At 38.9% G+C, this 243,793-nt stretch overlaps 1 protein-coding gene and 1 long non-coding RNA gene across 11 annotated transcripts; one reads left to right on the top strand and one right to left on the bottom strand.

The window, feature by feature from the left end:
• The first annotated feature begins 394 nt into the window (after window positions 1-394).
• LMO7 (LIM domain 7) lies at window positions 395-131,602 on the top strand. Of its 10 annotated transcripts, none has more exons than XM_062566895.1 (32): window positions 395-562; window positions 35,729-35,799; window positions 39,019-39,088; window positions 56,805-56,911; window positions 85,674-85,704; window positions 86,100-86,213; window positions 86,839-87,037; window positions 87,923-88,175; window positions 89,233-89,523; window positions 90,399-91,115; window positions 92,555-92,584; window positions 95,233-95,350; window positions 96,561-96,703; window positions 97,951-98,398; window positions 99,110-99,430; window positions 102,286-102,400; window positions 108,209-108,370; window positions 109,819-109,922; window positions 110,649-110,709; window positions 111,704-111,760; window positions 113,821-113,846; window positions 114,164-114,268; window positions 115,968-116,060; window positions 117,555-117,925; window positions 119,854-119,919; window positions 120,222-120,287; window positions 122,133-122,185; window positions 123,884-124,106; window positions 125,021-125,293; window positions 126,586-126,694; window positions 128,456-128,558; window positions 130,867-131,602. In XM_062566895.1, the coding sequence occupies exons 1-32, from the start codon at window positions 494-496 to the stop codon at window positions 130,887-130,889; spliced, it is 4,992 nt and encodes a 1,663-aa protein (XP_062422879.1). In that variant the 5' UTR covers window positions 395-493; the 3' UTR covers window positions 130,890-131,602. The 10 variants fall into 10 exon arrangements, with proteins under 10 accessions (XP_062422879.1, XP_062422874.1, XP_062422875.1 ...); XM_062566890.1 differs by lacking the exons at window positions 89,233-89,523; window positions 111,704-111,760 and adding an exon at window positions 111,917-111,958 and having other exon boundaries at window positions 396-562; window positions 99,110-99,239; window positions 99,390-99,430; window positions 109,738-109,922; XM_062566891.1 differs by lacking the exons at window positions 89,233-89,523; window positions 111,704-111,760 and adding an exon at window positions 111,917-111,958 and having other exon boundaries at window positions 396-562; window positions 35,729-35,795; window positions 109,738-109,922.
• LOC134140621 (uncharacterized) lies at window positions 8,881-25,306 on the bottom strand. The gene is made up of 2 exons (XR_009958441.1): window positions 25,241-25,306; window positions 8,881-9,260 (listed from the first exon to the last, which is right to left on the bottom strand). It is a non-coding gene; the product is annotated as an uncharacterized LOC134140621 (long non-coding RNA).
• Window positions 131,603-243,793: the final 112,191 nt, after the last annotated feature.

Genomic DNA, 243,793 nt, shown 5'->3' with positions numbered 1-243,793 from the left:
ATGCAGGTGGGGCAACTGCATTTCGCTGATGCAGAAGTTTTTTATGGAAAGAAGATTAATTAAAAAAAATGCAAGTAGGAATAAAAAAAACCAACTTGAATTTAATATTAAAAAAAAAAAAAAAAAAGAGGGGGGGGTGGAGGAGTTTGGGGACGCTCAGCAGCGAGGGAGCTGCACTTCGCGCGCGGGGGGAGGCGCAGCCACCTGCCGCCGGCGCGGCCCGGCGCGGCCCGGCGCGGCCCGGCCCGGCGCGGAGCCCCGTGCGCTGCTGCGGGCGGAGCCCGGCGGCGGCCTCCCGGATTCCTGCGGCCGCCGCGGCCCGCGCTCCGCGCTCCGGCGGGAAAGGGGAGCGGCGCGGGGCGGGGCCGCGGCGTTAAAAGGAGGCGGCTGAATGACAGCGGCGCTGCCCGCGCCTCAGCCCGGCCGAGGAGGACGAGGGCGACGAGGAAGAGGAGGAGGAGGAGAAGGGGCCGCCGCGGGCCGCCCGCCCGCCATGGAGGGGGCCGCGGAGGGCGAGCGCCGCTGCGAGGCGGCCTTCGCCGAAGCCCGGCGCTGGGTCGAGGTGAGGCCGCTGCCCCTTCCCCCGCCTCGGGGGGCTCCGCGGCGCCCCGCCGCCCTTCATCCCCCCCCACCCTTCCTCCTCCTCAGCCTGCCCCGCCGCGGGGGTGGGAGGGGGGCAGCTCCCAAACTTGGCTCGCTTCGCGAGCGGCTGCGGGCGGCCGCTTTGGGAAGGTGTCGTGAAAGCTCGCAGAAGTGCACGTTTTTAGTGTCTTCCCCCCCCCCCCCCCCCCCCCGAATTAAGGGATGATAAGGCTGCGTGACTCTGATTAAGGCTTGTGATTTCTTACCCTCCTCTAAATCACTCCTTCAGCACCCGCTCTGCGACGGGCTGTTAAAGATGCTTTTTTCCTCTCTGAGTCTCTAGGAAACAGAGTAACCTAAAACGACAGTAGTCTTCCTCCTTTCCTTTTTTTTTTCTTCTTTCTTTCTTTTTTTTTTTTTTTTTAATCAGTGGGCAGCTGTGCGTTGCTTGACACAGCAGTATCTTTATTTCTCTAGTCCGTACCGAAAGCCCCCCGGCAGCGGGCTCGTGCCGCGGCGGAGCCCGCGGGCAGACGTACCTGAGCGCCTCGCCGGGGCGGGTCGTGCGGCGTGGCTGGAGAAGCGAGGCCAGCGACACGCAAGGTGTCTTCAGAAACACCAGCGTTACTGCAAGCCTCGTTTTCTGTCACTGTGTGCTTTTAAACGTGAGCTATAGTCTTGCGGGTTATAAGTATTTTAACAGCTAAATAAACTTCTGCGTGCATGCGACTGTTCAGTTGGTGAGGAACCTTACGTTGTCCGAAGTGCTCTTCCAGTAAATGGTATTAAGAGTAAATATTGGAAGAAAGTTCCCCTCTGCAAACTTGTCAAGACCTGAGTTCGGGCTTCTTTGTTTCCTCTGGAAAATGATGACATCTAGTGCTTAAAGTCTGTCCAGGAAAGGCTGTGAGTGTTGAGCCAAGGGTCCCACAGGTAAGGGAATCGGGAATGATTTCCACAAGTGTCAAATTTGTAAGTGCTATCCACTGTTTAGGTAACTAAAGCACTCTTCTCTCTCATACACTTTCCTAACTTTCTTTTTTAAAAGTTGGCAAAGCTTATGTTAGATGGCTTTACCTTACCTATTTGAAAAATCCCTTTTTTAAGGGTCCTCCCCCAGACTCCCCGTTTGATGCTGGCTGTACTGTTCAAACAAAAGAACTTCTCTGCCTGCCAGTAGCACATGGGAGCAATTGCATTAAACTTATGTAAGTGTAAAGTGTGCACTGTTTCTTGTATAGTGGAAAAACAGCATGTTTGGCTTCCTCTGTGTCCCTTCTAATTTGTGTGGTTATACTTTCATTCTGAAATGGGGAGGGTTAGCTCATTTTAAAGTAATTTTCAAACTTACCCTATGGATAAACTTCTTATTTTAGATAGAATAACTTAAAAACCCCAAAGGCATTGATAAACAGGATGTTCAGAATTCTGTAATGTTGAAGGAAAAGGTAAATATTCCTGTATGAAACAAGATTTGCATTTCTGAGTACTTTGTATTTCTCTACTCTTTAAATGCAGCTAAAAAAAGTCAAGACCAACCACTTACAATGTCTCATGAGAGGAATAAACATTTTCTTAGATGAGACATATTCCAAGGTTTTGTAAATCCTGGTAAAACAGTAGTTGAGAGCAAAATCTAAAATGAGAGTCCTGCTGAACAGTTATTTCTGGAGATGAGCCACTATTTCTGACTTCTGTTTATGTTTTGGTAGGATTTTATGTGCCACTTCCACCTAACAGAGGAAGATGAATGCATGCAAACACTAGATAGTGTGTGTGTGTATGTATAGATATTTCCGTAGCTGTTTTAAATATATATTTAAACTGTTGATATTTCCCTTTGCTAATGAAATGTGCATTAACAAATATTTCATTATTTCAGTACAGAGCTTTTTAGAGATTGGGATTAAAAAACTTAAGAAAACATGAGCTCAGATGCTGAAGTTAAGGAACTTCTTGTAATGGGATTGGGTAACTGTATTTCTCATGTCTGAGAGGAGAAAAATGAGAACAGATCTGCAGAAAGCTTTTGAAGCTTCAGGTGAGGGAGAGAAAATACCACTGCTCATATAGAAACCCCCTAGTAACTGTGATCAGAGCCCTTGTTGCGGAGGCAGGAGAGACCTGGTCAGGTCCCTGTTCTGCTTGTTCCCAGCTGGAACGTCCCATGTTCCTTCCCCATGTTGTGCCACAGCCACTGGTGTGGGAGCAGTGACGTTTGTCCATAGGCTTTATGCTAGGCAAAAAAAGGGCCTTAGTTAAATATAATAATAATAATAAAACATTGTATCTAGTCTTAGTTAATGAAAGACTTGAGGTTTAGTTCAAATTCATGTTCGGACATTTTATTATCATGCAGAGAAGGAGGACTCTGGTCTCTACAAGGGGTGGGAGACTGTAATTGAAACATTCTTTACATTGTAAAGTGGGTTTTGTGCCCTGTGGTGAAACAGGGGGAAAAGAGGAAGGATGTTTTTGCTTGTCTCAATATTAAAAATTCTAGTTAGAGATGGTTGGTCACTGTTGGAGAGTTGACTGTCTAACATATCTGTTTATTTTGGAGAAAAAGAACAGTCGTTTTTCTGGGCAAAACTTCTCAGGAGTTCCTGTGCTCGTCGTTTCCTAACTCAGAGCCTGGCATTGATTAGTGTTGTTAGATTCTTGTATCTGAGACTCCAGAAGTCTTCGGAGCTGTGCATGCAAGAACCGTTGCTAATTAAAATCACGTACAGCTCAACCTTTATTTAGCACCGCAGCTGGGCATATGGTGTGTGCTGAGGCTAGAATAAAATACTGAAGTAACACAGCTTCAAAATAGTTTTTCTAAAGTAGAGTAACGTTTGCCAAAGCTAGAAATAGTTGGTTTTTTAAAATTATTTTTATTATATTCTGTTCCATATTATAACTTAAGAAAGCCAAAAGCTATCCCTCAAAACCCAAGTGTACTTCCCTCAGCTATTAAATATTCCAAATTGCTAGGTCTGTTTTCCTGCGGTGTTGTTTCAAGATGCAGGAGAGCCATCTACCTCTTCCTCTATGCAGTCCACCCAAAAAATTGTTCTTGTAAACAAAGGTGACATATTATACCTCCCTTCTCTACTCCTCCCCCCCAAAACTACCATTTTTAGAGGCTGATCCTCTAAAAGTTAAAAAGGGAACAAAAAGTACATGTGCTACTTTCTTGTCAAACCACTCAACTTGTGATTTGTGTTCTGTGTTTTAAATGAACTCTAATCTTCAGGTAAACGTCTATGACTTGAAATTGTTTGCTAAAGCAACTTGAAACCTGACCTGTGATGTCTGTAAATCTTTAGTTAGAGGGCCCTGAGGCAAATAACGCTCCCCCCCTGCCCTTTCTCTGAAAGTAGTTGAGTCTAGTGTGCACTAATATGTACAAATCCTGTCTGAGGGAGAGTGGGAAGTGAGCGTGTGCTTGAATGAATTGTCAGAGTGGAGCAGTATGGCTGTAGGAAAGCAAAGAGCAACTTTGGCAAAGCTACTGAGGTGAAAAATGGGTGTTAGGCCAAGTAACTTGTTGTTGCAAACTGTCACAGGGATTCTCACAGGCTGAATTTCTTCTATTAATGAACTGATCTAGAGTTACAGTTACTAATGTATTGTGAAAACTACTAATTTGTCTTAACGATACCATCATGGGGAAGTTCAGTCTTAGAATTACAAGCAAGATACCCAAGATATCTTTAGTCCTGGCGTTGTTTCTCATGTAGGAATGTTGCAGTGTTACAGAAGTCTCTCCTATCTTAGTACTAGAGTGTTGAGGGAGCAGCTAGGAGCAGCTAGGGTTTCCATAGTAAGATAAGGTTTTTATCTTTTTGCTAGACTGCATAAGAGGATGGGAGCCCACCAGCAGCTAAGGAACCTCTGCTGTTCTTCTTTTGTCACGGTCCTTAAACGGACGTATAGTAAAACAGCTAATTTGTCAGAATGCTCTTGTGCATGTGCTGACTGCTTTATTATTGAACTATTGCACACTGTATGCTTTTCAGAGTTACCTTCCTTTGTGATCTAAAAGTATTTGGTATGTTTGGGATGTTGGCAAAAATTATTTTTTCCTCTTAAAAACCAAACAAAAAAACCTCTGCCCATACAACCCAAAAAGCAAATTTGCAGAGTGTTCTAGTAGGAGGTGTCACTTGAAGATAAAGCTTGAGAGCCAGGGCTACTTACTAAAATTTTTTTGGTTTGGACAAATAGTACAGCACTCAAATCCAATGAAAGGTCTCTGACATGTGGTCACCAAATGTTTCTATTTGTTGAAATAGTTTGAAGTCTGCATTTCTACTGTATATTTTTATGGCTTCTGAAAATGTAGCAAGAGATCTAGCAGAAATGTTTTTCCTACATTTGCATAAAGATCTTACCTCAGTGATTATTTTGTTTTGTTCTTCCCCCAAGCATGAATCTAATGCATGCAGTCTGGTATGACAGATGAGCGAAACGTATTGTGGATGTAGAAGCTGGTCCAGGCTCATGTTTGGCATATTTATTTCAGTCGCACTAACCCTTATGAAAAGGTTTTTCTTGATTCTAAATAACTTATTCTCAGATGGTGTGCAGCCAGACAGTCAATGCACTGGATGTTTTTAAAAGGAAAACTGTTTAGATGAGAAGGCAAAATCCATATATTGTGTTGCCTAAACCATAGCTAATACTGAGTAATTGTATCAAGTCATAAAACCTGGGTGGGCTGGTTTCTGGAGAACTTCTTACAGCACTGCTGCTGGAGTCTTGGCTGCCTTCTTAATGTCTGCATACGGGATATATTTAAGCCTCCATTAAGCAGATGCATCAATATTTCATTATTGTATGCAGATTCATGGCAGCGAGCCCTTGTATAGAATAAGTGTATCCAAATAATATATTAAACATGAATTGATACAGAAGTATACATAGTGTTAAGTAAATACTATGGGAATGTAAATCCTAGAACTGATGTTCTCACTGGCTGCAGACTAAAAGTGCTTTGACAAACTGTCATGTAACAGTGAGATACTAGAGACAGCATTTTTTTGGGGGGGGGGGTGAGAGTAGTAATTTTTTTAAAAATCTGGTTAAGCATTTTTTTTTTCTACCTTGTCCTCTTCCTCTCAGACCCCTGGAAGGGTATCAGTGTTATATTTGGGGGATGGGCAAGAGAAAAGTGACTGGTTTTGCTTGAGAATAAGTCTTTGATTTTTTTTTTTTTAACCTCAAAAAAATTATCTCTCTCAAAACCAGCTGGGTTCTGCAAATTTCTTTCCTGTTGTTGTTGCTTTATTTATGTTAATTATATATTCAGATTTCTCAGAGATGCTTAAAGTCTGTCTTCACACAACAGAGCAATGTGCGTGAATGGCTTCTAGCTGAGTTCACAGCGCAGTTGTTTCCTTTGCGTGTGGTTGCCATCTTTGTAGTCTGCAGCATTATTTTGAAACTTTGTGTAGAATCAGCACCTGCAGGTACTTTAAGAGGAATAATTAACTTCTATGTTGGGGAAATGTAATGCTGCTTGAGAGGATCTACAGACTACTGTGAGTGGATTCTTGTTTTCTTATGTTCTGTATTATGTGGTTACCAGCTAGAGTCAATCATGGAGTTACTATTGCTCTTTTTTTGTTCTTTTCTTTTTGAATTGTGACCTGATCCTTTCTTAATTTTTTTTACTCGATTGTGTATGTATTTCTCCTGTAGTTTGAGGGAGTTTGAGGGATGCTGATGATTTCCATCTTCAGTGTGCTTTTTTTTCCCCTCCTACATTGCTCTGAACTTCCTTTTAGCACCTTTTCTTTGTCAGACACTTTGTTCAATGTTTTAAGTTTTTAACAAGCACTTGGGTGAATTATATTAGACTGTGACCTTGGCTGAGCTTTGGAAAACATTTTTTCTTGTATTTTAAGAACCAGATACATTCCGGCTGTTTCTTGTACCTATCACTCTTGATCTTTAAAGTTTTATACTGTAATCTTCTCCAGAGTGCACACAACTTTTATTTTTACTTAATGAGACTAACATATCTCTAAATATTGCTTTTAAAATGAACTTTCCAACTTCAGTAATTTATTGGAAACCAACATGTGTTCTCAGACTTGGTATACTAGAAATGTATCTGCTAATTTAAGGTGTACTTAGCCCATGTTACATACTACATGAGTAACCTTACTAGTGTATTGTTGCTGCTGTTCTATGCATATTTCAGTACTGTCAATCAAAGTGAAAAATTATCTTTAAAGGAATGTAGTGAGTAAACTTTTAAAATAGATTCTTTGATCTGTCATACCATACAACTTCTGTAAGCTATTGTAAATTTAGCCTTTTATGAATAATGCTAGGGTTTTTTTTTTTTTTCAATGGGAAGAAAGATGCATGGATCTAATTCACTGTGTGCTATCTTCCAGTTGGACATTGAGCTGTAAAGCTCTCATCTGTGTTACATTGAAAAGGGAAACTATTTCAACAGTGTTCTGCATGTGTGGTACAAAACATCTGAGACTTTTAGGAGGGCATAAGATTTGAGAGGGTTTATTTTTTTTTGGCTGTTTTTTTGCCCCCTCCCCTTTTTTCTGGCTTTTGTCCTGCTGATAAATTTTGCACCAACTAATGTGAAAGTCTTAACTTTATCTCAAGAGATGATTCAGCTCTGAATCCTATTAGAAAATAACCCAACACTAAAGGAAATAAATTTTACTCTGTTGGGCAAAAAAGTCAATCATTGAGGCATAATGTACCTTTAAAAGGAATACACTGATTCAACTAACGGAGCGGCATCAGTAGGTGTTGGGCTGACCTGTCCTCCTAGAGTATGTGCCATGACGATGTGTTTTGGTGTTACTGCTGGGTAACTAGGTGGTGGCGAAATATCTGTGCTCGGCCTGTGCTGCCTCTGTCTCCTTTTGTGGTGGAAACAGTATTTGTCTGACCCTCCGGTGATTTGGTCGAAGGAATTAAACGGACGGATAGTTGGCCTGGTTTGCAGTGTTTTCCACCCATCTAGCTCCCGGAACGAGCCTCCTGGCAGGCAGACACCAGTGTCCATGCGAAGGAAGTGGTGGTGACACAGGTGCCAGCTCGCTGTTCAGTTGCAGCTCAGCTGGTAAAAGTCCTGTGGGCAGGCAATGAGGAGAGGCAGACACCTGAATTTAAACAATCTCTTTCCCTGAAGGCCTCTCAAGTCATCTGCTTCTGTTCATTGCCTTATTCCCTTCCTCACCTGACTTGGGAGTGACTTGCTAGGTGCCAGGAGTTTAGATCTGAGTTAGACACTCAAATTAAGGAAACTGGACTCCTTCCATCCCTAACTTCTTTAGGAGGGGTTTCGTCAGCCTTGTAAGTACAGCTGAAACTGTTTTAAGCAGAAACTCTGCCAGAAATTTCTGGGCCAAAGTATTTGATATGCTTGTAAACTGATTTCAGCTATGGCAAAAGTGGTCCTTGTATCTAATTGGAGTTGCTTTGCTTGGGAGATGATCCATTAGAAGTATCAGGCCATCTGGCCCAACAGTTATTCTCATGACTGCCTGCCATTTCAGGGTGCAATCTAACCCTCGGATCTAGTCTCCAGCGTTATTTTCGAATTCTTTCCTGGAAGTACTCTATTGGCTCTGCTATCTTCTTTCTTTTCTTCCTCCTTCAGGAAGGAATTTGAAAAACTTAGCTTGTGGAGTTTGTTCTGAGACTTTCTGCATGGTCAAATGACGAAGTCAGTTTGTGAATCATAGAATCAGTAAGGTTGGAAGGGACCTCTGGGATCCTCTAGTCCAACCTCCCTGCTCAGCAGGGTCACTTAGAACATGGTAGACAGGGTTGCAGCCAGGCAGGCCTTGAAGTTCTCCAGAGAAGGAGACTCCACAACCTCTCTGGGCAACCTGTGGTGGTGCTCTGTCACTCTCATGGGGAAGAAATTCCCCCTCACGGTCAGCCCGAACTTCCTGTGCTTCAGTTTCTGCCCATTGCCTCTTGTCCTGTCACACGGGACAACTGAAAAGAGTTTGTCCCCGTCCCCTTGACACCCTCCCTTCAGGTACTTGTACACATTGATAAGATCCCAGGTGCTCCAGCCCTCTGATCATCTTTGTAGCCATATGCTGGACTCTCTCCAGTGGCTCCATGATGTAGTAAAGAATGGAAAGGGGGCGGGGGGGAACCAGATGTCAAAGTGACTATGGAGATGAAGAAAAATTAAGATACTAGTTTGACTTTTTTTTTTTTTTTTTTTTGGTAGCAACAGCTTTCCTACTGCCTTGAAGTATTTCTTTGGATAGTACTTCAGGTAAAGCAATGAAGGACAAAGGTAGAAACTACTGCATTTTCACTCTAGGAGAAATTTATTTTCTTCCTTTTGTCATCATGCTCTGTTTGTGTAAACAACACCACTGACAAAATGGATCTTTTTGATATTACCTAGGTAAGGTAATCCTGAAGCAAAAATGAGCTGGACACTTGATGGCAGATCCTTTTGCAGATAGAAGAGGGTTGTAACAAAGTGATATTGTCTTGGCCAATGAAGATACCCTCACTTCTATATAATTTCAATGTCACTTGGGCCTCCTCACAGTGAATTCTAATCATTCAAGAAAAAGACTGGATGGAGTCTCTCCAATTTGGACAATGAAAATGAAATGAAGGAAGAAGGTGAAAGCTGCAGGTACTGATGGGTATCTTTCACAGTCATTTGCCTAATGCTGTGGAGGAAAAAGACATATTAAACATGGATTTGATTATTCAAGAAGGTATTGCTTCACAACTATGAGTCTTATGTGTAGACAGATTTTTTTTTCAAAAACAAATCCCCATTAAAATACACAGACTTGGTTGCTTGCTAATGATCTAGCTTTAATGCGTCCGATAAAATCGAAAAGTCCTTTGGATTTTTGAATAGGTCCTGAAGACATGGGCTATAATCTTACTTGACAACATCGTTAAAGACTCCAGGAAGTTCTGCAAATCAAATGTTAGTACACATAGTGGATGGGATTGAGAACAATGTGCTGTGGAGAAATGATGGAAAGAGGCTTGAGATGTGAAGATGAGAAATGTACTGCTAAAGTTATTTGTAAATAACTTTCTTCTGATTAGAGTGAATTTCTTTCTTCATGCTACCTTTCAAATTTGAGGGAGAAAAATATGAAATGATACTGGTATCTGTCAGCTGTTTTTAAAGGTAAACCAGCCTTTCTCATTTCAATCTCTTTTAAAATTTCATTACAATTTTATCTTAGCACCCACCCTGTTTTGCCTGTAACTTGACCATTTGTTCTCTCTGTTATGGCAGTTCCTTGGGGTCTGAGGAATGAATCAGGAAGGTTCAGTTTAATAGTAATTTTTACTGGGGAGGATGATACAGAGATGAGCTCCTGATCCCGTGATGCTACTCACCCTAATCTGAACACCTACTTCTGCTTTCTGGGAAAGACATAAGTCTCAACTTCTTCCTGATGCAGGAGGTATTCCAGTTTGGGAAGGGCACTATTCACTGTGAACTTCCATGTGACATGCACCAATTTTTAGCCTCATAAGTCTCTTTGGTGTCTCACTCTGGCATTAGCTGACTCAAAACATGGTACAAATGCGCTTTGAATATAGTCAGACTTTGGTTTTTCTGTTTGTGCTGTTGGTTTTTTTTTTTTTTTTTTTTTTTTTTTTTTTTGATCTACTAAGGCACGTAACATTGCTTAACTTACATGTAGTGCTTTTAATTTTTTGATAGTGACTCAGATTTAATACCCGTAAGTGCTTTGGCTATGTATGTGTGTCTACCCACCTGGTCTAGGTTGTGTACTTGCAGTAACCTAACTATGCTAACACAGAAATCCATATGAACTGATTTATATCTAGCGTGAATATCCTTGAATTCCCCAGCCTTATGCAGCAGATGCTTTGAGGTTAGGCTGTTGAGAGTTAATGAGCAACTGTGTCCAGCTGAAATTCTTCTCATCTAAAGAGTCTAGTTATTGCTCACTTTTTTCTTACTTTGATGGAAAAGATTTAAAGTATGAAACTTGCCTTTATATAACTTGTTCTTTTTTCTCCCAGCAAAGTTGTTTCCCACAGTAGTAATGGTACACAAGTTCCTAACTGTTGTGCCATAGAATGAAATACCTTTACTTTGAAAAGTGTGCACAAGAGAAGCTATTCCTAAGAAAGCTCATTTAAACCCTCTCATGTTCAGAAGTAGGTATGTGGATTTTGTCCCTTTCTTTCCTGTATGAAATGTGCAGTACTATAGTATAAGAAATAAGCTCTGTGTAGAAGTTACGTGTCCTATCTTGTGTCCTTTTAAAGTAGTGTTAATCGTGTGATTTAGAAGGAAAACAGGGAAGATAAGGAAGATATGGGCAAAAAAGAAAAAAAAATACTGTGGTTGTGACCAGTGTGATAGCCAGCATGATGTATTGAGCATTTTAACACATAATTTTAAAAAATAATACCTCTAGGGATCCAATGTTTGATCAGATACTAGCAACCAGATACTGAATATCATTGTACATCGTGTGTCCATTATTGTCACATTCACCAACTTGGCAGAGAACTATTAGCAATCTGCTCAACATCCATGAACATCTTCCATTTGCTGGTCCAAAAACATCACTTTTTCTGGTGATGGTTCATTTTTACATAGAATTTAATTGATGTATCTTGGAATATTTACATAGTGCAACTTCTCTGTTTTAATGTTTGGCATAATTGGACTGTCAGGAAAACAGTTTTGGTCAATACCACACAGACTGATAACCAAGTCTTTAATGACCTCTAGAACACAATTTAAGCTCTCTTAAATCATAGCTGTCATTCTAGAGTTGGTGAAAAATCTTTGGTAATATCAAGGGGAGAGTTCTCCAGCAGTCAGAAAATAGATATAATGCTATTCTGGATACCAGAGCCCCTTTTCTAGTCTATGTAGTATCAAGCAGTACTTGGTGATGTTTGTGCAGATGCTGCTTGTTAGAGTCTCAGCAATGAGGAAATGGCTGCATGAAACAAACCAGCAGCTCACGTTTACTCTCTATGTAGGGGTGTTACTCAGTCCAAGTTACTTGTACGCAGTCTGGGCATACTGGATACCTTTGATATTTTAAAACTTAATGTTTGAAAATGCAAATGATACACTCTTTTTGATCTGCTTCTTAAATTATGTGATAATTTAAAGGCTTGTACTTTCATTTCACAGTACGTTAATTTTAAGCCAAATGCCGTTCCTGATCTTTTCATCAGTGAATACTGGTAAAGGGAAGATCCTTCTGTCTCTACATAACCTAAGAGTCAGTGGTGTATTTAGTTAGTGATTTAAGTTTTAACAGGCAATTCCTCTAGCATTCACTCTAGGGATCTTCAGTTTTGCATATGTGCATATATATTTGTAACAGGGGAAATAAGAGTCTTCAAGGCTGAGCAGTAGCATAAATAGTTTTGAGTCATGTGTGCCTGGGACAGGAGGAACAGATTTGTTCGCTTAAGTTAGCAGGAAATAGTTGGGCATATGCTCTGCTGGAATCTGGTGATGTGTTCTCGAAAGCATCTGTTGATAGCAAAGTAGCAGAAACTTTTCTGTCTGGGTTTTTCCATGTTACAGACTTATTTGCTGTTTCATTTCCAAATTACTGTCATCTTTGATTCCAACACCTACTGGATAACTTGGGGTTCCTAAAACACTAATGAAGCTCATGCAAAATTCAATCTTTCTCTTCTGTTAACTTTCTAATGTGCGGTGGATTTGTTTTATTTACCGTAAATGATGTTAGGAGCTGTATGTCTTCTGCCTTTGTCCATTTTTTTACAAAAGCGTCTTTTGAAGTCTGAGGGCTGCATCAAACTGCCAGCTAATAACTCACAGGGTTATTCAGAATCCTACCCTTGTAGGGTTTCTTTTAAGTTCCTGTTGGTTTAAGGGCAACTAAAAATCTGCTGCTAAACTGAAATGAAAACACTGATTACCACTGTAATAAAAGCACTTTGTAGTTAATACTTGTTTTTAGCTGTGCTGAGATGAAGTTTGGAGGAGGGTGAAGGGGAAGGTCAGAAATTCAAGATGATTAGTGCTGAAAATGTCTTTACCTGCTTTAAAAAGTGTTTGATCCATGGAGTGGGGTTGTCTCCATTTTGAATGTCAACCCATGATGTACTGTGTGCAGAAGGTATGTGGTGCTCCTCCTGCTGAAACTCACGTTACAGTCCTGAAACTTGGCTTGCCAGCTATCTCCTGTTGTTCAACTTCAATGATATTTGTGTTAAATTTAGCATTGTGTTAAATAAGCGTATCACTACTTCTTTTGCTGATTTCAATGTTCAAATCCATCAGCACACATACACATGATCTGTAGTAATTTGCATGGGATGTTAAACAGTCTGGTTGCTTCAGTGCCATCCATCAGTTAGGAAGTTGCCCAGATGAGGAGAACAGGAACTTCTCTGCTCGGAGCTGTTACAGCAGACTCTGTATATTTGAACACTTAACTTTTTGTTTTGTTTCAATATGCGCTTTTTTTTTTCCCCCTGAGATAGAGAACGAAAATATTTCCAACCAGGAATTTAAAACATTTGCTAAGGAAAAGAAATTTGAAATCACTTTTCTGATATTACGGAAATGATCTAACTTGGGTTTCAGTGAGATTCTTTCCTCATTAAAATTTCTTTTAGGTGAATGAAGACTTACAAAACTTCCAAATAACTGTTCTAGTTAAAAATGAACTCTTTTGGATCTTGTTTTTCATTGGGAATTTCTTAAATTTCCTATTCCTTTATCTAAATGGGGAGAATTCTAGATCATCCTTTTCACAAAGTTTATCTTCCTGTGCATGTTCCTTTGGCTTGATATATCTTTTTGAATAAGGAAGACTTATAGAATCATGGAAAAGAATTACTTCTTGTGTAGCTGTGAATTGAAGTCATCTGGCTGAAATGTTTATTGCCCTATGAAAATGGGTTAGGAAAGGCAGGGGGCACATGAGCCCTGTTCCTCTCCTGCCCTGAGGGCAGGCACTCCCACCAGAGGGGGATTGCTGCAAGTGGGACCATTCAGTGTTAACCCTTTGCTGCATATAAATTTTAAGACTCTTATGGCCTAAGCCTGAGCTGTGTTGATGTGGTTACTGCTTATTTTTCTTTCTTCATTAGCGTAGTGTCCTGTCACTCAAAGAAGGGGCTGATTAAGCAGTTCTGTACCATTTAACAGCTGATACTTTAAAACATGATGCAGACTTTCCTTTTACTTCTTCCTTAGTGATTAATCTCACTTAAATTCAAGTTAAAGCAAGCCATTAATTAGAGAAGGAAATTCTTGAAGTCCGGATTTCCCCCCCCGCCCTCAAACTTGAACTTGAAGCAAATATATTCCATAATTGCCCAAGAGCAGGTAACTTGTATTTCCTGGTGGATCATGTAGCCAATATTAATCCTATTGCTTCTCCTTTAAGGATAGCCTGGAGCTAAAAAGAGAACCTTAAACTTCAGACCAAAGCTTTGACTTTTAATGAATTGCTTATATGAGGAGAAAAAGTCACAGGTGTGTTCTTGTTTCATGGATCTTAAAAATAACCAAACAAAGCAATGTCTGTGCTAGCACTTTTGAAGCTGTTTGCTATTGTGAGAGCTTCTCTGCTAGATCCAAACTTTCATAAACTTTCTGTGGCTCCCTGCTTCTTTTCCTGTATAACTTTGTCTTTAATCTAGTTTGGGTAGTCTCGTGACCTCTTGAGAGTTGAAAGCTTTTACAGAGACTAGAGCTAGAGAGCTACCACATTCCTGTAACCCTTCACACAGCCCCATATGATGGAGTGTAATGGCCAGACGTCTGCTATTTCCCATAAATCTTAACGGGAACAAAAAAATCTAATAGTAGAAGAATCTTCCCTGTTTAATGCCTGCTGTCTGCTGTTAAATATTCAAATATTTATCTCTTGTGACCAGAAGAACAGATGTTTAAATAGAATATTATTTAGTCAAATTCTTCTTTCTCTCCCTGCATTATTAAGCAACATTTGAAGGTGACAACTGCAGCTAAACTTGCTCCTCAAGGGCATTGTTACCAGCAGAAATGTAGCTGCTTGTCTGGAAAAAACTAGTTAAACTATAAAAGGGCCAACTTCTAGGCTCAAGTAAAGGTGCTCTTGCCTTCCTGTAGATGTATAGCATGCATCAAGCTTCCTTCTTAATTTTTTATTTAACAATATATGCTGGGGATTTTTTTTTTGGCATTAGGTCTTGAAATAGTGTTTAATTTAAATGCTAATAGTTGGATGCAGTAGGCTTAGACAGGCTTTACTTTGTTTCAGTGCTTTAGAGCTAATCATTTACAAATTGCTGAGCTAAGGGGCACAGATTAATGACATTCCAGCATCTTAAAATAACCCTCACTATGTCATACTGGAAAAATGTGTATTTGAATTTCAGATGCTATGAATTTAACATTTGTTTCATTTATGTGGGAAAAAATAAGATCAAGACAGGGAAAGGAATTGATATTTTGTGTCAATTACTTTCTGTTAATCTGAATGCTTTAATGAATTTTCAAGTATCACAATTTTCTCTACACTGTTTACAAACTGACTACATAGTAAGAACTACGAAAAATTTTGAGCCAGTGTTCTTCTGGCAGTAGTCTGGGTATCACAGGCTTGTTCACAAGAACTTCCATTAGCCAGCGAAATGTTTATCACTTCATCCTGTTTCATTTTGTGTAAAGTTTTCAGATTGCTATTTTAAAGAAGTGACTTCCATTGCAGTGTACTGTGACTTCCAGTAATTTAAGGTTTCAGAAGATATTTTGCAAGGTTTCTAAACTTCCCTTGTAATAAGACTAATGGTAAATCTTTCATTCCCAAGTAAGCCGTTTAAAATAATTGTGTGAATAAAAGTTTCAGAATTGTTTTGGTAAAAAGTGTTTTGGGAAACTATACTGTAGACTTATTTGTGCATATATGGAGGAAAAAATATTAGTAAACTTAGTTTTCTTGGGCATCATTTAGTTTGCTTCCTCAAAGCAACTGAATGAAAGACCATTCACGTAGATTTGCTTTACTGATCCAAAAATCTATCTTTTGATCTTGATTGATAAATCTGATAGTCCTAGACTGACAGTCCTTTTCCATTTGGACTTATCTTACTGTTTTCGATCTATCCTATCCATAAGTTACTGTTGTAGTGTGAGAATCGATGTTACATCTTGATTTGTTGCACAAGGTCAGTTTTTATTCTTGCTGGCTTCTGCCCTTGCCATGGAGCAGTAGGCTGGATCTGGGAGTTAGGCAGTGATCTCCTGCTTGGCACTGTGCCATTAGCGCCCTGTGGTGGAACTAGCAGTGGATTTTTGTTCTCTGAGCACATGCTCAGCTATTTTTAATAGGCTTGAACAAACCAATTACATTCCAAAATGCCTCCGAAAGGCCACTTGCTCTTCAGTAGCCACCTGCAGTAGCTATGCCTAAGACATAGTAAGACTGAATGGTTTATTAGACTGAAAAACATCTTGCGTAAACTAGGAGAAAGGCACATTATGAGGAAAACTTAGATGAACAGTATCAGATGTCCAAAATAGATGTTAACGTATGCTAATCTGATCATTTTATGGTTCATGGTCCTCTTAAAATGTAATGATGGGGGGGAGTAGAAAATCTAGAATAAAAATAATATGAGCAGATTTAAAATACTTCAGTGGGTTTTTACCCAGTGATAGAAAGACTTACCTGTAGGAATTTGGCACATGTTGAGGTATATGTAGTCTTGACTGTGCTCTGCTTTTTATTTATGTAATTTGAAACACATGAGCCTACTGTGCTTATAAAAGCACTGTCTAGGCAAAATGTCCAACATGCCCTAGACTACTAGCTTTTGATTTCCATATGTGGAATAGTTGGCAGTTGTTGCCCCCGCTCTCATCACTCTGAAATGTTTGGTCATCACACATTAGGGTTGTCCCAGCTGCCTGGGGGTTCTGCAAAATAACCCTGTGCAGAGTTGCTTGAAGCAGCAGTGGGACTGGAGTTGTCCAACAACTTGTGTCTCATCCCATGCTAAACATAAGCACAGGCAGGGGACTAATGGGTAGCAAAGCATTGTATCTCCACTACCAATTTAGGGGCAGAGTGATGTGAGGGCTCTGCTGGACTGACTGGAAATGTAAGTTCATGCCTGCTGCTGCTTTCCTGGCCACGGCTAGAAGGGGTGGGACCATCAGTGAAAGCAGCTGTTCACATCAGAGAAATAAGGGGAGCAAGGAGGAAGAGCAGATCTTCCAGGGATCTCCATCCTTGTTCCACTTTTCCATTCCTTCTAAAAATGTTTGTTATTTTTATTTGTTTTCTGGAGGTACGTCTGTTTGAGAGCCTGCATTCATATTCCCCTATCACCCTGTAGTGGTAGGGGATTAGGAAGAACTTTGTCCTTTAAGTTTGTAGATTGATTTGTTTTATCAGATAATCCTCCATCACAGAAAGGAAATTGGATTTTTTTTTTGTTCATTGCCATCATAAAACATCTGTAGAGATGCAGAAAGCACAAACTGTGTGCAGGTGTCCTCAGGACTACTTTCTTGCACTCCTCCATCTCTCTAAAGACATCTTCAGTGGTTGCAGGGAAGAAGGCCACTAGAGGAATACAGCTTATCTCTGAAGACCGACTCTAAACTGTGTACATTAATATTATACAGTAATTAACTGGATCATTCTGAGTTTTGCCATAAACACAAGTCAGCCTGTTCCTCCTCATCTCCAGCAAGTGACAGGAATGAACAGACCAGAATGAGGAATTTATTTTGGAAATAGTTTGTTAGAGATAATTTATTAGAATTTTGGAGACTAAGAAGCTGGTTATTTCCTATATAACTTCTACCATTTAGAGTTACAAAGGGTCTGGTGCGTGTTTGGTCTTAGGTTTTGTATAGTAGTGTAAGTGCCATTTAAACTATGAGTCTTCAAATATGGTAACTACCTTGATTTGTGTGATTATAGGTAATTGTGAGGTGGGAGGGATACCTCTGTACGGGGGTTGGGTTTTTTTTTGTTTTATATGGTATACAACTACTGTGCTAGTGATGTCAGATTATAGTAGGCATTATAGATTTGAATTTCCGGCTTGGCATTGTGCATCCTAAAATAGACTAATGTGGAGAGATTTCATGCTTCTGGTTTAGTGTGACTTTTTTGAGCAATAGCTGTATTAGCTATAGCTCATAGCTGTATTAGCTGGAAATAGTCGTCTTTTGTCATTTTGGAAATACAGCTCACTTTGTTCTGTCTTATGCCTTAAATCCTACAAATGCATACATGTGTAACTAAATTTTCTTAGTTTGGTATTCAGATGAAGAGACTGAATGAGTAATAAGCTCTTTCATGTGGAAATTGCATGTAAGGCTAGAAGGAGCTTGGAAGGAGCTCGGAGGTCAAGTAGTTCCTGAATACTCTGTTAGACTGGATATTCTTATACCTAGGCCATTCCTGATATATATCTCTTTAACTCTTAAGAACTAGCAATGGAGTATAACTTTTACACTTTTTTTCCATGCCTAACATATTACAAGCTTTGCAAATTAAGCCAGTCAGTACTACTTCTCTTCTAGTAAGCTTGGCAAAGAAGTAGTTTCAGTCTCATCTCTTCTTTATAATAATAAACTTCCTCCAGCTTTTTCTCATGCTTCTATTCATCTTTTTTGTCTTGTTTCTCTCATAGATGCTATTAGATTTTTCCTGAAGTGTAATACTTGCAACCGGTTATACTTTAGCTGGGAGCAAGCTAGAACAGAGCAATTGGTGTGCCAATACAAATGGGCAAGTCAGTCAAGGCAACAGCACTGCATAAAGTGATGTGAAGGTGACAACGGATGTTAAATGTAAAATTAAAATTAATTTAATAAAAAAGTAAAAAGTTAACTTTTTTCTGAAATTTAAAGGAATGTCCATTTTTTGTCCTGTTTTAACAATATGCTTTTGTTACTAATCTCTCTCTCTTTTTTTTTTTTTTCTCGCTAGTCCTCAGTCTACTACTCCAATTTACCAATAGAATGGTGAGTTCTAATTTTGCCCCATAAGGCTTGCACAGCTTCTCAGTCTGGATTTTTAAGTTTTATGGTTATAGTCAGTCATCTAATTCTTCTAGAATGAACATACTGAAGCATCCTGGAATTTGAATTCTTTTGGATCCTCTTTAGTACATCATCCCAATTTGATGTCGCACCATAAACTGCTCTTTAAATGCATGTTCTATTCTTCCCATTACATACTGACCTTTCAATCTTTTATCTAGACTTATTTCCACAATATGTCTTCAAATAAACAAAGTAGCAAGGCTTTTTGCCAGTTATATAACCTAAGTCTATTTGTAGCACACTTATTATGCCTTCTTTTCTCCATGTGTACTAGGCCAGTTACTTTGCCAAAGCAGGGGAAAATATTTTGATTTGACAAGGTCACACAGAAATAATAGTCTCCTTGAAAATAGTTAGAACTACTGTGGAGAAAAATCAGCAATTGTTAATACCTTTTTAGAAAGTAAAGATGGGGAGACTAGATGAATGTTCTCCTAATTCCTCTTCCAGTTTCTCCTCCTGTCTTTGCACCTTTATAGAATTGTTATTTTTATTTTTTTTTCCCAGTCTGTAAGAGCTTTCCAGCCCTTTGAGTTAAAGGAAGTTGCTAATGACTTATAGCATGCTCTAGAGTACCTAATCTAATTGAAGCAAGTTTCTCCAGGCTTTGCCATCTTGAACACATCCCTATTCTCTCAGTGATTCTTTTCCCAATTTCTTGCTTCTCTGTTAAGAATCTGACACAGCCCTTTTAACTGGGCATCTTAGCTGTCTTGTCGTGAACTGTTTCTTCAGCTTCATCGTACCTGACTATCCTTCTGGGTTTTTTCCAACTTTAGCATGGCTACAGAATTTCTTCTGTTTTGTATTTGCTAATTGTTTTTCAGTTTAACTTCCGTGATTTGTTGTTTCATGCTAGTCATGTGACTTTTCATTTTTTTTTCATTTTTTGATTTCAGTGTTGTGTGTGGATTTTTTTTTTTTTTAAGAGCTGATGTTTAATCAACATACTGCTTGTTTTAGGCTGTCCAGCTTCTCATCATAGTTTTGATAGAATACTCTTGTACCCAGAGCTAAACAGATATCATTTATATGTGCTTGGTTTTTTCATTTGCCTGAATGCTTAATGCAGGTTCTATAAAGCCTTTAAAACAGTAAATAAAGCTTTGAGCCCAGCTTCTGGGTAGTTCTGACTAGTTCCACATACGGTTGTGGATAGCCTCTGTACACTGACAGCAGGGCAGAAGCTTCCATTTCATATTATGGAGAAATGTTGTCTTTGTTAGTTTCCCACTCAAAGGTTTTTACTGAATTGTCATGCCATGCCTTAAAGTTGTTCTATAGTTAATTATAATGTTAAAAATACAGGACATTTCTGGTATTTTGTATAACCCACTGCTTGGCATCCTTGCTGGTATTAATAACTAGGTATTTGTTGCAGTAACATTCTTTGAGGCCCTTTCTGTTTTAGTTCCCAGCAGATGGTGGTTGCAACTAAAGGCAAAAGAAAACACATGAGGATTACTATTGGAATGGTGTGTGTAAACTAACAGGCTGTCCTCTGGACATCTGTGTGATAAATTAAGGTGCCATGCTGCATTTGAATTTGACTGTTTTGTAGTATTAGTGGCGAATCTTTTAAGGCTTAGTGATTTATTCATATTAGGCTGTTGCATTTCCACTCTTATAAAGGTGGTATGGCAAACCTTCATGTGTTTGTCCAAGCTCAGGACTTGAGAGGGAGGCAGAATGAAAAATTAAAAGGTTCACTTAACTCTATGCATAAAGGTAGAAATGAAGTTTTTATATGCAAAACAACTTGTCCCCTTAATTTTGGTACTGTGATAGAGATCACAACATAAACCTTTCTAAAAAGAAATATTGCCAAACAAGTGGCTCTTATTTCCTATATATAGTAACTATGCATAGCTCTTTATATAGCTGTAAAAGAGAGCTTTGATAAGGGAGATGGGTTCTTGGTATCAGGGTAAACTCGCTGATTTGAGATTAGTGTGTCTCCTAATTAAACACGAGGATAGAAATAACATTGGTGCTAAAACACTTGCCAGGCACTGTGCCGCTATCTTTCTGTTCCTTAGTCAAAAATGTTATCTGCCTGGGAGATACGGTCGGTCTTAGACTCCTTCTGTCTGTAAATATTTGATCAAATACTTCATCTCCCAAGCCAAGGGAAATCAGGAGGTCTGATGGAAATAATGCAAGCTGTAGATGCAGTTTCATTTTGAAGTGCAAGCTGTAGGTGCAGTTTTATTTTAAGTGCATCAGGTGGCTTTGCTGGGAAAGGAAGAGCATATGCTCTTTGAGCATTTGTGATTGATAAATGCAGTAAAGTCCCCTGCCTTAATCTTCTTCGAGATCAAGGTCTAGAAGGAGACTCTTTATCCAAGAAAGTAAGAAGTTCAAAAGTAGCACTGGAAATTTCACCTTGATCTTGACAGATGCATTTTTTTCCCCCTTCTCTTCTTTTTCCCTTCATGTATACCCATAACCTAAGAAGTAGTGGTGTTTTGCTGCCCTTAAACCTTGTCAGTCAAGAAAGTAGTAGTTCATTTGGATTTATGCTTTCATTGATGTTTATGCATACGATACTTTGAACATGATTTCTTTGCTAACCAGGACTGTTCAAATTCAACAGAGACCTCTAGGCTTGTTGGTAATTAAAACAGCTTGCTGGTCTAGCTGTAGAATACTTCTGTAGTAAAATGCAACTTACACTGATAAAGAACATAGCCTAAAACAAATTGTTTGAACAGGCTCTTATTGGTGGAGGAGAGTCCGTATATTCATAACGCTGACGAAGTACAGTGCTTGCTCAAGCCTAAAATGGTGTGTTTTTGAAGGAAACTGTGACGGCAGTTCAGTAGCATATGCTGACTCCAGATATTGAAAGAAGACTGAGGGTGCATTTATTTATACAGTAGTCAAATCTGCAGTTTATAATAAGTGAACTGTCAAATGTCCAAATATTTGTTGATTCTTAAGATTCATGTCTTAAATCTTCAGGATGATAGAAATATGAGGGGAAAACTTGAGTGTTTTAATTTTGTGCTTTCCACTGTAAAACAAAAGCAATTCTCCTATCACTTGTTTACTCTGGATAATCTTAGACTAATTTTGTCCACTTAGTTCTGTAGCTGCTCTCGAAGTATAGTTAATTGAAGCAGGTTTTTAAAGAAAAAATGATTGTCAAAATAAATTCCACTTTATAACAGCAGAGGTCAGAATATGTCAGGAGATGTGTGGCATGAATTCTGCACTGCACACAGACTCTGTGAATCCATACCCAATGTGTTCAGGCTCTCAAACTGAGGTACCAGACTTGGAGAACACTTGCCAGTGCAAGATGCATGAATTCTAATAGCATATTTATGTATCTTAGTTAAAAATATGAGCATCTGCAGGAGCTCATAATTTTTAATATTCAGTAAGGTAGCTGAATGTGATAGTAATATTGCATGTTTCTTCAGCTCATAAATGAGTCTCTGGAGAAGGAAACAATGCTTTAAGAAGGTTTTTAATTAAATAATCCCATTTATTCTAATGCAAGTTCAGCTTTTTTTTTTTGTTGTTTGTTTTTAAACTTGCATGTACTAAAACTTTGTAGGCTTGTAGCTTTATTAAAAAAAAAAATGCTTGTGTTTTGTGTGACTGTAAAGTTAGTTTCCCTAAGCTTATGACTGTAACTCACACTTGGAAAGCAACATCGCGCACTAGTCCCACATCCTTCTGCTATTTGTTTAAATAAATAAGTGACCAACCTCTCTCATAAGTTGAGTCACAAGGGTTTCTTTAGACTGGCTTGTGATTCCTGACTTACTCTTCCTATAGATGAAATGTTATAATTTAGACAAAATACATGATTTCACTTCATAAAGCTGAGACCACATCTGAAAAATAAAGGGAACGTTTCACATTTGTTTCTAACTTGCATAGAGATGACACTGACATGTCAGCTACTTCTAGCTTTCTCTGAATGCAGGTTTCCCTATACTACTACATACAACAAACAGGCTATTCACAAGGTCTACTTTCTTAAAGAAGTTGAGGTATTTCTTTGGTATATGGGGGGCGGAGGAGGGTGGAGGATACTTCTCCAATGTAATGATTTCTCTTTCAAGAGAACTCCTTGGGAAAAGATTTGTTGGGCTCCCTATCTGTGTGCTTTGTACCATTTAATTACAGAGGAGGCTAGACTCCTGTACTATAAATCCAGGACGAAAGTGCTGGGGAACTCCCTCCCCTTTTCCTCCCACCCTGTGAACATGCCGAGATACCTGGTGCAGGTCACTGCAGACTGAGGATGCCAGGCAAGGTGGGCAACTCACTTAATCTGATGGGATATTTCCTTCGCTAAATAATAGTGTGCAAGTAGTTTGTGAATGTTTCAAGCCAAACGGGTGCCCAACTTTTTGCCCCCTATCAGAGAATGTTTATGAGGGTGCGTGTCCTGTAAAGTGCATAATTTGGTGATGCTCACAAATAAAACTAAACTTTACACTGGAAGCAGCACTGCTGATGCAAAAACATTTTCTCTTTCAAATGAAAAATATGGGCATCACTCTGCTCTAATAAAGCAGTGGCCTAATGTTAAAAACATTTGTCAGTCTTGTTTTTGCTATGATAGGAGAAATGTCTTCAACTGCTCTACTGAGCTGTAAATAAAATAATAAAAATCATGGTATAGAAATTGTAGTCATTCACCAGATCAAGCTGCAGCAATTGGCATAACCTCATGAAATATGTATAGAGGGAAATGTTTGAAGTGCCGATCATCAGTGCTTTGTCTCAGTAGCTAGGCAAAACTTCAGACATTCTTGAAGTCTGCATGCTCCAAAAAGCAGCTGATCATGGAAACCATTGTGGCTCAAACGTGAAATGCTGGAGTAAAGGGAAAACTTGGTCTTCCATGACATAGATATGCTCCAACTATGAAATTATATGGATCATAGGTGATGCTTCTCCATTTAACACACTCCTCTTGTTTAACTTCCTTTTGTCTTAAAAATGAAAAGCACCTTGAATATATTCACGTGTAATCCAAAAGGTATCTCTCCTGTGTGTTAAAATATATAATCTTCATGTTACAAATGAATGAGTCTTTTATGGCTCTCTCTCTCTCTCTCTCTCTTTTTTTTTTTTTTTTTTTTTTCCCGGCATGATTTCCCTTCTTGTCTTTTTAATGCTTTTTAGTGCAAGTTCTGTGGAGTTTCTTTATCCGCCGTTTTATTATGGGAGTTTGAGAAGTCAGCCAGCCTGCTACAGCTTGGAAGCCCTGTATTTCTGCTGTGTAGGACTTTAGGTCCTTTCTTCGAGGAAGCATGTGAGGATGCCATTTGCAGATAAATTATTATATATTTTTTTCAAAGAAGAGTATATGACATTTTTTGATGACGTATTTTTCAAATGATACTGAAAAATTGCACTTAGTTTCAGTGATCTTGAGGATTCACCTCTTTAATGTTTAAATGGGGTGAATGTGAAAACTGCATGGAAAAAATCTGCCTCACCCTAGCAGGGTATGGAATTGTTTACGTGGAGACATGAACATTTCTGTGAGGATGTTACAATAAATACAAGCTAATTATAATTGTCTCCTGTAATAAGGGGAGGATTGGCTGCCTTTGACTAGTAATTAAATCCTACCTCTGGGCACTGCACATAGCAACTATGTGTAGCTGCTATGATAGTCAATCTTATCTTTGGTTCCTCTAAACACACCCTGTTGAGGAGGTGAGTGCTCTGTCAAACCAGTTTGACTCCTTAAAAACACACACACACACCAAAAAAAAAAAAAAAAAAAAAAAAAAAAAAAAAAAAAAAAAAAAACCCACACTATGATTAAAGTGAAGCAATGAAATGGCTTGCAGGAAGTGTCATGTTGGAGGTGTTGGGTAATGTTGTATCGATGTTCAGCCTGAATCAAAAGCTGAGTGATGAATGGGATGAATATTTGAGAGGGAGACATAGGAAGGGGAAGGCATTGGGAGATTCCTCTGCAGCAGTGGTTGCTTACTGCTTCCCTTTTGGACCACAGTCTCCTGTTCCCTTCCTTTCACCTTAGTTCTTTAATTAAAGTCAGCAGTTAATCTGTACACAGGCCTTCCTACAACTTTGACACCTGCAAGCACTTCTCAGATATCACAAATGGAAATACTTCCCTGGAGAACAAGAGTTTGCTAGTGGTATATTTGGCTTAATAAATGCTTAAATGCTGACCAGATCCAAACACGGATAGGAAGGAGGCAGACAACAGGGTGGTGTGGTGTATAAGAGGGCCTTTCAGTCCTATCTCTGTTTTAGTCTATGAAATGTTAGGCTCTGATCCTGCAATCAGCTCTGCTTATACATGCTGCAAAAACACTTTGCACTAGCAGAAAGCAAACAGTGCTCAGCAGAGAAATTGTCACTAGTGGGGGACACAATCATTGTTAGTGATTCTAGAATAGCTTTGTTAATGTTGGAAGTCAGGTCTGGACCCCAGGTTACTGGAATGGTGTTGCCTTATTGATGATTTTCTAGGAAAAGCAATACAAGTGATCCAAGAGTTGGAAAGATTTCTTCTGAAGAATGATGTGCACTTAGTTTGTTGCACTAAGTGTTGACAAAAGAAAGGATGTCTTGACTTACTTGAATTATATAAGTAGGGTGAAGTCTTGATTTTTGAGGTCAATGAAAGCCTGATAGCTGATTTCTGTTGGAAATGAGATTTTATTTTTGTAGAGGCAAATAGGTTTCAAATAGTGAGAGTTATTTCTTGGGGGAGAAAGGATCTAATTAGGAATAATAGATGAATAGTGTATGTTATTATTCAGGTTGGAAACATTTAATACCACATTATAGAATGGCCCTGAAAGAAAGGTAGTAGGAACGGTTTCCCTTGAAAGGCTCAAAGCTATGTGATAAGACATAACCTATTCGTTTCCCAGTTAAAGGGTCTCTAAATATCATAGACACTTTAATTGGGGAAATGTTCATCACACTTCTATATTTAGAAGGGCAGCTTTCATGTTTTAGAACTCCGCAAAGATGAAATGAGACGGGAGTTGTAAGTAAGCAGAGCTTACTGACCTTAACATTCTGAAAGAATCACAGTATTAATTTATATTACTACTAAATGTGATTAGTTGTTGGACAATTAGATAACACTCAGACCTGTTGCACTTAAACAATATTATGTGTAACAAAAGAACAGCTAACTATGCATTAGCATAAAGAGTTTTAAAAATAACAAAGTTTTTGTTAATGAATAACTAGCTGGCTATTTTACAGGTTCTCTCATTAGTATTTTGGGTTTTTTGCTTGCCTTATTTCTTTCCCCAGACCAATATTCTAGTCTTCCTCTAGTTCGGCTCCCGTCGTCTTTTTTTCAGATGTGAGCCATCCTTCTGCAGCTCCCATGGAATTCAATTTCCTTCTTAGCCATCCTTCCTCTACTGACTGCAATTATTTGATTTCTCTGCTAGAGGCACCTTCTTTCATCTCCTGCTGAGGAAAAAGGACTGCATATAAGCACAAAGCCCCTGGTCACACGCTCCAGCCGGCGTCTCTCATTAGGTGGTGCTGCGCAGCAGTAGCAATGCTCTCTGCCACGTAATGCTGCCGAGTAAGAGCTCATTACCTATAATGTGATATATCGCTACAAGCATTGGGAAATGCAGCCTTCAGAAGTCTTGCTCCCACCTTAGTAATTGCATACATGAGCTGTCTGTTTTAAGTATCCTAATATAATTATTAGTCTGCATTTTATATTCCTTTTAAAAAGTTTTTTTAGAAAGATATGGAAATCTGAAATTTAAAATCTTGATCTTGCTGTTCCATATAGCTGCTTCTACTCTGTACTCACTCTCACCTCTTAAAAGTCTATTTGTAGTTTTTAAAAAAGAAAAAACTAAACACAGTACTACTCAATAGCTTTACAGCCTTGCTCTTACTTTGATTTGAACAAGTAATATCAATGGAGTCCTCTTAACCCGATCCTTTTCCTTAAAAAGTACTCCAAATCAAGAGAAGAGCATTGTATTTCTAGAGTGAATGTCAGCAAAGTCAGCATTTGTATCTGCAGCTCCCACCTAATGGTTAATCTTGCAAGGGTTATGCAGAAATAATGTTGACATTTACTGTGGGGCACAAGTGAGGGCGTTCAGAAATGCAAAGTGCCTCAGATTATTGGGAGCTGGTGTCATTGCAGCTTTTCCAGACTCTCTGTATGTGACACTAATTGTCTTTATGGTGTCTTTTGACACTGCTAAATGTTAGTTTCCAAGCAATTTTGTCGCTCCTTGTCCATCTGTTGACTTGTTAATGAGCTAAGTAAACCTGGTGAAATGGAGTGGAAAACTGTGTGTATCTAGAAGGAGATGTGCAAGTCCGGGAACGTGGTGGCAGGAGAGACGACGGGCTTAGGCGGCCCTTGGTTCCCCAAACTGGAGGCATGTACGTGCATGAGAGAGGGGATTTGGCAAATGTTTGTGACTGAAGTTTACTCAGATGTCTCAGTATGCCGCTGAAAATGCTGCTTCCAGTAACAACTGAAAAACCAAAAAGACTGAAAAAGCTCCAGTAATAACAAGAAGCTACTTACATGCATGAATAACCTAAGTATGAGAAAGCAATTATACCTAAAGCATTTCCCTGTTGTGTACATATTCTGTTATCTGATGCTTTTTTCCTTCTGTTGAATATTACTATAAAATCTTACAGTTCTGTCCCTGGTTAGCTCACTAATGTTCCCTCCTACAGCACCAATATATTTACAGTGTTAATACTTTTGATTTTTCACATATTTTAGATCATTAGATACTCCCAGGACTAGTAAAGCAGTCTAAGTTTAAAAGATAACCATAACTTGGGACCAAAATACGTTGTTTGTGGCAGTCTCATGGTCACTGTCTGTCACCTACATAAGCAATCCCAACAGGGACCGATTTGCAAATAGCAGCAAAGGTTTAGCATATTTTTCTGCATCAGTGTAAGCGAAAATACTGCTTTCTTTTAAAGTCCCTCCTACAAAATAAATGCTGCTTGTGTGGAAACTTGCAGCATATCCTGTCTGACCTGGATGAACAGGAATAGTAAGATTAAGCTACAAATTTAGGATATATGAGCATCAGAAGACTTTTTATAGCTTGTGTTAATCTTATGTTTGAAACAAACAAGAACTAAATATTTGAAGATTCAATTACAGTAAAGGGAAGACATCTATTAAAATACTAATGGATTAAAATGTTAGATAAATGTTACTTTAGTACCTCTGCAGCAAAAATGTCTACTTGTATTTGCTCTGATCCTTTAAAACGTAAATATTTTTCCCTAGACAAATTTAAGATCTCCACTGTTAATATTTCAAGTTACGCCCTACTTTAATTGAAACATGTAAAAACAGCATCTTGTTCTCGTTCATCTGAAATGAAAGCATTGTTTCCTGTGTTATAAACTTTGTTTTTTCCCTCTTTAGGAAAAGCAATGGTATGGACAGATTTTACATGGAGGGTTGCGTGGTTCTGTGTGTTCTCCCCTTCCCCCCCCCCCCCCCTTTAATTTACGTTAGTTATCTGAGCTGGAGGTTCTCTGTGGCAGATGTGGGCAGTCACCTCGTTAGTCACCTGTGTGTGTGTGTCGGGCAGCGGGATGGCCGGGTCGGTTCGCGCGTTAAACCTCAGTCGGGACGAAGTCCGAGCGCCAGCCTTGCCCGCGGCGTGCTGGGGCGCAGCGGCGTGCCTGCAGCCGGCTTCCCTGGGTACTTGCGTCTCGGGACTCGATTGCTCTGGTGGCTTCGGGGTGGCGGGAATTGGGTGCGAGTTTGCTTGGCTTTGGTTTTGTTTTTGTTACAACATTAAAATGCGAAGTCGTTCCGGTGACTAGAAAGCAGCGCGTTTCCTGAATGTGCCCCCCGCGCTTGCCGATGAGGGGGAGAGTGGGGACGGAGGCCCTAATCCAACTTCGGGCCAGTAGGCAGCTCAGTTGTCTTTGCTGACCAGTTTCTGTGTAGGCAGTCGCACTTCTGCAAAAGCTGCTTCTGTCGTTGTCTGTGTGAGTCTTCTCTGTTCCCACGAGTCCTGCTTGGTAAGCTGTTTTGTTGCTGATGCATGTTTTGTTTTTTTTGTTTTGTTTTGTTTTCCCTCCCCATAGTGCTTTTATTTCAACCTCCCAAGGAGTTGTTCAGAGTGTGTTGATTTTCCTGTCCAGGGCAACCTTTCTGTTGTTGTCTCGCTGTATCACCCAGGTTGATGCTATAGAGTAGTCCGGCTGCGACGCGGCCCCACACAGGCTCACTTGGCTCTTGATCACTTCGTCTCCAGTTTGCAAAGCTGTTCATGACTTTAGGTCAGGTAGCAACCAGTGCAGCGCTGAAGAGGTAAATGGTTCAGAAAAAAGGTTTAAGAAATGGAATATATATAAAGATTTGTTTTCAAAGTAGATAAATTAAAGCTTTGGCTAGAATGGGAGCACATAAGTTATGAAACATGAATATTAAGATATTTAAGCACCTAAAAAGTGTTCACCACTTCTTATTTCACTTTTTAAATAACCATTCCTTCCTAAATTTCATTCTCTGTGTAAGCTGAACTTTTTTCTACAGCAGGCAAAAGTGTCATCCAACTCCAGTGTGCCACCATTATGATTTGAATTGCTTTGAAAAGTATCTTTCAGTAACCCTTTTTTTATATACACTTATTGACTGCAAAGATTTTTCTTTTAAGGGCAAGTTGAACATTTGGGATGTTCTTGCATGACAACTTTATTTTTCAGTTTCTTTGTTTAATTAGGAGCATTTAAGGTTAAGGGGTCCCCTGCCACTTCTATAACCAACTTTAAAAAAAAAAAAAAAAAAGTATGCAGTTCATCTGGCAAATTTTAAAATAAAATACTCCTTACTGCTTCAGAAAGATGTATAAATACCCACTTTTATTTGACTGAAATTAATTGCACATACAGATGAATAAGTAAATGTTTGGCTAAGGTTGAAATGGGCATGTATCAACTAGGACAGCAGCTTTAGAACTAGTTTGCATTCAGAATGTTTACGGAACTAATAGTTATTTATTTGAAATTTGAATGTCATGATATAAAATTCAATTTGAGCCATTTCTAGTCATTTAAACTTTACTTTGCCATTGCAAGTTTTACGTCCGACAAGAACATCTACTTCCTTTTAGTTTATGGTGCCAATCAGCGTATACAGTAAGTTTTTTTTTTTTTTAACAGGCAAACAATTAAGAGACTAAATATATTTTATTTGACACTTGTCAATGCAATAATCAGGATAAACAATATCTTTCTAGCATTTGTGGGATGCCTTGCTTGATCTCAAATGTTTCTTGGAAATATCCTTGCTTTTTCTCCAATACTGTTTTCTTAAGCCAGAGAGATCCTCCTATAAGTATTGGAGGAAAAATTTCACTGCCATACCTGAGATTGTTGACAATTTTTCTGGCAAATTACATATAAAAAATTCAGGGTGTAAGTAGCTGATGAGCAGAGACCCATGCTTCTCATACCAGCCATACCAGTAATCCTGTTGCCTCCTTGCTTTCTCTTTGCTCATTGTTTTTGTTCATATTTTGTAAAAAAAAAAAAAAAAAAAAAAAAATGCTTTTTAGAGAGGTTTGGCATGTTATTCTTAGGAGGCATACCACAGCAAGACCCCATCATTATGATGATGATAATATAAAATAACAGTAAAAGTTTTCAATAATCATTTTTTCCCTTTATAAATATCTGCTCTGATTTATTATCAAAGGAAATTTTGACTGAAGGTTGGAGAACTTCAACATCCCTTGAGCTGAAATTATGTTTAGGGATTTGGGATGTAGAGTAAAACAGGATGACTTTGCTCTGAGTAATACAGCAGGAATTATTCCAGTTTAAAAAAAAAAAGTCTTATGGATGCAGAAAGGAGTGTTCGTATTGACCAGCATATTATGATCAATGACAAAAATACTCATCTCTTCCTGCCTATTTACTTTTGCTGTGTAATTAGATCATATGGCCAGTTTATTGATGGGCATTTTTCTTATTTTCTGCCACCCAGGTCTTTTCCTCAATGGAGTCTTGCCTGTCATGGATTTTAGCAATGAATTGTGAGGACTTTATATGAGGACCTTTGTTTTGTAGTCTCAAATCCAGGCATTGCTTTTGACTCCTGCAATACTGTTAGGGTAGGCAACATCGCAAGTTCGTGGCTACAGTTTACAGGGAAAAGGTTCTGTGGCTACTGTGTCCTTGAGCACTTACTGCTGTCTTGGGTGTCTGCTGGACCATAAATTAAACGTGTTTTGAAAGGAAGATAGAATAGTTTCCTGTATGACCGTGACTGTTTTGGACCACACATTTCTTCCAGCTAACAGAGGTGAAATACCAGCAGAGTTTTCTGTCAGGGAAGATATAAATGCCTATGCCTTCCTGCATGACTTCTGTCATGTAGAATAGAGATTTGGCCTATTCAGAAATGAGCTGCTCTTTTCCACTGCTTGACTTTGAGAAAGCTAGTAACTGCCATGGCTGGGCTGTTTGCTGTCAAGCAAAAGGTGCCCACATGGTGCCTTGCTTGATTTTGTCAGTTGTGTGTTCAGGGCTGTGCGTGCAGCAACTATCATCTGCCCTATCATCCTGATCGTCTGGGAGGGATTCTGAGATTCCTGCTGCAACAAACTATGACTTTTGAAGACATTCAGAGAGGAAGAACAAGTGGGAGGAGAAGTCTGTCTGGGTGGAAAGTCTGAAAAGGCCAAACACCACAAGCTCGTCTTTTCAAAGAATAGTGGCGGTATTTTTGTTGACAGCTGCCACTTTCACCATTTAAGGACAAGCTTGTTTCCAGCACGATGATAAAGGACTACAAGTAGCTATGAAAGAGGGAGGTAGAAACTTTCACAAGTCTTCACATAGTGTATCTGAAGGTTCCCCACCAAGCTCCTGCCAATTGTCACAGTCCAGGAGAACCACCAGTTCCTATAGATATTCAAAACCTGCCAGGCCGAGAGATAATGGCACAGACCCAGCTCTGCCTAGGTGGGCACGGTGATAGGATCTAGGGAAGTTGGCATGCATAGCCTTAATTCTGTTCTGGAGACTGTCCTACAACATCAGACTTGTATTGTTATTCTAGTTTGCGTGTGGATGCGGGTTTTCTTTAACTTGGCTCTTCTTGCTGCAGGCTGAGTTGGGAACCTGAGGTTCATAAATCAATTTAGTGTCCTCGAGGTCATTGCGTGATTAATTGCTTGCCTGGTGAGATCCCGTTGTGACCCAATATTAAGGATATTTGTCATACACTGTTCAGAATCTGTTTTGAATCTTCCATCCCTAACCTACATCAGGGAGTTCTGCACTTTATGCTGATGCAATTAGCATTTATCAAATCAGGATGTGGGATCCTTTTATTCATTTGAGTTGATATAGTCTAAACGGGGCTGACTGGGGAGACGCCAGCTTTGGTGTTTTCACCATAGCAAAATTGAAAGGGGAAGCCTGCAGCTGCCTTACGTTTTTGTGACCTATGGCCTGTGCATGAGAGGCAAGCCGTTTAAACGCTTCTCCGATCTATCCGGAAAGCTGCCTTTCTCAACCATTTGTATTGAAACACCAATTTGACGTGAACACCATGAATGTTTTTATTAACATTGAAAAACTTTCACCTTTTAAATTATTTTTAAGGCAGGAAAGAACTATTAGCGTCAGCTGCATTTGGCCTTCAGTGGGACAGGCCAAATGCTAATTTTTGGCTTGAGGCTTATAGTTAGTATATTGTGCGTTGTGCTTTTTCTTCAGTCTACTCATGATTTCAATTTTGTGCCATATTCAGAGTGTCTAATCTTGGTTACTCCTTCTTGTCTCTTCCTAGAGAAATTACAGCAAACTTCAACTTAATCCTGTATGCATAAGGATTTTTAAATATGCTTAAATTCTTGTGAAGGCTTGATTTGCATACTATTTGAAGTAAATTGCTTGGATCTGGAAATTGCAAGTTACCAAAGTTATAGGGGATGCTTTCTTCCAAAAACTAAACTGTTTTATAGTAGCAGTTAAGTGTGATTTATTATATAGTCTTCTAGTTAAGTCATTGCCCTCTGTCTATTAAACAAGCAAAAAAAGATGGAATAGATGAAGGAAAGATTTACAATTTGTAAAGACGTGGTGCTCAAAGATGGATAAAATTGCTTTTGCAAGATATTTCCTTTATTGTTTGGTGGATCATGTGATCCAGGTGGCTGAGAAAAGTCCAAAATCAATTACGTCTATTACATAAGTGTACCACACCCAATAAAACCTGTTTTAATGAATAAACAGTGACTCAGAAATCACAGACATTGTTTGGAGATGTAATATCTGAAGGTGAGATTCATTTAATCTTAGGCTCTTAAGTTGGAGAAGTCTGAGCCAGTCAATGAGTATTTGGAGTTTTTGTTTTGTTTTTAAATGATACCCATTTCCTGTATAGACTATAGTTATAGCTATGTTTGATCTCTTGCAGCATGTATGAACTAGACAAAAGTCCTTTCTGAGAAAAGTTTTCTGTCCCTGTATGACAGCTTGGTTTAAAATAGAGTACTTCTTTCTGTGACATCAACAAAACCACGGTGTTGCATAATTTGGAAGATGTTTCGGTTTCAGGTCGTCAGTATTAAATTGTTCCCAGAAAAATACTTTTTAATTACTTAATTATTAGTTATCCTTTGCAAGTCGGTGTTAGCAAAAGCTACTGTGGCTATACTGATGCTTTATTTTCATGTCACCACACCATGTAGTCTTCAGAATCATAAGGTCAGTTGAACAGCTTCATCCTGTCTAACTAATCCATGTGGAGTGTCACAAACAGTTTACTTGAGATACTTCCAGTGTAAAGGTGTCTTATGTTAATTGGTAATTAAGAAGCCTGTAAGTCTAATACTAGCAATCTCGTTCTAACTTGGTCTTGCTTGTAGTTTGGAGGTGGCTTCCTGCTAGCTGAGATCATGTGCCAGGACACTTTGTGTTCCACTCACCATTTTGGAGAATTACTTCTTCTTGGTTTTGTTTTTTACTTGGAAACGAGCACAGGCTGCGCCTTTGAACTATGAGATGTACTGCTGTGTGCCACCTCTGTGTCCTGGAGGGCCTGTGCTGAAGTATAATGAGTCTTCAACGACAGACACATGCTTCTTGAGTCCTTGAGAGTAACCTCTTAGGAGTGACCTCCTTAGGTACATGCAGTACTAAATTATTAAGGAATTTGGACCTGAGGATTGTTCGCAGAAACCTAAGGCATTCCAGCTTGGGGATAGGCCCGACTCTAGCGCAGTGACATTACCTGAAAGAAATGTATTGCCTTCTGCTGCGTGCATGACTTGTAAGTTGTCCATATTAAATCAAACGCTTGCACTGTGTAGATAGGTATCAGAGGGAACTCTAAAATGAGAATAGCTTGTGTATTTTGCAAATTGAAGCTTGAAACCCAACCCAACCAAGTCCTGCAGCTCCCACAGTAGCACGATTGTACTGCATAGCATGCACGTTTTAAATTTCTTACAAATTAATCCCTTTATTCTACAAATAAGCTAATCTGGGGAACACAAACACTTGCATTTAAACTTTTAATGCTGTTCTTTCACAGGCTACTTTTCTCAAGAGTTGCTGTCACAAAATAAAGCAACTTTTGATACAAGCTTGGATGTAAAAGACCTTATTTTGTTTGAGATAGCAGTGATTTTGAAATGCTTTGTTTTTCTAAGTGATTCTTGAAAATGATATCACTAAGATGCAACATCTATTCTTTTTCTAACAATAGTCTGTTTCTATAGCCTGTTTCTATAGAAAACTGTATAAACTACAGTTCACCCAGGGCAATTGATCCTTTGTTGTTAAAAGCCGAGGGTTTTCTCCCCCACCCCAGCAGTGTTAACATTTTTCATGCCTTGAGTTGGTCTGTCATCATTCTTTGTCTCTCTCTCTCTCTCTCTTTTTTTTTTTTTTTTTGGTGAAATTCAAGACTAAAGCTTTAAATCCAAAAGTCTTTTGGAATATCTATTTTTTTTCAATAGCAAGTTTAAAATTAGGTTATTCTTAATCCAATAAAATTATGTAAAATCTAATTGTTTAAGTTTTAGGATTTCTGGTGCTAACTTAGAGGAAAAAAAAAATAACAAGTCTTAAGAGTTCACTCCTCTCCCTTGCTTCTTTATTAACCAAGCATGAACCTTAGCTCAATTCTTTCACCGCTAATTTCCCTAATTTTGGTAAGCAATAACTTTGGTCTGGTTACATATAGATTCCCCAGCACTTTTAATTTATGTACCTGAAGTCCTGTGCAGTGCTAGGGACAGCCAGCATCCCCAAAAGGAGGTTCATAACAATCAGGTGACTAAATCTGGAGACATCTAAATTCAGCATGAAGTGCACTTCTTAGTATTTGATTCCTACATGAAACTGGGGTAAAACCCTCTTTTGGACTGTTTTGGAAATATTTCTTTCTCGCCTGTGAGCTGATCCTAAGAAATCTGTCAGATTTGGTCGCTCCAAGGGACATGAGTCCTTGAGGGGGATCCAGAATCCAGGTGAGTTCAGACTTGAGAGGGTTGCTGCAGTGAGGGGCCCTGTCCAGAGGGAGGGAGTTGATGCTGGAGGGTTTTGGGGGTGTTTTAAGCTTCCCCCCCTTTTTTTTTCCCCCTTTTCTTTTTTCCTTCCCTTTAAGGACCACAACTCATGTCAAACTGCCGTAGGTGCAAGTGGCAGAGAGAACCTATTAAAATACTTCTTGCTGTGTACCTTGAGTATACGCACTCTAAAGTGAAATAGAAGAGAACCATCCTTTCCCCTGCCCTTTGTTTCAAATTTGTTACTCTTTCCAGTTTGGTGGTTATTGTATTAGAAAACAACAATAAGTATTCCTGTAGAATTTAATTGAAGGCTGATCTACATTGAAGGAAACTATTTGCGGATGTTGCATTTGACTTTGAGGCATAAAGAATTTTTACTTTTTTGAAAACTTACTACTTTCAAAATTAACATAATAAGAATGAGGATAGTATGAACCAAGTGTGGAATGGAATGACCTATCTGCAATACTATTGCTTAGATACTTTTGTTAGGGCTGGTTTTGTTTGTGTGTTTTAACTACCAATTATTATTTTTTTATAGACGGTTACTGGGAAAAGCTTTGGAACAGAAGACTTCCGAGCAGCTCTAGAAAATGGAGTCCTGTTGTGTGAGTGAGTATTGTGAACAAGGCACTCAGTTACCTATTACATCCACTGTTTTTTTTTTTCTCTATTAAAAAAAGTTACTGTAAATTATCTGTGATGGTTGTTCTCTAAATCATGTATGCTATGTACTTGTGTTAAAGAAGTTTATTTCAGAAGTGAATGTTATAACATTGTAAATTAAAGATAGTATGCATGATTTCATGTGTATATTGCTTACTGATACTCCTCTTCGGTATGAAAAATGAGAGAGGTTATTTGATCTTCTGAGGAGTTGTGACTACATCCAAATGACATGTCAGATGTCATTTAGGAATATGCATACTTTATAAAATACACACTTTTTAACAAGCACTTTAAGATGATAAAAATAAATGAACTGGATTTCAGCATGATGTAGAAATATACTTACTTGTATGGGCACATGCAGTCTTGGTTTCAGTACTTTCTGGACTGACTTTACTAACTTCAATAACAGTATTGGGAAATCAGCTTTTTGTCAGCTATTTTCTTTAAAAAAGCTTCCTTGTGCTTATATATTTACAGGCTTGCAATAATGGGACTTGTCTGGTTTGGTTGCCAGACTGAATCAGAGGTGTGAAGTGTCCACTTGTCAGGTCTCTTCCATGCATCTGTAACTGGTTTTATACTTATTAGTATAAATTGATTGCTAGCAGTGCTAATCCCTCAGGGTTTTACAGAATGGCATGTATAAATGTCATTTGAATGCCGCAAAGAGAAATTTTATTAGAGATTTCCATGGGAAAATTAAAAATTCCTTGGAATCTCAGTCACTCTCAGATCAGTTACATTCATCCAAGCTAACTTTTAGAAGTTTTTTTTTTAATTTGTTAGTATATATGAAAAATGACCAAAGTAAATGCAAATAAGCAAACTTCCTGCATCCGTCCTTCTGCAGATATTATTACCTTTTCTGTCTGTTCTGTCCTTTATTCTTTTGCTTGGGCACCTCTCCTTTCAGCCTATTCTGCTAGTGCTTCTGCAGTCATCTTTCAGGGATTCACTCATATAACATAGGTGAATTATTTTGATGATTAAATGCTGCTATAGAGAGGAAAATTGTATTTTCATTACTGATGTAATCAAATATTAACTAGTAAGAATGTCATAATAAAATAGTTTATGCTTTAAGAAGAGCTACTTTAGCTATATATTTAGTGGGACATGTGTGTTATGTTCAGCTGTGGCTTTTAAATAGTGATTTTTAAGAATTGGCACTGAAATGCTATTTTCTAATCCTCAGTCTTTCTTTTTGACATTCCTTTGGCAAAAAGAATATGAGCTTCCATTTGCCAAATGCAAATCAGTTACATTTATATGTAATTAATAGCCATATGCAAGAAAACATTCTGTAATTTCTCCAGCTGAATAGTTTGCCTTAGGAGGCAAACAGCATCCTTTAAAGGAAAAGGTGCCTAATTATCTTGAACTGAATCATTTAGACATCCCCCTGTATCGTTTTAAATTTGACATACTTGAGGTAGAAGAAGTCATTTTCATAGAAATTTTATGGAAACAGATAAGAGCAAGATGTGAAAGTTTTTCAGATATCTGCTTTTGTAAAGTAAATAAAGCGCAAAATCTTAAATAAGAGGCAAACTAGAGCCAGTGTTGCTTATTACACTGGTTCAGCGCTGACATAGCTCCTTTGACTTCCAGAGGGGGAGAGTCTCTGGAAGTGATATGTTTGACTTAAACTACAGCAGATCAGATTTATACTTCCACCATATTTCTGTAGCATCCCAGTTGCGTTGTTTGGCACACTGACTGACCAAGTGTGCAAGTTAGCTGGTTGGCTGATCAGTAGCTGACAAAAATCATCTTACAGTATAGTAGATCTCCTATGCATATATTAGCAGAAGAAAGCCATTAAAGTTATCCTAATTGCATGCTATGTCATATTTTAAAGTACATTAAAGCTAATAAAAATGATGCATATGGAATATTAAGCACTCTTTTTAGAATTGCACTCAAAACAGATAACTACTTTTTTTGTGCAAAAGTCATCAGAAGTATTCTGTTTAGCAAATAGTTTGTAATGTAGAAATCTCAGGACCTGCAGCCATTCTTTCCTTTTCTGAAAGCATTTAGAAATCCATCTTCCATTCAATTTTGTTTACATAAGCGCCATTGTTTTTCTTTGTTTTTCTAAATAAATATGCTGTTTAAGTTTAAAAAAAAAGAAAGAAAAACACATGCGCGCGCACACACACACACGCGCGCGCGCGCACTACTTTTCACCCACACAGTTTTAAACTCCAGGTCTCAACTTTGCATTGGTGTGGGTAGATGACAAAAAGATGCTTTATGGCCAGACTCTCTACCCACAGACTTGTAGCAATAAACTGAGGAAGTAAGTCCAAAATCCACAAAAGTATTTAGGCAGATGGAATCTACAGGGTGTCCTGAGAATCTAGTTCTCTGTTTGTCCTGTGCTCTGTGTGATTTTAAATGAACCAGACATTTTCCCTACCTCAGTGACTGAAACCCAGAGAATATGGATATGAGGAATCCTGTGTATTTGCGTTGTTGCCTCATCTTTGCACAGCCAGATGTGTGTTCGAGTTTGTATAATCGCTAGTGATGCATTTGTCCATCTAATCTTAGTTTAATTATGAATCCTAGAAAACATAGGGTAGTGATAATGTGAAGAAAAATTACAGTTGCAATCTCAGCAGAAGTATTTTACTTTGCACATTATGTAATAAAAATGGTGGTTATGCACATCATACTGGGATTGACAGTGACACAAATTCCTGTGCTTACAGGAATTTCAGAACTTTCACAATGAAAATTAATATTTTGATTTTTAGTATCTGCTACATCAGAACTCTTATCAGAAAATTCTTAGATGGGAAACTTGAGTCTGATTAACATTACCACGCATGCACTTATGGCTCCATTTCTTCCTAGAGCTAATCATGCATTTCTAATTTCTTTTTCTCACTTTGTCATTCTTAGCAACCTTTATTTTTGTGACTTGTCCTACTTTTTGCTTCTGCAATCTGTTGTTTGCTTGTTGAATTTTGGAAAACTGATTAACAAATGTGTATTACTTGGATTTACATGTTCAATTTTTTCTTGGATCAAGTCACATAAATTAGCAATATATGCAAAATATTTCTTAATAAACTCATATAATAATACTCAATAATACTCATGCTTAAAGTTGATTGCATAACAGGAATTCATGTGACTTCTTTTTAGTTTGATTAACAAGATCAAACCTGGCATCATTAAGAAGATTAATCGCCTATCAACTCCAATAGCTGGCTTGGTAAGTAATAATGTCAGATTTAGTACCTGCATAATTTTGCTAGTGGTGTGTTTTGGGGTTTTTTGTTTTGTTCTGGCTTTTTATTTAAATGGTTGTCTTTTGTTCTTAAACAGCCTCATACACAAACTACTTCAGAAATCGTTCTGCTAGAGAATGGACAGACTAAGAAACATTCTGTATAGCCTAAGTATTTCTAGAATTTACTTCTCCCCAAACCCATTAAAGCTTAGGTTGCACTAAAATAACCCAGATCATGTGTAGATCTCTTTAGACTTCAGTTAAGGAATTTCACAATATTTTGGTTGTAAGTCTCATTGTTGTGGAACAAAAGAAAAATCACATAGGAAATCCTTTAAGATTACTGTGAAAATAAAATGATTCTATGTGTTGCTGACAAACTTGCAGGTCAGGGACTGTAGGATAAATTTTGTAGCCGTTTGGCATCATGAAAAAACAAATGTTCTTTACCGGTTTTTGTTGGGAAAGTAGTGTGTTTTGGGTATCTTTGTCACCATCAATGTCTCTTACTCCTATGATGAGAACTGTTTCTTTTATTTTAAAGGACTGAAGGTGAACGGGGACATATACATGATTTCCTGTAACAAGTAGAAGATTCCTTCTTACGGCAAACATACAGCCGTTATGTTGAGGAAAAGATATTTAATTTCATATCGCAAGTAAAATGCAAAACATCTGCTGATACTTCTAATTATACATTTTAAAGGCATAAAATGCCTACTTTTGCAGGGCAACAATATGGCTCTCTAGAGAAGAAGGCGTTCTGTTGGTAACTTGGCTGATGGCCGTAAGGTTGGATTAGCTTGCCATGTGTTTGTGCAAGCTCAGAATGTGCATTTCCACATGAAAGGATTGTGTGAAGCGTTAGTTGCCCTTGTCCGAGAAGCGCTCAGGGTCTTGGACTTGGGAATAATGAGTGCAGCACATTCTTTTCCCATAAAGCATCCAGGAAAGAATTCAAATTAAACCAAAATCATCTTGGGGAAGACAGCATGGTTATTCTATTGCTAGTCTGATGGCCTAAATGGCCTCTGAAGTAGCCATTAATCCAAACCAGAAAACCATGGAATAGATTTCATTTTTGTGGTGGCTTGAATCATAACTTTGTAAACTCCCATTTATACATGCTTTTATTTTGTTTCCAGATACAAAAATTTGGAGTATTCCTTAGGTGTGTAGTTCATATCTTGCACTTACTTGTATATTATCATTCCCTCAATTTGTTACAAGTCTGCAAAAATTCAAGAAAGGGGAGGAAGGGTGAATGAGTCTAGTTAACCAAGATTGTCCAGTGGTATTGTTGACTTAAAATATCACTTGCAGATAATCATTGGGAGAGGTGATGTTTTGTGTTAGCTGATGGAAAAGATTTTGCATAAATATATTAATTTCAGAAGATCACGATTATGATGCCTATAACGGGAGAGAAGGTTTTCTTTCCCTTTACTTAAGAGTGTACCAGGTTTTGAAGAGACCAGCTCTCATCCCTGCATACTGTTTAGTGTATTAGAAGCTATGTGGGGGGGTTATCTGGAGAAACAAAAGTATTGGTACCTAACAGTCTCGGGATACTGTGAATCCACGGGATTTCAAGATGGAAAGGATTCACTGTTCCTCTTGAAGTAATTCCCAGAGTAACACGCTTCTGCTGGTAGCTTTTTTGTCTGTCTTTGAAGTATAGAAGAATAAGGCTTACAGTGCTCCTAGATATACAGCTTGTTAAGAAATTATTTTGTAGACTTGTGTTATGTTTTGGAAATATTTTCATCATTCATAAGTTGATTCTTCCACAAATCTTCCTCTAGATTGTGTTCTCCATGGTTTTGTATATACTTCTGTGGCTTTTGTTTCTGCTGTATTCAGTGCCTGTATTTCTTAAATTGATTTGCTATTTTCCAGGCCTGTATGAGGCTTGCAAATACTGTTAGTAGGGGGACTTTTTTGTAATGAACTTAAATTTAAGTGTGTGGTGTATGTTGTTTTTTTTTTTTTTTTTCCCTTAACGATAAATAAGCGCTTTGACTTGAATGTGGGTCTTGAAATTCCTGTGCATCTTTTCTGTAGACATCTTATGGTCATGTTCTTCCCATTCGGTCTCGTTCATTGTCCTCTGGACTCATCATGCTGAGTTTGAGTCCCGAGTCATTGCCAGTTTGCCACATGGGTCAGGCTGTAACCCAGGGCTGTTAAAGAGCTGAGCTGATGGTGCGCTGGGAAGGGGTACCACTGCAGCTGTATTTGACTGTGTTTGAATGTATTTGACTTCCATATTAGCTTTAAAAAAAAAAAAAAAAAAAAAAAAAAAAAAAAAAAAAAGAAAATATTCTTAATACCTTATTCAAATATTCTCTTCAAATACTTAGTTTTTCAGCAGCACAGAAATAAAATGATCAACCAGCATGTTTGGTTCAGTCTCCAGCATGGCTTCATTATGTTGTTTCTTTGACTTCATGGTAATTTGAAAAAATTCTTGAGTAAAACAGGAAACAAAAGCCTATTTGAATAATGAAGCATTCTGTTTTATATACAATATTGTGTGCTACACTTTTTGTGGGGAAGTAGAGAATTGTGATGCGTTAATGCTCTCATAGAATCTAATAGGGATTTCTTTATTAGCTGATCACTTAAATTCCAGGCTCGTTTTAAACAACTGAAAATAAGCTTTAGCTTTCATCTTTAGTTTGATTATACTGCTGTGTAGCAAATTTGGATGTGAATTACAATGGTTCAGGTATAATCATGATGGAGTGATAAATAAGTAAATAAATGTGTTTTAATGAGTAAATACCTAAGTGAAACTTGGCATTCAGTGACCAAAAATGCTAAGTACAGTACTAATCAACCTTAAACTGATGTAACCTGATGCACTTAATTTAGAATGGCCAAAAAAATGTTGGGCTGCAGCTTGTGTTAACTCTACTTGGAAGGGAGACTATGCCCAACCATAATGTGAAATCTTTGTAATGGCTTATTAATGTAGTCCCACTTCCCTGGTGTTTTCAGCTATGTTCCAACCATTGCTCATGTGAGATCTAACAGTCTTATACATACATATTTGTAAACAAGCACATATATATGTATATTACAGTTTAGAAAACTGAATTGATTCCGAAAGGGATAAGGCAAATGCCTGAGTTGCTGCAAGGAAGCAGTGGTAGCAGGAGACAGAGGGCAGCGTAGGCCTATCCATTGATGGTGATAACAAGCTCTTAAGTCAGCTTGGCCGGTATGTGAAATTCTTTTATCCTTATTGCAATGAGCAGGAAATAACAACTGGGAATTCCAGCTCTAACCACAGCACAGCATATTTTGCTGAACTGCTGCAGCTCAAAGCCTTGCATATTGGTGAGTGTCAGATCATTGCCAGTTTGCCACGGGTCAGGCTGTAACCTAGGGCTGTTCAAGAGCCGAGCTGCTGGTGTGCTGGGAAAGGGTACTGCCGCAGCTGTCCCAGGCTAGCTTGCCACCGCTCACCCGGGGTGAGCCACCAAGGAAGTGCTGGTGCAGTTCCTGAGCAGGCTCCCTGAGCAACAGGGTGTGCAGGCCTCAGGGTACAAAGGACCAATTCCAGCTGTAGTTGTGGAGCAACGAGACTTGCTCCAAGTTGATTTTTAACAAGAGACGACAGGTTTCAGAGACAGTGCAGTTCTAGGTTTCCTGAAGGGAGCTCAGACATGAGTGAGTTTTTTCTTTTTTCTTTTAACTAGAGGGACACTGAAGGGGAGATACTTGAATGCTTGATTAATAGCCCGAGTTAATGCTTTCCCTAGCATTACTACATCTAAGGTGAGAGAATGCTATTTGTATAAAAACTTTCCACTGAAATAATTTCTGGGAAATGCAGAATTGACTTCTGCTTCTCTTTCCAAGTTTTACTTGGTAAGATCCACAGCTTTTTTGAGAAGTCCATAATATTTTTCCTAGTGCAGCAAGGTAGGAAGGCAAAGTGGGTACAAAGCAGCCATTCCTAGTCCTTTGTTGTTTCAGCAGGACATCGTAGGTGTAATGAAAAGTCAGAACTGTGGAGGCTGGAATTTAGCTGTCAAAGATAGCGAGTGTGCAGCCTGCCTTAAAAATCTGCTTCTAGTCCATATTTAAATGAGATAGACCTATATCTTGGAGATATGCTCAAACAAACCAAAAAACCTCTCCTACACTGATAGATCTTGTTAGGTAGATTTTTATCCCAATTGCTTTGTTTCTGTAATGGAGGAAATCCTGATTATACTTGTTCTGGAACAGCTCAAGCTATATCTAGACAATCGCAAATTAAATGATGTGCTCTATCTCCCAGAGCGATACAGCTGCCCTCAGGTACTGAAAGGCAATGTCAGACTTTTCAACATTTCTGAGGTGCGTTAAAGAGCAATCCCTACTCCTACATTGCATCCTTTCTGATTTTATGGGCTAAGTGACCTTCTCAGGTTTCTGAATGTTTCCTTCTTTTTGTTATTCCCCTTGCCAGGTGTTCTTCCCAAGTTTCTACTAACGGGGGGAAAATTTCAAATATTTTCTCTAGAATAAATGATTTTTTTCCCCTAAAAGCTTATTAGTAGTAGTAGTAATGGAGGACAATCACATTATTTCTATCTGTATGCTTTTTATTATGTTGCTTTTTAAAGCTTGACTGTTTTCTTTCATATAGTGCTCACATTTTAGTAGTAAAATGGTCAAAAAGAGAAAGACTGAGGCAAATATTGCAGTCTCATGAAATGAAGTAAATCAAAAGTTACAGAATTTTTTTTTTTTTTTTTTTTTTTTTTTTTTTTTTTGCTTTGAGTTCTCAGGGGAGATGGAAGTAATCAGTGCTTTGCAGAAGCAAACCCAAAGAAAGGCCAGATCTCCATAAATGGGGGCTCCCTGCCTTTTAGCTGAATCCCAGCATGTAAAATGGTTTGCATCTAGTGAGAAGAGAAGGGAACCTTACAGACTGACAACAGATCTTCCAATGAGGCTCTACCAGGCATTTTAAGAGATGCGTTGTTGGCTGCAGTATCTTTCTCCTTGAGGAATCTCACATTTGTGACTCAGTTGGCTGAAAGCGAATGTAGAATCATACATTGGGGTGGAAGTCCTAAGAAACCCTGAGACAGTGGGAAGTTGAATGAGTTTTGTACAGTGTATATGCAACCTTGACATCAGAACAGTTTGTTGCTCAAAAGAACCGAATGTATGCCTAGTAGCAAGGCAAAGTTCTAATAAATAGAAGTTTCCATTTGACAGACAGTAAATTCAGAATAAGAGTCAATGTCTCTGGTGGGGAGTAGTGGATTGCGGGAACCCTACCTTCCACTTCCTGATGTGGCTCTTTTTTAAGACCGTGTGTGTCTCTGTGAATCCTGGTAATAAGGTGGAAGTTCAGCTCTGCTCTGTGGCTGGGAAACTTACTGTCACACTGAAGGCCTGAGGGCTATGGTCAAACCACAGGATAGAGAAGGCAGCTATTGGGCTAATAGGATTTAAAATAAAATACCATTATTATTCTATGTTTTAGATTTTATTTATTTATTCTTTATTAACTGGTCATTCATTTTGTTCATGCAGAGCTGTTGCTATTCCCTTCCAGTTCTCCCAGTTTGAGTACTGGATGAAAATTAGCACAAAACATCTTATTCACAAGAAGTTCCTCAGCTTTGGCACATTTTTAGTAAGCTTTTGTTTGCTTTTCATACAAGAGCATAAGACTGTTCATATATAGGCTATCTTAAGTTAGACTGTACACATTCAGAAAACTATATACCGGGATTTTAACAAGGAAATTGGGGATCATCTAGGGTAAAAAGTACCCTAACCCTCTTAATAGTTTGTTGGGTTTTTTTCCCAAACCACTTACTTTCTTGGTTCATTTAGGCCCAACATGTCCTTCTGACAATTCCATATTCAACTATCTTTCCATCTCTCCTTTAATGAATTCTACTATAGCAGCACTATATAATATAACTTATTTAATATATCAGAAGGTATTAATTCCACTTGTACCAAGATAGCCAACACAAGGTGAAGGAGAGCCTCTTTACAATGGAGATTATTAGCATACAGATGTATGTTAATATGTAAACCAATAAAGTAGATGATAAAGGTAAGAAGGGAGAAACAAGAAAAATACTAAAAAAAGCAGAGAGGGTGGAGAAGGTAAAATGCTACCACTAAAATTACTTTTCTGAGCCTTTTTGCCTAAAACTTTGCAGAACATGGATCCACCGTGGCACATCCTTATCTTCTGTCATCAAATATAGCTGGCCAAATATCTTATGTGGGAAAGTTTTCTTGATACACTTTCTGGTAGGAGACTGGCATTCAGATGTCAAATTTCAGTTTTCTACTGGATGTTTTTAAACATCGTTTTGGTAGAAGCTGTACAACTCAGTCTAAATTTTGCATGTTTTATTTAGGACTTGGCCACAAAGCTCACTCTAGATAATTCAGATTTGAATTAGTTAAGTCTTTCATTTAGAAAACTTTAAAATCTGATGGTAATATATTAATATGACACTTTTTAAATAAAAATGTCCGCCCCCCCCCCCCCCCCAAGCAGCTCTGCTTCAAAAGTGCTTTGGAATCATTCCTTCCTGCTGAAAATCCTGACTGCATTTATTTTCTCCTAGTGTCCAACTCCTGATGTTTAGTACAACCTTTATACTGATTCATGCTTTCTGTCATCTTGTGTTTTTGTTATGTAGTCTTCTTTCTTGTTTATCCAGTTCCATAGGCAGTATTCTTCTCATTTATCTGTGAGATGTTTATTTTTTTTTCTTACCTCTTTGTAGTGTTTTTTTTTGGGGGGGGGGAGGTTGTTCTTAATATTTTGTGACTTTTAAAATCTCTTCCAACTTCTGATCTGTGAATAGGACTAGAAAGGGCTAGATCAGTATTAGTAATGCTAACAGCAATTTGTGTGGAGTGAGAAAGTGAGTAACGGAGAAGTGCCCCCTCGCCTTTTTCTCTATTCCTCATGGAAAATGAAGACAAATATGCAAACATGAAATAAATTATATATAAAAAAAAACTAGTGCTGTTGGCCTTGCTTTGCTAACAAACACCAGGAAAAACAGATAGCTCAGACTAATATTATCCAAAAACTCTCACACAAAATGGCCAGCCTCAAATTTTGGTTGAGAGCTGACTAATGAGCTAACAACCATTTGAGGATTTGCTCTGTCTAATTTCCTTGTCTAATGCTGCTTTTTGCAGTGATGAGAGGGTTAGAAATGCTGAGGAAAGCATAATGAAGAGCGATTTGAAGCATGACTTTTTCTTTGGAAGTTTTCAGAAGCCTTTCTGACAAGTCCCAGCCCACGTAATAGCTAGGGGAGCAGTGAACTCTGCCTCGAGTCCTGCCTTCCATTTCCTTCATGGCTGAGACATGTCCTGTGATTTTGATTTTTGCCTTTGGATTGTAAATTTGGAGGTCAAGGGCGAGTGTTTATGCAGCACTTCTGCTAAGTGTGAAATCTGATGTGTTTTCACCAAGAAGCTGATTTGTCCGTGTATGGTATTGCCTGTTACAGGGCAAGACCCAAGATGATGCACATCCCTTTCTCTGAAGACTTCTAGTTACTTGACATAATCTTTACTTCCGCAAATGCAGATTTTGCTTTTACAAAAGCAACTATTGTTTCTTGTGATTATTTTTTTTTTTAAACAACTTCAATATGCCTAAAACTTAAGAATAGGAAGAAAGTGAAAGTGAACAATGCTGCACGTATTTTGTGCACTTCACCCCACTTCTCATCGTATGCGCTTTCCTTTATAGGCACCCTATAAATTTTCTGCAGGCTCAGGATCATTTCAAATGATAAAAAAATGAGTTTGTTTGCCTCTTTATAATAGCGGTTATTTTCTTCATTTAATATTCTTTTTATGCTGCAGGTAACATAATGCCTCCAGTGAAGTGTTGGTTTTGTTTTTCTGGTGGAAAGCAAGAGGGTTTTAATGAGTAAACTAATTGCAAGGAAGGACAGTGTAATTCTAAGTAATAATATTTTACAATATTTAAACAGATTGAGATACTGTATTCCTCATGCTTCTTTTTTGACTTTTCGTTTTTTCCCCCTAGTACTCCAGCCTGATATTGTGCTTAGCCGGAAACTGGTCTCCTATGGCAAATGGTATAATTTTTTTTTTAAATGCTGAGGTGCATTTTATTATGTAGTGGTATGTTTATTGCACTGTTTTAAGTTAGTGCCACAATATCTTCAGATTCTTAAAGTGTTTAAATAGATGAGGACTTCTACTTGACTGTTACTGCCTTAAGTATCTACTTTTGTTCTGACAAGTAAAATTATGTGGGAGGGGAAACTTTTTCTTTGATCAGTGGTCCAGCTGAAGTGCTGAAACAAGTTTCCTGGATGTAAAAGACATATGTTAGTCTGAGAAAAGATCTTTCAGCTTGCATAGCATTTGCAATATAACCACCAAACAGTGCGTAAAATTATTCATTTATTGAATCCTAGGGAGATTTTTGTCAGTACTATGAAAAAGGCAATCAAATATTAACATGTTTATTTTCAGTGTAGCTTTTCAGTAAAATTCAAAAGTTTAAACTGCCATTACTTCAGACTGCTAAGCAGATCTTGCTTCAAATTTGGGAGAATGATAAGCACTTAAACCATGGCATGAAAATACCCAATTAAAAAAAAAAAAAAAAGGCAGAGAATATGACCTTTTTTTGTTTTTCAATTATGAAACACTGCAGAAATCTGCTCACTATCCTTGAGAATTTAAATTAAGATTTAAAGCTTTTTAAATGTTTAAAATCTATGTATATATTAAACATTTTAAAGTACTCAGAAAATAGGTCTTTATTTTATCTCTACAGCTGAAGAAAGCAAAGCACAAACAGAAGAGTTTAAATTACTTTTCTTGAGGTCAACTGGTAAGTCAGGGCAAACATGAAATTTTGCGTCTCGGTCCTATTCTCTCATAGACCGTGCTGCAAAACCCCAAGAGTTTGAAGTGAGTTCTGAGAACGTAAAGGATAAATCAATAGATGACATCTAGGAATGATGCAGGATTTGATAATCATATATGTGGAACCATAAATCAGTTCTTGAGCTCTTTCTGCTGTCTCCTGGAAATAAGAATGTGGCTTGTATGAAAACATGTTTGTTAGACCATTAAGAGTTATATGCTGGAAAGGAAGTATGGTTATTAATAGTTAGCGACGACATTGTTATATAGTTTTTTCAATGCCTGATAGTGGGAGTATGTAATCACTGCAGAGGTTTACTAATGTTTTTGTGCCCTTCTCCTTGAAAATGTATGGTATGTTTCGGCCTTAGCTATGAATTTCCTTTAATTGTTTTTTGTTGCTGCCTAAACACTTTGAAATGTAGGGTGTGGGAAAAGAGTAGGTTGATGCAAACTCTTTGTGACATTTTTAGTAGCTGCTCAAGGTTTCTATCAGGCAGAGTAAAACTCAGCTGCTGCATTAAACTGACAGTTTTTCAATAGGCGGTGATATGAAATGTATCTAAGAGACGCTGGGAAGAAATTGCATGTGCGCAGACCCCTGAGTGCACCCCAAGAACTAACAGCTCAGCTTCTAGCCCTGGTCTCCTGTCTTGGGATAGTAAGTGCTGGGTATATTTGACCTCTATGTGAAACAAAAATAGTATTTGGGGGATGTTTTAGACGAGATCATACATTTCAAACTGACGCTTCTGAAGAGTTACTGCAAAGAGATGTCAAAATGATAATCAAAATAAAAATTACAGTAATCTAACTGAAAAAGTAATGATTGACATCAGGGATTTTTTTAATATGGAAATTTTTCATTCCTCCTTCTACCCTAAACTAAAGCTCCAAAAGTATGACTTTTCCTCCAACTTACTAGCCCTTAGTAAGATTTTGTAAGTATGGTTGCCAAATAAGCTGCAGAATATTCCCATTTATCAACTCAATCAGCTGTAGTCTGTGGTGCAATCTGTCACTTGTATGCTTTTTTTATTTATTTATTTCCTTAAATAACTGATGACTGTTTCTGTGTTTGTAAAGAAATGTTCCTTCCTGGCTGGAAAAAAATGGCCACTGTGTAGAAAAGGCACACACCTTAAATTACGGTTGTGACACCTACTTGATTTCTCCTGCTTTTGCCAAGGAAATGCAGTAGTCAGTATTTCTGTGTTAAATCTTTGTTAGCTGGACACTGCAGTGCTTTTCTCTGGCTTATCAGATTTTTTGTAGTTGGTGGTGTGATATTTAAAATTCATGGCAATCCCCCCCCCCCCCCCCCCCCAAAAAAAAAGACATTAGTTGCAGGCGTGATGACTTTCGACATTGTCAGCGCTGGAGATGTGTAGCTGTACAACTCACTTCTGTGTTCGGGACAAGACTCATACCGTGTCTTTCAACACCTGTATGTACACCTCCGCACCCATGTGCCCACACTGAATTGCCCTCCTCTGGTGATGTGTGTAGAAGAGCTAATAAATACAAAGGCAGCATTAAATGCTACTTAACATGGTCACGGAACAGTTGTGCTGCAACGACCAAGCTGCTTTGTGTGGGGCACGAGAACGGGGATGGACGGGAGGGAGCTTGGCCCCAGTGCAAGAGCTGAGGGGGACGGAAATGCAGGTGACCTCCAAACCTGCTCAATGATCTGGGCGCGTGAGGAGTTCGGCTCTACATCGTGGGATAAGCCCTGGCAGGGCAACGGAGTTAAAGGAAGTTGCTTGCTGCTCCTTCCAGAAAACAGAAGATCTGTGTGGGGCTGCTGAAGGAAGCAAAGTTAGAGCACACCTCAGTTTTCCGTAAAGAAAAATGAAGTACTAAATTGTAGTCTAGAATTGGGGACTAAGTGGATTTGAGCATGCAGCTGGAGGGGCTAAGTTTTATCCATACTGAACTGTTAACCTGTGTGAGCAAAATGGAGAGGAAAAGAAAAAAAAATATGTATACAAATTCCCCCCCCCCCCAAAAAAAAAAAGGTGAGCTCTGCCAAAACTTTCCGTTTCAAGAACAAGAGTTCTTTGCTGATTTTTTTATTACTCATTAGGCTTGGGGGGGGGGGGGGGGTTTCAACTTTAAGTGGATTACTGTCATTCCAGTTCTGTGTAGTGGGGTAACTTGGCGTTAGAGTATTTTACACACTTAGCTTGCAAAGTCTGTTGAGAGTGAAAAAGCACATCACTTGATTTTCTTGGGCTGGAATGTGAATAACTGGTGGGAAAGCTGAGGCTTGTCTAAACAAGGAAATAGCCCAAGAAATAAAGGTCTGTACTGGCTTTCTGAGCGCGTACTTACTTTACAGTGTCTGTGAGGGAATTAGTTTAATTCCTGTTGTGCAGCCCGAAAGGGGACCAAGCTCTGAACTGCGCAGAGCACTGCTCTGGGGGAAGAGGCTGGTCTGCCCAGGCTGTCAAAGCGCGGTTGCTCCTGCCCTTCTCACTTGCAGCTTACCTGTAGGTACCTTCCCCCGAAGGGCACCTGCCACTTACAGCTTGTTCCTTCCTCTCTTATCGATGCGGCGGCGCTCGCTTGGTACGCCGTTGCTGTTACATGCAGCTCTGTTATCTTAGTGAAGTTTACACCACAGTGCGATAAAGACGGGGGCCTGGGCAAGATTTCAAGCCTTTGAGGACAGTTGGTCCTGTTCTATGCCAGGCACCTTGAACTTCATAACCCTGGCTTCACTAAAAAAAAAAAAAAAAAAAAAATTTAAAAAGGTGTAGGGTTTGTTTTTTGTTTGTTTTTGTTTTACCTTTTTCTTAATTCTGTTATGCCCGTGGGAGTCGCACTGTGGAGCTCATCTTTACAGGAGATCCCAGGCGGGGAGGAGAACCCTGCAGGGCAGGTCTTCTGCTGGCCCTTAACCACAACACTGAGCGCTGCCTGGAGCTGAGAAGCGATGTGCGGGGAAGACCTTCCCGTGCACCATGTTGTTCTCACGGGCTTCAGTACCCAGCAGCTGCCCGCGGTCACGCCGCGGCGCTGGTCCCTTGGCTCTGTGGCCCCTGCACCCGTTGCCGCTGATGGGAGAAGGTGACTCTGATGAACAGGCAGGAGCTGCCCGGCTCCTTAAATGGGCCCTCTCCTGGGCTGCTTCCCTCCCGCTGCCTTCGAGTACACGCAGCTCTTCCCTGGCGCTGTTGCAACAGGCTGCGCTAAATTCAGTGTTAGACTGATTTCAGCAGGCTTTAATGGTTGGTGTCACGCTGAGTGTGTGAAAATTGCTTTATTCTTTCTAAAATACCCCCATCTGTCGTGGGAATGTGCCGTTACTTGAGGGAACGTGAGTGTGAATAAGGAGGATTCCTCAGGAGCTGAAAGAGATGTAGCATTTTCATATGGCCAAGGTTAAATTACTCCAAATATCCTTAAAATTACAGTATTAAGAAGCAAGGCTGTTAAGTATGAGCCATTCAGAAGATATTTAGAATTGGGGGGGGGAGGGGGGAGAACAAATGCATCAGTCTTTCTTCCCAAAATGTCAGTAGTTTTGTTGCTAGGCACTGTAGGTACTGTGTGGCTTTTTTTTTTTTTTTTTTTGGGGGGGGGGTAGCCTGTAAATTGAAAGGCACTATCTGGGTGATGCTGTAATACTTCAGTGAAAATCTGCATCACGGTCCTTATGAAGTTCTGCTCCCTTCCTTTCTCCAAAAGGAAGGGAGGGAAACCATCTTTCTTTACATGATTACTGTTAAAATTAGCTGAAATGGTAGGTATTTAAATGGAAGTAGTAGGCAGCCTAATGTGGAGGACCATCGTCATTTATTGGCCTAGGCAGCCTGGGAGAAAAACAAAGCAAAACAACCTGCCAGATATGTTTATTGAATTTTGTCTTTTTTTCCAGATACCAGTTGAATTGGGAAAGATGCACCGTTAACTTCCATTCCTATAGCATCTCAATGTGTCTTGGTGCATGTGTAGAGCTTCAAAGAAACAGTTAACTAAGACTTGCCACACAGCACAATTGCACCCTAAAGAAAGCAAATGTATTTGTTACATTTGTTTAAATTAATGTTCCTGCCCCACCCTGATAATCATGATAATTGAACAACTTAATTAAATTGCAGATTACATATGCAGGCTTGACTCTAGTGTAATCTTTTGTTGCACATAAACAATCCAAATAAAACAATGGTTCCATACTCTTATATGGAGACCTCTTTTAATTGCTCTATACTTCATGCTCTGTTTTTTTTTTTTAATTCTATATTTTAATTTTTTTATGTATTCTTTCCTTTCTCAGTTTTTTCATGTTTAAGGTCACCTTTTCTTGCTCCCTTTTTGCATCTGTTGTTTTCCATCATTTTCCTATTGCTCATGTTATTTTCTTCCATTTTAGAAGTGTCTTGGTCCCCTCCCCCCCCCCCCCGATCTCCTCCTCCATCTTAGGTGTTGAGGAACCTGTGTACCTTCTCCTCCCTCCTCCAAAATCTCACTAGTCCTGTGTGTTTATCTTCCTTGTCACAGTGCAGCACCACTGCCAATAGCGATGCCCAATTTTTTGTTGTGTTATATATTTTATTTATTTATTTGGAAGATGTCCTTGTTCTTGTGCTTTCCATGCCATGACTGTCATCTTCCTCCTTTGCGGTCTGGCAGACACGGGTGTGAACAAGCAACCCAAAACATGTTTCATCTGACACCCTTGCTTTTGCCACCCCATTTAACTCCTGGAGCTGCAGAGCTCCTGCACTGCCCCTTGCCTGGAAGCAGAAGAAAGACTGAGGTCCAGTGAGACAAACTGAGGAGGTCGCAATTCAGAAAAGACTCTTTAGAAAGAGAGGAAAAGGAGACCAGCCTGCATTGCTAGGATGTGAGAGGGAGCCCTGAATCCCCTAGGAGGTTCCCAGGGAGGCTGTTGCTGGCTCTCCGGGTCTTGCCTTAATATTGGCATGCCAGCTTTTCATGTTCGGGACCCTGTTTGCAGAGGGGATGCCTTAGCAGCAGCAGGAAGAGTGATTCCCAGGAGGGGCCAGAAAGGCAAGTGCATGTCTACAGGCATGCTTGTCATTCCTCCCAGCGGGCAGCATTGAAGTGCAGTGGGAAGCAGGTCACGAGCAGGCAAGTTTGGTCTCTCTCTTGTTGCTGCTTTGCTGTGTTTCTTGGGTGCGGTTTGCGCTTGAGTTTCAGGCGAAAATGAAAAGCTGCATGGAAATAGCTCTAACTAGTCAGCGTTCTGTGGTGTGCATTTAATGTAAATCAGTACGGCTTGCGTGAAACTGGAGTCGTGCTTGGAGCGTCTGAAATGCTTTACTGTTTCCTCATACATTTATTCAGAGAGGGACGTGATTCCCCTCCCAGTCTCTCCACCCCTCCCTCAAATCCATAAAAGCATACAAAAAATGAATTGCATTTGCACTCTGTGGTTAACACTTCAGGCTTTATTTTTGTTATGATTTAAGATGTGTAATTGTATGATGCTAATTCCAGGGTCAGCTCCTTAAGGATGTGGATTGATCAAACTGTGTTAAAAACATCTAGTTAACTTTGTCCCGTTATTCCTGTTAGTCTGTTCAGAACCTTGCTCTTAATGGTTAGAAACCATATGTGTAAGCAGGGCATGTATTTTATCAGTTTGACCATGTCTTCTTGCGTCCCATTGCTCCTGGACTAGGCAGCTCTTCTCCCCCCTTCAGTTTTATTTCCCTTGTGCTCATAGAGGGGATCAGTATTGCCTCTCATACTTTTCTTCATCTGCATAACCAAGCCAGGGTCTCCTGTTCTCTCCTCATACAGATTCCTCTTTTTTTTTTTTTTTTTTTTTTTTTTTTTTCCTCTGCAACTATGCTGGTTTGAATCTTTGAATCTTTCTTAAGTTGGGAACACCTGGGTAACAGTGGTGGTATTACAGATATGTACCCAAAATCCTTTTTTCTCAAATACACTGTGTAGGTAACTTGTAGCCACCAGGAGAGAGACATGGTGTATTGTGCTTCTCCATGCTGTTAATTGAGTTCTGAATTTTTAGAAGAATCCTGTTTGCAGAGTATGATGAAATGAGGATTGCAGTATGCATTTTGAAGCTGAATGGTAGCAGTCATTAGCTTTAAAGTACAGTTATGTTCCAAGAAGTAGCTTGGTAAGAGGAATAGCATGATAGTTTCTATATTTGAGCATGTTAATCACTGAACACTGTTCCTGTTCACATTTCTAATGGTAAATCTAATTGTAAGGTTGACAGCTTGTCATTTTTTTCCACTTATTTTTGTGGTACTACTTAAAATTCATTTTCAGCTTCATTATTCTGTTAGAGTTTAAAATGGTTCCTAGCTATTTTGAGACTTGTAGCTTTGGTGATTTATGGTAATGATTAGGGGATGGTCAAGAATAATGCCATGAGGGCAGGATTTACAGGTGCTGATTTGTATGTAACCTTTTATAGTGATGTATGAATTTGAGCAATAGCCTTTTGGGTAAGTTTGCTTGGTGTACTGGGCTGAATTCCAGGCCCAAACTGGAAGAGATCCTGCAGCTGAGACAGCTGGACACCTAGGACATGGCAGGCATGATCAATCTGCTGGTTCAGGAACTGGAGAGAGAGTGAATTTGAACCCTACTCTGAACTCTCCTGTACTCTGAGTGCTATGACTAGCTATGTTCCCCCCCTCCCCCCCAATCTATTTCTAAGCTACAGCATTTCTGAGGATCTTGGCTTATGTTAGTGATGACATTCTCATGCATTGTGTCAAGTGTGCTATTTATCAGAAGGTTTGGACTTAATTGCTGCAACACCTTCAAAGTTGGTTCTCTTGTATGCAGTTTGATACAGCTGAACTGCCACTGATGAACAAGTGCTCTGTTTTGTTTTGATTATACTTAGGGTGTAGGCAGAATCCCTTTTTCTTACTCTGACTCGTCTGTCTTGTTTATCTGCACAACGTGATCACTCTCTGCAGCTCAGTTGACATGACCCGTAAGTTTTGGTGACAGATCAGGCCAATCAGAGCATTCTCCCTTGGCTGATACTGGTGTCACTTGTGTTTATTACCTTGCAACCACTCATTTCTTCTATTTCTTTGTATCTACTGTGCAGCTTTCTTCCTTTCCTTTACCTGCTGGTTGCTGTTACTTCCCTGAATTCAGACCGTATAGTGGTACTCCTCCCCCCCCCCCCCCATATTACCTCCTGCCCAACCAAATGCTGTGCAGTTTCCCTCCTTCTAGGAATGAGGTTGTGAGGCTGCAACCAGTGCCTTCCCCCATCCCCCAAATCCTTGGTTTAACTCTACATTTTTTTTCAAGTCCTCAAGGCTTTGAAGTACTAATGTGACACTTGAATATTCATCGGGTAAAATGTCACATCCAACTGCGTAGGTGCGTTGCACGGAGAGGAAGAGCAAAGGCCCCTGCCTGGGCTGCCCCGCAGCAGGATGCTCGAAGGTGGCTGCTTGCGCTGGCAGCCACCTGCCTGTCCCGGGAGCTCGTGTATCACCAGCTACAGCAAGGTCGGTGGTGCAGTGCCCTCCGCCAGTCCTCCCTGCATGCCCAGTTGACAGCCCCTGCCACACCTTGGGCTTCGGGCGCAAAGCGCTTTCCAGGGATGCTCGGGGATGTGAAACCCAGCCCTCAGCCTCCATGGGAAATACCTTCTGCAAACATTTTCCTTGAATGAAAGCATGTTTATAGACTGATAAGAAATACTCAAATCTGAGGGACCTTCAAAACAGAAAGCTGTGGGGATTTTTTTTTCTAAGTATGAGAAGCAGCTGATACTCCTGTGTTTTTTTTTTTTTTTTTTTTTTTTGTAAATGATTGAACTGCTTTTATGTACAGTGGGTATATTAAAAAAAAATACTATATCACACTGCAATCGTACTGTGGAACTCTACCATAGTACCTTAACAGCAAAAGCTTTGAATGACATGGCTGTATTAGCTTATGAATTAAGTAACTTTGTGTACCTTTTCCTGTGGCTTTCAACCAAACGGAGAAGTGCGCGAGAGGGCAAATTCTTTTGTTGTTGATAGCATTCCACATTAACGAGAAGGAATTTCTTGCCCATTGTTTATGAAGTGGAAAGATTGCAAATTGCATAATCTTTTTTTAATCCAGTAATATGAAGAAAAATTTTAACCTTGCTCCTGCTAGGCAGTTGATCTGTGGCAGGTGCAGCACGTGGGTGCTGTAAGACACGGCACCTGTATTTTGTCATATATTGGGCTGGGGGGTGTGGGGGGGGGGAGAGGAGAAAGGGGAGGAATGTGAAGGAGAGAAAACCCCATAACTAAGGAAGCAGCAAAGCTGAATACAGTTTGGTTTCTCTCTCCCCCTCTTGCCTGCGCAGCAACCAAGCCCAGATTCCAGGTGCCGTATCCCAGAATCGGGCTGTAATCATAGAAACAGAATGTTCCTCCTCCTCTTCCTCCCCTGCCAAGAGTTTCTGGGTGGTGAATGTCAGTAGCTGGAGTTATTTTTAAAGGCAAGAGGTGAGGCTTGTCGTGCAGAGCTGGAAAGAGGGCGTTTGTTTGCAGAGCCGAGCTGACATCAAAGTGTAGATTGCTACCTACTGGCTAGCCACTGCTTTATGCCAGGTAATCTTTAACGTACCAGTCCGTCACCAAGATCACACGAATCAACCTGCATGCATGCAGGAAATATGACCTGTATTTATGATCCAGAAGACTGCTTTTTTTATTATTATTATTTCCATGAGCTGGACTTCGACATTTAGAGGTTCATACTAATCATCTTGCAAAACCTGCTCAGTGCTTTCAACTAAGCAACTGCTTTCTACTTCTCTTCGCAGGATAATATAAACGTTTTTCTGAAAGCTTGCGAAAATATCGGACTGAGAGAAGCTCAGCTCTTTCATCCAGGGGATCTTCAGGATTTGTCCAGTCGAGTTACAGTCAAGTAAGTTTTGTGGTTTTGTTTTTTCCCTCCCCTCCTTTCCCTCAGCTGGTCATAAAGCTTTTGAAAATACATTTCCCAGTCCATCTTTTAAAAATGTTTGCCTATGGAAAATTCTTGTTTTAGTCTGGTAAGAGCTATTTTGAATTGTAGTGAAGGCTTTAGCATTTTTAAAGGTGGTAGATAAGATTTGCACAACTTTAACTTAGAAAGTGAAATTATTAATCTAGTGTTAGTACCTCACACACAGGCAAACTACTTGTTAGTGAATATTACAGCATTTAATAATGAAACAGAAGCTGTTCAGGTTGCTTTAAATAGAGTAAAACTAACTGATGAATTATATAAAAAGCCTGACTTTGCTTTATGCTTTTGAGATTACTGATGTAAAATCTGAAAGGCCAAAATGGTACTGTTGATACTTACCTGAATTGCTATGAGGCTATTCTCATCATTTCAAATATTAATCAGATGTTTGTCACCGAATGTTATGTCTCCTGTCAAGGTGTGTCTGAGTGGAAACCAAGTACTAAATTGCACAAGGAGTAACTGTCATGTTTACAGAGGACTGTTTTCCTGTGAAATAGAAGTGATTTGGTTCTGGTATATAATTAGTGGATTATCAAATATTAGGACTACTGAGTGTCCTAATATGAGCTTGCTACTAGTTTCTGAGAAATTAAGATGGAGCTTTAGTATGTAGACACATCATGAGTGTTTTAAGATAGAAGTATTATGGAAAAATATCTCCTTGGGGTCCTTCACTTTGTTACAGTGTTAGGTGTGTTGATACATAGGATTTTTATTATTCGGTCTCCAAACAAGAAAGGCTCTGTGGCTTGTGCTAGATTCTAGTCTAGTGAGTTAAACGTTAAGAATTAATTCCTGTCTTAAATTACTAGCTTAATAATAATAAAAAAAAAAGGCATGGACAGTAATCCTTCTGTAAATACATGAAAAAACATTGTGAAATGGCACGTAAGTAGTTTGCTAATAGGAAAGAAATATCCTGTAGGTGGATTGGATGGTAGTATGCTGACATTCTCAGCCTGGTTTCAGACTGAAAGTTAATATGTATTGAGCTCTGATACTTAAGGTGGAAATGCGTTTTCCAGTGTTTGACTCATACCTGAAACATAATTTCTTGCAAATGTGGTGTTTAGGTTTTGGCATCCTTTCAGAAGGCTGGTATTCCTTATACTGGTTTGTATGTAATGCTGAAAGTCAGAGGACTGGTAACTCTATCACACTTTAATTATTCACAAAAGCCTTATTAAAGCCTTTTTAGTTGAGATTTAATCCAAGGATGTAGCAAAGAATGATGTGAAATTGTCAGGAGTTGGTGTTCAGCAGTATAAGTAATGAAAGTAATGACAAACAAACCCAAAGGAGGTCAGGTAGGTAGAGTTAGCACACTGTTGTGCAAGGTATGTTGTCCAACTTGTCCCTACATTAACCACAGTGCCTAAGTGAGGTCAGCCATGAAACTGATCTAGTGGGTCTGTAACTGGACTTTTTTTTTTTTTTTTTTTTTTTTTTTTTTTTTTTTTTTTTTGGAGCCTTGCAGCTTCACTGGTTTCCTTCTTGGCTCCAGAAGTCAAGAAAAAGGCTGGAATTTGGATTTGGATTTGTTGGAAGGCAGCTGGAGTATTATATCATATCTGCTGGGCAATAGATTATTGTCTTCCAAAAAAAAAAAAAAAAAACCACACTGCAGGGTCACTGATCACTTCTTATTGACAATAATGCAGAAACTCTGGGTTAGAGTGGAAGGAGCTTCTAGTGATGTAGTCGTGCTCTTTTATTTCAATGTAAGTTAAAATTTCCACGTTATACATCATCTAACAGTTCCCCAGTATGTTTTAAAATGCTTATAGAGTAATTAAACTTCTGAAGCTGACCCCACTACAAAGCGGTAGCATGTTTTGACATGTTTAGGAGTTTGGGAAGGGATAGAAGAGGGGGTGTTATTTCTTTCATCTTTTGGACTGAAAGGTGTACAAAGATAACTTTTTTTGAGACATTAATTGCATGTCAGTGATTATGTAGGGGCAAACTAGTCTTCAAAGGGTTTCCAGAAAGTCGCGTGTGTCAGCAGAGAAATGCTGTCTGATTAGAAACTTTGTCCTACTTTTTTAAAAAAAAGTTGATAGAGGTAATTTTGTATATTCAAGCTAAATTACCATTTTCTTCAAAATTCGTAGGATGCTGGGCATCAGAACAGGCATACTGTTTGTTGTAATTGCTTATGCCTTATCCTCTAACTGTGGTGTCAGCATTATTTACTTCTAATTTCCAGTTGTGAACAGCGAGAACTTCTCATATGATAATTTTTTATAAAAGATGACATCTCCGCCCCTGCTGCACTTGGCCTTTTGTCAGTTTGTCTGGTTGCTTGTTGACCCCTTTAACACTTCTGGCACTCCAAACATCCTGCAGTAAGAACTGACTTTTTCACACAGTGCATACTTAATGGTAGGTATTTCCTCTGCTGCCTGATGGCTACATTTGGCACCTCCTTAATCTTTTACCGTCCCACCCCTTCAACACCCATGGGACCTCTGTCTTGTCCCACCTTGATAGTCTGACTGTACTTGTTGCTCTGCAGAGTACCCTTACTGATAGGAACATCTTTTGTGTCATCACCAGCATATGGTAATGGTGTCAAACCTTTAAGATTTTTTTTGAAGGTTTTTTTTTTTTTTTAAAGAGCTTTTACTTGTAAGTAATGTTCTTGTGGCAGCAGAGTTAAGGCTAAGACCACCTGTTACTGAAGTCTTGCAAGAAGCTGTACTAAGAAATAACAGTGATCAGTTTATCTTCCTTTTTGATAATGAGGTTGCAACTTTCACCTTTATTGTGTTTTATTTAATTGAGATTATGTACAGCTATAATGTGAAACCCTTTTCTGTAATTACTGCTCACATCTGGACAGAGAAGGTAAGAGACCTCTTAAATTTCCAGTATGTTGGTCTCCCTCCATTACAAGGGATTATGTGATTATCCTTTTAGCAAAGAAGCAGCTTCTTGATTTTGTTTAGGAATTTGTTTGAAGAGGACAGGTTAAAAGTACTCACTTCTGTTCAGAGCATTGCAAACATCATGCTTTGCCAGATCACTGATGAGACTAGTAGTAGAGCAAAGTGGAAAAATATACTGGCATGGGCGGTTTTGTTTCTGTTGGTGAAAATGAGAGTATATCTCAATCAATATTTCAATCTTTGAAACTTATAGTTCAGTCTGTAAATCTGCAGATAGTACTACTCAGTGGTCTAGTATAGCAATGTGTCATGTATTCCAGTAAAAAGCTTGCAGATGAAATTTTTCCTCATGTACAATGTCTGGCAGTTATGTGCGTATCTTCTTGTTTCGTGGCTAGTTTTTTGTGAATATATATGTCCCTCTTCAGTTCTTTCAGTAATTTGATTTGTTCCTTTTTCTTTAACCTCTGTTTTTATTATTTTTAATCAGAGGAGATACTTTAAAAACAGGGAAGGCCTGTTTTATGTGTATGATAATTTAAGGTTGTCTTAACATTTCATTTGATTCTTTTTCAGTTATAGCAAGGAGTGTAACATGAGCTTAGTGACTTTCAGTTGTCAGTACAGTTACTCTTTAGAAATGCTGAGCACTTCATTACCCAGCTCTTTAAAAGTGACACACCCAGCTGTTCCCAGCTGTGGAGGGGTTCCTAGTAAAGTAGTGGAAGTGAGAGTTTGCGTTGACAGATACCCAGCTTCAGGTTTGACTGAATTTGTTATCCCAATTAGCAGTTTTAAAGGAGGCAGATTGAGCAATCGCGCTGACAGCATAAGCAAGAGTTGTCTTGTCTCTCAAGCAAATTAATTCCTCCATCTGAGTAAATTCTACTTCTGTAGAAGTTCTTCTACTTAAAGAACTTCATTAACTTCATTACATACAAATCATAAATCCAAACAAGGGTGGGTTAAGACAGGAAAACATTAAAAAGGCACTAAGCCAAAAACTTATGAAAGAATTCACTGTGTTAACTTTAAATGGTCAACACGAAATGCTGTCACAAGCCTCTGAGCCCTGATATTAACTTCACTATATCAATTTCATTCTTCAATAAAGTATCAAAATATTTTATTTTTGTTAAAATTATTACTGTAAGGTTACATTTAGAGTAGGTCTCAAATGAAATTCAAAGAAACTTTGTTTCCTAACATAGCTGGAATTCTCTTTTCAGCTTTTAGAACTTGATATTTGGATAAAGCCTTCATCTTTTTGGTACTCCTTACTACTTGGTGTATACATTATTAGTCCTGTACACTGAATGGAGCTGAGTATAAAGCAAGCAGAAGACACTGTCAGAGAAGTCTTGCTGAAGTGGGATTAAGTGCAGAAGTGGGATGAAGTAATGGAGCTCTGACTTTACCCTTGGCATTTCTAACTTGAGGATAACTTTTATTGTTCACTTAATGTTCCCTAAGCACAATTATTTTATGTAATGTCCTAAAACAAAATAAATCTCCCAACAAATTTGAATTCAATGCTTTCTGTAGCATAAAGCTCAGAGCTTTAAAACTAGAGCTACCTATAGACATAAGTAATACTTGCTACCTGTCATGTTGATCCTTTTGTGTTTGTGCGTTTTGGCAGCTTAATTTTTGAACTCTTTACTTCAGAGGTAATATTTTATGAATTTAAAATACCATGAAAAAGTTGGTCAAAAATTTGATAAAGTATAGCCTAGAAAGATCAAATAGTTCACGAGTGATGTGGTCACAAGGGTGTACTCTGCTACTCTTCATCTGTTCAGAGCAGGATGCCTTTTCTGGGATTATCTTATGACGAAACTCAAAGAATGATCGATTATACCAATATAAAATAGTTTTAATATATGTACAGAGTCACTACTATCCACATAACTGTTATCCCTTACTAAGGAATCCTCTCCTTATAGCAAAGACTGAAAGTTAGTCTTACAACACTCTTGAGTTTAGCTGAACATGAAACCTCCTTTAATACCTACTTTCCTTATGCCATAAATAAGATTACTGTAATATCAGTGCCTCCTTTCAGTGGTGAAATTCCTCTCTTATCTTTTTGGGCTACAGCTGCTAAATATGCAGATATAATTGAGTGCCTAAAATACTAGCGAAGGAGGAGGAGAGATGGCTTGAATGCAGATGTAGCATCTTTTACTTCTGTGTTCAAGCCATTAGCATCTACTTGTTCTGTTCTTCATGTGGTGGTAAAATAACTGCATACTACTTAGCAGATTTTAGCTTGTAATACGAAAATAACTCTTTATGTAAGATGATGTTTCTCATAACTTTCATGTTCCTCTTGTCTGATCCTGGGGAATATGCCTGGCTTCTGGATTCCACTTGTTTCCTGTTCATGATGCTTTCTTCTACAGGGTTGGCAAAAGCAATCGAAGGTTTCTGTTCATATGTGATGAATGTTACTGCTGCTGAATAGAGCACTGAAGAAAGCATTCTGAATGGAAACCCCTGGAAAGGTGGTCTTTTTGAGCGGAGAGTTATTGTCAATGCTCTTAAATAATAAAAAAGAAAAAAATATTGTAATCTAGCATCTGGAATCATGCTGACTAGTACACATGTCCATTTAGAAAGGTTAGTGGTATTCTTCATAACTGTGCAGTAAGACTGAAAGCTTTACCAAAATTTACGATGGGGAAAAAAAAAAAAAAAAAGAATCACCTTGTGAATAAAAGAATCCTCAATTTAAGAGAAACGTAGTGACTTGGTGTGGAGAGACTGAGGGTTTCTGACTCTTTGTCATGAACATCAGGCAGCCAGGTAGAAGGGGAAAGGATGGAAAAGTGGAGGTGGCAGAAAGCAATATATTTAGAAAGGAGAGTTTCCACAATTGAGACTCTCCTTTCTAAATATGTTCCACATCTGCGTACGTGGGATGAGGAGGGTCATCCCTCCGAAGGGGATGCTTTGCAGTAACACTCAGCTCTTTAAACTGCCTGGCAAACAACTACCTGGGAGTTTGAGATGTAGTGATGAGAAACCCCTCAGAGCTGTCCTTGCTTGTGCTTCAGGAAATCTGCTGTACTTTGATCAAAGGAGAGAGAGTCGAATATCTTTAAGATGTGGATTTTTTTAAAAAGAAATGTATACAAGAAAACTTGTGGCTATGTTGTTCAGAGTTAGTGTTTGTTATTGATATTACTGAAGTCATATTTCAGACTTCTCAAATAGCTAATGTGCTTGTGAAATAACTATCATGAATTCCTTTTTGCTGAAGAGTTTCAGGGTTATAATGAGATTTACTTAATGCAGTTGAGCCTGATACACACACACACACACACACACACACACACACACACACACACACACACAATAAAATATTTTTTTTAACTGTAGTGTCCCCCCCCCCCAAAAAAAAAAAAGAATTGAAAACCCCACTTTAAATTTGGTTTAAAAACACACATGCAGAGAACCACCCTTTCCTGCCTTTTTATTTGGTGTAGAGTAGAATATTGTGAATTGGATGAAGGCCAAGCACTTCAGTGCAGCTAGTACGGTAGCGGTTAGCCCTAAACTTATACCTGCTTAAGCCTTCCCGATTATACCTGTGTGTCTGAAAAGCCAAGCACCCTGAAGGGTTGAGCACAAAGTTTTAAGAAGTCATGTTTAACAAATTATTTTTGCATTCAAGTCAAGATGAAAGGATTAAAAGACAAGATTTTATGGGTCTTAAACCGAAATAAGAATAAACTTACACCCAAGAACCTTTTAACCAAAATTTAATTAGAATAATGCATGCTTTAGTTTCCTTCCCTGACATATAGGGAAATACCATCCTTACCATGTGGTTGTAATATTCAGCTTTATTGTGGTAATAAGTTTCCTAGTGACACTTCCCTTGCAGTGGAAAGGGAAAGAACCCACACTTCAGAATGACTCCAGAAATGTTCCTACGACTTCAAGTGTGGAATTTTCCTTTTGGCTGTGGGCATTTCAGTAGGAATAAGCTGACATTTATTGCGGCTATTCTGCCCAGGCGCATCTGTATTCTAACCATTGAAATTGCCACATTTTTGTTGTAACATAACTGCTTTCAGGATCATGTATTTTACCTTTCATTAATACCTCTGGCAGTTACACAGAGGAAAAGATGGCAATAATTGAAAAGCATGTATTTTATCACTCTTAGGGAACGCTGTTCTTACTGTGAAATATCTGTGCTCTTGTCATTACCTTGCCTAAGTTTCATATCATGGCAGCAGAATAGTTGTAATAAAATATGTTCTGGACTTTAAGCCATATCTGCGAAGAATTTACCTTCAAGTTCTCAGTGTAAAGTCTATAAAGTGTTAGGTGTGGTACTGTTTTATTATTTCTACTTTATCTGTAAATTTTCTGATTATGAAGAGAAATATTTGAGGTTGTTCTTTTTTTTTTTTTTTTTTTTTTTTTTCCCTGAGTAATTTAACAGTTAATAATTTACCTTGCCTATATGGGATTATAATTTTGATAGTATGTATTTTATGATTTATCTATTTTGTGAAATGGTTTTGTTGTAAGAATGGAAAACCTCTGGAGTTGCATGCTTATACCTGCAAGTGTATGTAAACATACACTGCACTGAAATTTTGGGAAAAAAATGACATTAGTGTGTTTTAGTAGCAGTGAAAGTAATTCAGGTATCTAGTGACACATTGCCTTATATTGAAATTTAAATAGTTATGCTACAAAACTAATGGCTTACTGAAGATTACAATAGCTTTCTGCAGAAAGGTCTTGGTTTGTTCAAAGTCCTTATTTTTGATCCTATTATAGTTTAAAAGTATCTGTTCGATAGTATAGGGGGAAGGGTGCAAAACTATACCTAGTAAAAACCTTTTAAGTGTTTTTCACACTTGCTGTGTGTTAAGGAGAGAGTGTCTAAGCTTCTAGGATTCACATGGGAATCTGCCTAAATCTTTAGGTGCCTGTATTCATTTGTTAGTGTGCGTGTTGGTCCCTTAGCATTCTGGAATAAAATGCAATTTGTAAAACAATGCGGGGGGGGGGGGGGGGATCAGTCTGCATGAGTATTGGTGAGTTGTAGAAGAAGGAAAAGAATATTTTCATTTGGTGGTGCCTCTTTTGATGGGATTTTTGCAGACAGAAAAAGTGCTTATACTTGAATTTGAGAGTTAAGAGACTTCTAAAAGTTTTTTGTCTTCATGTCAGTTATGCAGAAACTTGTGTACAAACTTACCATCTGATTATATTACTACTAAATTACTGAAGTTAAGTTAGTTTTTTTTTGGTAGGATAACTTAATAGGAGGAGCTCCTATTTACATGTTGCGGGAAGCTGACTCCTTGAAGCTGTCTGTAGATATAGGAGATTGTCAGTTAATCATACTCCGTAAATAGAGAAAGTGAAGCTGAACAGTGTGTTGACAGCTCTAGATTCTAGTTGATACAAAATTCTGCCTGTGGCCTTTTTTCCTATGCTGTGATTAATACTGTTTTGCAGTGCTTTCAAAGATGACAACTCTAATTGTTATTAGTGTGTCTTAGTTGGAGGGCTTAGATATGTTAAAGCGACTTTAACAAGATTTCTTTTGTCAGTACCACAGAAGAAAACTGGTAATACAATAACGAATATTTTTGAATATGTTTTGAGAGGGTTGCAGGGTTTTTTATCTTGTCACTGAAACTTGTTAAATGAAGTAATGTCTTGCCACAAGATTAAAAGAAGAAAAGGGAGAGAAGAGAATGAAGGTCGTTTCCAACGCAAAGCCATGATATTGTCATGTTGCTTTTAAATAAGAGACCTGTTGCCAAAAAATAAAACCAGAGAATTTGCATAAGATGTAGAACATAATCACTCTAAAGTGATTCCAACTTAATTCCCATCAAAAGAACAGAATTCAGGTGGGAAGGGAGCTCAGGAGGTCTCTGGTCCAGCCTCCTGCTCAAAGGAGGGTAAAGGCTGAACTTGGACCAGGTTGCTGAGGTCTCAATCCTCCATGGACGGACCTCTCTGGGCAACCAGCTCCAATGCATAATTATCCTTCCAATAAAAATGTTTTTTGTTATATCTAGCTGGAATGTTTCTTAGTCTATGGCTGTCATACCTTGGGCTGTGCACATCAGTAAAGAGCTTCCTTATAAGTACTTGGGCTGCTGCTATATCCCCCTGCAGCCATCCAACCATCTCTTCTCCAGCCTGAGCGGGAGGTCGCCTCTCTTGGCCTCTCTTCACAGGACAAGTGCTCCAGCCTGGACCAGCCTGGTGGCCCTCTGCTGAACTCACCCTGGTTTATCAGAGACTTTTCTGCACTGGGAGTCCCAAGCTGGTTGTGGTGTTATTGGCATGGTGTAACAAGAGCTCAGTGAAGGCAGGGGGATGGTCGCTTCCATCACCTTACTTGCCGTGCCCCTGTTCCTACCACCCAGGTGCTGCTAGCCCTCCCTGCTGCCAGCGCACATTCAGCCCAGCACGCATCAGGACACCGAGGACAGCCCTCGGGGTGTGTGTGTGTGTGGGGGGGGGGTGTTAGTCCTTCCCAGGGCACGACTTTGCATTTGGCCTTGTTACTCCGCGAAGTTGCTGCCAGCCCAGCCCAGCCCTGCAGCCTGCTTCGGTCCCTCAGCCCTGCCCTCCGGCGTATCGTCTGCGCCCTCCAGGTGCTCCTATCCATTGAGGAGTGAACACAGTATCAGCACCTGACTCGGAAGGAAAAATGTGAAAGTTGCTGTGACCGGTTACTCACAGCAGGTTGACTAATGCAGATGATATTTCCTCTTTCCTTTCCCTTCTAGAAAAACCATTCTGCGAATGTAAACAGGTACACACCTTTGAACCCAGTATGTAAAGATACACATCAACTGACGTGGATTCCAGTGCATTATATGATAAAATATTTAACTGGGGTGGGGAAGAGGAAGCTAAGTTCGAAATACTTGTGCTTTTGCAAAGGATAGTAAATGAGACATTTACCATGAATAAGAGCTTGAATATGCTTGTCAGATTTACGATGCAGTAATATATTCTTTTTAACTCTAGACACCTGGTATTTGAGATATTATGTAAAATGCTCTCAGCCCAGTTTCTATGACTGATGGATTTGGAAAACACTAGCTAAAATGGCCATATTAATGGAAGGTATGGTATCTTTTTGTAGTTTGACTTTAAAGTGTGATGTTTTCTCAACACAAATCAATGTAGTTAGGGAAGACCTGAGTTTCTTAAGTCAGGACAGGAAAGCACAGGAAAATTCCAGCTTCATAGACAAAATAATGAATTCTGCAATGGCTGCTACTGCTTGGGGCTGAGATCTTGGGAACAGAAGTTATATATGTGGACACGCCTGTGTTATGAAAACGTCACATCAGGATGCTTTAACTTCTGTAAAGCTATGATAACCTTGGAGAAGCATGACTAAAAATCTGACACTAATTAATAAGATTTGCTAAATCAATTAAGCAATCTACCATTGTTAAGCTTTAGCAAGTGTGGAGCATCGTGTGCAGAGCATAGTACGTGGATGTACCTGAAGAGCTGAATAAGATCATGGTAGGGCAGGAATGTAAATCTCTTAATCTAGACCAGTAGCTGACTTATGCTATATGTGACCAGCTTATTCAATCAAAGGGAAAAATACTATTATGTATTCTTGGGAATTCCACCCTTTTAAATCAAACCATTTGATATTTTAGTAGAAGCTTTATAAGAATAATAAATAGGAATGTTTGAAGTTTTGTACAGATAAGCTGATATATATCTGCGTATATTATATTCAGCATCTTAAGACCTACTTTTACTCTAAAGTGATCAGTTAATTCAAGAGGTTTTGTTACTGATTTTGGCGTGGGCAACGTGAGAAACTGTAAGATCACACATCAGATGGTTATGCAGAAGGCACTCCCACCCAGATTGTATAAGCACAGAATTTAATGCATCACTAATGATATTCCTCTGCTGTGCACATTCTGAAAAACACTTGCTTTTCACTGTATAGAACATCTCATTTTGTGGAATCTGAGCTCATCTTTTGTACAGAATGTTTTTTGCTGCTGACAGATCTTACAAAGGTCATTATGTGCTAGTGATTCACTAGTATTACTCGCCACTTCATTACGATGTTTTCATTCCTTCATTGGGATGAAAAAAATTTCCTTTGAAAAACAGCTTTTCTTTTCATAAACAACATTTTGTCATACTGAGGCATTTTCTTCTTTGAGCTGTGGCCAAATTCCTGTAGTTTAATTTATTCTTCTCTAATTCTGATTAAATAACTTGTGAATGTGCTCAAACTTTTTTCTGTTTAACCAATAAATCTATAAGGAGATTTCCAGTTATTCCAGGTGGTATAATCTCTCTAGGATGGTGATTTGCCACCAAAATGAAGTGAATCCATAAATGAATTACTTTTTTTTTTTTTTTTTTTCTTCCCCTTATGCAATACTATTCTTATTTTACCAGGTAGGATTTTAAAGCTATGAATCCATGGACTGATGGCACCAAACAGCAAGGGCATGAGCTCCTGAGCTGTTTGCTTGGTTGCCATGTGAGCAATGGCTGCACCACAGCTGCTTTCAGCTGTGCTCTAGGCTGGATACACAAGAGGACAAATTCTGCTCATCACCTAGCTTTTAGGTACCACTTTGGAATTGCATGCACTATTGGTCGAAATACTCGAGATACATTGAGACAGGTACTCCATGCTCGCACAGTGTCAGCTGTGTGTCAGAGCTGTGTGATTAGTTTTGTCCTTTTAATGGACAGCATGAGCTTGCTCAGGAAAAAAAGCTGGAATAAAGCACAGGTGCTGCTTGTTTTCAGAAAATGCATTTGCACAAGAAGGCATTGCAGTGAAAGAGGATGAGAAATGGGGGAAAAAGGTTTGAGAAGGCAAAGCCAAAGAGAATCTGAACCCAAAGGGATTTCCAAATCTTTTCTCAAACTACAGGTTAACCTGAGCTGTTGTGAAATCTTCACTGAACTTGAACTGAAATAGGGCTGTGAGAAGAAAGAACCTTGATTGTAAGAAAAGACTTAGTAGATCAAATAATTTCACTTCCTAGGAGTTTTTTTTTTTTTTTTGGCTTTTCCCAAAGGGTGATAGTAGCCTGTTCTCTTCCAGTGAAAAAGTACAAAGGCTTAAAGACTGTATAAATAGGAGTATCAACTGAGCAAAACAATAGGTGAGAATGAAAGGCCAAGGCGTAGTGTTTTCAAGCAGCTCAACTGTGAGCAGGGAAGTGAAAATGGTTAAGTCGATCAAAAAAAAAACAGGGACTGCTTCTCGGCAGCATGGCTTGTGAAGGCAGGAGGAGTGCACAGGTTCAGGCAGCGCACAACTTCCCTTTATTTTATTTGAACAGAGGCACCTGCAGGGCAAGGTGCACCGGGCAGGCTTAACCAGGCGGCTCAGAGGAAGCAGCCTCTTGCGCCCGTGCTGCGGGCACGGATCCAGAGCAGCGTCCCACTGTGCCGCGTTTGAACTGCGTGTTGTGTGCCGCTGGGGTACCGTTGTGTCACAGCTTTCTCTTTGCTCACCTTTCCCTTGCCACCAGAGCGTTAGTGCCGCCTAAACAGCTGCGTTGCTCTTCAGAACTTCCTAGGGAGTAATGTAGCAAGGGCAAAAGAAATTACTTACAGCACAGTCTGATCCAAAGCTAATGCAGAAGAATCAAGCTCTATTTCCTTCACTGACTATGACAGAGAAGTGGATCTCAGCTGGTCATTAATGTCATAGATGCGTTGCAGGTTATTGCCAGCATCTCCAAAATAATTTCTGTCACCTCCTGATACGGTATTTTGTAGTGCTAAATGGTATGAGTTTGCAAACCTGCAGGTTTAGCTCAAGTTTCTCTGTGGACCTGGAAAAAAGTGTTTTGGCTTAATTCCAGTCTGGGGAGGTTGGGAAGCAGTGAACACTTCTAAGACACTCACGACCCAAGCTTTTTCTTGTCTCCTGTTGCCCAGGAATGTATTTGTGTGGTTTCCATCATGTGAAAATGGCATATTGCTGTCTGATCTCTCAAAGGAGAGAGGAAAGCTTGCTTGTATCTCCTGGGGTAGTAGTCTTTCTGATGGAAGTGTACCAATTTATGCAAGGTGTAGGTGCTTATGTAAGGAGCTTTTGTTCGCAGTATTTTTGTCAGGAAAGCAAATATGTTGAAACTTCTAGAAACTATTTGGTCAGACTTAATTGCATGTAGATTTTGGCCTGCAGCACTTAGTGGAACATGTTCCTGTTACTTGTGCATGTGCAGTCATAGGAGAGGCTGAGTCCTTTATAAAGTGAAATAAGGGACAGTGAGAGAGTTGGAAGAGAACTAGTGCATGATTTTATGTATTATATATATATATTTTTTTTTCCTGCCTTCACCCAAGAGAATTCTCCAGCCAATTACTTCAGATTCCTTCAGCCCCTGCTAACAAGAGCTGATTGTTGATGCTGTATGCTTAATTATGAAGACTCACTTCTGTTTCAAAACAAATGTATTAAACTGAATATTTACTAGGAAGATCTTCTCATGTCTGCATTTTACTGTGAATGAAGAGGAGGTAGCCTGAGCTTGCTCTTTGTTCTACTACCTATTTCTCTCATTTCTCAGTTTTTCAATTCCTTGACTGTAGATGATCCACGTGCCAGTGCTGCCCTGGTTCAAAAAAGACTTCCGGTAACTCTTGTTATTTTAGGATCCCCAGTAAAGATACCTTCTATTTTTATGCTCCATTGCTCAGTGTTTTGTGCTAGGCAACTTGAAAAACAAATAGCAACACGAGGTCAACCTCAAAGAGCACACGCTTTGAAGTGGAAGACAGGTGCCGCTTGTGAAAAGTTGGTCTTCAATGATAATATAAAAGATAGTCTTAAAGGTTTCTGTGTGCTCGCTTATTAAAGTGTGTAATGCCCCAATCCTTGCTTAGAAAAAGTTATTTGTGGGTAATTATTAGGAAAAAATCTTCTTTTCCTTGGCTGTGGAGGACCTACCAGAAATTTGATTATAGCCAGGAATTGAAAGCGATTGGCTTTTTGAACTGATTCACTTTTTTGAAGTAATGCAAGAAATAGGGACGCAGACAGGGATATAAGACAAACTGGGTATAGATGGTTTCAGAAAAGATGAGGCAGAAAAAGTCAATTCATTATTAAAGAAAGCAAATTGCAGTGTGTACTAATCTCTGGCTACTTAACCATTCAAAAAGCTTTTAGTAATTGCACTAAAATTGATGGTTATTTGAGAGGGTGAATACAATGACATTGTAGTCATTGGGCAATTATATGTGTAACTTTTCATACAGAATTGCTTTTCGTTTTAACTTTGGTAATTGCTATGTCAAAGTTGTCTTGCCACTGGAGATGCACCCTAGCGAGTCTCCAACTTATGCAAGCACTTTGGCAAAGCTTGCTTTTACACATGAAACATAGAATCCTCTTTGCAAACCAAAATTAGCAAAACGAAAAACTCTTTTTAAAGAAAGCAAAATTTCAAAATAGTTCTCATCTCTAAATATTACCCTGAAATTAGGAGCACTTTTGTGAATGTGTTTTGGGGTTGGTGGGTAAGGAGGCTGATATAACACTGAAAAGGAATGCATTTGAGATTTCAGCAATCATTTACAGTCTGTAAACTTGAATATATTTTAAATTCATGTATTTGAAAACATGTCTTTGCTTCACACAGAGTCTGCTGATCTACATGATCTTATCAGCTTTCTTCAATGCTAAATTTCCAATGTTATTGCTTAACGTAGAAGGGACTTGGGAGTGCTTTTGACATTAACTTCTTTTTTTCTCTTTACAAAGAATGATATTTCAGAACCTTTAATTTATTGCTCTTTCTCACTAGCTTTTTGGTTTGGAACATAGCCTGTTTTTTGGTGGTATCATCCAAAATAGCTTCAGTAAAGTCACCCGTGTGCTTGTCCTGTATCTGTGGGATTTTTTTCTTGCTTGCAGAGGTTTAAGTTTATATTACTTTTATTAATAATTAAAATAGTGACATACTTCACATTCTGTTTAAAGTTCATGCAGTACTTCTGAATTTTTTTCCAGTGAAAGCTCACACTGATTCTCTCCTACCTGAAAAATTTTGTCAGTATATAATTTTACAGGATGTGCTCTATGTGCTATTTTCCAAGAGCTTTAAATGCAGTGTGATGTGGAGGACTTAACATTCATCTTGTTTCTTTTTGACTGAGCGACTACATGTGCTCATATGCGCATACATATGCGACTACAGAGTGGTTCTGAATCAGTGTCTTCCAATAAATTAGCCTCAAACAGATGGCAGATTTGTTACTTCATGAGCTGTTTTTGACGGAACTGATTTATATTATTAAAGATGAGGCTTACATAACTTGCACTGCAGTATGACATATTTCTAAATATATTCAAACTAGAAAACTTGTATGCTGTATAACTCTGCCATAAGCAATGTCCATGGCGACAGTGGCTGTTGCATGTCTCTATACCTTTGCTTGCTAAAAAAAAAAAAAAAAAAAAAAAGAAAAAAAAAATCTAGAAATACGGATTTTTATTAAACTTTTTTTTAAAAAAAAGTACTAGTAAAACTTCTGGACGGTTAACTGACATGTAGAGAGGATAAAGCAACAGATCAGGAGTACTCTGGCTATTTTTCTGTGGGCAGCTTCTTAATTATTGTCATGCAGCAAGAAAGGGAAAATACATTACAAAACATTTGATATCTGTTTTCATTGCCAGCTGGTTATGCGGGGAGAATATGGTCAATAGTTTGCAACCTGGCAACCTCGAGCAGTCTCATCCTGTCTGGTTTTCTCCCACATCTCTCTCTGGGTCAGAGGATGAAGGTGTTTCCATCCTGCGTTTTTCTTCTGTGCTTTATAATCGTTGTCTTCCTGTCAAGAAGCACCTGAGTTTCACTGCAGTTGGACAAACTCCTCCTTAACCAACAGCAGAGGCTTGACTCTTTTTGTGCTCATTGGAAGATGCTCCTGTTTTTTTCCTTCCATTATGCTGATTATATTTTTTTCTTGTAGCTCTGTTAGCCTAGATGTGAAGTGAGGGATGGAGACCTTGGTATTTATTCTGAGTTTCACTTGTTGCAATGTTGCAATGTGCTTCCTGGGTACCTGATATGTCTGAGATAGCTTTGTCTGTTTTTTCTGACATGCAATTTTTTTCAGGTAGACTAACAGCTCAAGAATTAAGTGTAATCAGAGGAGAAGTATCCAATTAGTTTTAGCAAGCTGCTTCTACGTTTCTGATCCTGCCTAGATTAGGGGTCCTAACTGGGGGGTGGTGATAACAGCTTGACTTTTCACTGCATTGTAAAACGGTGAATGTAGTGACAGAAGTGTCACTGGTGACACTTGAATCACCTGGAGCTAAAAACAGGAGATCAAAAGAGTGTCCTCCACAGACACTTCTGAAGGAGGCAGGTCTGGATTTAGCAGCCACTGATGCAAGGTGTGAACTGTTGCTTTGGGAAGCCAAGCCTTCTTTTAACTGACTGGTTGTGTGACATGCTTTGCAGTTTAATTATTAGTTTGATTTAATCTTTGCAATGATTAAATGCAATAATGATTGTTATTGACAGGTTTTTAAAAAGACCTTTCATCTTTCAGAACCCAGGACTTCACAGATACGAGTTGCAAAGTAGACACTCAAAAAAATTTGACAGGTCTTCACGTGGAAATTATGAGGTTTGCTGGAGGAAGGATTTGTAGAATCTGTAGCCTCTTGCAGAGCCTGAGGGTTACTTTTCTTATCCAGACTCTGCATTTTGATTGATTTCTGGGAAGGATAGTATGAAACCACCATGTGTATTCTAAGGAGCCTACTTGTCCAGAGCTTAATTTGGCTAGACAGTTGGTGAAACTCTGCAGATGGCTAACTGTAGTTTCCAAGAGTTACTGCATATAGTATCTTCTTTCTCTGGAGAAGAAAGATTCCTAATTTAACATTTGCTCATGCACTCATTAAGGATGTTGGGAATACTGCCATGGCCTCAGTTGGAGCAGAATCGGATCCTTTTGTTCCACTCCCTCCCCACCACCAGATTTAGTTGTAATAGCCTGTTGGAGCATTTTGGTGCTGTCTTAATTGGTATATTAAGCTTTTTTCCTCAGTCATCAGTTTTGTGGTACAAATTACATAGTTCACAAGTACCAATGAAAAGAGAGGATGTGAGATCATCTATATTTCTCTGGCTGGGATTGCTTTCCCATATCATTAATTTTGGTCAAGTTTTTATTCTCAGACTCCTGATTTTTACAACTGAAACTCTCAAGTGACTAATAGCATACTTGGTTTCGGTAGTTTGGGATGCTCAGAATTTTGCTTGATGTAAATTCTCCAAATTCAGAGGTATATGTATATGGTCAGACTAGCATGATTTCCCCCCCCCCCTTTCCCTCCCACACAGGCTCTCTAACATTCTGGCAGAGCAAATATTTGGACTTTTACCCATTCTCTCGCTCTGCAGTAAAGACGCATTCATTTTTCCAGCATTAAGGACTTGGCCAGAAAACCTGGCTGAAAAGTTTTAATGTTTTGAGCAAATGTTTAAAAATACCCTGTATCTTTCTTGCCTTCTTAAAGTAGTGTTAAAGTACTTCTAATTGTCACTGAGATGGATAGTTTTCTTGGTGGAAAAAGAATTTAACTCCAGTGAAACTGATAGTAATAAATGGAATTTAGTTATTCTGGATATTGCAAAAATAAATCTGAGGCAATAAAGAACCTGAATAAGGATAATTACATATTTAAGTAGCTCTATTACATGGAGATATTGTAAGAACTGAGGACAGAAGGCAAGAATTGCAGCAAATATGGAAAACATTTGACAGACATGCATCTTGTCTGTTCCACAGCACAAGAGGGCATGTTTTTGCTAAAGGTAGTATACTACATGAATTTGTTTTGTTTTAAATTATGTTGCTGTTTCACGTCATGCTTTCTAGTAGAGCTGACTCGAGAAATGTCCTGTCCCATCCTGTCTCCCCCAGTAAGAGTGTGGTTTTACTCTCTGATTGAAGTGCTCTTTCCTGGCTCAGAATCCAGTTAACCAAATGAAGGCAAATCAAGAAAATCTAGGAAATAATGGAGTTCACTTGTATTTGTGATCTGTGTACTCAGTCCTTTGGGCATATACACCTCAAACCACTTTAACAGAGGAGTTGGGTTCAGTCTGTGTTTTGATTTCATGCTTTTGTGCTCTGTTTGGTTGCTAGAGTAACCCAAAGAAACAGAAAAAAAATAAGACAAATTTTCAAAAGGAAGCATTTTATTTTCTTTACTGCTTCTTATTTAGTTGTGAAATATTTTACCAGAATATTACCTTAAAAACCCAGTAGTCCTTTAAAGTTTTCATACCATCTGTAGAAACTAAATTAAATGATGCAGTCATGCAGTAGAGATTTATCTCTACTTAAGGACAAATTTTAGCATGCCTTTAACTTGTTTCCAGTATCTTTGTCCATAGAGTAAATTGCACTTACCTTCTATCTCCATCTTGTCATCTTCATCTCTATAAATCTAAATTCTTTTCAAAATCCTAGTTCTATGAGATTTTTCCAAAAACTGTGCACTTAGTCTAAATTTAAACTGTTAAAGCATTTCTTTTAACAGTATGGCAAAGCTTTGAATAAAAACAAGAGCTGGAGTTTACACTGCCCCAATTCTCAGTCTTAGGTTTCACCCTGAGCCAGTAATCCCAAGGATTGGCAGGGGTCATGTCAGTAATTCACACTGTTCAGGCTATAGTGAATATTCCATCAGGCTCAGTTTTTGCAGTCTTAGTTACTCTGTGGTGCAAACCAATGAGAAATCCTAAAATCATAGAACTGGTAAGGTTGGAAGGGACCTCTGGAGATCATCTAGTCCAACCCCCTGCTCAGGCAGGGTCACCTAGAGCATGTTAGACAGGGCTGCAGCAACAAGGACTCCCCTTGCTGAAGCCTGGGCTTGAAGCAGGCACCTTTAGATCTTCAGTGTAATGCTCTTCTAGCTGAGCTATTTTGGTCCCCAGCCATTATAGTGGGGCTGGCTACCTGTTTTCACCTGGCTGCAGGAAGGGGCAGAAGGCACATTGCTTTCTGTGCAGCATAACAATCCAAAATATAACATAGCCGTCCAAAGTAACTTAACCAATTCATGCTTGTGAACACATTGTTTATTGAGAGATTCTCCAGGAAATGCTTTATTTTGAATGCAAAGTGTGTTTTGTCCTTCTATACAGTAGTTTTGCCAGCACTACAATGCTCCAAGGAAGGAAAAAAATATACATATATAAAAATTACACTCCACAGATTTCCAACGGCTATCCTAGGATCTGATTTTTTTTTTTTTTTTTTTCAAATACCCTCAAAACATGAGGGTGTGACTGTAGTCCACAATTGTCTGTCTCATCTCAGGAAAAAGTCATCTTCATGCATGGACCTAGTATTGTGCTCCCCTGAAGAGATGGCAGCTCGGTGTGGGCTAAAGCCTGGATGATCACCTACTGGTACATCATGGATAGGGCATCTGTAGGTATCAGCTGTTGACTCTTAGTGAATCATCTCTGTGCACTGAATTGCTGTGTTCTGTGTATAGATTAGAATAACAGCATTTAAGTATGTATTTGAACTGATGAAACGGAATATTAGCACAGACATGAGCATAGGAATACCTATATAGATTGCTATCAGTCATCTTTTTTCTTCATCAGCTGATACCTTCATTGCCAAATATCAGATACAGGTTACATAATGTAGACATGAGTTACTTTAATTTTTTTAAAACCTTTTTTAAGAAATTACATAAACCTCAAGAAGTTAGTGCTTAGTGTTATATAAAAGTTGTGATGAACTCTTTTGCTTATACCCAAGGAACCTGCACATCACCACCTGTTTTGCTAAATGCAGTCCTTTGTTATCTCTCTGTTAAGCAGTCTTCCCTGGGCATGCACCAAGGCAGGAGTCCTTTCTCCTTCCTCATGACATGAGTAATAAAATTCTCTCTTGAGTAAGCAAAGATGCATACCTGCCAAATCCTAGCTAATCCTCAGTGACCACCTCTGAATGCTTTATCCTGACTGAATTACCTTAAACTGGGGGCTGAAGGTGGGAGAGGGTGCACAAGCTGTTGCTGTGGAGTAGCTGGTACGCAGAAAACTCAGAGTGACTGGGTAAGTGTAGATGGCTATTCTGAAAACTTTCCTCTGGTATCTTTGTAGGTGGGAAGAGGGGATGTTGCAATGTTTCAGTCAGGGGTAAGAGTAGGAGTAAAAAGGACAACAGTTGTGGAAGTGTTTAATAATGGCAAGGAGGCATCAGGCAAGAGAGAAAGTGAAAATATGGGTGCCTCTTGGAGAAGAGGGCAAACTGTGAGTTGCCATGATTGCTTCAGTTTAGCTAAAGCAAGTAATATGTTTTATTCAGACTAATTTTTTAGTAACATACTGTTGAACTATTTCTGTGGTCGTTGACACCTGTGGCTTCATGTGTTCATATGTAGCTTCATATGTATTTCTCAAAATGTATCAGATCATATTTAATTGCATATTCTGATAATTATTTTTCAAAGTGACTCTACAGATATACTGTCTGTCCCTTTTGGAAGGAATGCTAAAACTAATTTGAATAGAGAGACATATGGGGAACATATATTTATCTACAAAATTTATACAAGTCAGTATAAATTTAGTGGAGGAAGGAAGGCAAGATCTTCAAACCTGAATGCAGGAGAAGTTAGCATAAGTGATAATCAGCAGGGTGAGTTTAAGTCTGCTGATTCTGAGTGTGTGAAATTTGAAAATTCATAAAGGATACAAAGCAGGAAAAAGATAGACATGGTAACATTTAGTAGAACATTGGTGCTTAAGGTACTAAAGTCTTCTATTAAGGAGATTTCAGGCCTGCATTATGTACAGGTAAACTTAGAAGTCAACAAGGAGATATCCAACCAAGTAGTACACTTCAGGTTCTAAAGACTAGTTCCTTCAAAGCTATAAAAATCTGGAAGACTATAAATAGTGGTACTATAGCTATCTAAATTTCTGTGTGTTTTGAAATGTTTTTTCCTGATAAACAATTGATTTTTTTTTAACCTATGAAATTCAAACATCCTTTTAAATTTAAATGAACTGCTTTGTTTACTTTGAGAGCTGCTAAGCCTCTATGTGAGCTTAGAGCAAACTTATGGAACTTTTAATTTCTTGCAGAGAGACTCTATCATTTCTCATAGAAGTTGGTGGATGTTCTCATGCTTTTTGGCCCAAGTGTCTGGCATGTGACTGGTAACTTTCAGAAAGAAGATATCTGATCTTTATTTTTGCCTAGATACCAATTTAGACAGAGAATTTAAGTTGCTAGCATAGGCTGGGGGGACAGACTCTGCATTTGCAAGCCAAAGAAACATCCAGCTTGATTACCGTGGGCCAGTCATTTACTGAAGTGAGAGATGCAGGTTCATAAGGGTTTGGGGGAATGGAGTAACTAAGGAAAACACACAAAAAGGAACCAGTTAACAGTGCCATGCTAAATACTGTAAATACTCTAATATTCCTTGATACACCTTAGCATTTGAGCAGGAAGCTGCAGGATCGTATCAGTCCTCTTTCTCTACTAGTTAGTGGTGCTCCCTGATGCTCCTTGCAGCCCACCCCTGAGCTGAGCCCTGTAAGCAGTGCTCAACTTGCTAGCCAGGCTCTCTTGTCCCTGCTCACAGACTTGTTCTCCTGGCACTGGTTTTTATTGTTATTACTTGATAGGTGTGCCTTGTACCCTGCAATATGCTGAGTATTTTCCTCTCTACACAAGCCTATAAATTTGGTTGAGATATGAGGAAGCTGGTGGAGATGGACCCTGCAGGGAGGGGTTGGAAAAGAGCAGGAGGAAATGGATAATGTGACTGTCCAGTAACTTGCCCCGGCTGATGCACGTATCTAGAAGTGGCTGTTTTTGTTTTGATAAGGGATTTAAGAATAATGTGGAAGCATAATAGATGAGATCAGCAAGGAAGCACCATGCTTTAGAGGGAGTGTGAAAGGACGTGGCTCTGGGGTGATGGATGGGGACAAGTTCCCACGGAGGGTGTTGGCTGGCTGGATCCCCTCCCCATCTCTCCACTCTTTGGCATTTTTCCACCCCTCAATCCCTCAGACCCTCTTCATTGTAAGATAAGTGCACAAGACTCTGTGCTGTTATGACATAGCCACTGAACCATTCTGTATCTACGTGGCTTATGGAAAATATTTGATTTTTGTGTTTATAAACAAGCAAATAAAAAAAATACATTTTTAAAAGCTGCTCTTGAGCGCTTCTGTAATACCAAGATCACTTTATTTCCAGCAATCTCAGCAGTGAATTGTGGCTATCCGGGTTGAATATCAGTTGATTAAGAATCCAAGTACTAGAAGAATGTCCTCATGTTTCCCCACCCGTGTCATGGTCCCATCCTCCATTGAAGCCTTTCTATTCTGAGCAGCATGTGGGAATTCAGTGAAATGTGATAACTGGAGTATTAATAGCAGTTGAGTAGGTGTCCAAAGAGGTTAAAATTTAGAACAAGCTCACTGCTAGTTGGACAGACGGCATTCGTATCCTGTGTAGCCTACCTCAACGGGGGCGGAGAATCCTTCAAACCCTTTGACATCCTCCTCAGAAGTGTAAGTGAATCTGTTTGGGGTTAAGTTGGAGCCCCTGGAGCTCTGCACAGAATTTGGGAGCGGGCTTATTCAGCAGCGTGCTGGCCCAGTTAGTAGCCCAAAGCAAGGCTTTTCAAAGTCTTAACATATGTCTGGGAAGTGGAACTACTGCCTTGGTGGTAGAAGGTCAAAAGGAGAATGCTGTTACTACTTCTTTTTAAAAATAAGGATTTTTTTTTGTTGTTTTTTAAGCTCTCTGTTGGTAAGATCTGTAGTACAGAGAATGGGGTGGAAAGCAGATAGCTTTAGCAGCTGTTGGGCTTTCTGGGGTATTTGTCACTGAGGGAGGGACTTGACACCAGCCATGATGCATTTGTCACTGGCACATTCCTTTGTATCAGGATGAGTGTCTCTGTCCCTTCTTTCTCTATGGAAATGGATTCAAATTTTTCTTCTCTCTTTTCTTCTCTCACTGCATGACCTGATTGATCTATTTTTTTTAACTATAGATAGATATGTGTAGTTTAAATAACTTTCTCCTATAGACACGTGCACATTCAGAAAACCTCACTTTGTGAAAGAGATGCCATAAAATCATCTTCTAGAGTTCTGCTTTGATTTCTGGTACTTTGCTTTGGTCTTGAGCTCCACATTGATGTTCTCTCTGGAAAACAACAAAGTGAAATGTCAAAGTAGATCTGACACTATGTATTGATAGTTTCTGGAATTTAATATGTATTAGGAGGCTATGGAACTAAGCCAAATAGCATCTTAGGAAAAGAAAATCCAAACTAATAGATATATTTATTAGCTATTTTACAATAAGTCAACCTGAACATAGCTACTTAAAATATACTACTGTTTTGGAAGGAGGTACTGAAGTAACACAAATGCAAGTGTTAGCATTGCCAGTGGATGTGTTTTATAATGGTTAAATTCTAGTTTGTGGTTCCTTTAAAATACTGCAGGCTACTCCAAGCCATATGACTATCTTGTAAAATAGTGATTTTTTTTTTTAATTTTAAGTTTTAAGATCAGTTGTGATGTACTTTAATTTTAAACAAGAATCTTAAAATAGCATCTTAAAATAATGCTGGCCAGCTTCCTCATTCCTCAAAACTAAGAAGGAACTGAAGCACTGAGAACAAGAGAGCCCTTGGCTGGTGTTTTGTCATATGGACACTGTCGTACAGGGACTGGCTTATGGATCCCTCCTCCAGCAAGCTCCTCGTTCCCCCACCTGTGTGGCAAAGCATTGCCTCTATAAGCAATTGTATCAGAATCACTATAGGAGCATGCTGTAAAACAGATAAGTGATAAATTTGATAAATTTGGGTTTTTTAAAAAAGGATACTTAAGAAACCCCAAACAAAGCAACTGGCAAGGCCCTTTGGTCCTGTTCCACAGTGTGGAGCTGTGGTGTGATTCAGTGTGTTGGCATAACCATGGGAGCAGCAAACAGAAGTGGCTGGAAGGCGAAGGGAGACCAGGAAATCCTTAAGGTAGAAGTGCTGCCAGAGCCTTTTTGTTGTCAAGCTAGGGCCTTGGTGACTAATTTTGCTATTTAACCTTGAGCAAACAGTGGAACTGTGAATAAATTTCTTTGGTTGCAACTTGATCTTCTGGTCTGCTGTATCAAGTTGTTACATTCTTGTACAGTGGTTCTCATTAAAGAATTTTTCATCAGTCAGTTCTGAATAGGTATAAACAGTGTTCCTGAAAAGGCATTTTGCTCAGATGTAACTGAATTACTTTTGCCTCTAATCTAAGCTTACCATCTACTGACAAGTTAGAGCTATTTCTGTCTCGTTTGTAGTCTTCTGTTTGCTAACCGATTGACGTAGATGAGACAATGCTTTACACAGAAGATGTTTTTTTTTCCATGGGTGGTGATTTCACATATTTTGTACGGATTTTTGTCAGTCTTTTGCATCAACAATCAACTTGCAATTGTGCAGTTAAGCTTCATAATTATAACAATATCCCCCCACATTGTTTGTTATCTCATGGCCTTTAAACTTTCTTGCTGCAATTGATAGTCATTTTCCAGGATGGCTAACCTTGAAGTTACAGATAAAGTTCTATTGAAAGCGCTGCTAGCTATTAAGGTTCAAACCTTGTGCATTAGAAACTGTACTTAAATTTTGAGGCCTCTTATGTAGTTGATCTTGGGATTTGATTAGGTAACTGAGAGGATCGATGTTTCTTTCCTTTAAATTTCAGAATGAATACTAAGCGTAAGCTTATCCTCCTGTAGATGGTAGCAGGGGTAGATGCAGTATTTAGAATAAAAATCCTTTTTTTTTTTTCTATAAATCTTAACAGCTGTCATTAGCAGCTTCCTTTGCTTAGTTCAGACATCTTTAGTGAAATGAGATAAGTAGAAACCTTTAGGAAGACAGAGAAGGTAATGTTTGAAATGACATGACGTGGTTTAGTAGCTGGTGTTGCATCACTGTTTGGACAGGAACTCGCTTCTTTCAGGAACTAATGTTTAGATGCAGCCTTGGTTGTACCCTGCTAAGCAAAGAAGCATTCCACTTAGAAATTTTAGCACACTGGCAATCGTTTATTCAAGCCCTAATTAGGTTACGTTGAATAACATGTAAAGAAGAGTCTGCACTAACTAGCCTCCATCATGATTTTGGAAGAAAACATAACTGTCCCTCTATAGGATTGGTGTTTACTTGCAGTATCTTCATCAATGCAGCAAGTTAGTTACCTTTTCAGTTCCTAGAACAGCTTTTATAGGACAAAATCTGTGAAATTAGTGCTGTGTATGCATTTTGTTACTATAGGTTCATGTTTGAGATACAGTTATAGTGTCCATCAGTATTAAAAAGCTTAAAGACCATACTGCTGAAATTATTGCACTTCATCCTCAACACTCCCTCCCCAAACACTGTGAGAAGCTGGGTTGTTTGGGCCTACCTGGAGCCAGCCTTATGGCAGGGGAGCAGAGGCGACAGGAGCCCGCTAGCTGCTGGGTAGCAAGGGGCTGTCAGAGAAGACAGATTTATGCCCTTACTCGAAGCATCATGCAGTATGCCATGTTTCAGAAAAGGCTGTTGCTAATTATGACCTACTGTATCTTGGCCATGGTTGCCATGGCCAAACCACAGTTGCTCGGATCTATGCCTCAAGCAAATACTTTCCCTGGTGGTGTGCTGTATTGGCATTTTGATGATAGCACTTTAAGTAGAACTTCTATTTAATCTGACTAAATATTTAATGTTGCATTTTCATTTATTGCAATTGAGCTGAAATCTTGCTTTATTTTAAGTTGATACTGACAGGAAAAAATATCATTCCTGTTAAAAGTTCCTTTTCAGTTTATAGCACATTTATATCCAATAGGTATTTTCCAGGCCATTTAAAATGTGTCATTTTGGATAGTAACTAGGCAGTGGTTTGTGCATGCATTACTCACATCCTGGCCAAGCTCAAAATGCAGATCTATGTATACCTGTACAGTTCTTCACTCAGAGGAAGATAGCAAGAAGTTTTGGAGCAAGTGGAGCCAAATTGCATCTTTTACAAGTTGCAAACACATGGAGGAGAGCAGCTTGAAGTCTCTAGGTGACAGCTGACTTCTAAGGCCTTTCAGTAAGACAGTAGCAGTGCCTCTTAGAGTTTTGCTTGGCAGAAATTATGATGGCTTTTGGTTTTCACAAATTCTAGGAGAATACATTAATCATCCAGCATTATTTCTCCCCCCCACCTTTTTTTCCCTTCTCTTACTTGAGACTATCAGAAAAATACATGATCCTACATAAATGAGGAACTGGTTGCTGTAAGAACTCTCACTTTTTGTAAGAAGTTTGGGGAAGGGGGGCTTTTTTTTAAAAAAAAAAAAAAAAACTCTTATGCTCAGATGTCAAATTTCTACATTTTCTCTTATGATTATCTGTTGTGACAAGATGCTTGAATGGCTCAGAGACTATTAGATGTAATTCAAAGGAGGGTAGTAATGCAAGTGAAGACACACATGCAGAAAAACTCTACTCGTTAGTACTAAACAACCTGTCAGCCTGCTTATGTTGTTAACATAGCAAACATAAGTGGGAAGCGTTTGTCTCATTCAAGCCTGTGGACAATTTCTCTTCCTGTGTTTTGGGGCTCTGCTATGCTCACAATTTTACTTGAATTTCCAATGTTTTCAGTTTTGTAGTGTTCATAGCCCAAGTACACAGGCCCAGTACAGTTACGGTTATTCAAGTCTACAGGATGTGCTGAAACGTGACAACAGCTGCATGCTCCTCCTATTGCAAATGATTGACCTAGAGGATTGCACAGAACTCATGAAAAGCAGCGCCATCATGTTCAATCGTAGAGCTTCCCCCTCAGAGTCGGGGTGACTAGAAACCTCTTGGACATAGGCTCTAGCTGACTAAAGACCAGACTTTTCGTTACTAGACTGTTAAAGTTTGGAAGCAAACTTCAAGGTATCCTCAGCAAGGACATATGTGACTTCTGCTTTTGTAATTCAAACAGTGGAAGAAGTTTTGTCCTACTGACAGAAGTTCTGTTCATAGACCCTGAAGCTGAAGAACATAAACCTTTAAAATGCTCCACATCAGATACAGAAAGTATAATGCTGATGCATGCTGATAGGAGAAAAATTTCCAATGCTCTGATTGGGAAAGTAACATATTTCTAGTCATGTTGGGTAGCACCGTTGCACAGACCACTCCATGAAAATTTGTGAGGAAAGCTACCTGCTGAGGGAAGGGATAAGTACAGTTTCTCCAGTATCAAGTCAAAATTAAAAAAGAACAAGAAGATATTTTGGGAAGGAAAGTAAAAAATAGATGTATTTCACATTAAGGGAAAAGTGTTCCTCCATGTTCATAAGATACAGGTAGCTTGCTCTAGGATCAGCAAAATCTTTGGGACGGGATGTTAAAGAAAAGGCAGTTGAGGATCCTGTTGGTCAGATGAGTCTTATGACTTAATATTATCAGCAACTTGATTTCTGTTAAGACATAGTGGATGGGCACAGCAGATCCAGCTGAACTGAGTGAGAAGGGCAGACTCTCAAATTAGGAAGAAGAGATAGGAGGGGAGGTCTGTATGCCAGCCAGTTCGTAGGCTGTGCTGAATAATGTATTTCCATGGACAATGTGATCTACATCGACTACCCTTCCATGACTCTACTGTGACTGTCGTCCACTGACCAACTTCTTATACCCTTTCCTTGCAGCTTTTGATTAACTTGCTCTTGGGCAGCCAGGAACAGGATTTGATAAGTTGGTCTGATCTGTTATAGGATCCTATGTAGGTCTTTCTACTGCTGTATGATATTTCTCTGTTAATTCTCCATTAATTCTCCAAACCATCAGTGTCTGCAGCAGATAAGTTATTTAGGGGTGGGAGAAGCCATTTGCTTTCCTGAACTGCTGGCTAAAGGGTTTTACAGCTGCTTTCAGTGGTCTGGCTGTAGGTGCTTACAACTGCAGACTGAACGTTGGCACCCACGTTTGGGAGGGACACGTTGGTACACTTGAGAAACATGCCACAAATCAGTAATTTAAAAAACACTAATGTTAGCACTTACATTCTTTAAGCTTTTTTTTTCCTCCTCTAGAAATATGTATCCTACAGAACCATCCTTCCAAGCCTACAACAGCTCTCTCCTGATACCCCAGTTTCAGTTGCTTGGTTTTTGTCTGAAAAATTCTCTTTAGGTTAAAACATTGCCTGCATCTGAGGCAAATATTTTTGAAAATATCATATAACCAGGAAAAAAAGTAACCATTGAATCTGTTTGTTTGTAACTGAAGAGCTTTCTCTGCAGCCAACAGAGGATTAGCAGAGGTTGACCATCACCAAAAGTCATTAGCTTGTTATCCTCTGTAATATTGTTGGTAACTAAAAACTTTAGCTAATTAAAGAAGTTTAGAGTTCTGACACGGGTATAGTTCCTCTCAAATCACAGACTGTAATAAGGTAATTAGCATCTTGCTTTATATGTAATGATTGAAATGGTACAGAATTATACCTGTGAATTCAAAGCTAATTACTTTTTATTTCTTTTGGAACAGTCACAGTTCCATTTTTATACTAACCTCTAATTGATCTTCATAAATTGTAATTTCTTTTATCTTGTAATGTTTTAAATCTTGAATAATAGGATTTTAAGTCAAATCTTAAATCTGGTTTTGTTTTGTTTTCTCCTGCTCTGCCCTGCTTCAGACCAGAGGAGACTGATAGAAGAGTGAAAAATGTAAGACATTTATCTTAATGCTTTCTAAAACAAGTTCACACTAATTGCAATTTAGTGTTTTGGAAACATTTCTGTGCATGGCACTGTCAGGCTTACCTTATTCTTTAGCTGTTCATTTATCTGATGTAAATTAATGCCCTCTTGCATCTCTGCACAGTTTACTTTCTCAAATAAATGTATTTATAGGAAACAGTCCTTAAATTTGATTGAGGTATGTTACATGCATCAAAATGTTATCTAATTGGTTTTAATGGAGATACTAGCTAATAGTGTAGACAAGATCTTACACTTCATTGTGGAAAACATCTCATCTCAATAGCATACTCAGATGCTTTGTACTGACATGTGGTTTGATAGCCAACTAATGAACTTTACATTGATGTTTTTATTTCTAGGTTCTGATTACATTGTACTGGCTTGGGAGAAAAGCACAAAGTAACCCTCATTATAATGGTCCATACCTCAATCTTAAAGCATTTGAGAAGTTATTAGGGCAAGCTTTGACTAAGGTAAGAAATCCAAGAAGAATGTAAATTTTTAAAAAGTGACTATTTTATATATTACGCAGTTTGCGATACATTACAGCATCAAGCCTAAATAATCTCTTAGGGGTTTAATCCTTATTTTGGAGAGCATGATGATTTGTTTTGTTTGTTTTGCTTGCTATCTAAAGTCCCCATGAAAGGAATGATTTTTTACCTGATCGGGAGGTTCTGCTACCAGTGTTCTCATAGAATCACAGAATGATTGAAGTTGGAAGACACCTCTGGAGATCATCTAGTCAACTCTCCTGCTCAAGCAGGGTCACCTAGAACATGTTGTCCAAGAAAAATATTCATCATGGCGAGGGAGGGGAATGGGACTCACTCATCATGAAATTCAGAATCCTTCTGCTCTCATTCCTTTGGTAGATTGCAAAGAGCTGTGTCTTCATTCAGAGATAAGAGAAATTAAAAGCCTTGTGTTGAATTTCCTGTCCAAGATTTTGTATGTGTAGTTTAGAGGTTTACAGTAGTCTTTGTTAAAGTTCATTTGTGTGCATTTTTAAAAATATATGTTTGAGTTTGATCTTAGTAGTAGTATTTGCCTCCTAAATTATTGCAGAAGACCTTAAAAAAAAAAATACTTCTGTAGGCACTCGAAGAGTCCAGCCATCTGAGCAGAAGTGGCAGGGATAGTGGATACGGTGATATTTGGTACATTGACCGAGGAGAGCCTTTTTCATCTTCAACTAGCCATAAAAGAGACGACTCCTTTGACAGCTTGGACTCTTTTGGTTCAAGATCTTCTACAAGCTTTTCATCAGATATAACCTTGAAAGGTGGCAGTGAAGGTATGTTTGCCCATTTTAAATCTTTGGTTACTCTATCTTGTGAGCACAGGAGAAGACAGTGTATGTACCTAGTACTTTGAATGCTCAGTATCTAACTTACTTTGAAAGGCAACTGTAGGGAGCCTGCTGCAGTTGCATTTAAGATAAGAAAATATTGACCTTAAATAGTTGATAGAAACAGAACAATGCCCACATGAATATTTCTAAATAGAGTGGTTGGTTTTGGTATTAATTAGTGTGTCGTGGAAAGAAATATAACAAGAAGAAAGTTTGTGAAATTGGTCCCTGCAGTTATACTCTACATTTTCTCCCAATTTTAAAATGGAATAGTAACATGTAGTCAGTTATACTAAAAAAAAAGTGAGTTTTTTGATCTTTATTCAGTGCGAATGGCATACATTCTATGCAGCCTTTGTAAATGATTTTATCTGATCTGAGCAAAGCAACACGTAGCCATGCTATGTATGTGATGTGTATCCATGGGAAGCCATAGGTATGAATCTGCTGAGATTAACATATTTTTTAAAGGTTTGCTAGTAACCTGGGTTTGTTAATAAATCTGAGTGGCAAGTATGTTTTTAATTAAAAACTGCTGTATTATTTTAATGCTTTGATCCAGAGGTTAGCGCTCTGTTTCTGCATGGAACAGTGATAGTGAAAGAATGGAATGAATGTAGCAAACCAGGCTCAGCATGCTGGACCTTATCAGAGTTTCATGAGACATTTCTAAAAATACGTCTGTCTTGTTGGTAGCTAAGCAAGATTTGCAACAGAAACATCTCAGATATGGAGTTGACCTGACCCTTGCAACATTGCAATCTAAGTTCTAGCTGGAAGCTTAAATCTAGAGCGTAATTTTTGTGCCTTTTCTCCCCCTTTCCTAAGATTGTGAAAGCGACACAGACTCTGAACTGCCTTTCAAAATGCATGACTCTCATAAAGATGACAGGTCCTACCGCAGGATTGCTGTGATTGAACCGAAACCTACCACTGACTTCAATCGCTTCTTACCCAACAAAAACAAGCAGGCAACGTATGTGCCAGCACCCTTAAGGAAAAAGAGGACAGAGAAAAATGAGGACAACAGAAGGAACTGGGCAAGTTCTGTCTACACTGAATCAGATGGAACATTTTCAAGGTACTGGTATGCAGCGTTAGTAAAGCAGACTTTCTGATTTCTGGTATTTTTTTCTAAATGTTTTCTTTATTAAAGAAAGCTGCTATTGTTGCAATTCAAGGTAAAGCGTTTGAGTTACCATGTTCTAAGTTTCCTCTTTTTTTTTTTTTCTTTAACTCATTCCACTAGTTTTTGAACAGTGTTTTGAGGTTGTTCAGACTTTAAATGGAGAGAATTTAAATGATCTTCTATACAGTTTTAAGCTAGACATACACTTCTAGGTTCTCATTAAAGGTTTCCAAAGTGTGGTGGTGAATTGCTGTTGCCCAACTTGTGAATGTGTACACTTGAGACTTTTGGGCAGTTCTTGCGTTTCATCGTTACCTTCATGACTTCACTGTCTTCATTCTGTTCCTGTTTTGGTCAACCTCAGTGGCTGTGAAAGGAATCCTGTAGCTTCCTGCCAAAATAGCAGAGCACAATGTGGGCTCACAAATCCAGCTTCCCTCCAGATGATCTATGACTATGACAGTGGCTCTGATTCAGAAGATGAAAGAAGACTGCCTGACGTGGTTATGGATGACTTAGCAAAACGTAGATTTCTAATCCAAAAGAGCCCTGTAAGCTCTGCTGCACCTGGACATCATTTCATGTTGCACAATGACTCTCCCAAGTCTTGCTCGCAGGAAAGTTATCCAGCTGGTCCATTAGCTACAAGGCTTGAACCACTGAGGTCAGAGATACTAATCCAAGATCCAGTAACTATTGTGTTACCTAAATTGCAACCTATAAATAACTCCATGAAATTAGCCTTCTAATCAGCATTTTAACACAGCTGAAATTACTATGCCTTTTTTGTCAAATTTCATATTTTTGTGAGAGACAATAGGATGCTGTTATAACCATTTAACTTTTTTTTTTTTTTTTTTTTTTTTCCTTATGGTGCTGCTGTGGTGGATTTGAGAACTAATTAGCTTCATTCACAAAGTTGAACTCTTAAGCCAAAAAGCATGTGTGTTTGCATATTTTTTGTCAAGTTGTTCCTAAAATATCTTAACTGATTGGGTATTTTGAACAGTAACCAGAGGAGGCAGAGGCTGTTGGATACTAAAGTTGAAAACAAGGCAAGAGCTAACATTCCTTCACAATTATCTGGGTATTTTGATGAGGACGAAGAAGAAGCAATAGGCATCCCAAACATTGAAAAAGATGATCTCTATTTTCGCAAGCTAAATTCTTCAACGTCAAACACAGTCGTTTCTTTTGACAAATTTCTTCCTAAGTTCTGGACTCCAGAAGAAGAATTGCTGTGGAAAAAAATCAGGAAATCCTCTTTCAAACCCTGGTATAAAGAGATTCAAGGGTTCAGGTGCGTGTTTATGCATGCCCCTGTTTCTCTCCTGTGTGCAAAACTTATAAGCAAAGTGTGATTGTGTAACTTAATTTTTCATTTTTATTGCCTGTGTAGCAGCAGAATATATTTTTTGTTATTCAAGAAAATAATTGAAGTATTAGTTTCATTAAACTATTGTACCATTGACGCTGTGTATTTTACTCAGTTACTGCATATGTATATTTTTTTTTTCTTTCCCTTTGTTCCATTCTTTGTGTTGCTGAACAGTAGAAAGAAATCAGATTCTGAGGATGCGGATTTTGCTTATAAACAAAGCTCTGTCGCTCTTGGTCATCAACCAAGACCAAGTTTTGAGTGGACAAGCAGTTGCAGAATGGATCAAAACTATAAACCATCCGCTGAGTACGTGGGAAATGCGCTGTCACAGATTGCAGAAGAAAGGATCTTGGAGGATTCAGATGAGCCCAGGTTGATACTGCTGCATGAGCTGTACTCTTGCTGCATCAGAAGGAAATGGCTGGTTGTGCAACAGCTAAATGGAATTAAATCGCATCCTGCGTTGTTGTTCTTGGGACTTTTTTATGTAGGCTTCAGTTGCTGGTCTTCTGCAGTGTGTAGATGTGAAAGGGTGACATGCTGCATAGGTTACTGGCTTTGTGTGTGGGCATGTGAGTGTGCTGTTTCTGACAAGGTTAGGCTGTGGCGTTGCCGTTCGGCAGCAATGGATGTGCGCTATGTTATCGTTACAGTGGTGAATGCCAAGTGGTACAGTTTTACTGCTCGGGATACTGCAAGTCTAAACCAAATGTATATCTCAATACATTGTGATCTGCTTGTCTTTTGCTAGTTAATGATATTTTACTTCCCTCCTTTTGTTTTATATGCTTCAGTCAGTTTTCGTTACTTCAGGCTCTACAAAAATACTCTGACTACTTGTCTTCTGAAACAAAGACCAAAATCGATCCTACTTCTGGCCCTAGGCTCATAAAATGTAGAAAGAATATTTCCTTTGTACCAGGATGCAAACAAGGAGACGACGAAAATGGATATCTGTATCCAGATTTAGAAAATGATGACCTGTTTGTTCGGAAAACAGGGGCTTTCCATGTGAATCAAGTTGTTCTCCAAGACCCTGAGTATTTTAAAAAATTCTCTGAGCAGGAATCTCCCCTAGAGGGTGAAATAATTCTGCAACCCAGAGAAGGTCAACCTGTGATTCCAGATTTGGAAAAAGATGATATGATTTTTCGAAAAATCATCTCTCAGAAAAAAGAGGTGCCTCTATCAGGTGCTCCAGACAAATATCACCCTGCCCTCTTTCCTGACCCTTGGAGTCTTCCAGAGGACATTCGGTCCAAATTTTTGTGTTTACTTGAAAAAAGCACGACACCGGAGGAAAGAAAGAGCAATGGTAGGGTGTTGTCACCGTCTTCTCGACATAAGAAGGACGATATGTTGACTCGCAAAATTGAATCGTGGAAAGTGGGATGCAACATACAGCCAGTAAACTTTATCCCGGGTCCATGCAGTGAAGAAGACTGGAAGAAGTGGGAGGCCATCAGGGAAGCCAGCCAAATTAGGCACAAGAAACGGCAGATGGTGGAGAGGTCAGGTTGTGTCCTGCACGGATTGTGCTTGAGTTAATTGAACTGTTTCCATTCAGAAAAACATCGTCTTGTGCTGAACCATTCATAGAGTGCAAAACTGCAATTTGTCTGTGTAGTCCTGAACAAGCTTTTAATATGCTTTGAATAGAAGCTCATGACTGCAATACCATATTTTCATCAAAAATTAGTATGCTTTGTGGTTTTAGGGTGCTATTTTAGAAAATATGATTCCTTCAGTAGTGTTATGATTCTTTCAGTAGTGAGGTCTTATACAAGTTTATTTCCATGGCTGAACAGGAATAATGATTATTCAAAAGATTATAGAGGTTATTTTAGAGGATTTTTTTTCCCCCCAATGGCAAAAACACTTCTGAATGTTTTAATGACAAAAATCTGGAAATGGGCACTTTGTAGCTTGCACATGAGTTTGAGATTGCTTCTTATCTGTCCCAGCACGAGATGAAAAAAGAGTGCTGCTGTGCCCCACAAAGGCATAGTGTGTACACAGTGTGGCTGTGCAATTTTAAATTCCACTGAGATATATTTATTCTACCAGTATTTTTCACTGCTTTTATATCTGGTCCAGACCTAATCCTTTCCTGGTATACTCAAATGTTTTTATTCTACAACTAAAGTCTATTTTGAACTGCTTCCTAGCTCTCCTTTAGATTTTTGTGCTTACTATGTGAGAGATGTTCTGAATATTTTCTTAGCTCTGAAAATACGGCATTGCAAGTTGCAGTTTTTCCAGCTGTGCATCCTTGCTTTGTGACTAAGGCACTTTCATGTTCCAGTTGATATTTTGATGTTGTATTTAGAAATATACCTGAAATGCTTGAAAAGATTTCACATTCTAAGAATTAATTCAATAGAATAAAATACTATTCTAGTATACTAGAAATCCTCTTGGGTCACATTGGATGTATTTGGATTACCACTTAATGCCCTAAACTTTTATATAGGGCCAGTTATGTTTATCTATTCCATGTATTACTTGCATTTAGTATTAGAGTTGGATGAATTAACTTGACAAGAAAAGCACCTTTGTGAGGCAGGCTTCTCTTTGGGACACAAGTTGGCTTTAATTTTAATTTCTTGAAATAAGTATCTTCTGAGCTTTGTGCTGTTTCATAGCACTGGAATAAAAATGATGCAGAACTGCAAGCCTCTCTTCATGCGATGTTTCTAAAACTAGAAATAACAGAAACTTGCAGGCAGCCTTGCTTTGCCAGGGTTTTTTGCCCAACTTACACATCATGCAAGTGCTGATCTGTTTCTAACTAGTATCAGGTCTCCGATGTGCTATTCCATGCTGGCTGGTCCTCAACCTTTCACGGTTTCCCCTTTGCTGAGAGTGCTGGTGTATTGATTGTGTTAATGTTGTGAATATCAAGCAAGATACTGAATCTTTTCTTTTCTTTTGGTTTCCGCCTTCTCAGACTGTTTCAAAAGCTTTCTGATGAGCAAGGGTAAGTTTTAGAAAAGCTTTGAAGTTCTTAACACTATTTTTGCCTGCTGTTTAATTTCTTATGCATGCACAGTAGCTAAAAACCATGGCTCAAAGCAACTTGTGCATGCTGCTTTTTTGTTCTGTGCTTGGGCAATTTACATAACAAATGTAAGAAACCCAAAGGTATGCATCTGGCAAGAGGTCCTGCTGGCATCTGGAGTATGTAAGTTATGGTTCTGGTTATCAGGCATTTTGAACATTGGCTCCCATGTTTTATTGCCGCTGAAATGTTGTACTTGGGGTTCAGTAGGTTTTAAAACATTCAGAAATATAAAGCAAGATTAGTAAATATTCCATTTCCTTTCAAAGACTGTACAGTTAGAATTTTGGAAGTAATTCATTAATGACATGCTTATTTATGATGGGAATTATGTAAAAAAGTCATGTTGAAACAGGACAGGTTGAAAAAGTAATGAGTTTTGTTGTTAGTTTAACCAAATGTTGAAATAATCTAGCCTGGCATTGATTACTTTGCATTTAATGTCTCATTTGATTTTAATCCTAAATTTAATGAGACTTTAATTGGAGCTATTTTATTTTATTAACTATTTCAAAAAAAAAAAAAAAAAAAAAGGAACATATCTTCTAGAGGGTGGCAATTGAGTGAAAATAAGAGCCCATTGGCAGAAGTTTTCTTAGGATTATTCAGGTCTAGTTTATTAAAAATGTTAAGCTCTATGAGTGTTCAATGATTGTTATGAACTCCAGTTTATTGAATCCAGAGTGGTAAACATATTTGCCTGCTGGTTAGTGCCATGTTAAGTTATGTCTTGTTTATAGTGTACTGTAGCTGTAAAAGTATTTTTCCTCATTTACTGTCTGACAGCATTTTAAGTATTTGTTTATACATGTTCTACCTCTTATTTTCCCTTGGTTGCTCTTTGAAATCGGTTATATAGTGCTCTTTCCTGAGACAAAACCCTATAAATGACTGAACACTACCAAAAGAAGCAAGAAATATAAATGCTTTCTGAAGAAGATAGATGTTAGAGGAGGGAGACTTGGAAGACTCAGGTCACTAGTTGAATCTTGAGATTAAGCCTGTATTTAAAATGAACGTACTGTTTATTGGTGCTTATTTAGGAAATACTGTTTTTTAGGCCTAGATTTTACTATTTTGTTCAAGGTGGATATAGGAACTTAAGAGAAAGAAAAGGAAACACTAGTCATTCAAGTGTCCTTTAGCATATCTGGAATGGTTTGGATACTTCAGTACAATTCTCTTACCCCAGACTGTTTTTACATGTGTTGTAGCTTAACCATAAAAAAAATGAGGCAATGATACCTAAATGTTCAAGAAAAAAGTTTCTGCAATAGTGACCGTGTGTTTTTTTTTTTTTTTTAACTAAATTTGGCATTCTTTCCATTCAAAATAAATAAATAAATAAATAAACAAGCCATCAGGAATAATGCGTTTCTGCCCTAGCTTTTATTTTTAGAGGCCAAAGTCTTTTGTTACCGGTGAAAGTAAGTCAGGTCTCTTGGGAGGAAGTTAAAGAAACTAGGTTGTCAGTTAAGAGCTGTCTTAATATGCAAGAGATTAGTTGAAGGCCCTGTTCTGAGTCAGTTTGGTTTTGACTCAGTTTCCAGCATTCTGGAGCACTGCTGAATTTTTTCAGCCCTATTATAATTTAGTTTACAACATCTACCATTGCATCATGTAAGTTTTGTTGGGATAAATTTAAGCAAAAGTATTTTGGAAAGGGGGTAGGGGGAAACCCACCAAAACCCAGAAATGTAGCTTTCCTTTTATTACAGCACTGCATTTTATGGTGTGAAATACCAGTATTTTGCTTGATGTCACCTGGCTTCTGGTCAGCTCTGAACAGGAGTCCTGCCCTATACCAAAGTTTAAAAGAATCTGTTATGTTTGAATGGGAACACTGGAACATGAAAAAACAAAGGAGAAGATAGCATAGAAATGGAAATCAGGTGTGGGAAAAAGATGCTGGAAAGGGAGTTTTGAGGAATTTGGGTTAAGGGGAGCTAGTAAGTGGGAGCTCACGAGGAAATCTGTAGCTGTGTCGGAGGAGTTGGTGAGAAGAGGGTGGTGGTGGCTGTCCTGACCTCCACTGGAGGTGGCAGGGAGGCTTGGAGAGGCGCAGCGTAGGCGCGTGGGGCCTGTGGCATGAGTGAAGTGGTCGTTTAACCGTGACTGAAGCTTGTCTTCTAGAAGCGTGTTTCAGTGAGAGACTTCTGTGGTTAGCAGAAGGAAGGAAGGATGGTGCTGGGGCTCTTAGTGGAGAGAACAAATGAAAGAGCGAGAATTCAGACGCGGGGGGAGAGGAGAACGCTTTTAGCTGAAAGCTATGAGGAAGATCAGTAACAGTAACAATTTTGACCATAAGTGTAGTCAAATGCGAGAACCTCAGTGTGAACGATCAGCATGAATTAGGAGCAGCTAATTCTTCCCTTTCCCTGATTTTATTCGCTCAAATACACTACTACTGTAGCAGGCATGCTCAACCATCTGCTCATATGTTTTCTGCTCTGTTTCAAATAACACTTAAGAGAGCTTACTTGCACTAATACGTGTCTCTCTTGAAGGTTCATTTGCGTAGATGATGGCTAATTCGCAATAAAGCTGAGTACCCTTTCTCTTTCTAGGAGTAAATCTTTGAATGATGTCAGTGCGGATGAATTGCAATCCTTGCGCAAAATTCGCTATGAAGAGCTACAGAGGATAAAAAACGAGTTACAAGAACAAGATCTGAAGTGGCAAGAAGTAAATGCTCCTTTTTCATGCCTGCTTTCAGATGTCCTGCTAAAGGGCTGAGTGCCACCTACAGTCAGGGCCCCTAGAAAAATATTTTGCATGTGCTCAGGAATTCATGGGACTGGGTTCTAAAATGATCCATTTCTCACAACTGTTGATAATTTTGGTGTCTATTTAATGGAGAACTGAAATTATTTTATATATTATCCGCAATACCTGATTAGTGCTTTAGGATGAGATTTGTATTATCTTATAGTATCAACACAAAACCTTTAGACATGATTTTTGTGGCCATAAAGATAAGTTAGGGCATAGTTTCATGTGCAGTCTGAAATTTGTGAATTCATTTTTGTGAAATGATTGGAATGTCCATGTATTTGGGTATGTGGAGAAAGGGAGGGAAGTAATATTTCCACATGCAAATTCTCGAGATCCCCACCACCTCCAATAATTTTTGTCTGAAATGGAGCTTGAAAACTGATCCCGTAGCCTTCAACTCCCTCATAACATTATCTGAAACCTTTCCTTTCTTAATAAAATCTGTGATTCATAAAAATTGTTTTTAATAAATTAAGACAATTACAAACTGAGCAAGCAATTCGTAATTGTTTGTTCAATGCATGTTAGCTCTAATATTCCATATTATCTTAAAGCAGCTCTGGTATTTCATGGAGAAAGTTGCCAGTACAAATTGTGGTTTTACAGAAATGAAGAAAATAGAGGTTGATACTTATGTTTTCAATTTAAAATTTAAGTCATGTTTGTTCTAAAGCTAATGTATTAAACATACAAGTGATTGGACCCCCCCACACACAAACACACCAAATTCCAAAGCCAGTTACAAAGAAATTTCCATGGCATTTGCATTAATTTTTAGCTATGTGTTGTCATGCGGAATAGTCTAGAATAAAACTGAAAATATCAAAAAAACAAACAAAAAAAAAACAACAAAAAAAAAAAAAACAAGACAGTACTTTCCCACTTTCAGTGCAGTAGTCATGATTAACAGGCAGCAGGCCTGTAACCTCTAACTTGAAAACAAGAATACCTTTATCATTTAGAGGAAAGATGCATGAAAAAGCGGCGTTGATGCAGGCATACTGGTCATATAAAGTAAAATTAAGACACGGGCATTCAGGCAGCATATAATGGGAGGCCTTTGTGGGTGTAAGAGGTCTTGAGAAAATCTGATGTTTGTATGCTCATGTGATTCTCTCAGGATCTAGCAAAATGGAAGAATCGTAGGAAAAGCTTCACTTCTGAATTGCAAAAGAAAAAGGAAGAGAGAGAAGAAATAGAAAGGAGAGCCTCCGAGGTTTCTGAAAGAAGTAGCAAGTCACTGAAAGAAATGCAGGAGGAGAGGTAATGAACCTAAATGAAGTGTAATGTTTAGTACTTAAATCTCAGCATTTCTGTTCTAATTCTTGAGCAGTTTTTACTGGCAAATTGCAGTTGTTTCTGCAGAAATCTAAACAATTTTAGTAGTAAATTATAGTGTAGAAATCTAATTAAAGGGCAGAATCTGGACCACTTGTACATTGTCTTCAGAGAATGTTAAACAATTTTAGAGTATAAATGATATTTTACTTTATTTTGCTAACTAAGAATAAATGTATTTTTAAGTCAGTATCTGTATCCACTTTGAAGAGATTTGAAGAGGTTAAAATAATAGAGAATTAAACTGGATAATTGTCTTTTTAATTCTTGGATCAGCTTAATCATCTTAACTATTTATCTTTGTTCTGACATTGTATTTGCTGTTCTTTTAGCTATTGTGGGTAAGTGCAGCCAGGATCTTGTGTGTATCACAGAACTGTGAACTTTCACTTGATTTCCACTGTATCCCCCATTGCTCCTTTTGGTATTTACAGAACAAGACTGCCAAGATTCTCTGAAAATAAAAAAGTTAAAAAGAGTAAATTTTGTAACATACTATTTGTCCTGCTGACAACGTTTTTCTTTTTTTTTAATACGTGAATGACTGAGTTGAAGGGCTAAAAGTTTTATGCATATGACATGTATTTATACATGAGGATACAAATTACAGTTTCTTGGATAAAAGTATGGGTACGAGTTATATAGAATAGCCAGTATTGCCAACACCTTAAAAGTTATATGCTAAAGGTTATCTTTGCTTCTATATGACAAGGAAACGTGTAGCAAAAAAATCTTAACTTCAGGACTTCTTGTTTGTTATCTAAAGTTTAGTGTCATGTTTTCATAGAGTGGAGATGCCACCAAAGCTGTAGCGTTCAGGTGATACGCTATGGCTTCCTTCTTCCGACTCTTTTCTCAATAAAATCTGAATATCTGAAGATATATAATTGAATAGCTATATCATTTTCTTGGTAAGGAGTTTTTTGTTGTGGTGCAAGCTGATAGTATGATCTATTACATCTGAGTATTATTGGAGTGTAGACATAAGTGGTGGGGGAGGGGGGAAAAAAAAGACAACAGATTAAAGAAACCGTACTAAAATGATGTAATTTTCCTTTACCCAGCATGTTTCTGTGTTTATGCCCAGTCACACATTCAGTAGCTGAAACACTTAGGGCCCACCTGTTTGTCAGGTATCTTGACTAGTCTCTTCATGTGTTCCCTCTCCTTAGGGAGAACAAGGATCAAGGAACCTCCAGTAAGCAAAAACTGGAACACAGATGGATGTACTCGTTAAACGATGATGTTTTTAGTGATGAAAAAGCACCTTCTGCACAGTCAGCAACAAAAGATTACCTTTTTGAAAAAGATACTTCCTACAGCACTAAGGACAGCAAATCTCCATATACTGTACAAAGTAGCAAAGAGAATTTGCAGAAGCCGCTGAGCAGTACAGCAATTGACACTCAAATTCCAGCAAAGAGCCTGTCAGAAGAGCAGAGCTCAGCTCTTTTGTCTACTCGCCACTCAGTGAATACTCAAATTGGGTCAGCTCGGGTTTCAGCTTCTCTCCCTAGAAGTTACCAGAAAACTGATACCTCTAGGTTAACATCTGTGGTTACACCAAGACCTTTTGGTGTCCACTCAAGAGGAATCTCATCGCTACCACGATCGTTCACGGTAAAATTCTTAGTTCCTGAAGTGTGTAAATATTGTTGTCTTAGATAATTGGTCAAACAGTGGACTTCCAACATCTGTTGCCTTTTTTTTTTTAAAGGATCATCTGCTATTTAATGAAGATTGTGTTAACAGAGCAGCAATTTTGTTGTTGCTTTAGATGTTTACTTGCATTTCTGTACTTTAAAGGTAGTCCTTGGAATAAGTCTCATAAGTATATTTAGTAGGATAAGCTTTTTATCATATTCAGTAAGTATCCTCGGTGTTGCTTATCAGAAAACCTTTCTTCATCAAATGTAATCATCTTAAGCTAAGTTAACATAATTAAGTATTAAAGACAAATTTTCAGGTCATATAAATTTCTTCTGCTCTGCTGTTTGTTAAGTACTGAAGCACAGGAATTGATTTTTCCCTTGTGGAGATCTTCATAGCTTTTTTGTGAATCCTTAGTTGACTCAGTTCTAGAAATGGTAAGAATGCAAATATTTCTAAGCATATGATTTTTAATAAGTTTATTTTAATAACTTTGCATTTTATATTCTGCAAGCACTTCAAGGGAAAAAGGTCTTGCTCTTCTTTAAAGTGGATAGTTAGTAATGGGTACAGTAACCTGAAGCTGCATGAAAGGGAGGGATTTTGTTAAATATTTAGATTGTGAAAAGATTAAGGATTTTTGTAAAGCACGCAGTTACCAAACTCTCATTTTTGTCGTAGATGGATGATGCTCAGAAATATAATGGAGAAGCAGAAAAAACTAAAAGAGCTCAAACTTTGTTCACTAGCAGTTCATTTTCACAACCAGACTCAGTGCACCCTCTTTCTACTATTGCACTCAGAAGCAGAGGTGAGGAGGAGGAGAAAGAAGGTGTTAAGACAACACCTACTCCTAGTTTGATAGTATCTGTTAAATCCCAAGACCAAGATGCTGCCGGAAGCTGTATTCTTAAATCAGATTATCGTTCTCCTGATTCCATTTCGCTTGCATCTTCTACAGAAAATGAGAGTCTGCCAGAGCCTGAGGATTCTAAAACCCAGGTAAATTTGAAAATCATGTCATTACTTAGTGTTCTTTGATAGTAAGAACTACTCAGAGAACTTACCTCGTGATTTAGTTTAGAGGAGACACAGTATTGTTTCTTTTGCTGTATTCTTTCCCTACACTTTCTGTCCTGTGCTTGATTTTATTTGTAATTGAGGTTCAAACTCAAATTGAGGTTCATTCTAAATGTTCGGTTTGATGCTTGTCAACTTAGTTATTCTCCAAATTAGTACATTGTGTGCATAACCAGTTTGGCAATTAGATGAGCAATCTAAGGTGCTGCCGACAGAAAATAAAGATCTGGTTTTCGAAAGCCAACTTTAAACCTTAGTACCACCACCCTTTTTTTTCCCCTCTATTGTGGCTTGAGATACTTTCCTTAATTGTTTACCTGAAATTACTTTTAATTTAGTACTTTCACTAACAAATTTTAAAACAAATCACCATCTCCATGTGTATCTGCTTATCCAGAAGTTGGGCCTTTAGTGTTTCTTTCAGAGCTTTGGAATCTTCCTGTGCTGTTTCCTCTAACTGATCTCATGTTTCGCAAGTAAACAATGAATAGCAGTAACTTTAATTGTTGGTACCTTCCTGCCGTCTAACGATGTGGTTCGTGCCCCTTGCTAGGTTAGAGGTGAATTCCTTGCATTCCTAGTGCTGCTGTACAAATTAGTTGAGTTGCTTGGGTGAGGATCGTAAAACTTGGGATGCTGATTTATGAAATCACCTCATGCACCAGTTATTTTGATGTTCCTTCAGTCATTTTAAACCATTCTTGCTTCTTTGAACCTGCAGAAAAAGAACAGATTTCAGTTTCATACTCATGATATCTCTGAGGTACCATATTAGCCTCTGGAATGAAATAACTGTAATTTTTGGAAACTGATTTTTGCATAAGGATTTTTTTTTTTTGTTACGGTAAAGGATTGTAATCAGTGAAAAATGGGATTAGATGTGGATTCCTCTGTATCACTTTTACGTGAGCCAAATGAAAGCAAAATGTTTTATGTTCTACTTTATTACTATCATTAGTCATCAGATTATAAATTATCTTGCCTCCAAATGGGGAATGTGTTTAAAAAAAAAAATTGCTTGTGGTGTGCATCAAACAATTTATAATTTAAGGAATGTGAGTTCTATTTGGCATGTTTGTAAATCATTGCCAAAGCTGAGAGGCTGATAGCTCACTCATCATCAGGGCAGTAATGCCAGGTTTGTAGGGTACTGAGTGTTTTAGAGAGGACCTGTCCAAATGATGAAGTTCAGTGCTCAAAGTGACATTACTCCTCTCACAGGAGGCAGTTCTGAAGAAGAGCTGATTTGGGATGCTGGAAGCAAAAATAACAGTGACTTCCAGGAACATACTCAAATTCTAAAATTTTATAGTGCTCATGTGCTATATCTATTAGTATGTTAACTTCCAATGTGCTGTTGCTCATCTAATGAGTTTGGTGGTATAGAAAAAAGTCTCTTTTAGTAAAGATCATTTGCAAGTTAATAGCTGCGTTTTAAAGTAACAACTTAATAGTTTCTACCCTGAGCTGTGACTGTATGTGGTTTGTCAGGAACACTGCTATAACACAGGAGAAAACCTCATGATGTTGCCCTGCAATGTTGTCTTGGTGTGCACCCCTGCTCAGGTGCTGCTGAAGCCTTCTCTGGCTGGCTGCTGCCCTGAGCCTCCCTATTGCTGCTTTTCCATGTGAAATGCCCTCTGGAAGTGCCCATTTCTTTCCTCTGACCAAAACAGGAGCTATTGAACTAGCCTAGATACTTCAGCTTTTAAATATTTGAAGGTAGGGAAAAAAAAATCCCACCCTTTGGGAAGATTGGTTTACCAGGCAACTAAAATTTAGGCATGTCCTTAGTCTGCACATGAGCATGCTGTGTCTTTTCCATCCACACTTCCCTGCATTATATCTGTTCTAACAGTATTTGGAAAAGGTCTAAAATATATTTTTCCTTTTATAATCTGTTTCATTGTGATGAAGTGAATACCATTCATTTGAGTTTTTAATTGGTGTCTAATGACTTCATATTAAAATGTTAATGTATATAACACATGCTTGTAATATATTTTGACCTTGAAAGCAGGTGTTTCAAAATGTATTCCAAATCAAATATTTGTGTAGTTTAAAATAGAAATGTTAGGTTTTCATTCTGATTTTGAAAACATCTTGAAAGCCCTCTAGAATGGAAAATCTGGATTCTAGCTGATTTGGGGACTAGCTTTATAGTGCAAGGCCCCCATTATAAAATCAATAGCAAACTAGTAATATTTCATATAAAACTAGAAAGATGATTGTTCACACAAATCTAATTGCAGCACCGAACCTAAAGGAAACTGATACCGCCTTCTGTAGCATGTGTAAGAATAAATAAGGTGAATTACTGTTATCTAGCTTTTTCACATTCCTATTTGATTGATGCTTTGTCAGTAGGCAGTAGATTTCACAAAGTCAAAGGTTATCCATGAAGACTCATTTAGAGTCTTAGTTTCCTCAAATTTCTTATGTTTTATGGCACTGTTTTGTGGTGAATTTACAGTTAGGAAAATGTACAGCTGAAATGTGTGTGTGTATGTATATACCTGTAAATATGTATATACATACACATGTGCATACATATATACAGGAAAATAATAAAAACGTAAATGTAAACCAAGACTGTACTTATTTGAATTAAAAACAACCTAGTTAGCTGACTTCAGTGCTGTTTCCTTCATAGATGATGCGAATAATAGATAATTAAAGTGCACATTGTGAGTAGCCTCACTTATTTAGAGGATAAACTTTCCCTCATTTAGATTCTTGTGATACCGGATACTGTAGTGTCATGTTTTATTTTTCAGGAACAGTACAGTGAAATGAGAATCAGTATAAACCAGAGACCTGGCCACAGTCGCAACTTTGGGTTTACAACAAACTGGAATTCTTCAGGGGCCTTTGTACAGACGGTTGAAGAAGGTAAATGTATATTTAACTGTACAAATCTTTCTTCTTACTTTAGGAATATTGCAGAGATTTCTAAAACTCAGAGAGTAAAAAAAAAACCCAATATTTTGTTAATGCTTTTCTGTGAATTCTCATCTCTTGAAATGTGTTTAACTTAGAAATATTAAAAAGCATTTCCTGAAGGAAGAACAGTTCTGTAACAACTGAAAAGGTATAAACGTGATTGCCCAAAGGCTTCCTAAGTCTCTTACAGAACAGTAGCATGAGGTACCTACAGTAGTGTTTTGTTGTTTTTAACATGTGGATTATTCTTTTTCCTTGGTTTAAAAGCTTTCATTTTCTATAGTCTGTAAACATATGCAGAGGAAACTTGGGATTTAGTATTTTTATTTCAATTTTTTCTTTTCTTGTCATGCTGGATTTTAGAGGTAATACTTTTAAGCAGTTGTAACTTCTAAATTTACTTCCAGTGGAAATTTTACATATTTGTTAATACCAAGGAAAAATAAACATTTTTATCATGAAGTGAAACATATGCTTATTTCTAGCTTTCATAGTTTTCCTTAGAGAACAAACTAAGGGTTTTTTCTTTTTTTTTTGTTTCAAAAAGGCAAACAAATAGTGTGTAATCTTTGTATTCTGAACAGCCATCTTGCACACTGCCAGTAATACTTAAAACAATATTTAATTGTGCCCTTCCTTATAACTAACACAAGATCATCCTGAGGAAATCAGAAACCACTAGAAGCTTCTCAGTTAGCCCTTCATTATACTTTTCAGAGAGGAAAAGATACCATTTAACGGTGCTTACTGAGCAACTTTACTTATCACTTTGAAATCAATTTTTAGATATTTCCATTATAGCTGGATACTACTTAGATTGTAGCTGTTAATTGCTTTCCCTGAAGAATAACTTTCCATTTATTTTTCTTGATGCTAGGCCTCTGGTTTACTTTTGTTACTTGGAGGCAAAGGACACTTTCGTTGTGCTACCAGCTGAAACTGAGAAACCTGAGGGCAGCGCATGTTCCTGCCTGTCATTCATTCACCAAAGTCCAAATGAGCTCCATGCCTGGCACTGGAGGGTGGGAGGAGATGAAGGCCCTGTCAGTCTTACCTTGCTTATACTTCATTACAATGCTCGCAAAGTAGAAAGATTAAACTGAGCATTTGAGGTGGACTGCACCAATTTGGTACTCATTTATAGCATGCATTTAACATCCTTTTGCTATGACTGACTACTGTATCTGTGTGCAGTAGCTGTAGGTTTATTTAAAGGAACAGAGAACGAAGGAAGCAGACAGTTCACTGAAACAGTAAATATAAGCTCTCAGTTGGGCACTTCTGAATGTTGTGGGTTTTTTATTAAGAATAAGACATAGAATTGTTCAGGTGGGACCCTGAGGGGCCTTGGGAGGTCACCTAGACCAAAACTCTGCTCAGTGAAGTGTCAAGGCTGAACTCAGACCTAGTTGTTTAGGGCTTTACCCAGCTGAGTTTGAAAACCTCCAAGGATGGAGACTGCACAGTCTCTCTGGGTAATCTGCTCCGATGCCTCATCTTCCAATGGAAAATTTTTCCTTATATCCAGTCAGAACATCCCTTGACTTTGTTTATGATAATGATATCTTGTTTTCCTGCCAGCCATGCATCTTAATAAAAAGCAAGCTTTCCCTTTTCAACAATTTCCCCTTAGCTACCAGAGCTGCTGTTAAGGTTCCTGAAGCTGTCACTTCTCCAGGTTGAACTGTTCTTCAGCCTCTTCTCACAGGGCAAGTGCTCCAGCTTTGACTGTCCTGCTTGGCCCTCAGCTGAATTCATTCCAGTTTGGTAATGACTTTACTGAACTGGGAGCCCCAAGCTGGGTATTATTGGTGTGGTGTAAGAAGTGCCCTGTAAAGGAGGAGGATAGTCACTTCTGTTGTCCTACTGACTGTGCCCCTGTTTGTACCACCTGCATGCTGCTAGCCCTCCATGCTCCCAGGGCACACTGCTGGCTCACATTCAGCCTGGCACCAGCCAGAATGTCCATGTCCTGTTCCCCTTGGGCAGCCTGTACTGTCACAGGGGTTAGTCCTTGCCAGGGCAGGACTTTGCGTATTTGCCCTTGTTGAATGTCATGAAGTTCCTGCTCTGAATGGCAGCCCTACCCTCCAGCATATCAGCTGTGCCCTCCGGCTTGTAGTTTGCAAACTTGCTGAGGGTGCATTTCATCTCATCCCCTGGTCACTGATAAAGATACTAAGCAGGACAGATCCCAGGATACATCCTTGTGGAGCTCTGTAACCAGCCTCCAGGTAGAGTATGAATCATTAACTTCTACGCTTTGAGTCTGATGGTCCAACCAGTTTTTCCCCAATCTCATTGTGCACCGCTGTAGAATATAGTATCCCAACTTTGATAACAGGATACTGTGGGAGACCAGGTCAAAAGCGTCTCTGAAAGCAAGGAAGTAAACCCACCATATTCCCCATCCACAGATCTAGTCATTTCATCACTGAAGACAAACAGGTTGTTTCAGCATGATTTATGCTTGGTAAATCCATACTTACTGTTTCCAATCACCTTTTTTTTCTCCTTCGTAACCCAGAAATAGCTTCCAGCAAGACGTCATCTGATTATCTTCATGTATTTGCCATTCTAACAAGCTGTATTGATTTTTTCTTTAAGTGCTAATCAGCAGTTATTTTATTGCCTGTAAATGACTCTGGATTCTACATATGCTTTTACTTCAAAAAAATTGGCAATCAAAGAATCAGTAAGGTTGGAAGGGATCTCTGGAGATCATCTAGTCCAACCTCCCAAAGATTTCCTGGTGCTGGTTCCACTGGCACTTGAACCCAGGACCTTCAGCATGTAAAGCAGATGTGATAACCACTACACTGTTTAAGCACACAATAAATCTATTTGGCAATAAAGTTAAGTACTTATATGCATTCTCAAAATTTATTAAGAGTTACACTTGTAATTAGTGAAGCCTGCTTACTATCTTTAAAAAAATATAGTGGGCTTTTTACAGGCATTTTCTGTCTTTATGCTAAAAATTACATTAAAAGCCTTAGAAATTTTTAAATCTTGACATTGTTCTGCCAGTTTTCTTGCTGCTACATAATCTGCATTACTTCAGTCCTTCCCCTTTTGCTCACACTGTATTTGCAGTCACTGAGATAAAATTGACATAGAAGTGTACATGTGTGCAATCTAACACTCACAAGCATAAGGGATGTGCTCTTTGCAAAATAAATTTGACCCATTTCCTTCATAGTTTGATTTTTATGTACAATTCTGAGGTGATGTGCAGTAGTAACAACCAATAGGGATAGGGTAGGAATTAATGAATATGTATGGAAAATGAGTGAGAAAAAGGTGTTTTGGGTTTTTTTTTTTCTTTTGGTTGTTTTGTTTTAAGAGAGACTTTTCTATCTTCACGAAAATACATAAACACTAACTGTTATGTTTAATGGAAATTAAATCCTTAACACTCACGCAAAGAAACTGTCGCTAAATCCTGTAGTCATGGTGGAGCTGGACAGGAGGCAGCGATTGACACCATACAGCTTTAGGCATCTGAATAGCCCTGCTAGTTTCTATAGGCTTCTCTTATCGTTAGTGAAACCAAAGCTGCTTTGGAGGGTGAATCAGAGCAGAAGCCCTAATACAGGTGCTCAGAACTGCACTCTGGGGAGGCTCCTCTCTCCATGGATTCTGGGGACAGTACAGGAAGACTAGTTGGCCAAGTCTAGTGCCAAAGACTGATTGGTGTAAGCTCTCCTGTCTGTGCAAAGCCTACACGTGGAGACTGCAGCTGTTCACTCAAGTGTGTGTGGCCGGGGTATGTTGGATGCGGTTTTGTGGTGATCTTGTGGGAGGAAATGTGCAAACTTAAATTCTCTTTGTTTCTTAAAACCTGACTTGGTGATCTGTAATTGGGCCGAGGGACCATTCTCACCTCGGAGCTGAACCTCAGCTCAGTCAAGCTGTTTGAGTAAAATGAAGACCAGCTTTTTTGTTCCCTAGGGTGCGTTCTGTGTCACAACACAAAACAGCAGTACCCAGTTCAGTCTCTTTCCTTGAGCCAGAAGCAGTCCCTTTACCCTAAGCGCAAAGCGTAGTCAGTGTGAGAGCAGACTATAAAGTACTGAAGATCTTAGATTTTGAAGCAAAACACAATTCTAAATGTTCTGCGTACTTTTTAAAAAAGTACTTCCTATTTGACCTTTAATTCTGTTAAATTTATTACGCTTTCTTGCTCTAAGGAGGCACAGGTTCTTCCACTTTCATCAGTGCATATACTTTTACTATTTCCTCCAAATAAAAACTTTTTTTCTCCAATAATATTGTTTAAAACTGGTATATTTTGAAAGTTTGCTGGTAAGTGCTACTAGAGTTTTCAATCTATACTTCACAAAAAAAAGTACAGAAAAATAGGACATGGAGCTATGCTTCCACTTCCAACATGGTAGTTAAAATGTCATTGTGTTTTTGTTTTTGTGAACTATGAAATGATTCAGAGGAGTATTAGGAAGCCTAGCATTTCTTCATTTCTTGACTTCCTGGGGTGCCAGGAATATTAAAATCTGTCTGAATCCTTAGCAGATGATCCAGACTTCTAATAGCATTTTTCTAGTGAGTCAGAAGGTCAAATGAATCATGAGGGGACTGAATTCCTCTCTCATGTTTGTCCAGACTTGTTTCTGATAATGTAATGTAGCATTGTTGTTGGTATATTTTAAATAGGATGTATGGATTCTTCTACTTTAGAAAAAGCTTCCATTGTGTGATTCAAGTTTGTCTGACTTTTTTTCTTTGCACGAGGATGTATTTCTCAGTCTTTTAACTCCATTTTCATGTAGCTTTTCTCTATTCTGCTAAGGGAATAAATGCTAATCGAAAAACCCTTCAGATATAATTTATGAAATCTTAATGAAGTTTGATATTCTCAGCTTTTCCATTTTCTGAATTTCAAAAAAAAAAAAAAAAAAAAAAAGGCTTATTAACTGGCCCTGTATGCTGACTGTCCTACACCAGTGGGATCACCTGCCAGTGCACAGTAATAGATTAAAAAAAAAAAAAAAGAAAAGAAGAAAACAAATCCCCCCCCCCAAAAAAAAAACCCAACAGTGTAAAGTGCAACCTGTCTTACAAAATAAATGTAGAATTCAAAGTCCAAGCTGCAATAAAATTTGCTCTCAGCGGATTTGTCACTACCGACAAATAAATAGAAAGAAGTGTAATGATATGACATCTAGCAATATTTTGAGCGAGGCCAATCTGCAATTGATTCAGAGCTAATAAACTATTCTAACAAAGCAATAGAGTAGGATATTCATGTCAGCAGAGCACAGAAAAAGTAAATAAGGAAGCCAGCCAGTTTATACTGGAGTTACCAAAGCGGAGCTCATATTTTGGGCAAACAAGAGGATTACCCAAACATAGTCAATAATAACTGAAATTCAGGCAACAGGTACTGTGGTGCTCTTTCTCACTACCTCAGACTAAAGGCGAGTTAGTGAAGGCAGGAGTAGGCATACTAGAGCCCATTTATTAAATGAACTAGCCAGTGTGTGAATGCTTGCAAATCCAAAAGGCTAATGCTTTGCCTTGTTTTCATAAGGCTAAATTCAAACATGACTTTGATATTAACGAAGTTTACTGACCTTATACAATGCGTGGTAAATTTTTCAGACTCTTTCAAAATCTGTCAAAAGCATTTATTTAAAAAAAATGCTCCCCTCCCCCCCCTCCCCAACACACACAACTGTGGTAAAAATAACTGTGACTGGAGACGTAATTTAATTTTTTTTCTCCATTTTCTTGCAGGTAGCCCTGCAGCACTTGGTCAGCTGCATGTAGATGATGAGATCATTGCTATCAATGGCACAAAGGTTTCACATATGGACTACAGTCAGTGGGAAGAAGCCATCACCAGAGCACTAGAAACTGGAAACCTGGTCATGGATGTCAGACGATATGGAAAGAATGGTGAGTTCTTTCGCAGGGCAGATACAGTGTGCTCTGTAAGGCAAATAAGCTTTGCCTCTGCTGTGCGTGACAGCTGAGAGTCCTTATTTCCCTTACAGTAGTCATGTGTATCTGAGCTAAGTAGTTTGCTATTGTGTCCGTTGCATTTTAACACAGCTTGGCTTTTTTTAATCTACTTCTGCATTTCAAATGTCTTCATAAGCAAAGCTGTTAAATGCTGAACTACTGATGTCTCTCTTATACTGTAGCCTGTTCCTGAGACACTGCACAGCTACATTGTGCAACTCCTGCACAAGGGAGCAGAGAACTGTCTTCTCCTGTTACACCACATAAATGAAGTGGGGTAATTCCCAAGTGGAGAGTAAATTTTTGGAACACCTCTCTCAACAGCGCCTTTTCATCCCTTTCTTCCTTCAGGGAAGGAGGGTCCAGTGCCCTTTCTTCTAGGGAAGGGTTTTGGTGGCCTGCCAGCTTGTGGTTGATGTATGTGCTATGATTTTGACCACTGACCCAAATATTGTGATATTGTACCTCTCAGCGTGGTATTATCTGTTCTGGTGAGTGAGAATTCCCATCCTGGCTGAGGGCCTCGCATGTCTCCAGACTTGCCATGAGTTTGATCAGGATACCTTTTTATAGTCACAAAAGATTTTTTTTTTTCCTGTGTTTGAAGCAAGACTAGTGAATTCTTTCAGATCAAAATGATATATAATTCTTTTAGTGGGAAGACAGGTAGAATAAAATATCAGCAAGTGGGGGAAAAAATAGTGGGGTGAGGAAGAGACAGGAAAAAAAAAATCACAGCTTGTATTGTGTCACAAGTGAGACTGTAGTTAGTGGAGCATAACTTGTCAAATTTAAGGATGATAGTGGGACTGAGATTATGATTTGTTTTTCCCTCATCAGTTTTCCTAGTTTAGTTTAGACAACTTTTTTTTTTCCCCTGTGTGTGTTTCCTGGGTAGCTTGGACATGAAAAAGACACTTTCTTCCTTGAATATTCTCTATTTCAAAATTTTCCATGTGGGAGCTGAAGTTGGGAGAATTTCCTTGGTTCTTACTAATAAAATAATTTTCAATAAATACTAATTACTTTGTAATGTTGAGCTGCTGCAGTCCGTGCTAGCAATGCATTTTAGTATACTTTTACCTAGCTTTTGACTAACACTTGCATTTTTGGGGAAGGCGGTCTGCTCATAAAAGCCCCCTTTTCTGTCTTTGCAAATTCTGCCTGACTTGTTTGTCTCCCTCTTTTGTTACATGTCTTTTTTTTCTGTTTTTGTTATTTGAATGTGTTTTCTCTAACTCTTGTTCTGTTCTTTGACATTACTGTCTACGTTAACTTCTTGATCTCCACATACCAAAAAGATTGGGGCACAGGCCAGCCTTCCCTGCCACACGTAAGGCATAAAATCCTCAATCTCACCAGTATGGGTACCAACATTATAGGTACATCTGAAAATAAATGGATTGATGCAACTTCTGGAGAACAAGTTTCCAACCTTTCAACCGTATCACCAAAAAGAGATTTCTCCAGCAGCCTGCAAAGTTCTGTGAGTATGTTTAAAGGGTCATGGTATTTTGGGGGGAAGAAACAAGTCAAAACTTAAGGCCTTAATAGGGCGGAGGGAGAAGAAAAACTGACTTAAGAAATCTTATTGTTACTTGTATATGTGCTTATTATAAGGAATTCATATTTCTACAAATACGCAGATATGGAGATTAAGCTAAGTATATCTTAAGGTAAATGAGACATGCTTTAAAGCCTGGCTACTGTCTGTTCGCGAGTATAGCATAAGTGTTAATCTGTTTGCAGTGTGTTTTAACTAAAATGTAAAAACTGTTTATTCTTTAGAAACACCTATCATCTCCATTATTAGTATAAGTGAAAGTTGCAGTCCTGAGGAACAGAAGTTGTACATGCTTTCAGATTATTTGCAAATAACTCACTGCCTGTCAAGGATCTGAACTGGGAGAGCTATCTCAGTATCTCAGTTTCTGGCATTTTCTTGTAAATTAATATTTTTTTTACTGCAGCTATCAGTTCACAGCTGCTTATTGATCCCAGCAACTACCTGCAGTCCTTTTATTATATAGTATACTCAGGAATTTTAAAAATAGATTCTATGCTTTTGGGGGCTTTTCTATCATTCTGAAATGTTTAATATACAGTTCCTATGAGAGTCTTGTTTGACTTCGTGATAAATTTCCACACAAAACTAATGAATGAGGTTTGTTTTTTGTTTTTTTTTTTTTGTTTTTTTTTTCTTTCTTTTTAGGATACAGAAACAAAATTGATAAATGGGATGCAAGGAGATCTTGGCTCTAATGAACAAAGAGGTAAACTGTCATTTCTTTTTATGTGCTAATTGTATGGGTTTGGAATGAGTGTAGATACTAAAGCTGTAATCATCGCAAGCTTTATACAGAGGGCTAAGTGAAACCTTAATGAACTGAAAGCTAGACAGATATCACAAAGATCTAATTGCGTCCGAACTGGGTGTAGTTTGCTTCTGCAGTGTGCTAAGCAGTCAGAAGACTGGTAACAAAGCAGTGACAAATCCTATGTCTCGGCATTAGTGGTTGTAAATTTAGTGCATGGTAGGGATGAAAGAAGCAGAAGGCACAGAGTATATTATAGCTACCACTGCATTGTGTAGAGACTGATCAGTATGACTATCAATCTATTTCATTGTCTGGGAAAAGAGTATTCAACTTTTTTCTAATTCAAATGTGGGGGTTATTCTTGCTTGGTTGGTTTTGGTTTTAATTTTTATTCCTGGAGAAAATATTGATGACTTCTGGTACTCATGATGCTATGAACAAATCTAGCCTTACTTGGTGACAGAGAGAGAGAAAGCAGGTATGTAGACTTCCTAATGGAACAGTAATCGTAAAACGGGAACTCCTTATTTTATCTTACATGTGCTTGGTGGTTTATAAAGGAATTCTCTGAAGAGGTCAGTTGCCCTCTGCAAATGCCTTTCTGCTGACTTTAAATGGAGCCTGTGGCAATTGGGCTCCTCATTTGGCATCTCAAAGGGGCTTAAATTAGGCAGGAGGAACCTTGAGTCCTTGTGGGACCTTGTTCTGTTGTCATAGTTGGACACTTTTAGTGCTAGAATTAAATACTAATCAGTATATGGTGTAACCTACTAAAAACTGTGGGTTTTGTTATGAAAGATTAGATTTGCTCTGTGTCCCAGGCTTTTTGAACAGGCATTGCAGTAGATTGGAGGTCTAACAAACGTTGTTTGTTATCCAGTGGTGGTGGTAATTTAAGAAAAGACAGCACCTCATTGACTTGTTTGTATTCTTTGTATTTTTCAAATAGCATCTGAACCTATTTCTTTGAAAAACTTAAAAAGACGGTCACAATTTTTTGAACAAGGTAAAACAAAGAGCTAACATCTCATGTACTCCCCATGAAATTATTTCTGCTGCACACACTTCCTAATAAGTCTCTGGTGTTGGGTATTATGCCTCTTCAGCATTGCTTGTTGCGATTATGACAAAGCAACATAATTAATTTCCCTTCTTTCCCCAGGGCCATCAGGTTATTCTTACAATTCATGGGTCTACCTTTGTGGTAATGGGTCTTTGTGTGTTCTCTTATATCTAAAGCTATTTAAATCCCTTATGTTATTCAAACTTTTTTCTTTTTTTTTCCACTGGGTAGAGTAAAAAGTATAGCACTCTGTTCAGATTTGCTACTACCTACAAAACAGAAAAATGTTGACTATTCCAGCAGAGACTAAGTGCAGAATTCAAAAAGATAATGATCAAATATTTAACAGTAAATTGGAGTTTAGATGGTGTTGCAACTCTATACTTTCATCCAAATTGACAGAATACAGCAAGTGGCTGACCTTCCATTATGTGGTAATGTCACTAGATCCTAAGAAAACCAATACGAATTTTGAATTGAATGTGCTATCTTTAAAGAAAAAAAAAAAAAGGCACTCAACTTGGTTTTGTAGGTTGCTGTTTGGTGTTTTGCATGTCACAACTCACATACTTTCACTCCTGTTGTATGTCTAATGCTGTCCTCAGACTATGTATGCTTTGCTGTTTGGCTGTGGCCTGTAAGAGTGAAATTCTGGCCCTCTGGAAGGCCCATGTGAGTTTTGCCAGCAGTTTTAGTGGAGTCAGGACTTTGTCCTCTGTGGTGATGGCTTTCTTTTTCAAGAAGTGATAAGTGAAATGCCAAAGCTTAAATCTGTGTTTATGATTGTTTGCTTTTAAATGCTTCTGTGTTTGCACTTGCAATGTTGTGGGGGGAATGAGGCTACTCGTTTTTTTTGCTTGATCAAATATTTCAAGTCTTGCTATTAATTTCTTTTTATTTCAATAAGTTTTATAGCAATATTTAGAATATTTGATTTCTGCAGAGGAGGAAAAAGGACATTTTTAGAGTGTACACTCAGAACATTTTTGTTCTTTCTTAAACCTGACACCTGAATGTTATAGAGAAATGAAGGATTCCTGTTTTTGAATCTCTATAGGCCAGCATAAGTTCACGGGGTGAGAAAAGGGAGCAAAATGTCTGTTCTCTCTGCCTGTTTTGCATTTCCTGGTGCAACTGGAAAATAGTTAATAGGGGATCAATTCCTATTGTCACTGAAGCTGTTCCAGTCCAATAATGAAGACAAAATTGTATATAAGTAGATTAGATACAGATCTGTGATTCATTAGATGTCTTTTGTATCCTAAATCTCACCACTTTCTCAGTTTCCAGTGTTCAGAAAACTGTTTTAACTCTTGCTTTTTACACATTTTTGTTTTTCTAAACTGAAATTTTGAGAGCTAAGTAACAAATCCCTAGCAATGAACAAAAATAAAGGTATAAGATGATGGTTAGGAAAAGATTACACTTAAATTTGTGCTTCCCTATATTTTCTCAATTTTTAATTCGTTTAATCTTTTAAAATCATGTTGTCATGGACCAAAAGCAAGTGTGATGGCCTCAAATAGCGTAGTTTGTGGTGAGTGTTGACAAGCTCACTGAAATCAAGTGTGTTTTGGGGGGCAGAAAAGGATGACAGTGGAAAGGGAAAATACATTATTTTGTGGTAGAGAAGTTGCCTGTGGAAGTCTATTGCTATTAAAGTCCAGTGCTTGACAGAGTTGAGTACAGTCATGCTAACAGCCAGGTATCAGGGTAACGATAAGTTAAGTTTTGCTGCAATAGGAGATGTACTGCTAATTCAAGCAGTTTCTGATGGCACTTGGAAGTATGTAAAGCTTTTCCACAACTGCACACATTAGTTGAAGACACCTAATGAATTCTGCCTTCGACTAAATGACGTAGGGTCGTGCACATATGGCTTACAGAAGAAGCAAAAATTAGTCAGAAATTGAGACTTTTCACATTTAAACAAGTCTTGTAATAACAAGTATGCTTCTAACAATTTCTGTTTTTGCTTTGCCTTCTACTTCTAAATACTACAGGAGGCCCAGAGACAGCAATGCCTGATGTAAGTACTATTTACAAACTACTTACTAGTGTGTAACCTTGGTGGTTTCAGGAAACTCCCTGCTTTCTATTGCTTTTATTTGATCAGAATTTTAAGGCAGTGTAAACTCAAACTGCTGACTAAAAATGTTTTAGCATATAAAAGAATGGTTACATTCTGTCTCTCTGAAAAAGACTAATTTAAGTTCTTGTCACTCTAAAGCTATGCTGTTTGTAATGGCTTTAGTATTTCTAATTAAAAAAAAAAGTTTTAAAATGTAGAGTGTCGATTACCTTGAGGGAAGATAATAAAGATATCTCATTTCTGTGCTATTTTAGCTCCCAGTCCCGTCAATTAGTGCTCCTGCTCGTCGTGTTTGGGATCAAGAGGAAGAACGAAAACGACAAGAAAAATGGCAAAAGGAGCAAGAGCGTTTACTGCAGGTACATAATACCTGTTTCATAATAATAACGGCTTCATAATCATAGGTGGCATTTCTTTGAGTCTAATAAGTGCCAGGGAAGAAAACCTTTCTCAACTCCTGCAACTACTGATGTTCTAAAAAGAGTTTCAGATACTTTCTGGGCAGAACGGAAACATGCACTAGCAATTACCCAGCAAAAAAAAAAAAAAGGGGGGGGGGGAATGCACTAGTGAGCTTCATGAAAGTGGCAGCAGTCTTCTCTTTTGAGTACTAGTTTTGTTTTTTAAGAAAATTGTCTCTAGGGTGTTGTCTTTCAATCTGAGGTGTTGTCTTGTATTTGGAGGTGAAGAAAAGGGAGCCAGTGCCTTGGCTAGATACCTGTTAGCATCCTGTTTGTTGGTCAACCTGATTCCCAGGACCTCTGAGTTCAGGAAGCTGAAGCTAGTGATGAATGCAAAGAACATTTTCACCATCCAGTTTGCTAGAGCTGGAGGAAAGGGTTGCAGAGAGAAGGGGCAATGTGTTTCACCTTGGGACAGTATAAAAACCAAACACATTCCAGAGTTGAATGGGCTTGTATTTCAATGTGCTGTGATCATTGCTCTAAAACAAATGTCTGAAAACTGAATTATGGTTAGTTATCTAAAGTCTGTTGGCTAGCCGAGACATTGGTGAACATTACTCTCTCTGCAGAAGCTCTCTTAATAAAATTGGCTCATGTAGCAAAGGATTGCAGTTTCAAAACACAACTTAGCTACCCTATTGCTTTTAGGATGTTTTAACTTCTCTCATTCCTCTTAGCTTCTAAACTCTACCAGGCTAGAGCTGTGCATTCCTAAATATGTGTATGTTCTCTTATGTTTTGGGTGCTTTATTTCACACTGTAAAGAAGTGACTTTAAAAAACAAAATTCGGCTCCTCTTTCCTTCTAGAGAACAGTCTCAGCCATCTACCATCACTTTTTTCTTTGTTTCTCTTTCTTTAGTCTTGAAAAACTAAATTTGGTCAGAGTAATAATGTTCCCTTTCTTCCCCAGGATTCCATTGATGATAGCAGAGAATAAATTAAATCTTTACTTACTTCTTGGAAGGAATACTTTTGATATTGTTAAGCATTTTGCTGTTCCCAAGACCTAAGTGGTGACTGACAAAACCCACTAAACCATTTTTTGTGTGCCTTATGTAATGCCTTAAGACAATGCATCAGTTTCATACCAAATCCAGTTATAGGACAAATTCAGAAGTCCAGAAACTGGCTTTTGTTTATATAAGCTTCCAAAAGATCAAGTGTTCTCTCTCAAACCAAATTACTGCCTCAGATTTCACTTAGAGAGCACTTTGTGTTTACCTTATTACTGTATCCAATTCCAAGTTAAACATAATTACTCTGTCTTTCAAGAAATACCTCACATAGCTGGATTTTGTTCAAATGGAAACTGAACTGTAAGGCAGGGAATACAACAAATATGAGGACAGTTGTTAGGAGACCTAGCATGTAAACCTGGATTCTGTGAAATCAATGACCAAATTCCTTGTGGTTGTATGTGGGCCAAGATTTCACTCATTCATGCCAGACCCAATGGCCTGGTGGAGCTCCAGCATGTTTTTACCATACCAGTCTGACTGTTCTGAAGCATATTAAATAAGAGTATTATATTTTATGCAAATAAAACATACCATGGTTCTTATTGTTCATCTAACTTCAATCTAATCTAATAGGAGAAATACCAACGGGAACAAGAAAAACTGAGGGAAGAATGGCTACGAGCTAAGCAGGAAGCAGAAAGAGAGAGCTCCAAATACTTAGATGAGGTAGGCTATGAATATGGCTTAACCTGTAACAGTGGAGTTTCATGGTCCTTTTTTTTTCCACTAATAGTAGAAATAGGGAAGCAGAGAAATAATTTGTTTTATGTCATGTATCTTCTCACTTTGAAAAATAAATACGTATGAAAACATTGTCTATGACTTGACAGAAAGAGGTTGCAAAGATAGGAATGAAAGAGGAAATGGGATGTCCTGCAGCCTGTTGAATTAGACTTTTTTCCTGATGGATAAGTAACTAATACCAGAAATATGTTGGCAAAAAGTTAGAACATGTAGGATATTATTGTGACCAGAATGAAAATGATCACATTTGCAGAATGATATTTAACTCCTTGTGTTACCTATCGAAATTCTGCTTCACTGCTTCATCATTACACTCATAAGTGCCTGACTTGTTATTGTCATCATTCATCCTCTCTCTGATAAACTTAATATTAAATCAACTTCAGCATTGCAATGTTTCGAAATATTGAATACATCAGTTTTCTGTAGTTGCCTGCTTTTGTGGTTGTTGCCTATAGGAAGATGAACACTTTTTTTTTTCCTGTATGTGGGAGATGTCTTCTCTATTGCTATAGGAGATCAAGGAATACTGGTTCAGTCATCCTAGCTAAAGCAGTTGTGTTTACATAGAATAATGAACAAGATGACTCTAATATTAAGCTTAGGACTTCAATAAGAAACCTCTTTGAACTGGTGGAGGACTTAGTAGCAAAAGAATGTAAAATATGTCATCTTAACTTTTAGAATCAAAGACTGGTCCAGTCTTTAATTGACATAGAATATTTGTTCGTGTCAATTAAAAGATTTTTAGACCATTGAAAGACCTTTTCTCACATCTGAGAGAAGAGTCATAGGTTGGTAGGTCTGAGGCTTGACTTACAGATGCTAGAGGGACACAGGAGGATGGGGACTTCCTCCACATGCAAGTCATGTGGAATTCATTGGTCTGGTACATGCTTGCAGTGGTTCTCTTAGGTAGAACTTAAGTTTCTGAGTAAGAAGGGTAAGCAAAAATGTTGGTGTATATATTGATTTTTTGTTGTTGTGGGCATCATAGAAGAGCTTGTTTTCAGTGGAGATGTGCTAACTTGAAAAATAAGTGATGTTTAGATGTTTTAGAAAGAAGAATGTTTTACACACTGGTGTAAAACTGGTGGACATACAGCCCATGGATTTAGTTAAGGTTGCTGTATGAGATGGAGCTGTTGTATTAAGAGAATGTTCTTGCAGACACTCGGAAGATGAAACCAAAATATACTGTGTGCATTGCATTGAGAATCTCTGGATTGCTTTTTATCCCAGTCTTCTGTTATAGAATAAACAAGCTGTTTTCTACATGAACAAGCTTCTCTGTTTAAAAAAAAAAAAAAAATGTATATATATATATATATATATGTGTATATATATATATATATAAACCCTTCCTTCCTCAACACTCTCTTTCTTTTTCTTTTTTTCCCCCCTCTCCTGCTGCAGGAGCAGACGGTTCTAAACACAATGTCTGTCCCTGCACTGACTCCATCAGTGTCCAGCTGGAGGGCAAGCACTGGAACAAGTGCCCCTGACAATGCAGAAGGAGATGGAGGAAGTGAGTCAGTGGCACGCTTGCTGCATGAGGAAGAAAAAGAACAACAGAGGAGGCTCCAGGAGGAGCAGCGGATCCAGAAAGAAGCAGCCCTCCGTTTTCAGCGAGAAAGGGAGTTCCAGGAGCAGGAGCTAGAGAGACAACGTAAAGAGCAGGAACAGCAATATGCTGAGGAGCAGAAGCGGCGCACGGAGATGGAGAAGCAGAAGCAGCACACAGAAAGGCAGAGGGAAGGATCAGTGGAGATGCCTCAGTACCAAAGGTCTGCTCTTGTGAAAGGAGTTGTGCTCCTCTCTTCCATCTGCGTAGAAATTAAATATTTTTCTAAGAGAGTGTAGAAGTCCTGAATGTATAAGTGCATTTGTGTATGATTCCTATCATAGACTAGTCATTCACTGCAAGGTACCACTTGATAGCCTAAACATGCTAGCTACATATACGTACTTCAGCAGTGAAATAGTAAGGGCCTGGTTGTGTTTTCCCTTAGGCATAGTGTAAGCATTGTCACACAAGTGTGTGTGACTGAGTGGTATAGTTTGAGGAAATTCCTCCCCTGTAATACTCTTTAGTCCACTTTGTTGCAAACCATTTTACCTTAGATAAACCTGTTTTATTTTGCCCTGAAATAGACTAGAAATAATTACATACGTGTTTTTGCGTTTTGGCACCTAGAAGCTGTTTGGTGATGGCTTAAATTGCTACAGACTGCCAATGCCCATTGCCATAAGTGATGTTTTATTGCACAAATCATCCTGCTGAGGCTGCTCATTCTTTTTAAAGGTAGAAGAGTAAACTTTCCCTGTGTCCTTTTAATCCATTTCTGCTGATTTTTAAACTGAAAGCGAAGTATAAATACAGTAATTACAACCAAATCAAAGATGACCTGTAGCACTTACTGTGAAGATTTGTTAGAGTCTCTGCATAATCTTGTAAATTGAAAGCCAGTTGTTCAACATATAAGGCTTTCAGTACTAATAGTAAATTAACTATTTTTCCAGCAAATACATATCTGACTTTCAAGAGGTTTCTCTCATTTTAGTTTGACGATGCAACAATACAGTTTAATTGCTGTGCTGATTACCCATCATGATATCTAGGTTATCGTGATATCTGAGTTAACAGATACTGGCTTAGGTATTACAACCTGTTAGAAGTATCCACTGTGGGTATTATTTATTCTAGAGGTGAAACAGTTTTTTTTTCTTCAGCAGCTTATTTAAATAAAGAAATTTAAAAAGGTAATTAATTCACAAGTACATGTTCTTGCCCAGAAAAGTTCTTACTACTATTACAGGTGTCATGGGAGATTAATCTAGCTGAAAGATTAGAACAATAACTTTTCCTTGTTCTGTTGTGCACTTAGCTAGTCATACACAAGCCAGTAATTTTTGGTGTTTCTCTTGAGGGTTTTTTCCCTTTGTTGTATAAGCAAAAAGAGATGACTAAAGATAATGCTTGGTGTAAGTTAAATCTTAGGAGAAGAAAATATGATTACAAAATTGCATATATTTGCAAGAGAGATTGTGAGATCTGGAGTTACTTTAACTCATGTTAAATTACTTCTGCTCTTGAGGTCCCTGCTGAGCGAAGCAGAGGCGCATTTGCTAAAATGGCTAAACAGGTTCTTCTTGGCAGCTGAGCCAGAGTACCTCTGTACCTTAATAGTAAATGAGCAGGTTCAGTCAAACTGCAGTTTTAAGTATCTAATGTTAAACGTTTGTTTATGATGGTAGCCAAACATCCAATTTGAAATGTGAAATGTTGTATAAACTTACATGGAGGCATGATACTTGTCCCAAAGAGCTGTGCTGGCTGTCTGCTAGTGGCAGAGCACTGAGGTTGGGGGCAGACAAGTGGATCACCACTTTGTGTGATTTTGTAAGTATTTCTCCTTCTGGGCAACAGACTACACCCAAACAGTTTGCTAGAATATACACTCAGCTTTTAAAGAGCTGCTGTATTTGGACAAAGCTTACATCCTGACTTTGGAATGGATAAGGTGAACACTGTCATTTACTGATACTTAAAATTTTTGCAGTGTTTGTAAGTCTTTGGGCTTTTTTCTCATGGATTTTCATGTTCCTAACTGATACATCTGAGCTCTCTCATTTTTCTCTCTATATGTTTACTGTTTATTCAACTTCTAGAAATTTTTCAGTCAGTATATTATTGTCTGTATTTTGTTTTTAGACATTATGAGCGCTATGAAGTATCTAAAACAATAGAGGAGCGATCTGGCCATCCTCTCATTGACAGGTAATAAAAAATTAAACTACTAAGTACTTTAAAATGTTACTTTCTGCAATAAGTGTTAACTAATTTGGCGTGCTGCGGTTTAGATTTTTAGTCACTTACAAACAAGTACTTCCAGGCATTTTTTCCAGCAACCTTTCTTTGGATTCTTTTGTTTTGTTTCTGGCTAATAAGACTAAGCCTGCTTAGAACATTCACCCTTTTTATTATATGCTTAAGGTATTTTGAGTATTTTTAGTAGAAAATATTTGTGCTTATATGCATCTTTTTCTGTAAATGAACTTAAAAATATATCTTGTTTGTAGGCATTATGAGCGTTATGAGGTATCTAAAACCAGTGAGGAGCAACCTGATCAGTCATTTGCTGACAGGTATGTGTGATATTGAATTTCAGCATCAGTTATAACATCGCTATTTCTGTGTCAGAAAGCCTTGAAATGTCCAGTAACTTTAACCATGATGATTAAGTTCATATTATGTTTTGCTGCTGTGTTTTGCAGTTTTCATGTCGTGTTTTCATCTTGAGAAAAAAGTAGCCACACTTTTGGCAAATTGCAGGCTCTGTGGTAAACAACAGTCAGCAGGAGTTTACTGGGAGAAGCAGAAATATAAGGCAGTAAATATGTAGGTGGCACTAGACTTACCTGGCTGTTGGAAAACAATTTCAGCCAAAAATTGTGATTGTGTCATAATGTACTATACAAACTAGGGTGCAATTGTCCTGATCAAGGTTGTGAAACCTGAGATAGCAAGCAGGGAGGTAAGTGAGAGATAGCAGTGGCATGTTTATCAGGAAGGCAGGAGCTATACCACCTGTCAAGTTACATTCTCTTCGCTTTGACCGTTTTCAGTTTTGTTTTATGCTGGGCTCAGTGGTTGGTTCGTTTATTTGTTTTAATTTATTTCAACAGAATATGTTAGCTATTACAGATTTATTGGGCTCTTTGAATAGACAACTTTTTCTTCTCCCTTTAAATTACTGGTTGTGGTTAAAATAAAATTCCATGATAACCTAAATCTAGGACACTTCCATCAAGCTTTTGTTCTAGATAGCATTGCATAGTAGCCCCAAAGGATAATCTCTGCTGCATATTTAATCCATTCTTATGGATTAAGAGGGACCCCAAAATTTACAGGGTACAACTTAAGGATCTGTTTAGAGCTGGAAGATCTAAATCTAACTTCAGAAAGTTGCCTCCATTAAATAGTTGCCTCTTAAATATGTATATATGTATATGAGGAGGAGGCTCAGGCTCTAAAATCATCCTGGACCAGGGTGCCCTGCTCTTTGGAAGTCCTGTTCACTAAAAACTGTGCAATTGTCCTTTCAAATGAGTAAAACAGTAGATCAGCACTGTATGACAGATAACCAAATTGCATCGCTTTTCTTGATCCCCCCAATTTTAGTTATGTATCATTTACCTGTAGATAAAGCACAAAACTCCCCTTATAAACTCCTATGCAGCCACTGTTACATGTGCAAAAACGCTGCTGTGCTGCCATCCATAGCTTTGCTGTTGAAGTTGTGGTCCTGCAAAGGAGTTTTTCTTTCTGAGCTATTTGAAGCTGAGAAACTGTTATTTCAGGTAGCAAAAAGGTGTTGCTAAAGCTCCCTTCTGTACTGTCAGCAAACCAGCTTTTTGCCATATGTTTTTCCTGTATATTTGAATGACCTTTCTTGGCTAAAATTAATTAAAAAAAAAATATGCTGCTGGGTATAATCAGTGAATAATAAACCCCCAGAAAAGTCTGCAGTATTTGGGGATGTGCTTTGCTTACAGTCTAGTAATTGCACTGTTGAAGTGTGATTTCAGCTTCTTATAAAGCTAGGTTATTTTATGTATCTGCTTTGAAAGCTATCACTCTGTCTATAATCTTTACAAAGCTTCCATGGGGAAGGGATTGTATTTCTTGCATGTTTTTATTCAATAAGATACAATGCTTGGTCCCTTACAGCTGAAGCTGGAAACTTTCACAAGTCTTTAGTATGTGATTATCTGTGTTGGCCAATATTGACATCTTTTTTTTTTTTTTTTTCTCAATATACTGTTGTCATTTTGTCTGTTTTTTTGTCTCTTATTTAAAGTACATTGCAAGCTGATGAGAGGTCTAATGAAAGGAAGGATTGGGTATCTATAATCCAGAGTGATAAGACTTTTGTCCATAACCGGGTCTCCTAGTTGAGGTAGAGAAAGTAATGTTTTCTGTGTCTTTAGGAATAAGTCAAAATCAACATCAGAACTGGATGAAGTCACAACAAACAGAAATGGTAAGTACTGTTTAATTTCCACTATTTTTCAAATGTATCTTTTTCAGAAGCTGGTCTAGCATCAGAAGTAGTCATCCTAACCAGATTAATTGTCGAAGACCTTTTTGATAGATCATACTTCAAATTCATAACATGGCAAAATTTACTGAAGTTTTAACAGGAAAAGAAAATTGATACGGTCAGCAGATAGGTTTGAGACAAACATGATTATCTGCTCTCGAGTGCCTTAGCAGTGATTATGAAGTGATTATGAAACTTAGATGCCTAACTTTTAGATGACTGAAACTTTACAAGATAAGCCCTGTCCTGTAGGTCTAGCACTGAAATTGTTGTATGTGCTCATGCTATGTTTCCTTTGTCAATAAAAAAAAGCTCTGCATGCCAACATGTTATCCATTTGGCACAACTGTTAGCTGTTTTTAACTTCTATTAGTGTAGGACTAACACAGCCAGAAGTCCATTCTTGGTACTGTTACAGTGTCTTTTTTTCCAAGACCTGCTGCTTTTCTTGAGTTATGTTCTTCAGTTACGTTACTGCTTTTTCAAAAGTTTATAAACAATTTTCTAAACACATTACAGCAGTTGTCTTCCAAAAACTATTTCTGTGTCTGAAATGTGATGAAAAAGGTTTTGTTCTAACAGTGGGTTTGCAAACACATCAGTCTGACAGGTGACAGTGCTTATGAGAAGTTAGTGAATAGATGGCTGCAGCAACATAAGCTGAAGCAAAAGCAGAAAAAGGATATATAATATAATATATATAAAAAGAACTTTGAGGAAAATAAATGGTGCACTAGAAGAAATATTGCAGGTTGACAATAGTGCTTTCATGCGTTAAAGCTTGGTCAGAGAGACTAATGAGAGAATAAACTTTCACTATATTGTATAATGGTAATCTATAGCAATAAAACTGAGAGAAAAATCTGTAGTCAGAACAATATTTAAAAGGATTGAAATTTTAATTGAAGTGACTTATTTTCTCAATTCAAGAGTCTTGCTATGAAAGATATTTACAATGTTCAGAAAGAACAAAATTGCTGCCATCTAATATTTAAATGCCTTTTAAAGAAAGATGATTTGTTTGTTTCCCCTTTCAAAATTTCAAGCAGGGATCTAAAGGTCTTCTAAACCCTAAATCTCTGACACTGACTAGTTAACATAGCATCCAAATAATAGAGAAAATTATGTAAGATTTGAATATAAGTGTGCGTGTTTATCAAAATAAGCATATCAAGATTAAGCAATGTGCCTAATACCTTGAATAGGGAAAGAATTCCTGAAAACAGGAACAACTTAAAGAAAATATAAACTCTGAAAGGTGAAGAAAGTATCCCACCATTCAATTATATAGTCTACATGTGCTTCAATTTATGATACTGGAGAGGAAGAATTCAACTTGTAGAACTAACAGGTGTCATGCTCTTTTAAAAAAGCCTATCGCTAGAAGTGAAGGGAAATTCCTATCTGTATATAAATTAAACATCATGTAAAGGGCCACAGTAACAGAAATAAGACTAAAACATTTTTGTAATAAGTAGTGATATATTGTGAAGTTTGATGCTTGTCATTTGAAATCCAACTGTGGAAAGAGAACTAGAAAAACTTGTGAATATGATGATGAATTACTGCTTCTGGAACTGTATCCAGGGTACTGGATGCTTAAGATGTCTAGCCAAAGTTTTCTGCGTATTGTTCAAGTAGGTACTCTCAGCAAACATTCAGAAAGGTCCTGGAACACTAGTGAGTCACAGAAGGGGTCTCAGAAGGAGCATGCTCTGTCTGCAGCAGAGCTGGAGAGACAACAAATCCTTCAGGAAATGAGAAAGAAAACATCTCTTCATACGGACAGCAGCTGGATTAGGCAGCGCAGTTCCAGTGTACATAAGGAGCCTATTAGTCTGTACGGCAATAGTATGAGGAGGTAGGAATCATGTTAAAAATTAATTTTGTCTCTCGTTAGATGTTTTTGTTTGGTTATTTGAAGCTTCAGTTCATATTGCAAAGTACAGAAACAAATCCAGCCTATAAAATGTTGTAATGTAATCTGAATGGCAGTACAGATGGAAAAAAGTAGCCTGCATTATAGCTGGGATTCAATTTTTGCAAGTACAGAGTGTGGAGATGAGACTCTGTGACCTGTAAATAACTCCTTATTTCTTGGTTGATATACCAGCGGTGGAAATCAATAGTGTGCCTTGTCATTGACAAATGCATTTAAGGATTCTAGTATGACAATTCATTGTGGAAATTGATTATTATAGCTAAAGATGATGTCTTTTACATAGAAATATCATTTTCGAAATTCTAGAGTTTGTGTCTTGCTTTAAGTAACATGTAAATGTTGGGTCTGTCACTTAGGAAACAGGCTGAGTTATCAGTTATGGGAGTGTTTGGCTGTTGCGCCAACACTTTGTTTCTAGACAATGTTGCTATCCAGTGGCAGGTGAATTGTTATTTTCAAACTGGTATCCCTGGGAGAAAACAAACAAACCCACTATCTGAGGTCCATTGAGATATAACAGATTTTGATGTAGTTCACCCTGATAAGACTACAGAGAAGAGTGTTTTGCTGTTATTCTGTAGTGTTGGAGTGCCACCTTTCTTTCACCCTGCTAGTGTGTTTTCCCTTGAGACCAGCACTGAACAAAGGGTAGTTGAAATGCTTTACATTAATATATTAAAAGTATTGCTCAGGGTGATCAAATAAGAATATTCATGCTGGAAAATCTGTAAAATGCTAGGATAATGTTTTCCTTTTTTTTTACAACTGGAATATGTCTCTTGGTTCAGCTGTACTGCCCTTTACATCTGTATGTATATATAACTATATTACAGGGGTGAGTCTTTGGACAATCTCGATTCTTCAAGAACAAGTTCATGGAGGCATCATTCGTGGCTGAATCAGTCTGCATCCTCCTCATCTCTGTCATCTAGTCAAGATTTCAGTCGCCCAGTGTCCACTTCAAACCGAGCCTACATGCGCACTCCTTCCTCTAACAAAGCACCTCCTTCGGCCAGCTCTGCGAGAGCCCCGTCTCTCTCCCAGACTGTCCCCCAGGCTCAGTCACCCATCTCTGCTTCCCAGCCAGGGTCGCAGATGCACAGTAGGTCAGTAGTGCCCTTTGCTGGAGTTGTATAAACCTTGGGCTGTGGTGAAGAGCGATATCTGGAGATACTGTCGTCTACATCAGTGTTCTCAGCTATAACCTTAACTAAGATGTTAAATAAAAGTGCCTTAAGCTTTCTGGCTCATAGCTGAAACTATGAGCTGGTATTAACTCCCTGTACCTTGCAGCCATTCAGAGGAAAAAAAAATCACCAGTCTCCAAGGTGTTTGTTGATTACCACAATGATTAGTAAAAGCCTTCTCCAGCTGGCATTTCAGGCATTTATTTTCTTAGGCTTCTTTTAACGAAAGATTCCTAAAACACACAGTTTACTGCCTTCATCTTCATCTCTCCCCTCTCAGCTTTCTGGCATGTGGTCAATATCTACTCAAGGAACACTCAGGAATGCTCATAACCAATGACCTTGAAGAATTACAGAGTAGGATGTTGTTTTTAATTTGGGAAAGAGAGCAAGAATTGCAACATATTTTGAAATAAAAATGGAATTCAGTTGTGGCAGGGTGGATAACTGCTGTCTTATGCACTTGAAACATTTAAAAAGTACCTTCAGATAAGACTGTAGAGAATCATCCACACACAATTGTGTATTATATAGCATAACACTACAAACACTGCTCTTACATTCTCAGACACTTGATAAGTTGACTTTTTTTTTTTTTTTTTTTTTTTTTTTTTTGTTTAAAGCCAGGCTCCTGTGTTCTTTATAACATAAGAAAACAACCCTTTTAAATGTATTTGCTGTTCTTGTTCTCACTTCAGTTTTCTGATTTGCTAACATCCTGGTGAATCTGTGGAAATTGACCTCTGTATGGCATACATTCAAAGAGCTAACATAATATTGCATGTCCAGGATTAGCCTTCTGTTATCTAATAAAGTGCAGATGGTGAGACTTGGCAGGGGGGATTAGCTAAAATATAGCCTTTAGATGATTTCCCAAAAACAAGAAGTGAGGTAGGAGTAGGAAAAGCTGTGTGTTTTACTCTCTGAACTTAGCAATATGCAACCAAACATCACCTAGAAATGTGAAAGAATTTTCTCATTTGTTCCTATGTAACTTTAAATTTAAATTAGCTTCATTTTAGCTTTCCCTAGCTTTCAGTTCTACTGTACAGAATATTCATCTTCAGTTTATTTTCCCCAAGCAACTGAACAATTCACTTGTTACCAGTATTCTGTGTGTTTTTAATCTCAAAAAAAATTTTTTTATAACTTTTCTTTGCCATTTAAACCTTTTTAAGCTGATTTTTTAAGGATTTTCATTCTGTATCTAGGTCGGTCAGTGGGAAGAAAATCTGTTCATACTGTAATAACGTTCTGGGCAAAGGAGCAGCCATGATCATTGAGTCTCTCGGTCTTTGTTATCATTTACATTGCTTTAAGGTGAGAGCTGAGAGTAACACCACGAAGGAACAGGAACTAATCAGGAGCACGCATGGCTGGCTGCTCAGTGTTATGCTCACAGGTGCTCTATTAATCACCTGCTTTGCCTTCTACTCTGACAGCGTGCTACAGGCATATTTCCATGAGGCAATCCTATCTGCAGGCATTTAGCACTCAACTCCAGAGCTATTTCTCAAGCACCAGGGTGAACAAGTATGACTTGCATCTCACTGTTCTTCCTTCTTTCAACAGATGACAAAAAAAACAGGAAAAAAATGGGTGCTGAGCCACTTCTAGAAAATTTGAGTCCTTTCAAAATATCTCATGTCTGAGATATTTGAATATGCAGCTGGTGACTGAATCATCTAAAGTGACCAGTCCCTTCTAGCTGAAGGGCTGGAGCATTGTTTTGCCCCATGCTGCTGCATTGATGGTAGCAGATAGTGTTCACCTGGTGTTTTTTTGGCAGAGGCATGCTGACAGTGTCCAAACTGGCAGGATACAACTCGGCACCCAACCAAAAGCTGTGCTTAGCCCTAATCGGCCCTGATCAGAAGTTTGGGCATATTAGCTCATGCTCAGCACTGAGACATGGTTACGTGACTTTCAGCCAATTTGGGGCATACACAGAGCTGAAAGAATTATGTCTGTCTAAAAAAGATGTATGAATTGTTAGTTCCCCTGTTCTAGGACCAGATGAGGAATTAGACTCCAATTTGGACACACCCTTGGACCCTACTTCCTCCATGAGTTTAGGAAAGACTCCTCTCTGTCTGGTTCAGAACATTTTCCCACTGTGCCCAGCTCAAATGTATCAGCCAAAATGTTGCAAGGCATTACAAGGCTTTTCCTATTCCTGCACACCTGAGGAGGTGGGATGGGAATCATGTGGGAAGGTTGTTCTTCACTCCCTTTCCAGAGAGCATATAATACGCGCAAGGGGATCAATCAGTAGGTTTTGACCTGGGTAAGAGAATTACAAATTTATCTTCTCCAAATTTTTTTAAAATGAATGAGCTGTTGAACAAACTGCCATCCAAAAGATTAATTTCTCATTTAATCAGGCCAGCTATCTGTCTTTCTGTAGGCAGCAAAGCATTTTGCTTTGTAAATTCAGTAAGGAGAATGTTACGCTTTGAGTTGGAGTCTTTCCCAGAGGTGGTTCATATCCATAGCAAAGGTGTGTTCAGCCACTAAACTTATAGTTAGTCTAAAGGTTATCAAGCTGTTCATTCGTGTGTTTATTCAAGAAAAAAATGAAACTGCCCTCCTCTCTCCAGAGGAGAACATGTTAAAATGATGCACAACCCAATAAAACGAGGGTGCGCGAGTATTTGCTGCTTTGAGTGCCAAGTTGCCGGGGAGCCTCGCAGCATAGAGCCGCCTGGAATCTGCCAGTAGCACACCCAGGTGCCCTGTGCCAAAATCGCTGTTGCCGTCTAACGAACAAACTCTTTCATGTTGAGCCAGTTCTAGTTTCAGAGGAACTGAGGTTCAAATTAGATTTAATGAACTAATCTCTGAATAGCTTCTGCTTGGTATCTGTTTAGTTTGTGTATCTCTGCTATTTGTTGTCCGGTCATCGCCTTAAAATACTCTCTCAGGGCTGGTTGCGTTTTGATCTACTAATTGTTACACGTTTGCTTTAGTGGTTGTGGGTTTATGGCTCAAGCTTTCTGAGTTTTAATCCAAGCTGCTTTTGAGTAATGTTTTCTTTTTAGTATTTTGTGTGGAGTTGCTAATTATTGGTGTATCGTGCAGTGTGTTGCCTGTGGATGTGACCTCGGGGGATCCCGCTCTGGAGCTGAAGTCAGGATCCGAAACAACGAGCTCTTCTGCAACGACTGCTATATCAGATTTAAAAGTAAGGCAGTCGGACTGCGGCGCGCACGACTGTAGTTCTTCTTTGTGCTCCAGTGTTTTGTGCTTAAGCGTAGAAACCTCAAGGGTTTTTACAGCTGAGCCAGTCAATAGCTTTCATGTTTAAGTTCGTATATTAGTGAATAGATTCAAAAAGGTTTGATTGTCAGTTCCTCTTTCATAAGGTAGTCGCTCTTAACTTTTAACTTGCTGGTAGCTGGCTTTATCACCTTACTATTAAGGAGCTTCAGACAGAAAAAGTAGTACAGTCATCCTGCTTTCCTCTCAGATCTGAGAAAGCGGTGTCTGGGAGCTGTTGTCTGTTGCTGAACAGGCTCATCTTGGTAACAGAGAAATCATTTGAAAAATTGTCTAGATTTATAAAAACTAATCTGAATATATATTTAATTCAATTCTGACATGTGCCAGGAAAGCTATTAGTATATCCTGTGCAGGTGGCAAAAATGCCATTTTTTCCTCTCTGTAATGCTACTTTTTGAATTATAGCTTTATGATTGGTTGTTTGTTTAAATACAAGTCAGCAGGGAATTGATTTACTTACAGATCTTAACTGAAAAATGCAGTATTTCTTTTCCTTTATTACAGTTTACAGAATTCTGACTTATTGGACCTGTTAAGGCTTTGAATAATAGATGTTTCTTTCCTGTCTCTCTCTCTCTGCTATTGTAGAAAGTGCTAGACAACCTCCTAATTTTTAGAAGTTATCCCAGAGGTTTTATGTGGCTCTGGAGAATTCTGTATTTACTACATAAAAATAGAATGATGATCTTCATTTAAGTGAAAGGGTTTTTGAATGACTTGCTAGGGAAATAGTCCATGCTTCTGCATGAGCACAGCATATTTTGCTCATGGAGGCCCAGGAGGCAGCAAAGGGAACGGGCTGCTCGGGCTGCGACGACGAGCAGGACCTCAGGCATCTGCTGACCGATGAAGCCCAGCTCAAAGCACAGCTCTGTGTCTGATGCAGCTGTCAGGCTCTCTTTGACCTCAAAGACAGAGAGCTCAAACAGTTGTGTGCTGGTTGGGCTACAAGTGGAAAAATGCCACATCTCTCCTTGACACTAACAGTGCATCCACAGAGGCTGACTGAAGGAGCAGGGATGCTGCTATGGTCAGTAGGAGGAGGGAGAAAATCCCTCCTCCCCCTCGGAGGTGGTCCAGATCTCTGTGAATTACTGTTAGGAGATCTCACTTCCTTGTTCGTAGTATGCCTGGGCCAAAATATTCCTATTTAAGGCACTTATTTGCAGAAGATTGAATACATGTTATTTGAGCTTTGCCTATCTTTTCTTCTGGGGAGGGGGGGAAGGTCAATTACTGGGAGAGATGGATAAATCTGAAAAGAATCAGAATTTTTTTTAAACAAAAACACCATGGATAAAGTGCCGTTTAGTCAGCCTTTAATATTGTAGCCCATAAAGCCACACCAGTGAAGCAGAGTAAATTTTTGAGAAGTGATTCTGTTCCTTTCCCTGAGGACTGCAGCTTCCTGAGTCTGAGGGCACTTCCAAACATAGGGGAGCATGAGTTAGGGGAGGGGAGCTTGAAGGTAAAGTAGTCATTGAAATTGGTGATTTGAATAATACAAAAAACTGTGTGATTGTTGCAATGAGAATATATGCCAAAGACACAGCACTGGTCTGCAGTACAGGTTCCTGTGCCTGCAGTTAGCATTGGGCACCAACCTGATTGATTATTAACTGATTTGGAATGTGACCATATTGGCTAAAAGTTTGATAAAATGTAGGTTTATTAATATTCACTGTGTGATTTCCATGGTGTGATGGTTTTGCATATTTTTGTTCATTTTTTGTTCAAGTGTTTTATACTTACAGCTTTACTACAGTGAAACACCAATGCATTGTTAGGTATCCCCAAATGTATGCTGAGAGAGAGAGGAAAATAAAAAGCTTTTGTTGCTATAGCTGCTTCACGAATCTTAATTTATGTTCAAAGGTAAATTCAAAGAAAAAAAGTGATTCTCTTCATGCTGATACAAAAGATAACTCTGAAAAACTTAGTAAAGTGCATATTCTATGGAAAATTACTTGACATGAAATACTTACGGTGGTATAGTTGTTGAGTTAAATCAAAATTTTTATTCTTCATTAAATTTGACTTACTAACTCCAAGTATATTATGGTTTTACTGCTAACTTTTTCAGTAGATGTTAGGAATCTACTGAGAATTGGAAATTACCATTATCTGTCAATTTTTCAATTGAAAATTTTTATCACTAAGGTGCTTCAGTAACAAGAATTTAATTCCGATTTCTTCTGTCTCTCTAACAGCTGGACATCCAACCTCCATGTGAAGCAAATGTAGATATGAAACCACTGTTGCAGATAGAAGAAGTGATTGCTGCTGATGTAGATCTATAAATATATATATTGTGTGTATGTGTGTTTTTCTAAGAGTAACTCTTTTGCTTGTCTAGTCTTCATAGCAATGCATTATATCCTTCATGTAACTGTATTTTTATTTATGAGAAAGTAATTGCAGTAAGGAAATGTCTGAGGAAAATGCTTTCACTTTTCAGCTTCAATTATTTGAAAGAACAAGGGAGAATAAATATATTTTCACTAATAACTTCAAAATATTTTTGAGGCTTATAATCAACTAGCTGACTTTCCAATGGTATATGAAGAGGGTATTTTGTTTCTGAGCTCTTGAAATGAGCATTAGAGAAATAGTTAATATAAATATATATTTGCAATGGCTATCTTTATTTTTGACATATTCTGAAAGTGAATTCTCTAGGTTAATATGAAACTACACTTATATGCACAGAATGTGTTTGCTTTTCATATGGTGTTTTCTAAAATTAAGTGCTTTTTGAAAGTTAAATACAAAGTATAATCTGTTTGCTCAGTGGTAATGGCGTAATAGTCTGTGAAATCCATTGAAGGGGAAGAGTTCCCTTTTCTTCCCATTTGAAAAATGTAACTATCACTTTCTTCCACAGACTGAGTGGAGGATGGCTGTTGAATTACAGTATATTTGTAAATAAATTTTTCTGATAGTGCATTTATTAGAAGTTTCTTTTCTTTCTATCCAGCAAAATATGTCTGTAAGGTGATTCGTTGGAGAAAAAAAAATTGTTTGAATTTTGTTTTGGGGAAAAAAATTATAAAAGGATTAAAGTGTCACCTTAAATATACATAAGAACAATAGCTCTTGCTCTTCTTTCTCTTTCACTAGACTTCAAATTTTGTAGATACTGTCAAGCTCCTCATGTTCTTTCTCTTCAGCATTTTATACAATTTCTGTACTGTGGTTAGAGTGACATACTGAAAATATCCTGGCTCGGGTACTGCTGCCTCTGAAAACACCGCAGGAATGCATGCTATGTTTTCTCAGCAGCTGCTCCCAAATTGCTTTGGTCAGTGGCTTTCCCAAATCACTTCATGCACCGTTGCAAGTATCTCTGTCCTTGCAAGCCACAAAGGATGTGGACGAGAAGAATTTGGAGTCACGTTTTGCAGATGAGAAGGATGACTGCTGGGACGCGTAGGAGGGCAGGGTGAGGCTGTGGGTTTCGACTTGTGCGTGGTGCACCAAGGCCAGGCACAGTGCTACGGACTCGTGGGGAGCAAGGACACGGGTGGGGACCTTGCAGGGACCAGGCGGGGGTTGCAGTGCAAGAGCTGAAGGAAACACAGGGAGATTGAGCTGGGTTCCATGCCTGTATCTCCACTGCTGTGGTGGAGTGGGGGAACTTCTCTGTGGGTCTTCTCATCACATGCACTTCGCTAAATTGTCCATCTAAACTGTAGCATTAGTGTGGGCCGAAGGACTAGAGCATAAAGCTAGGAAGTCACTTTGCTCTTTAACCCCTTGTGTCTTCTCTTTGGCTTTGCTTTGTTGGTCTTTCCCTCCCTGAACAGATGCTTTATGACTTACCAAAGAATTTCCTGCAAATAAAGGCTGGATAAAGGAGTGTTAGACGTTTATTTTTAAACACTGATTTTTTTTTTTTTAAGTAAATATCTGTAAGTCTCCAATCACAACACAGTTGCCAAGCTCCTTGTTCAGTTGCTTTTGTGTAATGATTGGCTTGGCCTTGACTATTGGTATTCAGTTAAGTGTTTCCAATGAAATGGACTGGTAAAATATTTTCAGTTTTGTTTGTTTTCACTGGTGTGGTAAGTAACATTGTAGATTGGAGATGAGGACTCCCAGCTAGGAAGACCGGTCTCCAAATATGCAAAGTACAGAGGCATATTGCTGCTGTCTGCTCACGCAGCTCTCCTGGAGCCTCATCCTCTCCTTTGGCTGTGAAAGATTGGGTCCCTCAGAGCTGTTTAGAGTAGGAATCCGAATTAGGTGCTATGGAGATTTGACTCTTGTTTAGGACATAAAATTATGCGTGAAAGGGAGATGGTGCAGATGTCCCTCTACACCTCTATGCTAGCTGTTTGTCAGCTTTTTTTTATGGTAGGTAGTGTCAGACTATGGACAACTGCATTATTTTTTCCCCTCCCTGGGGGGGGGCGGGAATTGAAAATGAAAATTAAGGACACTGGGAGACTTCCCCCCCCCCCCCCTTTGGTCACAGGTCAAAGTTTCTTTACCTCCAAGGCTTCAATGAATTTATTCTAGCCTGTCTGTCATTTCCCCTCTCCCTACACTGTCATGCAGCAAAGCTATGGGAAGAGTCAAGGTGGCCCCTGACGGCTTTTGCACCTCAGAGCCCTGAAATGTTGCCAAGGCTCCAGCAATCATTTGGGCACGGAAGTCACTTGTCGGGTGAAGGGCTGAGGGGGACAAAGCTCAACTCCTGCCAGCAAAACTCATTTTATGCTAGTGACACAAGATGGCAGTGTGGAAGTACAGCTTGCATGCTGAGGAGTCCTGTGCTTTAATTTGCAGTCTTGGATTCCTCTTTCTGAAATGTTAAAAACTGGCAATATTTCTGCATTAGCATCTGACATGTGAAGTGGTCCTCAGTCACCCAACTAGTCTGCAAGACTAGCAAGGAATCAGAGATAAAATCTGAGCAAGGGTACATTGAGTCTGATATACAAAAGACTGAGATTCCGCTCTGGATTTTTTTGCTCAAGAATGGAATTGTTCATGTTTCACTGCAAAAATACATGTTTTGGTTGTAATGAGAAAAAATACATATATAATTGAGTAAATCATCATATTGCTATACTTGCAAGATAACGAGAGTAATAAGAAACTGCTCGTAATCTTGGGTCTTTCCCCATAGCTGGCATTGTGGGGTGGGATGCGCAGCTCAATCCCAGCAGTCACTTTTGGTTTTGTCAGCCATTTGGTTAATTAACTGTTAATTAAACCAGTGCTAACTAAGCATACAAACAACATTTCTTACAAAGAAAAAGAAACCAGAGAATTTCTAGTAAAAGTTTGTTTTGTTTTTGAGATACTCTTCAAGGAAGAACACCTGATTGCTCTGCCTCCTTTCAGCAATTTCAGGCTTTTTTAAGGTTAAGACCCTTAAATGTAGGTATCTAAGTGGAATTGTTCAAGCTAGGTCTCTGCATGCCTGTGACAATCTGTGAAGATTTAGGGCTCAGTTCAGGATCCTTAAGTGCTGAAATGGCATTTGAGATCTTGTAGTGCCAAGTACTTCTGCCTAGTGCTGGGGGTATGATGCAAGGCCTGGGGGATACTCATGCCCTCCTGGAGTGGCAGCTGCAGGTCTCAAGGGATACTTTAGGGCGTCTTAAAAGGCAGTAGATATTTATGAGCAAGCAGCACACCTATGTTTGCCTACCTTAATGGTGACAGAATTCTCACCAAAGTGTCTCGGAAGTCCCAGTTCACGTAGAATTTTCAGCGCTAAATCTACTTTATCTTTAGGCTCACAGCCTATGACCTAGATTACTACTAAACCAGTAAATTAACTATGATGTCCAAGTGAATGTGACTTTGGCATTGGGTAGCCTACAGCATAGGGCAGTGGTTAAATAAAATGAGATCTCAAAAAATTTTTCTATGAGTTAGTATAACAAAGGACAACTCATATTTCCAGGGAAGTAGCTTGCAGATGAGCCCCAAGGAGGTTTTTCTTAGGGTGCAAGTGATAAATTCAACACTTGCCTTAGTTAATAGCTATTGTAACGCAACCCACCTTACCCCTTACAGGGGAGGAAAAGGGTTTGAGATGTGACTATCCGAGCTCAGTATGAGACCTGGCTTGCTTGTAGAGGTATTTTATATTCCAACTGATCGCTTCTGATGGATTGACGCAATGTGTGTTCACGGCTTTAATGGAAACCTGTTAGCAGCAGGTGTAATTACATGAAAGAACTCTGTACTGAGTGCTCGTCAATGTTTTAGCTTAGCTCCTTGCTTCTTAGGAGCTTGAGGGGGCCTATATTTAATATAATATAGAAGGATGATGCAGATTGTTAGTTCACAAATATTCCAGGCTGATCAGTAGGGTATCAATTTATTAAAGCAGAGGATTTTTTTTAATCGACTAACCTCCTGGAAACAAGCTGGCCGGTTAAGAAGCTGCTGGAGGCAACAGTCGAGCTGGGGCTGTCGTGTGGGTTGTTCCTGCTGATGTCCACCACTATATAAACATAATGTGCTGAGAGCAAGCTTGTGGTCAGCCCAGCACGCCCTCTGGACTAGCCTGCTGCGAGTGGCTGTGCCATAGCAACTGGTTTGCATTCCCTGACCTGGAATTTTCTTTCCCCCCGGGCAGTGAGCCAGATGTGCCATTTATTGGTGCCTCAATTATGTATGGCTCTTCTGGGACGGAAATTCGTGGATTTCCATGTCAGATGAGACTATTGCAATCATTTAATCTGACCTTTGAAGAGCAGAACCTCTCACCCCAAATTCCTGTATCAAGCGCGTAGCTTTTGCTTGAACAGTGGTGCGCTTTGTTAGAAAGAAGTCCGGCGCAGATCTAAAGAACGCAAATGATGGAAAATCTGCCACATGTCAAACTAAATTGTTCCAGTGGTTAATAAGCTTTCTTAAAAATATTCATTTTCTTTTTAGCTATTCTATTATAATAAGCTTTTTAGATTATTATATATATTCTAATTCGTTTTCCTTGATCTAGACTTCTAGCACTAGATTATTTTTTTTCTTTTCTTCTCCTAGGTTACATATGTGATTTTGATATAATAACTGTTTTCTTGGTTTTATTTGTACTCATAAATAATGTAACAATATATCATTATAATAATATGTATAATATGCATTATGTACTACTACTAATAATAGTAAGTATGTAATGATGTAGTATTATATATAGTAATTTACTTATTTTTCTTTGTTAATATACCTGCACACGGAGCTTTTGTTGCTTACATCATTCAAACAAATGCAAGAATATTTCCATAGGAGGCTACTAGGGAGATGCTGGTTATTGCTCAATGAACTACAACACAAACTGCCCCACCAGGGAAAAAAAAAAAAAAAAAAAAAAAAAAAAAAAAAAAAAAAAAAAGCTCTGTATGAATTTATGTTTTCCATAACTCATAGATCTGAAATTAGAGCTTATGTCCATGAGGGAATTTTCTGGCATGAGTCTTTTGACTTACTAAAGTATAGCATTGCCTTTATGGGGTGATTATCACAGAATTTCAGTGTGATGTTGCTAGTTTTCCTGTCCTAGGGAGACACAGGTAAGAGATTCCCGTTCTAGTGTGTCTCAGCTCCCAGGGGGGGCAAGATCATGATCCGTTTTTAATTCTCAGTATCTATTATGGGTTGCAAAAATAAGAGTGTGTTCCTGCTGCATTTTGCAGGTATAGATAGGGTGGGTCCACGTTGTGGCCTTTCATCAAAATGCAGTTCTGTGAAGATAACAATTGCTGTCTTCTGATGCTCATGTAAACAAGACTGTTGCAGAGAAATACTATTACTTGCATATGATACTTCATTTTAAATAGCCTTCGTTCCTGCTGATGTGACCTATTGCTTTTATGAGGCATATCTTTCATGTGCTGCAGCTCATTACTGATGGCAGCAGTTGTACTCGTGCACCCTTTTCCATGGAAATTGGAGGAGAATCCCAAAACAGTCATAGGAAAAGCCCCACTGATTGCAATGGAGCAAGTCGATAACTGGGCAGCCTTCAGCTGATCACAGATATCATCTGTTAATGAAACACGGCCCTCCAGCACAGCATACTGCAGAATGGTAGTCCCAAGATATACTTGTTTGTATTAGTTTATGCAGAATTACTGTTACAAATGACCGTGTATTTCTATCAGAATTGGTGAATGCTCACCAATACTTTTGGTCCTCAGCAAGTAAAAAAGTGACAAGTCACTTTTGTCCTTTGCTGTTGGGATAATTGGATGTTTTCTGCTTTTGAAGGGTTCAGTACCCTATGAGTCACTTGGCAATGATGACTTGTAGCACATCTAACACTTACAGACCTTGGGATTTTGTGTTTCTTCTGCTTGTCCGTTCAGTGTTGGCAGTAATGACTTTTAGCCCAGAATCTCCACCCTTCCAATGCACAAAGCTATTTGTGTGTTACACCAGCCACCTTGGTTTCATCATCACCAATCCTTATAATTTCAACTGCTTCATCTACTGATGTAGCAGTAAATCGGAAAGATAAGCGGACTAACAGCAGCTTGGCATATGAAGGATGGGTAAAAGCTAAACAAAAAGGGGATATATAGGTTTTTGCATCTCTTCACCTTTATTATGCTATTATTTTCTTTGTAAGTTGTTTTGAAGATTCATAGTGTTATCATACAGTATGTTCTTGGTATCAGGGAATTGGAGTATGAAGTGGACATTTATGCCATTATCTTAAAACTGTATGTTAATATTAAACACACTCCTTGCCAGATATGTCAAATTGAATCGTTCATAAGAAACTAGCTGAAGGTACTAAATTCACTGAGCTCATGAAATCAAAGCATCCCTTCACCAGAGAGCAGTTGCATTCTGCCCTGTAGTGTCTGAAGGATGTGACCTTTGAAGTATGCTAATAAAGGTATCAAGGAACACGGGCAGAAATGTTCCTGGGCCAATCTGTCAAGCAGCAAATATTTACACTTGTGCTCCTGATTTTCATAATTATTTTTTTCCCTCATTTTTCCTGCTTCATCATTTTTGTTGTTGTTGTTACAGGGTAACAACAAAGGTTATATTGTTCAGCAAATATATTTATCACCCGTTCGGGCTTCATGCTGAGGCAGCAAAACAGATGCATTGATAACGCCATTCTCATGGACCTAGATCAACTGCAACTCCCTGATTCCCGCAGAGCCTTGCATGCAAGCGGGGCTGGGAGCCATTTGTCTATCTGTTGCCTTTTCTGACAAAGCTCTTTGCAAGAGCACTGCTGTTTTCTAGCCTGAGAAGAAGACTTCCCCGTGCAACCCACTGGTGCTGGATATGTTTTGATGTTCAGTAAACTCCAGCAACTTGCATGAAAAGGGAGTCTGCACCACTGGAGATTCGCTTCGTTACTGGCCAGTTGGAACACGAATATGACTCAGATCTGCAAGGCTCGTTAGTGAGACTGTGAAGTGATAACCTTGACTGAACTAAATACTACAGGCTGTATAGTTGGCCTGTGTTGGTAAAAATTAGCTCTAGAGATGCGAGCAGAGCTGCACAGACTTGCCTCAGCTAGGCATGTCTCCCTGGTGCAGACGAAACTAAAATTACCTTCCAAATCTCATCTCTGCTTTAAAACTCTTGACAGATGTTGTATAGGGCCTGTGCAGACAGCACCAGTATCGCTTACCAGTTTTTCTGGAAGTTGGAGAGAGTAGCTGGAGAAGTGAGAGTATGTTGAAATAAATATGCTGTGGTTCTGTGTAGATGCTGAACGCTCACTTGTTTTTGTCAGATTATAAATCTGCTTTGAGATGTTTTTGAAGTCTCTAATTTCAAGCTGTATGATGAAAAGGTGATTTTTATAAACCAAGCGACCTTCCTTTCTTCCCTTAAAGTGAAAATACAATGAGAGTGAACCGGGTAGTTCAATAAAAAAAAAATTATCTTTGGTTGGCATTTTGTCAGCGAACAGAGTGTGAAGAGCTCTTGTTAAATGATTACTTCTCCAAAAAAAAAAAAAAGTTGCCAAGGTTGGATTCTTTCTTAATAAAATGTAATGAATCTCAGACAATCTGCTGGTCCTGAACTTTGAGTGATGGGTTCGTTTTCCCTCTCTACTTTTAAAAGGAGCCTGTGGGCAGTATTTTCTAACTTTTCTAGTTAGATGTTTGCAATACAGATCTACGCAGCCTGTGTAGCTGTACAGACTGTTATTTTCCATGTTGAGTTTTATATTTATCGGATGTATCAGCTGCAGCAGTGAGCTGCTTGTAAGCTTCAGTTTTGAAGTAACTAACTTGTGAGGAGAGCACTTAAAAGGATGGTAAACGTTTTTTTTTTTTTAATCTTGGGTTAGATTTGTGCAGATGAGGAAACTGTGCTGGGATATACCATTTCCAGCAATGGTAGAAGGACTCAAATCTCTTGCCAGGCAGGTGGCTCTCTGTTGGGTTGGGTCAGATTAAGAAAAGCTCTGTTTACTTGGCTTTTTTTTCCTCCACCCAGATATTATGGACTTAATGTCTGAGACTTGATTCACCAGTTTCAGACTGTGATGGGCAGGAGACAGCTTTCATCTCAGCTTTTCAATACAAGACTGGGCAGATGACAGAACGGAAAAAAGCCAGGGAAGTTTTGCTGTTCTGCTTCATCTAATTAGTTAGAGTATGGGCTGTTTTCTTCATGCCAGCAGATTTGCTCTATGGGTCACAGTGGGCAGAAGTTGATGTGTTTACCTCGTTGCTTTTCTGAGCAAAGCAGCACTTTCTGGTGGTGGTGTTCACTGGTTCTGGCCAAGAAGATTGGACATGCTCCCATGCTGGAGCTGCTGGTTTCATCTTCCCTATGCTCGCATTCCAGCATTAGTATCAAATTTGGCATTTCTGGACCGAACCTGATGTTCAATCTCTCCCTAAAGTGTCAGTAATTAACTGTAGTGTTTGCCGTGCCGAATAGTGAGTCATGGGGTTCTTGCAGGCAAGCTCAAGAGCGCTGTGGGGCCATCTCCTCACCTCCCTGCTGTATTGTCAGGTTGGCTTGGTGATTATCTGCTGATGGTCGTGCTGCTGGCAGAAGGACTGATGTCTCCTTGGCAGCTAGCCCATGCATGACTTGGTACTTAATTTATTCTTTCTTTCCTTCAGCCCTGTTTCAGTAGCACTTACAGATTCACTTAGGGATCAGGGTCCTTTTTTGTGTACAGTATGCTAAGGGGAACTCTTCCCCACTGACCTGGTAATTAAATCAAGTTGTAGGTTTCATAAATTACCTATTTTAAATGCAAAGCAATTTTGAAGTTTCCTGATTTCCATCAGAGCCTTTATAGCTATCTGCTGCCATGGGAAAGTTGCGTCTTTTCAGCGGAACTCATGCTGGCTCTCAGAGACTCCAGGGCAGTAGGATTTTTTGACCCTTCAAGTGTCTAAATCAGGTACTGTAAAGACAGTATAAACTTTAAATTATAGGAGTACAGCCATGAACAGTCAAGCAGGGGAGCGCTCCATCCTTTGTATCCCGCTCTCCAAAAGAGCAGAAATATGAAGAGATGTACAAAGGATTTCTCCCTATTTTTAGGGAAGATGGGTGCGATCACGCTATGATGGGGTGTGATAAGCTCTGTGTGTTCACTGCAGGAATTTGAATGAAGACAGCTCACAGCAGGAAGAGCTTTGGAAAGGGATGGACTTGGAATACAGAAAGGGGACTATCAACTTCACTGGTCACGGTCATTAAAAACTGTTTATCTTATCATAAATTTTAAGTTATGCCTCTTTGGCTAAAGAAAAATTAGAGCTTGGGAGATAGTGATGTGATATAAACAATCACTATTTTTAGCATGTTCTGACAGATCAATTAAATTCTTCTTTTTAAGAGGTTAAGCAGTGTAGTGAAATTCCTGACTCTGCTACAGGATGATGTGATAGTGTTACGACTCACACGAGGTGGTGGACAACTGAGTGAAAAACTGTTTGAATCAACAGAGAAAACCATAGGATTTATTTATTTATTTATTTATTTTTATTTTTTAGTCTGAGCTAGAGCTTTGTTTTTGTGTTTCAATTGAGACCGTTTCTAGAAGCCTTTTACTGAAGAACTGTTCAGCTGGGACTGACTCAGCAACACAAGTACTTGATTCTCTAGCACCAGAGTAACTGAAGAGGTGAATTTTGAGAATTTTCTGAGAAATTTTTGAGCAGTTTTTCCACACTTTATGAAAACTGTGTTGGATTTAAATTGTCTCTGCTTGACACTTTCTTGCATAAGTTGTGGATTTTCTCTGAGGTTTCTAATCCAAGCTCTCTGTAGGCTTGAAGCTGCTTTGCTTGTGGCATTTGAAGCAATGCTTCTGGCTTTGCAGATCCATACCTTGATTAAAGAGTTAGACATGCCTTTTAACTAATTTTTAGTTAAAATGAAGGAAGTACAGAAGAAAAGAAGAAGAGGAAGTCTTAAAAAGCTGAAATATTTGGTCTGCTTTGAATAGACTTTCGCTGTTGTTATGTTTGAAGACTGCAAATGATTCAGTCTTTTATATTTGGTTAAGAGCTGACCAAGGTATATTGACATTTTCTTGCAAAGAGCATCTGAACTTTGAGTTCTCTGCTGCTCTGTTTTTATCCTAAACTCAGAAACCACAAATTAGAAATCAGAACATGCCAAAGAAGCTCACAGAGTGTACTGGTCATTTGTGAAAATATTTAATGTCAAAATAATTTTACAAGATTGCATCAATTAACACAGTGGTATGCATTTTTTTCTGCACAGTAGTTACCTTCCTTTCACCTTTTCCTTACCCTCAAAAATCTTGTCAGGCAACAGCAATCTTATCCACTGCAGCTAAAAACATTAAGAATATTTAATAAAAGGTCATGCTCTTTTTCATAAATGTATTTGGTGCACTGATTTGAAGATTTTTCTTTAAAAGAATACTGTACTTAGTCATCTGTTTATGCTTAATAGCTTTATTGGAGTTAACTGCTTTCATAACTCAGTATAATATTTAATTAGGTAAACATAGTTTCTAAGTATTTGCTATCAGTCTCATTTTTAAGACTGTTTTGTTTTTAGTTTGACTTCAGACACTCATCAATTATATTTCCTTTGAATGCATTTTGAATCCTAATAATTGGAGGAGGAGCAGACTAAGTCTTCTTAATTATATTCAAAATACAATTTATTATAGATCTTATATGGTTATTAAGATACATGAAAATGCCATGTGAAACAACCCATCTGACTCTCATATTAATTCTTTTCTAATCAAAAATACTCTATGGATTACTTTATCCCATTGCTTCTAGATTTGTTTAGCTTAGCGAAAGGTTGAAAGAGAACGAGATGATTCACTTAGGAATACATTCAGGAGGGGGAAGGAGTTAAACATCAAGAAAGATAAGATCTGTTTAAGTTAAGAGAGTAACTGGCATGAGATCAAAGGCTTATAAATTGGTCAAAAATGCAGACAGGAAATTAGAACAAGATTGCTGGCCATTTGAAGAACGATGTCGGAGCGAGTGCATGGCAGTGGAGACAAGATGGACTTTCAAAGAGGTTTCTGAGGTGGTGTGGTTCAGCTACGGCTACCGACACGGGCAGGGTGGTTGGTGCTTCTAATGGCATTTGTATACATTGCAGCTCCCTCATCCGTGCGCTTTGGTCACCTGCAGGACTGAAGGGATTGCCACAGCTGAGACAGAGGCAGAGCCTGTCCTCCAGGTTCAACTGGCAGGGATGACTGAGGCTTTAGCGATGTGTGGGACATGCTAGGAGGGTCGGGGAGCTTCGTAAAGCAAATTCCCTGTTGCTCACAGGATTTGTGGATACTGGCAGTGATTTGATCTTTCCCGCTCAGTTTCCACGACATGTTAGAGCTGTGCTTCTCGGCTGCATTGGGTGTTAGACAGTTGGGCACTGGATCCGTTTTGCTCCTTGCAGGTACATGTAGGCGTTTGCCATGCTCCTGTCCAGCTGAGATTTACATATTCACTTTTCTCACAGCTCTCCTTTTCTGCTGCGATATGCTGGCCTTTTTCTGATACCGCTAATAAGGCCAGTGCTGACCTAAGTTTTCTGAGAGCAGTCAGTCACTATTCCCCACCATTACCTGCGGTCACAAGAAAACCCCTCCAAAATACGTATTATCGTGCTCAGAGTCAATATAATCTGTTTTCCAGATGATTAAAGATCATATGCTAAAATAGTCCGAAAAACAATTTCTGTGACATTTATGATTAGCTTCTTATTAGAATTCTTCTAGTCTTTCAGTTTGTAGCCCAGAAAGCCCATACGAATTATTTTTTCAGAAATGATGGTGAAATACAGTATTTAGAGTTTCACCTAATGCATGTTACTTTCTGAAGTCTGTATTCATTCTCTCCACCCGTGGCCTCCTCTGTCTCTGTACACCAAACCTAACGTTTTCTCCCCAAATGCAGTCATGTGGCAAACTGCATCAAAGCTATGACTCAATTAACTCCAAATACGTGTATAGATCTACTCTTTTATCTTTTTCCTGTGTGATGTTAGTGAGGTGCCTGGGCCAGATTCTCGTCATGGTTCCTGATACCTTTGAAAGTTAAGAGTGGTGACTGTTCCTCAACAGTTCACTGCTTTTTTTCTTTTTAATTTTTTTTTTTTTTTTTTTTTTTGTGGAAAATTAATTCCATAAACTGGATTCCTTTATTTGCTATACGAAGGACAATTATTGACAATGAATGTATATTAAAAATATAGTATTTTTTCTTTTTTTATCACTTCCCTTTTGGCAAGTTGGGCAATGAAAATAATGAAGACACTTTTTAGTTATTTTATGAGATTCATTTTTTTGCGTATAATGTCACAGAAACAATTTCAGGAAATGTTTAGATGCTGCTTCCAAAAAAGCAGTCAACTTTGAAATTGTAAGTAAAACCATAAAACCAAGTAGGTAGATCATATACCAACATCTTGCTGCTCTCAAGAAGTTTTTGAGTGTACATATTAGTCTATCTCATTTATTTAAGTATTACTCAAGCTAGAGATCTTGCAGATGAGGCATTAGTGTTAAATTTTAAAACTTGATCTTTAGAACCAAATGTGAACAGGTACCTTCAAAAGGTGATTCAGAGCATAAAGCATAGGCATTTCTTGAAGAACTTAAGCGCTCGTTCTTTTGGAGTTGTTCAATGTGTGTGGTAGAAAGGCTTAAAAAAGAAAAGTTTCTATTTCCAGCTGTTCCATATTAAAGGGCAATGGTTGCTTCTAAAACTGATCTTGTTTTTATTTTCTTTTTTTTGAATTAAGAATGTCTGTGACAGATGATGGATATGCTTTCACAGGAAGGATCTGATCTTTTATTAATTTCAGTGCAAAGCCTCTTTGGAATAAAATGTTTCAGGACTTTTCCAAGAGTTCTGAACATCATCTTTACTTTTTTTTTTCCTTAATCTTTCTCTTGTTACTTATTTCCAAACATGAAGTATTCTATGAATTGAAATATCAGTTAGGAAATTTTCCTCTGCATTTTAATTTTCCAGCTGTTAGTCATAGAGTAGGATGGCTACCTAAAATGTTTTTTTTGTTCATTTTTATTTTTACTAAATTGGGAATTAGTAAGTTTAGCAATAGAAAGTGGTTTCTATTGGTTACCATGGGAACTTATTCTGCAAAATGGCCTTCAAGAAATACTTTTAATTTGTTATGCCCTGAAGGTTGCCTCAAGCAATGTACTGTGTCTTAATGCATCTGTATTTAACATTACCTTATGATTAGCATGTTGTCATCTATATGCTTTGTGTCTAGTGTTACAACTGGACTTGTTAGACCTATAATTCACAAAGAATTTATAAAAATGTTATTTTAATTTTTTCACTCCACTTCTGCAGTTGTTTTAAGTATAAATCCCTAACTTTCACTTTCTATCATCTTCTCTGTTGTTTGATGGTGGATGAGATGTTTGCTGGGACTCCTTGTCTTCTAAAGCAGTTGATCCACTCTTCCCTCTCCCTGCTTTCCGTGCCACTTAGTACTTCTGCTGAGATATTTCCAGTAAAAATGTTTCAGCTCAATGTGATCTTAGTGATAAGCTGGTTTATATATTGTCAGGGTGATATGATTTAACTATATGGCATGATTTAAATACTGTGTTCTTAAGGAGTGCAGTGTCTGGGGGAAAAAAAAAACAGAAAAGACAAAACAAAAACTCTAATACATTCAAAACGATTTGGCAAGATCGCAACATGCTGAAAATTACTTTCTGGTGCTAGCCAGTGGGGGTAGTTTCCCCTCATGCATATCCATGAAAATTATTTTAGCATCTGGAGGTTTAGGTTTGTCATTCAGGCGCCGACCGCCTCATTTTAGAAAAGCACGAAAATCGCCCAACTGGAGTGCGGTGGCAGCGTGTGCTTTACTGTAACTCGAAACTCGAGGCGCGGAATCAAAGTCGTACGTCACAACAGTGGAACGGTATGTAAGATTGTTTTGGCTCTGCTTATAATGTCGTTAATATAGAATATTGTAGCTTAGACAAACGTACACAGTGCTTTAGAAATTAATTGGGACACCGCCGTGGTACTTGCAGTATTTAATTTACACATTTACTTTGTTACGCACTCTATTAGTCCCTCTCTGATGATGCTGATCAGGGTCTTCCTGTTCTTCTTGTAGAGTCCCTAAGGTCATATGGGTTTTCATTATCTCTAAAATCGTTGTAGCACTGATCTCTGTTCAAAGGTATCCTGTATTGCTGTGGGTATCTCAGTGGACAGGTTTATCTCAGTCAAAAGCATTTCTGCACATTTCTATTTGGAACAGCACATCATTTTGGCCCAAGGAACAAATCCCTGCTCCTTGGATCCCCCTTGAGGTGCTCTGTGAGAGCTGTTCCTTTTTTGAACATTGCTTTTCTGATGATTGAGAAAGCTTTTTTTTTTTCCTTTTTAAAAATAAGTCTTGACTATTTAAAACCATTTTGTCTTAAAGGCTCTCTGTTGTTAGTCTTCATGCTGCTTGATACACATTACTGGGCACCTCTCTCACAGTAGGCAAGAGAGTTATAATGAAAACAACACTACTGTGCAGTGGGACAAGCCTGTCGTCTTTATTTGGCTGGTTTACTTGCAGGCAAAGTAAACATCTATACTGCCCAAATTTATCACATAGACTCTCCCTAAGTATGGACAGATCAGTTCTTCGCAGCACATAGCATACGTTATTTATATCAGAGTTTAATACCCTCAGTTTCTTTTATCCTGCATCTGTATGCAGGAAAAGACGTCGGTCGTGCTTAGGCACGGGCTCTCCCTGCTAGCGGCGATAGCTCAGCAACATCTGTGAGATGTGTGCAGGGGCTTGCTCAGAATACTCCTCGCTTGTATGGCTTGATCGTATTCTCCACAGCACAGTGGATGTTCAAACCACTTGACAATCTTTCTGGAGGAGAAATTTCTAACTTCAGTAAAATATTTAGTGAATTATGAAAAAATGCTGTAAGGAGACTCTAACCTAAACCTCCAGCTCTGCCTCTCTTCTAGCTGAAATCTTCTGCCAGCTGTTTGGAAAATCTGTTGCTGAAGACACTTCAGCAATTAAAAAAAAACAAGGATCAGTGGGTTGCAGCTGTTTCTCACTGAATCATTTATGTTGTGATCAACGGAGATGTAGAAAAGAAGAGTCACTGTGTTTTAGTAGGTATAAGCGGAAGCCTATCAGAGAACATGGAACGGAGAAGGCTGTAATTTTTTCATTACGTAAAAATAAAAAAATGCTGTTATTCAGTTCATTGCTACCCATCTTTACTTGACAACTACATGACTGCGTTTTCTCATAGTATTTTATCTGACCTGGAATACAGGCACGGGTGTTGTACAGATCCAGGCATTCCTGGATGCAATTAGCACTGCCAACACCCAGGAAAAAGATGGTTAATTAAAAAAAAAAAATCTCTGCAAGCATGCAAGCTTTTAATTCAGCTAGCCTCTGTGATATCCACTTAACGCTGCCTGGTTCTCTTCATATAATGCTGAGTTGCAATGACTTGAAGAGAGCATATCCTCTAATGACTGATACGCTCCCAAACACTTCACTGTTTGCCTATGAAAGTAAACTCCTCACTTGCAAAGTCATTGCTTAATTAGTAAGTGAAGCCACCCCATGGCATGATAGTTTCTTTGAGATGGTTCTGTGGATTGTTATGCAGTGCAATTCCAGGGGTTGACAAGTCAGTTGTTCTATCTCTGTTTAAAGGTTTAATTAAAATTATATATATATATATATATTTAAGTTCATTGTCATAAAGATTTCTGTAGGTTTCACTAATACCAAGATAATGATCATCCTGTCAGATAATATCTGGATGTGGAAATACATCACAGCACAAGGGGCAGGAGACCTGCAGGGGTGAGCAAGAAGCTCTTGTCCAAATTCAAACAGAAGAAAAAAGTACACAGAATGTGGAAGAGGGGACAGACTACTTGGGAGGATTATAGGAATGCAGCCAGAGTATGTAGAGATGCAGCAAGGAAGGCTAAGGCCCAACTGGAATTGAGTCTGGCAAGGGATGTCAAGGACAACAGGAAGGGCTTCAGATACATCAGCAGCAAGAGGAGGACTAGGGAAAGTGTGGGCCCACTACTGAATGGGGCAGGGGCCCTGGTGACAAGGGATACAGAGAAGGCAGAATTACTGAATGCCTTCTTTGCTTCAGTCTTCACTGCTAAGGGCAGCCCTCAGGAATCCTGCAGCCTGGACATGAGGGAGAAAGTCCGGAGAAGGGAAGACTTTCCTTTGGTTGAGGAGGATAGGATTAGAGACCTTCTGGGCAGGCTAGACATCCACAAATCCATGGGCCCTGATGGGATGCACCCACGGGTACTGATGGAGCTGGCGGATGTTGTTGCCAGGCCTCTCTCCATCATCTTTGCAAGGTCCTGGAGAACTGGAGAGGTGCCTGAGGACTGGAAGAAAGCCAGTGTCACTCCAGTCTTCAGGAAGGGCAAGAAGGAGGACCCAGGCAACTATAGCCCCGTCAGCCTCACCTGCATCCCTGGAGAGGTGATGGAACAGCTCCTTCTGGATGTCATCTCCAGGCATATGGAGGAAAAGAAGGTGATCAGGAGTAGCCAGCATGGATTCACCAAGGGGAAATCCTGCTTAACCAATCTGATAGCCTTCTAGGATGGCATGACTGGCTGAGGAGATGAGGGGAGAGCAGTGCATGTTGTCTCCCTCGACTTCAGCAAGGCTTTTGACACTGTCTCCCATCACATCCTCCTAGATAAGCTCAGGAAGCGTGGGTTAGACGAGTGGACAGTAAGGTGGATTGAGAACTGGCTGAAAGGCAGAGCTCAGAGGGTCGTCATCAGTAGCACAGAGTCTAGTTGGAGGCCTGTGGCTAGTGGCATCCCCCAGGGCTCGGTACTGGGTCCCATCCTGTTCAACCTCTTCATCAATGACCTGGGTGAGGGGACAGAGTGCCTCCTCAGCAAGTTTGCCGATGATACCAAGCTGGGAGGAGTGGCTGACACTGAGGCTGGCTGAGGGCTGTGCTACCATTCAGAGAGACCTGGACAGGCTGGAGAGCTGGGTGGAGAGGAACCTCCTGAGGTTCAACAAGGGCAAGTGCAGGGTCCTGCACCTAGGGAGGAATAACTCCATGCACCAGTACAAGCTGGGAGCTGACCTGCTGGAGAGCAGCTGTGCAGAGAAGGACCTGGGAGTGCTGGTGGATGACAAAATGACTGTGAGCCAGCAATGTGCCCTTGTGGCCAAGAAGGCCAGTGGTCTCCTGGGGCATGTGAGGAAGACTGTTGCCAGCAGGTTGAGGGAGGTGATCCTGCCCCTCTCCTCAGCCCTGGGGAGGCCTCATCTCAAGTGCTGTGTCCAGTTCTGGGCTCCCCCGTACAAGAGAGACATGGAGCTACTGCAGAGAGTCCAGCGTAGGGCTATGAAGATGATCAGAGGGCTGGAGCATCTGCCCTACAAGGAACAGCTGTGAGAGCTGGGCCTCTTCAGCCTGGGGAAGAGAAGACTGAGGGGGGATCTGATCAATGTGTACAAGTACCTGAAGGGAGGGTGTCAAGGGGACAGGGCCAAACTCTTTTCAGTTCTCCCATGTGAGAGGACAAGAGGCAAAGGGCAGGAATTGAAGCACAGGAACGTGAGGGGGAACCCTGTTCACGAAAGGGTTGCAGCACTGAAATTTTTTCTAGCGTAATATTTGCAAAGACTAAGCCTAATTAAACTGGAGGACAAATACCATATAATCTTCAAATATGTGAAGGTGAGATACAGTATGATGTTATTTCAGCATCAAACAACTGTATTAAAAATGGCTCGCAAATCTGAGCAAAAATTTCAAGCTTTGGTAGTCAGTGGTAGTTTGGATAAAGAGGGAGTCAAAGTTTCATTTAATATATTAAAATGCTATAATAGTTTCCCTCCCTTTCTAACCCGGGGGGGGGGGGGGGGGAAATCAAGCAGAGTTTACCGTCCATGCCCCATATAGGTGCAATCATATGCAAAAGTTGGCTGCTCGTGATGTGTGTTTATGAATCACTAACTCATGTGGCAAGTAGGATCTGCTTCAACCTGCTGCTTTCTTCATTTCTCCATTCCCTTCCCTTTTGTCAGCCTCTCCTTACTGACGCCTTTTCTCTCTAGGTGGTCAGGCATGGTGTTATTCACCAAAGGTGTGCACGTGTCTGAACACAGGAGAAACAGAAAAAGTCAGACCCAAGCCTGGGTACATTGTCCTTGGAAAAGCCTAGTGAGAGCTTCTCTAGGTGAAGAATGAGATCTGGAGCTGCAAGCAGAGACTCTTTTTTTATCGTTTAAAAAAAATAGAAAAAAAAATCTTTTAAAGCAAAATTTCCAAAAGTATTTCAGTGAAATTTATAATGAAAAATATAGTGAATTGTAATTCCAATTTATAGCTCTTGGATGCCCTGGAATTGTTTTTGGACAAGCCAAGTTTGTGCTTATTGCTGTCTGACTCCCGCTCTGTTCAGGGAAACTGCTTTTTCTCTTTTCTTTGCTAATAAATAACAAAGCAGTAAAGAAGTATTGGAATTTAACATTAACTTTTCCTAACTGAAGCATCTTGACTCTGAATTTTGACTAGTTATCTAAACTATAAGGGGAAAACAATGGTTTCTTCCAGTTCTCTCTCTTACTGGTTGCTTGCTGACTTTGTACCTCATCCTGCAAAGCATAGAATAGAAGTGAAGAGGTCTCTGTTTCCTATCAATTCTCAAAGGACTATATTTAAATACAGATATGGTAATTTAGTTTCCTTCCGCTTCTTCTTTTTGAAAGACAAGTATGATATGATAAGTCCATGTTCCTTGCCCTTCCCCATGAAATTTTGGGATGAAATGTAAGGATTTTTGTTGTGCAATATACAGCTTGACAAAGTCTCCAAGAAGGGGAAAACGCAGAAAACTCTGAATTTGCATGGTTGTAGCAATTTATTTTAATATGTCTATTCCTGTTCCTTTGTCATATTAATACATCATCAAACATATTTTTTGCCTCAAATTCTGTACAATCTAAGCATTTTCACCAGGCATGTGAAAGAACCACGTTACTTACAATTTTTATGTTCTCCAGGATTAGAGAAACAAATGGTGGTGTTGAGCATTGACTCTTGAAATACTTTTGGAATTTGTTTTTTCACCTTTCCTAAGAACAAAAAGACTTGTGCGACTGCCCTGCCACTGCCTATCAGGCTTTTGTTGATTAACATCAGTCCAGCCTGACAAAGATGTGGAAATCTCAACATAATTATGTTCTTAGAAATTCTGAGCAGAGGAAAAAGACCTAAATTAGTGTCTGCATTGCAAGGAAGGTGGGGGGGACTTGGCTACTGCATGCCCCATCCGGGGTGTATCCACTGTATGTCTACTGGATGGCCCTCAACCAGCCAAGGCTCTTAATGGGGATCCCGCAGGGTGTGTGGGGAGCTGGAGTTGTGGTCAGGAGACTCTGGGGATGGGGGACATGAACACTGGCAAAGCCTGTGGTGGACTCTTTCTGCTGCTCTTGGAGGTAGTCGTTCAGAACTGGCACCAAAACAGCTTTGTGGCGTATTGAGAAGTCTCGTCACACTCTTTACACCTTGCTGCCTGCTCAGAGGTTTTTTCCATGTCCCTCCTGCCTTTCACAGGATTTCATGTTCAAAGCTGGGAAAATTGTTTCTGCATTCTTCAGTTTAAACAATCTTGAAGCCAGATGAGATAATGTAAAAGCAAATGAAATCTTTTTCCAATAGTGTGACAGTGTCTAGAATGTATCAGTGACTAGCTGGCTAATGTCACAGCGCAGCTGATGTTGAGGAGAGGTGATAGAAACTACATCTAATCATAGACATGAACACTTATTTAAGCAGATTTTTATGACATTGCTTCAAATTTTGAGGTGTCTTTGACCTTTGTTAAAAGTATACTTATACATGTTGCACATAGCTGTTAAAAGTTGGTACAAAACCCTGCATAATCCAACAGGATACCAAATTATATATTTAAAAAAAAAGAGAGAGAGAGAAATGAAAAGGAATACATTTTTTTTTCTTTTTAAAATACTCTGCCCATAAATGCCATCTTTTCTCCTTCTTCACTATGGTAACCAAGTAGGTCATAAAAAAAAAAAAAAAAAAAAAAAATCTGGGAAGGCTCTTGTGCATCAGCAGCTTGGAAGAGAAAGGAGTTAATTCTGAATTTAGGATCCTCTCCTCTTTCAACTAAGGTACAGGCAAGCACACATAATTTGTCTACATGTCCACTTGTGTACAAGGTACCTGTGTTCCCATGACAGTCCAGGGAGAAGCAATCAATACAGTCAGTGAGTCCAAGAGGGCTGGCTATTCATTCCATCCTATACCAGATACCTAGAGCTCAATTCAACCGCTCATTTTTAGGCATTGAATGCCATTTGAAACGCCCATGAATGTCTGTGGCATCTACGTGGGCCTGACAGATATGAAAGGTGACTGACTGAGACAACTGAATTGAGTCCCTGTATTTGGTCAGCTGAGCTGCTTTTCTGATTCCCCTGGCTGTGGTGGCCAGAACTCCACTGATAACCAGTGTAGACACCTATGTAGGCACCTACACAACAATGCCTGAATATGGGACTGACTCCTGAATTCAAACCTAAGCCCCTAACCTAGGGCTTGATGCAGTTTCCCCATAGCCTGAGTGACAGTAGCTGTTGAAGTGCAGGCGATCCTCCCAAACGAGCTGGTCTTAAACTGTCCAGGGCTTCATACTGCAAAAGCAACACTTTAAGCAATACCTATGTAGCAGCTACATGTTTGTGGAAATGCTAGAACAGGAATGTCATGGTAAAGACCTTCATTGAGCAGCTAATCAGTTCCCACGTGGGCACTCAGATGTGCTGCGATACAGGTGGAAGTCATTTTTACAAGATTTTGAATGGATCAGTTCTGCCCATAAACTGGTTTGTATTGAAGTGCGCATTTCTGCTTCTGTGGAATCTCACTTGATTCAACGGTAACATATTGCCTTCTCTCTGTTAGTGTCTTCTGCCACTGATGTTGCTGGATCTGCCCCTTTCCTGAGGTTAGATCACCAATTTCTATCTCATTTTTCTTATATCTGTACAATTTGATTCGTGTTTTGTTATCCTAGAGGTGCTAGGTGTAATATAGCCACCTTGCTCCATCTCAGCTAGGATTAACAAGACAGTTGGCCTTACAACATAGAGGGTAAGAGGGAGGATCATAGGATCAGTAAGGTTGGAAGGGACCTCTGGAGATCATCTAGTCCAACCTCCCTGCTCAAGCAGAGTCACCTAGAGCATGTTAGACAGGATTGCATCCAGGCAGGCTTTGAATATCTCCAGAGAAGGAGACTCCACAACCTCTCTGGGCAACATGTGCCAGGGCTCCATCACTCTCACAGGGAAGAAATTCCCCCTCACGTTCAGGCGGAACTTCCTGTGCTTCAATTTCTGCCCACTGCCTCTTGTCCTGTCACATGGGACAACTGAAAAGAGTTTGTCCTTGTCCCCTTGACACCCTCCCTTCAGATAGTTATACACATTGATCAGATCCCCCCTCAGTCTTCTCTTCTCCAGGCTAAAGAGGCTGAAGAGAATGAGCTTTTCATGACAACCACGAAGAAAAAAACCAAAATGTATATGGCTTCCTTGTAAGGAGATGTGATAGTAGAGCCATATCTAAGCTGGTTTTAAGAATTTAGGAATTCCTACTCATCTCTCTCCCTTATGAGGAAAGAAATTGAATCTCAGCAGCACTGAAACCTGGACTTTGTGAGCATGCTATGCAATCCTGTTGCTAGCAAAGTCAATAGGTATTTTGCCATTGATTTTTAAATGAATCATAACAGCAACCTGCTGCCACAGCCTTTGTGCATCATGTTCTTCCTAGGAGACTTTGTCCTTTCTCATTCTGCATAGAGCGATTCTGCCAGGAGCTGCTTGTAACAGGGCCACCAGCAAAGAGGAGAGCCAAAGAGTGAGGCTCCAGCAATGCTAGTTACTTTTGAAAATGCTGACCTCCTCACGCTAAAAAAAAAAAAAAAAAAAAAAAAAAAAAAAAAAAAAAAAAAAAAAAAAAAAAAAACAACAACAAAACCCCAAAAAACAACAACAAAAAAACCAGCTAGGAACAGCTTTTGGGAGGGAAGAGTTTTTGGGAGTGATTCGGCACTTCAGGAATGGGGGCCCCCATCCCTCTTACACAAGACAAGTAAGAGAGTGAAGCCAAGAAGGGATGTGCTGCTATTTTTCCTGTAGCAACTGTTGCATGAAGCTGTTTCTGAATACATCTCTGCATTAAACGAAACTGCTGGGAATCACAGCCTAATTGCAGGACAACCACTCCCCCTGCAGGGAACAGGCTGGATGTATTAATTTCTCAGGGCTGGCTAAGGGTGCAGAATTCAATATGTAGGAACACATGAATGAAGTACAAAATGTATTTTTTAAAAAAAGGAAAAAAAGAAAAAAAGAGAGATTTTTAGGTACAAGTAGTCCCTATCACTTCAGAATTTGCTGGTGTTGAGGTTTGCAGTCTCCGTGAAAAATATATCTATCTAAAGGTGAAGGATAGGTGAAATACTGCAGTAACCATGTAGCACATTAATAAGGGAACCTGAGTTGTTAGGTAAAGCTCTGCTCCCTTCTGCTTTGCCAAACTGTAAACCAGACTTCAGAGATCTGTGCAGTATTTTACCTGTGCTAGGAAAGTTTTTAAGCCATTTCAAGATAACTTTGGCTGTTAAGACAGTGCTATCTCTCTCTCTTTTTTTTCTTTTTTTTTTTTCTGAGCTGTAGCTGTTTATCCCTCATACCTTCCTACCTCTGATATGCTAAAAACAATTCACAGCTGATCAAGCCCTGAAATTTTAAGTTAACTTCTGGATATAAGCATGTTTCTATTTTTAACAAGGAATTTCTGGGTAGAACTCTTTGCTTTTTATATTACCTATATAAAAATAATTCAAGGGTATTTTATGGTCCATCTGATATTAAAATGACATTTAACATGGAATTTTAACTATACAGCTGTGAACACAAGTTCTGCTTCTCCTCAGTTAGGAGCCTCATAAACATTTTTTCGACTTCATGGATGTATGTCTGCAGTAGATGCTAATAGTTCAAGCAGATCAGTGAACCAGATTTTAAAAAATCCCCACATGCATGTTTGCCTAATGTACTATTCCAATACTATGTATAAAATTATCTATGCTAGACCAAGTTAGAAATGGGCTCAAACTACAGATTTACTACCAACGCCTCTACTCCCATCAGAAATCATAGATTTGCTATGTGAATTACTGAGCAGTAGCTGTGTCTTCTCTTACACAGGTCAGGCTAAATAAGCGTAATGATACCTCCTGCTCTTGAAGTATATGAATCAATTATAAAACAAAACAGTACAGATCCATTGATTCTCAAGTGTTTTAAGTTTGTCAAGTGACCTTTAAAGTAAGGACCGTTTGTCTTATTGGTTTGTGACTGTCACCCATACTTACTGATCATGCACATTAATTCACAGTTGGATATTCATGAGGATAATTTTTTTTTGAAAACAAATATGAAGTCATCATAGCTTATCTGATCTTCTCCATAAACAGGAAAGAGAACTGGGGACTGCAGTTTGGTGCTCTGGGAGGGAATTCCCAACCCTTACACTGAGCACATGTTATGCACTCGCATTGAGAGCTGAAGTCCCCTATATAGTCGTGGGGAGAGGTGACTCCAGAAAGTGATTTGCACCAGTGAGACTACACATAGTTTTGGCCATATTGAGATGCCTTCCAGACGCCTTTCTTTACTGATTGCATGAAGGGCCAAGACTCTGCAATTAGGCATTTAAGGTTAGACGACACAAACGCGCTTGTACTGTGCTTCTATATTTCTCATTTAAAAGATATTCGTCACAGCGTTGAACCCCAAATCTTCATTACTCCTTTGGCTCTGAGCTCCTGGATGTCTTGTCTGCCTCTTTGCCCACCCTTTTCCTTTCTTATTTCCCCTGTTGTGATCTTGGGGGTTAAGCTATAAAACACAGCAGATGTGCTGAGACCAAAGGAAGCTGTGTGTGTGTGTTTTGAACCAGGTATTAGCTAAGCCCTTTGGGGTGGGATGGAAGAAATTTTCAAGTTGTTTGCTGTGATACGTGTTAAGCAAATTCCAGGTGACTCATTAGTAATCTCATAATATTAATCAGGTTTAGCTCAGTGGGATAGAGCGTGGTGCTGCTAAAGCCGAGGTCATGGGTTGAATCCCCCTATGGGCTACGCTGGGGGTTGGACTAGATGATCTCCAGAAGTCCCTTCCAACCTTACCATTCTATGATTCTATGGTGGTTTCCTAAAGCCTCATGTTTGGAACAAATAATTCAGTATGGTATGAAATATGCTTTATGTCCAAATTCTGTGCTGAATTATCAGTAAAAGAAACCTGAAACAGCTCCTCCGGCAAAGCCAGCTGGTCACCATGAAGCTTTCAGAAAGATGTTAGATGTTATTTTCTTTTTACATGGATAAATCTTAGAGGATTTGATAATTAATTAGTTAATAAGCTGTTAATTATTGCTAAATATGTGTTAGATGATATGTTATAATAATTGTACAGTTCCATAAAAGTCACTGAAAATCTTGTCACTGATTCAAGGAAGATTGAGATCAACCTCTTACCTCAGTAAGGCTGAAGATATTAAACGGCTCTTCGCTGCTGGGGCTGCGGACAGCTCATTCGTTCCTGTCCTTCCCTTTGCTCCATTTAGACATGGAGGTCAGCTCCGTTTTAGTTGAAGATTGGTTTTGCTTTCAGGCTGCATGCCCGAGGAAGCTTAGGTCACTGACACTGCTGGGGAATACGTCGTTTGTTTAAAACCAATCTATTTTCATAGACGTTTTAAAACAAAACCAAAAGTGTGGTTCTGCAAAGGCTTGTTTTTGCAAAATCTGGATTCTGGAAGCAAATCTGAGTTGAGAAGGTTCCTTTAACTCTCTGCCATAACCCAGCTGTGTGCGTTTTCCAGCAAACTTGATTTTTAATGACTTCTCCTTGTTTAGGAAGCGGCAGTGGCTGGCTACATGTGAGCTTTCTGACTGCTGCAGGGGAATAACGGGAATAATGTCTCTGCTTTCTGGTGCTGAGCTGTTTTCAAGAAGGCTCATAAGAAAGCAGTCTTTTTTCTCTCACAAATCTGTTTGCATGTGTTTTTTCAGGCTGATTTTGAGTTGGTCTTTCTCTGTGTGGTTTCGTCCAGCCTTGCAACGGTGATATTTTCCCTAGTCTTTTTATTTGATTTACAACAGCAGGGATTAAGCTGTGCCATGGGACCAGCAGGGACCTCCATGAATGATTTCCCAGAGGAAACTGCAGGAAACTGAGGGAAACAGTGGGCTTGAACCTGGCATCTGCTTGTCTTATACCCATGGCTTTTGGCAGGGTAAAGAAGAGAGGAAAAGCCTAACAAGAAAACCCCTATGCTCTGAGTTTTCCTGTGCAAATCTATGGGCTCTGATTCTACAGTCCTATGGGACTTACAGCAGTTTATATCTGCTGAGCAGCAATTCCAAGTAATTGCAGTAAGTTCATTTTTTCTAACTACAGATGCAGATGAAAATTGTAGTACATAAACATAGAAAACAGCTAACTTAAAGCACAGGCTCCTGTAAAGCATACGCTGGCTTGTTGTAGCGCTGATTTTTAGGACTTTAAGCATGCATGCTGACACTTTTCTGAGTATCAGCTGCAAGAGAAACATAATCCGCACTGGATCTTCTAAATTTCTATTTGATTGCAGTGCATTTACCAAAATAAGTTGACCATTGCTACATTAACCCTGTTAGTGGTTCAAGTACCTCTTTAGTTCAGCATGTAATAAAAGTCATGCAACTTTTAGGCATTTATCTTTTAAATGAGTTGGACGGTTTGGGGTTCTCATCTGACCTTGAATACTACTGATATTTCCATACATGCTTTAAGCTGCTTTTGTAATAGATGCAGTGTAATTTCTGAGTTGTAATTCATGACATTGAATATTCTGCAGCAAGTAGCAATGCAAAAATAGCATGGAGAGTTGGAGGCTCAGGGCCCCCAGGGAGGTCAGACAGGGAACTGAAGGTGTGTGAGAAAGTGTCTTCACAGGCTGGCAGCCAGCATAGCCTGGTATTAAAAATGTGATAGCCTACAGTGTCGTCTTGTCTATTCTTTTGTTTCATTGCTTTGTGTAACATGTTGGGGATGTTTTTCTTTTGCTCTGCAGGATGCAATTACCGCATATCGGATGGCAGGAAAAGCAGGGAGAGAAAAATCATCATTGTACACCTTTTATTTCTGCGGAACCCAAAGTATGTAGGAAAGCTGCTGTCAGAGTGAGCAAAGCTCATTTGTTAAACGTCTGTATGTCTTGACTGCCATCATAACTCCTGCAAATATCAGTGGTATGGCCTTGAGGTGATAAGCAAGAAAAGTTTGAAAGGTGTTTTCTAAAATGATTTGTTTACAGTAAGCTGAGTCCCCCTCATGACTTTTTAGGGTGCACCTCACAATACTCAGAATAAGGGCTTCTCTGAATGAAAATAAGACTACCAGAATAATTTTCCACTTTTACACTGCAAAATTTAGACTGATGCATTGTTTACTGTTTTTGACATATTTTGCTCATTATATAGCCATTTCATTTATTAACTTGGCTGTTAGTGTGGCATTTAAACCAATTAAGAGGAGATTTAATAAATAGGTGCTAGGGCATGGGAGTTTATTGATAGGTGACTAACACTAATATTTAGTGCTCATTGCGATCCTTGATGTAGCAGTCTACATTAAACTATGGGAAGGAAAGTACTGAGGAGTGATTGGGGATCCTTCACAAAGTTTTGGTGTTCATTTTAATTTAACGCTTATGTAAATCCATTTTAAAACTGATTTTGTCCAAACCTGGTGTCAGAGAACGGGAAAGTTACAAAGTTTCATGAGGTTTCAAAATTGGTGTTGAAGAAAGTATTTTTCTTTCCTCAAAGAAGTGTTATAGCAATTCTTTTTGCATTGCAAAACATCACTGCCTGATCAGAGTAAAAATAAATAAATAAATAAAGAACACTTGTACCCAGTTATGTATGCTTCTCCACGCAGTCTTTTGATCTCATCTGTCTTTACCATTTTCAAAGCACTCTGATAGACACACTGGAGGTTGAGAGCTCGGTTCTTCTCACATTTAAGACAGCTTTTCTCCATTTAAATCAGTAAGTATGTATAGACATAGCAGAACAGAGTTTAGTCCTATGTGTATCTGATTTTTTTTTAATAGAGTACTAATATGGTGAGTGTCTAAGATGTCTCATAAAAGGAAGTGAACTGAAGGCAGGGAATTGGAGTGAATGGCAGGTGACTGAGATAAGCCTGAAATAGCAGCTCAGAAGAGTGACAGGAGAAGATTAAAAGATAAAATGAAGGCAACTGCCAACAACCCATAGAATCTAGGACACAAAGTGAGCTAGAATAAAGAAAGTTTAGCGGTGAAAGCAATTGAGGGAAGATGAGAGTGAAAGTGGAGCTGCCAGGGGTTTTCAGTATTTTCTCCATAGCATAGGGGAAAAATGAAAAGGGAAATTAACATTTTGATAATACTTGATGGGGGAAAGAGAGAACAGAATGAACAAGCTCCTGTCAGACGGAGAAATAAGGAAAATGAGAATGAGGGAAAGTGAGGTTTCGGAAGCAGAAACTTCAGTGGTCTGAACTTTCATTCAGGGGAGATTGCAGTCAGCATCGTTTGAGGAAGCAGGACTTGGTGGAGTCCAAAGGCTGAGGCACTGGAGGCAACCTGGAGCTAACTGCTGATATTTTTAAGTAGTATGATGAACAGTGTTTGTACAGCCTCTCTTTCTTGCTCTGTTCCCCTTGAATGGACTATGAAGCAAGCTGTTCAGAAATCGAAATGTGAGATTGCATATACTTTCAGTAACATGTTTGTGGAGGCAAAATGTTGCCACAGACACAAGCATAACAATTTTAAAATGAGATGCAGACCAACTACATACGACAGATTTGGCAGAAAACCGTATATTCCAGCCCAACTGCTTTCTGCCGCCGCCTGATAACCCTTTCTGTTCGGAAACAATTAACTCTTGGCAGTAATTTTTGACAGAAGAGGAATCACTTGCTGACTCACCTAGTTTAGACAGGTTTCTCAAAAAGCATGTGCGCCTGGCCTGGTGTCTCTGCTACCACCGCTCAAAGACTGGAAATTGTCTATGATGCGGTGTATCTACACCCAGACCAGTCTCATGGGGTTTCTGAGATGGGATTCGTCCAACAGTCTCCAAGGAAGGTAGTAACTCTAGCGGGAATGGTTTTATGCTTCCCTCTTGCAGAGTGGAGGGGAAGAGGGGTGATTCATCTCATCCTAGTGTAGAGACCTAGAACTGATAAACATATCATTGCTTTTTTAAAATGCCAGTTTTTCTCCTTTGCCTGCCTAGAGAGCTTGGGGCATCTTGTCTGTGTTTTGGTGAAGCGCAGACCTTCAAAGTGCTGCACTGGCCCTGTTGTACATCTTGGTGTGAGGACATGGATTCAGGACAGAGACCGTGGTTCAGCCAAACAATTTCCTAATCCTCTAGACTCCTGCTGTTGCCAATATGGATAAAGATAAGTGCTTTAGGGGACAGTTCAGCTCACTGTGAGGTGACTGTGGCTGTGTTATGAATCTCCTTCGGGGTCTGCCTATCTCCTTCCCTTGACTATTAAAGGAGTCTATATGAACAGCTTAGGTTAGATTTCTTTTTAGACAAAATTTATCTTTTTGAACTTTCGCTAAGTGTATTGCATTTAAAGTCCCACTGAGTTGGCATTTAAACTGGTATTTAGGATCAAATAAGGCTTGTTTATGTTTTCCCGAATCGGGACCAGAGCAGAATTGTCTTCATTTTATTTTTATTTTTTTTTCTCTCTGTTAATGCATACCAGCTGAACTTAGCAGTAGGACACCTTAGAAGTCATTTCTTTGTATATTGTAGAGAGAGGGACTTTTCCCTTCAGAGTGTATTTAAAAAAAATTTTAAATAAAGGAAAATACATGATGTTTTGCCTCTTTCCTTACTTTAATCCATGAAGTGTCTGCTACCATGGAGATAATTAATAACATCCTTTACTCCATCTGGGAAATACCATGACAGAAATTTATGTTTGTCTCTGGATGTTCCTTGCAGAATCCCACCTAAATTATCCCTCAAGCGTTCTTCCAGTAACACATATCGCCCTTTCAATTTCTGTGCTTTGAACATATCCATTTTTTGTCTTCTCCTTACTGCTATGCCCCAAGCCGAGGAATAACTTTATATTATTAGTTATGGAAGTGCAAAGAATTTTCCATTTTCTTTTAACTTTTCATTTTTTGTATGAAATCAACAACGTAACAATGGATAAAGGAGCACAGGTGTAACTTTGTGTAGTGCTCCCCTCTAGCAATCAGAACAAGGCTAGACTCTTTTGAAAATGCCAAACCATAACAAGCAAGGAAATGTTTACCTATAACTCACATATAACTCAGCTTACTGTGCATGAAAAATGCACTGAAACACCATTAATACAGCCCAACTTTAACATGATTGTATACAACAGATGGATACATTCATTTATTTATTGAATTTTAAAAATTCACTTTAGAAGTTTCAAGCCTGAGTATATTTCAGTGATTTACTTTTAGCAACATTCGAGTTGCTGTGAGACAATAAATATTGAAGTGAGCACTTTTGGTTTTAGATGTTGAATGCTTCATTTTTAACTTCAACATTTGAGATAGATAGTTTTAACCTGTGATGATTTGACCTCCTTCTGCAAAAGAGTTTCAAATAAAATGATTTTGTAGTTGACCATAGGAGGAAGAGAAAATTATTGACACTAATTAACCTCTGATATTTTATTTCAAAATTATGCAATATTAACCATCTAAGCCATTGAGTTTAATGCACCTTTATGCAGTTTTCAGTCTTACGAGGGCTTTTTTTTCTCCAGTGTTCACAATGAGTCTGTCCACACCAACCAAGCATCATGTCTCTGTCAAAAGAATTTTGCTGTATGTAAAAGGTGATCAATAAATATGTTGTAATGAGTGAGTGATTTCAACTTGTATTCAGCTAAGGTGCTTCCACATCAAACCCTGCTGCCACCTTTTTAGGGCCAGGACAGAAGTGAAAGAAAAAAAAGAAAAAACCCAAACCTCCAACACATAAAATTAAGCAAATTTAAAGCAGCTTTAATAAAATTTAGAAAAGAATTGCATATATCAGTGTGCTTCTCAAAACACAAATGAATGTGCTTCCCTTTGGAGCTGGAGAATGTGTCATTATGGTTCGTTTGAGTTTAGTTTATGGATCAACAAGAAATTAAGTTCCCTAAATTTGGCTTAGGAGATGCAGTAGAACACAAAATGGCAAAAATTATTGAAATGACAAACCTTTGCAAAATTTACCATCTTATATTGGATATTTTTATCCCTTATCTGTAGGATTATCTGATTGTAAAGCCCAAGACATAATCATGACCATAAGACATCCGAGCGTAAGACCAGAGCTGTATGAGTGTGCGTCTGTGTTGAATATACCTACTTAGCATCATAGCTGTTGCTAGTTGTCAACTGTTTTACCTGTAGGTATCCTCCCCGGCAGGTGAACCAGAGGAAAATATTCTGCTGCAGGTAGGAAAACCTGTGCTGCTCATGCCTGCGGAGGAAGTGCTTTCACGGGTCTTAGCAGAGTGCTGCTGCTAGCACAGCAAGCTTCAAATACAAATCCAGGAAAAGTAATACTGCAACAGCGTGCCGGGAATTTAGATGAAGGCACTGACTGATTCTCATTGACATGGCAATATTGCCTGCAAAGTCGTGCTTAGCTGATGACACTTGGCAAAGCTGGCTGGCTTTCAGCAGCCTGATTCTGCTCACTGAGGTCCTGACCTAAGATTTGCAATGTCACATGTCAGGCAAACAGAGATGTTTACTCATTTTTGGATCACACTGTATGTAAAAGAAGTGGAACTATATAGTTTAGAAATGCAAGTTGTGTTTTTTAGAAAAAAACTTGCAGCAATAGTTATGTAGTGGAAGAGCAGACCTATTTTTGTCTGCACAGCAAACAAATTCAGCTCTGGCTAATGGCCTGGTGGATATTAAATTACCGGAGCTATTCTTCCGAATAAAACCTAATACGATGCTGGAATTTGCTCTTTTCTAATTGAGCTAAGAGTCAATATAGGATGATGCTACTCTTCAAAACAAAGTACAAACACATAAGTGAGCAGCAATGATTAATTTTTTATTATTCAGCAAGAACCTCTCTTCCTCCTACCTCTCTTCTTTCAATTCCTCTGTATAATCTTTCCCCCTGGAGATTTAAGACACCATAAATAATAACCTTTTGTTCTCTGGTATTATCATTTTGTCATTGCTAGATTTCTTTGTTTGCCGGATTTCTGCTAGTGGTAGACAGATAATGGCTATTTCTTTCAAACAGAGAACACTGAAACTATCTGAAAAGAAATGAAATAAAAAACTATCTTGAAAAAAAAAGACATACAATAGACAGGGGAGCAGAAAACAGGGCATTCATGGGGCAGAAGGCATACTAGCTATTGCTCAGTAATTTTAGAAGTCTATTGCAAAGAGAGCAACAGCATTAAGTGAAATCAGTCGCCACCCTCTCACTCTCTACATCATTGACTATGTTTTCTTTTAAAAATTATGCAAGCTTGGGGACGAATTAGTTTGAGCACAAGAGCAGCAATCACAGCATGAGCGGGGAAAGTTACATTTTGCATTTCCCCTCTGGAAGCTGTTATCAAGTAAACCTATATTGCACATGCATGGAATAGGATTTGAAGTCCAGGTTCACCTGAAACTGTGAGCTTCAGTCACCAATTAAGTTCTGAAACATCTGAATATTGCCTTTATGATCCTCTTTGGCATGCTCGGCCAAGGGACCAGCAGATATGGTAAGTGATGATCCGAGATTATTTTTGATGCTGAAGGGATGAATAAGAATAAAGACAAGATTGTAGATTACAATCAGAGCCAGCATATCACACAGCAGCGATAAGACATACCCGTATCTTGAATGTGTCCTTGATTTAATAAGAACCACAGAGAAGCCTGCAGGAGACTTCATGGTCCAAATAATAGAAATTGATCTGGTTCATTGAGCAGAGCACAGCGTGCGTTTTAGAGGGCTGTACAGCTCCCCCACAGCTTTTTAACATTTCTGTATGGTAGAGCTGTCTTTAGGAATACAGATTTTACCCGCAATCTATTAGTTCCCGAGTCGGGGAGGATTGCAAGATGTAACTGAATCCCACTGGATCTACGCTGGTCGACTTGGTGGGCTGAGGTATGGTATGACTTAGTCACTCTGTGTTTGTTCAGGGACTAAGCCAGAGAAGATGGTTTCAGCCTACTGGACTCTGAGATCCTCCTGCAGCTGGTGGACAGCTGAGGCATGCAGCATGGTGATGATCTGGATGGCAGAAGTCAAAGTACTATTTCTGGAGTAGCCCAGAGGGATTGCTGACCAAATGCTTACCTTTTGCTTTATGCAGTTAGCTTTGAAAAAGTATAATTAGTGCAAATCTATGTAAACTGGAGTGAAAATGTAGTTCAAGGTATAGCAGTTCCTTCATGCACTCTTGTTTAATTGGTTTGATTATCCTCTCGGTTATACTGGAGTAACTGATTTTCCACCAGTAACTTAAAATAGGTGTATTTCTCTGATGTGAATGTAGTTACTGTGTGGGTAACAACAGAGTCAGGTCCTGAGTCCCTATTTTTACTAAACAATTCATAACTCAATCTGCTAATTCAAGTCATAACTCCAATTTATCATGATGAATCAAAATCAAATTCTCCAGAGATTAACTCCAGATAACACCTTGTAACTACTTAAGTGTTTTTCCCCTTTTTTCCTAAAGAGACAGAAAAGCTTCACGAGTTTCTTTAATGAACAATAGTAGATGTTGTTTCAATAAATGCAAGTCCTGGGTAACTGAACTCAATCAGATGTGCCCTCATGATAATAGTTTTTTGCAATAAATTTGTAACAATCTACAAATGCTGCACTTAAGAATGATTAATTTGGAGAGCCTTAAAACCACATTGCAGCATCATAAGATAGCAGCATATAACTCAGAAAGGGCCTCAAATGACCGTACAATAATAAAAACTCTAAGCAAGCTTAGTTTTATTCACCATGGAAGAGTCATTATCTGACTGTTACTGAAAACATACTCAAATGTACTTGTGTATTCAAGGATTGCAAGCTCATCCTGTTAATGCTATGTTTTGATCAAAAGGATTTTTAGCTAATTGAGAGTATTAGTATTCCCGAAAGAAAAAAAAAAAAAAAAAGAGGGGATTCATAATACAGTTTATGCAGCAGTAGCTCTTTCCAGAAGATATGCAGATTTTTGAAGCCTAGCAACCAAGTTGTTGCCACCAGGACCATGTGAATACCAGCTTTGTGGTGTTCACATAATTTAGCTTTGTTTTCAATGCATCAGAACTGTGTTTTGTTTCAAGCAAATGAAAGATTTCTGTGGTCACAGTTCTGATATGGTTATTCATAGATTATATTAGATGTATCTTTTCATTTTAATGGGATCTGAAATCATATTACGCACATTTCTTGATAATAGAGTATATGTTGATAACAAGATTAAGCTTATTCATTGTAAAAGAAGTTTCTAATTGACTGCAAGAAAAAAGATTTTATTCTTTCTTGAAAAATGAGATAATTTAAGTGCCTGGAAAAGATTGATGTAGAATCACATTGAACAAACAGTGGGTAGTTAGTCCTTTGGGAAGATCTTTCTGCCTCTCAGATATAACTGTAGATATTTTTCCAAGTGACTATTACTACTAGAACTATCACTGCTGCTTAATACTTGTTTTGCAAGACCACACAGATACAAGCCCTTCCAGGTGCTCTCCCAATAAGTGTGAAAACATGCTTCATACTCCTACGTGTTTGGAGCTGAGCTGCTAAAAAACCTGCAAGGCGAAGGTATCATAGCTGTAGTTCTGCGACACTGAAGAAAACCAGCTAGATGAATTACGAGGCAGGGGCGCTGATAAAACATGGACAGACTCATAAGCAGACGTACCAGCCACTCAGTTCAGTGGTGGATGAGCAAGAGTTTGAGCGAACAGGTCGCTGGTCTGGCAGGTCTGCTCTCCACGCCAGCTCTTGAATTGACTTTTGGGCATGATTAGCAGCTGGGGCAGACCAAAAGCACCTGTGCTACTGCCAAGCCACCTCATGGTGGGGGGGACAGCAAATACCTGGACACGTGTCCCTGAGCTACACTAACACAGTGAAGGATTATTGCCCCAAACCGTATGCATTAGTAATTGAGCAATGTGGACGATCAAGGTTTAGCCTCTGTGCTCGCTCCCAAGCTCTCTTTTTTGGTAGCATAGAAGTGCCCCTTTGAAGTGCCCCAGTTTTTGCTAAGACATCAGTGCACATATGGATCAAGTCGTGTTTGCCTTAGTGAGAGCTGTCTCTTTGGATTAGTCGCATGAGTGAGGATAATGAGGATTCTGGTTTATATTTCGTAAAATAATTTTATAAATCTCAAATACCTTGTGCTCTTGTTCTTCTTCTTCCTGCTTTTAATTGACAGGTGATGCCTAGGTTATACCACCGGTATTTAATATATTTCTAGGAACAAAATATAAGTCTTCTCAGTGAATTCCCACCTAACATAGTTTCTTGTCAAGGCTGATCCTCTTTTTGATTATAGAGCCAAAGAACTTCTTTTCAAGAAATACGTCAAAGGAACAAGTCCCTCAACCTTCTCTTTGGCAAACACAGGTAACCCTTTGTGGGTTTTAAAGGATTCCTCCTGTTTTGTAGGCTCCAGACAATTCACTAGGTCATGCCAGTATTGCACCATTGGATAAGCACTTCTTTTTTGGCTGAGCTTCATCTCCCTGGACATAGAGATCTCAGGACTAAACATCTGACTCTGACTTATACATCTCACCATTTTTTTTTACTCTCTATGAGAAAAGCAGATTTTTTGAAAGGACAATTCATAAGATCTATGTTAAATATTCCCAGAAGACAGTTCTTGTCATCCTAAGGATACCAAAGAGGGCCTTCAGAGGAGGTCCTGCTTCTCTCCATAAACTATAAAGGGTGACTATTTCAATCTAAGGCATTTGAAATTTAAAAATATATATGTCAGCATGTATATACCCTTCTAAATTTTTTTCCCCTGAGAGCATAAATATGTAGTGTAAAGTAAGTATTCAGGGGAAGATTGGTAGCTATTTCAGCTAAGAGTCTCACCAAATTAAGCCTCAACACAAACCTTCAGTGTAAACAAGGAATTCCTTTGCTGACTCACTTTTAAAATATTTTTTTTCTATTTTTGTGCTGTCATTTGAGACCACACTGGAACATTAGTGGTATTTTTAGCAGTAGATAAACAAGAACAACTAGCAGATGGTTGTTCTCCTGCTATTTTTTTTTTTCTAGTGTTACTAAAGAATAAGTTCAGAGAAGGTGCAAAAACTGTAACATTTCCACTATTGTGTTGGAAATAGTTCATAAAACTTCCTGTGCGTCCTTTACTAAAATCTACTTTCAGATTAAAGCAATTTGTTTCCCTGCATCTTGAAAAGTTCTGAAATTGTTTAAGGCTAATTATTATTTGACTGATATTCATAAAAATACTTCTGATGAACATCTCTTCTGTTTGGGACTGAATCAGTTTGTCCCAAACAACAGGTATACACAGAATATTTCCTAACAGTGTGTAGGTATTACCTAACTATTACAACGTAATGCCTGCTTTAAATAATAATTGAAGATGTGCTATGCTATCAAATATTTTCTCGTGAGCCATGGAGCCATTTTCTAGCAATGTATAGAGTGCAATGGTCTGTATGCTTAATAGTAGGTTCTCCTTTATTGGTGAGTGACTACGAGAATGTGCTGCATTAAATGGAAAAAATGTTGGCAGCTGTAGGATCTGTGCAAAGAATATAAATATTTATCAATCAAATATAGATGGATAGACTTGAATATTATGTAAAGCAAAACTTGTGCTGGGGAATTAAAATGAGATTGAAAGAAATTCTATAGTCAGAGTTGAGATTACTAAATGAGTTTTGGTCCACTCTCATTTTCTTTGCAGGGTGCTCAGAAAAAAATATTTGGAAAATTTCAAAAGGAGATTTTTTTTCTAATTACATTTAAAGGTTTCTTTTAGTGAGATGCAGCAGTATGGAAACTTTCAATGGGTGAAGAATTGGAGAAAGAGAAGAAATGAAAGCAATGTAGTTTGCGCCATGATAAGAAATGAGCAAAACAAAGGCGTTTCCCATCTTTCACTGTTTGTTTTAATGAGCTCATCTCTTTAGGAAACTGAGAATAGCAGGCATAGGAGAAACCACAAAGATTTTTCACTGCAGTTCCAGGTGCCTAACACAAATGTAGACAGTGAGTAGCATGAATATCTTGAAGCTAGCCCCAGAATTAAGGTTGGAGAATGTAGAATTTTAACTAGAGTTTTTTTATTTATTTAAGTTCAAGAATACTGCATGGGAGAAAATGTTTTATAATTAGCTCTAGCTGACTCTTATTTTCAAATGCATTCACTAGCAATACCACAGAAGCTGACTGTGTTTTTTGGGAGGAAAGGTCGAAGAGAGCAAAGTATGAGACTTCAGATGGAAGAGCCAGCTGTTTAATTGTTGCTGTGAGATTTTCTCTTATGACATACAACCTGATTGGGGGGGTTCAGAGAAGAAGGTAAAGACTTTTAGAGACAAATTGAGCTAACACTAGGAAAAACTTGTGAATCTTCAAAGTACAGGAACAAGAAAAAAATACATCTGAAGACAAAGACTGTCAAGATAATTTTCTCATCCAACTCTGCATTTGTGTATGTGTAAAGAAAAAAATAAAAGGAAGGATAAGACCATCAGGGAGGGTTTTGGAAATGATGGGAAGTGTAGAACAGTTGTACACTTACGTGTTGTAAAACCTGTCCTATTTGTGCAGGCAAGACACCATCTTATCCGACCTGCTGCTGTTACCTTGTCTCTTGGCACTGCCTGCACCTGCCTTCAGGAGGTGCTTATCGACTCCTGTCACTTCTAAATGCAGACACAAGTCCTGCCTGCAACTGGACGAGTAAATGTATAGGAAAGATAAACACACTGGTCTTCCTTTGAATACATACGACCTATTTTGTCTGGATGCTGGCAGTGACTCTTCTCCTGCCACTCTGGCATGTTGCAGGAGGACACAATGGTGTCCACAGCTGAGCACTTGACAGCTCAGTTTCTCTCAGGAATACAGTGTAGGAGGCACTTAAGCTGTCCTGAGATAACAGAATTATTCAATATTGACAGTGCAGGACACTTAGTCTTCTTCTGCCCATCTCTGCTCTGAGAGATGCAAATGTTCAGGCCATCTCAGAGGCCAAGGGTCTTCTCTTCCAGAAAGCCAGCTGAGAGAGAAAAAACTCCTCTCCTGATTATATAATGCAATAACTTTCTAATTATTTCAATAATGACTGAACCATCAGCTTCAGCAATCACACAGCAGAACGGTGACCAACGTGAGGCAATCATAATCTGACACCTGCTTCTGCAGTGGGGTATCTGCAAGGCCCCATAGTCGCCATCCTTAATTCTGCTCTTCTAGAAGAGGTCAGGATGTATGTGCAAGAACTTTTGGAAATGTACATTTTAAGGGTGTTCAAAATGTGAGAGCAGCAGTTCATTCAGGTTATCAAACCGAGGACATTTTCAATGCAAAAGGGATAGTAAGTAAAGGGGGGAAGTCATAGACAAGACACACACAGACACAAACCTTTTTGATAGTAAAGGGTAAGAGAGACACTGGCAAATACCAGAAGTTACTAACTGATGAGCCATTAGGAAACTATAGAGCACAGCTTTGGAAAGGGCCAGCTTGGACTTTGCTACTCATAGGAAGGCAGACATCCATCTCACTGGAGAGGAGGAAGGGGACTTCACTATCTATACTTAAGTTTTATGCGAGCGCTGGTAGTGTTGCATGTGGGTGTTGTGGAAGGCAGCACGTTGACTGTGACAGTCTAACGCCTTAAGGCATCTCTTAACACAAATATTGTTGTCAAGGGTAGAACTGGCAGAATGAGGAGCCCTCCTGCGGAAGACATGTTCATACTGAGCTTCCTGTCTCTCTCTCCAGCTTACGTGCCGAGTCAAGGGCTCATCCTGTTCGGACATTAGCACACTAGACTTCATAGCAGAGGAATGGGAAAGGGAAGGAACCACAATAAAAAGAAGCAGAATTTGTGATTAGCTGTCTGGTTAGCAGATCCAGCCAGGTTCCTTCTTATTGCTGTTTCCAGAGCCTGCTCGCCTCTCTCTTCTGCTTGTCTTCATAGCTCTGAGGTAGTGCTCTTCAGAGCAAACTGACCATGTTCACGCTACACTGCGTTTGGCTGTTGGTCTCTTCAAGACCCCATGAATTGTACTCTAGCTCTGCATTACATTTACTGTATTTTGTGCTTTTCCCCCAAGCTTAAAGCATCCAAAATTGCAGAGGGCCATGCCATATCTCACCAAAATGGTATTTTTATAGCACAAAACTGAGTAAATGGGATATGGTATGGTCCCTTATGGAAGAACTGAAAGGTCCAGATCATGTTAGTGTTGGAGGCTAGTGTAAGGTGTGGAGAGAGCCAAAATTAATGCAATTCCGTCAGACTACCATGGGAAGGGTCAGAGTCCTTCTGAGTCCTGCCTGAAGTCTGCTGAGTTTAGAAGGTCTATGCATTACAGAACTGGTGAGCATTGGTCTGAAAAAAGCTCCTTGTGGACATGTCATGGAGCTCCATCCAAATCAGTTGCTCCAGGTTGTTTGATGCACTGTGGTTCTGAAAGCCAATGTGTTCACAATTGCTAAGGGGAGGAGGATGTCTCTGACTCTCAGGAAGGGCTTTTTATGGGCTTGCATTTGAATTTAAGAAAATATATATATATTTTGTTTTGTCCTTTGTCACTTAGGAAGCTGCTTCAAAGGTTGCAAAGACCACTGTTTTTAGTAACCAATCTTTATTCAGTGGTATCTTTTTTTTCCTGACTGTGTTGACTTGGTTGCTTGTTAGATGCTGAATTTCTGAGTATTCTCATGCAGGAAAGAAGCTAGAGTTCCCTCTGTCTAGCACTTCATGTGGATTTTAGATGACCATGCTGCACTGAGGCAATATTTTATAATATTGTCATGCAAATTAGTAAAGGACTACATATTCATTCATCTGGTGAAAATACAACTACAGTTTTTGAGCCAAGATCTTTTGACCTTAACTTTAATAACATTCTGTTATTTCCCTCCCCCAAAATTCTGAAACATAAATTTCAAAGTTAAGCCTTATACTTACTGTTGTCCTTCTCGCTTAATATTAAGCTTCCTCTCTCCACCATTCATCCCACCTCCTAATAATACATTCTGGTTCTTAGTTAGAAAATTGCAAACCCATACTGTAATGAACCATTGTTACTGTATAATTCGGTGTCAGGAAATAAGGACATTTTGTAGTGATTTATGCCTTTTTGAAAAGGTTTATGTAGAGCTCAAACCATTCAGTAAAATTTAATTCCAAACACAGTTAAAAATAATTATAAAGCATTCACCAGTAGTTCTGTACTGTTGATGTGTACTACTGACACTTTACCACTGTTTATAAGAATTTAAATTTCAGAGTCATTATTGTATTTTACAAGCAATTTAAACAATAATAATAGCAATATGAAAAGTTTTAATGTAAACTTCACAGTATATGTGCTTTCGTCAGATAGATACATTTATTTTGTTTAAAAATAAAATTCTTGTATTTCTTAAACCTGGAATTAAGATCAAAATATACAGGGATGATTTATCGGAGAGAAACAGGAAATTAATGTAACATAATTCACTATGTGACCTTATAGAAAAGGGAAAAGTATTTATTTTAAACAGCCCATTCAGACAGACATTTGGGTCATTCCCTCATAGGTTACATTCATTCCCTCCTATACCCACTTGCAAGCCCCAAGACACATGTTTGAGTGGTCTGTCCAGGACTGCTTTTGAGTGACACAGATGAAAAGAGATACCAACGGGTGAGTTGTAAACATGTCACCTTGGTTCTTCTTGCCTGGCACTGACAAGTTGGGCTTTTTTACACCTTTTAGGAGCTAACAACTTTTACGATGTGATCTTTTGCCTCAGAATCTTGCTGACTTCAGCCTCCCTAAAACATCTTGTTTGTATGTCCTCATATCTGATATCCTTAGAGCTACACCGTGTCTGACTTCCAGCTGGGATAAGAGGAGGCACCACCACCACACTGTGGTGTCATCTTGTTGCCACCTTCCTGTGATCGGAACGCAGACCTTCTGCTGACAAGCCATCAGTGCCGTGGCCTTATTAGATCATAGACCTGCTGATCTTGATGTGAGCAATGACGTATTCCTGGGTATGTACTTGTTTATTGCTGTCAGTCTCAGTCACGTCCTTGGTTATTAATACATGCTGTTCTTTTTGTCCTTGCTCTATATTGTGTCTTCTGGTGTTTTCACACACAGGTATTTCCTTCTGTTCTTCATTCAGACCAGTCAACAGTTTTGTTAACATTTCTGCAAGTGGATGCTTTGGGCCATTCTCTCTGTTTCCGACTTTCGTTGTCACTTTTTGGTGTATTTGGTGTATTTCTTCTCCCTATTTCCAGTGTCTCTAAGAGTTTTCCTGATGTATCCTTGTGTCTTAGTATACACTTATTTTTTGCATCAGCTCATCTAGGTGCATAGTTTCAGATATCCTCTCTATTCCAGCAATTGAGAAATCTCTTCATTGTCCAAATAGTTCATTTCACCTGATGTCTTGGGAATTTTCATCTGCACAAATGGGGAAAAAATGTCACCTGAATTAGCATGTCTTACAGGGTAACCCCTACCTGTGTTTCATGGGCTTTCTTAGCTGATGCAGCTATGTTGTACATACTTTTTCTTCATCAGCATGTCCAAGATCTCCCATTTCTTTCCTTTCGCTAACTTCTCAGTTAGCTTTCTTTGTCTCTTTGTCTCAATTATCATTTGTGCCTCAGCATCACAAACACACACACTTTGTTCTTTATGAAATGCAACTGTTAAAGATCCTTATTTTGCACACTGATTTGCTCACATTGAAAAAGGAAGCCATTGTCAATTTGAATTGAATATAAAACAACAACAAAAAAAGATTTTTCCTATCCCTTTTCTTGTCACCCATTATCTCATGGGGAGACTATAAAAATGTAGGGCAAGATCTCCCTGTTTTTTTAATTTGTTTTAGCATAAATTAAATTAAATATTTAGTGCCAGTGAAGACACAAGTTTTATATCTGTTTGGATGGGTCTCCTTTCTACTAGGATTGTAATGTCTTTGTGACAGGGGGCTTTTTTCTGGGTTAAAACAATAGAGTGGAATGACTGTTCTCTGGTGCCTTCCAGACCTATTGCAATGCAGACAGAACCCTTCTAATGTAACCTTTATTTTTTTTGTAAGAACTTCTCTTTTGAGAAGTTGTGACGAAGCTCAAACTCAAACCAATTTTACTCTAATCACAGTTAAAAATTACTATACTATAGTATTACTTAATGAAAATAATATCTACCCTGAAATCTGTTTAGACTGAATTTGTAAGATCAGTCCACTACATAGAAATGCATGAATGATAGAAAATAGATTTTTTAAAAAAGGTTTATATGACCATGAGGTAATAAAAACTCTGCCAAACAGCAGTGACACCCAGAATAGCTTAGAGATTTCCACCTTGTAGCTGGGAATACTGTTAGTATGTAGACAATTTTTGACCCTTCTTTTCTTTTAAGATCATCAGTCCAAGTAAATGCTGTACATGTATTGTAGTAGGTAATTAAACACAAAGAGTTCAGGAAATCTATTCTATTTAATGGCTAAAATAGCATCTAGCACTTCAAAACAGTTACCACCTTGTATTTTGTAGAGTATAATAAAATACCGAAGCAGCAAAAAATATTGAAGGCTTCAAAAGTATTTATATTTTCAGCAAACCGATGAAAACATTAGCAAAAAGAATACATTAACAACTGGATCATTAATTACTTCAAATGCTCTAAGATGTTTAATAGAACAACATTTTTTCATCGTATCACTGTTTGGCAGATGTTCTTGTGTGTTCACTGTAAGCTGTTTATTCACTGCTCATATAATTCTGCTTACTGGGGCTCCTTTATTCTGGCTCATTAGACATGAACAAGAGCAGTTTATTTGTTGTACTGGATTGTATCACCACATGGTGTGAAAATCGTATGTCTCATCAAGTAGCTATGCTAATATAGGTCATAACGTACACAATGTCCCATGCATTGTTTTGTGTGCTGGTTTATATTTTCAATTAGGGTTCTGCAAAGAAATTCCGAGTCAATATTTTGAAAAAGTTCCTGCTATGAAATCACTGATTTATTCACATAACCTGGCAAATGATCTGCCAGTTTAAATTGGCGTACCTCCATTGTCCACAGCAGTTGTGAGTCTTGCCATTTGAATGCAAGTGTGCCAAGGAGATTGGATAAAATGAAAGCAGAGAAGAGGAAGAAGTGAAAGCTAAAATAATTAAAAATTTTAAAGGACTTTGATTTAATTATCTCTCGTATTGCTGCTTCACATAACCCACCAATAATAGTTCCACTCAACTGCACAAGAAAGTTATTCAAATAACTGAACATAAGGAAAGAAAATTAGAAAGTTTCCCTGAAACCACATTGAGTTACACCAGCTGTATCTATGTCCTTTTCTTTTAATTTATATACAAAACATTAGAAGGCATAAAGTCACAGAAATACAAGGCAGATGAAGACTCCATTATAGCACCAGTGAAAGCTGTACGGAACATTTTTGATGAATACAACTGTCTGTTAAAAAGATGTACTTTCAGCAAAACAGAAATATTTATGGAGATGTTATGAATTCTGCAAAGATTTTCGTGAGAAAGTATTCAATAGAGAATGAAAAGCAAAGTGAATACTTAGATAGAGTGTGATGCTTCTACTTTCAACAGGAAAAAGACTGAATATGTATGTAACTGAGCAACTTGACCTAAAAAATGATAAATGAAATTCAATATGAATAAATGTAAAGCAAGGCACATGGGAAAAAACAGTCCTATCATTGTATGAAACAATGAGCTCTGAGATGGTCATTACTACTGAGGAGATATAGATAGACTTTTCTTCTATCTATCATAGGGTTTTGCTAGATAGAAGAAAACAAACTCACCAGCCATTAGAAAGCAGATCAAATGTTAGGAAGTATTAAGAAGGAGAAAAATAATCTTGCTGCTGTATAAATCCATGGTTTTCCCATGGCTAATACACTGTGTGGAGTCCTAGTCCTTTCATGTTTAAAGCGTACATCAGAACTGGAAAAGTAGAATAGCATCTGTACAGTGTGGCAGAGGTCTGCCAAAATGGCATGTGGCACAAGAAGGGTAGAAGATTGGTCACTGTCTCTTTGTATAAGGACAAAGGACCTTTAAATGCAGGTAGCAGGTAGCCAGGTTCAAAACAACTGAAAGGAGCCCATTCTTCATGAAATGAGTAATAGACTTGTGAAACCCCTTGCTGCAGGTTGCAATTCTGTGTAGGCAACTCTTGGTGGCTGTGCATCAGGTGATTTTTGTATAGATAAATATACATACAGCTACCTTTCAGGTCAACTATACTGACTTTTCAAATAACTGCAAATCCTTCTTTTGGCTTTCATTAGGTCAGGTCACAGAATCCTCAAGTCCTTTATTTTGCAGGCTTAATTGCTATTTATGATTGATCATCTGTTCCAAATATTTTTTTCAATGACAATGTGATAATTTATCTTTCCTCATATTTGGTACATTCAGTATTCAAAGCAAGATTTTACATGCTCATTCCACTTGTATTTTCAGGTCTGTCTGAATTGTATATAACAGTGGATAGCTTTAGAGTGGAGTTAGTGAGTCAGGGCACCTGTCCTCCTGGGCAGTAGTATAACAGAGGTGTGATGTGGGTTTTTTTCCTGCTCTTCCAAGATGTGCTCACTACTTTTGATAGGATGTGGGAAGGGGATTTTATTTAAAGCACGTGCAGAAACCATGTGGAAGACCCCGTTCCTGCAATACGCAGGAGATGTGAGCACAGGTGGAGCCGTGAGGCTCTGCTGCTCTTTGATTTGAAGGGCAACACGTCTCTCTGAAGGGCCAAGAATTCACCCTGCCCTGAGCTTGGTCTTGCAGCATCCCCTGCCAGTGAGAGGGGATCGCGTAGCTCTGCTGGGCTCTCCATTTGGCACGTCTGGTCATCCTGAGACTGTAAGATGTTGTTGTCAGCAGCAAAGGCTGCAGTTTCTGGATGCTCACATGAGTTTCAAGGATCTGGGTGTCTCTCTGCACTGTCAGCAGCCTGTTTCCCTGAAACACAGCCATTTCCAGGGCATGATGAGCTTTCACCCATTTTTCTCCCCCCCCCCGAAAACCACACTGAAATAGTTGCCTCTCACATCCTACTGAAGATGCAATGACTCTTCTAAATGAAAACTCAAAACTCTACTATAATTTGAAATACGAAAGGTGGATTTTATCCAATAATCCAGAACAGACCCAGCTAAATGAGAAGTCCTCTTATGATTATCAGTGCTCCAAGCATACAATCACTACCTTTATGTTTTCCTTTCTTTCTTATTGTGCCTTTGTCAGTAAGCTATAAACCTCTTACTGAGCTGTAAAAAACAGTGAAGGATGAAATGAACAGGTATTGCAGCTAAAAAGCAATTTCAAGAGTACCCTTGTTTTCAACAGTCAAGTACCTTACAAATTCCATGGATTTTCTTTTCACTTGGGAAACCAGACAAAAAATCCACCACAAAGTCATAAAATAAGTTATCACTAATTGTTAGAATTTTTTTAAGGTAATGGGTCTTACTGGCTAACTGTGGTTGATGGCTCTCTGACCTCGGCTCTCAAAAGGGTAAGTAGAACTGCGTCAATAAGATCATGAATATCTGAATGAAAAGAGCCTGAGAAAAGTTCATCTCTGAAAAAAATATTAGTAGGATGCACTGAGGGCAGTTCTTCTGGTTGTATATGCGCTGAAATAACACTAGCTGTTTTATGTATTATGAACCACTTAAGTGATCACCCTGAACAATTTGAAGGATCATACTTGTCATTCCTCCTCGACTGTTCCCAGTTCATATAAGGAGGTATGAGTTTTGTTCTAGGAGGATTTCAACATGCCATACATTTTGCTTTCTCCTCTGGATTTTCAATAAGTATGAATATTTCCTCCCATGAGGAAAATTCCTGTACAATCTGTGCTGACTGTCCAAAGTTCCATGTGACTCATCAGATATTTGCAATATTGGAAAGTACTGGCCCCGCACACTTACTACAACAGATGGCGTGTCTCAAGCTTGGAAAGCAAAAACAGCATCAAAAAGCCTCTAAATTATTTTGTAATTCCTTTAGAAAAGATGGATCCTTGTATGAGGATCTTGAACAAAGGTTAAGTCTGAATTATGCTGTTCACGGCTCCAACTCAAGATTTCCCAAATCTGCATGTTTCTTTATTTAAACAATATGCTTCAGGAATCTCGTAATGTACCAAGCAATATCTAATCATCTAAAAACAAAACCTTTAGGTTACTTATCAGTGGTGACAATGGAATATGAAAAAGTTATATTTTTTAGTTTGGAAGCATTTACTGGGCACAGAGAAATTATACGTACTGTAGTCTTTAAGTATTTTGATTTTGAATTTGGTGCATATAATTCTCCATATGTCTGCAAGTTAGTGAGGTGCAGTGTTAATGATCTGCCGAAGCATATTCTTAGGAGGATTGTTAAAATTCTCCTACCAAATTGAATAGATGGCTTTGCTTCTGATCTGGAGGATGTCCTACTGCTCACCTCCAGGCTTCTGCTTGACTACATTGCCAAGACACATAAATATATCACCAAGGAGCAAACATTTTGCTTGTGAAATGAATCAGACTGAACTGAAGTAACCCAGACTCTTCAAACGAATTTACAACAGAACAACTATAAGCAATCATCTTTTACAAGGTTTCTTCCTCTGTGGAACATAGATAGAATGCAAGAACTTTTGTTTTCAATGAGCCATACTCTTGTTCCAGAAAGGGACTTTATGTCCAGGAGTCTAACTTGGGTACTTCAATCCCACTATACAGTATGGGAAGAGTCTGATGCTTCAGAATGGGAATCAAAGTGAATATCATTCTGTAGGCAGCCACTAAAAGGGACAAATGAGGAAAACAAGCACAAGTCAAGCCTGGATCCAAGATGTCTTCATCTGAGATGTCTGCACTCACACAGGACTCACTTTTTTTCCTAACCATTGTATAGAAGTCATTCTCCAAGTCCCCCATTGAGCAAGGGCTAGAAAATAGTCCTCATCCTCTTCATGCTCCTTTTCTGATACAATGAATCTAGAAATAATTTCTGCACAAAGCTCACAGTAGCATTGACTGATTAAAGAACAGGAATAAATGCTGATGTGCTTTTGCAGGGTCTTTGGGTCTGTGTACTCACTGTCAGCTAGAAAAGTCTAATTGTTAAGGTAATCTCAGGAAGACCTTGATCAGTAGACCTTGATCTCCCTTCTCTTGGATATTTGACTTAACTACTGAGCTCTTATTCAAATCTGGAATAAAGGCTGGGGAGAGAAGATGGCAGCTGCAGTATTTTAAAAGAAAATTATTACTACCATGTAACACATCTGCGAGTTTATTGTAGTCTTTTTCAGGATACATTTACTGTATTGAAAAGGTCACAAAATACCGGTAGGGGAACCGTTAATTTCTAGATCCTGAGTGACTCTTGGCATAGTCTACTGAACCCCACTGAGCAAGAGGCACTGACATGCCCAAGTACAATTGCTAAGGTACTCACTTTGAAAGTGGTGGTTCTTCCAAGATTGAAGAATCATAGAGTCATGGAATAGATGACATTGGAAGGGACCTCAGGAGATCCTCTGGTCTACCCCCATTGCTCAAGTAGGATCAGCTATAGCAGGTTGCTTGTGACTGTGTCCTGTCAAGTTCTGAATATCTCCAAGAATGGAGACTCCATAAGCCCTGAGAAACCTGTTCCAGTGTTCAACCACCCTCGCAGTGAAGTTTTTCCCTATGTTCAGAGGGAATTTCCCATGTTTCAGTTTGTGCCTGTTGCCTCTTGTCTTATCACTGACACTGCTGAGAAGAGTCTGGCTCTGTCTACTTTACACCCGATAGATACCCCATTAGGTAGCTATACATATCGATAACATGCCCCAGAGCCTTTTCTTTCCAGGCTGAACAATCCAGGCCCTCTCAGCCTTTCCTTGTATGAGAGATGTTCCATCAACCATCTGTTCCAATTAATCGTCTTTGTGGCCTTTACTGGACTCATTCTAGTAGATTCATATTATTGTCATACTGGGGAGCCGAGAACTGGAAGAACTGGACAAAGCACTCTAGATGTGGCCTGACCAGTGCTGAGTAGGTGGAAGGATCACCTTCCCTGATCTGCTGGTGATGCTTTTGCTAATGCAACCCAAGGTGCTGTTAGCTTTCTTTGCTGAAAGGGTGCATTTCTGACCCATGTTCAGATTGAGTGTTCCCTAATATGATCCTCCTCCAGCAAAGGTAATTCTTAGTTTTTCTAGGTCTCTGGAGCATTGCTCCACTCTGGTTTCAAGGGCTTGGGATTCCTGAGGGCCTGTCTTATGTGTAAACTTTGAGGTGAAGAAGACATTCAATACCTCTACCTGTATCACTAGAACTCCTGCCCCACTTAGGAGTGGGGCCATATTTACCCTTGCCTTCCTTTGATGCTTGGGTTGTGCTTATAGAAGCCCTTCTTGTCCTTTGCCAGTAACAATTCTAGGTGGGATTTAGCTCTCCTAGCCTCACTCCTACATGCTCAGAGAGTGCCTTTCAATTCCTACCTTCCACCTCTTGTACACTTCCTTTTTAATGGCTGAGTTTAGTCAGGAGCTCTTCATCCATGCAGGCCTCCAGCTGCCTTTGCTTAATTTCCTGCTTGTTGTGATGGACCATTCTCGAGCTTGGAGGAGATGATTCTTGAATATCAGCCAGCTCTCCTTGATCCCTTTTCCTTCCATGGCCATATCCCATGGATTTCCCTCAAGCAGATCCTGAAGTCTAGGCTGTGACTTTGCTTTTTTGTCCTGCTTCCTCCTCACAGGATCTTGATCTCCAGCATTTTGTGGTTGCTGCCACCAAATCTTCCCCCAACTTTCATATCTAAGGCCAGCTCTTCTTTGTATTGAGGCCCAGGAGAGCCTCTCCTCATCAGTTCATAAAATCATAGAATCAGTAAGGTTGGAAGGGACCTCTGGAGATCAGCTAGTCCAACCCCCCTGCTCAGCAGGGTCACCTAGAGAGTGTTAGGCAGGGTTTCATCCAGGCGGGCTTTGAATATCTCCAGAGAAGGAGACTCCACAACTTCTCTGGGCAACCTGTTCCAGTGCTCCATCACTCTCACAGGGAAGAAATTCCCCCTCACATTCAGGCAGAACTTCCTGTGGTTCATGAATCACCTGTGTTAAGAAGTTGTCATTAATGCACTCCCAAAACCTCCTAGACTGCTTATGTCCTGCGGTGTTGTCCCTCTAGCAGATATCAGGGTGGTTCAAGTCCCCCATGAGAACTGGGACCTGCAAATGTGAGGCTTTATCAATTGTCTGAAGATGGTCTCATCTATTTCTTTTTCCTGATTAGGTTGTCTTTATCAGACACCCACTGCAATGGTGGGTGCCCACCTTGATCTGCCCACTAATCTTGACTCATAAACTCTCAGCTGGTCCCTCAGCCCTCCCCAGGCAGAGATTTGTGCACTCCAGCTGCTTTCTCACATAAAGGGCAGTGCTGCTCCCTTCTTGCCTTTCCAGCCTGTCCTTCCCAAAGCAGGATGGAGCCTGCATCCACCCATTGCAGCACTCTGGTCATGTGAACTATCTCATCACATCTCTGCAATCCCAATGAGATCATAGCCCCGTAACTACACACAGATTTCTAATGCCTCCTGTTTTTCCCCCATACTGTGTGAACTAGTGTACAGGCACTCCAGAGAGGTGCCCTAGCATGCTGACTTCCAAAAGGGTCATGAAGGCTTTTCCCGTAAAGTGGTCCCACAGGGACTTCCTTAATTACTTGCATATGCTAGGGGCGATATGTTGGAGCCCTCTTTTGTTGATTTTGTGATTTTGTTATTTTATTGATTAAGAGATTCCCTTCTGTCTACCTCACTCCAGACCCTTCAGCTGTCAGTTGAGTCCACCACTTCCTTATTTGATTGTTGGTCGTTCTCTCCCTCCCCCATCATTCCTAATTCAAAGCTGAGGTAGCAAGCTGAACAGAGATTTTTGAGGACTGCTGGTCTGAACTTAGGGAATGTAAACTCTGTGTAAATGCTCTCTTTTTTATTTTCAAATGAAGTTCATGTCAAGTGATAGGTCTTCGCATTCTCAATAAGCTCATCTTGTGAGATAGTTACTGTCCTTGACAGTACTAAACTGACAGGACTAAACCAAAAATCTTGAAAATTTAAGGAACAACTGCTTATACATTCTTAATTTGGACTTCTGCTGACCTGTATCCTTTGTGCATCTGGCACCAGAAGCCTATCCTAGCTGTACCATGGATTCCCTACACATTACTGTCCACAGGTGGGTTTCTTTGACATCTTACAAATGTATTTTCCAGAACAAAACCCACAAATTTCCAACCAAAGTCATTTTCAATTGGTTCTTTCCCCTGTATGCGTCTCCTTCCTTCCTGCAGATCTGAGAGAGAATTTTTTGCTTAAAGAGAAAAAAAAAATTATAACCTTATTCCTCTGCAGTGTATGATCCATGAAGCTTAGCATGAGTAAAGGGGCACTTATTTTATTAGAGCTCTCTGTTAGAATATTGGCAGCACAACACCAGCTGACATGCATCTTTCCTTGATCTTTGCAGTATACTTCAAAAAAGAATGTTTATTATTGTAACACAGATTTGTAAGCCAAATTTATTTTCTACATTTTAAGTATAAATAGTTCCCTATGGGGAACATCAGATTAACAAGTTCAATATGCTATTTCTAGGCACTTTAGTTACTAAGGAGAAAGGGTCATGTAGACTTTGACCAACAGTTAGTATTATTTCTACATACAATTATCTTAAATTTTACTCTTAGCTATTTAAAAAACTTTCTGAGACAATGTATCCTGCCATCAAAGGAACTATTTATTAATTGAAATTTTATTTGAAGATTCAATCCTAAAATTTAAATCATTGTGGCTGCTCAGAGGGGATTGTAATATATAGATCAAACTGAATCAATATATTTGCTTTCATCAGAGAAAAGAAAGTTTGATTGCTTTGCTTATTGGAACAGTAAGAATTCATTTAGGAATATTATTATTGGAATAGTATTCCAGTTAATTTCAGATAACTGGAGTTCTTTTGAAGACTTAGAATTTCTTTTCTTTGTCACTTTTATGTCATTCCCTTTCGCAGTCAAATGACAGTTCTTGCTTTGTGTTTATTCCAGATGCTGCTCCACTTTCTTAATTTTCTAGAATAGCTTTTATAAACCTTTCTCATTGAAGCATCATCTTTTCTATCTGGCAAATGGAAGATCCCAGTAAGATTTCTGACAGCTACAAGAGACAAAACTCTGCTGTTGATGTATTTTCTGACACAGCCTCTCAGACAGTTTTTCTAATTTAATGGAATGGTTAAAGTCATGATTATACCAGAGCTGAAAGGTCAATTCCCATACCAGTGTAATTATGTTGCTTACTAGAAAGAGCCTGCTTTAATGAACTGGCCCATCTGGGGATAAAATAAGCATATTTTGTTAGCTATGGAGAGGTTAAATACCACTACCCAGCTTGCATTTCTGTCAGTTCTTTCATGTCATTGTTTGCTTGACTAATAATACTGTTACAGAGTAAGATAGAAAAGAAAATCTTTTCATCCAATTACTGTTCAGTAAATACATCAAGGAAATGGCTTGCAGCTGTATGTTTAATAGCAAAGACCACAAAAAGTGCACATTCAGCTAAAATTCCCACTGGTGTGGGCAAATATTTTCAAGGTGCCAGAAGTGCATGGGGCCTTTACAGTTGTGTTTCTTTGTTTAAGAAACAATCAGCTTTCCACTAGCACCTACATCCTTTCTCACTGCATTTCTTCTGTTCCAAAAATACCTATTTCATACAGTGCTTATCTTTTAAATATCTGTTGATCTCAGAGCCTCTTTCCCTGCGCTTTAATAGATTGCTTTAGCGCAGCCTGAGCTTTTTTCTTGCTGAGAATTAGGTCTATCTCTTTTATCACAGTAAACATGGGGAAATCCAAACCTTCACTTTCCCCTATACTGTCCAGCAGTTTTCTAGGGAAAAACATACACTGTGTCTGTTACAGTTTGCTTGCAAAGCTACCATCAGTGTGAGAGGCATCATCTAAACAAAGCAGTTTGCTTCCCCTCTAGCCAAAAATGCTTCCTACCTAGAATAACTGGACAAAAAGAAGATTAGAAGGAAGAAAGCAATAAAAAGTTAAAAATGATTTTAAATTTCTCATGTTTTCCTTTCTCTTTTGTACTAGATTTAGTTGATGCTGTCCTCAGGAGGACATGTAAATGTGGAGAAGAACCTAGCTGCAAATCTTAATTCAGCTGACAGAGCATCACTAAATAGTCATCCCTGATGAAGGAGGGGTAGAGGAACAGAAAAAGGAAAGTGCATTACACAGGGCAGTGAAAGTGAGTGACTTGAATTGTAAGTGCTAGATTAGAGCAGGAGTATTCATAGCAGAGGAAGGAAATATCAGACCAAAGGGTAGGGAAGTAGACTCCGTGTGTATATACGTATACAGACATACATACACATATACACACAAATATACATATATATACATACACATTCACATGCGTTTACATATATGTTTGGTATGAATTGTGAAAAAAGAAATGTGAATATTGAAAGAGGTCAAAAAATGGTAAGCAGCAGTCATCAAAATGACAAAAGTGCTTGATCAAGCATTTTACTATAGGGACAGAAAGAAAAGGGCAGCTATGAAAGCACTGCTTTAATTCTTTTTTTTTCCCCCCATCCCTGTCTTTAAATGAACTGTATAACTTTCCTTTTTGCAATCATATATCTGTGTGCTTATGCCCTTTTCTTCTGTGTTACTTTACCTTTGAAGTAGATAAGCATTCGTGGTTCTCCTGGAGAGCTAGTTCCCTTATTTACTGGTTTGTTTATCACAGAATTGCAGAATCAGTAAGGTTGGAAGGGACCTCTGGAGATCAGCTAGTCCAACCCCCCTGCTCAGCAGGGTCACCTAAAGCATGTCAGGCAGGGTTTCATCCAGGCAGGCCTTGAAGATCTCCAGAGAAGGAGACTCCACAACCTCTCTGGGCAACCTGTGCCAGTGCTCCGTCACTCTCACAGGGAAGAAATTCCCCCTCACGCGCAGGCCCGAACTTCCTGTGCTTCAATTTCTGCCCATTGCCTCTTGTCCTGTCACATGGGACAACTGAAAAGAGTTTGTCCCCGTCCCCTTGACACCCTCCCTTCAGGTACTTGTACACATTGATCAGATCCCCCCTCAGTCTTCTCTTCCCCAGGCTGAACAGGCCCAGCTCTCGCAGCCGTTCCTCACAGGGCAGGTGCTCCAGCCCTCGGATCATCTTCGTACTCTTTTTGAGTATCAAAATATCAAGGTAGTAAGTTCCAATTGTTCTTATATTTTGCCTGTTTCTTTTTCCCTTCTTGTTCTTGTTCTTCTTCTTCTTCTTTTTTTTTTTTTTTTTTTTTTTTTTTTTTCCCTCTCAGTTAAATATCTAGGGATTTTTTTCTTTCCTGGAGTCATATTACCATTATTTCTTACCAGATGCATTCTGGATCTGTGATATTTTATGCTGATGTTAATCCTAGGCCAGATATCTGGCATATATCTACTGAGTCATCCTTTCTCTTTCGACTGTCAATGTATCTGTCTCATCTTATTCTTAATACAGTGAACATAGGTAAAATGTTCTCTTGGCTCCTTCCATCACCCTTCTGACAGCTTATTTTCTTCTAGTTAAGGGAACTGCAAGAGGCAGAGAAGCTGTATAGCACTAAACAAGCAAACTGAGGATGGAGAAAAAAAGCTACACCTGTGATAAGGGGTGTTGGAGAAATGAGGAAGCAGGTAAATATACAACAGCCATTCAAAAACATTCAGATCAAATATGCCCCAGTCCATAAGAGCAGGCAAGTTCCTACATGCTATGGGGAGGAGAATAGGATCGTAACCCAGTGATGCTCAGCGTGGCTCCTAATCCAAAACCTGGCAGCGGTAACTCAATGTGTTTGGAGCTGGTGGCTTTTTGTAAACATCCAGACCAGCAGTTGTGCATGGCAAAGCATCAAAGGAAAGTGTTGCTTTCCTTTTATTCTTGTCATCATGATTTATGGAGAAGACCCTCCGGAGATCAAAGTAGTGTTTGCTACCAGACACCTTGCTCACACAGAAAATGGCAATGGGAGAGCTTGGAAAATCACCAGTTTTCTCATATGCAGATGAGATACTTTGATCTCTATTTTTTTTTTCTCTAGGACTCACCATTGGTGGCTTTAAAAGATGAGACATCAATAATCTGTTGAACACTGCAGACATTTTTACAGGACTGAAATCTAGTGATATTTGAAAGACTTACAATGAATGCAAATTATGGTCCCTGGATTTCACATATTTTCTCTGTATATATGCATAGAAATCAAATATTTATTAGACATATTTATTTAAGAAGATAGCCAACAACCATCAGAGAATTTAATAGATAAAACCTTTGTATTATGACCTGCCTGAAATAAATATCCATCTTTACTGTACTGTATCTTCATTGTGAAATACTCCAAAGTGTGTATGCGAAGTTCTGTATTTTTACTGGAGGAATTAGTATTTCTTGTATGGATAACCATTATCAGAGAGAACTCTGAAACCACTCAAAAGCCTCTATACATAGCAAGAAAAAGCAGTACTTCGTGCTTGATAAGCTTTACAGTTTTCCTTCAATTTTGAACCAAATGAACTCAGAGCTACATTTAAGAGACTCCAAATGTGATTAGCAATCATTGTTGCTCATACATTATTTATGGCACTGTTATTATATATGCCAATTATAGGCATTGATACATTGTATCTTATGTTCTTCTGAGTTGGTAGCTGATTTTAAATTTTAACCCATAATTTTGCATTCTACGAGATGATCCATGGAAACAAATTTCTGCCATTAGCTTAAGTGTGCTGAACATCTTTCTGCTGAAAGAAAGTTATCTGAAATCTATGCATTTTTCCCACAGCAGCCATACTACAATCCACATTAACCTACTGAGAACAGCACCAATGGAGTTCCCATAACAAATATAAGTGATGCCATGTATGCCAAAACTTTATATATAAATCACTTGACTGTCAGTTGACATGCTTAGTTTGGCTATCTAAAAGTGCCTACTTTATAATTAATTTTATAATTTGAACACTCAAGATAAAACAAGTTTTGGTTTGTCATGAAGATGGACTTGAGATATTTTACTTAACATTTTCCTGAGCTATGTTAAAAACTTTTCATTAATAAAAACACGCAAAAAAGTGTGTATTTGCATAGAGAAGTTACTTGATAATAGCATTCAGTGTTATATCACTACATTTATGGCATCTAATACTCCGACATAACCGGGGATCTCTTGTTTACCTTGATCACAACATAAATAAAAGATTTGAGGGGGAAGAATGAATGCTGAAAACTATCATTTACAGCCTTGTGTTTTAAAAATAAAAATCCTCATGCTGACCTAAACTCTCCTCTCCCACATACCAAAAAGAAATAACTCTTCTGCTTCTGAAACTTCCCTTCCTCACATCTTCACTGGACAGAAAGAGGAGATGGACAGACTCTTCCCCATGGTGCCCACTGACAGGACGAGAAGCAATGGGCACAAACTGTTTCTAAAACAGTAACGACTGCGGGATGAAGGTACACGCTACATATTGAAAAGATCACTGGACCTATCCTCTGAGAATATGGTCAATATAGAGATATCCTTTGCCTTCTCTTTTTGCAAAAGTACCGTCTGCAGACAACGACTCTGTACATTTGAAGTACAGTGCAAGACTGGAGATTTATGCACTGAGACCAAGGTATATCAGACAAAATCCTGAGCTCACTGAAGTTGGTGGCAGAAATTCTGCTGATTCAGTCAAGCTTGGCTTTCATTTCTAGAGCTTCCTATGAGCACTTGTTTTGTACAAGTTAACGTAAATGTCAGCTGAATAAGAAAACCAATATTTCCTCATTAGCATAATAAGTTCATTTAATTTTCATGCTGCACTTGAACCCAATGAAATGTTAGTGTTCTGAGCTGTAATAAGTCATTAAATTATTTTAAAAATCCAGGAAAACAGATGGAGACACTTCAGGGCATGCCATCTGAGGAGTATACAGAAAAAATCCTACTGCAAGAAAACAATGTGCAGTTACGTGCATATATAAAATTCCACAAAAATTAGACTTCCTGTATTAGATGGTTTGGCTTCCATGGGGGATATTTTGTATGTGTGATTTGTGAGGTTGAAAGATTTACAAGCTGACAGTAAGCAACGAAGCATATTCCTTTTAAATTAGTATTAATAAAGCAGCAATACTTGTGCAAAGCAGTGTCTTTTTAAGGAGTTTTGGGGAACTATAAGCCAGGCTCCCAAAAACCCACAGGCTTCCAGAAACTTCATCCTCCGCAAGCCATGGGAAAGGATTTGTCATGCTGCTTACAGGGACAAAGCACCGTGATAAAATCTGCTTGCAAGTGACCTTTCATTATACAAAACGGCAGATGGCAGCCTACAGCCGATATTTTTTGGTGGGCTGTTTGGTGCTTTAATTAATAAACAGAATCTCTCGGAGAGAAGTTTTTGTAGGAAAAGTTACTATATATTTAAACACACATAAATGCAAAGACCGAGGGTTTGTATCCTTCCCTCCTGCTTTGCCCTGGGGATGCAACTGTGCTTGCTTGTATTTGGAGGGGCGAGGGGTGATCTCCATTTTTTCCCTGTCTGACTGACAAAATTTACTTATGCCGTGATGTTGTTAGCTCCCCAAAGAAACTGAGCAAAAGCAGCTCTCTTGGGGACAGCAGGCAAGACAATTTTAAGTCGCCGAGTGCTCCTAACGAGAATTTTTCTGGTGAAGTCAAAAAGGGTCTTTCTATCATTTTTACATTTTCATTGAGTTTTTACAAGTCTGCTTTAAAAGAAGTAGCTGTGAACTTATAAAAAAAGCACCACTACACCTGCTGGACCCACTGCTGCAGTGCTAGTACAAGGTGCTTTGAATAACTTCTAATCTTTCTGGAGTAAGCAGAGGACACTACAGGCTCAGGTGCATCCGTAGACATGAAGATGTGGCCCACTGAATCTAAACATGATCACCAAAATGGAGCATATATGGCTCTGGGTCTTGGATATTTGTTTTTCAGAGCTCCAAACTGCCTCTGTTTCCAATGTACGGTGCCTTCTCCACCCCGCTCAGGTGCTCTTTGCCTTCCCTCCACGCAGCAGAGAGGGAGCGGAGGGGCCTCACGTAACACCCTTATGGTGCTGCCTCTCCCCTTGGAGGCTTGTGCCACTGGTGTCTCTTACGACTTAGCTGTGTCTCCTTGTCCTGCAGCCATCGGTGCTTGGAAATAACGACGAGGTTGCGTCTGCAAGCATTTCTGAGTACACTGTACTGCGTAAAGGGTGGTCAGCAGGAAGCCACAAGTGGAAACGAATGTCCAACCAATTTTCTGGAGTTGTGTGAGTGTGTTTGTAGCTTGCGAAGATGCAGCATTTGATCCTGTATTGCTTTTGCAGTCGATCAGCCAAGTAAAACACACTAACCAGAGGGAAGATTTATGCAAATACTGAATTACTGCTTTGTCAAGATACTTACCATTTTAATGTACATACTTACAACAAATACAAAGTGAAAAGGGGGCCCTGCTGAAGTCAGATGGAGCTTTGTTCTCGATTTTGGTGTGGTTATGGTTTTGCTTATGTGTTTTAAGCATGGTTTTTAAAGAGTAAGCATTGGAGATGAGAAATGTCTTTTGTGTAAAATCTTTTACACAAGCAGCTGATACAATAGTTGCTCATTTCATATGAAAATGATGGCAGTTATTTAGCTGTTACCATCTGAGAATCTCACAGTAGAATGACAGCCAATTTACAAAGAATTTTACTTTAATCAATAGTGAGAAAAGCTGAATGTTGTAAAATGTGATCTTTCAGCACAATTTGATTTTATAGAGAGGAAAAGAAGTTTTATGTACATTCATTTGGTGAACTATGAGCCTACTTCTTTATGTAATGAAGAAAATTTTGATCATTGAGAGTTTTTTTTTTTTTAAACATTAAGAACATTGCCAAAGGGTATTACATCATTATTTCAGGAAATCTTTAACAATAATATAGAAAAATTTTAGAACCTCTAAAATGGAAAATCACAAAGTTACTATATCCTGCATCATAAGAGAAGACAAGACTAGTCTTATCGTGGGGGCAAGTCACTTTTGATGCTACTCACAGAACAGGGCCTGCTTTTAATGGAAACTGAGATCTGTGCTAGGCTTTGCCTTGTTTGATAAGGAAACACAAAAATGTCATCTCAGAGTCTCCATTTTGTCCTCTTCTTCAATCTTCCTCTTCTAACCTTTTCCTCTCCTCTTTCTCCAGCAGTGTAAGGAAGACAGGGGAAAACCAAGAAGTCCAACCTTCCTTATCTCTCTAACCATGCAGACTTTTCAGGCTCATTCACTGTAATCAAAAGAAGTGATGACAAGGTGTAAAACTTTCTTCATGGAAGTCTTCTGCTGAGCAGACTTTATGGGGCTTCCTTTGGAACAGAACAAAAGCAACACCCCTCTGGGTCAATACTGCATGTAGTCACTCCTATTCCTTAAATATTAGATACCCTATGAAGTTGCAGTTATCCAATCTGGACAGTGTTGGAAATTTAAAGTTTCAGTGTTTTCTGGCACGCCTGAGAGAAAAATACCTGCCATGATGCCTACTGCTAAAGAATAGGAATCAGCTCCTCCAGGGTGGTTCATGCTATGGGAACCTTCCAGCTGCTTCCAAGGGGAGACACTGTGGTTGCTTGGAGGGTAGGAGCTGCTGCATGAAAGATAACCCAGTTATACATCAAAACGCAGTTACCAAAAGGATGTGCCACTGGTCTGAGAAACCTTCCCTTTGGTGTGGATATTCTGTGAGAACATTGAAACTTCTTCTATAGTATTTACACAACCCTGCTGAAAATACCCAACTGTTTTCAACTTTATAGGAGAAAAGATACATATGATAAACCAAAGGTACATGCCAGAAATTCTCCTTTCCTTATACCATCTCTATTTGGCATGTGGGGAGCATTGCTTATGACATTTCCTCTTTCAGCTGCTAGACAGTATCTCCCGCTCTGTAAAACTCTCTATTAGAGAGAAAGGAAATAGGCTGGGTTTTACAGGTTTCTTTTGTTTTCTTTTTGGCTGTATGGTGGAGCCGTGACACCAGTTGTCATCTTTCAGTGGTAGCAAGAATGATGAGATTAGAACTATCCCCTTTAGTGAAGAGTGATTTTTCCCTTAATTTCTCTCATAATACTGTAACAATGGAATCTGAAACCAGGATTATTAATATGTTGTTGTTAGCCTCTGTTAGTGGAAGGTAGCTGAAATATTGCTACAGAACAGAAACAAACTTCCCAAAGCTCTGTGACATGTACAGATCCTCCAGATCACACTGATCTTTGTAAAACTGTTGTGAGGTAGATGTCAGATTGCTAAGGCTTAGGTAAATGTTAATGTTATTAGATTATGTCTCCTATTTTCCTCATTTTCTCTCTTCCTAATTCTGATACTTGTATTTCATGTTGCTGGAACAAACTTTAGCTGGTGGAACAGTATGTCCTGTAATTCACAACATGCGCAGTAACAAAGAACTTGATTCCTAGAAAATATGTTTATACTTTCTACTATAGTAGCATGGCAATGTTTGAAAGAGAATGTGAAATTTCCACAACTCTTATCAGTGTAGGACAATCTCTATGTGAAGAATACTGGGAGGAAAAAAGACGAGAGAAGGAAGATGATTGAGCAAAGAAGAGTAGGCTGAGAGTATCAGGCATGTGATTAGAGAGAGTCGAAAGAGCCTGTTTTGGGTGTTCATAGTGCAGAGAAAAGACAAGTGCAAACTGCTGCCTCACTGCACAGACCTTTATATAAGTTACCTATGGCTATAACCCTTTAGACCTATGGTTATAATCGTTTAGAAAATGGCAGTAGAGGCTGTAAAGACAGTATTTTTCCATTGTGGTCAAGCAGAGTGGAGACTTATTCACAGAGCTGTTGTCAAAGCTTTTTGACAGATTCCTTACCTACCTTGGGAAAAAGCATAATGCTATTTTATATTAAAACTCGGAAAACAAAACTGCTAGAAAAATGGCTATTCTAGCAATTACAGGTTCTTCGTCAACATTGTAGCTGTGATTGTGAATCTTCTTTCTGCCCTCTTTGTTAAATGTTATCCTTTAGGAAGCACTGTTTGCTTATTTAAGCTACTTCATGTAAAACTCGGTGCACAGCAAATGTACAGCAACAAGCCCAAACTTCATATCTTCTTTTTCTCAAGGTGCATTGAACAAAGACTATTTTTCTTATTTGAATGACATCTAGACAAAGTCAGTCTTTTAGATTTGCACAACCAGTATTGTTAGAGCTTATGTTCTAGACAAAGTGGTATTTCACTGAGACTGGTCCTTTAATGTAATGTATGAGACTGTGTTTCTGATGTCTGTATTCATTTGTTTCATGATTTGGTGACAGCGCCTCATTTATTACCTGTGTTTCTATGGTAACAAAATATCCCATAATGGCTCTGTTTCAATGCTAAAAATGTTTCAATTTAAGATAATTGTTCAATTTTATGTCATTATATTGCAGCACTAGCAGGGATGACGTTACAGCTTTTTTGGCTTTTTTTAAGCTTGCTTTGTTATTGAGAAAATTAAAAAAAAAGAAGTCACAAAAACATCTTCTGTGAATAAGAAGCTCTGGGATATCCATGCATTCAAGAATGCTTTTACGGCTGTCTGGCATCTAAATCTGATATATTTTGTGAACTTGTGGCCTTCACAGCTGTATCCTACAATTGATTTTTACTTTGAAAAAACATTGAAGTCCTGCTTTGATTCTTGTGTCCTTGTTTTTCTCTGCTTGGACTTTGGATAGCTTAACTTTTCTGTACAAAAAGAAAGCTTTCAAGCTTTCACTACTATATGCACACTCATACTTCAAAAATAACGCTTTTTATACTCATTGATTAAATACTTTAAGACTAGTTTGAGTACTTGGATCAAAATGACCTCACGGAGAGCTGAACCCCCACTTTTAGTGGCACACTTCCAGAACATAGGGCTCTGCACTTGCGGCCTTAACACTGTAACTGTTTAACACACATCTATGGTCAAGTTAGAGGGGCTCTTGCAAATACGTGAAGTTAAATGGCTGCATAAGAGTTTGAAGAACCAGGGACCAAACTTACATTTTGCCTTCTGTTTCTATGAAATCAGTGAGTGGAGCAATGGAAGAGTATTTGTCTTTCTCAGCACAGTTTCCTCTGGTGCAAAAAAGAAGTGGCTGGTATTTTGGCACAATGACTGTATTAGTAAGTGATACTGCTCTTCTTCCCTGCATATCTGTTCAGTATTCCTCCTGATTTCCCCTGGGATTCTCTTCTTCTTCTGCCCTGATATGAACAAAATTGATGCAGGAGTCATTTCAGCACTGTGTCACTACACATTCCTGTTATTACGGTACTACAAAAACCTTCTGGTTTGATGAAATTAAGCAAAGCAAGAAACTTGTTTACAATTCTCATGACTGCAACGAGTAAATGTGTTTTGTTATGTGGGCTTGACAAGATAAAATACCAGCACCAGAAGTGAAGCTGAAGAATTGAGAGAATGGAGTGATTTTTTCTCCTGTATTAAATTAAAAGCAAACATGTGCTTTTATAGGAAAAACAGATAAAATAAATTGTGTGAGTACATAAAACATGTTCAGTGCAGCTACTGTACAATAATGACGTACATATACCTGGCAGATTGGTTGTAGGTGGGTGCTCAACGAAGGCAGACCGACAGTGTCATACTTGCACAGCATAGCTGATGGACAGGTGGTATCTCTCGCTGCCAAGAAGGGGACAGACAGCATGTCTAGAATTGCTTAGTCTTTCTAATGCTGTAGGCTCTATTATGCTTAACTAGTGCCTTTGGCCTTGCAGCTGAGTACAGACCAGGAGAGGCAAGGAATACCAGGTTTTGGTGGCTGGGTTTTTCAAAAGGGGAGCATGGCAAGAAGCTTTCTGCACTTGCTCCTTTCATGAGGAAGGAGGTAAGTAATTTTTTTTTCTCTTTTAGATCACCCACCTGAAAACATCATCTGTTGCTCCTAACTTTTCCACAGTTTTGGATGGCCTTTTCTCTCACCTCCTCCCTCGCTTTTCTGCCCCCTGGGATGATCGAGTTGAGTAAAATACATTATTTCTAATTTCACTGTCCAGCTTCCTCCTCAAGAAGGTTGCGGAGCTGCTCCTGTCTTGCAGTGGTGGCACCATTAGCAGTGGTAGCATCTTAGCAATGGTGACACCATCTCAAAGCAAGCATCCTCCATCACCAGTCATTACCTGGGCAGGCTTCAGAAAGCAAGGCACTCGTCATTCCTGTCCTTAATTACCTGACACATCTACGGGACCTGAACTGATAAAAATTTTTGCCTCAAAACCTCCATGTTCATTAGATAATCCTCTGAGAGTATTAATACAGAGAGAACTGATAAGGATCCAAAAGAATATACCAATAATATTGAGCTTTATATCCCATTATTACTTTTATACTTTTCAGACAGTGGTACTGAGCTTATTTGCTCTATTATAACCAATAATGAAACAACAACCTTATAAGATAGGGTTGTTAAACATTGCATGCTGTGCATAATCAAACCAAGAGTATTCATATAGCTTACTAACATTGTGCTGTTTCCTATCTTTCATGTGAGTACATCTCCAAGAGAGAATATTGATATGCTTGCTCTCAGTGTTTTTCATGACTGAGTACGATGCTCTGTTTGTACAGGAAACATCACTGGTAATGCAGTAATACAAAATAAAAATTACAGAAAATTTATCTATGTGTAAGTCCCTTGAGTACTGCCCCAATGCAACAATTCACTAGGATACACAGAACAAGCTGATATAATAACATGAAAGTTATATTCTTCATCGTTCTTGAAAATGGTACTTCTGGCAATTTATTGAAAGAAGGATACTGTTAGTAGAGCAGAAGCTTATTCTTTTCTTAGAAGCCTGTGCTTCCTTTTGTCCCCTTATTTAGCAGAATCCCTGGGAAAAAGGGCAGAGCACTCCCTATCTCTCCCATCAGGCTGAACATCCAGCTTCTGTCTGTGTCCCCAATCCTCATTAAACCACAGAATATAACAATACCAACGTTTGCTGCTTTGTTTGTGGGAGAGAGTAACATGGCAAAAAAAAATCATTTTTTAAATCTGGAGATTTGTACAGAGCCAAAGAACCTGTAAGCAACTCAGGCTGTGCCTACACAATGACTTCCACAAGTAAAAAGTAAGTGTAAAGAAATTCTCTGCTATAGTTAGCAGCACACAATCTATTTTTTCAAAGTGTTTGCAACAGCAATGCTATTTCCCCCTGTGATTTTGCAGCTTCCTCGTGCGGTATTGAGAAGTATTGTGGAAACAGAAAGTGCAGCCAGTGGGCAATTGTTAGAGTACGATGCTCATTGCATGTGTAAGAGTACAGAGATTACCCTTCGGACCATGACCCGGGATACAGCTCCTTTCTTCAGCCACATGAACGTTATGCTCCTTTTATGCCGAAATTAATAGGGGGAGCTGAACCTACTAAAAGCAGGCAAACAAAGGCTACAGCTGCTTCTCACTGCTCACTAGAGGACCTGTGCTGTTGTTTCTCTTTTTGCAGCCCAGGCTAGACACAGAAGGCGAGAAAGAAACTGGTTTGATTCCTATTCTGCAAGTGGAGACCTGTAATAAAAGCAGCTATCCAGAGACTTACCAAAAGGCAATGTACTGAACCACACTGTACAGGTCAGAAATAGGCGTAAGTGTGCTGCTGCCTGACACACGCACTTTCTGTCTGAATTGTGAGCTGCAACTCAGGCTCAAAGCACCCCAAAGCCTTAGAAAGAGGCAAACTTAAGACATTTGATGGCAGATTTAGCCGTCGTTTGATCAGTCCTATTACCCCTAATCATTTTACACTGCGTGAGCCAAGGACCTGGGCCTTTCCCTCAGAAATATCCCAGAACTTAATCCAAGTCAGGGGCTGAATATGCATTTGTGAATGAATATTTTGGAAGGCAAGTGATCTGGAGGCAAGGATGGGCTCAGACCTCCATGCAGCTGACGTGCTGCAAACACCTATACGACCACACAGAAGGTTTGTGGCTGAGCTGGGATCCAAAGCTAGAGCTCCCATATTTCAGTTTAGAAGGGGAAGAGGCCACCAGAAACATCATTAATTTTTCTTTAACTGTTCTCAGCTGGAAAATAATTCAGGGTTTGTAATGACTCACAAAACTAGGGAATACCTGCAGCAATGGCAGTACTTTCACATTTTGTTCCTGCACCTTAATAAAGTTTCTACCATATATATGCGCTATTCTCTTATTACTGCAGGGAATAATGAGGAAATAGAATTAGGTATAAAAAATACATTGAAAGATCTGAAGAGTTACTGCTGCGTTCCTGGGAAGTGCCTGATCAATTATCATAGCGGATATCACCCTGACTGGGCTACCGTGATTCCTGGAGGACAGTTTAGGATGGCTGTTTTGGGTAAAAGATGTTTTCATAACAAGAACCTGGCCAACTTTCTGGACAAGGTGGAAGACTCAGAAAGATGTCTCTAGTGAAGTAAATAGAAAGGGATGGCTACGAAGAGGAACAGAGAAGCAAGGAAAATACTCTTTTCCATACTTCTAGTTGGTGCTAAAAGAATGCAGATTTTCTTGTAACTGTTCACTAAAAGCATGTGATACTTCTGAGGTAAGTGTTATAAAATTCCAAACGACTAGATTTTCTGCATCAAAACTTCAAAGCTTTCATATGACAATATCAACAGATATATTTGTCCTTCCTGCCAGGCTACCTGATCTTGTGACTGAGATCAGCACCACCAAAATATCCACAAAAACAGTCCATAGCTCTCCTTTATATAACCCCAAGACTTACCTCTTATCTTCATTGAAATTCCTGCAGAATTTTGGCAACAATTAACAATTTGTCGAAATTGTTTATATGGATATGCTATTCTAACAAATTTATATCGTCTCTGACGGTTCTGGTATTTCCATTCCCATTGCTTTATGTTTCAATATTTCAATTTCATTGTGGATTTAGGGCTGGGGGCTGCATTATGTCCATCATTAGCCCTATATTCTGAGCCCCTGAGATTCATCTCCTCTAATTTTAGATGTCTGTAAAGTGGATGTCTGGATCTGAGATCCCTGAAATTCCTTTGCAGCCTATGAAAAAAAATGGGCACTTTACTGGGCCCAACTTACTGTAAACTAAGTTGTGTAAAGTGGATGTGTATTTTGAGAGTGGTCGTTTTATTGTGCATTTTTCCGTCTGGTGTAATTTGTGCTTCATCTCGGGTTATGTCCGTAATCTCTTGTTGAGACTGTATGTCCTTAAGGCCAGAGATGGTCTTTTGCTCTGTGCTGCTGTAGGCATTAGCACAACGAGATCAAGATTGAATCTGTTGCATGTTACAGTCATATGCATAAAAATAACAACAAATCAAGCAGAGTATATATCTCTTTTTCAATCTCACGTAATAGTTTGAGCATGTTTGAGTTTCTGGATGCAAGATGTACATGCGATTCGAAAAAATTCAGAATTCAAAAGAGCCGATGCTCTGAGTCCTTCATTCTTGTGACACAGCGACCAGACTAGCACATCTGTGAGCACGAAGAGGAGTCTCTCTTAATGCCTGCTCTACTGCAGTAGATGAAAACAGCTGTAAGGTAGAACAACCTGAAAATCAGAAGTAAAGTAGTGGCCTAAAGCCTTTTCTTTTCTTTTTTTCTCTCTCTCTTTTTTTTTTTTTTCCAGGATAGATCATAACATCTAGTCATAAGTCACTGGCTAAAAAATGAAAAAAAGTTTGCTCTGCTCTAGGAAATTTGAATTTCAGGCTGTCCAGCATAAGTCTTACAAGCATGCTTTAAGTAGATTAAAATGTATTTCAGCAATTCCTGTCTAATATTCCATTCAGTCACTCATTTTATTTTTATAGCATTCTCCATACAAGTGCCACAGAGAGTTTGACAAAAAGCACACTTAATTAAAAACACAGCTAAGTAAATAGGATTGAGTTTCATAAACCACAAGACACCTATTATTTTAATCACATACTAAAATATAGTCCGCACAAAAGAGACATAGGTTGCTATCCAGAAAAACCGCAGAAACATTCCCACTTTTATTTTTATCCAGTTTCAATAGAGATACTAAAAAAACCCATGCTTCCTATACAATGCATAGAGTGCTGAGCATCTGGTGCTTAACGTTCAAATAACTAAATACTGAAAAATAATTTAATGTGTCTTCTGAAGTAGGCTGTAAAAATGGGGGGTTATAGCCAAAATTCAATCCTCTTTCAGACAAAAGAACAAAATTAATGCTTTCAAAAAAAAAAAAAAAAAAGTGCTTTGCAGTTTGGAATCTTCATCAGCAGAGTAATATTGCCATTGAATTTTTTTCTAGTCATATGAATTATATTTGTGTTTTTATCATTCTGCTACATCTCTGGATATTACAGTTATGTATTCTGTGAGTTGTACAAGAAATGAGCTGGATAATTATGGGTAAGCTGAACCAGCTGCAAACATAGATTATGTACATTCATTATGCTATAATAAGAAGACTCTGTGTGTATGTAAAGCTCTGCAAATTGTGGTTGTGCCCATTATTTCAGCTCTCACTCCTGCACTGGGATGTGTTTTCCAAGGTTTCCATGGCTCTGCAGAGTGCCACTGCCACTTCAGGGACTCCATGTGACTAAAGAGCTCTGTGCTGGTAGGTTTTAGGGCAGCAGTTTGGGTCTTCATGTGTAAATCTGTCTGGAGCTATGAATATCTCACAATATTATCATGAATACCTAGCCATTGTGGCCCTAATCCTAAGAAGAGCCAGCAACCTAGGAATAAATAATAAATGGAATTTAAATGATTGTGATACTTATTAAATGAACCTTTTTCTTGCTAAGGATGTCATTTTTCACCATGAATGACAACTCCAACAAACAGAACATAGACCTCTTGCATATGAAAGAAAAAAATATTAATATTACTTATTAAATTGCTATTTTACAGGTGAATGGAAAGCTTAGTGCACTTGCATTTGACAGCTATTGTTGTTGTCATGAAATGAATTTGACATTTAAATGTCAAAATTATTTATATGGATATGCTATTCTAACAAATTTATATCGTCTCTGACGGTTCTGGTATTTCCATTCCCATTGCTTTATGTTTCAATATTTTAATTTCATTGTGGATTTAGGGCTGGGGGCTGCATTATGTCCATCATTAGCCCTATATACTTTGTAAGGTATTGAGAAAATGGCCATCTAGCACCTCTGCGATCTGCTCAGTTCACCCTCTTTCCTCGTATACACATTTCTTAAACTCAGTCTCTTCCTTCTTCCTTCCCATCACCCCTCCCAACACACCTCTTCAGCTCACTGGATATTTCATAAGCTCCTTCTGCGAAGGCAAAATGTTCATCCCACCTAGCTTAGGCACCCTGAGCTGAGACAAGCATGTGCGACCACAGAAGACACTGAAGGGTGACTATGCTTTTACCCTGCTGCCTCGTGGAAGGAGAGCTGGGTATATCCAAGATGTCCATCCAAAACGCTATTTGGGCCAGACTGTTTTCAGAAAGGACCCAAAAGCCACTACTTCCATCATAGATTAACCGTATTTCTTTGCATGTACCATTTGTTACACATTCAAAGCAAGTAACTTTGCTCCCCAACTGAACCTTGGGTCTATCAGATACTCAGGATGAAACAGTTTCTGAACACTTTTTCTTTCTGCGCCTTTAAAAACAAGCCCCTTAATTCAGTGGCCTAAAGGGAAAAATAAGTCTCCTCTGATGTATTCTCTCATTAGTACTATGCATGTAGCTTTTAACTGCATTTCATTCCACTTCATTTAAATAAAATATGGCCTTTGTAACCAAGAAGATAATTAGTAGCTGGTGGAAGCTCATTTGTAATTATGCTGAGATGAAACTAGTAATTATTACATTACTTCATATATACAATGTTTTTCCTCCCAAATCCCCACTGATTCCCTCAGAGATGCCCATGAATTCTGCAGCAATTTTGCAGTCAGTGAACACAGTTGTGCGAGACAGGAGATCCCAGCAGCTTCTTGTTACTTTTCTGTCACTGCACAAAAAAGAAAATAGTTTCTCAGCTTGTGAAGAAGTTACCCTTCCCTAGACCGTACTTTTTAATCTGAGATGGCTCATTGCTGGGCTTCATAGAAAAATGCCTTGCTTTTACACTTCCCCAGCAATATTTTAAACCTTATGGGTTGTTTTTTAATTTTTTAGTCATGGAATGATTCCCGAGATTTCCTCTATAAAATTTTCAATCTTATTCCTTATTAACAGTTTCTCATGTTAAAAATTGTGATGTGCTACTAGTCATACCTCTTATACGGCTCTTGGGAAGAGAAGAGCACCGTCATCAAGATGCGATCTAAAGCAGCCTTTGTCATCTCTCCTAGTGCATTCCCCAAGGCCTATGGGGTCTCATGCGGAGCCTGGGGACATTTCTGGGGTGGATACATTTTGACATATTAATGCCACTAAGTAGAATCATAAGCCTTACAGCTGCAGGAGGCCTATTTGCTCTCTAGTTGGACCTTCTGAAGAACCCTCGTTGTTCCATGTGAGAATGAGTCATCCTAGAGCATCTCTATGAGAAAGCTAAACAAGTCTGAGTTAAAAATTTCCCATATATATGGGGAATTTTTTTTCTTTTACTTACAGAAATATTATTTGAATTTACTAGCCCTTAGTTTTCAGACGTGGTGTCTTCCAGAATATTTTTCTACCAGTTTACAGAATTTTGCTGCTATAAATTTATTTCTGTGTAAACAGCTATGGATAATGACAATTTTGCATGCTGATATTTCTTATGTCTCTTATTAAGTGTATTTTCTATGCCTTGGCCAGATCTTGTAGCCCTCTGTGAAATTCTTTCTCATTTTTCACCATACTTTTAACAGAGCTAAAGAAGATATTGCATATGGGTTGCAGAGAAGTAACACCACCTTCCTCCTCTTGTTTGACACCATTCCTCCTCTTTGATGCCTTTTGCCCTGTAAGCTATAACACTGCACCAGCTAACCACCACAGTGACCAGTGTGCTTTCTGTGTCCCTGCATTGAAAAACAAAGCTGTCACCAGGAAACTGTGACATCCTTTTCTCTTGAATAGTTCTGACCATCTGAAGGGATTCACTTCAAGATTAAGACAGTTCGGCTTAGGCTGGTAAATTCAGTGTCCAGTGGTATCTATAGAGGTGATTTCATCAGTTGGAGTGATTTAGATGACCATCATGAGAGCTGTGATTCATTCACCCAACAGAGGCGTTAATGTTAATTCCTACATCCTGGGTTATCCCATCTGGCTTCCAGCTGCTGTTCTAGAAGGACACAAGTCCCCCAGAGGTCCACTGGATGCTGTGTACATTTCAAAACATCTCACTGTATAGTCAACAGTCTTCTAGATGTCTATTTTATGAAGAGCTGAATTGCTCTCTGGGCATCATTGGCTGTAACACAATTTTAGACATCTATAACCACATGGCAACATTTTAGGTTTTTTAATCTGAAACTGAATAGGCAAAAGATCTGTGGTTCTCCGGGTTTGAGAACATTCAGCTTTTACAGCCCCAAAGATTAAATGTTACAAGGTTGCCAAAGAACAGAAGATACTGCATTAAGATTGGAAAATGTAAGTGCATCTTGTAGATTTCTCTCCAGAAAAGAACTACATTTATCTGGTGAATGCATTTGCCTTCAAATCATCATTGGCAATTGTGTCACTGCTGTCTAGTTTTAGGGCCATAGCTAGGATTTCATTTGCACACTGTATGCTGTATAAGTAATGCATCTTGGGTATTTTAATATTCCAGGCACGTGACTCCGAGCTTCAGTAACACCAGTATTATAATTTTTTTCCTCAGAGATGAACAATTCCTTATGTTTATATCCTAGGCTGCTAGCACTGGGATATAATATAGCAATTAAATTCTTGTCCCTCTCTACCAAAAGCTGTCATAATCTTTGGCCTTCATGGTCTGACTAAATAGGGCAAAATGACATTCAGCTTCTCTCTCACAGTTCCCTGCAAAATAATAGCAGTGAGATGGCTGTGATTAACACTGGAAAATATGACAGCTTTCCATTTTTGCTTGGATCGCAAAATATTTGTATTTAGATTTTGGTCTTGGCTAAAGACTGAATATGCTGCAGAATCACCCTGCATTTGTGAGCCAGGGTTTAAACTACTTTTCTGTTCACTAGGTTTGAGTATAACGTTCTGTAATGTTTTACACACAATTAAATATATTGTTCACTTTCCTTTTTCCTTTTCTTCTGTGAATTGCTTGATATTTATTTATGAATGTCTAAAATCATGCTTGAGTGCAGAGGAAATATAAGCCAGCGTCATCCACATTTCCACGCAATCTTTTTTGCATTGTATTATAGACTTTTTATGTCTTAATAGTATGTTAATACGTATTGTAAAATTGTTTTATCTGATACTTTTGGCATTTCACATAAAAGATTATAAGCTGCACAGTTCAGGTGGCTGTGTCAAGTGCATGTGCACTTCATTTCAGGAGATGTCACTAGGAAATATTTATGATGGGTAGTGAAATGATTGTGAGAAAAAATCATTGCTGTAATGGGAACTGCTGTATCCTTTAACTCCTTTCAACTGCTTTTGTCCAAGTTACTGTGTTAATGGTGCTTGTCATAGACGCTTTACATTGGCATACTCCTGGTGGGCTCCATCTGCCAAAATGTAAGTGTCTACAAATTAGACATGCAATTCTAAGTCATCCTAGTTTCCCTGTATTGTCATTTGAGAGAAATAGAAACCTCCAGAGGAATATTCACTTTAAACTCCTATTTTATGATGAGCTGAATCACCTTCAGAATGTAGCTACCCCTCACTGACTACAAAGTGGATCTAGAATTACCAGCTTACATTCAGGTATGTAACTTCTAGTTACCTAAGTTATTAAATTATTATAAATAAATAAATGTATACACATATATAAAACATTGTAAATATTAAGCACTGTAATCTGTGCTTATTTGATTTCCTTAAAATCTGTGCAGAAATTTTTTTGATGTAACATAATAAAGCATAATTATATTTTTATCATTTACCCAAGAATAAGTGACAAAATATGATAGTTCATATCCAAAGTATGGGAGCTGTACAGTAGAGCTGTACACTGGCAAATGACCTGATGCCAAGCACTTCTGCCTCGGACAGTATCAGGCATCCAGTTTTTACAGGCAGAGAAATGGCTATGCCTTTCTCCAGGGCAATGGCCCAGCCAAGAACCACAGCCCAGCATTACCACTTGACTTCACGCTTTTGCTGGGCTGCGTGGTGGATTTGCAGCACTAAATGCCATTTCCTGTCCCTGCAGCTGTTCCCATGTTTCTGTAATGCTGCTGATGACACCTGCACGCTGTTTTCAAGACCGTGAAGCCCAGGAGCACATGCTGCAGTGCCCGATATAAGGCATAACAAGCTATATAAGCATTTCCTTATCTGAAGGTTTGAGAGGCAAAATATGAGTGTGCTAAGTGTTTGCTTTTACTGATGAGAAACAGACTGTCCTAATCTCTCTCCCCTGTAGTTTTATGTATTTACTGAGATAACAGACCTTGTTTTAGTCCTTCGGCTTGCCAAACCAACCCTAGCTGGGATGATATTATTTTGCTTTCATGAAAATAGCCTAAAACTTAATCCTTCCTACTGAGCAAGAGTAATTGTACTTTAGATGACCCAGGAACGCGGCAAGCTTTATTCCCGTGTATTTTTAAGCTGCAGATCACATACGGACTAAGAGCGTTGCTATTGAAACCGGGCTGAAAGTGCTCGGCCGCAGGCAGTAAGCGGGAGCAGATAGGGACACCCAGCAGCACAGCTTGGGCAGGGGCCCCTGTCCCAGCTCTCTAGGCCAGCCTGGGGCCCGCTGAGCCGCAAGGGCGAAAGGGGCAGAGGCACAGTCGGCAAAGCTGCAAAGCGAAAAACCTGAATCCCGCCCTTTTGAGCAGTTTAGGGGAATATCAGTTTATTTTCGGATGTTTCAAGTGTGTTGTCATAGTTATGTAGTGAGTCATGCTGCCTAAAAATACATTCCCTATATTAATGAACGATAGTTTCAGTCTTATATAATGTTACATAATGAAGTTGTATCAGCACATCTTTGCAGTCTTCAGCTTTTCTTCATTATAACTACGCTGCTTGCAGAAATATATTTCTCTTTTGGTTTTGGATTTTTCTTTTTAATCAAAAAATATTAGGATACAAGGCTATTACTGCTGTGCGAAGAGGTCTGTGCTATGTTTTTGGCAACTTTATAGCTTTTCGGTGGCAAACCTGAAATGAAATGTTCCCTTGGCTCAGTGAACAGGGAGCAGCTCCAGACGCCCATTGTGTTGTGGTAGCATTAAATTTATAGGAAGTGTTTGTGTGGGTATCTAAGGACCTTACCATCTCTGTTTTTGTCATCATCATGTTCCTCTGGAGGAAGATAGAATGCGACAGAGGAAGACAGTTCCTCTGGAGAAGACAGAATGACTTTAATTACCAATTTATCTGCAAAGATTATTGATTTTGGAAATTTTAAAAATATACTCCAGGTTACAAACGAAGTGTAAGCAGAAAATACAAATTAAGCCACATTTCCTGCAGCCCAAGCTAGTCCTTTCAAACTGAGCTAGTCTACTTTCCTTGAAGGTCTTTTGGTCCCATCTAGGCAGGCCTTAGTGATAATAGCAATCAAATACTGTGATTTTGTCTTCAAATAAATCCTACCCTGCTTTACAGCCATATGAACATGAAACAAAAGTCATGGTAGTGTGAGATGGTATATTTGCCATGGACACCCAGGTGGAAATGCACTGCCAGACTCAGGAGATATCATTTCTGGTATCTGTATCAGGGACAGACCGTATAGGCATTGACAGAAAACCAGCTGTTTAAATGGATGTCCCTCCCTTCAGCAGTTTGCTAACACTGTTTTCTGGGAACACTTGCCACCCTGCTGATAAGTTTTGATTCTTCTTCTAAAAGTGCGTGGATGGCCCTTCTCATGCTGGCATATCTTTTTCCAAGGCAGCTCCTTTCCCTGACTCGCCTGTCTGGCTTTCTCTCTGGGTACTGCTTGTACCCTCCAAGTAGGTTGCTCTCCCTGATACGGCCTCCCTGAGGGTTCAGGGTGGCTATACAGAGAAGATAGCAGTGTTTCACAGATGCCACAATACTTCTGATTTATTCTTTGTCTTCTTTTGTGAATAATTTGCTTCATGGTAAGAATGACCCATTGGGGACAAATTTAGGATAAAAAAACGTCCCCAGCTGTAGGAAAGGGTGAAAAGCATTTATATTAGAGAGACAGTCTGTCTTTGTGGATTGACTTTCACAGACTTCCCGTAAACACTTGCATACTGGTCGCTGAAATACTTCAAGTAAAATCATGAATTTTTGTAAAGGAGGAAGTGAAAGGGCTTGTAAAGCTGTTCTAAGAACTGGCTATTCTGAACAACTTTGGTTCTCTTCTCCTTTTGTTTGGATTCACAAAGCAATTGTTCATTTTTCAGAGGAACCCCTTCCTGTTTGCGAAATAGTGAAACAGTGCTGCTGGACACCTGAAGTGAGGCCAGGCTCATTTGTCTGGACAGGCTCAGATCTGGTGTGGCACTACTGCTGCTCTGACAGACTCTACTTTCTACTTGCCCTCTGTTATTTTAAGTTCCTTTAATCAAAATTGTTTGTAGCTCCTTTTTTTTCCCAGCAGAATCTGTCGAAGACCCTGCTGTAATTTAAGTAAGGCTACCAAGTTTTACTGCTCACTGTTCCTTAGTGTTTGCTTTTTACCGTGATGCAATTTTTATGTCCCAGCATAAGCTTCCTACATCTTTCAAGGATGATGTTTGCCATCAGTGTCTCCCTTTTTTTGGCATTACAGCCGCAGCCAGGATGCCAGCAAGGACACGCGCTGTCTCATCTATAATAATGCGGAGAACTCTCAAATATGCATGAACCAGAGGTACACGACATGCACACGAGATGAAAGAAAATATGCCCGGCTGTGCGAAGCAGTGGAGGGCCAGCAGGACGTGGCGCAGAGGGAGCGCGCTTTGGAATGCCAAACCTGCTCTAATTTCTGGAGACGGACTTGAGTGACAGCTGTGAGCCCAGACTGACTGAAATCTTGTGAGCCTTAGCGTGTCTTATTCCTGGCTTGAATGTGATGAGCACAGAAACCAAGCTCTTAAGTAGGAGAAGCCAATATCATTTGTCCTAAATGTTTCATTAGATGTCGAATCAGGTGGAGGCCGTCTGAAAATGGGGTAGGCTTCGCTTCCGACAGAGAAGTGCTGGCTTCAACACCCCCCACCCACCGCAGCCTGGCTCTCACTGCAGACTCTGCGCGAGACACAACTGAGCAGTGATCTGCAGCCACTTGCAGAGATTCATTTGTTCAATGAGTGCATCTGGGCACACTTATTGTGAGTATTATAATATTCCTCCTCACTGCCTGCAGTGAGACATGTTACAGAAATCAGAGCAGCTTTCTAGAAATTTTTAGAGCATGGTAACATTTTTTTTCAGAAAAAAGGAATGTATTGCCTTATTTAACTAAACAAGGGTCAGTTTCACTTCCCTTAGAGAAAAAGCCCGAACAACCCTCCTTCTCATTGCTGTTGTAACTGCTATTTTTCTAGAAAGGCAGAGAAAAGATTGGACTTTAAAAAGGCGCAATGGGCTTATTCAGAATAGAAAAATTCTAACACTCTTCCTGGCTTTGTCTGGAGGAAAACAAGAAAATAAATTAAAAACAAAAAAAAACAAAAAAAAAAAATAAAAAAAAAAGGAAAGAAAGAAAGAAAAAGTGGAACATCTTAAGGCATTTCTTTTTTTAAAAAAAGAACTGCTGGCTCCTCTGTTTTTGATTTCAAATAGAGATACTGCTGTTGCCTGCTGGTGCATCTCTGCCTGCAGTTATCATTCCTGGTAATGTAAAATAAGTAAAACCAGTATCTTAGAGTCACATTACTCAAAAGAAAACTAGCGATTATTTTCTTTTTTTTTTTTTGGCACTCAGGATAAAAACATAAAAACTTATGAAAATTGGAAAAAGAATTAAATTGTTTCATGGTTTATTTCAAAAAAGAAAGAGTCAAAAAATATGTTATTAGTGGTATTGAGGAGACAGTAAATGTCTGTCATAGTAACATGTCATGATAGTTATCTTTGCTTGGGAGCATAGGCAAGCAATTAAGGATGCAGACTACTTTTACTCATGCACTGGGCTCTGGTTATCTGTGCTCACTCCCTGTTTACTGGTACTTTTTCCTACAGTGCCAATTCTGCATCGACATTTCCATTTTGGTGTGCATTAGATTTGTTATATCCAGTGGGGTATATATACAGTTGTGGATTTCTCAGGCTCCTCAGTGCCATGCAGAGCTAAGACACTCCAGGAACTCTCACGGGATGCACCAGGAACATTTTGTCTTCTCTTACAATGCCCAAGGCAGGAATGAACCTGCTAGTGATTTAAACTTTTACTGCTTATGTAAAAGAAAAAGAAGCAAGTGTCTATTGGGGGGGGGGGGGGCCTGTGACTGCAACCTAACACTTTTTAAAAATAGGAATTGCTGATCAGAATAATGTCCAGGATTTGAAGAACCATGAAGGGCCCTGAATGAGAGGACATGAAGGAATACTCAAACAGCTCTCAATAACCCTTTGCATCTAACACTCACTCCTGAGTCTCCAGATGCACCTCACTTCTTCTGGACAAAATCAATGGACGATGTGAGCTGATGTTAGAATTTTTTGCAGCTATAGGTTGACCAACAGGGGCTCCAGAACTTGCAGAAGATGTTTTGCAGATTTGCAGAAGATCCTTGCTCTCACAAGGTGACACATATTTTGTGTTGAGACACCCTATTGCTAAGACCTATTCAATTACATGAGCTGTTGCTGTAGTTTCTGGAATCTAAGCTTTTGGGGGGTTGAGCAAATTGTACAGCTTTGTCACAGACCTTCAAAAGCATATTTTAAACTTCTGCAGGACTGTGAAGGAAGCTCCTAATCTACATGGGCTATTTTGCCCAGATGAATGTTAGGATTGTGGCTGATAAGGGTTTATTTTTTTTGTTACAAAATTAAGTATCAATTTAAATGTAAATCTCTGTGCTTGCTAGTTTGGTGTTATGTGATAACATTTCATCGGCTTGGGTAGATTGCTTGTTCTTTTAGTGTGTTTCAATAAATCTGTTTGACATTGCTATAGCCTCTTCTCTCCTTATAAATAACTGGGGAGCTAGAAATGATTAAACAAACTCTGAACAAACTCAGACTGTGAGTGGAGACTTCAGAGCAGTGCTGTCAGACCTGCTGGTGGCAAGGAAAGCCATTAATAAGCAAAGCAAAACCTGGGATCAGAGCACAGAGATTTAAGCTGAGATGCAAGGGAAGCTTCAGTGTCAGTGACATCTGCTGCTTGCCTTGCTGCTCGTTTTCCTTTTTGCCACTCCCCAAATCATTCTGATATTGCTACAGACGAAGAGTTGTTGCAGATTCTGCCTAGGTGACCACAGCAATTCGATATATGCAGGAGGGTAAAAGGGGTCATCTGGGCCTGCTAACTATCCTGACAGAGGAAAGGCAGAGGCAGGAGCAAGGATTGAGCTCCCTCTGACTCCTTCAAGCCCCTTTTTTTGGCAGCAGCTCTCCTGAGAGCAGCAAGCTCTTCAGGCGGCTCTGCAAGCTCCTACAGTGTCATCCACAAACTCTGAGATTTCACATGGCCTGTTCAGAACCACATCACACAGGATTTCCCTCCCATGGCACCTCTGCAAGAACCTCTAAACCAACTTTTTTGCAGAGTCTGATTCCCATGCCTTTCCTTCCTGTTTCTGAGATGACTTCTGTCAACATGTATATACTCTTTGCTGTCTGTAGCAATTTCTGTATGTTCAGGCATACCCCTGAATGGAATTTTGATCTTTCAGATCTCAAAATCCCTTCCAAGAAAAAGAGAGTTGCTTTTGCATTTTTTCCTCTGTATGTTTCCTCAATACGTAGCCATAATCTGCATCTCATCTTCTTTGGTATTACTTTGTAAGCTCAGTATTCTGGAAACTGTAGCTGAAAATGTAGCAGAACAGCTTATTTTTGGTTTAAATGCTCCCTGATTTATAACAAATGGTTTCTGATGCTCACTGAATGGCATCTGACAGTGGAATAGTGCTGGGAGATTTTTTGAGGTCCCTCTTTTCTTAGCTTGATCATTACTGTTTTTTACACTGGCTGGTCAAGACTTGGGAGATATCCATAAATGGGAAAAGAGTTGGCTTTTCAGAACTGCAGGGAAGAAAGGAGTTCCATCAGAGTTCACAGAGAAAACTTTTAGAAGACAGATGACTACACAGCCAACAAATAAATGATATTTACAGAGTCAATCTGCAAAATTTGTCATACCAACAAACCTGATTTACTCAAATAAATTCTAGCTGCCTGACAAATTAGCAAGCATCAGCTCCTGATAGTGTGGAAAGATCAGGACAATCATTTACAAGCTCCTGGTGTGATCCTCATTCAAATGATGATAGCCACAAATTTGCCTGCTTGTCCTTGCCGAAGTTCTAGCTTTGTTTTTGCACGATTTTTTTCACAGAGAGCGTATATCAAGAGTATGTATGCATCTAAAAACAGTAAAACAGGGAAAAAAATCTTTAAGCATTTGAATGTACGAGTCATGTGACTATATAATTGTGGTAAGATTTGAAAGGCAAGGTGCAGAAACTTATTTTCTGACTTGAGTTTCTTAAGTATTTTTTTTTCTGTACCTGACGGCCTCCTAAGACATTCATGGTATTCTATGAGGGCTAGTAGGAAGACCAAAATGCCTTTTGCTATTTTATGAACCACCTAAATGGCTGCCATCATGCAAAGTAGCCAAAACACTCTCTCACTTTTTATTCTCTGGTCTATCTACCAGGGAATGTCTCTCCTTTAAGGCATAATAATTTCTCCCAGATCAGTAATAAAGATTGTAGACAGCACTTACTGCTACTCTTCCAGGTCAGTTTTCATGGAGATGTTTCTGTCCGCCACACTGAAAAGGTGCTCAAATAATTTTCTTGAGATGCCTAGTGGAACAATTTGTTTGAAGTCACTGTAAATTTTGGTGACATAATCACAGTTGCAGCCTGAGATCTCTTCCTGAGACTTCTCTTTTCCTCATTGTAATGTAGATCCAAGTGGGCTGTAGAGGATGTGGCTCCCAAGACACTTCAGTGAGCTCAGAAGAGCAAGAAAGTGGAACTAGATCATTGCTAATGTGTGTCCTTTGCTTTTGGTAGTGCTCTCTGAGGTATCTGCTGTGGTCCTGGCCTTGCAACATGATCCGCACAATGTCTGACTGGGCAAGTTGCCTTACAATTCACTGAAGCTGTTGCATTCTCTTTCTTTTCACGTGATAAATAATTGAACTGCAGAACTCATTGTCACAGGATATTGTAGAGGTCAAAATTGGTTCACACCCTTCAGCATCTGTTAAACACAATCATCTGGATGCAACCTCTCACATAGGAAGTATACTCTTGAAATTAAATGGGAAATATCAAATGAATCTTTACTCTATGCACACCTTGTTTCCCAAAGCATCAGCTACAAGCCTCTTTTCTAGACAAACTACTGATGGGTCCCTAGTATTACCCATTTTGGCTGTTTTTATGTTTTTATTATCACAGAGTCAATGTTAGCTGAGTCTGAGAGTCCTTGTCCACCTACATAGTCTTACTGAAGTCAGGAAGATTTTACAGCTCCAAACAGTTGCATTTTATGGATTGCAGAGATTATGTACAGTGAGATGGCTTAAGGCTTGGATGAACTTCACTGGAATTCTTTGGCATAGCTATATATAAATCAAACATTGAATTTGAGCATTTTATCATTTCTAAGTTCTTAGTTTCCTCTGTTCTTTGACATCATCATAAAAGCAAATATTTTAGAGGAGGTTTCTCAGGCCCTGTCAAAAGAGTGAAGCTCTATTGTGATCCAAAGCAGCAGTATGACAATCAGAGACATGGGCTGAATCCTGACTGTTTGCTCATCTGTTAAAGTCAGGTGAAAAATGATGATTAATTTCAGTGAATTCATCACTTCATTATTGCTTTCCCAGCTCCCAGGGGTGAGTGTTTGCCCTGATCATAGCTCCTCACCACTTCGGGGTAATCCCTTTTTATCTCCCTCTTCTTCTTGTGGTCTAGTTTCTAATGAAGGGAAACCTGGTCACATGGGCCACTTGGGAACTTTGGAGTGCTCCAGCATTTTCCCCAGTGTAGCTAATGAGGGGATCCAGATCATCAGTGCTTACCCTGCCCAATAGTCTTAAGTTGCCTACAGTCATGATCTATCAAAGCCTGGTACCCTGATGTGAGCAGAAAGGGTCGTGATACATAAGCTGGCCACACATCATAAGTGACTGTCACCACAAAAGAATGTGATTGTCCAGATAAGTCAGAGGACAAGATCCTTGCCATAATTCATTAGTCCATAATTCATGTACATTGAATAGCACTGCATGACAGCAGGCCTCAACATGCTCAGATCTTACCTCAAACCCCTTTTGTGGATCAAACCCTAAAACACGCAGATTTGAAAGTATAGATTAAAAGATAAAGATTATCTTAAAGTAAGCATTTATGTAATTCTGCAGACAAGAAAGGAAGGGGAAATGATAGTTATTGATGGTTATTTTAAAGTACAAAGCTGCTGTTTATCATTCACATTGGTGACTGGTGCTTGAGTGGCAGCTAGAACAGACCAAGCTGTGTAAGAACAGAAAGAGGAGAGGTCATGGAGAGAAATAGTGTTCATGGAGAAGGTTTATTTTTCTACCTCATTTTTAGCATATATTTTGCTAAATAATGAGATGGTACTGTATTTAATAGACTAAAAAATCCTGCTGCGTATCTACTGAGTTTTGGACATATAACCAACTTGTTCATCAGCATAGCAGTCTCTTCCTGTCTTTGGTATGTAGGACAATTGGACAATATCAAAAGCAGGAATACAAGAAACTCTTCTATTTGGCCATAACTCCAACAAATTTGAATAAAGTGAGTTTTTTTAACTTTTTTTTCAATGTGGGAATGTAACTTAGTTAACACTTGCAATCCTTCCTTTCGTAATTTCTGTTCATGTTCTTCACAGCTAGACTCTAATTCTCCTTTGATCTTCCCCTATTTATTGTAGGGGAATCTACAGAACTCTGTGATTTGGAGCCAAAATTTGTAGTGCTTATTCTCACTGAAGGCCTCTCTCCAAAACTATGGGTAGAACACTTTTGTAGGAAAGGAGGCAAAATGTAACCCTGACACAGTAAAGTTATGAGTATTGAAGGAGAAAGTATGTTTTCCCACCTTTTAATAGAGTAAAGAAGTTCTTTTGTTTTCCAGTTTAAACCATTTTTCTTAAACCAAGATGGAAGGTGAAGGATCTGAAATATCTGTATTGCTGATATGTATTATATGCATTTTATGAGGCAATCTAGGGTCAAAAGAGACCTTTTGGTCATCTGCAAAGGATTAGTGAAAAGGTGGAGATAAACAAGCTTTTAAAGCAACTTTGTTACCTGTGAATCTTCTGTAATGGAAACATTAGGGAATTTTTGGTTTGGGTTGTTTATTTTATTTTATTTTATTTTATTTTATTTTATTTTGCACCATTACCTTTTAAACTTTTGCTGGATTTGCAGACTCCTCTCCTAAAACCTTTAACCAGAGCAGGTGAAGCAGGTGACGTGTTACAGATTGACACGTCCTGTTGGAGGCTCGTGTTGGAGGCTTATGCAGTTTCAGGAGTGTATCTGTGCAGTACCAGCTGTGTGACTGTGCTTTCAGACTGACAGCATCGGTCCTACCTGACATCCTCCCTGTGAACTTCACTGCCAAGTAACACTTGAAGATAATAAACTCTCAGAGCAAAAAGCTCATCTCTGAAGGGGCTCAAGGAACCAGTGACTTGGCCAGGAACAACATTTAGATTCTGGGCATTTTCATTACAGGCGGAAGGGCTGAATCTGGCAGATCTGACAGTTGTACTTATTTAGAAGAGCATTGCCATTTTATTGTTATGGCTGAGGTAGACATACTGCTGAGATAGCTGAGAAGGCCCAATCTGCATATTGTAAAGGTACAATTTTCATGTTTATGAGGAATTTTTTAATTGTAATAATGTGGATAATGGCTTACCTCTTTATGTTATCAAAAATAAAAAAAGGATGTGTCACAGTAGTGTCTTGAGAAAGCAGAACATTAGACAGAAAGAGGAAATGAACCTCAACAGAAAATAGCATAGAGGTGAGGCACTCAGCACCATATACAGAAACTATTGTTCAGTTGCTAATGCAACTCAGTTCATCTGAACTAAAAAAAAAAAAAAAAAAAAAAAAAAAAAAAAGTATTTGGGGGAAATATGACTTGCCCCAATATAGCTGAAAGAGTTAAGAAGATTACTAACATGTGCAGTAACAACATTTATTTGAGCCCATAGTTAACATAAGATATGGGTAGAATATATAACTTAGTGTCCTGTTAAGTCCCTGCTCTCCATCTCAGCAGCTTCTCTGGGCTAACTAATTAACACAAAGGTCATTTCTCATTTTTGAGTTTCAGGTTCTCATTTTCGACAGAATCAACAGAACATTAAAGCAGCACATTGCTGGTTATGTTATGTTGGTAGATGAGGGATGCTGCAGCTGAGATAGAATTTCAGTTTCACATAAGCTATGTCAAAAGGCCATAAATCTAACAAGAGGATAATCTACATTATGTGTAATGTTTTCTTTAAAACAGATTTTTTTGACAGGAGAAGCAAGTAGATACCACAAAAGCGCACTGCCAAGGAAAGATGGAAACGGGGATGGCCTTTAGGCTTTCATCAAAGTTGCACCTGCAAAATTCTGTGTGAGAAACAAGTTAATGGTATGAGTCAGAATGGCAAATGGTGAAACAACTAGATGCAGCTGGCAGTACAGGTTGGATGCAGGGTCCGGGTGTGTTAGAGTGCGGTCTACACGACCACACTGCAGTACCTACCTAACAAAACCGTGAACGTGCCGCCTTGGTTAATGCTGGTAGAGGAACTATTGTTCCCTTACCTTAGCTCCCTTTAAATCTACAACTGAGTAAGAATAAGCACTCAGCAACGTGGATGCTTATCTAAGGGCCATTGTGAGTCTTTTTGTGAGGTTTCTGATTCTACTTTCTTTTGTGCAAAAATATGTGATCAGAATAAAATTTTTCATAAATTATTGATAGCTTTTCTTTAGATTTTGACAGGAATAAAGCTGCACTGACCTTAAAGAAAATGAAAAATGGTTTCTGGTTTCACTTGAGTTTTCACTTGAATACTGCTGAAAAACTGAAATGATTCTTATTTTGCCTTAATTATTTCCCCATGCCCTCTAACTGATTTGTAAGGCTGCATGGGCTCATTCTATTCACCTCACTTGATCTCCCATGTAACACTGTGTAATATAGACTTTCACTACTAGGAATTCCTATATCAAACATAATTCTTGGTTGGGCTGAAACATGCCTCCCACGCTGATGTTACCTGTAGACCAGCAACAAGCAAGAATTAAACTGAGGAAATATGATCAGCTGTATCAGATTCTGTTGCATAAGAATGGCTAAATACAATTTCAGATCATCAGGAAAAGCAATGAGATACAGAAAATTATGCAACTTTGTTCCCTTTGAATTCTCTGTTGAGAAGCGATGAGTACTAGAAACAAATCAAGAAAGTTAACTTTGAGACATGGGTGCTGGATAAACTGACTGGGAGAGGTGCTCTGCCAGACCAGTTATTCATAAATAAGAAAAAGATTGCTGAGCACGTGAGAGCCAGTGGTGGCTTTAGCGGTGTTGGCTGTGGGATAGTAAAGCAGAAGAGTCTGAGGGAAAGAGGAAAGCAAATATCAGAATAATGACCATGGACTTCAAGAGAGAGAACTTCGGCTTGTTCAAGGAATTGATAGTCCAGAGGCATAAAGAGGCCCATAACAACAAATTGAGCAGAAAGTGGGAGCAAGACAGGCTACCTGAGAGGAATATAGAAACACTGCTCAGGCATGCAGGGATGGCATCAGAAAATCTCAGCTGCAGCTGAAACTAGTGAGGGATGGGAAGTGCAACCAGAAAGGATCTATAGGATCTAAGGAAAGAAGGGAAAATGGGGTCTGCTTCTGAATGGGATGTGCAGCCTGATGATGAAAGACATGAAGAAGGCTGAGGTATATGATGCCTTCCTTGTCTGTCTTTTCTAGCAAGCTTTTACTCAGTCTTTATTGTCAATCCCAGATCTTTGTGCCTAGTGGCATAGTGAAGGGGAAAGAAATGCTACCCACGGCAGAGGAGACTGAGCTAGAGCAAACTGAATATAGCCAGGCCAGCAGAACTGGACAGGATAAATCTCTAGTGTTAAGGGAGGTGGCCAATATTACTTTGCGGACCATCTATAACATTTTTTGAGAGAGTATGGCAAAAAGAAGTTTTCTGAAGATCATCTATCTTCAAAAAAAGTGCAAGGAGGAGCTAGGTAAATAAGAAGGGACAGCCTCACCTCAGTCCCTGGGATAAATAAGGAGAAAGTCTTCATGGAAGCCATTTCCAGGCAAATGGAGGCTAAAAAGGTAAATAGGAATAGACAAAATGGATTTTCTAGAGCAAATAATGTCTGATCAGCCTGCCTGCTTTCTATAATGAAATAACTGACTGTGTCAAAAAGTGTAGAGCATGGTGTGTCATCTGTCTTGACTTTACAAGACCTTTTATATGGTCTCCTGCAGCATTCTTGTAGCCAAGTGGCAGACTGAGGAATGGCTAGGTGAAAAACTAGTGTGGGGTCAACTGTGTGAAAAAACTAGCTAGACCACTGGCATCAAAGAGGTACAGGTCAATGATTCAAAGTCTAACTGGTGGCCAGTGACATGTAGTATGAGTTCCTTCATACTGGGCTGTTGCAGGGCCCAGTACTGTTTAATGTCTTCGGCAGCATTTGGGACTGTGGGAGGGAATGTACCTCAACAAGTTCATAGAAGACACCAAACTGGGTGAAAGGCTGGAGAGAACATTTGCCGTTTGGAAGAAGCTTGACAAGCTAGAGGAATGGACTGACCAGGACCTCATGAAGTTCAACAAAGACATTTGCAAAATTCTGCACCTGGAACAGAACAACCCCATGCAGCTGTTAGGCTGGGAACTGACTGGCTAGGTGACAAATTTGCTGAGAAGGACCTCTCTGTCCTGATGGACAATAAATTCAATATATGTCAAAATGATGTCAATGAATGCTAACCATGCTGATTTATGTCAGCAAGAGCATAAACATAACTGTTTTATAACAGCATAAACATAAACAGTAGGTCAAAGGAAGTGATTATTTCCCTCTGCTGGGCACTTGTGAGGCCACATCTGGAGTGTTGTGTCTACTTTGCATCAACCTCTCCCCTTCCCTTGCCTAGGAGAGAGATTGAAAAATTGAAGACACTCCAGTGGAGTACCTCTAAAGTGGTTAGGGAGCTAAACTTCATAATGTATGAGAAGAGACTAAGACTTCTCGGGGGTGAAGTCTAAGTGGGGGTCTGTTAACAGTCTTCTGCCATCTGAAGGGGAGTTATAGAGACGATGGAGCCAGACTCTCCTCTGAGGTGCACAGCAAGAGGACAAGAAGCAACGCTCTCAATAATAAGAGAAACAATCATTCTCTGTGAGGGTGGCCAAGTATGGGAACAGGTTGTCTAAGGAGGCTGTAGATTCTCTGTCCTTGGGGATTTTCAAAACTCAGTGAATGAAGCCCTGAGCAACCAACCTGATCTGACTTTGAAGTTAGTCCTACTTTGAGCAGATAGTTGGAGTAGATGACCTTCAGAGGTGTCTTCTAAGCTACGTGATTCTGGAAATTGGGAAGTTACAGTCATATGGATTATTTGGCACAACAGAATGAAGTAAGTTTATTTGTGAAAAAATGTCCCTGCACATCATAAAGGGATTGATTTCTGCTTCACTATGTTTAATAAGATTTTTAACTGCGGACATGAGCTGAATTTTTGGGGGGATAAGCAATCTGATGGCCTTAAGGTACTGACTTTAATATGAAACCTTATGAAATTTGCTGAGATCGAGAAGAGAAAGAAAAATCTGCAAAATTTATTCTGATGTTTTGGAGTGTTAAGAGAAGACAAGCTGTATGATTTAAACCAAAGTACAAATGGGATCAGACTATTAGTTATTTTGGAGAGAAAAGAAACTTGCAGTTAGTGCCTGCAGATTGCAAACTTGTAAACTTTGGGAGTTGGTGTCTGTGTAATTATGCTGTCAGCTACTACAGTAAAATAAAGCTTCTATGATCAATTAATCACTGGCTTTTTTTCTCTGGTTTTTGATTGATTCAGTATGTTAACTCTTTGCATCAAGAAAACCTTGATTTCTTTGGGTTTGCTATTAATATGGAATAATTGTAGTAAGCAATGAAAGTGCCATATTTATCTCATTTTTGCTGGAAAAGGCAGGTGTTTTTGAAGGCTTGTTATTATAATAAAATCATAGGAGGTAAGATGTGAATTTATCTTCTACTGACTGGCTATCTTTCCTCCTGTTATTACCTTGTTATTGTTTATTTTTAAGAATCTATTGTTAGCCTCCAGTCTGAGCAGAAATATTTTTTAAAGTGACTTTGAACACAGAGTCTAAGATCAAATAGGCTCATCACCAAGGTTATCAGATACAAATCTTCTACCTCTGTTTTGTAGTGTAAGGACATTCAACTCTATTAATTCTAAATCAGGATGGAAAGTTCATTTAAGTCTGTTTTTGTAACTCTCTGCTTGATTGATTATGCCCCAAACACAACATAAGCATATCTGTCTTTTAAATCATTCAGATTTCCCAATACACAGATACAATGAGCAACGACTGACCCACAGCAACCTAATGGCACTTCTTTGGGAGAATTATGCATCAATAAAACAAATTAGCTTTTTCCCCAAAAAATCTAAAATGCAAAAGAAACACCACAGTAATGGCTCATATGTGAAATATATTAGACACATCCAAGAAGCTCTATTTCAAATGTTTCACAGAAGGAAGGAAAGTAAATAGAAATTATCTTTGATGACATAATCAGTGGGTGAGGGAAAATATAATAATTGTGGATCTCTTTCCCTCTTTCTACTTGATATTTATGTAGCCTTCAATTACAGTCTCATTTTTTAATTTCTATTTCTCATTGTGAGAAATTCCTCAAAAAGCTACTTTGATTAGCAAATTTCAAATACTAAAAAAAGCAAGTGGAGAAAATAAAGAACCATTGTAAAGCACCATCCAAAAGGCTTGCTCATTATTTGTTTGGGAAGACATTTTATTTCAAAATTTCATTAGATTTGTTTTTTTTTTTAATTTCAAAATCGGTTGAAATAAAAGAACTGCTACTCACAGCTTAGAACCCTCTCTTCATAATTCTTTATTTTCTACTTAAGATAATATGCCTTTTAACCCCCTGGTTTTATATAGCCTGCAGGTGTTGAAATTGCACAATCCACTCACAGATTTAAGTACCTGATACCCTGTAGATGTTTCTGTATGCATGTGTGTCAAGTATGCGGATGTTCGGGCAGGTCAGTAATCCCCCTAAAAAGCCAGATGGATTTAGTAGCACATATCCCACCTTTGAAATTACAATGGACAAAAGGGACTACCATGTTCGGTACTGTCACCTATTCCTACTCACAGCCTCTGTTATCCCACCACGTAACTTCCCACATCAGTGTGCTAATTTACTTCAGATTTACTCCCACCACTGCAGGCGAAGAGCTGTGGCAAGCTGCAGACCACCCCTGGAGCCTGCCACCGCCGTGCCGCAGAGAGGGACCCAGGAGCCCCGGCACTGGGTTGCTCCAGCTGGACCATGGCTGTTTTGCTTGTAGTACTCACACGGGTGAGGGCTGTCCCAGCTTGTGGTTGCTGCTGCAAGCTGTTCTATATCAAGGATGTAGATGCGACCTAAGTCACATCTGCAGACGCTCAAAGGTGCTCAGAGCAGAGCAAATGGAGGAGAATATACTCAAAGGCAGTACTAGAAGTTTCTAAGGAAATTTGAGGTTAAAAAAATCATGCTATTTTTTGAAGGAGGTGAGAAGTCAGCACTAGTTCTTTGGCTTGCAGGTTTGCGCTATTTTGATACCTAAGCCTATTGTACATTTACTAATTTAATTTGCACATTTTTTGACCTAGAAGAATTAAGTACCTCCTTTCTTCTTCATTTTAATTGGATTTGTATGCCTAACTCCTTTCAGCCTCCTTTGAAATTTTGTTGAAAGGATCAGAAGACTTTGTCCAGTGATTATACCACAACTCGCATCCAGACTGTGATCCAGCCACGGACTGGGAAGAGTCTAATTTAGATGAAGGCAGTTCAGAGAAGAGCTTCTCTTCCCTTGTTTGCTCGCTCCTTACCTGATCTCTTCCATGCTTGTTGAGTGCACTGCAGACTTAACAGCAATCACAAACTTATCATCTCACGCTGCTCAGCTTCCTTTTCCCCTGCCTGCTGGATACTCTTTGGTGCTTTGGTAGCGACAGAAACCCTGGATGTTGTGATAGACTTTCTCCTTAATCAGTCAGAAACGCCGTGTAACCGGTGGTTGCTCTGTAATTCAGAGGAAAAGTCTGCCAGCACAAGAGCAGCCGGTGATTTCCTCACGCAGAATCGACAGTGTCATTCTGTTTACGGCCACTTGATGCTGACAGCTATATAAATATTGTGCGTTTTTATGCTAAGCTCCCCAGGAAGTCCTGAAATGTGGAGAAAATGTAGAGAACTGGAAAAACGTGATGCGGTTGAATACATACAATTTCAGAGAACTTTTAAATCCTAGAGCTGAAATAGTATTTTTATTGTCAAAGATTTAAAAAATTATCAAGAACTAAAACTCCTCCAGTTTATCTTCTTAATTCTCTGGATTATGATATAATTATTCACATTAAGAATTAAATTCTGAATTTTTAACATGATACATACAAAATGTAATATTTCTACCATTGTTAAATCAGTAGAGAAAGGAATAATCAGTCTATCCCAGTTACTGAAAATTAAAAATGTAGATCAGATGATAGATGCAGTTATCTGGGAAAATTCACTCAACACAGAGAGTCAGGAACAGTGTCTTTATATGCATTATGCCACGCTTAAGCCTGGAAAACTTCCAGTGACTTCAATGAGAGCAGGTCAGGTATAAAATTTTGAATTAAAATTACCTTCTTTTATCCTTTCCTGAAAGCCCCAAACTTCTTAAAGGCTCGTGTTATTTCCAATACAGGCAGCTGAGTCTAAGATACTTGCTTTAAAAGAGTAAGCAGTAGAAGAGCTTCTTATTCAGTCTCCGTGCTTTGATACTTTTGTGAGAGCTTTTGGAAGTCTGCTGCTAATAAAAAGACATTCTGAGTTACCATTAAGATCTCAGCTTCTTCTGGTGTCTGAATTTAAACAGGAGACAGAAACACTAAATGCAAATGCTACCCACTAACCAAAAGACTCAGGACAACTTTATTCACTGTGTGTTTGGCCCTAATCTTTACTGCCTTAAAATTTGTCATTGGGCTTAGTTTTGTAACTGGAGGCATTCAGGGCCAACGGTCTGCAGTATATGCAAAGGTTCACGACTCAGGATTGCAGAATCCAGTCCTAAATGCATACAGATATCTGCCTGATAAAATGAGTTTCAGCAAAAGCTACATATTCAAGGGGTAGCATTAGTTTACATTTATAGTGGTGCTCACATCTCTGTGTATGCAAACTTTTTTTAAAAAAGAGTTATGTTCTAAGTTATCAAGCAAGATATTACTTATGCAAAATTACATGTGTTGTTTGGAAAAAAAAATGGCTCTGAGATCCATTTTTAGTTCTGAAGTAAAAGACTTTTCAGAAATCATCTTCAGCATTAAAGATCTTTTTCAACAATCTTTTAATTTGCAGATAAAACCAATTGGTCAGAAAAGTATAAGTTTCCTATTATAAATGGATTACTTTACGGTTCTTTGTGCTCCTGGGCTTCAGTTTAAGTTTTTGTGCGAGAACACTACATTTTCAAGTTTACATAGAAATATTTTGTTGCTATGGCAATATAGAACCCTATTTCTTCATTTATGAACAATAATAAAAATCTAATTGAATTGAGTTGCATTTTTCTTCTGCCATTTCTTGAAGGTAGCCTATCATGAAAATTTTATATACCTCTCTGTTTATTTATTGCTCTCTCTTGCAAGATTTCATGTTCTACCTGAATGTCTTTTTTAAAGCTCTAAGCATTGATTTTAACTCATGCTATCCCACTGGCAAACATCAGTGCATAAATACAAAATGCACATCTATCACATTAGAACAGTCAAAGAATGGAAAAGGTTGCCCAGATAGGTTGTGCAGTCTCCATCCTTGGAGGTTATCCTGACTAGATAAAATCTTAAGCAAAGGGTCTGAGCTGATGGCAGGCTCTGCTTTGAGCAGGGAGCTGGACTAGAGACCACTATTATTCTGTGATTCTGTGATTTTTTTTTTACTGGAGTCAATTTTATTTATGGACCCCAAATGCCCAGTTTATGTCAGTTAGCAAAACCTGAGAATGCAAAATGGAAGGCAAATGATCTTGAGATTTTTTCCAAGAGCTCATATCTCATATCTGATCCAAGATTCAACAATCTGGCATTGATGAAATTCTGCAGCTTCAGTCTGTTTGGATAGACTTCATCACAGTGGCTCATCTTAACATAATGGTGTTTCTGGCTTTAGTTTTGTCTGCTCTGCTTTCAGAGGTCATACCTCGTGTTGGATGAGGTTTTCCTTAAGTTAGTCAGAGAAATTCTTAGACATTAAAGATATTGTATTCCTGTTTTTATTAGCTTGTCCTTATTTTAAACTCCATTTAGCAATCATGGTGTTGTACTTTGATAATTTCATATCATGTTATCCCTTCCCCATTAAAAGGTTCAAGCTGTAGAGCACAGGCAGTCTGAAAGACTATCTAGAATCATATGCTCAGACTGAAAAAATTACTGAAATCAGCTGAGCACAGCAAATTTTATCTATGGAAGACTGCACTTCTAAGTGAAGTATTTGACAGCTGAGGTTGACTATGCTATGTATATACGTGTGGAGATTAAAAGTTTCAAAAGATTTCTGATAAAAGCAGTATACTGAAAAAATTATTGTACAGTAAAACTCCTATTATACCGTATACTCTATGGTAATATATCATTTCCCATTGTCACATGCCCAGTTTAGGTCAGCTAGCAATCAAAAGAAATTCATCTAAAATTATACTCTCTTTTCCAGGATGGATATTTTGAATTTAAAAATGCTATTCTTGATTTCAGTCTGTAAAATTTATTTACTCAAGAGGTAAGGAAATCCCTGCTTTTTGTATATATGTGCATGTTTGTGTGCATACACACAGGTGGATACATACTTAGGTATATATATGCATATATACTCACTGATACATATATGTATGTGATATTTGTAGGTAATTTTTCTTGTTGTCTCACTGGAATGCATACATACATGCACATATATGAATACTGTGCACAGAAATAATAAAAAAGAAAATATATGTGTACACATGTATACAAATGTATGCATATACATATGCATACACACTCAGATGCACACACATAGCAAGCTGCAGGGTCTTTTTTGCGCTATTTTCTGTATTTCCAGGATTCCAGGCAATTGTTAGAGACTTTCAAATCAAAATGATCTGTTAAAGAGGAGTTTGCCTTTATTATTCTGATCTGTCATTTCTTTTATATAACAAGCCAGCTGTTATTTGAACAGCATCATTCATTTCCTGAATGGAATGATGACACTGCAATCAGCCTTCATTATCTTCCCATGCTCTTATATGAGAACTAAGTGCAGAGGAAATACTTTGTAATTACTCTAGGCAGATCTCCCACATGTTAGAGATGCCATAGATGGGATTAATGAATATCATTTGAAAAGGTTGAAGTAGACAAAAACAAAATTAGGCTTCAGTAACCGCAATATGCAGATGGGTTGAAATGCTAGTGGGAAAAAATCCCAACAGCAATTAAACTTGTTTCTTGTAACAGCAGATGTGCATAGTCTCTTACTGAATGCCGAGTACACTTGGAAGGAATTTGCAGAGGAAGAACGCTGAAATATATGCTGCTCTGCTTAGGCAGGGTTGTGACAAGGGACAGGGTTGTGCTCATTTTACCTGACAGATTTTAGAATCCCTCAACTCTGCTCAAAAGGATCCCAAACTTCTGCCAGCTGATGGCCGCTCCTCTCATTGCCTCTCCATTCTGCTGCATTTGGCCATGAAAAGCTCTTCTACCATCAGAGACCTGTTAAAGACCTGATCTAGGACAGCAGTCATATGGTGCAGATTGACCCTTTAATCTCTGAGGTACACCATTATCTCTCAAAAGGAGACATTTCTCAAACCTTATTTTGCAGCTGGTAGGAGCCCCAAAATAGCACACATCTCTGCAAGCTTCCTCTGTAGACAATCTTCAAAGATCTTACTATTAAGAAATACTATATAACTAAAAACCACCAACAAACCCTAAAAGCCACCTAAAAGACTTGCTGTGAATCACCAGGCAGGGAACTGAGATCTGAAGAGGTAAATATATCAGTGTACGACACTTAAGTACTAAATGAACTATTTTATTTTGCGGTGATGGGCTCTTCAAACAGCAGGCTGCAGGCCAAATCTGGCTTATAAGGTCCAAACAAATGGCCCACGGTCATCACCACAGGATCCCTCTAGGACCACACTTGGGAAAGTGCGAGGAGTAAATGAGCAAGGAGGTAGCAGGTAAAAAGTGTCAGGCCTTCAGTTTACAGTGTTTCTACTTGCATTGATTTTTCATTAATGGTTTTTGTTCTTATAAATTTTTTTGGTTAGGATGTAGAGCATCCGAGCTCAACAACACCCGAGCATTTTGGAGTATGTATTTTAACTCCCTAGTTACGGAAAATTTGATTTCAGTCCCTTTGGTTTGCAGCAGGAGGAATACATTTGAACAGTCCATAGCATCTCTCTTCCTCATACAAAAGTGTCATAGTCTGACCTAGGGGTTAAAAATATAACTTTTACTTTTCTGAGCAATTTTTGTGAATAGGGCAGGATGAAGTCTTGGAGGCTTTTCCCTTTTCCTCTTCAGTGTTGGGAAGAGAACAAATCCCTTTTTCCCCTCCAGTCGCCTCCTGGGTTGTGTGGCAGACAGGTAACCCTTCACGTTTCTCTTACTCTTTTCTGCTGTTTCCAGTCACAGACGGAGCTCAGACTGAATCAATAATCTGGCACTGTAGCTATGATAGTTCACAGTTCAGAAATGCTAATCTCTTCAGTAAAAAGCCAATAATGTTCTCAGTCTCAGTTAGAATTTATAAAATACCACGCTTGCCACTAAAAATTAAGTATCTACCTATCACTATTATTTCTTCTTTGAAGGCATAGTTTCTGAGGTTTTACTGCACTCAAAAAACTTGCTTTGTGCAAAAGAGAACACAGTGTATATAGAGAGAAAGATAAGCATTTACTTTTAGCCTGGTTAAAATTTTAGCAATCTAACTGAAATACAGTAAACAATTGCATTAGTACAGGTGGTCAGTTCCAATACAATTAACACTCATAGTCCAGGTTAATATGGAAAAGCCTCACTGATGATATTCTGAATTGTAATACATGTAAACTCAGCAACATCTACCCCTTTTCCCTGGAGCTGTGCTCACCATGGCAATGTCCCTCTGAGCCTGGCAGTCAGTAGCTCTGGTCTTCACTTCCTTCCTTCCTTCCCTCCCTTTTTTTTCGACTGTTTTCTTAACAAATTCTGCTTCCGACTCAGAACTGCAGAAAAGCTTTCCCCAGCCCTTCTAAACATCCAGGGCTGTTGTACATCACACACTACTGAGACTCTGCCAAGGTCTGTCATACCTTTCCTGCAGGTGTTACCAGCTACCACAGGTCATGCAATATTCCCTAGACTATCGTTAAAACCAGAAAAACTAGCTCAGGCCCAGAGAAGTCCCGAGACCCTGGACTGTCAGGTCAGTAACAAGCCTGTGGCCTTTTACGGCTGATGGCAAAAATTATACTTGCTGGGTTACACTGACTATGTGACTACTCATGGTGAATAGCAGCTGCTAACTAGTGATTATCTGACATGCATGGGAATGGCAGAAAGCTTGTCACTGCTTTACTTGAGGAAAATATTGCCACTGTAATAAAAAAATCTTCAATTTTCATTTCCCTTTGACTTGTGCAGCATCCTTCTACAAGTTCTGCATGTAACTGCAAATAGACGTTCCAGTATGTCTTACAGTATTTTATAATTTTGTGAAAAGAATTAGCGTTCACAACTCCCATGAGCATGCAGTAGCTCATTATGGATTGAAGCAGTACATACAATACAAAAACTTACTAGCTGAGGTCAGGAATTGGTGGAATTCTTCATAGAAGGGGAAAAAAAATCCAGTATATCCTCTACCTAGATTCTGTTTATTCATCAGTGTATATTTAGGTCACTCTTTATTCCATTTTCACAGCATTTTCCTTTTTTGAATCCTCATTTGTATCAGAATCTCTCTTATTTTTGGCCAGTAGTTGACTAATTAAAGCACGAGACTTAGAAATGCATTGTTAGCTTTGATGATACTATCTCCCCAAGAAGCTGATCCCTAAACTTTGGAGAGGTCTAAGCACCACGGCAGCTGAACTTCTAGGAGCAAAGCCCTCCAAGCAGCTGCCGTGCACACCTTGTTTTGTCTACAGACACACACATCTTTCCATTTCTGCACAAGGCTTTCAAGCCCAGATAAAGAATTCATTGCAGACATCAGCAGATGGTTGTCATTGTTATTATTCCTATTGGCATCAATAAATGTTTAAATCATTGAGCAGGCTTTGAACTAGTATTTCCTCCTCTATTTGTCATTTTGTTTTGACAGTCATTTGATCATCTCCAGATTCCCAGATTAGACCCAGTGTGTGGTTTATCTGTTTCATCAATACATTTAAAGAGAAAAGTTTACTCTCTGCTTCAGGCAACCCCCCTCTGTCATATCTGAAAATCTAGCAGTTATGACATTTATTAAGTGTGCCTCTCACACCCTCTCGTTATCGTCTCAGATTGCTGTCTATATTTAGTGTCAGCTAGAAAAACAACAACAAAAAAAAACCAGAAAAGCAACACATGTGGGGTTGTTAACACCCATCAGCAATCAGCGTGCCTTATGTTTTCTATTAGAATCCTTTTTTTTTAGTTACTTACAAGCCTTCCATGATTTAGCTGTTCCGAACTCGAATTTTCCATGCTGGATGCCTCTTTCTGCCCAATAGATTTATTTATTTTTAAATGAGCTCACAAATGGTTTGGTAAAAGTCATGAAATGGAAAAATACATTTGTTTTGCTTATGTTAAAAGATTCTGTCTTTTTTGTTTTTTAAGACCCATGGTGCACGTATGCTTTTGTGTGTTTTGGCAGGCATGTGCCTTTTCTCCCTCTGGAAAAAGCGGCTCAGATTTGGCCTTTGAAAAACCACAGTTGGTATATGTCCCACAGATATATATCCTCTTGCTTCAGCTTTCCCGGCTAAAATATACCAAGATTCCCACTGCGTCTGCTTCAGCGTGCTGTTGCAAAGGCTTAGCAAAACTACCCTTAAAGCAGTAGTTGCAACCTCTTCTCGTGCAGCCTTCAGAACTGAGGGTCTTTTCTCTCCTGAGTGCTCAGTAATATCTTTCTTCATGGGCCTGAGAAATGTGCAGGAAAAGTCTGATTTATTTGTATGACAAAAGTTTAAAAACTGGACTGGACGACATGGGAAAATAAAGGTGACCAGGGAAGATACAAGGACATTGCTGGGACATAGGATGGGATTTGGGGTTGTTGATTGTATAAACTTTTACTGCATGTTTTGAGAAAAAGTAAGACTGGAAGTGAGGAAAAGGACAGTGGGGCTGTCAGGGCAAGAGGCTAAGGCTGAAAATCAAGGAAGATGTAGAAGGAGGAAATTAAAGCCTACTGTGTAAATGCCAACAGGAACTGCAACCAGACTAGGCATGTGGTCAAGAACACTCAAAATGTGAACCAGTGAGCCAAACGACAAAACATAACAGCAGGAATATGAGAATATGATATGACTATGATCAACTCAGCCAGAGTTGAGTTGAAGGAAAAGGGACATGGCTGTACAAGGCCAATGGAATAAGGAGCTAAGTGGAAAGGAACTTTGATGTTGGAGAAGAGCATGAGCACAGGGGTTGACTGAAGGCTTTGGACCTTGGAAACGCCTTGAATGAAAGGCCAGGAGATGAAAAGTTTTGCTGCTTTAGCAAAAGATCTGGAGATTCAAGAGTCAACACTGCTAGAAGGGAAATTTATGGCACCTAGACAAAAGTTAAAGCATGGCTGTGGGCTCAGGAGTTGGTATTGATTGTCTAAAAGGAGAGATGAGGGTTGTTCAGACAAGGAGACTTTCACTCTTATCTAAAGTGAAATAAAATTGTCTGTATGGGACTGTGATGGGGTTCCCGTGATGGAGTAGGGAAAGGACTGCAACAGGGATACTCTTGCAAAGGGCCGGAAGAAATTAAGCTGGAAAGTACAGGACATAATAGTCTGTATGCACTACAGAGAACTCCCTCCAGAGCTTGAATTTGATCCAAAGATAGATCTCAACTGCACAATTCATGGCTGTGGTGATGTCCCATATCTAAATCAATATAGCTGTTGACACACAAAGATCTACCTGGGCAAATTTGCTGTTTCTTTTGCACTTGTTGGCAGAGGAAAATAGCCCGGGGAAAGTACCACATGAACAGAATCATGATTCGGGTTCCTAACACTTTTGCTAGCTTGGATATTTCTGTTTAGCACTGCACCATTCTTACTATAATCCATGTTTCTTGAGTTCCACTCATTTTTCTGGCAGTTGTCAAACCCACGTGAATCACTTCTGTTGTTGACTGATTGTTAACTCAGACGACAGAGTTGGTAAAATTCTGATCATGACAGGTCCCTTGCTTAAAAACTTGGAGAGTTCTACATAACTCACACATCCTGCACACAAATGCATTAAAAGAACATTGTTCACGGTTGAAAAATCACTGTGAGTGAAAACATTGTTAAGCACAGAGCAAAGCCTACCTCTGCTAACATGAGCAAATAATCTTCTTTTATCTTAGATATCTTTTCTGTAGTGGTTGAACCATTTTTGGCTGAAATATGCCAACAGAAATTTGACTTGTGGAAGAACAGAATTTCAGCCTAATTATTTGATAGCAGTTAGCTTGATAGGTCAAGCAGTAATAACATATGCTACCATCTATTCCCATAGCAAAAAAAAAAAAAAAAAAAAAAAAAACACACACGCACACGTGCATGCACACACACACACACACACACACACACATGAGAAGAGAAGATTAGATCTGTAGATTGTTTGTTATCTCTCTGTATCTCTGTAGTTTAATGGTTGATCAGATCTGGCATTTAAATATTGCTATCATTTTAAAGTGAAAGACTGGGGAAAAATAAGTCAGTATTTAGCAATTTAGTATATAGAAATAAACTAGTAGAAAAAAACTAATGTAGAAAGTATTTACTTTCCTGTCTCCCTATCCTCCTTATTACCTGCTCTACTAGCACAAGTTTCTGTATAAGCTCAGTAAGCCAATTTTGTTATAAACTGTGATAATTTTGTTTTGAAATAAGGCAGTTCTTTGAAGAATAATGAAAACTGGTTGTCAGGATGACGGCAGATGTAAAACCTAAACTGAAGCGGTCAGCATGGATGCAGTAATGCAGCTGCTTCCTGCCTTTGCAAAAGGTCAGGAAAATACGTGGATGGCTTGAACAGCATGTAAAATGTTTCTGAGGGCTGCAGACTGCTTAGGTAGAAGCGTTAGTACAACACAAAAGAGAGCAGAACATGCAAAGCACAACGCTCCTCGAGAGAAACACCTTTTATACATGACAAGTGATGTCAGGCATAACAGGCAGTCACACCTCGCTACCTCCCTGAAGTGGGAGCTGCTTCGCTCACCTCCATAAACATCCCACGGCAAAGCAGCGGACGGCTGCCTTAGCTAGAGCCCACAGAAATCAGTCAAGGCTTGTTTACTTCAACGTGCTTTGAGTTGGGTCTTAAGACAACACATCCCTCCGTGTCTTCCCATGCGATCCCATATTGTTCAGCGGGTTGGACGGCAAAGTGGTTGAGGTGGGCGCTGCGTGCTTTTCGCATCTTTTTGCACAGCGCCATGCATATTTCAGGTCTTTCATCATCTCTAATTCAGCCTGATTTCAAGCAGTTAGGAACTTTAATTAGTAATACAGCCTCGTGTAGTTTCTTAGGTGTTAGTCAAGAAAGACACTCTTGATAATCTGAAAGAGGTTTAGCCTATCTGAGATTTGAGTCACTTTTGTTACTCTCTGTACAGTATCTCCTGAGATACAAGGGAAAGTGAGGGAAATCTGGCTTCTCATTTCAGGGCCTCAGCTGGACCTCTGGAGTGGTGGAACAGCTTGCCCCCAAAAGATTAAGGAGTCGAAACACATCTCATATTGAAGCTTGAAAAGTTAAGGTAGCAATGAAAAGCTCTAATTATGACCTGGATTAAAAAGTTAAAGAAAAGAGGGTGGGTGATTTTAAAGTTCATTGATTCTTGGAAGAAAAGGGTGGCTGAAATTAGAGACCCTGAATGTTTCCTGTTCCTTGACAGCTGAAGACAAAATATGAAATTATCTCCTGGGACATACCATCTTTTTTTCTGCATTAATGAAGGTTTACCCTCTATAAAGATCTTTTTATTTTATATTTTCAGCAAGTACTGCATTATTTTATTGTTCCATGCTGCTGATCGGGCAATATACCCCTTTTAGTCCTCTGGATATTAGCAGCCCTATAATGCTATTTTACTCTTGTGAGAAAATTGCCAGGAGAAAGGAGTTCGTTTTAACTCTTGCTGGACTCACCAGACTGGACTGGTTCTTGCCATTCATGATGATTTTGTCTCACAGGCTGGATCAAAATCACCAACCCATGGCAATGACGAAAAGTCATCTGATGATACAACAGTACAGCCAGGGGTATCTTGAAAAGGGTAGCTATAGCTTTCACAAGATCAGTATCGCACTCTGATCAAATACAATGGAAGTTTGATTTCTGTTGACATATTTTGCTTTTTAAACATTTTCCTGGGCATAAGGTCTATCCCTGGACATAGAAGATGATTGATCCGTCTGATTATGAATATATGTATACTGAGAGGTTCTCCCTCCTCCCCAGCATTTGATATTTTTCATTTCCTTTTTTTTTTTTGAAGTGAATACATTTCTATATCGCCAACATAAGCTATCTCAAAAAATTATTACCTTTCTACATGTTTTCTCTTAAGTATTTATGGAACACAATAGAATTACTATACTTTTCAATTCATTATGTTAAATCCCATTATTTTCCTCCCGTTTATGCATTTAGTAAAAATGGAAACTGCTAAACTATAAGCAACACTTACAGATTTGTAGTCAAAACAAAGCTATCTACAGGGCAATTACTTGCATAATAAACATGAGCATCTTATTCAAAAAAGGAACCAGCATGAACTGCTAGTCCCTTGCCTTGCTCTGCCCATGCCCCTTAACTGGAGGAGAGCTGATGAGAGGTCTGCAGGGCTCATTATAGGGACAGAGATCAAGAAGGGAGCAGGGTGGAGTGGGTTGTAGGAAAGCCAGAACAAGGGGACTAATGCAAGAGCAGGGAAAGGCAAGAAGCTAGAGAAGGGGAGAGAAAAACAGCTAACAGTAAAGTAAAGGGCCAAAGAGAACAAAGCCGGAAAGGAGAAAATCAAGGAGAATGATAAGCAGAGAGGGAAAGTAGAGGCGGGAAATAAGGGAAGATAAGATGATGGACATAAGCACCAAGGAGAAAAATAATAAGCATATTCATGACAATATCGCTTACTTATTGAATCCTAAAGAGCATTCTCTGTCATATGAAAATCCTGTGGAGCCCGCATGAATGGTAAAGGGAATAAGGCAGGTTATCATTCAAATCTACAACACAAGAGTTTCTGAGGCCGTGATTTTCTAATATAGGAAAGGCTGCTTGAGGTTCCCAGGACCAGATCAAACCTTGCAGCTGCAAGATGCAAAAGCACTCTTCCTGTAAAAGCTTGCCTCACTGGTTCAGATTAGCGCAAAAACTTCTGGTACATTAACTTCATATTAACAGGGTCTATCGTGTGTCATCTGTCCTCCCACAGCTGACATCAAGGAAGCATAACAGCATAAATCTATATAAAGTTTATGTTGCATGCTCTGGCTAATTCAACAGAAATGTGTTCATGTGTTCACAATCCGATTTGTAGTACTGGTCCAGGAGGGCATAGATTTGGTAGTAAATAATCCTGATACACTAAAAATCTTGTTATGGGCAGAAGAGAACTCACCATATATCTGGAATTAAGAGTTTACTGTTAGTCCAATTAATATTTTAACACTCCAATAGTCCAAGTTTTCAGTCTAGTTACAAAAACATACATTCATTGTTTAAATTAATGCAAAGATGTCTCATTAATGATATTCTTGTTATAGAAAAAAAGCGTTTGTAGTATCTGCCCCTCTGTCCTGGAGTTACTCTTACCCTTCTAATGTACCTTTGCATCCTAAGGTTGAAAGCATCAGTCTTTCTCCAACAGAGAGGAAGGGTCACAATAATATCAGCATCATGAGGTATTCACCAAGAGGAGTACGATGTTCAGGGCAGGATCATCTACCCTCTCTTTGCTAGGAGGAGCATGGTATTGATGTTGAGGCTTTATTCCTGCTCAGCCTTGAGAGGTGTTATTTAAATGTTTTCTTAACAAGATCTGCTTACTTCTCCTTGGTTCCCAGCTAAAGTGAGAAAGTTGTACAAGAGCCTCCCCCAGCCCCACCTGACACATTTGGGCTGTTGACTACCTAGGTTTGTCAGACCTTTGCCATATGTGGTATTCCTAGAGATAAAGTTGCCGCAGTTCAGGCATCATCACTTGACCACTAGACAATTTCTAAAGCAAGCTAAGACCAGCTCACACCAAGGGAAGCCCCTCAAAATTTTGAGACCTTGTACTGTCAGGTCTGTGCAAAGTCTGCAGGCTTTTACGAATAATGGCAAAAACAGTGTTTGCTGGAGGTGCAGCCTTAGTGTTGTGTGTTTTTTTGAAGGCCCTTATAAACTGCATAATGCTCCATAATTTTGCTTATAGTACTGGCAGTTGAAAGCATGATCAACAGGAGCTTTCTTTAGCTTTTCAGCTCACAAATCAGCTGCAATATGTACTTGTGGACAAAGTCATCAGGATTCCAGTAACTAATATTTAAAATTATGATGATCTGAACTTGTATGCTGCTGTATGAGAAATATCCCTGATATACTTTCTCTTCACTGTAAAACATTTAGTTTAGTCTAGCCTGCAGAAATCGCAGAAGACATTAGTTCCATTTCAATTATTGCAGTTGGGTTTTGTTAGGATCTAAATTTATTTCACAGCAGCATATATTTATGCATTGTTAACACCTGATTGCTGAAAGTACCAGGCTTAGGAAAACATCACGGGCAATTTCATGGGGTCCTTCCAGCCTCCACCAAAAGACAACTGATGGGCAAACAAAACCTCATGTGGGAAGTGCTAACAACATCTGCTGTGCTTTACCTTGTATCTAGCTGCAAATTCTGGCTGCCAACTCCCTATACCCCTTGCTTACTTCTCTCCATTCCTTCTTATTTTTTTAATTTTTTTCAGGTCTGCCAAGCACAAATAAAGAGCGCATTTCAGAGCTCAGCAGATGGTGTTCTTGATTATTATTCCTGATGGTACCCAGGGATGTCTGATTCCATGGGCATCAGCACAGTTTTCCTCCCTGCTTTTGTGTAGTTCCTTTTTGACTTCAGTTTCTAAGTGTCCATACTGTGAACATAAGCTGTGATACATCTCAATTAATAATACTCAGCATCCAATATTGTGCTTGACAGTTTCAAAGCTGTGTTTTTATCTATGCATTAAAGGATTGCGCATGTGGCATTCTGAGGCATCCAGGTGATCCTTGTGACCTGCTGAAGAAGTACGAATCACGTGAGACAACATACTCTCCTCTGTACATAAGGACAGAAAAATCTGCCTCCTCCAGTGCCCATGCTGGAAGGTTGACTACTACTGCTAGTAGTATTTTGCTGAAGAGGCTGTTATTATGTCATTAGCTCCCTTTTAGAGACAGGGAAAACTATGTTTTTTCCTATGTGACTTGCCCAAGACAGCTCAAGCAAATCCAAAAGTAAATTACAACTTTTAGTTTCCTGTGACATAAGCTGTGTCCCCTTTTAGCCTTGAAAAAGTAAACTTAGTTTTGGAGTTACCTAAATAATTATTGATTTGATTTTGTAATCATCTTCATCACTGGGGTTGTAATATTTCTACAAGACATCTCAGATAGTAATAGGCCTGGGTGTGCAAGGATGCTGCAAAAATTTATGGACACTCAGGGCAAGTCTTAGAAGCAATTGTCACCTCTAGAAAGTTGTGCTGTTACTTCAGAATTGTCTTCCAAAAGGGTCTTTGAAAACAGAGGGAAGCTATGAAATCTAACTCTCTTGCAAAAAAATATTGCTGCCTTTTTTGCCTAGATTTTAGATGAGATTAAAGAGTGCCAAGTCTAGCTATCTAGCCTTGGATAAATAGGAGTCCTACTGAATGGCTTGAGTCAGCTGCACATATCTTCAACAGGATTATGATTACCTATGTGAAAGTGTCTGTAAGTAGATGTCTGTATGTATTCTAAGTGTCTGATTTCCCATGACAGTTAGTGGAGGATTTATTTACCTTAAAAAGTGTCTAGTGTCATATGCAATACTTTATGGGCATCCATGACATCCATACTTTCCACTGTGTTTCTCTGCTTAAGTTCTCTGTCTATAACAGAGAAATACTGACAGCTGTGAAATTCGATGTGCAGATATTTGTGAAGACCTCCAGTAACGTGAAGCAGCATACTGAGGAGAAAAACAATCCTCTTGTCTTTGCAGCAGTGTATGACGCATGGGAAGTCGCAGGGACACATTAATCAAGAAGAACAGAATCTAATGAATAGACATGCTGACCATTTTATCCACTGAATGAGGAAGAATTCTTTTTTTAAAAAAAATAGTAAGAAATTCAGGCTGCATCCTAATGCGTATGTGAGAGGAAGTTGCATTAAATGGTGCAGCAGTCTTCATCATGGATTTTTATGTTTGCAAATTGAGTTTATAATTGTGCACTTAATGCTTTGTAAATAACATAATAGGCCTAAACTTTGAATGTTTGTCCACAGGTCTTTTGTCCAAAGACCATTTTGCCTTTAAGCATCAGATAAGATGCAGAAGCATGTGAAATGTAGTCTGGGCCTGTTTAACCCACTCTATTTTTCTGTTAATGAAACTTTAAACTTACTTTATCCTCTGAAGCATAGCTATTATGACAGGGAAAGAGCAATCAAAAAATAAATTGGGATGAAATCTTCAATATCTGGTCAGAGAAAATTTTACCGATGACTCTACTTGGACTAGGACTTCACACTATGTAATGATAACTATAATAAAAGTAACAGACAGGCTAGGTATGTTCCTGTACTTCCTGTGGTGAAATTGAATGTTCCCTACCTCTTTAAACTTTCAAATGATTTAGAAATAATTTTCCAGCAGCGTTTTGATTGCTGAATTCCTTATTCATTTTCCTGTCAGTATACTTCTACTTACATTTTTATATTCAGTGAAAAGAAAAAGTCTTAGGAGTGAGAAAACAAAGTGCTAGGTTGCCAGCACTAATTATATATCAAGAAAGTACCAAAGGAGCAGGAGATAATAATTCTTGGAACTGTTTCCTTTAAGATATGCGATATCACAAGAGATTTTGTAAGTGTAATCATCCTGACTCATGTAAATGATCTTCAGTATTCCTCATTATTACATTTTTATTATAATGTGATAACACCTTGTTAACAGTGACGATTTTAATAATTAAAGAATCACAGAGACATTGAATATACATATCTGATAACCAGTTTCCTTCTGTGCCTGAGATGCTACACAGCTACACAGTGTTGAATCTAGCCATATACTAGACTGTGAAAGGGGGGGTGGATTAGTCTGTTTGGTCGATATAATGTGGCATTACTGATTAAAACAAACACAGCGGAAATGGCAGTCTTCAGGACCTAACTCTGCAATCCATAATTCACAATTCAGACAACTCTCTTTGTCTAAAACATCTAACACCTAGAGTTTATTTCTATCCTCTAATGCTATGTTTTTAGGAATAGACTAAAAAGCTAACACTTGAGACCTTCATCTCAGGTCTTTGTTTACTGAAGAAGCACAATTCTTTTCTCCTTCTGCCCAAATCATCTTGACAGGTAAGTGAAAGAATATTTTCAAATCCTTGTGCTTGAAAATGACAGCTACATTTCAACACCATTATTTGCCTTCAGGCTATCTCTCTCCACTACCCAAGTCTCTATTCTAGGTTCTGCCACATTTTCAGCTGTTCAGAGCACTCATGACAAAAGATACTACACTGGGCACAGGCTGTCATAATTCATGGTGCTGGATGAAGTAAAAAGAAGAGAATTCTTGTTAATATTTTTTTTAATTCAAAAGTGGAATAGAGATCCAGAAGCCAAGTTTTTAGCAGACTGTGGAAGACCAGACTTTCAAATGTTTCGTTGTAACATATATATTTACATATACATAAACATACATGTATTTCATTGCAGGATGCAATTGATAGTTTTAAGACTAGGAGGCCCATTCTGAGGTTGTTTAACTTTTATGCTTAAGAATGCTTTGCTATTTATCCCCAGTATTTGCATTGTGTCTGCAACAGAGCTCCCAACAGGCTCTGAGTTGCTGGGTATTAAATGGCACAATTTTTAGTTCCTTCTGCACGCAGAGACTCATTTGTGAATAAGGAATTAAAAGTCTGGGTTCTAATATAACAGCTGGCAAATCAACACTGTGTTTCATTCATTCAATTAAACCCCACAGTACTATTTTGGGTCTGGCCCAAATCCTATCCTGAAAGAAAATGAGTCTTGCACTGAGAGTTTGATGCAGTCCTCAGTGACTTACATGCAGCTATCAAATAAATTGTGGTCACAACAGTCTTGGAAGATTTACAGCCTTTGCTCTCTCTAAACTTGACCGCAGCCGAAAGTCTGGAGTTTTACAGCCTGAGCTTCTAATGCTCAATAAGAAGATAGGCTATATTTGGCAGGTTGACTAATCTCGTGTAGGACTGATGTGAATTGCTCTTCAAAGGACTGTTTGAGAGATGCTGGGTGTCAGATGTGAAACAGGTCTGTCATCACTAAGTATCACTGGTCAAGCAATAGGCACTTAGTAGCAAAATACTATGACACATAAAGACATCTTAAGACACTGGCAGGTACAAGAATAACAATTTTTTTCTTCCTTCCCCCCTCCCCTCCATATTAACCGAAATGATACATAGCAGAATTTCATGATCACTCTCTTTCTTTCACTTGTAGGTCAAGAAATAAATTTATGTAAAACGATCGTGCCTCCTTATGTCCCTGTTAGTCTTTCTGGCTTTACTCAAGGTCACCTTCCTTTTATAGGCTCCACACCAATTACCTGAAGTAATTATATTTTAGATATTCACCTAAAATAACCTAGCATCATTGCTGCACAATATTTTTCTAGATACTGCTTTTATTTTATTTATTTATTTTTTTGACTAGTTTCTGTTGAGTTGCATTGAAACCTTTCGAAAGCAGGTCCCTAAACTGATTGCAGTGGCACACAATTTTCTTTTTCCAAATCTTTTTTTACAGATATATAAAAATAAGAGCTAGAAACTGTATTGCAAGTAATCTCATATCTTTAAAACTTTTATGGGTTTAAAACATGAACTCTTGTCTAAAAAAAAATCCTGTTTCCTATCACTTAACTTTGAGTAGCTTTATGACTTTTTCCATGCTTCATTATCTGCTCCCTGTTACTAGCTGTATCATTTAAATCTTTCTTCAACTACATGTGATTCTTTTTTACGTAATGGAGCATTTGAGAAGACAGAACCTCCAGTATTGGTATTACTGCTAATATTTTTACTTTTTAGAGATGGAAAGTCAAACATACAATCAAACACAAGTTTCTAGAAGCAAAGCAGGAAAACCCAGGCAGAATTCAGCAGTCTATGCCATACAGAAGTCCAGCTCTGGGCTACGGCCGCATTTAAATTGTACCTCTTGCATTTTCATTGGTTTATGCTTTTTGACACTGTTATGTTATCAGTCTGCGTGTAGACATTGTGATTTCCATGGGAGTATAGTAAGCCAAGTAAGGATGCTGCTGTTTCTGTTAATCAAACGTTTTAGTGCACTCTCAGCTTATGTCACCTACTCATTCAGTTTTATAGCTTTGTTTTTCCCACTTTCATGAAGGGAGAATATAAAGTCAGAATATAGATGGACTATGACAAGAATTTGCCTTCCAGTAATCAGCAAAAATGAGTAGAGTGATATCCTCGCATGATACCGAGTAGCCAGCCAGTAGGCTGTCGGCAGAAACTACGACCTGATACCATCTCTTGTTTTATCTGCTCTTCTTCGTTGTCAGTAAGAACCTGGAAGCATAGACAGCTTTAATTGTGAATCTTCCAAGACAAAAAAAAGATGCAAGTAATTTTTAAATTGTCATCCTGGGAAACATGTTAATTTAGAAGGAATGACTCAGGCATTTATTTTAATGAAAGGAGGGAGTTAGCATCAGACCTGTTTAATTTAGCTTCGGTTTATCTGTTCACATGGTATTTTTTCACACAGGTTTAGTGGCAGCTTTGCACAATAATCTCCAAAGCCATGAACTTTCAGAACGATAAGGAATTAGATTTCTTCAAATTTGTCTGAGTAGTAAACTCCAGAATTAAAGTAGATTTGTTTTGTTATTATACCTTCAATTTTTGGAAGCTTTTACAGTAGGTCTTTTGACACGCTGTAGGAAGCCTGGTGTCCTTTCACAGTCATTTGCATCATTATGACTGACTGCAAACGTTAAGGCAAAAATTTAGAAGAGAGGCAGCCCCCTCACGGTATGTTTATCCCTGACTCAGTGAAAAGTGGACCAACACTTCCAAAGACCAAAAAGACCTGCCATCAAAGCAGATACAGAACAGGACATACGACAGCAAAACCTCCTCCTGGTAAATGCTTTCATGAGAAAAAGGACTAAGGAAGTGATGTGCCTCTGACCATCACTTCACTATGGTTTCAAATGGGAATGAAGGAACTTACCACCTTCTAAACATGCATTTCCTTTAAGAGAGGCAAGCAAGGGGAGGAAAGCTGGAGCTGTTACCAAAATGGGAAGAACTCTTTTGGTGAACAGAGAGCAGAGGAAAGAACAGGAAAGAGAGACAAACCTGTGCTGGTCACTCCCTGTTGCCAGTGTGTGGTACTATCAGCTTTTATACTCTTGTCCCCTTAGGCTGACCTATGTGAACAGGATAGCCTCAGGTCTTGGCAGGAGAAATATTTATCTGACACCTGACTGAAACAGACAGGAAATGAGCTCAGCGAGGTCTCAGACTTGAGAGGCTGGGATTGTGTAGCATAGGAAATTGCATCCTTTTCTACTTTGCAAATCCCTGCAGGACTCCTTCCCATCTAGTACTGGCAACAATTCTAGTTTAACAAGTAAGAAACCACACAACACCTTCCTCCATATCCTTCACATATGTTTGATATCATAATCCTAACACTCTGTCCCAGGATGGCTTATGATAGACAGCAGTTGAGATGAAAGTTAACATTTTTTTTTTTTTTTTGCTTTGCTTTTGCCAAATTACGAGCTGACAGTTTTCCAGTTTTCTTCATGTATCTTTGGTATGCAGAAGTATGGCACCTTCTCCATTTGATAATACTCTCTCACGGAAGCACCAAGAAATATAATTTGGCACTTTCTGAAGACACTGTGGAAAAGTTAGTGGTTGCTTTTTGTTGTTAATGGTATCCTGCCTTTTTCCTTGGGAGGAGGAGAGTATTTTAGGACTGGATTTAAGTTGTCCACATGGAACATGGCATATCAGCAGGCAGTAGCCTAGGAACACAGCACTGAGCTGCAGGCAGACAGTCCAGGCGTACAAGACAATTAAAATACTTGTTAACTGGTTATGCACAGTTCAGCACCAGTGGAAAATATAGATGTGTGTGTGTGGATGCAGAAAATCTGGTCTCCTAGATTTGATTCATGTTTAATTACTGCAAAATGGTTCCTGCTGCTACAGCAATGCAAAGCAGCAGGAAGCCAGAACAGCAGTCTGCTGGGGTAGTCTCCTGACACGGAAGAGACTCTCAGATCTGGTCGACCTCAAATTTATAGTGCATACTGGAAATACTTCTTTGCTTTTCTATCATTCCCAGTGTCTCATACACAGCTGGGAGTCAGAGAGTAATTGGGTTTATAGTGGTTGGATACCCCACCAGCTTAGAAGAGAACCCATTCTGCACTCCAGTCCATTTCAGTCCCCTGCATTAGGCCAGAACTTATTATTTAGAGCATAAAACTGAGGAACTTCATAAAAGCCAAGCCATTTCCCTTCCATGCAAGCTGCAGTCTCATGAGGTTTCTGTCAAGCTCAGCAAACTTCTTTGCAAACTTTTCATAATTTCTTACAAAGTCACATATCAAATCAGTAACTTTTTTCTGTGTGCTTTTTAAAAGTATGATAGTATGTATGGTTAAAAGGAACCTTTGAATGAATAATTTTGCATAAATATTATTCTGATTTTACGTAGATCAAGACAAAAATAAGGAGAGGAAAAAAAATCAGTACCATATCACAGACTGAGAAACACCCCCATCCATGCTTACAATGCAAAAATAGGTCAAGAGCTAATAAAAATAAAATATTAATTATGAATCAAATAACTTATCAGAAGAAGAAAAAAGGGGAAAAGAATCTTAATTAATCACTGATAGCAGTGCTGAGTGCTCAGAAGGTAAAGTCAAAAACAGATTGTAATTCAGTGACCTGCCTTATAGGGCAAGTGGGTATGAGAAGAGACCAGAACCCAGGCAGTGCTGAGGTGACAGAAACCTGCGAATTAATTTCTGTCAGTACTTTCATTCCAAGTCTCCTAAATAATTTGTGGCATTTGAACAATTCATGCATGACATCATGGTTTTAGAACAGATATAATTTTAAGGGATTTTTCGTTACTTTTTGCACAGCAGAAGTTTTATTTTTTCAGAAGAAAAATACTTTACCTCACTGCACCAAACCCATCATTAATAATGAGGTCTTCTATTCTTATAGGATGGTGAGCTTTCAGCATTTTAAGAAAACTGTGTCTCAGTACTCTGGTATATATGAATATTTTCTTGCAAACCTGTTGTATAATCCTTTGCCTATTTAGGAAGCAGAGGAGAAATGAAAGGATGGCACAGAGATATCAGAGACAGCAGGGGGTACATAAGGATACAGCACTGGGAAAATGAAAGGCAAGTGAAAGTCAGGAACAGAGAAACATAGAGGGAAAGCAGAGAGAGCGGCAAACACGGCAGGGGACCGAGCTTTGAGGAAAGGAAGTGCCATAAAAACAGATGAGAATAGGCACAATGGAAATTATTTAGCTTGGTTGAAGCAGTTCAGAGCAACCAGAAAGACCCGGATTTTCTCATCGAGCGGATCTTCAGGTGGCTTAAGTGGCTCTCTGTGCCCCGCTATCCAGAGACGTCTGTGGGAATGAAGGCTCGGGAGACCCAACGACAATACATATTCCTCTTTCCGATTCTTGGCTTTCACAGTCGCAGGCTAGAGGCAGAGTTATCCAAACCATCCCAGGGCCCACTCAGAATCCTGCCCCAGCTGTAGCATCCAAGAGGGAAGTGTAAAAGCAGCAGTCCTCCTCGCTCCAGCTGTATTAGCTTTTGAGCTTGAGGTCTCCTTTCTGAGTAGACGACAGTCATGACCTTGTCATTTACCATATGCCTCCACAACATGTTGTTAGCTGCAGTGGCAGAAGCAATTCTTTTAGGTATTCTATGATTCCTTGGTAGCTTTTAAGAAAAATTAAAATATACCAAGATCATCTTCAACATGAATGCCAAGTGACAAAGTTACTTTCAGCACTCTTTTCAGATGATACTGATGCATCTTGTTTAACTAGAAGATTAAATATAGCTGTGAATAATGCCGTTATCATATGCTGTGTGTTTACTACCATATGATAACTATGGTGAATGCGAGTTTGTAAGTGGAAAATTCCCAGAAAAAAATGTGTATTATAGAGCTCCTATGCACGTATGTGCTTACATTAAGCACTACGGAAGAATTTCTCATAGTACTAAAGAATTCTGTTTCAGAGAATTAGAATTATTTCTGCAATGATACATTTGGATATTGCAGTCTTTATAAACTGATCATGGCCCTTTTAGCTGTCTACTTTTCTCTGCAGTAGATCAGTCATTAAAAAAATATACAGAGTGTTACAGTACCTATCATGTTAAAAATGAAAAGTCAATACAGCAGCCACTAGTGTAGCTCCAGTAAAGTCAGGGGAGGAACAGTAAGTTTTAATGTCTGTAAGCTTTAATGGATTTGGTGGACCAAATCTCTTTGATTCAGCTCAAGTGTTATGTGGCTAAGCAAGTTCTAGTTTCCAGATCATACCAGCTTTCTCAGTTAAATGTTTGGCATACACACATCTTGTGTACAACAACATATATAAAGGCACCAAGTGGACCTTTCTTACGTAGATGAACTCTCAGATGTGAGAGGCTGGGTGACTTTTTATTTCAGCTGTGCCAGCTACCGAGCTCAGGGACTTTTTCCAGAGTATGTAGTAGTTGTGATCTTGCCATTTCACTTGTGTGTGTACAGTTCATACCCTTGAATAAAAAAAAATATTTCAAGATTAATTACAAAATAAATGTCAATTCTCATCAGAATCATAGAATCAGTAAGGTTGGAAGGGACCTCTGGAGATCATCTAGTCCAACCTCCCTGCTCAGCAGGGTCATTTACAGCATGGTAGACAGGGTTGCATCCAGGCGGGCCTTGAAGATCTCCAGAGAAGGAGACTCCACAACCTCTCTGGGCAACCTGTGCCAGTGCTCTGTCACTCTCACAGTGATGATTTTCAATCAAAGTCGTGTTCATATTCTGTTGCTATCAAATGAAGAAAGAATGATTACACAGGCATAAAACATTTACACTAACAATTTTTGTAGGACTAATCATTACTGGACTAATAAAAAGAAATAACTTTGCAAACTATAAAAGTCATAGATATGTAAAACTGGCATTTGTCCAGTATGACCTTATAATTGAATTAGAAGAACAGGCTGAAATTCTGAATGAAGTGTGAGCAGCAGGAAAAATGGAGCTATTACTGCATGTCTAGCACTTGCCATGAGACATTTGTTTGATACCTGAGCATAATGGGTAGGATTCAAGACTTTTAGGAACCAATAACACCTTCTCAGTTGATTTCGGTACGTTTTCAATCAGGCCTCTATAACTTTTAAGTTACAATGAAAAAAAGAAAAACATGTCATTGAATCTGTGAAAAATGAGACAGACATTCAGTTTGGTTTATGAGTCTTAAAGTTTCAGTGATGTACAGTTCTTATTTACAGATGCTTATTGACTTTATGTAGCACCTCTAAATGATGGAAGCATCACAGTGCATTTAATTTGCAAGCTTTCTGGCTAATCATATGCATAATACTATTTGCATGAATTTAACTACATTTTCAAAAGGACTGGAGGGTTGAAGGAGCCAGTCCCCTAAAATGATGTCAAGAGTAATTCTCTTTTATGCCTTGCTTCTTTACACCCACAGGCTTAGCAATAGCATCAGCCTGATTAGTTTGACTCAGCATGGTGCTAGGATTGTAGTCCACTCCATGCAGACACAATCCCACTGACAGTACTTCTTACTGTTGTGTGGGGAAACTTGGTTTAATATTTTATTGCCAAATCCAGATAAGATATAAACAAGCACAATTGTATTAGCTTCATTGGACTCTAGGCAACTTATTCAAGAGCTAAGTTGTGCAATATGAGCTCTCAGTCTTAGAAAATTTCAATATAACATAGCAGCAGCCTGAAGGAACCCAATTTACAAGAAAGGACACAGTTTTCAAACTCAGGTATGGATTATCTTTAGCTTTCAATCCATTTATGGATTTATTAGCAAGTTGAGTGCAGTTCTCATTGTAGTCATACTCTTTTCTGGCAAGAGGGTTATTAAATAAACTAAATCTCTGTTGTGGATGGAAAAGACCCAGCAGAAGCTACTTAACCAGAAACTGCCATATTATTCTGCAGCACATGGGAACACTGAGCCCTGTGCAGCAGGAGATCGTTAGGGACTCTCCAGGAGTCTTGATACCTCCCATGCATGAAAAATCCTTGAAATCCTCTTCTTCTTTGACTTCTGTGAGGTATGTTATGCGTCCTGCTGATTTTGCCCATGTGAAGAGGAAGATACGTGGGTTGGAGTGTCATGAAGACTATCTGCTCTTCTTCTAGCTCATAAGGGCTAAATGTAAAACCTACTCATGTCAATGCAAAAGGTTCTCATTGACTTCAGGGTTTGTTTTGCTCAGGCTGTGAGTCATAATGACACACAGGTGATGGGGATATACTTAAGCTTGAATGCTACTATTTGAAGTAATCATACTTATCTAGTTGAGATTAATTTAGGAAACACAGCATGCAGTCTGCAACAAATTCAGGAGGAATTGTGTGAGAGACACTCCCTGATGATCTACCTATGTATGTATATATAGACTTAATAAACCACAGATTTCTAGTTGCTCATAACATGCTGCTGATGGAGGAAAGGGAAAGCATAGATGCATAATCTTCCTCTCCACAGGCACTTCCCTCCCCCGTTTCCTGCTCCTCTTATATGAGAGGCTGCTGCAATGAGATATTTCTATGTAAAGAATTATGCCCATATAATACAATCTGTTACTGACAGCACTATTTAACACATTGAGGGAACATGAGGTGGTAAAGACAGATGTGTCCAGGAAGATCTCCTAATGTTAACAGTAGGAAGGGGTATGCTGTTGAAGGATGAAAAAAAGGAAAATAAATAAGCTTAGTTTGCTCTCTTGGTGGATGAACAGCATTTATTAGATCAAGTGATTTAGCTGGAGAAAATGAATAAACAATTGTCTTGAAATGCAGGCAAAAAGTACCAGGGCTGTCCCGAGCAATCAAGGCAGGGAAGAAGGCATGAACTTTCATTTTATTCTTCATTAATTTGTGTGAGGTACAGATCTCAGAAAGGAGTGAATTTTAAGTCTCTACAGACCTTGTAAACTCTGTTTTAGAGACATGAAAAAGAGAAGTCAATGAAAGAGGAGGATAGAGGACTTGTCCCTATTTTCTTCCCTAATGCATAGCAAGCATGAACATGTCATCTCATCTTACACTACCTTTCTGATTACATTACTTTAGCAACAGTTTTGTTTCACATAAATCTCCAGGTACTTTGTGCTGCTCTATGATTTGCCTGAACAAAGACACTGCTGCTTCTGCTTGTGGTGCTTCTGTTAATAAGTTCTCGGAGCTATGTCAACCTGAAGAGCTTTATAAATGAGAGGTGTTGAAGGAGGTCTCTTAGGTAGTACGTAGGGGCCAGCAGGATGCATAAGCAGTCACTTTCTCCTGTATTGTCTCTCTTCTAGTACGGAAGTTGCAATACTAGCACTTTCCCAGGGAAAGGGAGCTATCATGCCTGTTGGGCCCTGAGGATGAGTGACACATCACCGCACTACTCCCACTTTCATCATGGGCCAGTGCTTGTACCATACACTAAAAAATACACATTGCACATAGTCAGCAATACACACTGTAGCCCAGTAAGCAATGCACACTGTAACAATACAGCTTCAATGCCTCTTATATACTATTTTGTGAATGAGACCTGGAGAACACTCTGGGGTTTGAGCAGATTTCAGGAACTGAAGTCCAA

This window comes from Rhea pennata, chromosome 1 (assembly GCF_028389875.1).
Source record: "Rhea pennata isolate bPtePen1 chromosome 1, bPtePen1.pri, whole genome shotgun sequence".
Classification (NCBI taxonomy): Eukaryota; Metazoa; Chordata; class Aves; order Rheiformes; family Rheidae; genus Rhea; species Rhea pennata.
Note: the sequence above shows the minus strand (reverse complement) of the source record. Positions and strands in the feature narration are given on the sequence as shown.

Coding starts and splice junctions, on each gene's coding strand:
- LMO7 (XM_062566895.1), top strand. CDS start 494: ATGGAGGGGGCCGCGGAGGGCGAGCGCCGCTGCGAGGCGGCCTTCGCC. Junction 99,431..102,285: donor CTGAGGATTCTAAAACCCAG/GTAAATTTGAAA, acceptor TTTATTTTTCAG/GAACAGTACAGTGAAATGAG. Junction 114,269..115,967: donor AGCAAGAGCGTTTACTGCAG/GTACATAATACC, acceptor CTAATCTAATAG/GAGAAATACCAACGGGAACA.